The sequence below is a fragment of the Saccoglossus kowalevskii genome, chromosome 15 (assembly GCF_978046115.1).
Source record: "Saccoglossus kowalevskii chromosome 15, keSacKowa6.1, whole genome shotgun sequence".
Taxonomy (NCBI): Eukaryota; Metazoa; Hemichordata; class Enteropneusta; family Harrimaniidae; genus Saccoglossus; species Saccoglossus kowalevskii.
In genome coordinates this window covers 12,033,457-12,321,814 of record NC_140655.1, presented here as the reverse complement: position 1 = coordinate 12,321,814, position 288,358 = coordinate 12,033,457, and the positions used below count along the sequence as shown (strand labels likewise).

General features: G+C 34.5%; 5 protein-coding genes and 1 long non-coding RNA gene across 11 annotated transcripts; 3 read left to right on the top strand and 3 right to left on the bottom strand.

Moving 5' to 3' along the window:
• The first annotated feature begins 72,794 nt into the window (after positions 1-72,794).
• Positions 72,795-78,257, top strand: LOC144360974 (uncharacterized). The gene is made up of 3 exons (XR_013422323.1): positions 72,795-72,892; positions 76,568-76,692; positions 78,104-78,257. It is a non-coding gene; the product is annotated as an uncharacterized LOC144360974 (long non-coding RNA).
• A 5,564-nt stretch (positions 78,258-83,821) lies between these two features.
• Positions 83,822-139,941, top strand: LOC102800563 (uncharacterized). 3 transcript variants are annotated; one of them, XM_006822507.3, is made up of 10 exons: positions 83,822-84,092; positions 84,361-84,716; positions 128,075-130,576; positions 131,198-131,266; positions 132,438-132,661; positions 133,072-133,228; positions 135,208-135,352; positions 135,864-136,000; positions 136,911-137,810; positions 138,090-139,941. In XM_006822507.3, the coding sequence occupies exons 1-10, from the start codon at positions 84,065-84,067 to the stop codon at positions 138,135-138,137; spliced, it is 4,566 nt and encodes a 1,521-aa protein (XP_006822570.3). In that variant the 5' UTR covers positions 83,822-84,064; the 3' UTR covers positions 138,138-139,941. The 3 variants fall into 3 exon arrangements, with proteins under 3 accessions (XP_006822570.3, XP_085346590.1, XP_085346589.1); XM_085490464.1 differs by lacking the exon at positions 138,090-139,941 and having other exon boundaries at positions 135,867-136,000; positions 136,911-137,935; XM_085490463.1 differs by lacking the exon at positions 138,090-139,941 and having other exon boundaries at positions 136,911-137,935.
• A 461-nt stretch (positions 139,942-140,402) lies between these two features.
• On the bottom strand, positions 140,403-202,990 carry LOC102809658 (uncharacterized). 3 transcript variants are annotated; one of them, XM_085490466.1, is made up of 16 exons: positions 202,662-202,990; positions 184,871-185,053; positions 184,465-184,585; positions 183,796-184,253; positions 182,221-182,293; positions 181,723-182,113; positions 180,859-181,060; positions 180,578-180,733; positions 179,975-180,201; positions 178,774-178,971; positions 175,211-175,313; positions 153,776-153,814; positions 152,308-152,494; positions 151,129-151,345; positions 146,423-146,518; positions 140,403-144,103 (listed from the first exon to the last, which is right to left on the bottom strand). In XM_085490466.1, the coding sequence occupies exons 1-16, from the start codon at positions 202,678-202,680 to the stop codon at positions 144,077-144,079; spliced, it is 2,697 nt and encodes an 898-aa protein (XP_085346592.1). In that variant the 5' UTR covers positions 202,681-202,990; the 3' UTR covers positions 140,403-144,076. The 3 variants fall into 3 exon arrangements, with proteins under 3 accessions (XP_085346592.1, XP_085346591.1, XP_085346593.1); XM_085490465.1 differs by lacking the exon at positions 202,662-202,990 and adding an exon at positions 192,111-192,298; XM_085490467.1 differs by lacking the exon at positions 202,662-202,990 and adding an exon at positions 192,111-192,298 and having other exon boundaries at positions 184,087-184,253.
• A 348-nt stretch (positions 202,991-203,338) lies between these two features.
• LOC100372940 (protein ELYS-like) lies at positions 203,339-286,713 on the top strand. Its single transcript, XM_085490462.1, has 34 exons — positions 203,339-203,443; positions 205,227-205,370; positions 205,925-206,181; positions 207,530-207,803; positions 209,521-209,701; positions 210,125-210,250; positions 211,252-211,336; positions 212,320-212,485; positions 213,360-213,501; positions 214,149-214,239; positions 215,030-215,185; positions 215,588-215,713; positions 216,096-216,186; positions 217,427-217,654; positions 255,859-255,963; positions 257,477-257,576; positions 258,164-258,287; positions 261,778-261,882; positions 262,395-262,490; positions 266,397-266,587; positions 267,764-267,858; positions 269,179-269,360; positions 269,723-269,870; positions 270,660-270,807; positions 271,008-271,091; positions 274,579-274,737; positions 275,056-275,119; positions 275,512-275,677; positions 276,156-276,221; positions 277,591-277,681; positions 281,076-281,311; positions 281,813-283,057; positions 285,030-285,234; positions 285,895-286,713. Exons 2-34 carry the CDS (start codon positions 205,247-205,249, stop codon positions 286,127-286,129), a joined length of 5,892 nt encoding a protein of 1,963 aa, XP_085346588.1. The 5' UTR covers positions 203,339-203,443; positions 205,227-205,246; the 3' UTR covers positions 286,130-286,713.
• Positions 218,605-235,824, bottom strand: LOC146733952 (uncharacterized). 2 transcript variants are annotated; one of them, XM_085508293.1, is made up of 5 exons: positions 235,654-235,824; positions 233,132-233,258; positions 231,848-231,946; positions 227,848-228,074; positions 218,605-221,623 (listed from the first exon to the last, which is right to left on the bottom strand). In XM_085508293.1, exon 5 carries the CDS (start codon positions 221,609-221,611, stop codon positions 220,367-220,369), a length of 1,245 nt encoding a protein of 414 aa, XP_085364419.1. In that variant the 5' UTR covers positions 221,612-221,623; positions 227,848-228,074; positions 231,848-231,946; positions 233,132-233,258; positions 235,654-235,824; the 3' UTR covers positions 218,605-220,366. The 2 variants fall into 2 exon arrangements, with proteins under 2 accessions (XP_085364419.1, XP_085364421.1); XM_085508295.1 differs by lacking the exons at positions 227,848-228,074; positions 231,848-231,946; positions 233,132-233,258; positions 235,654-235,824 and adding an exon at positions 223,678-223,743.
• Positions 237,440-252,257, bottom strand: LOC146733951 (uncharacterized). The gene is made up of 2 exons (XM_085508292.1): positions 252,092-252,257; positions 237,440-238,993 (listed from the first exon to the last, which is right to left on the bottom strand). Exon 2 carries the CDS (start codon positions 238,780-238,782, stop codon positions 237,715-237,717), a length of 1,068 nt encoding a protein of 355 aa, XP_085364418.1. The 5' UTR covers positions 238,783-238,993; positions 252,092-252,257; the 3' UTR covers positions 237,440-237,714.
• Positions 286,714-288,358: the final 1,645 nt, after the last annotated feature.

Here is a 288,358-nt window from a genome sequence, read left to right as displayed (position 1 = left end):
AAAGAAAAAAAACATCCAACAACTTTTTTATTCAGGGAGTCTCACATGCAAGTACTAACCACGACCGATTGTGTTTTACTTTAGACATTGGTTGTCACATTAATACATGGCTGCATGGATTATTTAAATTTGAGCCGAATTGTGGCTATTTCTTGTTTTCAATGTTCTAAAATTGATATCGCTGGCACTCGTACATTCTACAATTGACCTATGACCTCCTCATATTTCGAGTAACACTTTGCTAATTTAACGGCTATTTACGAAATATGTATTGACATTTTCGAACTTTTAACTATGGGATATGTTAATATGATATCACAGGTAACTATCCCGAGTGAATCTACCAACTTTGCAATCGCTTTTTACCACTTTGTAAGCAGTTTGTCGCTGATTTCTCGGTTTGCTATTGTGATAACCAGCTTATATGTGGGGCATTTTCGAGATATTCACTTACCATTTTGCAAATTTAACTGCGGGGTCGTCATGCCAATGACTTAGGTAAAATACACGAACAACGCCGTAAACATTGCAATATTTTGTTTTCTATTTTGCACGCTTTGTTCTAACATTTTACAGTCTGGTCTTGTAAACATATTTAGGCTTCTTTTAACTGGGTTTTATTAAATTTTTCGACTTTACAACTGCGCGTTTCTATATGCCAACAACTTAGGTCATATATAAAAATACATCTACCATCATTGCTATCCCTTTGCACAACTTTGCAATCACTTTGAACAACTTTGCATGTTGTGTTAACAGCTTAAAACCCATTACGTGCCGACAGCATCAACAACTTGTTCTTGAAAATTAGAAGGGATTTTAAAACTTTGCATTAGTTAAAAGAAATACGAACACTTCACGATTCTCTACTATAAATGAGTGGCATCCATTTAGAAAGAATGCAAAAACGTTGCCTATGTCATTTTCATAACAAAAAGAACAAAAACATCCAACAACTTTTTTATTCAGGGAGTCTCCCATGCTAGTACTAACCACGACAGATTGTGCTTTACTTTAGACATTGGTTGGTCACATAACCACATGGCTACATGGATTATTTAAATTTGAGCCGAATTGTGGCTATTTCTTGTTTTGAATGTTCTAAAATTGATATCGCTGGCACGAGTATATTCTAGAATTGACCTATGACCTCCTCATATTTCGAGTAATACTTTGCTAATTTAACGGCTATTTACGAAATATGCATTGACATTTTCGAACTTTTAACTATGGGACGTGTTAATATGATATCACAGGTAACTATCCCGAGTGAGTCTACCAACTTTGCAATCGCTTTTTACAACTTTGTAAGCAGTTTGTCGCGGATTTCTCGGTTCGCTATTGTGATAACCAGCTTATATGTGAGGCATTTTCGAGATATTCACTTAACATTTTCCAAATTAAACTGCGGGTTCGTCATGCCAATGACTTAGGTTAAATACACGATCAACGCCGTCAACATTTTAATAATTTGTTTGCTACTTTGCACGCTGTGTTCTAACATTTTACAGTCTGTTCTTGTGAACATATATAGGCTGCTTTCAACTGACTTTTATTAAATTTGTCGACTTTACAACTGCGCGTTTCAATATGCCAACAACTTAGGTCACATATACAAATACATCTACCATCATTGCTATCCCTTTGCACAACTTTGCAATCACTTTGAACAACTTTGCATGTTGTGTTAACAGCTTAAAACCCATTACGTGCCGACAGCATCAACAACTTGTTCTTGAAAATTAGAAGGGATTTTAAAACTTTGCATTAGTTAAAAGAAATACGAACACTTCACGATTCTCTACTATAAATGAGTGGCATCCATTTAGAAAGAATGCAAAAACGTTGCCTATGTCATTTCCATTTGCGCGATGTAAAACAAAGAAAAAAACATCCAACAACTTTTTTATTCAGGGAGTCTCACATGCTAGTACTAACCACGACCGATTGTGCTTTACTTTAGACATTGGTTGGTCACATAACCACATGGCTGCATGGATTATTTAAATTTGAGCCGAATTGTGCCTATTTCTTGTTTTGAATGTTCTAAAATTGATATCGCTGGCACAAGTACATTCTAATATTGACTTATGACCTCTTCATATTCCGATTAACACTTCGCTAATTTAACGGCTATTTACGAAATATTATTGACATTTTCGAACTTTTAACTATGGGACGTGTTAATATGACATCACAGGTAACTATCCCGAGTGAGTCTACCAACTTTGCAATCGCTTTTTACAACTTTGTAAGCAGTTTGTCGCGGATTTCTCGGTTCGCTATTGTGATAAACAGCTTATATGTGAGGCATTTTCGAGATATTCACTTAACATTTTCCAAATTAAACTGCGGGGTCGTCATGCCAATGACTTAGGTTAAATACACGATCAACGCCGTCAACATTTTAATAATTTGTTTGCTCCTTTGCACGCTGTGTTCTAACATATTACAGTCTGTTCTTGTGAACATATATAGGCTGCTTTCAACTGATTTTTATTATATATGTCGACTTTACAACTGCGCGTTTCAATATGCCAACAACTTAGGTCATATATACAAATACATCTACCATCATTGCTATCCCTTTGCACAACTTTCTATTCACTTTGAACAACTTTGCATGTTGTGTTAACAGCTTAAAACCCATTACGTGCCGACAGCATCAACAACTTGTTCTTAAAAATTAGAAGGGATTTTAAAACTTTGCATTAATTAAAAGAAATGCGAACACTTCACGATTCTCTACTATAAATGAGTGGCATCCATTTAGAAAGAATGCAAAAACGTTGCCTATGTCATTTCCATTTGCGTGATGTAACAAAAAGTAAAAAAAATCATCCAACAACTTTTTTATTCAGGGAGTCTCCCATGCAAGTACTAACCAAGACCGATTGTGCTTTACTTTAGACATTGGTTGGTCACATAACCACATGGCTGCATGGATTATTTAAATTTGAGCCGAATTGTGGCTATTTCTTGCATTGAATGTTCTAAAATTGATATCGCTGGCACAAGTACATTCTAATATTGACCTATGACCTCTTCATATTTCGAGTAACACTTCGCTAATTTAACGGCTATTTACGAAATATTATTGACATTTTCGAACTTTTAACTATGGGACGTGTTAATATGATATCACAGGTAACTATCCCGAGTGAGTCTATCAACTTTGCAATCGCTTTTTACAACTTTGTAAGCAGTTTGTCGCGGATTTCTCGGTTCGCTATTGTGATAACCAGCTTATATGTGAGGCATTTTCGAGATATTCACTTAACATTTTCCAAATTAAACTGCGGTGTCGTCATGCCAATGACTTAGGTTAAATACACGATCAACTCCGTCAACATTTTAATAATTTGTTTGCTACTTTGCACGCTGTGTTCTAACATTTTACAGTCTGTTTTTGTGAACATATATAGGCTGCTTTCAACTGACTTTTATTAAATTTGTCGACTTTACAACTGCGCGTTTCAATATGCCAACAACTTAGGTCATATATACAAATACATCTACCATCATTGCTATCCCTTTGCGCAACTTTGCAATCACTTTGAACAACTTTGCATGTTGTGTTAACAGCTTAAAACCCATTACGTGCCGACAGCATCAACAACTTGTTCTTGAAAATTAGAAGGGATTTTAGAACTTTGCATTAGTTAAAAGAAATACGAACACTTCACGATTCTCTACTATAAATGAGTGGCATCCATTTAGAAAGAATGCAAAAACGTTGCCTATGTCATTTCCATTTGCGCGATGTAAAACAAAGAATAAAACATCCAACAACTTTTTTATTCAGGGAGTCTCACCTGCAAGTACTAACCACGACCGATTGTGCTTTACTTTAGACATTGGTTGGTCACATAACCACATGGCTGCATGGATTATTTAAATTTGAGCCGAATTGTGCCTATTTCTTGTTTTGAATGTTCTAAAATTGATATCGCTGGCACAAGTACATTCTAATATTGACCTATGACCTCTTCATATTTCGAGTAACACTTCGCTAATTTAACGGCTATTTACGAAATATTATTGACATTTTCGAACTTTTAACTATGGGACATGTTAATATGATATCACAGGTAACTATCCCGAGTGAGTGTACCAACTTTGCAATCGCTTTTTACAACTTTGTAAGCAGTTTGTCGCGGATTTCTCGGTTCGCTATTGTGATAACCAGCTTATATGTGAGGCATTTTCGAGATATTCACTTAACATTTTCCAAATAAAACTGCGGGGTCGTCATGCCAATGACTTAGGTTAAATACACGATCAACGCCGTCAACATTTTAATAATTTATTTGCTACTTTGCACGCTGTGTTCTAACATTTTACAGTCTGTTCTTGTGAACATATATAGGCTGCTTTCAACTGACTTTTATTAAATTTGTCGACTTTACAACTGCGCGTTTCAATATGCCAACAACTTAGGTCATATATACAAATACATCTACCATCATTGCTATCCCTTTGCACAACTTTCTATTCACTTTGAACAACTTTGCATGTTGTGTTAACAGCTTAAAACCCATTACGTGCCGACAGCATCAACAACTTGTTCTTAAAAATTAGAAGGGATTTTAAAACTTTGCATTAATTAAAAGAAATACGAACACTTCACGATTCTCTATTATAAATGAGTGGCATCCATTTAGAAAGAATGCAAAAACGTTGCCTATGTCATTTCCATTTGCGTGATGTAACAAAAAGTAAAAAAAATCATCCAACAACTTTTTTATTCAGGGAGTCTCCCATGCAAGTACTAACCAAGACCGATTGTGCTTTACTTTAGACATTGGTTGGTCACATAACCACATGGCTGCATGGATTATTTAAATTTGAGCCGAATTGTGGCTATTTCTTGCATTGAATGTTCTAAAATTGATATCGCTGGCACAAGTACATTCTAATATTGACCTATGACCTCTTCATATTTCGAGTAACACTTCGCTAATTTAACGGCTATTTACGAAATATTATTGACATTTTCGAACTTTTAACTATGGGACGTGTTAATATGATATCACAGGTAACTATCCCGAGTGAGTCTACCAACTTTGCAATCGCTTTTTACAACTTTGTAAGCAGTTTGTCGCGGATTTCTCGGTTCGCTATTGTGATAACCAGCTTATATGTGAGGCACTTTCGAGATATTCACTTAACATTTTCCAAATTAAACTGCGGTGTTGTCATGCCAATGACTTAGGTTAAATACACGATCAACGCCGTCAACATTTTAATAATTTGTTTGCTACTTTGCACACTGTGTTCTAACATTTTACAGTCTGTTCTTGTGAACATATATAGGCTGCTTTCAACTGACTTTTATTAAATTTGTCGACTTTACAACTGCGCGTTTCAATATGCCAACAACTTAGGTCATATATACAAATACATCTACCATCATTGCTATCCCTTTGCACAACTTTGCAATCACTTTGAACAACTTTGCATGTTGTGTTAACAGCTTAAAACCCATTACGTGCCGACAGCATCAACAACTTGTTCTTGAAAATTAGAAGGGATTTTAAAACTTTGCATTAGTTAAAAGAAATACGAACACTTCACGATTCTCTACTATAAACGAGTGGCATCCATTTAGAAAGAATGCAAAAACGTTGCCTATGTCATTTCCATTTGCGCGATGTAAAACAAAGAAAAAAACATCCAACAACTTTTTTATTCAGGGAGTCTCACCTGCAAGTACTAACCACGACCGATTGTGCTTTACTTTAGACATTGGTTGGTCACATAACCACATGGCTGCATGGATTATTTAAATTTGAGCCGAATTGTGCCTATTTCTTGTTTTGAATGTTCTAAAATTGATATCGCTGGCACAAGTACATTCTAATATTGACCTATGACCTCTTCATATTTCGAGTAACACTTCGCTAATTTAACGGCTATTTACGAAATATTATTGACATTTTCGAACTTTTAACTATGGGACGTGTTAATATGATATCACAGGTAACTATCCCGAGTGAGTCTACCAACTTTGCAATCGCTTTTTACAACTTTGTAAGCAGTTTGTCGCGGATTTCTCGGTTCGCTATTGTGATAACCAGCTTATATGTGAGGCATTTTCGAGATATTCACTTAACATTTTCCAAATAAAACTGCGGGGTCGTCATGCCAATGACTTAGGTTAAATACACGATCAACGCCGTCAACATTTTAATAATTTATTTGCTACTTTGCACGCTGTGTTCTAACATTTTACAGTCTGTTCTTGTGAACATATATAGGCTGCTTTCAACTGACTTTTATTAAATTTGTCGACTTTACAACTGCGCGTTTCAATATGCCAACAACTTAGGTCATATATACAAATACATCTACCATCATTGCTATCCCTTTGCACAACTTTGCAATTACTTTGAACAACTTTGCATGTTGTGTTAACAGCTTAAAACCCATTACGTGCCGACAGCATCAACAACTTGTTCTTGAAAATTAGAAGGGATTTTAAAACTTTGCATTAGTTAAAAGAAATACGAACACTTCACGATTCTCTACTATAAATGAGTGGCATCCATTTAGAAAGAATGCAAAAACGTTGCCTATGTCATTTCCATTTGCGCGATGTAAAACAAAGAAAAAAACATCCAACAACTTTTTTATTCAGGGAGTCTCACCTGCAAGTACTAACCACGACCGATTGTGCTTTACTTTAGACATTGGTTGGTCACATAACCACATGGCTGCATGGATTATTTAAATTTGAGCCGAATTGTGCCTATTTCTTGTTTTGAATGTTCTAAAATTGATATCGCTGGCACAAGTACATTCTAATATTGACCTATGACCTCTTCATATTTCGAGTAACACTTCGCTAATTTAACGGCTATTTACGAAATATTATTGACATTTTCGAACTTTTAACTATGGGACGTGTTAATATGATATCACAGGTAACTATCCCGAGTGAGTCTACCAACTTTGCAATCGCTTTTTACAACTTTGTAAGCAGTTTGTCGCGGATTTCTCGGTTCGCTATTGTGATAACCAGCTTATATGTGAGGCATTTTCGAGATATTCACTTAACATTTTCCAAATAAAACTGCGGGGTCGTCATGCCAATGACTTAGGTTAAATACACGATCAACGCCGTCAACATTTTAATAATGTGTTTGCTACTTTGCACGCTGTGTTCTAACATTTTACAGTCTGGTCTTGTGAACATATATAGGCTGCTTTCAACTGACTTTTATTAAATTTGTCGACTTTACAACTGCGCGTTTCAATATGCCAACAACTTAGGTCATATATACAAATACATCTACCATAATTGCTATCCCTTTGCACAACTTTCTATTCACTTTGAACAACTTTGCATGTTGTGTTAACAGCTTAAAACCCATTACGTGCCGACAGCATCAACAACTTGTTCTTAAAAATTAGAAGGGATTTTAAAACTTTGCATTAATTAAAAGAAATACGAACACTTCACGATTCTCTACTATAAATGAGTGGCATTCATTTAGAAAGAATGCAAAAACGTTGCCTATGTCATTTCCATTTGCGTGATGTAACAAAAAGTAAAAAAAATCATCCAACAACTTTTTTATTCAGGGAGTCTCCCATGCAAGTACTAACCAAGACCAATTGTGCTTTACTTTAGACATTGGTTGGTCACATAACCACATGGCTGCATGGATTATTTAAATTTGAGCCGAATTGTGGCTATTTCTTGCATTGAATGTTCTAAAATTGATATCGCTGGCACTAGTACATTCTAGAATTGACCTATGACCTCTTCATATTTCGAGTAACTCTTTGCTAATTTAACGGCTATTTACGAAATATGTATTGACATTTTCGAACTTTTAACTATGGATATGTTAATATGATATCACAGGTAATTATCCCGAGTGAGTCTACCAACTTTGCAATCGCTTTTTACAACTTTGTAAGCAGTTTGTCGCGGATTTCTCGGTTCGCTATTGTGATAACCAGCTTATATGTGAGGCATTTTCGAGATATTCACTTAACATTTTCCAAATTAAACTGCGGGGTCGTCATGCCAATGACTTAGGTTAAATACACGATCAACGCCGTCAACATTTTAATAATTTGTTTGCTACTTTGCACGCTGTGTTCTAACATTTTACAGTCTGTTCTTGTGAACATATATAGGCTGCTTTCAACTGGCTTTTATTAAATTTGTCGACTTTACAACTGCGCGTTTCAATATGCCAACAACTTAGGTCATATATACAAATACATCTACCATCATTGCTATCCCTTTGCACAACGTTCTATTCACTTTGAACAACTTTGCATGTTGTGTTAACAGCTTAAAACCCATTCCGTGCCGACAGCATCAACAACTTGTTCTTGAAAATTAGAAGGGATTTTAAAACTTTGCATTAGTTAAAAGAAATACGAACACTTCACGATTCTCTACTATAAATGAGTGGCATCCATTTAGAAAGAATGCAAAAACGTTGCCTATGTCATTTCCATTTGCGCGATGTAAAACAAAGAAAAAAACATCCAACAACTTTTTTATTTAGGGAGTCTCACATGCAAGTACTAACCACGACCGATTGTGCTTTACTTTAGGCATTGGTTGGTCACATAACCACATGGCTGCATGGATTATTTAAATTTGAGCCGAATTGTGCCTATTTCTTGTTTTGAATGTTCTAAAATTGATATCGCTGGCACAAGTACATTCTAATATTGACTTATGACCTCTTCATATTTCGAGTAACACTTCGCTAATTTAACGGCTATTTACGAAATATTATTGACATTTTCGAACTTTTAACTATGGGACGTATTAATATGATATCACAGGTAACTATCCCGAGTGAGTCTACCAACTTTGCAATCGCTTTTTGCAACTTTGTAAGCAGTTTGTCGCGGATTTCTCGGTTCGCTATTGTGATAACGAGCTTATATGTGAGGCATTTTCGAGATATTCACTTAACATTTTCCAAATTAAACTGCGGGGTCGTCATGCCAATGACTTAGATTAAATACACGATCAACGCCATCAACATTTTAATAATTTGTTTGCTACTTTGCACGCTGTGTTCTAACATTTTACAGTCTGGTCTTGTGAACATATATAGGCTGCTTTCAACTGACTTTTATTAAATGTGTCGACTTTACAACTGCGCGTTTCAATATGCCAACAACTTAGGTCATATATACAAATACATCTACCATCATTGCTATCCATTTGCACAACTTTCTATTCACTTTGAACAACTTTGCATGTTGTGTTAACAGCTTAAAACCCATTACGTGCCGACAGCATCAACAACTTGTTCTTAAAAATTAGAAGGGATTTTAAAACTTTGCATTAATTAAAAGAAATACGAACACTTCACGATTCTCTACTATAAATGAGTGGCATTCATTTAGAAAGAATGCAAAAACGTTGCCTATGTCATTTCCATTTGCGTGATGTAACAAAAAGTAAAAAAAATCATCCAACAACTTTTTTATTCAGGGAGTCTCCCATGCAAGTACTAACCAAGACCAATTGTGCTTTACTTTAGACATTGGTTGGTCACATAACCACATGGCTGCATGGATTATTTAAATTTGAGCCGAATTGTGGCTATTTCTTGCATTGAATGTTCTAAAATTGATATCGCTGGCACTAGTACATTCTAGAATTGACCTATGACCTCTTCATATTTCGAGTAACTCTTTGCTAATTTAACGGCTATTTACGAAATATGTATTGACATTTTCGAACTTTTAACTATGGATATGTTAATATGATATCACAGGTAATTATCCCGAGTGAGTCTACCAACTTTGCAATCGCTTTTTACAACTTTGTAAGCAGTTTGTCGCGGATTTCTCGGTTCGCTATTGTGATAACCAGCTTATATGTGAGGCATTTTCGAGATATTCACTTAACATTTTCCAAATTAAACTGCGGGGTCGTCATGCCAATGACTTAGGTTAAATACACGATCAACGCCGTCAACATTTTAATAATTTGTTTGCTACTTTGCACGCTGTGTTCTAACATTTTACAGTCTGTTCTTGTGAACATATATAGGCTGCTTTCAACTGGCTTTTATTAAATTTGTCGACTTTACAACTGCGCGTTTCAATATGCCAACAACTTAGGTCATATATACAAATACATCTACCATCATTGCTATCCCTTTGCACAACGTTCTATTCACTTTGAACAACTTTGCATGTTGTGTTAACAGCTTAAAACCCATTCCGTGCCGACAGCATCAACAACTTGTTCTTGAAAATTAGAAGGGATTTTAAAACTTTGCATTAGTTAAAAGAAATACGAACACTTCACGATTCTCTACTATAAATGAGTGGCATCCATTTAGAAAGAATGCAAAAACGTTGCCTATGTCATTTCCATTTGCGCGATGTAAAACAAAGAAAAAAACATCCAACAACTTTTTTATTTAGGGAGTCTCACATGCAAGTACTAACCACGACCGATTGTGCTTTACTTTAGGCATTGGTTGGTCACATAACCACATGGCTGCATGGATTATTTAAATTTGAGCCGAATTGTGCCTATTTCTTGTTTTGAATGTTCTAAAATTGATATCGCTGGCACAAGTACATTCTAATATTGACTTATGACCTCTTCATATTTCGAGTAACACTTCGCTAATTTAACGGCTATTTACGAAATATTATTGACATTTTCGAACTTTTAACTATGGGACGTATTAATATGATATCACAGGTAACTATCCCGAGTGAGTCTACCAACTTTGCAATCGCTTTTTGCAACTTTGTAAGCAGTTTGTCGCGGATTTCTCGGTTCGCTATTGTGATAACGAGCTTATATGTGAGGCATTTTCGAGATATTCACTTAACATTTTCCAAATTAAACTGCGGGGTCGTCATGCCAATGACTTAGATTCAATACACGATCAACGCCATCAACATTTTAATAATTTGTTTGCTACTTTGCACGCTGTGTTCTAACATTTTACAGTCTGGTCTTGTGAACATATATAGGCTGCTTTCAACTGACTTTTATTAAATGTGTCGACTTTACAACTGCGCGTTTCAATATGCCAACAACTTAGGTCATATATACAAATACATCTACCATCATTGCTATCCATTTGCACAACTTTCTATTCACTTTGAACAACTTTGCATGTTGTGTTAACAGCTTAAAACCCATTACGTGCCGACAGCATCAACAACTTGTTCTTAAAAATTAGAAGGGATTTTTTAAACTTTGCATTAATTAAAAGAAATACGAACACTTCACGATTCTCTACTATAAATGAGTGGCATCCATTTAGAAATAATGCAAAAACGTTGCCTATGTCATTTCCATTTGCGTGATGTAACAAAAAGAAAAAAATCATCCAACAACTTTTTTATTCAGGGAGTCTCCCATGCAAGTACTAACCACGACCGATTGTGCTTTACTTTAGACATTGGTTGGTCACATAACCACATGGCTGCATAGATTATTTAAATTTCAGCCGAATTGTGGCTATTTCTTGTTTTGAATGTTCTAAAATTGATATCGCTGGCACGAGTACATTCTAGAATTGACCTATGACCTCCTCATATTTCTAGTAACACTTTGTTAATTTAACGGCTATTTACGAAATATGTATTGACATTTTCGAACTTTTAACTATGGGATATGTTAATATGATATCACAGGTAACTATCCCGAGTGAATCTACCAACTTTGCAATCGCTTTTTACCACTTTGTAAGCAGTTTGTCGCTGATTTCTCGGTTTGCTATTGTGATAACCAGCTTATATGTGAGGCATTTTCGAGATATTCACTTACCATTTTGCAAATTTAACTGCGGGGTCGTCATGCCAATGACTTAGGTTAAATACACGAACAACGCCGTCAACATTGCAATAATATGTTTGCTACTTTGCACGCTGTGTTCTAACATTTTACAGTCTGGTCTTGTGAACATATATAGGCTGCTTTCAACTGGCTTTTATAAAATTTGTCGACTTTACAACTGCGCGTTTCTATATGCCAACAACGTAGGTCATATATACAAATACATCATCAATCATTGCTATCCCTTTGCGCAACTTTGCAATCACTTTGAACAACTGTGCATGTTGTGTTAACAGCTTAAAACCCATTACGTGCCGACAGCATCAACAACTTGTTCTTAAAAATTAGAAGGGATTTTAAAACTTTGCATTAATTAAAAGAAATACGAACACTTCACGATTCTCTACTATAAATGAGTGGCATCCATTTAGAAATAATGCAAAAACGTTGCCTATGTCATTTCCATTTGCGTGATGTAACAAAAAGAAAAAAATCATCCAACAACTTTTTTATTCAGGGAGTCTCCCATGCAAGTACTAACCAAGACCGATTGTGCTTAACTTTAGACTTTGGTAGGTCATATAACCACATGGCTGCATGGATTATTTAAATTTGAGCCGAATTGTGGCTATTTCTTGCATTGAATGTTCTAAAATTGATATCGCTGGCACTAGTACTTTCTAGAATTGACATATGACCTCTTCATATTTCGCGTAACTCTTTGCTAATTTAACGGCTATTTACGAAATATGTATTGACATTTTCGAACTTTTAACTATGGATATGTTAATATGATATCACAGGTAACTATCCCGAGTGAATCTACCAACCTTGCAATCGCTTTTTACCACTTTGTAAGCAGTTTGTCGCGGATTTCTCGGTTTGATATTGTGATAACCAGCTTATATGTGAGGCGTTTTCGAGATATTCACTTACCATTTTGCAAATTTAACTGCGGGGTCATCATGCCAATGACTTAGGTTAAATGCACGAATAACGCCGTCAACATTGCAATAATATGTTTGCTACTTTGCACGCTGTGTTCTAACATTTTACAGTCTGGTCTTGTGAACATATATAGGCTGCTTTCAACTGGCTTTTATTAAATTTGTCGACTTTACAACTGCGCGTTTCTATATGCCAACAACTTAGGTCATATATACAAATACATCTACCATCATTGCTATCCCATTGCACAACTTTGCAATCACTTTGAACAACTTTGCATGTTGTGTTAACAGCTTAAAACCCATTACGTGCCGACAGCATCAACAACTTGTTCTTGAAAATTAGAAGGGATTTTAAAACTTTGCATTAGTTAAAAGAAATACGAACACTTCACGATTCTCTATTATAAATGAGTGGCATCTCAGTTAGGAAGAACGCAAAAACGTTGCCTATATCATTTCCATTTGCGTGATGTAACAAAAAGAAAAAACATCCAACAACTTTTTTATTTAGGGAGTCTCCCATGCAAGTACTAACGACGACCGACTGTGCTTTACTTTAGACATTGTTCGGTCACCTAACCACACGGCTGCATGGATTATTTAAATTAGAGCCGAATTGACGGCTATTTCTTGTTTTGAATGTTCTAAAATTGATATCGCTGGCACAAGTACATTCTAATATTGACCTATGACCTCCTCATATCTCGAGTAACACTTCGCTAATTTAATGGCTATTTACGAAATATTAGGTGACATTTTCGAACTTTTAACTATGCGACGTGTTAATATGATATCACAGGTAACTATCCCGAGTGAATCTATCAACTTTGCAATCGCTTTTTACAACTTTGTAAGCTGTTTGTCGCGGATTTCTCGGTTCGCTATTGTGATAACCAGCTTATATGTGAGGCATTTTCGAGATATTCACTTAACATTTTCCAAATTTAACTACGGGGTCGTCATGCCAATGACTTAGGTTAAATACACAATCAACGCCGTCAACATTTCAATAATTTGTTTGCTACTTTGCTCGCTGAGTTCTGACATGTTACAGTCTGTTCTTGTGAACATATATAGGATGCTTTCAACTGGCTTTTATTAAATTTGTCGACTTTACAACTGCGCGTTTCAACATGCCAACCACTTAGGTCATATATACAAATACATCTACCATCATTGCTGTCCCTTTGCACAACTTTGCAATCACTTTGAACAACTTTGCACGTTGTGTTAACAGCTTGAAAACTATTACGTGCCGACAGCATCAACAACTTGTTCTGGAAAATTAGAAGGGATTTTAAAATTTTGCATTAATTAAAAAAATACGAAAACTTCACGATTCTCTATTATAAATGAGTGGCATCACAGTTAGGAAGAACGCAAAAACGTTGCCTATATCATTTCCATTTGCGTGATGTAACAAAAAAAAAAAACATCCAACAACTTTTTTATTTAGGGAGTCTCCCATGCAAGTACTAACGACGACCGATTGTGCTTTACTTTAGACATTGTTCGGTCACCTAACCACACGGCTGCATGGCTTATTTAAATTTGAGCCGAATTGACGGCTATTTCTTGTTTTGAATGTTCTAAAATTGATATCGCTGGCACAAGTACATTCTAATATTGACCTATGACCTCCTCATATCTCGAGTAACACTTCGCTAATTTAATGGCTATTTACGAAATATTAGGTGACATTTTCGAACTTTTAACTATGCGACGTGTTAATATGATATCACAGGTAACTATCCCGAGTGAATCTATCAACTTTGCAATCGCTTTTTACAACTTTGTATCAGTTTGTCGCCAATTTCTCGGTTCGCTATTGTGATAACCAGCTTATATGTGAGGCATTTCCAAGATATTCACTTAACATTTTCCAAATTTAACTGCAGGGTCGTCATGCCAATGACTTAGGTTAAATACACAATCAACGCCGTCAACATTTCAATAATTTGTTTGCTACTTTGCACGCAGTGTTCTAACATGTTACAGTCTGTTCTTGTGAACATATATAGGCTGCTTTCAACTGGCTTTTATTAAATTTGTCGACTTCACAACTGCGCGTTTCTATATGCCAACAACTTAGGTCATATATACCAATACATCTACCAACATTTCTATCATTTTGCACAACTTTGCAATCACTTTGAACAACTTTGCACGTTGTGTTAACAGCTTAAAAGCCATTACGTGCCGACAGCATCAACACCTTGTTCTTGAAAATAAGAAGAGATTTTAAAATTTTGCATTAATTAAAAAAAACGAAAACTTCACCATTCTCTAATATAAATGAGTGGCACCACAGTAAGAAAGAATACAAAAACGTTGCATATATTATTACCATTTGCGTGATGTAACAAAAAGAAAAAAACATCCAACAACTTTTTCATTTAGGGATTCTCCCATGGAAGTACTAACCACGACCGATTGTGCTTTACATTAGACATTGTTCGGTCACCCAACCACACGGCTGCATGGATTATTTAAATTTGAGCCGAATTGACGGCTATTTCTTGTTTTCAATGTTCTAAAATTGATATCGCTGGCACAAGTACATTCTAATATTGACCTATGACCTTCTCATATCTCGAGTAACACTTCGCTAATTTAATGGCTATTTACGAAATATTAGGTGACATTTTCGAACTTTTAACTATGGGACGTGTTGATATGATATCACAGGTAACTATCGCGAGTGAATCTACCAACTTTGCAATCGCTTTTTACAACTTTGTAAGCAGTTTGTCGCCAATTTCTCGGTTCGCTATTGTGATAACCAGCTTATATGTGAGGCATATTCGAGATATTCACTTAACATTTTCCAAATTTAACTGCGGGGTCGTCATGCCAATGACTTAGGTTAAATTCACGATTAACGCCATCAACATTTCAATAATTTGTTTGCTACTTTGCACGCTGTGTTCTAACATTTTACGTCTGTTCTTGTGAACATATATAGGCTGTTTTCAACTGGCTTTTATTAAATTTGTCGACTTTACAACTGCGCGTTTCGACATGCCTATAACTTAGGTCATATATACAAATACATCTACCATCATTGCTATCCCTTTGCACAACTTTGCAGTCACTTTGAACAACTTTGCACGTTGTGTTAACAGCTTAAAAACTATTACGTGCCGACAGCATCAACAACTTGTTCTGGAAAATTAGAAGGGATTTTAAAACTTTGCATTAATTAAAAAAATACGAAAACTTCACGATTCTCTATTATAAATGAGTGGCATCACAGTTAGGAAGAATGCAAAAACGTTGCCTATATCATTTCCATTTGCGTGATGTAACAAAATGAAAAAAACATCCAACAACTTTTTTTATTTAGGGAGTCTCCCATGCAAGTACTAACGACGACCGACTGTGCTTTACTTTAGACATTGTTCCCCCACCTAACCACACGGCTGCATGGATTATTTAAATTTGAGCCGAATTGATGGCTATTTCTTGTTTTGAATGTTCTAAAATTGATATAGCTGGCACAAGTACATTCTAATATTGACCTATGACCTCCTCATATCTCGAGTAACACTTCGCTAATTTAATGGCTATTTACGAAATATTAGGTGACATTTTCGAACTTTTAACTATGGGACGTGTTAATATGATATCACAGGTAACTATCCCGAGTGAATCTATCAACTTTGCAATCGCTTTTTACAACTTTGTAAGCAGTTTGTCGCCGATTTCTCGGTTCGCTATTGTGATAACCAGCTTATATGTGAGGCATTTTCGAGATATTCACTTAACATTTTCCAAATTTAAATGCGGGGTCGTCATGCCAATGACTTAGGTTAAATACACAATCAACGCCGTCAACATTTCAATAATTTGTTTGCTACTTTGCACGCAGTGTTCTAACATGTTACAGTCTGTTCTTGTGAACATATATAGGCTGCTTTCAACTGGCTTTTATTAAATGTGTCGACTTCACAACTGCGCGTTTCTATATGCCAACAACTTAGGTCATATATACCAATACATCTACCAACATTTCTATCATTTTGCACAACTTTGCAATCACTTTGAACAACTTTGCACGTTGTGTTAACAGCTTAAAAGCCATTACGTGCCGACAGCATCAACAACTTGTTCTTGAAAATTAGAAGAGATTTTAAAACTTTGCATTAATTAAAATAAAAACGAAAACTTCACCATTCTCTAATATAAATGAGTGGCATCACAGTTCGGAAGAATGAAAAAACGTTGCCTATATCATTTCCATTTGCGTGATGTAACAAAAAGAAAAAAAAAACATCCAACAACTTTTTCATTTAGGGAGTCTCCCGTGCAAGTACTAACCACAACCGATTGTGCTTTACTTTAGACATTGTTCGGTCACCTAACCACACGGCTGCATGGATTATTTAAATTTGATCCGAATTGACGGCTATTTCTTGTTTTCAATGTTCTAAAATTGATATCGCTGGCACAAGTACATTCTAATATTGACCTATGACCTTCTCATATCTCGAGTAACACTTCGCTAATTTAATGGCTATTTACGAAATATTAGGTGACATTTTCGAACTTTTAACTATGGGACGAGTTAATATGATATCACAGGTAACTATCGCGAGTGAATCTACCAACTTTGCAATCGCTTTTTACAACTTTGTAAGCAGTTTGTCGATAATTTCTCGATTCGCTATTGTGATAACCAGCTTATATGTGAGGCATTTTCGAGATATTCACTTAACATTTTCCAAATTTAACTGCGGGGTCGTCATGCCAATGACTTAGGTTAAATTCACGATTAACGCCATCAACATTTCAATAATTTGTTTGCTACTTTGCACGCTGTGTTCTAACATTTTACGTCTGTTCTTGTGAACATATATAGGCTGCTTTCAACTGGATTTTATTAAATTTGTCGACTTTACAACTGCGCGTTTCGACATGCCTACAACTTTGGTCATATATACAAATACATCTACCATCATTGCTATCCCTTTGCATAACTTTGCAATCACTTTGAACAACTTTGCACGTTGTGTTAACAGCTTAAAAACTATTACGTGCCGACAGCATCAACAACTTATTCTGGAAAATTAGAAGGGATTTTAAAACTTTGCATTAATTAAAAAAATACGAAAACTTCACGATTCTCTATTATAAATGAGTGGCATCACAGTTAGGAAGAATGCAAAAACGTTGCCTATATCATTTCCATTTGCGTGATGTAACAAAATGAAAAAAACATCCAACAACTTTTTTTATTTAGGGAGTCTTCCATGCAAGCACTAACCACGACCGATTGTGCTTTACTTTAGACATTGTTCCCCCACCTAACCACACGGCTGCATGAATTATTTAAATTTGAGCCGAATTGACGGCTATTTCTTGTTTTGAATGTACTAAAATTGATATCGCTGGCACAAGTACATTCTAATATTGACCTATGACCTCCTCATATCTCGAATAACACTTCGCTAATTGAATGGCTATTTACGAACTATAAGGTGACATTTTCGAACTTTTAACTATGGGACGTGTTAATATGATATCACAGGTAACTATCCCGAGTGAATCTACCAACTTTTGCAATCGCTTTTTACAACTTTGTAAGCAGTTTGTCGCCGATTTCTCGGTTCGCTATTGTGATAACCAGCTTATATGTGAAGCATTTTCGAGATATTCACTTAACATTTTCCAAATTTAAATGCGGGGTCGTCATGCCAATGACTTAGGTTAAATACACAATCAACGCCGTCAACATTTCAATAATTTGTTTGCTACTTCGCACGCAGTGTTCTAACATGTTACAGTATGTTCTTGTGAACATATATAGGCTGCTTTCAACTGGCTTTTATTAAATTTGTCGACTTCACAACTGCGCGTTTCTATATGCCACCAACTTAGGTCATATATACCAATACATCTACCAACATTTCTATCATTTTGCACAACTTTGCAATCACTTTGAACAACTTTGCACGTTGTGTTAACAGCTTAAAACCCATTACGTGCCGACAGCATCAACAACTTGTTCTGGAAAATTAGAAGGGATTTTAAAACTTTGCATTAATTAAAAAAAACGAAAACTTCACGATTCTCTAATATAAATGAGTGGCACCACAGTTAGGAAGAATGCAAAAACGTTGCCTATATCATTTCCATTTGCGTGATGTAACAAAATGAAAATAACATCCAACAACATTTTTTTATTTAGCGAGTCTCCCATGCAAGTACTAACCACGACCGATTGTGCTTTACTTTAGACATTGTTCCCTCACCTAACCACACGGCTGCATGAATTATTTAAATTTGAGCCGAATTGACGGCTATTTCTTGTTTTGAATGTTCTAAAATTGATATCGCTGGCACAAGTACATTCTAATATTGACCTATGACCTCCTCATATCTCGAATAACACTTCGCTAATTTAATGGCTATTTACGAAATATAAGGTGTCATTTTCGAACTTTTAACTATGGGACGTGTTAATATGATATCACAGGTAACTATCCCGAGTGAATCTATCAACTTTGCAATCGCTTTTTACAACTTTGTAAGCAGTTTGTCGCCAATTTCTCGGTTCGCTATTGTGATAACCAGCTTATATGTGAGGCATTTTCGAGATATTCACTTAACATTTTCCAAATTTAACTGCGGGGTCGTCATGCCAATGACTTAGGTTAAATTCACGATTAACGCCATCAACATTTCAATAATTTGTTTGCTACTTTGCACGCTGTGTTCTAACATTTTACGTCTGTTCTTGTGAACATATATAGGCTGTTTTCAACTGGCTTTTATTAAATTTGTCAACTTTACAACTGCGCGTTTCGACATGCCTACAACTTAGGTCATATATACAAATACATCTACCATCATTGCTATCCCTTTGCACAACTTTGCAATCACTTTGAACAACTTTGCACGTTGTGTTAACAGCTTAAAAACTATTACGTGCCGACAGCATCAACAACTTGTTCTGGAAAATTAGAAGGGATTTTAAAACTTTGCATTAATTAAAAAAATACGAAAACTTCACGATTCTCTATTATAAATGAGTAGCATCACAGTTAGGAAGAATGCAAAAACGTTGCCTATATCATTTCCATTTGCGTGATGTAACAAAATGAAAAAAAACATCCAACAACTTTTTTTATTTAGGGAGTCTTGCATGCAAGTACTAACCACGACCGATTGTGCTTTACTTTAGACATTGTTCCCCCACCTAACCACACGGCTGCATGGATTATTTAAATTTGAGCCGAATTGACGGCTATTTCTTGTTTTGAATGTTCTAAAATTGATATAGCTGGCACAAGTACATTCTAATATTGACCTATGACCTCCTCATATCTCGAGTAACACTTCGCTAATTTAATGGCTATTTACGAAATATTAGGTGACATTTTCGAACTTTTAACTATGGGACGTGTTAATATGATATCACAGGTAACTATCCCGAGTGAATCTATCAACTTTGCAATCGCTTTTTACAACTTTGTAAGCAGTTTGTCGCCGATTTCTCGGTTCGCTATTGTGATAACCAGCTTATATGTGAGGCACTTTCGAGATATTCACTTAACATTTTCCAAATTTAAATGCGGAATCGCCATGCCAATGACTTAGGTTAAATACACAATCAACGCCGTCAACATTTCAATAATTTGTTTGCTACTTTGCACGCAGTGTTCTAACATGTTACAGTCTGTTCTTGTGAACATATATAGGCTGCTTTCAACTGGCTTTTATTAAATTTGTCGACTTCACAACTGCGCGTTTCTATATGCCAACAACTTAGGTCATATATACCAATACATCTACCAACATTTCTATCATTTTGCACAACTTTGCAATCACTTTGAACAACTTTGCACGTTGTGTTAACAGCTTAAAAGCCATTACGTGCCGACAGCATCAACACCTTGTTCTTGAAAATAAGAAGAGATTTTAAAATTTTGCATTAATTAAAAAAAACGAAAACTTCACCATTCTCTAATATAAATGAGTGGCACCACAGTAAGAAAGAATACAAAAACGTTGCATATATTATTACCATTTGCGTGATGTAACTAAAAGAAAAAAACATCCAACAACTTTTTCATTTAGGGATTCTCCCATGGAAGTACTAACCACGACCGATTGTGCTTTACATTAGACATTGTTCGGTCACCCAACCACACGGCTGCATGGATTATTTAAATTTGAGCCGAATTGACGGCTATTTCTTGTTTTCAATGTTCTAAAATTGATATCGCTGGCACAAGTACATTCTAATATTGACCTATGACCTTCTCATATCTCGAGTAACACTTCGCTAATTTAATGGCTATTTACGAAATATTAGGTGACATTTTCGAACTTTTAACTATGGGACGTGTTGATATGATATCACAGGTAACTATCGCGAGTGAATCTACCAACTTTGCAATCGCTTTTTACAACTTTGTAAGCAGTTTGTCGCCAATTTCTCGGTTCGCTATTGTGATAACCAGCTTATATGTGAGGCATATTCGAGATATTCACTTAACATTTTCCAAATTTAACTGCGGGGTCGTCATGCCAATGACTTAGGTTAAATTCACGATTAACGCCATCAACATTTCAATAATTTGTTTGCTACTTTGCACGCTGTGTTCTAACATTTTACGTCTGTTCTTGTGAACATATATAGGCTGTTTTCAACTGGCTTTTATTAAATTTGTCGACTTTACAACTGCGCGTTTCGACATGCCTATAACTTAGGTCATATATACAAATACATCTACCATCATTGCTATCCCTTTGCACAACTTTGCAGTCACTTTGAACAACTTTGCACGTTGTGTTAACAGCTTAAAAACTATTACGTGCCGACAGCATCAACAACTTGTTCTTGAAAATTAGAAGGGATTTTAAAACTTTGCATTAATTAAAAAAATACGAAAACTTCACGATTCTCTATTATAAATGAGTGGCATCACAGTTAGGAAGAATGCAAAAACGTTGCCTATATCATTTCCATTTGCGTGATGTAACAAAATGAAAAAAACATCCAACAACTTTTTTTATTTAGGGAGTCTCCCATGCAAGTACTAACGACGACCGACTGTGCTTTACTTTAGACATTGTTCCCCCACCTAACCACACGGCTGCATGGATTATTTAAATTTGAGCCGAATTGATGGCTATTTCTTGTTTTGAATGTTCTAAAATTGATATAGCTGGCACAAGTACATTCTAATATTGACCTATGACCTCCTCATATCTCGAGTAACACTTCGCTAATTTAATGGCTATTTACGAAATATTAGGTGACATTTTCGAACTTTTAACTATGGGACGTGTTAATATGATATCACAGGTAACTATCCCGAGTGAATCTATCAACTTTGCAATCGCTTTTTACAACTTTGTAAGCAGTTTGTCGCCGATTTCTCGGTTCGCTATTGTGATAACCAGCTTATATGTGAGGCATTTTCGAGATATTCACTTAACATTTTCCAAATTTAACTGCGGGGTCGTCATGCCAATGACTTAAGTTAAATTCACGATTAACGCCATCAACATTTCAATAATTTGTTTGCTACTTTGCACGCTGTGTTCTAACATTTTACGTCTGTTCTTGTGAACATATATAGGCTGCTTTCAACTGGCTTTTATTAAATTTGTCGACTTTACAACTGCGCGTTTCGACATGCCTACAACTTAGGTCATATATACAAATACATCTACCATCATTGCTATCCCTTTGCACAACTTTGCAATCACTTTGAACAACTTTGCACGTTGTGTTAACAGCTTTAAACCCATTACGTGCCGACAGCATCAACAACTTGTTCTGGAAAATTAGATGGGATTTTAAAACTTCGCATTAATTAAAAAAAACGAAAACTTCACGATTCTCTAATATAAATGAGTGGCACCACAGTTAGGAAGAATGCAAAAACGTTGCCTATATCATTTCCATTTGCGTGATGTAACAAAATGAAAAAAACACCCAACAACTTTTTTTATTTAGGGAGTCTCCCATGCAAGTACTAACCACGACCGATTGTGCTTTACTTTAGACATTGTTCCCTCACCTAACCACATGGCTGCAAGAATTATGTGTTATCTAATATAAATGAGTGGCACCACAGTTAGGAAGAATGCAAAAACGTTGCCTATATCATTTCCATTTGCGTGATGGCTTTATTTAAATTTGAGGCGAATTGACGGCTATTTCTTGTTTTGAATGTTCTAAAATTGATATAGCTGGCACAAGTACATTCTAATATTGACCTATGACCTCCTCATATCTCGAGTAACACTTCGCTAATTTAATGGCTATTTACGAAATATTAGGTGACATTTTCGAACTTTTAACTATGGGACGTGTTAATATGATATCACAGGTAACTATCCCGAGTGAATCTATCAACTTTGCAATCGCTTTTTACAACTTTGTAAGCAGTTTGTCGCCGATTTCTCGGTTCGCTATTGTGATAACCAGCTTATATGTGAGGCACTTTCGAGATATTCACTTAACATTTTCCAAATTTAAATGCGGAATCGCCATGCCAATGACTTAGGTTAAATACACAATCAACGCCGTCAACATTTCAATAATTTGTTTGCTACTTTGCACGCAGTGTTCTAACATGTTACAGTCTGTTCTTGTGAACATATATAGGCTGCTTTCAACTGGCTTTTATTAAATTTGTCGACTTCACAACTGCGCGTTTCTATATGCCAACAACTTAGGTCATATATACCAATACATCTACCAACATTTCTATCATTTTGCACAACTTTGCAATCACTTTGAACAACTTTGCACGTTGTGTTAACAGCTTAAAAGCCATTACGTGCCGACAGCATCAACACCTTGTTCTTGAAAATAAGAAGAGATTTTAAAATTTTGCATTAATTAAAAAAAACGAAAACTTCACCATTCTCTAATATAAATGAGTGGCACCACAGTTAGAAAGAATACAAAAACGTTGCATATATCATTACCATTTGCGTGATGTAACAAAAAGAAAAAAACATCCAACAACTTTTTCATTTAGGGATTCTCCCATGCAAGTACTAACCACGACCGATTGTGCTTTACATTAGACATTGTTCGGTCACCCAACCACACGGCTGCATGGATTATTTAAATTTGAGCCGAATTGACGGCTATTTCTTGTTTTCAATGTTCTAAAATTGATATCGCTGGCACAAGTACATTCTAATATTGACCTATGACCTTCTCATATCTCGAGTAACACTTCGCTAATTTAATGGCTATTTACGAATATTAGGTGACATTTTCGAACTTTTAACTATGGGACGTGTTAATATGATATCACAGGTAACTATCGCGAGTGAATCTACCAACTTTGCAATCGCTTTTTACAACTTTGTAAGCAGTTTGTCGCCAATTTCTCGGTTCGCTATTGTGATAACCAGCTTATATGTGAGGCATTTTCGAGATATTCACTTAACATTTTCCAAATTTAACTGCGGGGTCTTCATGCCAATGACTTAGGTTAAATTCACGATTAACGCCATCAACATTTCAATAATTTGTTTGCTACTTTGCACGCTGTGTTCTAACATTTTACGTCTGTTCTTGTGAACATATATAGGCTGTTTTCAACTGGCTTAAGCTGTTGTGTTAACAGCTTAAAAACTATTACGTGCCGACAGCATCAACAACTTGTTCTGGAAAATTAGAAGGGATTTTAAAACTTTGCATTAATTAAAAAAATACAAAAACTTCACGATTCTCTATTATAAATGAGTAGCATCACAGTTAGGAAGAATGCAAAAACGTTGCCTATATCATTTCCATTTGCGTGATGTAACAAAATGAAAAAAACATCCAACAACTTTTTCATTTAAGGATTCTCCCATGCAAGTACTAACCACGACCGATTGTGCTTTACATTAGACATTGTTCGGTCACCCAACCACACGGCTGCATGGATTATTTAAATTTGAGCCGAATTGACGGCTATTCCTTGTTTTGAATGTTCTAAAATTGATATCGCTGGCACAAGTACATTTTAATATTGACCTATGACCTCCTCATATCTCGAGTAACACTTCGCTAATTTAATGGCTATTTACGAATATTAGGTGACATGTTCGAACTTTTAACTATGGGACGTGTTAATATGATATCACAGGTAACTATCCCGAGTGAATCTACCAACTTTTGCAATCGCTTTTTACAACTTTGTAAGCAGTTTGTCGCCGAATTCTCGGTTCGCTATTGTGATAACCAGCTTATATGTGAGGCATTTTCGAGATATTCACTTAACATTTTCCAAATTTAAATGCGGGGTCGTCATGCCAATGACTTAGGTTAAATACACAATCAACGCCGTCAACATTTCAATAATTTGTTTGCTACTTTGCACGCAGTGTTCTAACATGTTACAGTCTGTTCTTGTGAACATATATAGGCTGCTTTCAACTGGCTTTTATTAAATTTGTCGACTTCACAACTGCGCGTTTCTATATGCCACCAACTTAGGTCATATATACCAATACATCTACCAACATTTCTATCATTTTGCACAACTTTGCAATCACTTTGAACAACTTTGCACGTTGTGTTAACAGCTTAAAACCCATTACGTGCCGACAGCATCAACAACTTGTTCTGGAAAATTAGAAGGGATTTTAAAACTTTGCATTAATTAAAAAAAAACGAAAACTTCACGATTCTCTAATATAAATGAGTGGCACCACAGTTAGGAAGAATGCAAAAACGTTGCCTATATCATTTCCATTTGCGTGATGTAACAAAATGAAAATAACATCCAACAACATTTTTTATTTAGCGAGTCTCCCATGCAAGTACTAACCACGACCGATTGTGCTTTACTTTAGACATTGTTCCCTCACCTAACCACACGGCTGCATGAATTATTTAAATTTGAGCCGAATTGACGGCTATTTCTTGTTTTGAATGTTCTAAAATTGATATCGCTGGCACAAGTACATTCTAATATTGACCTATGACCTCCTCATATCTCGAATAACACTTCGCTAATTTAATGGCTATTTACGAAATATAAGGTGACATTTTCGAACTTTTAACTATGGGACGTGTTAATATGATATCACAGGTAACTATCCCGAGTGAATCTATCAACTTTGCAATCGCTTTTTACAACTTTGTAAGCAGTTTGTCGCCGATTTCTCGGTTCGCTATTGTGATAACCAGCTTATATGTGAGGCATTTTCGAGATATTCACTTAACATTTTCCAAATTTAACTGCGGGGTCGTCATGCCAATGACTTAGGTTAAATTCACGATTAACGCCATCAACATTTCAATAATTTGTTTGCTACTTTGCACGCTGTGTTCTAACATTTTACGTCTGTTCTTGTGAACATATATAGGCTGTTTTCAACTGGCTTTTATTAAATTTGTCAACTTTACAACTGCGCGTTTCGACATGCCTACAACTTAGGTCATATATACAAATACTTCTACCATCATTGCTATCCCTTTGCACAACTTTGCAATCACTTTGAACAACTTTGCACGTTGTGTTAACAGCTTAAAAACTATTACGTGCCGACAGCATCAACAACTTGTTCTGGAAAATTAGAAGGGATTTTAAAACTTTGCATTAATTAAAAAAATACGAAAACTTCACGATTCTCTATTATAAATGAGTAGCATCACAGTTAGGAAGAATGCAAAAACGTTGCCTATATCATTTCCATTTGCGTGATGTAACAAAATGAAAAAAAACATCCAACAACTTTTTTTATTTAGGGAGTCTTGCATGCAAGTACTAACCACGACCGATTGTGCTTTACTTTAGACATTGTTCCCCCACCTAACCACACGGCTGCATGGATTATTTAAATTTGAGCCGAATTGACGGCTATTTCTTGTTTTGAATGTTCTAAAATTGATATAGCTGGCACAAGTACATTCTAATATTGACCTATGACCTCCTCATATCTCGAGTAACACTTCGCTAATTTAATGGCTATTTACGAAATATTAGGTGACATTTTCGAACTTTTAACTATGGGACGTGTTAATATGATATCACAGGTAACTATCCCGAGTGAATCTATCAACTTTGCAATCGCTTTTTACAATTTTGTAAGCAGTTTGTCGCCGATTTCTCGGTTCGCTATTGTGATAACCAGCTTATATGTGAGGCACTTTCGAGATATTCACTTAACATTTTCCAAATTTAAATGCGGAATCGCCATGCCAATGACTTAGGTTAAATACACAATCAACGCCGTCAACATTTCAATAATTTGTTTGCTACTTTGCACGCAGTGTTCTAACATGTTACAGTCTGTTCTTGTGAACATATATAGGCTGCTTTCAACTGGCTTTTATTAAATTTGTCGACTTCACAACTGCGCGTTTCTATATGCCAACAACTTAGGTCATATATACCAATACATCTACCAACATTTCTATCATTTTGCACAACTTTGCAATCACTTTGAACAACTTTGCACGTTGTGTTAACAGCTTAAAAGCCATTACGTGCCGACAGCATCAACACCTTGTTCTTGAAAATAAGAAGAGATTTTAAAATTTTGCATTAATTAAAAAAAACGAAAACTTCACCATTCTCTAATATAAATGAGTGGCACCACAGTAAGAAAGAATACAAAAACGTTGCATATATTATTACCATTTGCGTGATGTAACAAAAAGAAAAAAACATCCAACAACTTTTTCATTTAGGGATTCTCCCATGGAAGTACTAACCACGACCGATTGTGCTTTACATTAGACATTGTTCGGTCACCCAACCACACGGCTGCATGGATTATTTAAATTTGAGCCGAATTGACGGCTATTTCTTGTTTTCAATGTTCTAAAATTGATATCGCTGGCACAAGTACATTCTAATATTGACCTATGACCTTCTCATATCTCGAGTAACACTTCGCTAATTTAATGGCTATTTACGAAATATTAGGTGACATTTTCGAACTTTTAACTATGGGACGTGTTGATATGATATCACAGGTAACTATCGCGAGTGAATCTACCAACTTTGCAATCGCTTTTTACAACTTTGTAAGCAGTTTGTCGCCAATTTCTCGGTTCGCTATTGTGATAACCAGCTTATATGTGAGGCATATTCGAGATATTCACTTAACATTTTCCAAATTTAACTGCGGGGTCGTCATGCCAATGACTTAGGTTAAATTCACGATTAACGCCATCAACATTTCAATAATTTGTTTGCTACTTTGCACGCTGTGTTCTAACATTTTACGTCTGTTCTTGTGAACATATATAGGCTGTTTTCAACTGGCTTTTATTAAATTTGTCGACTTTACAACTGCGCGTTTCGACATGCCTATAACTTAGGTCATATATACAAATACATCTACCATCATTGCTATCCCTTTGCACAACTTTGCAGTCACTTTGAACAACTTTGCACGTTGTGTTAACAGCTTAAAAACTATTACGTGCCGACAGCATCAACAACTTGTTCTTGAAAATTAGAAGGGATTTTAAAACTTTGCATTAATTAAAAAAATACGAAAACTTCACGATTCTCTATTATAAATGAGTGGCATCACAGTTAGGAAGAATGCAAAAACGTTGCCTATATCATTTCCATTTGCGTGATGTAACAAAATGAAAAAAACATCCAACAACTTTTTTTATTTAGGGAGTCTCCCATGCAAGTACTAACGACGACCGACTGTGCTTTACTTTAGACATTGTTCCCCCACCTAACCACACGGCAGCATGGATTATTTAAATTTGAGCCGAATTGATGGCTATTTCTTGTTTTGAATGTTCTAAAATTGATATAGCTGGCACAAGTACATTCTAATATTGACCTATGACCTCCTCATATCTCGAGTAACACTTCGCTAATTTAATGGCTATTTACGAAATATTAGGTGACATTTTCGAACTTTTAACTATGGGACGTGTTAATATGATATCACAGGTAACTATCCCGAGTGAATCTATCAACTTTGCAATCGCTTTTTACAACTTTGTAAGCAGTTTGTCGCCGATTTCTCGGTTCGCTATTGTGATAACCAGCTTATATGTGAGGCATTTTCGAGATATTCACTTAACATTTTCCAAATTTAAATGCGGGGTCGTCATGCCAATGACTTAGGTTAAATACACAATCAACGCCGTCAACATTTCAATAATTTGTTTGCTACTTTGCACGCAGTGTTCTAACATGTTACAGTCTGTTCTTGTGAACATATATAGGCTGCTTTCAACTGGCTTTTATTAAATGTGTCGACTTCACAACTGCGCGTTTCTATATGCCAACAACTTAGGTCATATATACCAATACATCTACCAACATTTATATCATTTTGCACAACTTTGCAATCACTTTGAACAACTTTGCACGTTGTGTTAACAGCTTAAAAGCCATTACGTGCCGACAGCATCAACAACTTGTTCTTGAAAATTAGAAGAGATTTTAAAACTTTGCATTAATTAAAATAAAAACGAAAACTTCACCATTCTCTAATATAAATGAGTGGCATCACAGTTCGGAAGAATGAAAAAACGTTGCCTATATCATTTCCATTTGCGTGATGTAACAAAAAGAAAAAAAAAACATCCAACAACTTTTTCATTTAGGGAGTCTCCCGTGCAAGTACTAACCACAACCGATTGTGCTTTACTTTAGACATTGTTCGGTCACCTAACCACACGGCTGCATGGATTATTTAAATTTGATCCGAATTGACGGCTATTTCTTGTTTTCAATGTTCTAAAATTGATATCGCTGGCACAAGTACATTCTAATATTGACCTATGACCTTCTCATATCTCGAGTAACACTTCGCTAATTTAATGGCTATTTACGAAATATTAGGTGACATTTTCGAACTTTTAACTATGGGACGAGTTAATATGATATCACAGGTAACTATCGCGAGTGAATCTACCAACTTTGCAATCGCTTTTTACAACTTTGTAAGCAGTTTGTCGATAATTTCTCGATTCGCTATTGTGATAACCAGCTTATATGTGAGGCATTTTCGAGATATTCACTTAACATTTTCCAAATTTAACTGCGGGGTCGTCATGCCAATGACTTAGGTTAAATTCACGATTAACGCCATCAACATTTCAATAATTTGTTTGCTACTTTGCACGCTGTGTTCTAACATTTTACGTCTGTTCTTGTGAACATATATAGGCTGCTTTCAACTGGATTTTATTAAATTTGTCGACTTTACAACTGCGCGTTTCGACATGCCTACAACTTTGGTCATATATACAAATACATCTACCATCATTGCTATCCCTTTGCATAACTTTGCAATCACTTTGAACAACTTTGCACGTTGTGTTAACAGCTTAAAAACTATTACGTGCCGACAGCATCAACAACTTATTCTGGAAAATTAGAAGGGATTTTAAAACTTTGCATTAATTAAAAAAATACGAAAACTTCACGATTCTCTATTATAAATGAGTGGCATCACAGTTAGGAAGAATGCAAAAACGTTGCCTATATCATTTCCATTTGCGTGATGTAACAAAATGAAAAAAACATCCAACAACTTTTTTTATTTAGGGAGTCTTCCATGCAAGCACTAACCACGACCGATTGTGCTTTACTTTAGACATTGTTCCCCCACCTAACCACACGGCTGCATGAATTATTTAAATTTGAGCCGAATTGACGGCTATTTCTTGTTTTGAATGTTCTAAAATTGATATCGCTGGCACAAGTACATTCTAATATTGACCTATGACCTCCTCATATCTCGAATAACACTTCGCTAATTGAATGGCTATTTACGAACTATAAGGTGACATTTTCGAACTTTTAACTATGGGACGTGTTAATATGATATCACAGGTAACTATCCCGAGTGAATCTACCAACTTTTGCAATCGCTTTTTACAACTTTGTAAGCAGTTTGTCGCCGATTTCTCGGTTCGCTATTGTGATAACCAGCTTATATGTGAAGCATTTTCGAGATATTCACTTAACATTTTCCAAATTTAAATGCGGGGTCGTCATGCCAATGACTTAGGTTAAATACACAATCAACGCCGTCAACATTTCAATAATTTGTTTGCTACTTCGCACGCAGTGTTCTAACATGTTACAGTATGTTCTTGTGAACATATATAGGCTGCTTTCAACTGGCTTTTATTAAATTTGTCGACTTCACAACTGCGCGTTTCTAAATGCCAACAACTTAGGTCATATATACCAATACATCTACCAACATTTCTATCATTTTGCACAACTTTGCAATCACTTTGAACAACTTTGCACGTTGTGTTAACAGCTTAAAACCCATTACGTGCCGACAGCATCAACAACTTGTTCTGGAAAATTAGAAGGGATTTTAAAACTTTGCATTAATTAAAAAAAACGAAAACTTCACGATTCTCTAATATAAATGAGTGGCACCACAGTTAGGAAGAATGCAAAAACGTTGCCTATATCATTTCCATTTGCGTGATGTAACAAAATGAAAATAACATCCAACAACATTTTTTTATTTAGCGAGTCTCCCATGCAAGTACTAACCACGACCGATTGTGCTTTACTTTAGACATTGTTCCCTCACCTAACCACACGGCTGCATGAATTATTTAAATTTGAGCCGAATTGACGGCTATTTCTTGTTTTGAATGTTCTAAAATTGATATCGCTGGCACAAGTACATTCTAATATTGACCTATGACCTCCTCATATCTCGAATAACACTTCGCTAATTTAATGGCTATTTACGAAATATAAGGTGTCATTTTCGAACTTTTAACTATGGGACGTGTTAATATGATATCACAGGTAACTATCCCGAGTGAATCTATCAACTTTGCAATCGCTTTTTACAACTTTGTAAGCAGTTTGTCGCCAATTTCTCGGTTCGCTATTGTGATAACCAGCTTATATGTGAGGCATTTTCGAGATATTCACTTAACATTTTCCAAATTTAACTGCGGGGTCGTCATGCCAATGACTTAGGTTAAATTCACGATTAACGCCATCAACATTTCAATAATTTGTTTGCTACTTTGCACGCTGTGTTCTAACATTTTACGTCTGTTCTTGTGAACATATATAGGCTGTTTTCAACTGGCTTTTATTAAATTTGTCAACTTTACAACTGCGCGTTTCGACATGCCTACAACTTAGGTCATATATACAAATACATCTACCATCATTGCTATCCCTTTGCACAACTTTGCAATCACTTTGAACAACTTTGCACGTTGTGTTAACAGCTTAAAAACTATTACGTGCCGACAGCATCAACAACTTGTTCTGGAAAATTAGAAGGGATTTTAAAACTTTGCATTAATTAAAAAAATACGAAAACTTCACGATTCTCTATTATAAATGAGTGGCATCACAGTTAGGAAGAATGCAAAAACGTTGCCTATATCATTTCCATTTGCGTGATGTAACAAAATGAAAAAAACATCCAACAACTTTTTTTATTTAGGGAGTCTTGCATGCAAGTACTAACCACGACCGATTGTGCTTTACTTTAGACATTGTTCCCCCACCTAACCACACGGCTGCATGGATTATTTAAATTTGAGCCGAATTGACGGCTATTTCTTGTTTTGAATGTTCTAAAATTGATATAGCTGGCACAAGTACATTCTAATATTGACCTATGACCTCCTCATATCTCGAGTAACACTTCGCTAATTTAATGGCTATTTACGAAATATTAGGTGACATTTTCGAACTTTTAACTATGGGACGTGTTAATATGATATCACAGGTAACTATCCCGAGTGAATCTATCAACTTTGCAATCGCTTTTTACAACTTTGTAAGCAGTTTGTCGCCGATTTCTCGGTTCGCTATTGTGATAACCAGCTTATATGTGAGGCACTTTCGAGATATTCACTTAACATTTTCCAAATTTAAATGCGGAATCGCCATGCCAATGACTTAGGTTAAATACACAATCAACGCCGTCAACATTTCAATAATTTGTTTGCTACTTTGCACGCAGTGTTCTAACATGTTACAGTCTGTTCTTGTGAACATATATAGGCTGCTTTCAACTGGCTTTTATTAAATTTGTCGACTTCACAACTGCGCGTTTCTATATGCCAACAACTTAGGTCATATATACCAATACATCTACCAACATTTCTATCATTTTGCACAACTTTGCAATCACTTTGAACAACTTTGCACGTTGTGTTAACAGCTTAAAAGCCATTACGTGCCGACAGCATCAACACCTTGTTCTTGAAAATAAGAAGAGATTTTAAAATTTTGCATTAATTAAAAAAAACGAAAACTTCACCATTCTCTAATATAAATGAGTGGCACCACAGTTAGAAAGAATACAAAAACGTTGCATATATTATTACCATTTGCGTGATGTAACAAAAAGAAAAAAACATCCAACAACTTTTTCATTTAGGGATTCTCCCATGGAAGTACTAACCACGACCGATTGTGCTTTACATTAGACATTGTTCGGTCACCCAACCACACGGCTGCATGGATTATTTAAATTTGAGCCGAATTGACGGCTATTTCTTGTTTTCAATGTTCTAAAATTGATATCGCTGGCACAAGTACATACTAATATTGACCTATGACCTCCTCATATCTCGAGTAACACTTCGCTAATTTAATGGCTATTTACGAATATTAGGTGACATGTTCGAACTTTTAACTATGGGACGTGTTAATATGATATCACAGGTAACTATCCCGAGTGAATCTACCAACTTTTGCAATCGCTTTTTACAACTTTGTAAGCAGTTTGTCGCCGATTTCTCGGTTCGCTATTGTGATAACCAGCTTATATGTGAGGCATTTTCGAGATATTCACTTAACATTTTCCAAATTTAAATGCGGGGTCGTCATGCCAATGACTTAGGTTAAATACACAATCAACGCCGTCAACATTTCAATAATTTGTTTGCTACTTTGCACGCAGTGTTCTAACATGTTACAGTCTGTTCTTGTGAACATATATAGGCTGCTTTCAACTGGCTTTTATTAAATTTGTCGACTTCACAACTGCGCGTTTCTATATGCCAACAACTTAGGTCATATATACCAATACATCTACCAACATTTCTATCATTTTGCACAACTTTGCAATCACTTTGAAGAACTTTGCACGTTGTGTTAACAGCTTAAAAGCCATTACGTGCCGACAGCATCAACACCTTGTTCTTGAAAATTAGAAGAGATTTTAAAACTTTGCATTAATTAAAAAAAACGAAAACTTCACCATTCTCTAATATAAATGAGTGGCACCACAGTTAGAAAGAATACAAAAACGTTGCATATATTATTACCATTTGCGTGATGTAACAAAAAGAAAAAAACATCCAACAACTTTTTCATTTAGCGATTCTCCCATGGAAGTACTAACCACGACCGATTGTGCTTTACATTAGACATTGTTCGGTCACCCAACCACACGGCTGCATGGATTATTTAAATTTGAGCCGAATTGACGGCTATTTCTTGTTTTCAATGTTCTAAAATTGATATCGCTGGCACAAGTACATTCTAATATTGACCTATGACCTTCTCATATCTCGAGTAACACTTCGCTAATTTAATGGCTATTTACGAAATATTAGGTGACATTTTCGAACTTTTAACTATGGGACGTGTTAATATGATATCACAGGTAACTATCGCGAGTGAATCTACCAACTTTGCAATCGCTTTTTACAACTTTGTAAGCAGTTTGTCGCCAATTTCTCGGTTCGCTATTGTGATAACCAGCTTATATGTGAGGCATATTCGAGATATTCACTTAACATTTTCCAAATTTAAATGCGGGGTCGTCATGCCAATGACTTAGGTTAAATTCACGATTAACGCCATCAACATTTCAATAATTTGTTTGCTACTTTGCACGCTGTGTTCTAACATTTTACGTCTGTTCTTGTGAACATATATAGGCTGTTTTCAACTGGCTTTTATTAAATTTGTCGACTTTACAACTGCGCGTTTCGACATGCCTATAACTTAGGTCATATATACAAATACATCTACCATCATTGCTATCCCTTTGCACAACTTTGCAGTCACTTTGAACAACTTTGCACGTTGTGTTAACAGCTTAAAAACTATTACGTGCCGACAGCATCAACAACTTGTTCTTGAAAATTAGAAGGGATTTTAAAACTTTGCATTAATTAAAAAAATACGAAAACTTCACGATTCTCTATTATAAATGAGTGGCATCACAGTTAGGAAGAATGCAAAAACGTTGCCTATATCATTTCCATTTGCGTGATGTAACAAAATGAAAAAAACATCCAACAACTTTTTTTATTTAGGGAGTCTCCCATGCAAGTACTAACCACGACCGATTGTGCTTTACTTTAGACATTGTTCCCCCACCTAACCACACGGCTGCATGGATTATTTAAATTTGAGCCGAATTGACGGCTATTTCTTGTTTTGAATGTTCTAAAATTGATATAGCTGGCACAAGTACATTCTAATATTGACCTATGACCTCCTCATATCTCGAGTAACACTTCGCTAATTTAATGGCTATTTACGAAATATTAGGTGACATTTTCGAACTTTTAACTATGGGACGTGTTAATATGATATCACAGGTAACTATCCCGAGTGAATCTATCAACTTTGCAATCGCTTTTTACAACTTTGTAAGCAGTTTGTCGCCGATTTCTCGGTTCGCTATTGTGATAACCAGCTTATATGTGAGGCACTTTCGAGATATTCACTTAACATTTTCCAAATTTAAATGCGGAATCGCCATGCCAATGACTTAGGTTAAATACACAATCAACGCCGTCAACATTTCAATAATTTGTTTGCTACTTTGCACGCAGTGTTCTAACATGTTACAGTCTGTTCTTGTGAACATATATAGGCTGCTTTCAACTGGCTTTTATTAAATTTGTCGACTTCACAACTGCGCGTTTCTATATGCCAACAACTTAGGTCATATATACCAATACATCTACCAACATTTCTATCATTTTGCACAACTTTGCAATCACTTTGAACAACTTTGCACGTTGTGTTAACAGCTTAAAAGCCATTACGTGCCGACAGCATCAACACCTTGTTCTTGAAAATAAGAAGAGATTTTAAAATTTTGCATTAATTAAAAAAAACGAAAACTTCACCATTCTCTAATATAAATGAGTGGCACCACAGTTAGAAAGAATACAAAAACGTTGCATATATTATTACCATTTGCGTGATGTAACAAAAAGAAAAAAACATCCAACAACTTTTTCATTTAGGGATTCTCCCATGGAAGTACTAACCACGACCGATTGTGCTTTACATTAGACATTGTTCGGTCACCCAACCACACGGCTGCATGGATTATTTAAATTTGAGCCGAATTGACGGCTATTTCTTGTTTTCAATGTTCTAAAATTGATATCGCTGGCACAAGTACATACTAATATTGACCTATGACCTCCTCATATCTCGAGTAACACTTCGCTAATTTAATGGCTATTTACGAATATTAGGTGACATGTTCGAACTTTTAACTATGGGACGTGTTAATATGATATCACAGGTAACTATCCCGAGTGAATCTACCAACTTTTGCAATCGCTTTTTACAACTTTGTAAGCAGTTTGTCGCCGATTTCTCGGTTCGCTATTGTGATAACCAGCTTATATGTGAGGCATTTTCGAGATATTCACTTAACATTTTCCAAATTTAAATGCGGGGTCGTCACGCCAATGACTTAGGTTAAATACACAATCAACGCCGTCAACATTTCAATAATGTGTTTGCTACTTTGCACGCAGTGTTCTAACATGTTACAGTCTGTTCTTGTGAACATATATAGGCTGCTTTCAACTGGCTTTTATTAAATGTGTCGACTTCACAACTGCGCGTTTCTATATGCCAACAACTTAGGTCATATATACCAATACATCTACCAACATTTCTATCATTTTGCACAACTTTGCAATCACTTTGAACAACTTTGCACGTTGTGTTAACAGCTTAAAAGCCATTACGTGCCGACAGCATCAACAACTTGTTCTTGAAAATTAGAAGAGATTTTAAAACTTTGCATTAATTAAAATAAAAACGAAAACTTCACCATTCTCTAATATAAATGAGTGGCACCACAGTTAGAAAGAATACAAAAACGTTGCATATATCATTACCATTTGCGTGATGTAACAAAAAGAAAAAAACATCCAACAACTTTTCCATTTAGGGAATCTCCCATGCAAGTACTAACCACGACCAATTGTGCTTTACATTAGACATTGTTCGGTCACCCAACCACACGGCTGCATGGATTATTTAAATTTCAGCCGAATTGACGGCTATTTCTTGTTTTCAATGTTCTAAAATTGATATCGCTGGCACAAGTACATTCTAATATTGACCTATGACCTTCTCATATCTCGAGTAACACTTCGCTAATTTAATGGCTATTTACGAAATATTAGGTGACATTTTCGAACTTTTAACTATGGGACGTGTTAATATGATATCACAGGTAACTATCGCGAGTGAATCTACCAACTTTGCAATAGCTTTTTACAACTTTGTAAGCAGTTTGTCGCCAATTTCTCGGTTCGCTATTGTGATAACCAGCTTATATGTGAGGCATTTTCGAGATATTCACTTAACATTTTCCAAATTTAACTGTGGGTCGTCATGCCAATGACTTAGGTTAAATTCACGATTAACGCCATCAACATTTCAATAATTTGTTTGCTACTTTGCACGCTGTGTTCTAACATTTTACGTCTGTTCTTGTGAACATATATAGACTGTTTTCAACTGGCTTTTATTAAATTTGTCGACTTTACAACTGCGCGTTTCGACATGCCTACAACTTAGGTCATATATACAAATACATCTACCATCATTGCTATCCTTTTGCACAACTTTGCAATCACTTTGAACAACTTTGCACGTTGTGTTAACAGCTTAAAAACTATTACGTTCCGACAGCATCAACAACTTGTTCTGGAAAATTAGAAGGGATTTTAAAACTTTGCATTAATTAAAAAAATACGAAAACTTCACGATTCTCTATTATAAATGAGTGGCATCACAGTTAGGAAGAATGCAAAAACGTTGCCTATATCATTTCCATTTGCGTGATGTAACAAAATGAAAAAAACATCCAACAACTTTTTTTATTTAGGGAGTCTCCCATGCAAGTACTAACCACGACCGAATGTGCTTTACTTTAGACATTGTTCCCCCACCTAACCACACGGCTGCATGGATTATTTAAATTTGAGCCGAATTGACGGCTATTTCTTGTTTTGAATGTTCTAAAATTGATATAGCTGGCACAAGTACATTCTAATATTGACCTATGACCTCCTCATATCTCGAGTAACACTTCGCTAATTTAATGGCTATTTACGAAATATTAGGTGACATTTTCGAACTTTTAACTATGGGACGTGTTAATATGATATCACAGGTAACTAACCCGAGTGAATCTATCAACTTTGCAATCGCTTTTTACAACTTTGTAAGCAGTTTGTCGCCGATTTCTCGGTTCGCTATTGTGATAACCAGCTTATATGTGAGGCATTTTCGAGATATTCACTTAACATTTTCCAAATTTAAATGCGGGGTCGTCATGCCAATGACTTAGGTTAAATACACAATCAACGCCGTCAACATTTCAATAATTTGTTTGCTACTTTGCACGCAGTATTCTAACATGTTACAGTCTGTTCTTGTGAACATATATAGGCTGCTTTCAACTGGCTTTTATTAAATTTGTCGACTTCACAACTGCGCGTTTCTATATGCCAACAACTTAGGTCATATATACCAATACATCTACCAACATTTCTATCATTTTGCACAACTTTGCAATCACTTTGAACAATTTTGCACGTTGTGTTAACAGCTTAAAAGCCATTACGTGCCGACAGCATCAACACCTTGTTCTTGAAAATTAGAAGAGATTTTAAAACTTTGCATTAATTAAAAAAAACGAAAACTTCACCATTCTCTAATATAAATGAGAGGCACCACACTTAGAAAGAATACAAAAACGTTGCATATATCATTACCATTTGCGTGATGTAACAAAAAGAAAAAAACATCCAACAACTTCTTCATTTAGGGATTCTCCCATGCAAGTACTAACCACGACCGATTGTGCTTTACATTAGACATTGTTCGGTCACCCAACCACACGGCTGCATGGATTATTTAAATTTGAGCCGAATTGACGGCTATTTCTTGTTTTCAATGTTCTAAAATTGATATCGCTGGCACAAGTACATTCTAATATTGACCTATGACCTTCTCATGTCTCGAGTAACACTTCGCTAATTTAATGGCTATTTACGAAATATTAGGTGACATTTTCGAACTTTTAACTATGGGACGTGTTAATATGATATCACAGGTAACTATCGCGAGTGAATCTACCAACTTTGCAATCGCTTTTTACAACTTTGTAAGCAGTTTGTCGCCAATTTCTCGGTTCGCTATTGTGATAACCAGCTTATATGTGAGGCATTTTCGAGATATTCACTTAACATTTTCCAAATTTAACTGCGGGGTCGTCATGCCAATGACTTAGGTTAAATTCACGATTAACGCCATCAACATTTCAATAATTTGTTTGCTACTTTGCACGCTGTGTTCTAACATTTTACGTCTGTTCTTGTGAACATATATAGGCTGTTTTCAACTGGCTTTTATTAAATTTGTCGACTTTACAACTGCGCGTTTCGACATGCCTACAACTTAGGTCATATATACAAATACATCTACCATCATTGCTATCCCTTTGCACAACTTTGCAATCACTTTGAACAACTTTGCACGTTGTGTTAACAGCTTAAAAACTATTACGTGCCGACAGCATCAACAACTTGTTCTGGAAAATTAGAAGGGATTTTAAAACTTTGCATTAATTAAAAAAATACGAAAACTTCACGATTCTCTATTATAAATGAGTGGCATCACAGTTAGGAAGAATGCAAAAACGTTGCCTATATCATTTCCATTTGCGTGATGTAACAAAATGAAAAAAACATCCAACAACTTTTTTTATTTAGGGAGTCTCCCATGCAAGCACTAACCACGACCGATTGTGCTTTACTTTAGACATTGTTCCCCCACCTAACCACACGGCTGCAAGAATTATTTAAATTTGAGCCGAATTGACGGCTATTTCTTGTTTTGAATGTTCTAAAATTGATATCGCTGGCACAAGTACATTCTAATATTGACCTATGACCTCCTCATATCTCGAGTAACACTTCGCTAATTTAATGGCTATTTACGAAATATTAGGTGACATTTTCGAACTTTTAACTATGGGACGTGTTAATATGATATCACAGGTAACTATCGCGAGTGAATCTACCAACTTTGCAATCGCTTTTTACAACTTTGTAAGCAGTTTGTCGCAAATTTCTCGGTTCGCTATTGTGATAACCAGCTTATTTGTGAGGCATTTTCGAGATATTCACTTAACATTTTCCAAATTTAACTGCGGGGTCGTCATGCCAATGACTTAAGTTAAATTCACGATTAACGCCATCAACATTTCAATAATTTGTTTGCTACTTTGCACGCTGTGTTCTAACATTTTACGTCTGTTCTTGTGAACATATATAGGCTGCTTTCAACTGGCTTTTATTAAATTTGTCGACTTTACAACTGCGCGTTTCGACATGCCTACAACTTAGGTCATATATACAAATACATCTACCATCATTGCTATCCCTTTGCACAACTTTGCAATCACTTTGAACAACTTTGCACGTTGTGTTAACAGCTTAAAAACTATTACGTGCCGACAGCATCAACAACTTGTTCTGGAAAATTAGAAGGGATTTTAAAACTTTGCATTAATTAAAAAAATACGAAAACTTCACGATTCTCTATTATAAATGAGTGGCATCACAGTTCGGAAGAATGCAAAAACGTTGCCTATATCATTTCCATTTGCGTGATGTAACAAAATGAAAAAAACATCCAACAACTTTTTTTATTTAGGGAGTCTCCCATGCAAGCACTAACCACGACCGATTGTGCTTTACTTTAGACATTGTTCCCCCACCTAACCACACGGCTGCATGAATTATTTAAATTTGAGCCGAATTGACGGCTATTTCTTGTTTTGAATGTTCTAAAATTGATATCGCTGGCACAAGTACATTCTAATATTGACCTATGACCTCCTCATATCTCGAATAACACTTCGCTAATTTAATGGCTATTTACGAAATATAAGGTGACATTTTCGAACTTTTAACTATGGGACGTGTTAATATGATATCACAGGTAACTATCCCGAGTGAATCTATCAACTTTGCAATCGCTTTTTACAACTTTGTAAGCAGTTTGTCGCCGATTTCTCGGTTCGCTATTGTGATAACCAGCTTATATGTGAGGCATTTTCGAGATATTCACTTAACATTTTCCAAATTTAAATGCGGGGTCGTCATGCCAATGACTTAGGTTAAATACACAATCAACGCCGTCAACATTTCAATAATTTGTTTGCTACTTTGCACGCAGTGTTCTAACATGTTACAGTCTGTTCTTGTGAACATATATAGGCTGCTTTCAACTGGCTTTTATTAAATTTGTCGACTTCACAACTGCGCGTTTCTATATGCCAACAACTTAGGTCATATATACCAATACATCTACCAACATTTCTATCATTTTGCACAACTTTGCAATCACTTTGAACAACTTTGCACGTTGTTTTAACAGCTTAAAAACTATTACGTGCCGACAGCATCAACAACTTGTTCTGGAAAATTAGAAGGGATTTTAAAACTTTGCATTAATTAAAAAAATACGAAAACTTCACGATTCTCTATTATAAATGAGTGGCATCACAGTTAGGAAGAATGCAAAAACGTTGCCTATATCATTTCCATTTGCGTGATGTAACAAAATGAAAAAAACATCCAACAACTTTTTTTATTTAGGGAGTCTCCCATGCAAGCACTAACCACGACCGATTGTGCTTTACTTTAGACATTGTTCCCCCACCTAACCACACGGCTGCATGAATTATTTAAATTTGAGCCGAATTGACGGCTATTTCTTGTTTTGAATGTTCTAAAATTGATATCGCTGGCACAAGTACATTCTAATATTGACCTATGACCTCCTCATATCTCGAGTAACACTTCGCTAATTTAATGGCTATTTACGAAATATTAGGTGACATTTTCGAACTTTTAACTATGGGACGTGTTAATATGATATCACAGGTAACTATCGCGAGTGAATATACCAACTTTGCAATCGCTTTTTACAACTTTGTAAGCAGTTTGTCGCCAATTTCTCGGTTCGCTATTGTGATAACCAGCTTATTTGTGAGGCATTTTCGAGATATTCACTTAACATTTTCCAAATTTAACTGCGGGGTCGTCATGCCAATGACTTAAGTTAAATTCACGATTAACGCCATCAACATTTCAATAATTTGTTTGCTACTTTGCACGCTGTGTTCTAACATTTTACGTCTGTTCTTGTGAACATATATAGGCTGCTTTCAACTGGCTTTTATTAAATTTGTCGACTTTACAACTGCGCGTTTCGACATGCCTACAACTTAGGTCATATATACAAATACATCTACCATCATTGCTATCCCTTTGCACAACTTTGCAATCACTTTGAACAACTTTGCACGTTGTGTTAACAGCTTAAAAACTATTACGTGCCGACAGCATCAACAACTTGTTCTGGAAAATTAGAAGGGATTTTAAAACTTTGCATTAATTAAAAAAATACGAAAACTTCACGATTCTCTATTATAAATGAGTGGCATCACAGTTCGGAAGAATGCAAAAACGTTGCCTATATCATTTCCATTTGCGTGATGTAACAAAATGAAAAAAACATCCAACAACTTTTTTTATTTAGGGAGTCTCCCATGCAAGCACTAACCACGACCGATTGTGCTTTACTTTAGACATTGTTCCCCCACCTAACCACATGGCTGCATGAATAATTTAAATTTGAGCCGAATTGACGGCTATTTCTTGTTTTGAATGTTCTAAAATTGATATCGCTGGCACAAGTACATTCTAATATTGACCTATGACCTCCTCATATCTCGAATAACACTTCGCTAATTTAATGGCTATTTACGAAATATAAGGTGACATTTTCGAACTTTTAACTATGGGACGTGTTAATATGATATCACAGGTAACTATCCCGAGTGAATCTATCAACTTTGCAATCGCTTTTTACAACTTTGTAAGCAGTTTGTCGCCGATTTCTCGGTTCGCTATTGTGATAACCAGCTTATATGTGAGGCATTTTCGAGATATTCACTTAACATTTTCCAAATTTAAATGCGGGGTCGTCATGCCAATGACTTAGGTTAAATACACAATCAACGCCGTCAACATTTCAATAATTTGTTTGCTACTTTGCACGCAGTGTTCTAACATGTTACAGTCTGTTCTTGTGAACATATATAGGCTGCTTTCAACTGGCTTTTATTAAATTTGTCGACTTCACAACTGCGCGTTTCTATATGCCAACAACTTAGGTCATATATACCAATACATCTACCAACATTTCTATCATTTTGCACAACTTTGCAATCACTTTGAACAACTTTGCACGTTGTTTTAACAGCTTAAAACCCATTACGTGCCGACAGCATCAACAACTTGTTCTTGAAAATTAGAAGAGATTTTAAAACTTTGCATTAATTAAAAAAAACGAAAACTTCACCATTCTCTAATATAAATGAGTGGCACCACAGTTAGAAAGAATACAAAAACGTTGCCTATATCATTTCCATTTGCGTAATGTAACAAAAAAAAAACATCCAACAACTTTTTTTATTTAGGGAGTCTCCCATGCAAATACTAACCACGACCGATTGTGCTTTACTTTAGACATTGTTCTGTCACCTAACCACACGGCTGCCTGGACTATTTAAATTTGAGCCGAATTGACGGCTATTTTTTGTTTTGAATGTTCTAAAATTGATATCGCTGGCACAAGTACATTCTAATATTGACCTATGACCTCCTCATATCTCGAATAACACTTCGCTAATTTAATGGCTATTTACGAAATATCAGGTGACATTTTCGAACTTTTAACTATGGGACGTGTTAATATGATATCACAGGTAACTATCCCGAGTGAATCTATCAACTTTGCAATCGCTTTTTACCACTTTGTAAGCAGTTTGTCGCCGATTTCTCGGTTCGCTATTGTGATAACCAGCTTATATGTGAGGCATTTGCGAGATATTCACTTAACATTTTCCAAATTTAAATGCGGGGTCGTCATGCCAATGACTTAGGTTAAATACACGATCAACGCCGACAACATTTCAATAATTTGTTTGCTACTTTGCACGCTGTGTTCTAACATTTTACAGTCTGTTCTTGTGAACATATATCGGCTGCTTTCAACTGGCTTTTATTAAATGTGTCGACTTTACAACTGCGCGTTTCAACATGCCAACAACTTAGGTCATATATACAAATACATCTACCATCATTGCTATCCCTTTGCACAACTTTGCAATCACTTTGAACAACTTTGCACGTTGTGTTAACAGCTTAAAAACTATTACGTGCCGACAGCATCAACAACTTGTTCTGGAAAATTAGAAGGGATTTTAAAACTTTGCATTAATTAAAAAAATTCGAAAACTTCACGATTCTCTATTATAAATGAGTGGCATCACAGTTCGGAAGAATGCAAAAACGTTGCCTATATCATTTCCATTTGCGTGATGTAACAAAAAGAAAAAAAACATCCAACAACTTTTTTATTCAGGGAGTCTCCTATGCAAGTACTAACCACGACCGATTGCGCTTTACTTTAGACATTGTTCGGTCAACTAACCACACGGCTGCATGGATTATTTAAATTTGAGCCGAATTGACGGCTATTTTTTGTTTTGAATGTTCTAAAATTGATATCGCTGGCACAAGTACATTCTAATATTGACTTATGACCTCCTCATATCTCGAATAACACTTCGCTAATTTAATGGCTATTTACGAAATATCAGGTGACATTTTCGAACTTTTAACTATGGGACGTGTTAATATGATATCACAGGTAACTATCCCGAGTGAATCTATCAACTTTGCAATCGCTTTTTACCACTTTGTAAGCAGTGTGTCGCCGATTTCTCGGTTCGCTATTGTGATAACCAGCTTATATGTGAGGCATTTTCGAGATATCCACTTAACATTTTCCAAATTTAAATGCGGGGTCGTCATGCCAATGAAATAGGTTAAATACACGATCAACGCCGACAACATTTCAATAATTTGTTTGCTACTTTGCACGCTGTGTTCTAACATTTTACAGTCTGTTCTTGTGAACATATATCGGCTGCTTTCAACTGGCTTTTATTAAATGTGTCGACTTTACAACTGCGCGTTTCAACATGCCAACAACTTAGGTCATATATAAAAATACATCTACCATCATTACTATCCCTTTGCACAACTTTGCAATCACTTTGAACAACTTTGCACGTTGTGTTAACAGCTTAAAAACTATTACGTGCCGACAGCATCAACAACTTGTTCTGGAAAATTAGAAGGGATTTTAAAACTTTGCATTAATTAAAAAAATTCGAAAACTTCACGATTCTCTATTATAAATGAGTGGCATCACAGTTCGGAAGAATGCAAAAACGTTGCCTATATAATTTCCATTTGCGTGATGTAACAAAAAGAAAAAAAACATCCAACAACTTTTTTATTCAGGGAGTCTCCTATGCAAGTACTAACCACGACCGATTGCGCTTTACTTTAGACATTGTTCGGTCAACTAACCACACGGCTGCATGAATTATTTAAATTTGAGCCGAATTGACGGCTATTTCTTGTTTTGAATGTTCTAAAATTGATATCGTTGGCACAAGTACATTCTAGAATTGACCTATGACCTCCTCATATCTCGAGTAACACTTCGCTAATTTAATGGCTATTTACGAAATATTAGGTGACATTTTCGAACTTTTAGCTATGGGACGTGTTAATATGATATCATAGGTAACTATCCCGAGTAAATCTACCAACTTTGCAATCGCTTTTTACCACTTTGTAAGCAGTTTGTCGCCGATTTCTCGGTTCGCTATTGTGATAACCAGCTTATATGTGAGGCATTTTCGAGATATTCACTTAACATTTTCCAAATTTAAATTCGGGGTCGTCATGCCAATGACTTAGGTTAAATACACGATCAACGCCGACAACATTTCAATATTTTGTTTGCTACTTTGCACGCTGTGTTCTAACATTTTACAGACTGTTCTTGTGAACATATATAGGCTGCTTTCAACTGGCTTTTATTAAATTTGTCGACTTTACAACTGCGCGTTTCGACATGCCTACAACTTAGGTCATATATACAAATACATCTACCATCATTGCTATCCCTTTGCACAACTTTACAATCATTTTGAACAACTTTGCACGTTGTGTTAACAGCTTAAAAACTATTACGTGCCGACAGCATCAACAACTTGTTCTGGAAAATTAGAAGGGATTTTAAAACTTTGCATTAATTAAAAAAATACGAAAACTTCACGATTCTCTATTATAAATGAGTGGCATCACAGTTCGGAAGAATGCAAAAACGTTGCCTATATCATTTCCATTTGCGTGATGAAACAAAAAGAAAAAAAACATCCAACAACTTTTTTATTCAGGGAGTCTCCTATGCAAGTACTAACCACGACCGATTGTGCTTTACTTTAGACATTGTTCGGTCAACTAACCACACGGCTGCATGGATTATTTAAATTTGAGCCGAATTGACGGCTATTTCTTGTTTTGAATGTTCTAAAATTGATATCGCTGGCACAAGTACATTCTAGAATTGACCTATGACCTCCTCATATCTCGAGTAACACTTCGCTAATTTAATGGCTATTTACGAAATATTAGGTGACATTTTCGAACTTTTAGCTATGGGACGTGTTAATATGATATCATAGGTAACTATCCCGAGTAAATCTACCAACTTTGCAATCGCTTTTTACCACTTTGTAAGCAGTTTGTCGCCGATTTCTCGGTTCGCTATTGTGATAACCAGCTTATATGTGAGGCATTTTCCAGATATTCACTTAACATTTTCCAAATTTAAATGCGGGGTCGTCATGCCAATGACTTAGGTTAAATACACAATCAACGTCGACAACATTTCAATAATTTGTTTGCTACTTTGCACGCTGTGTTCTAACATGTTACAGTCTGTTCTTGTGAACATATATCGGCTGCTTTCAACTGGCTTTTATTAAATTTGTCGACTTTACAACTGCGCGTTTCAACATGCCAACAACTTAGGTCATATATACAAATACATCTACCATCATTGCTATCCCTTTGCACAACTTTGCAATCACTTTGAACAACTTTGCACGTTGTGTTAACAGCTTAAAAACTATTACGTGCCGACAGCATCAACAACTTGTTCTGGAAAATTAGAAGGGATTTTAAAACTTTGCATTAATTAAAAAAATTCGAAAACTTCACGATTCTCTATTATAAATGAGTGGCATCACAGTTCGGAAGAATGCAAAAACGTTGCCTATATCATTTCCATTTGCGTGATGTAACAAAAAGAAAAAAAACATCCAACAACTTTTTTATTCAGGGAGTCTCCTATGCAAGTACTAACCACGACCGATTGCGCTTTACTTTAGACATTGTTCGGTCAACTAACCACACGGCTGCATGGATTATTTAAATTTGAGCCGAATTGACGGCTATTTTTTGTTTTGAATGTTCTAAAATTGATATCGCTGGCACAAGTACATTCTAATATTGACTTATGACCTCCTCATATCTCGAATAACACTTCGCTAATTTAATGGCTATTTACGAAATATCAGGTGACATTTTCGAACTTTTAACTATGGGACGTGTTAATATGATATCACAGGTAACTATCCCGAGTGAATCTATCAACTTTGCAATCGCTTTTTACCACTTTGTAAGCAGTGTGTCGCCGATTTCTCGGTTCGCTATTGTGATAACCAGCTTATATGTGAGGCATTTTCGAGATATCCACTTAACATTTTCCAAATTTAAATGCGGGGTCGTCATGCCAATGAAATAGGTTAAATACACGATCAACGCCGACAACATTTCAATAATTTGTTTGCTACTTTGCACGCTGTGTTCTAACATTTTACAGTCTGTTCTTGTGAACATATATCGGCTGCTTTCAACTGGCTTTTATTAAATGTGTCGACTTTACAACTGCGCGTTTCAACATGCCAACAACTTAGGTCATATATAAAAATACATCTACCATCATTACTATCCCTTTGCACAACTTTGCAATCACTTTGAACAACTTTGCACGTTGTGTTAACAGCTTAAAAACTATTACGTGCCGACAGCATCAACAACTTGTTCTGGAAAATTAGAAGGGATTTTAAAACTTTGCATTAATTAAAAAAATTCGAAAACTTCACGATTCTCTATTATAAATGAGTGGCATCACAGTTCGGAAGAATGCAAAAACGTTGCCTATATAATTTCCATTTGCGTGATGTAACAAAAAGAAAAAAAACATCCAACAACTTTTTTATTCAGGGAGTCTCCTATGCAAGTACTAACCACGACCGATTGCGCTTTACTTTAGACATTGTTCGGTCAACTAACCACACGGCTGCATGAATTATTTAAATTTGAGCCGAATTGACGGCTATTTCTTGTTTTGAATGTTCTAAAATTGATATCGTTGGCACAAGTACATTCTAGAATTGACCTATGACCTCCTCATATCTCGAGTAACACTTCGCTAATTTAATGGCTATTTACGAAATATTAGGTGACATTTTCGAACTTTTAGCTATGGGACGTGTTAATATGATATCATAGGTAACTATCCCGAGTAAATCTACCAACTTTGCAATCGCTTTTTACCACTTTGTAAGCAGTTTGTCGCCGATTTCTCGGTTCGCTATTGTGATAACCAGCTTATATGTGAGGCATTTTCGAGATATTCACTTAACATTTTCCAAATTTAAATGCGGGGTCGTCATGCCAATGACTTAGGTTAAATACACGATCAACGCCGACAACATTTCAATAATTTGTTTGCTACTTTGCACGCTGTGTTCTAACATTTTACAGACTGTTCTTGTGAACATATATAGGCTGCTTTCAACTGGCTTTTATTAAATTTGTCGACTTTACAACTGCGCGTTTCGACATGCCTACAACTTAGGTCATATATACAAATACATCTACCATCATTGCTATCCCTTTGCACAACTTTACAATCATTTTGAACAACTTTGCACGTTGTGTTAACAGCTTAAAAACTATTACGTGCCGACAGCATCAACAACTTGTTCTGGAAAATTAGAAAGGATTTTAAAACTTTGCATTAATTAAAAAAATACGAAAACTTCACGATTCTCTATTATAAATGAGTGGCATCACAGTTCGGAAGAATGCAAAAACGTTGCCTATATCATTTCCATTTGCGTGATGTAACAGAAGAAAAAAAACATCCAACAACTTTTTTATTCAGGGAGTCTCCTATGCAAGTACTAACCACGACCGATTGTGCTTTACTTTAGACATTGTTCGGTCAACTAACCACACGGCTGCATGGATTATTTAAATTTGAGCCGAATTGACGGCTATTTCTTGTTTTGAATGTTCTAAAATTGATATCGCTGGCACAAGTACATTCTAGAATTGACCTATGACCACCTCATATCTCGAGTAACACTTCGTTAATTTAATGGCTATTTACGAAATATTAGGTGACATTTTCGAACTTTTAGCTATGGGACGTGTTAATATGATATCATAGGTAACTATCCCGAGTAAATCTACCAACTTTGCAATCGCTTTTTACCACTTTGTAAGCAGTTTGTCGCCGATTTCTCGGTTCGCTATTGTGATAACCAGCTTATATGTGAGGCATTTTCCAGATATTCACTTAACATTTTCCAAATTTAAATGCGGTGTCGTCATGCCAATGACTTAGGTTAAATACACAATCAACGCCGACAACATTTCAATAATTTGTTTGCTACTTTGCACGCTGTGTTCTAACATGTTACAGTCTGTTCTTGTGAACATATATCGGCTGCTTTCAACTGGCTTTTATTAAATGTGTCGACTTTACAACGGCGCGTTTCAACATGCCAACAACTTAGGTCATATATAAAAATACATCTACCATCATTGCTATCCCTTTGCACAACTTTGCAATCACTTTGAACAACTTTGCACGTTGTGTTAACAGCTTAAAAACTATTACGTGCCGACAGCATCAACAACTTGTTCTGGAAAATTAGAAGGGATTTTAAAACTTTGAAATAATTAAAAAAATTCGAAAACTTCACGATTCTCTATTATAAATGAGTGGCATCACAGTTCGGAAGAATTCAAAAACGTTGCCTATATCATTTCCATTTGCGTGATGTAACAAAATGAAAAAAACATCCAACAACTTTTTTATCCAGGGAGTCTCCTATGCAAGTACTAACCACGACCGATTGTGCTTTACTTTAGACATTCTTCGGTCACCTAACCACACGGTTGCATGGATTATTTAAATTTGAGCCGACTTGACGGCTATTTCTTATTTTGAATGTTCTAAAATTGATATCGCTGGCACAAGTACATTCTAGAATTGACCTATGACCTCCTCATATCTCGAGTAACACTTCGCTAATTTAATGGCTATTTACGAAATATTAGGTGACATTTTCGAACTTTTAGCTATGGGACGTGTTAATATTATATCATAGGTAACTATCCCGAGTAAATCTACCAACTTTGCAATCGCTTTTTACCACTTTGTAAGCAGTTTGTCGCCGATTTCTCGGTTCGCTATTGTGATAACCAGCTTATATGTGAGGCATTTTCGAGATATTCACTTAACATTTTCCAAATTTAAATGCGGGGTCGTCATGCCAATGACTTAGGTTAAATACACGATCAACGCCGTCAACATTTCAATAATTTGTTTGCTACTTTGCACGCTGTGTTCTAACATGTTACAGTCTGTTCTTGTGAACATATATAGGCTGCTTTCAACTGGCTTTTATTAAATTTGTCGACTTTACAACTGCCCGTTTCAACATGCCAACAACTTAGGTCATATACAAATAAATCTACCATCATTGCTATCCCTTTGCACAACTTTGCAATTACTTTGAACAACTTTGCACGTTGTGTTAACAGCTTAGAAACTATTACGTGCCGACTGCATCAACAACTTGTTCTGGAAAATTAGAAGGGATTTTAAAACTTTGCATTAATTACAAAAATACGAAAACTTCACGATTCTCTATTATAAATGAGTGGCATCACAGTTAGGAAGAATGAAAAAACGTTGCCTATATCATTTCCATTTGCGTGATGTAACAACAAGAAAAAAAACATCCAACAACTTTTTTATTCAGGGAGTCTCCTATGCAAGTACTAACCACAACCGATTGTGCTTTACTTAAGACATTGTTCGGTCACCTAACCACACGGCTGCATTGATTATTTAAATTTGAGCCGAATTGACGGCTATTTTTTTATTTGAATGTTCTAAAATTGATATCGCTGGCACAAGTACATTCTAATATTGACCTATGACCTCCTCATATCTCGAATAACACTTCGCTAATTTAATGGCTATTTACGAAATATTAGGTGACATTTTCGAACTTTTAACTATGGGACGTGTTAATATGATATCACAGGTAACTATCCCGAGTGAATCTATCAACTTTGCAATCGCTTTTTACCACTTTGTAAGCAGTTTGTCGCCGATTTCTCGGTTCGCTATTGTGATAACCAGCTTATATGTGAGGCATTTTCGAGATAATCACTTAACATTTTCCAAATTTAAATGCGGGGTCGTCATGCCAATGACTTAGGTTAAATACACAATCAACGCCGACAACATTTCAATAATTTGTTTGCTACTTTGCACGCTGTGTTCTAACATTTTACAGTCTGTTCTTGTGAACATATATAGGCTGCTTTCAACTGGCTTTTATTAAATTTGTCGACTTTACAACTGCGCGTTTCAACATGCCAACAACTTAGGTCATATATACAAATACATCTACCATCATTGCTATCCCTTTGCACAACTTTGCAATCACTTTGTACAACTTTGCACGTTGTGTTAACAGCTTAAAAACTATTACGTGCCGACAGCATCAACAACTTGTTCTGGAAAATTAGAAGGGATTTTAAAACTTTGCATTAATTAAAAAAATACGAAAACTTCACCATTCTCTAATATAAATGAGTGGCACCACAGTTAGAAAGAATGCAAAAACGTTGCCTATATCATTTCCATTTGCGTGATGTAACAAAAAAAAACATCCAACAACTTTTCTTATTTAGAGAGTCTCCCATGCAAGTACTAACCACGACCGATTGTGCTTTACTTTAGACATTGTTCGGTCACCTAACCACACGGCTGCCTGGACTATTTAAATTTGAGCCGAATTGACGGCTATTTTTTGTTTTGAATGTTCTAAAATTGATATCGCTAGCACAAGTACATTCTAATATTGACCTATGACCTCCTCATATCTCGAATAACACTTCGCTAATTTAATGGCTATTTACGAAATATCAGGTGACATTTTCGAACTTTTAACTATGGGACGTGTTAATATGATATCACAGGTAACTATCCCGAGTAAATCTACCAACTTTGCAATCGCTTTTTACCACTTTGTAAGCAGTTTGTCGCCGATTTCTCGGTTCGCTATTGTGATAACCAGCTTATATGTGAGGCATTTTCGAGATATTCACTTAACATTTTCCAAATTTAAATGCGGGGTCGTCATGCCAATGACTTAGGTTAAATACACGATCAACGCCGACAACATTTCAATAATTTATTTGCTACTTTGCACGCTGTGTTCTAACATTTTACAGTCTGTTCTTGTGAACATATATAGGCTGCTTTCAACTGACTTTTATTAAATTTGTCGACTTTACAACTGCGCGTTTCAACATGCCAACAACTTAGGTCATATATACAAATACATCTACCATCATTGCTATCCCTTTGCACAACTTTGCAATCACTTTGAACAACTTTGAACGTTGTGTTAACAGCTTAAAAACTATTACGTGCCGACAGCATCAACAACTTGTTCTGGAAAATTAGAAGGGATTTTAAAACTTTGCATTAATTAAAAAAATACGAAAACTTCACGATTCTCTATTATAAATGAGTGGCATCACAGTTCGGAAGAATGCAAAAACGTTGCCTATATCATTTCCATTTGCGTTATGTAACAAAAAGAAAAAAACATCCAACAACTTTTTTATTCAGGGAGACTCCTATGCAAGTACTAACCACGACCGATTGTGCTTTACTTTAGACATTGTTCGGTCACCTAACCACACGGCTGCATGGATTATTTAAATTTGAGCCGAATTGACGGCTATTTCTTATTTTGAATGTTCTAAAATTGATATCGCTAGCACAAGTACATTCTAGAATTGACCTATGACCTCCTCATATCTCGAATAACACTTCGCTAATTTAATGGCTATTTACGAAATATCAGGTGACATTTTCGAACTTTTAACTATGGGACGTGTTAATATGATATCACAGGTAACTATCCCGAGTAAATCTACCAACTTGGCAATCGCTTTTTACCACTTTGTAAGCAGTTTGTCGCCGATTTCTCGGTTCGCTATTGTGATAACCAGCTTATATGTGAGGCATTTTCGAGATATTCACTTAACATTTTCCAAATTTAAATGCGGGGTCGTCATGCCAATGACTTAGGTTAAATACACGATCAACGCCGTCAACATTTCAATAATTTGTTTGCTACTTTGCACGCTGTGTTCTAACATGTTACAGTCTGTTCTTGTGAACATATATAGGCTGCTTTCAACTGGCTTTTATTAAATTTGTCGACTTTACAACTGCCCGTTTCAACATGCCAACAACTTAGGTCATATACAAATAAATCTACCATCATTGCTATCCCTTTGCACAACTTTGCAATTACTTTGAACAACTTTGCACGTTGTGTTAACAGCTTAGAAACTATTACGTGCCGACTGCATCAACAACTTGTTCTGGAAAATTAGAAGGGATTTTAAAACTTTGCATTAATTACAAAAATACGAAAACTTCACGATTCTCTATTATAAATGAGTGGCATCACAGTTAGGAAGAATGAAAAAAAGTTGCCTATATCATTTCCATTTGCGTGATGTAACAACAAGAAAAAAAACATCCAACAACTTTTTTATTCAGGGAGTCTCCTATGCAAGTACTAACCACAACCGATTGTGCTTTACTTAAGACATTGTTCGGTCACCTAACCACACGGCTGCATTGATTATTTAAATTTGAGCCGAATTGACGGCTATTTTTTTATTTGAATGTTCTAAAATTGATATCGCTGGCACAAGTACATTCTAATATTGACCTATGACCTCCTCATATCTCGAATAACACTTCGCTAATTTAATGGCTATTTACGAAATATTAGGTGACATTTTCGAACTTTTAACTATGGGACGTGTTAATATGATATCACAGGTAACTATCCCGAGTGAATCTATCAACTTTGCAATCGCTTTTTACCACTTTGTAAGCAGTTTGTCGCCGATTTCTCGGTTCGCTATTGTGATAACCAGCTTATATGTGAGGCATTTTCGAGATAATCACTTAACATTTTCCAAATTTAAATGCGGGGTCGTCATGCCAATGACTTAGGTTAAATACACAATCAACGCCGACAACATTTCAATAATTTGTTTGCTACTTTGCACGCTGTGTTCTAACATTTTACAGTCTGTTCTTGTGAACATATATAGGCTGCTTTCAACTGGCTTTTATTAAATTTGTCGACTTTACAACTGCGCGTTTCAACATGCCAACAACTTAGGTCATATATACAAATACATCTACCATCATTGCTATCCCTTTGCACAACTTTGCAATCACTTTGTACAACTTTGCACGTTGTGTTAACAGCTTAAAAACTATTACGTGCCGACAGCATCAACAACTTGTTCTGGAAAATTAGAAGGGATTTTAAAACTTTGCATTAATTAAAAAAATACGAAAACTTCATGATTCTCTAATATAAATGAGTGGCACCACAGTTAGAAAGAATGCAAAAACGTTGCCTATATCATTTCCATTTGCGTGATGTAACAAAAAAAAACATCCAACAACTTTTCTTATTTAGAGAGTCTCCCATGCAAGTACTAACCACGACCGATTGTGCTTTACTTTAGACATTGTTCGGTCACCTAACCACACGGCTGCCTGGACTATTTAATTTTGAGCCGAATTGACGGCTATTTTTTGTTTTGAATGTTCTAAAATTGATATCGCTAGCACAAGTACATTCTAATATTGACCTATGACCTCCTCATATCTCGAATAACACTTCGCTAATTTAATGGCTATTTACGAAATATCAGGTGACATTTTCGAACTTTTAACTATGGGACGTGTTAATATGATATCACAGGTAACTATCCCGAGTAAATCTACCAACTTTGCAATCGCTTTTTACCACTTTGTAAGCAGTTTGTCGCCGATTTCTCGGTTCGCTATTGTGATAACCAGCTTATATGTGAGGCATTTTCGAGATATTCACTTAACATTTTCCAAATTTAAATGCGGGGTCGTCATGCCAATGACTTAGGTTAAATACACGATCAACGCCGACAACATTTCAATAATTTGTTTGCTACTTTGCACGCTGTGTTCTAACATTTTACAGTCTGTTCTTGTGAACATATATAGGCTGCTTTCAACTGGCTTTAATTAAATTTGTCGACTTTACAACTGCCCGTTTCAACATGCCAACAACTTAGGTCATATATTCAAATACATCTACCATCATTGCTATCCCTTTGCACAACTTTGCAATCACTTTGAACAACTTTGCACGTTGTGTTAACAGCTTAAAAACTATTACGTGCCGACAGCATCAACAACTTGTTCTGGAAAATTAGAAGGAATTTTAAAACTTTGCATTAATTAAAAAAATACGAAAACTTCACCATTCTCTATTATAAATGAGTGGCATCACAGTTCGGAAGAATGCAAAAACGTTGCCTATATCATTTCCATTTGCGTGATGTAACAAAAAGAAAAAAAACATCCAACAACTTTTTTATTCAGGGAGTCTCCTATGCAAGTACTAACCACGACCGATTGTGCTTTACTTTAGACATTGTTCGGTCACCTAACCACACGGTTGCATGGATTATTTAAATTTGAGCCGAATTGACGGCTATTTCTTGTTTTGAATGTTCTAAAATTGATATCGCTGGCACAAGTGCATTCTAGAATTGACCTATGACCTCCTCATATCTCGAGTAACACTTCGCTAATTTAATAGCTATTTACGAAATATTAGGTGACATTTTCGAACTTTTAGCTATGGGACGTGTTAATATGATATCATAGGTAACTATCCCGAGTAAATTTACCAACTTTGCAATCGCTTTTTACAACTTTGTAAGCAGTTTGTCGCCGATTTCTCGGTTCGTTATTGTGATAACCAGCTTATATGTGAGGCATTTTCGAGATATTCACTTAACATTTTCCAAATTTAAACGCGGGGTCGTCATGCCAATGACTTAGGTTAAATACACGATCAACGCCGTCAACATTTCAATAATTTGTTTGCTACTTTGCACGCTGTGTTTTAACATTTTACAGTCTGTTCTTGTGAACATATATAGGCTGCTTTCAACTGGCTTTAATTAAATTTGTCGACTTTACAACTGCCCGTTTCAACATGCCAACAACTTAGGTCATATATACAAATACATCTACCATCATTGCTATCCCTTTGCACAACTTTGCAATTACTTTGAACAACTTTGCACGTTGTGTTAACAGCTTAAAAACTATTACGTGCCGACAGCATCAACAACTTGTTCTGGAAAATTAGAAGGGATTTTAAAACTTTGCATTAATTAAAAAAATACGAAAACTTCACGATTCTCTATTATAAATGAGTGGCATCACAGTTAGGAAGAATGCAAAAACGTTGCCTATATCATTTCCATTTGCGTGATGTAACAAAAAGAAAAAAAACATCCAACAACTTTTTTATTCAGGGAGTCTCCTATGCAAGTACTAACCACAACCGATTGTGCTTTACTTAAGACATTGTTCGGTCACCTAACCACACGGTTGCATGGATTATTTAAATTTTAGCCGAATTGACGGCTATTTCTTATTTTGAATGTTCTAAAATTGATATCGCTGGCACAAGTACATTCTAATATTGACCTATGACCTCCTCATATCTCGAGTAACACTTCGCTAATTTAATGGCTATTTACGAAATATTAGGTGACATTTTCGAACTTTTAACTATGGGACGTGTTAATATGATATCACAGGTATCTATCCCGAGTGAATCTACCAACTTTGCAATCGCTTTTTCCAACTTTGTAAGCAGTTTGTCGCCGATTTCTCGGTTCGCTATTGTGATAACCAGCTTATATGTGAGGCATTTTCGAGATATTCACTTAACATTTTCCAAATTTAACTGCGGGGTCGTCATGCCAATGACTTAGGTTAAATACACGATCAACGCCGTCAACATTTCAATAATTTGTTTGCTACTTTGCACGCTGTGTTCTAACATTTTACAGTCTGTTCTTGTGAACATATATAGGCTGCTTTCAACTGGCTTTTATTAAATTTGTCGACTTTACAACTGCCCGTTTCAACATGCCAACAACTTAGGTCATATACAAATAAATCTACCATCATTGCTATCCCTTTGCACAACTTTGCAATTACTTTGAACAACTTTGCACGTTGTGTTAACAGCTTAGAAACTATTACGTGCCGACTGCATCAACAACTTGTTCTGGAAAATTAGAAGGGATTTTAAAACTTTGCATTAATTAAAAAAATACGAAAACTTCATGATTCTCTAATATAAATGAGTGGCACCACAGTTAGAAAGAATGCAAAAACGTTGCCTATATCATTTCCATTTGCGTGATGTAACAAAAAAAAACATCCAACAACTTTTCTTATTTAAAGAGTCTCCCATGCAAGTACTAACCACGACCGATTGTGCTTTACTTTAGACATTGTTCGGTCACCTAACCACACGGCTGCCTGGACTATTTAAATTTGAATCGAATTGACGGCTATTTTTTGTTTTGAATGTTCTAAAATTGATATCGCTAGCACAAGTACATTCTAATATTGACCTATGACCTCCTCATATCTCGAATAACACTTCGCTAATTTAATGGCTATTTACGAAATATCAGGTGACATTTTCGAACTTTTAACTATGGGACGTGTTAATATGATATCACAGGTAACTATCCCGAGTAAATCTACCAACTTTGCAATCGCTTTTTACCACTTTGTAAGCAGTTTGTCGCCGATTTCTCGGTTCGCTATTGTGATAACCAGCTTATATGTGAGGCATTTTCGAGATATTCACTTAACATTTTCCAAATTTAAATGCGGGGTCGTCATGCCAATGACTTAGGTTAAATACACGATCAACGCCGACAACATTTCAATAATTTGTTTGCTACTTTGCACGCTGTGTTCTAACATTTTACAGTCTGTTCTTCTGAACATATATAGGCTGCTTTCAACTGGCTTTAATTAAATTTGTCGACTTTACAACTGCCCGTTTCAACATGCCAACAACTTAGGTCATATATTCAAATACATCTACCATCATTGCTATCCCTTTGCACAACTTTGCAATCACTTTGAACAACTTTGCACGTTGTGTTAACAGCTTAAAAACTATTACGTGCCGACAGCATCAACAACTTGTTCTTGAAAATTAGAAGGGATTTTAAAACTTTGCATTAATTAAAAAAATACGAAAACTTCATGATTCTCTAATATAAATGAGTGGCACCACAGTTAGAAAGAATGCAAAAACGTTGCCTATATCATTTCCATTTGCGTGATGTAACAAAAAAAAACATCCAACAACTTTTCTTATTTAGAGAGTCTCCCATGCAAGTACTAACCACGACCGATTGTGCTTTACTTTAGACATTGTTCGGTCACCTAACCACACGGCTGCCTGGACTATTTAAATTTGAGCCGAATTGACGGCTATTTTTTGTTTTGAATGTTCTAAAATTGATATCGCTAGCACAAGTACATTCTAATATTGACCTATGACCTCCTCATATCTCGAATAACTCTTCGCTAATTTAATGGCTATTTACGAAATATTAGGTGACATTTTCGAACTTTTAACTATGGGACGTGTTAATATGATATCACAGGTAACTATCCCGAGTGAATCTATCAACTTTGCAATCGCTTTTTACCACTTTGTAAGCAGTTTGTCGCCGATTTCTCGGTTCGCTATTGTGATAACCAGCTTATATGTGAGGCATTTTCGAGATAATCACTTAACATTTTCCAAATTTAAATGCGGGGTCGTCATGCCAATGACTTAGGTTAAATACACAATCAACGCCGACAACATTTCAATAATTTGTTTGCTACTTTGCACGCTGTGTTCTAACATTTTACAGTCTGTTCTTGTGAACATATATAGGCTGCTTTCAACTGGCTTTTATTAAATTTGTCGACTTTACAACTGCGCGTTTCAACATGCCAACAACTTAGGTCATATATACAAATACATCTACCATCATTGCTATCCCTTTGCACAACTTTGCAATCACTTTGTACAACTTTGCACGTTGTGTTAACAGCTTAAAAACTATTACGTGCCGACAGCATCAACAACTTGTTCTGGAAAATTAGAAGGGATTTTAAAACTTTGCATTAATTAAAAAAATACGAAAACTTCATGATTCTCTAATATAAATGAGTGGCACCACAGTTAGAAAGAATGCAAAAACGTTGCCTATATCATTTCCATTTGCGTGATGTAACAAAAAAAAAACATCCAACAACTTTTCTTATTTAGAGAGTCTCCCATGCAAGTACTAACCACGACCGATTGTGCTTTACTTTAGTCATTGTTCGGTCACCTAACCACACGGCTGCCTGGACTATTTAAATTTGAGCCGAATTGACGGCTATTTTTTGTTTTGAATGTTCTAAAATTGATATCGCTAGCACAAGTACATTCTAATATTGACCTATGACCTCCTCATATCTCGAATAACACTTCGCTAATTTAATGGCTATTTACGAAATATCAGGTGACATTTTCGAACTTTTAACTATGGGACGTGTTAATATGATATCACAGGTAACTATCCCGAGTAAATCTACCAACTTTGCAATCGCTTTTTACCACTTTGTAAGCAGTTTGTCGCCGATTTCTCGGTTCGCTATTGTGATAACCAGCTTATATGTGAGGCATTTTCGAGATATTCACTTAACATTTTCCAAATTTAAATGCGGGGTCGTCATGCCAATGACTTAGGTTAAATACACGATCAACGCCGACAACATTTCAATAATTTGTTTGCTACTTTGCACGCTGTGTTCTAACATTTTACAGTCTGTTCTTGTGAACATATATAGGCTGCTTTCAACTGGCTTTAATTAAATTTGTCGACTTTACAACTGCCCGTTTCAACATGCCAACAACTTAGGTCATATATTCAAATACATCTACCATCATTGCTATCCCTTTGCACAACTTTGCAATCACTTTGAACAACTTTGCACGTTGTGTTAACAGCTTAAAAACTATTACGTGCCGACAGCATCAACAACTTGTTCTGGAAAATTAGAAGGAATTTTAAAACTTTGCATTAATTAAAAAAATACGAAAACTTCACGATTCTCTATTATAAATGAGTGGCATCACAGTTAGGAAAAATGAAAAAACGTTGCCTATATCATTTCCATTTGTGTGATGTAACAAAAAGAAAAAACATCGAACAATTTTTTTATTCAGGGAGTCTCCTATGCAAGTACTAACCACGACCGATTGTGCTTTACTTTAGACGTTGTTCGGTCACCTAACCACACGGCTGCATGGATTATTTAAATTTGAGCCGAATTGACGGCTATTTCTTGTTTTGAATGTTCTAAAATTGATATCGCTGGCACAAGTGCATTCTAGAATTGACCTATGACCTCCTCATATCTCGAGTAACACTTCGCTAATTTAATGGCTATTTACGAAATATTAGGTGACATTTTCGAACTTTTAGCTATGGGACGTGTTAATATGATATCATAGGTAACTATCCCGAGTAAATTTACCAACTTTGCAATCGCTTTTTACAACTTTGTAAGCAGTTTGTCGCCGATTTCTCGGTTCGTTATTGTGATAACCAGCTTATATGTGAGGCATTTTCGAGATATTCACTTAACATTTTCCAAATTTAAACGCGGGGTCGTCATGCCAATGACTTAGGTTAAATACACGATCAACGCCGTCAACATTTCAATAATTTCTTTGCTACTTTGCACGCTGTGTTTTAACATTTTACAGTCTGTTCTTGTGAACATATATAGGCTGCTTTCAACTGGCTTTAATTAAATTTGTCGACTTTACAACTGCCCGTTTCAACATGCCAACAACTTAGGTCATATATACAAATACATCTACCATCATTGCTATCCCCTTGCACAACTTTGCAATTACTTTGAACAACTTTGCACGTTGTGTTAACAGCTTAAAAACTATTACGTGCCGACAGCATCAACAACTTGTTCTGGAAAATTAGAAGGGATTTTAAAACTTTGAATTAATTAAAAAAATACGAAAACTTCACGATTCTCTATTATAAATGAGTGGCATCACAGTTAGGAAGAATGAAAAAACGTTGCCTATATCATTTCCATTTGCGTGATGTAACAAAAAGAAAAAAAACATCCAACAACTTTTTTATTTAGGGAGTCTCCTATGCAAGTACTAACCACGACCGATTGTGCTTTACTTCAGACATTGTTCGGTCACTTAACCACACGGCTGCCTGGACTATTTAAATTTGAGCCGAATTGACGGCTATTTTTTGATTTGAATGTTCTAAAATTGATATCGCTGGCACAAGTACATTCTAATATTGACCTATGACCTCCTCATATCTCGAATAACACTTCGCTAATTTAATGGCTATTTACGAAATATCAGGTGACATTTTCGAACTTTTAACTATGGGACGTGTTAATATGATATCACAGGTAACTATCCCGAGTGAATCTATCAACTTTGCAATCGCTTTTTACCACTTTGTAAGCAGTTTGTCGCCGATTTCTCGGTTCGCTATTGTGATAACCAGCTTATATGTGAGGCATTTTCGAGATATTCACTTAACATTTTCCAAATTTAAATGCGGGGTCGCCATGCCAATGACTTAGGTTAAATACACAATCAACGCCGACAACATTTCAATAATTTGTTTGCTACTTTGCACGCTGTGTTCTAACATTTTACAGTCTGTTCTTGTGAACATATATAGGCTGCTTTCAACTGGCTTTTATTAAATTTGTCGACTTTACAACTGCGCGTTTCAACATGCCAACAACTTAGGTCATATATACATATACATCTACCATCATTGCTATCCCTTTGCACAACTTTGCAATCACTTTGTACAACTTTGCACGTTGTGTTAACAGCTTAAAAACTATTACGTGCCGACAGCATCAACAACTTGTTCTGGAAAATTAGAAGGGATTTTAAAACTTTGCATTAATTAAAAAATACGAAAACTTCACGATTCTCTAATGTAAATGAGTGGCATCACAGTTAGGAAGTATGCAAAAACGTTGCCTATATCATTTCCATTTGCGTGATGTAACAAAAAGAAAAAAACATCCAACAACTTTTTTATTTAGGGAGTCTCCCGTGCAAGTACTAACCACGACCGATTGTGCTTTACTTTAGACATTGTTCGGTCACCTAACCACACGTCTGCCTGGACTATTTAAATTTGAGCCTAATTGACGGCCATTTCTTGTTTTGAATGTTCTAAAATTGATATCGCTGGCACAAGTACATTCTAATATTGACCTATGACCTCCTCATATCTCAAGTAACACTTCGCTAATTTAATGGCTATTTACGAAATATTAGGTGACATTTTCGAACTTTTAACTATGGGACGTGTTAATATGATATCACAGTTAACTATCCCGAGTGAATCTATCAACTTTGCAATCGCTTTTTACAACTTTGTAAGCAGTTTGTCGCCGATTTATTGGTTCGCTATTGTGATAAACAGCTTATATGTGAGGCATTTTCGAGATATTCACTTAACATTTTCCAAATTTAAATGCGGGGTCGTCATGCCAATGACTTAGGTTAAATACACGATCAACGCCGTCAACATTTCAACAATTTGTTTGCTACTTTGCACGCTGTGTTCTAACATTTTACAGTCTGTTCTTGTGAACATATATAGGCTGCTTTCAACTGGCTTTTATTAAATTTGTCGACTTTACAACTGCGCGTTTCAACATGCCAACAACTTAGGTCATATATACAAATACATCTACCATCATTGCTATCCCTTTGCACAACTTTGCAATCACTTTGAACAACTTTGCACGTTGTGTTAACAGCTTAAAAACTATTACGTGCCGACAGCATCAACAACTTGTTCTGGAAAATTAGAAGGGATTTTAAAACTTTGAATTAATTAAAAAAATACGAAAACTTCACGATTCTCTATTATAAATGAGTGGCATCACAGTTAGGAAGAATGAAAAAACGTTGCCTATATCATTTCCATTTGTGTGATGTAACAAAAAGAAAAAACATCCAACAATTTTTTATTCAGGGAGTCTCCTATGCAAGTACTAACCACTACCGATTGTGCTTTACTTTAGACGTTGTTCGGTCACCTAACCACACGGCTGCATGGATTATTTAAATTTGAGCCGAATTGACGGCTATTTCTTGTTTTGAATGTTCTAAAATTGATATCGCTGGCACAAGTACATTCTAGAATTGACCTATGACCTCCTCATAACTCGAGTAACACTTCGCTAATTTAATGGCTATTTACGAAATATTAGGTGACATTTTCGAACTTTTAGCTCTGGGACGTGTTAATATGATATCACAGGTAACTATCCCGAGTAAATCTACCAACTTTGCAATCGCTTTTTACAACTTTGTAAGCAGTTTGTCGCCGATTTCTCGGTTCGTTATTGTGATAACCAGCTTATATGTGAGGCATTTTCGAGATATTCACTTAACATTTTCCAAATTTAACTGCGGGGTCGTCATGCCAATGACTTAGGTTAATTACAGGATCAACGCCGTCAACATTTCAATAATTTGTTTGCTACTTTGCACGCTGTGTTCTAACATGTTACAGTCTGTTCTTGTGAACATATATAGGCTGCTTTCAACTGGCTTTTATTAAATTTGTCGACTTTACAACTGCGCGTTTCAACATGCCAACAACTTAGGTCATATATACCAATACATCTACCAACATTTCTATCATTTTGCACAACTTTGCAATCATTTTGAACAACTTTGCACGTTGTGTTAACAGCTTAAAACCCATTACGTGCCGACAGCATCAACAACTTGTTCTTGAAAATTAGAAGAGATTTTAAAACTTTGCATTAATTAAAAAAAATACGAAAACTTCACGATTCTCTAATGTAAATGAGTGGCATCACAGTTAGGAAGAATGCAAAAACGTTGCCTATATCATTTCCATTTGCGTGATGTAACAAAAAGAAAAAAACATCCAAAAACTTTTTTATTTAGGGAGTCTCCCGTGCAAGTACTAAACACGACCGATTGTGCTTTACTTTAGACATTGTTCGGTCAACTAACCACACGGCTGCATGGATTATTTAAATTTGAGCCGAATTGACGGCTACTTCTTGTTTTGAATGTTCTAAAATTGATATCGCTGGCACAAGTACATTCTAATATTGACCTATGACCTCCTCATATCTCGAGTAACACTTCGCTAATTTAATGGCTATTTACGAAATATTAGGTGACATTTTCGAACTTTTAACTAAGGGACGTGTTAATATGATATCACAGGTAACTATCCCGAGTGAATCTATCAACTTTGCAATCGCTTTTTACAACTTTGTAAGCAGTTTGTCGCCGATTTCTCGGTTCGCTATTGTGATAACCAGCTTATATGTGAGGCATGTTCGAGATATTCACTTAACATTTTCCAAATTTAAATGCGGGGTCGTCATTCCAATGACTTAGGTTAAATACACGATCAACGCCGTCAACATTTCAATAATTTGTTTGCTACTTTGCACGCTGTGTTCTAACATTTTACAGTCTGTTCTTGTGAACATATATAGGCTGCTTTCAACTGGCTTTTATTAAATTTGTCGACTTTACAACTGCGCGTTTCAACATTCCAACAAATTAGGTCATATATACAAATACATCTACCATCATTGCTATCCCTTTGCACAACTTTGCAATCACTTTGAACAACATTGCACGTTGTGTTAACAGCTTAAAACCTATTACGTGCCGACAGCATCAACAACTTTTCTGGAAAATTAGAAGGGATTTTAAAACTTTGCATTAATGAAAAAATACGAAAACTTCACGATTCTCTATTATAAATGAGTGGCATCACAGTTAGGAAGAATGAAAAAAACGTTGCCTATATCATTTCCAGTTGCGTGATGTAACAAAAAGAAAAAAAACATCCAATAACTTTTTTTATTTAGGGAGTCTCCCATGCAAGTACTAACCACGACCGATTGTGCTTTACTTTAGACATTGTTCGGTCACCTAACCACACGTCTTCATGGATTATTTAAAATTGAGCCGAATTGACGGCTATTTCTTGTTTTGAATGTTCTAAAATTGATATCGCTGGCACAAGTACATTCTAATATTGACCTATGACCTCCTCATATCTCGAGTAACACTTCGCTAATTTAATGTCTATTTACGAAATATTAGGTGACATTTTCGAACTTTTAACTATGGGACGTGTTAATATGATATCACAGGTAACTATCCCGAGTGAATCTACCAACTTTGCAATCGTTTTTTACAACTTTGTAAGCAGTTTGTCGCCGATTTCTCGGTTCGCTATTGTGATAACCAGCTTATATGTGAGGCATTTTCGAGATATTCACTTACCATTTTCCAAATTTAACTGCGGGGTCGTCATGCCAATGACTTAGGTTAAATACACGATCAACGCCGTCAACATTTCAATAATTTGTTTGCTACTTTGCACGCTGTGTTCTAACATGTTACAGTCTGTTCTTGTGAACATATATAGGCTGCTTCCAACTGGCTTTTATTAAATTTGTCGACTTTACAACTGCGCGTTTCATCATGCCAACAACTTAGGTCATATATACCAATACATCTACCAACATTTCTATCATTTTGCACAACTTTGCAATCATTTTGAACAACTTTGCACGTTGTGTTAACAGCTTAAAACCCATTACGTGCCGACAGCATCAACAACTTGTTCTTGAAAATTAGAAGAGATTTTAAAACTTTGCATTAATTAAAAAAAATACGAAAACTTCACGATTCTCTAATGTAAATGAGTGGCATCACAGTTAGGAAAAATGAAAAAACGTTGCCTATATCATTTCCATTTGTGTGATGTAACAAAAAGAAAAAACATCGAACAATTTTTTTATTCAGGGAGTCTCCTATGCAAGTACTAACCACGACCGATTGTGCTTTACTTTAGACGTTGTTCGGTCACCTAACCACACGGCTGCATGGATTATTTAAATTTGAGCCGAATTGACGGCTATTTCTTGTTTTGAATGTTCTAAAATTGATATCGCTGGCACAAGTACATTCTAGAATTGACCTATGACCTCCTCATATCTCGAGTAACACTTCGCTAATTTAATGGCTATTTACGAAATATTAGGTGACATTTTCGAACTTTTAGCTCTGGGACGTGTTAATATGATATCACAGGTAACTATCCCGAGTAAATCTACCAACTTTGCAATCGCTTTTTACAACTTTGTAAGCAGTTTGTCGCCGATTTCTCGGTTCGTTATTGTGATAACCAGCTTATATGTGAGGCATTTTCGAGATATTCACTTAACATTTTCCAAATTTAACTGCGGGGTCGTCATGCCAATGACTTAGGTTAATTACAGGATCAACGCCGTCAACATTTCAATAATTTGTTTGCTACTTTGCACGCTGTGTTCTAACATGTTACAGTCTGTTCTTGTGAACATATATAGGCTGCTTTCAACTGGCTTTTATTAAATTTGTCGACTTTACAACTGCGCGTTTCAACATGCCAACAACTTAGGTCATATATACCAATACATCTACCAACATTTCTATCATTTTGCACAACTTTGCAATCATTTTGAACAACTTTGCACGTTGTGTTAACAGCTTAAAACCCATTTCGTGCCGACAGCATCAACAACTTGTTCTTGAAAATTAGAAGAGATTTTAAAACTTTGCATTAATTAAAAAAAATACGAAAACTTCACGATTCTCTAATGTAAATGAGTGGCATCACAGTTAGGAAGAATGCAAAAACGTTGCCTATATCATTTCCATTTGCGTGATGTAACAAAAAGAAAAAAACATCCAACAACTTTTTTATTTAGGGAGTCTCCCGTGCAAGTACTAAACACGACCGATTGTGCTTTACTTTAGACATTGTTCGGTCAACTAACCACACGGCTGATTGGACTATTTAAATTTGAGCCGAATTGACGGCCATTTCTTGTTTTGAATGTTCTAAAATTGATATCGCTGGCACAAGTACATTCTAATATTGACCTATGACCTCCTCATATCTCGAGTAACACTTCGCTAATTTAATGGCTATTTACGAAATATTAGGTGACATTTTCGAACTTTTAACTAAGGGACGTGTTAATATGATATCACAGGTAACTATCCCGAGTGAATCTATCAACTTTGCAATCGCTTTTTACAACTTTGTAAGCAGTTTGTCGCCGATTTCTCGGTTCGCTATTGTGATAAACAGCTTATATGTGAGGCATTTTCGAGATATTCACTTAACATTTTCCAAATTTAAATGCGGGGTCGTCATACCAATGACTTAGGTTAAATACACGATCAACGCCGTCAACATTTCAATAATTTCTTTGCTACTTTGCACGCTGTGTTCTAACATTTTACAGTCTGTTCTTGTGAACATATATAGGCTGCTTTCAACTGGCTTTTATTAAATTTGTCGACTTTACAACTGCGCGTTTCAACATGCCAACAACTTAGGTCAGATATACCAATACATCTACCAACATTTCTCTCATTTTGCACAACTTTGCAATCACTTTGAACAACTTTGCACGTTGTGTTAACAGCTTAAAACCCATTACGTGCCGACAGCATCAACAACTTGTTCTTGAAAATTAGAAGAGATTTTAAAACTTTGCATTAATTAAAAAAAATACGAAAACTTCACGATTCTCTAATGTAAATGAGTGGCATCACAGTTAGGAAGAATGCAAAAACGTTGCCTATATCATTTCCATTTGCGTGATGTAACAAAAAGAAAAAAACATCCAACAACTTTTTTATTTAGGGAGTCTCCCGTGCAAGTACTAAACACGACCGATTGTGCTTTACTTTAGACATTGTTCGGTCAACTAACCACACGGCTGCCTGGACTATTTAAATTTGAGCCGAATTGACGGCCATTTCTTGTTTTGAATGTTCTAAAATTGATATCGCTGGCACAAGTACATTCTAATATTGACCTATGACCTCCTCATATCTCGAGTAACACTTCGCTAATTTAATGGCTATTTACGAAATATTAGGTGACATTTTCGAACTTTTAACTAAGGGACGTGTTAATATGATATCACAGGTAACTATCCCGAGTGAATCTATCAACTTTGCAATCGCTTTTTACAACTTTGTAAGCAGTTTGTCGCCGATTTCTCGGTTCGCTATTGTGATAAACAGCTTATATGTGAGGCATTTTCGACATATTCACTTAACATTTTCCAAATTTAAATGCGGGGTCGTCATGCCAATGACTTAGGTTAAATACACGATCAACGCCGTCAACATTTCAATAATTTGTTTGCTACTTTGCACGCTGTGTTCTAACATTTTACAGTCTGTTCTTGTGAACATATATAGGCTGCTTTCAACTGGCTTTTATTAAATTTGTCGACTTTACAACTGCGCGTTTCAACATTCCAACAAATTAGGTCATATATACAAATACATCTACCATCATTGCTATCCCTTTGCACAACTTTGCAATCACTTTGAACAACTTTGCACGTTGTGTTAACAGCTTAAAAACTATTACGTGCCACAGCATCAACAACTTTTCTGGAAAATTAAAGGGATTTTAAAACTTTGCATTAATGAAAAAATACGAAAACTTCACGATTCTCTATTATAAATGAGTGGCATCACAGTTAGGAAGAATGAAAAAAACGTTGCCTATATCATTTCCATTTGCGTGATGTAGCAAAAAGAATAACTTTTTTTATTTAGGGAGTCTCCCATGCAAGTACTAACCACGACCGATTGTGCTTTACTTTAGACATTGTTCGGTCACCTAACCACACGTCTGCATGGATTATTTAAAATTGAGCCGAATTGACGGCTATTTCTTGTTTTGAATGTTCTAAAATTGATATCGCTGGCACAAGTACATTCTAATATTGACCTATGACCTCCTCATATCTCGAGTAACACTTCGCTAATTTAATGGCTATTTACGAAATATTAGGTGACATTTTCGAACTTTTAGCTATGGGACGTGTTAATATGATATCACAGGTAACTATCCCGAGTAAATCTACCAACTTTGCAATCGCTTTTTACAACTTTGTAAGCAGTTTGTCGCCGATTTCTCGGTTCGTTATTGTGATAACCAGCTTATATGTGAGGCATTTTCGAGATATTCACTTAACATTTTCCAAATTTAACTGCGGGGTCGTCATGCCAATGACTTAGGTTAATTACAGAATCAACGCCGTCAACATTTCAATAATTTGTTTGCTACTTTGCACGCTGTGTTCTAACATGTTACAGTCTGTTCTTGTGAACAAATATAGGCTGCTTTCAACTGGCTTTTATTAAATTTGTCGACTTTACAACTGCGCGTTTCAACATGCCAACAACTTAGGTCATATATACCAATACATCTACCAACATTTCTATCATTTTGCACAACTTTGCAATCACTTTGAACAACTTTGCACGTTGTGTTAACAGCTTAAAACCCATTACGTGCCGACAGCATCAACAACTTGTTCTTGAAAATTAGAAGAGATTTTAAAACTTTGCATTAATTAAAAAAAATACGAAAACTTCACGATTCTCTAATGTAAATGAGTGGCATCACAGTTAGGAAGAATGCAAAAACGTTGCCTATATCATTTCCATTTGCGTGATGTAACAAAAAGAAAAAAAACATCCAACAACTTTTTTATTTAGGGAGTCTCCCGTGCAAGTACTAAACACGACCGATTGGGCTTTACTTTAGACATTGTTCGGTCAACTAACCACACGGCTGCCTGGACTAGTTAAATTTGAGCCGAATTGACGGCCATTTCTTGTTTTGAATGTTCTAAAATTGATATCGCTGGCACAAGTACATTCTAATATTGACCTATGACCTCCTCATATCTCGAGTAACACTTCGCTAATTTAATGGCTATTTACGAAATATTAGGTGACATTTTCGAACTTTGAACTAAGGGACGTGTTAATATGATATCACAGGTAACTATCCCGAGTGAATCTATAAACTTTGCAATCGCTTTTTACCACTTTGTAAGCAGTTTGTCGCCGATTTCTCGGTTCGCTATTGTGATAACCAGCTTATATGTGAGGCATTTTCGATATATTCACTTAACATATTCCAAATTTAAATGCGGGGTCGTCATGCCAATGACTTAGGTTAAATATACGAGCAACGTCGCCAACATTTCAATACAGTCAGTTCATGTGAACATCTATAGGCTGCTTTTAACTGGCTTTTATTGAATTTGTCGAATTTACAACTGCGCGTTTATATATGCCAACAACTTAGGTCATATATACAAATACCAACTTAGCAATCACTTTAACGTAGTGTTTCACCTTTTCGCAAAATGCTATAAGGATATATTTATTATCTATAATGTTCTGTTTAAGACTCTAGTGTGATGACATTAAGACTCTAGTGTGATAGATTTCCTGGTGGAACCTGTAACATTTCTATAATGTAAGTACATTTATAGTCCGGTCGACTTAAATGGGATTCAAAACCACGGACCAAAATTTTTGTTAACCTTCATCATTCCCATTGGCATCTTGAATATAACTGAGTAGAAAGTGAAGACCTATCAAATTGAATGAACAAATAATATCATCTGAGATGATAATGAGTGTTCAACTGTCTTCAGCATATTTACCTGCCACACCTTTATTATACTAAGTATAAGACCAGGTGGTATCATGAAATCGAGAATCTTTCAGTCTTTGCAGGAATTGGCCACATATGTGCCTCCGATAATATACCCATCATGAATTCCATGCTCACATATATAGTTATCGATTTTTTTTTATTGAATACAGTTAGCATTAAGAAACACAACAGTTTTTGTTGAATGCAAGGCCTAAACTACTCACATTTTAAAATACTCCACCCCAATGTGAGCTCCACGTTATGCTACGCTGTTTTACATTTGTACACACATTTTAAAATACTCCACCCCAATGTGAACTCCACGTTATGCTACGCTGTTTTACATTTGTGCACACATTTTAAAATACTTCACCCCAATGTGAGCTCCACGTCATGCTACGTTGTGCTACATTTGTATACACACTTTAAAATACTCCACTCCCAATGTGAGCTCCACGCTATGCTACGTTGTGCTACATTTGTACACGCACTTTAAAATATTCCACCCCAATGTGAGCTCCACGTTATCCACGTTGTGCTTAATTTGTACACACACTTTAAAATACTCCACCCCAATGTGAGCTCCGATCCACGTTACGCTACGCTGTTTTACATTTGTACACACATTTTAAAATACTCCACCCCAATGTGAACTCCACGTTATGCTACGCTGTTTTACATTTGTGCACACATTTTAAAATACTTCACCCCAATGTGAGCTCCACGTCATGCTACGTTGTGCTACATTTGTATACACACTTTAAAATACTCCACTCCCAATGTGAGCTCCACGCTATGCTACGTTGTGTTACATTTGTACACACACTTTAAAATACTCCACCCCAATGTGAGCTCCACGTTATGCTACGTTGTTCTACATTTGTACACACACTTTAAAATATTCCGCCCCCAATGTGAGCTCCACGTTATGCTACGTTGTGCTACATTTGTACACGCACTTTAAAATATTCCACCCCAATGTGAGCTCCACGTTATCCACGTTGTGCTACATTTGTACACACACTTTAATATACTCCACCCCAATTTGAGCTCCACGTTATGCTACGTTGTGCTACATTTGTACACGCACCTTAAAATACTCCGCCTCCAATGTGAGCTCCACGTTATGCTACGTTGTGCTACATTTGTACACGCACTTTAAAATACTCCACCCCCCAATGTGAGCTCCACGTTATGCTACGTTGTGCTACATTTGTACACGCACTTTAAAATATTCCGCCCCCAATGTGAGCTCCACGTTATGCTACGTTGTGCTACATTTGTACACGCACTTTAAAATATTCCGCCTCCAATGTGAGCTCCACGTTATGCTACGTTGTGCTACATTTGTACACGCACTTTAAAATATTTCGCCTCCAATGTGAGCTCCACGTTATGCTACGTTGTGCTACATTTTTACACGCACTTTAAAATATTCCGCCCCCAATGTGATCTCCACGTTATGCTACGTTGTGCTACATTTGTACACGCACTTTAAAATATTCCGCCTCCAATGTGAGCTCCACGTTATGCTACGTTGTGCTACATTTGTACACACACTTTAAAATACTCCACCCCCCCCCCCCCCAATGTGAGCTCCACGTTACGTCAGTGCTACATTTGTAACTAAATGTGTACTTAACAATTTCGAGTGTAATTAAGTTTAGTGTGCGAATCCGACGCTAAGCTGATGCCAGTATGGTTCCGATGCCAACTTTACGCTGTGGTGTGAGTATGATGGAATATAATCACTCCGAGTTCATAGGTTACTGCAAAAATAGAACACCAATAATGGATATTCCAAATTGCACTTTAAAACGTTGTGTCATAATAAATGAGAACAAAACTCTATTAATTGGCACCTGGTGTAAGGTTAATGAGGATGATATGTCGATTTCAGTGCATTATAATATCAGCCACTCAGTAAGTGTTTACTGTGAACATTTTCCTGAAGTTGAATACACTGGATATCATAAGGTAGGTACCCGTAAATTTAGTTTATAAATTTCTTTGTGTCTGAGTACATTTTGTTGAAGTTCAGTTGTTGTCAAGCAGTGCATGTTCAAATTGTGTGTAAACAAACCATGCCTTTTACACGTGTTGCATACATATATATGAGACCAACATATCGAACACAATGCGGCACAACGACAACCATCCTTCAATTCAAATACCGGAAAATTTAATATGCGATATAGCTTGGCGAATTTACATCACATGACACATAAAGCAGTGATATTTTTCGATACATATCTGGGAAAACTAGTATACATTCCCATACTGTAAACACTTGTAGGTCGACGGGGAGATAAGTTCTAATGGTGACCATGACAATTCCGCAGTTTACTAAAGGACACTAATATTGAAAATATATCAAAACCTTTCAATACCGGTAGTACACTTTTTAATATAACTTAGATGCGATGTATTTTCCTTAATTTTAAGCACAATTTGTGCGCCATATCCTTATTTCTGTAACATTAAATTCAGTGTTTTTGTGTAGAAACTCTCTGTTCAGCTCGACTGATCAACAATTCGGTCGAAAATTGAAAACGCGAGTGCGTGGGTGATTAGAAAATATATTCGATCCGAACTCCTAGTGCTCAATTGTATGGATTCATCTTATATTAACTAATTACAAACGAATAATATCATCAGGATATCAAGTTAATAAATGAAATATGAGACAGTATAATATGATATTGTGTTTTAATGGATGGCCCAACAACAGTTGCTATATATATATATATATATATCCGGCATAAAAAAATATTTTATTTATTTATTTATTTATTTATTTATTTATTTATTTATTTATTTATTTATTTATTTATTTATTTATTTATTTCTTTATTTATTTCTTTATTTCTTTCTTTATTTATTTATTTATTTATTTATTTATTTCTTTATTTCTTTATTTCTTTATTTATTTATTTCTTTATTTATTTATTTATTTATTTATTTATTTATTTATTTATTTATTTATTTATTTATTTATTTATTTCTTTATTTATTTCTTTATTTCTTTATTTCTTTATTTATTTCTTTATTTATTTATTTATTTATTTATTTATTTATTTATTTATTTATTTATTTATTTATTTATTTATTTATTTATTTATTTATTTATTTATTTATTTATTTATTTCTTTCTTTATTTATTTCTTTATTTATTTATTTATTTATTTATTTATTTATTTATTTATTTATTTATTTATTTATTTATTTATTTCTTTATTTCTTTATTTATTTATTTCTTTATTTATTTCTTTATTTATTTCTTTATTTATTTATTTCTTTATTTATTTATTTATTTCTTTATTTCTTATTTAAATATTTATTTCTTTATTTATTTATTTCTTTATTTATTTCTTTATTTCTGTATTTATTTATTTCTTTATTTATTTATTTCTTTATTTATTTATTTATTTATTTATTTATTTATTTATTTATTTATTTATTTATTTATTTATTTATTTATTTATTTATTTCTTTATTTATTTCTTTATTTATTTCTTTATTTATTTCTTTATTTATTTCTTATTTCTTATTATTTATTTCTTATTATTTATTTCTTATTTATTTATTTCTTATTTATTTATTTCTTATTTATTTATTTCTTATTTCTTATTTATTTATTTCTTATTTCTTATTTCTTATTTCTTATTTCTTATTTATTTATTTCTTATTTCTTATTTCTTATTTCTTATTTCTTATTTCTTATTTCTTATTTCTTTATTTATTTATTTATTGCTTTCTTATTTCTTATTTATTTATTTATTTATTGCTTTCTTATTGCTTATTTATTTATTTATTTATTTATTTATTGCTTTCTTATTGCTTATTTATTTATTTATTGCTTATTTCAAAATCCATATAAATCTAAAGCTCTATATATTTATAATAATGAAAAAGCGATACTAATGTATACACTAAAAAATTGCAAATTTTCTGTGCAATTAATAGTATAGTGACCCATTGTTGGAATAATAATAATAATTAGACACGTCGAATTTAAATTATAAGGGAACAAAACATAAGGTTAAGTTGTGATCGTGCAAGTATCACTTAAACTGGTTATATCTGTCGCTAGAGTCGAGTCGAATTGGGTAATTGTTAATAAACGAGTCAAGATAATTATTTACAGAATGGATTACACAACTGTGTAGGTAGGTCTCAATGAGAATGCTAGTGTGAAGTTATCTAGTGGGTCTAGTTGAAAATAAAATAAGTAAGGCCGTTTGGACATAGGTATTAGAAAATGTAAAAAGTCGCTCCACCTGTTTTTCTTGAGAAGCAGAATTGCTTGTGACAATGACCAACTATTATTTCCCATATTTCAATGCAATATGTAATTTGTGCCAATAGTAGTGTTTTATAAAATATCAAGATTTTGATACATAGTGGCGTGGATATGCACAATTCCCACCTTAGGTGCATTGTCACGTTATATATACGTGCTTTCAAGTTAAGACCTTGATCAATGGAAACTCAAAGATAATTTAAGGTATATATCAAGGCTTCCCGTTGCGTGAACATGTCTTTGAAGAATTTTGACAATCATGTAATGGTTTTGTTGTCATTTAGCGTTAATTTGCTCGCACTACATAGTTCACAGAATATATTTAACTTTTTATTAGTATCAGCGAAAACAAATAGTTGTTATAAACTTAATAAATTGGCGTCATCAATAACAAACCTGGAATAAAAATGTGGGCTCTCCAGTTTGTTTGATGTCACAAATATTTCAGGTATGATTTGCTACTGGTACTGTTTAGATTAAAACACTAAATGAATCATTATGCGATAGAGGAAATCGAATGTTATTTCGCAAATTTTACAAATGTTTGCTTGAAGTTAAATGTTATTTTTCCGCAGTTAATGTTTAATATTTTCATTTATTGACTGTGTAACTACGTTTTTTCAGAAAAAAATGCGATGGGTTGACAGATTTGCTGTCAGGTTTAGAAAGTTTTTGCAGAGAATTTTAAAAAGAATAACACTATTTTTGAATGAATTTCTAACAGTGATGTCGTTTTTAAACATACTCTTTGGTCATCGTGGCTTCCGGTAAATTTCGTGTGTTGTGTTTTGTTTTTTGTTTTTTTTTTACAGTGTTTGCATTTCTTTCTTTCTGGGTTCTGGGCTTTGGTGCCTGAAATAAAGATAATAATAATATTATAAGTGTAAATTATGAGAATTGACCTAAGAATCTATATTTCCCCATATTCCGAATTGACTAGTAATGGTAACATTTTAATAATATTAGTAATAACAATATTGGATGAATGGTTATGCAAATTAGTCATTTTCCCAACTTGTGTTTCAAAGTAGGTCAGAATAATTGTTCATCCACGAAACAGCGACTGGTTGTTGCAAGTTATCTTGTTAACTGACTCTAACACGTAAAACTGGATTAAAAACATGATCTGTAAAGTTTTAAATCACATGGACAAAAACTATAAATGCTATGTAACGCATCACCAACTGAACTACCAAAGTAGAGATTTCATGTGTTGTGATATTTGTGACGCCAATACTAGCTAAATACGGAATAAAGCAAGAGCGAGATCTCAAAGTGCACACAAACCTGCATCTATAACTTGTGTCTGTGTTTATTGCTGTCACTTCTGTTCTACCTATACCTTATAGAAAATGGTTTCCAAGAGCGTTATCCTTATTATAATGGTATTATTGGTTGTGTCTATGGTTACTGTGAATGTTGAAGCGTATCATGCTACTCGCCGCCGGAGAAGTTCTCGGCCACTGCTAAAAAGGTAAAACAGGGTTCACGATACTGGTAGCAAATGGCTCTCATCTCGTATAAGTGACAAATATTGATTAAAATTAATATGTAATTTATTTAAAGAATAATCATGCAATAACAAAACCAATTTAAAAGATTACAGCACAAATACTAATAATATGTCATGAAACAATGAAAACAAGTGATATGTACATATTTTGAATAATAAGTATAATATGACGGAATGACTTCCTTTTGTGTCTAAACTCCAACCCACCGGTCTGCATTTTCAATTGCAGATGCCGCTCCAGATGACTATAGGCGTCCTCGGAAGGGGCATATTCAATTAAATTAGATGGCACCGGAGGGCAAGCGTTAGAAAACTGTCATAACAATGTAAATACTGCCAAAAAGATTCATCTTTGAATTTAGCGTCAATGGAAATGCGCGTGTTGAGAATACTGCAGAGATTACTGGCATACTGCAAAGAGTACTATTCGGAATGGAAAAACTATATGAGCTATTTACAAATTTATGTAAAACATGCGTCCAAAAACTATTCCACACTGTAATAGAGTTAATATACCAAAAACAGATTGGTATCAGCGACTGACGTATAATAAATATAAAATGTATTTTAACTGTATTGGTGCATCATTCTCACAAAATGAAGTTGGATTTTTCGGCCATTTTTGTAGGTGTTAGAACATTTGTTCGTGGGAAGGTCATCATTTGTCATATATGCAATACATCAATTGAATTGTTGTGAGCCGTTGTTGATATACAACGCATAAATAAAAAGAGAACACTATATTTTAATAATGAACTAACACAGTCACCAAACTAAACACATTTGGTATCAGTAAAAAATTACGCTCAAAGTTGTGAAAGTCAAATGGCTGGGACACAAATCACCAAATCAAAGACAAATGTTAAATGTTATAACAGAATGTCTGCTGAAGGGTGTACAAATTATTCAGTTCAATGAAAAAATTACATTTGCTAAACAGTTAAGGAGAACAATGACGACATCTGGTCACACTATTTGGAGAGCCCACCCAGATACGCATCGATAAAAGTGTCAACAGTCAAATGAGTTAGCCGGGAATATTCGGAAACACTGTTAAAATGATGATATAACGAATACACATGAAATATTCCCTGCACGGAAAAACACGTCCCAGACATTAAAAATATGTCAAGGTACCCGAGGCATTGGTATATCATAATATTGAATTCCATAGCCCTACTTAGAATTTGCATTTTTACATTCATACCTGTAGTGTGATTTCCTCATATGAATTGTGTTAGGTATATTGTCTAATATTGTTAATTGGTTTATAAAAAAAATGTTACCAGGATAGTTTTACACAATGGGATTTTCTTTCCCATAATGCATTGTGATACGTGCAATAAAAACACCACTGTATTGTTTATTACAGAAACCAATATGCAAAAGTTGTTGGCAAGAAGATGGACCTGAAAGAACGCAATGAACACTTAAATATCTAGTTGTCCTAAATTCAACTAATATGTCGTCATATTATACATCAAATAAATTGATTGCGTATTACCTTTTCATTTTAATAACTGTTACCAAGTCATGTTTCAGGAATGATTTACATTTCAGTCTTCCTATACTATTTTCGCCAAATGCTGACACGGGTATTTTTTTTAAATGAAAAGGAGAACGTGTATTTCAGTGTGATGGCGTATTGAAAAACAAAGCGCTCCTTATGTGACCATGCTGCAATATGCATTGACGATATAGGTATGTTTACGTTCGGCTACAGTATACTTTGTGGAAAGTGATTTGAATATTCCAATACGGAGTTATCTAGTTTCATTTGAAAAGTACACATGTTTTGCGAACATCAAACATTGCGTAACGTACTTCATAGACTAGTTGTTTTAGCATGTGCCGTGAAGACAAATAATAACTTTTTTAATAACTATTAAACTGTAAAATCGTTTACTGCGAGATATCATGTTTACTCGTGAAATCAAACCTTAAAACAGGACAAACAAAGGTCACCTCATCACATATGATCGCAAGTATTTTGGGGTATTAACACGCTTAATAATGTGATGATGCGAGATCTCACAGTGAACAGAAAGTCACACTATTGAAGGGGGGTTCAACTGTATTGTGTCGATAGCTTTACTACGGATATCATATTGTATAGAGAGTACGCACAATAACATAAACACTCATTTTTCACGATATTTATAGCTATTTTAAATATTTCTAAATGATGATGAAATGACAAAGAAACAACACTATATATCATACACCCTTAAGTAATCTGAATAATATATGTGATAAATATGCAATAAATAAATCTAAAATATTTCATTATTATATCGTATTATTTCATAAATACAGGCTGGTTTGTTTCGTTATTTTTAATTCAAAAATACATTACATTAATACGTTATTATATATACTTATTTGGAGGCAAGCAACATGTGTATGAACATCGTGGTAAAATAACGTGTTAAGTTTCGTCACGGACAGGGACTAGAAATTGGTGGATGAATATGATATACTCGGACCAAATACCACGTGCAAGGGAGAACTTTCTTAGCAAATATTCGTAATGGGCTTTAGTTATGACTGTAAAAGACAAGTTACGCGTACTCAAATTTGTTATCACGTCAGTAACATTAAGCTTCACTCCTTTGATTTATTTAACGCATTCTTCATAGTAAATCCGTTCTGGATATTTCATCAAGTAAATGATTATTATTAAGAATTTATATAGTATTTATGAATGCTCTAACCCCCCTCCCCCCTCCCCCATATCATTCGGTCAGTTGTTATCGTTGGTTGTTCGCAATATTCCGTAAAAATCATATTTGGAAATGTTGATATAATACTCCTGCTTTACTTTCACTCGGTTGTATTTTTGCCAAATCATTATTTCAGCGACCCGAAAATGAACGCCAGGTACAAATAAAGAACAGAACAATATATTTAAAAAAATATCATGATTGATTTAAGTTATTCGTGGCCAACCAAATTCCTACATTTCGTAGTAATCTGATAATATGAAACACGTGCCCTAAAAGTCACGTGGTAATGTGTGTCTCGTTGTTTACAGCTGTTAAAATAATTATATGAATATTAAACAATTTGTAGCAGATGTGTAGCAGCTTATTATCAATGTAACAGTTAGGGGTTATTTCTTCGATTGTTAGTGATTCACAACTGCTAGAAATCACCATAAAGGCGAAATGTTTAGGTCAACTAAACATCTGACCCAATAAGATTCAAGTGTAAATGACTCCCCTACATATAAACATTGCTGAGAAAATGACTCATCTGCAAGGCTATATCGCCATTAAGTATGCCATAGTGTAAATTCCCGTTATTATATATCCCGTTCCATTTGCGACATGTTTACAAATTAACTTTTCTGTTCGATTTTTAAAAAAAGAGAAACGCCTCAATATTGTGTAAACATCAAGTCTTTTCCCGAATTACGCATGCGCAAATAGAATTGCATGGCGTCTGACGGTAATTCGGGAACGGGGAATTGTGATGCAAGATTTAAAAACAAAAGTACTTCATAGACTTGCATGGTGACTTAGTAGTAATTGTAGTATCATGAGGGCGCGGTCTATTCGTTCACAATGTACCTTTTATGGCGGAAAAAAAACAGTTACTAGTACATTTTATTGTCAGTCAAGGTTGCTCAATGAAAGCCCCCGATTTCGAATCAGTGTTTTTTTAAAAATATATTGTTCACGTCTTTATTTGTACCTGGCCTTCATTATCGGGTCGCTGAGAAAATGATTCGGCAAAAATACAACCGAGTGAAAGTAAACGTTTCGGTATATTTTGCTAAATGCGTCAAGGCACTAGTGAAATTTTAAGATATAGGGTTAGGGTTAGGGTTTAAATTTAACGTTTCTGTGAACTATTCAACTTTGGTTACCCCCTTGCCTATTTTAGAACACAAAATAATACTTTTGGTTTTAGAAAGTTGTAAACGTAGAAGGAAACATTTCTAGTTACAGGAGTGTCAGAACGTTCACTTGCCAGTGTTCCGTGAAACAATATTCTCATTGTAAAACCGGCTTGATTGTATTATTATTATTATTATTATTATTATTATTATTATTATTATTATTATTATTATTATTATTATTATTATTATTATTTAATTCGGGACAAGAAACAATTAGAAAATCCCATAACACGCAACATAAACATTAAAAAGAATCCAGTTTTTAAAATATTTACAGTAGCCACATCTTAGAAATGACACGCTTCGGAGCACACCACACTACTGATCTCAGAATAATGACTGGTATACCGACGATTAAATATTAATAAAACAATTCCACCAAAGTGTAGGAATGGGTCGGCTTACAAACATTCCACTTGTACTACAATAACAATCTTATGGTGGTTTACTGGCCATAACTGTGTGCAATTGTCGGAGGCGGAGCAACGTCACAAAACGTTCTTCGTTGCTAAGACGCAACCAAATTTATATATGTTATACATGTAGTGCTAATCTTGTTACACTGTTCAGGGGACTCTCGACAACCATCCAAATGTACCGTTTTCTGAGAGTTTTCGGGCTTTGTTTTCACCGTGATGGTTGCCAGGTAGTGAAAATGCCCGGATGTCCGCCGCTAACAATACAAGCACTGTAACACCCTCTTAAATAAGGTGGTTAGATCACCAATGTTACAACCTATTCTATATAACTTTAACTGGGTACTAAGCTGATTCATATAAACATTGAAAGTAATAGGGGTAAAACACTCCCTTTCCGCCCACCAGTGTTATTACAGAATAAGACAAAGCGCACCGAATAATTATAGTCGGACAAGTCCCTATTGATAAACTATTTATATAGTAGAAAATGAACAGTGATTAGTTTAGTTCAGTCTAATATTAGTGGTCTGAGGTCCAGTCAAATGGCTTAGTTGCGTCAGTAAAAATAAACATAGACAGAACTATAATAAAAATGATAATAATTTTTCCATTGCATAATAAGGTCGAGCTGACCCAAATATCCTGTTTCCGAGCGGAAATACCACGTCTTGAAGTGGGGTACACACCCCATAGTTTCTATTGTGTTAAGTTTGACATGCACCCAACCCGAGCAATCTCACTTAAGGACAACAGAACTATAATAACAATACTAATACACCACGACACATTTTCGATCACATGACATACTGCGACGTGTGTTACATATTTTGAACGGAGAAAGCCTTCCCTGTATGAATGTACTCGCTCACTAATTGATCACCGATTGATATTGACACTTTCAGTTATTGGTTCGTTGTATGTAAAGACGAAAATGAAATAGGGATTGCAAACCGGTGTTAACAAAACAGTAGAGGGCGTCACGAAGTTTCGTCAATTCAGGCTCCCTATCGGTCACGTAAAGAGAGAATATTCACAGTCACGTCGCAGTAGTAAACTTCACACTCTTCAAAATATATAAGCAGCCGAATATTTCCCCTTCTACAGCCCCGCTCACACAATTTCGTGATAACCTGGCTTTCACCACTCACATAATATTTTATTTCATTGAAAAGAATAATTGTGGGGAAAATGTGCACATCGTCATTGAGAGACCATATTTACTCAGCTATAGTTTTTTACTGTATTTGTCAATAAATCCAAATACATTGTATATTATATTGTCATTCTAAGAATACGATATAACACTGATGCCTCTGCATCAACAATAAACAATCTGATTCAAATCTGATGGTGTGTATTTTCTTTTTTATTTTGAAGATATCGAAACTAGTTTGATGAGATTTCAGGGAAGGGGTATGTTACAACGACCCAGTACGAAGAAATGAATATACTTGTAGAAGTAAATTATTTTATGTATAATTCTATTAAAAAAATTGTAAATGTGAAAATTCATTTCATTTTATTTTTTGTGTGAATATAACAGTTTCATTTAATGCTCCAATTTAATAAATATATGGAAGAATAATGCCATCGGGAGGTATATTGGAAAAATATGAGTCAACTTGTTATCACGCGTTTTATGTGGCGGTGGTCGACGCGTTCGAATTACGTATCATATTTTTATCATTTAACTGATTAAAATGATGTACAATAATTTCACATCACAGTTTTAATACTTGTACAATCACGCCCTCTCGTGGCCGCCTCAAGTTTGTTGTAGAAGAGATGTCAGGTAATGAAATGATTGTAAACTTTCTCAATCCAATTGATTTGTAATAATAAAATAATATTGAAATTTGCTATAATTCCAATGAAACCACTGTAAATTTTACACGTTACATGGCGTTACGTCACATAACATCGCATATCATTCTTTTCATTGATCCAGCGTTATGTGTGAAATCGAGGGGGGGAAACGGGAAAAACAGGTCATGACGTCGTAATGACGTTAAAACATCATGTATTTTGTAGGTAGTTTCATACCTAATAATGTGCTGTACTCATTTGATGATGGTAAATTTTGATGAAGTAAAGATAGGCATTTTGACACTGAATTGACCCTGACTTATGAAAAGTTTAAATTTAAAGTAAAAATCAGATCGTTCGATGTTTGTGACAGACGTACGGTCCACGTCTTCCACGCAATATGCGAGATCTCGCAGTGGAATAAAAATCACATGTTATTGTGTGTGTATCAAATTCGATCTATTGTAGAATAACTAAACAATTGCAGGTCTCGTGTTATTTGACGAAACATATGGCAGATTTAAAAAAAAAAGACAATATGAATACGGAAATGTCGACGGTGTATATTCTCTAGCCATTTATTAAATCCCAGTGTAAACTCCAGGGTGACAGTTTAAGCCGATTACAACCCATGCGGTTTGAACCATGACAATCTCCTAAACGATGGCAAAATCACTGCCATTCAGACGAAATGAACCACACACCGATAGTGATGCGATATAAGTGTCCGACTTACAACGAAGCATGTACTAAAAAAACATATATACACACGGATGTGACAACCCCTACTTGACAACGGTATTCGCACCGTTTTTATCTGGTCGTTTGTCGAGATCTATACAACGGTCGGCACAAAGGGTGAACAATATTAGTCCGCTGAAAACGTTTGCGATGTTTTGATATGTTAATCAGTGCTGGAGCTGGAGAAGTGGCGTGCGTGTTTTGTCTCACCCAGTGACCCCGAGTGACTCGACCCGTATACAAGGCGAGGATTTTGTTTTCACGTTAGTCTCGTAACGTCCACCCACCTTTGCTGCGCTCAGTGCTGAGTCAGGAGAACGCTGGTTTTCAGTGCACAACAGGCTGGGTAACCACAGGAAGTATTAACGGAGAGCCTCGTAACATGCCATCACATAACGGAAGATAGGACGCACCTATCGTAAAAAAGACAACGCATCCTGACCACAAAACGTGATGCGATAGAATGGATTCGGACAGGTTCCCAATACACGGTAAGAGTTGTGATTGTATTCTCGGTACAATGTACAACTGTTCTTTTCTCACTAAAACTGTTTTTACAATAATATATTCAACTACCCCTAAATTAATATATATATCAGAGATTTTACATAATTTTTGTCCCACTTTGTGTACCCACCACCCGGAATATGAATCAGTTGTTGTACACGTCTCAGTTATTTGTGTAACCCACTAACTAATATTTATTTCGAAATTTCTTACAAACTTGTTGCTTTAATAAGTTTAAACTTTTTTCAGCAGAATGGAAACGTTTTCTCGCCAAAGTGGATTTCTTTCTTTCCGTTGTTCTACCAAGAGAGAAGATATCACCGGGCACGGAGGCATGCCGCCTTCAGTTATTAAACCACATAAACGAGATACGATGCGAGGAGTTGTGTGCGCCGTATCTACCACATGTCCCGTTACAGGTCGACGGCGTGTGCAAAGACTGTGCGACCCAATATGAACCGATCGGACCGGTGGATACCCAGCACGACGGTCGTAAAATATCGACTACCGAGAAAACGCCCGTTGACACGGAATCAACAGTGTTGTTTCAAACACAACAGCAGACCACGGCTTCGGCACAAGAAACTTCAGTGGTATCAGCGAAACAGGTGAGTTATTGACGTTACACTGTGAGTTTTAGCGTATTATTTATTCAATTTTACTGTGTTCGTAATTTTGAGGGGACGAGCACAGAATGGTAACAACTACCTGTTGATTATCTATCAGCGTCGAGATCATCATTCTCCGCCGTAGTGCCACATTTTGTAATAGATCTTATCAGCATTATTGCAAGCCGGTGACTGTTACTGGTGGCATGTCGCTCACCCAAACTTTTCAGTTGATCTTAAACATTGTCAAAAAAAAAGGTACAATTCAAAATCTGCAATGTATTAATTTGAAATCAAGTTACGATGTCTCTACTCGCCGTATTCACTGCGGGTGCACAGTGGCGGCATTGGATCATCTAGACATCACTGCTATCCCTTGTCAGCTAAATACTGGAATCGCCGTGATTTATTATCTGATTACAAATTGTTATCTATATGTTGGTATTAATTAAAGATAGGCCCAAACATTGTAAATGTCTGCCCGGATAAACAAGTTAATACAAAACTAAATGCCTCTGACCTCCCGACTAGATACGGACCGTTGTCAGATTTGTAAACGCATTGAACACGATAGCCAGTATATCGACGCACAATCAAAACACGATTGTAATGTAGTGACGTCACATCTATCTATTCAGCAGAATGGACTCTCGTTCACAAAAGTTCTTCTATTCTATAAAAAAAAACGCCTTCATAGCCATGTTGTATTCACGAAATAATACAAAACTATATAACAATTTTTTTTTTAACTTTTTCAAATAATCGTGTCAGATTGCCGATAATTACAGCAATCTACGTTTTGGAATCAAAGCGTCAGGCAGTATTTCAGTAGATAAATGAGATTTTAATACCAAGGCGAACATATACCTGTAGAAAGGTCAAGGCGTCTCCTTTTAAAAAGTCTGTCTTTTGTGTAATGTGTCGTCATTCAGAATAAACCTATACACGCTCCAAAGTAGATGAAAAGATGTTTTTCTGAAGTATCGGTTATTTACGTAGTTGTTTGACAGCGATGGCGTGGAAACGCAATGTCGTTTTCTAGTGCCCAGTGGCGGCGGCACCGGGGGACAGGGGGGGTGCCCCCCAAAATTCAAGCTGAAACCTTGCAAAATTGTTCTCTTCAAAATGCAGGAAATAGCGTTTCTCATCTAGGAAATAGGAAATCTCGTCCAATGCAAAATTCCGTGCCGCCATCTCTGGTACCTGCGTTATACGCTTGAAACGGACACGGAATGAATGACCTTTATATATGTAAATAATGTTAGGTATCATTTTGTATTTGATTTAAGTTTTCGTCTAAATGATATACAGTTGCAAAAGCCCGTTGTTTGATTATTTGAACGATAAAATAACTACACGCTAGGAGCACAAGGCATTGCTTGGCCCTTTTTGTTTGTTGTTGCATTTTATATACCAGTTCGATCCATTTGTTCCAACTAGGGGGTTGTTTATGGTTATTGGGTTTCTCTGCGGGCATGTCCGGAACCACCCGCAGGAAAACAAAACTAGTTATATTCGTATAAGGTTGTGTCAGCCACATAGCTAAGCGGTCTCGATTGCGGTTGTTATATAAATCGTCTCATTAGCGCATATTACAAGATGACATAGAAATACGACAGCGTGAGTGAATCATCGTGACGTACATATCACGTGATTGTCCGAATAAGTGCGTTATTTGAGATTTTTCTTTTAGAAAAATGTTGACATTTACTAGTAGTCAGTTATATTTCTTTTCGGGAAAAGGTAACTTAGTAGTTGAGTTACGCGACTTTTTGATTGAAGTGATTCTCTTGACATGAGCCCGATGCTTTGTGGGTAATCGTGGATTAAAGGTGAACACGATAGTTCAGCCACTAGTACATATTTTTAGCAGCCATGGCGAGCCCTGTGATGAGTTATAGAGCGACCGAAAATCACCAACGAACAAGAATTTTGCACTTATTGTATACTTGGCGTATTTACGCAGTCTGTTCGTTCTTGGCGTCAAGTGCGTCACTATTCGATGAGTATTTGGAGAATTCTGCGTCAAGAATTCCCCAAAAAATATAGATAAAAATATTCCCATTTTCTGCATTACACATTGCATTCCGAAAGAACAGAGCACAGTTAAAGCGGGTCTAATATATATATATGTTTATTTTACAAAAATTGAACAATGTGAGTCAAAATGTCAAAGGCGAATGATTATAGTTTTGTTTCGTTCATTGTTGAATGTCGTTCTCTGTCACGCGGTGGTGTTTGCACACTAACCAGCCACTGGATACAGGTAGTGTGTTTGTTTAGTCAGCGTTAATTCAAAGCGTAACGTCTTTAGAATTCACCGTATATGCGACGTATACCCGTCACATGAGGCTTGGCTAGTCAGATTTCTTGACGAGACCTTTTATTTCATGAGTCGCGGTTGGTTGACAATTCTCGCCACAACAGTGAACAATCTCAATTGTTTAGGTATACAGAGCGGTAACGCAACATGTATAGCAGGACAACCCAATTACAGCGACAATAACGGTATCTCTTAAAACGTGGCACCCTGGACTGGGATTCCTAATTAGGGACAACCCAAGACAGATTCGTACCATGGAAGTTAACACGGAGTCAATTCAACTCGGCGTGCATGCATGCAGGCAAGGACGCGATTGCCTCTTATTATACAGAACTTCTGCTGCAATAATAACGTGTATCATGAGCGATATAATTATCCACACGAAACAGAGCACGCTATCGCTCATTACTAAATACGACATTGTTGGTGGTACTTACAATAATAATAATCATCTTTATTATTATCGTATCCTCTATGGGACTTTGATTGAAGAATACAATAAAGGTATAGCAATGAAAATAAAAATGAGATTAAAAGAGTATAAAACAAAGGTATTAATAAAATATAATAAATGAAAGTAAATGTTTTTATTCATTTTGAGGCAGCTGGTAGTACTTTTTAATTTTAGTAGTATATTGCCACTACATAAATTGTCATATATGCTCTTAAAGGTCTTTAGGTACGTACATACACATATTATTCAGTGTCAACTGTTCGAATGATTACGTCATCTCGCTGTGACGTCATTCGTTAAAGAGCATTCACCTGATTGTTAGTAGTCGTATAACATGACGGCGATGTGATGTGATGACGATCCATGTGTATATGTGGCTGGATTTTATGTGTTGCGGACACTGAAAAGATGGGGAAATTAAAACTCGTTGTCGATGTCTTCATCGCTGGTTGGGCCTGAACGTGTCCACGTTCCTATAAGACGCGCCATCTAGCGATGAAGAGCTTCCGTGGTTGAAATGGGTGTAAACATGCCGTTCACATAGTCGATATTTTTTATATTTATTGTATAGAGATTTGCAGAGATATAGCGAAATTTGAATGCAATACAACATAATAGAATGTTCGTAAACAACTATTCATGTTTTGAGCTTCGCGCGCATATCAACTGGTAGGAGAAACACAACATATCAGGACAACACCGTCGTGTCAGATTCCATATACCGTACAGTTATACTGCGGCAATTACTGTAAAACCATTTATTTTTCATTGACATTTAATTTCACTATTTAATATTTTGAGCATACCCACTGTCTCAATTTCACGAATTTGTCCAGGAGTTTTATTGTTATTTCACATGTTCACGTAGATTAAATTTAGCGGATTTTACTCATCAGCGAAAATAGTGAAATTAAAACCCACTGAATTATTAATGCATTTACAGTACATTCTTTACATGACCTATTTTAGTCTAAATTGGGGTTAACGTACTGGTATGGCCCGCGCACAAGCCGGCCCTCGATGAAGTATTACAACAAAATTCGACACATCTGCATTTGTTGTTCGCCCGCGGCGATAATAGCGAGGACATGCATAGGAATCATGTACACTGACATTTTTCGCCAACAATCTCGACTATTTAGAATGCAGACAACTGAAAGTCCTAAGGGTAATAATTTCAACTAGTATTCAGTTTTTGGTCGCGTATTAGTTCGTTTACCTCGTAGTATTCGACATGGACCTATCAAGACGTGTACAACTCATTCACAAATCTTAGTATATTGTTTTTATTATTTCACTTCCTTTGTGTTTAGTAGTATTTATATACACTATATTGTCTCTCGTTAAATACACAGCGACAATATTTCTAAGCACTGGTTAAACTTGCTTACAAGTCTTTTTTTTTTTAATTGGCCGAAATACGAAATAGTGCAAGTTGGTGAAAATAAAGAGCGACCGCGAAAAATCAAACTATTTTTTTGTTTCGTTTTTTTTTCGTGGTAACCAACTCTTTCGCATTCGCCCGTTATTTTGCATTCTAAATGGTTTTACAAATCATATTTATTTTTTTATTTAACAAACACGGAAAAAGAAGAAAAAAAGAAGTTTAAGTACTGGCATATCTTATATGTGCACGAAAATAAAAATACGGACTACTAGTAATTAGATAGATATTCGGATTATTCTCGTGTAAATCAATAACACTGAAATTATTGGTGGAAGCGTGAGAAGCCAATGAACTCTCTCGACCCTTGTGTCGGTTTCACTTTAGATAGCCGGGTGGAACATCAAAAGGAGACAAACAGCCATTTTATGGACACTTTAAGAACAAAAGACAGAAATGAAGAAAAAAATGTAACAGCATTCACTCGTCAGAACTACTTTTCTATTACTTACGTTTTGCACAAATGCCGTGTCAGATGTATTTGGGAATGAAAGATGGATACTAGTTTAGTACGGAGTTATCGGCATCACGTCAAAGAGCATTCTTCTTGATAGAAACGATTCAAAGTTCAGAATTTCAAATGATTTTAGATAGATAACTTTATTCTCCTGAAAACTTTCGACCATCATTTTAAAGGGCAGTGGTCGTCGCTGTGCGCCATGTTCGATATGGGACTCGTAGCGACAATACATTGTTTTCATGAATTTCGAACACGCGCGTGATGACCACGGCCCTTTAAAAACTGAGACTATTTTATGAATGGGCAATGGGGGATTGCTGGTAGAGGTTATAGAAAATAAAAACAATGCATTTTACGTTTTTACAGGAAATAAAACGGAAAGTTTCATTTACAGTCAAAAATAGGTTTTTACACTTTAAAAATAAAGCAAATTCCTAATTACATTTCACATTTTTATAACATACTTGATAATTTGTGTTTAAGAATAAAAAAAAATGAATTGCGCACGAATTACGTAATTTAATGTGGAAAATGCTTTATATGCTTACAAAAAATAAGATCTTTGTACAAATTACGGCCGAATTATGTAGCTGATTACATTTTACAACTTGCCTATGTCTACGAATTTACGTTGTGTATTTATTTGAACTACATTATTACGAAAATACAAACAATTGATTACAACTTACGTTACTAGCCCTTGCCGACCCTCTTTTATGTTTTGAACCAATATTTCACGTGGAATTGATAGGCTAGCATGTAATTATTGGAGCGTGGAGTTTTTGGCATGTGATTGATTCAAATAAAATGAACGTTTTCAGAAAAAAAACGTGGATTAAAATTGTATGCATCGTGTATACATGTACATGTATTTGCTATCTATTAATAGTCTGTGCCTCGTTCTGAGTTACATATAAAACGATGAAGCTCGTTGTGACGTGCAACGAGACGTGTTATATTGGGCAAAGGTGATTCATGGGCAAATAGAGATTGCAGAAAATATGAAGTACATTACTGCACACGCACCAGTTTCGCTGAAGTGCTCTCATCCTGGGTATTAGCTGTTGTTACACACGTGTTGACATGTCGTTATTGTAGTGCATTCGATTAGTGCGTCATCATAATTATGATAAGTTGGAAGTCATGATTGTTGTTTTTTTGTTTTCCTTCACAATTTCATTCAAGTTTACAAAATGAAAGAAATGGGATTGAGAATACCACGAAAACAGTGGAAACTATTTTGTCATAATATATGTTTTAATGTTTCTAGCTAAAACTGGTAAACGTGTGAAGGCATTAGAGGATATTTGCACTTCTTTCATTGCGCGAGGCGGCTTGTCGTACTGATGTCGGCCATCTTTGATCACAGTCACGGATTTGATTTCTATAATCGTGATTGAGCGTAATCGAACACGTAATCACAATCGCAAATAGTAAATCACAATCATGATTGGACAAAAGAAACGAAGCCCGCATAACTTTACTTTCCAAAATAATAATGATATAAGCACGAGTAGCGCCACCTACAGTTCGGTAGATCAAGCAAATGAATTGCATAGCTGTTTAAGACCCAACTTATGCAGGAATGTCTGCAACTTTAAAGGGCGAAGCAGAACACTATCAAATAATTAATGACATTTGATACACAAACTTTACAGTTACGCGTGGTAGAACACGTGTCTGGATTGTACACACCTACAAAAGGGAGAATTTCAGGCGTGTGCCGGGGGCTTTTTAAACATGATTTACCGAGAAAACCATCGACACATAGCCGGACAACTCTCACCTGTTCTGGTTTTCCAGAACAAACTAAAACGTAAATCATTACTTTGTACTTTTGTACTGGAAGACTTTTGATTGTAAATTTCTGTGTATGTTCGTTGTCAGAAATAAAACAAATACTGTGAAAATGCACATAATTTTTGCGCTGCCATAGTGGAGTACATAACAGTCAACTGATATTACAGTGCTTGTGTCGTTTATGATTAGTGGGTGTGCCGACAGCACTGTAATACCAAGGCGTGGGCACACTGTACTAATATTTGGCGCCAACATGACCAATAAAGTCGTCTGTGTCGCATGAATGGTGTACCGTGTACATGCATATTCACAAACTGAATAAGGCAACAATGAACTCCCGGGTCACCTTTCGGACCGCAAACGTGACACGCGTGTCAGAGCTCAGACAACTAATAAATTATCAGTTCTTGCTGAGATCAGAGTAATAATGTTGTCGCGATGTCACGATGTCGATTTTATGCACAAAGATCAAGCGAATCTCCGCTCCGGTTCAGTAACTGTTGGCGGGACTATCATAGGAGAGAAACTACAATAATTGATTTTTAAATACAAAAAAAAAATGTTAAACCTGCTTTTGAATTTCTACTTTCTAACTCGGTTTTTTACATTACTGCTGCGTTGTTGTGTATGATTCAAGCACTGTGCATTTTACGCTCTACGTTTCCCGAATTCCGGCTATGATTAGATCCAGAGCATTTCGAGGTTGCCATATAACTATTAATTAATCCGATCGGTTTGTATTTTCTAGATCGTATCCGTATTTTATACTCGGATAGTCCACTCCACGCGACTGTAACCAATCATACTTTTCCTTTAAAAATTGTTGTCACATTTCACCAAACAAATCACGCATCACAACAGTTTGCCTATTTAAAAAATACCTTAGATCTAAAGGCTATCGAAAAATTATGTGCAATTAAGATGCCTTTTAAACTTTCAAACAGCGGTAAACTGAGTATAACGCAGGACAAATGCTCATTACTAAATTATTAATGTACCTAAATTACATAACTGCAATGAAAGATGTACAACATATACTGTAAACATGTGTGATCATTTTACCCGTATGGAACGATGCTATTAGGCACATGCACCCATTTGCTCTGTATTTTTCTAAGCTTAGCTGTGTCACTATATCCTGCTTGACAACAATTCGTGGCTTGCATGCTTATGGTCAGGTTGTCAGAAATGGGGAACCATTTAAGGAGATCAGTCGGCTTCGACGTGAGTGATATTAAACCTATGACCATTGAGACGTTTGGGGAAATGTTGAATAGTTTGTGACATGAAGTGAAGTAACGGCGTATATGACGTGGCTTGTTGAACAATTAGCATAGTGTTTAATACTATATCTGGTATTGGATTTATAAAATGTAAACGTTTTAGTGTGAAAAATAATTTGACACCTTTCCCACAAGTCACGCCCGCTAGCGACGAAACGCTTCTATGACGTAATTTGGTGACATGAAGATGATTCAAATAATGGATATCATTTTGATCTGTATTCGTCCATCAATGGAAATTATGTATTGAGGTTTTATTAAATTCTAGACGATGAAAAATGACACGACCAAACGCAGTTGTTGATGTGAATGACATTGCTTTCTTGTATACACGTATAATCTGACGTCACGGAAAGGCTCCGTCACTAGAGGGCGCGGTTTATAGAAATGGTGTTTTAGAGGTATTACATTTACAGCCTCAAACTTTCCTCAGAAGGGTGGTAAATTTCAATCAGTTTAATGAAGGACATTTCCAATTGTAGCTAGGCGGCGTTGTTCGACGATAGGTATTGTCATAATCTACGTGTGGGCTTCCATATTAAACAGTTATGTCCCTCGTTTCAGACGGCTAACATTGTGTATCAACTTCCAAGTTGAATTATCAGAGAACTATCAGAACGGTACCGGCAATGTAATTTGCCCCGTTCCTTCGTTCGTTTGAAAATCCATTTCCCCCTACAGCAAATGTGTGTATATAGCGCCCTCTCCGATGACGTGACAAGGACTGCTACCTTGAGCAATTGTTACTTTCTAAGGATGAGTCACACGAGTCACACTCAACGCGCTTACTTCGAAGTGGAATAGTTTTATGGTATCATATTGGTGAGTTTCCTGATTGGAAGTTGTAAAGTTCAATGCCACACTGATGACGTCTTTTACAAAATTGTGCAACTTATCACAAGTTATTGTTATAATAAAGCGACCTTCATTGTTGTTATATCCTCGCTATGATATTGACCTTTATACAAAAAAGACAGATAAAATGAAAATTCTTTTTTTCTTTAAATTTGTTTGCAACATGTGTTAACTAATTAACTAAAATGTGAGCCACTCTTGTATTTCCCCGTTGAGTATGAAAGCTTCATAATCGAGGTCACGACCGTGACGCGTCGCGTTCGCAATGGGTCCCACGTGACGTTAACAACGCGTATTTACGCGACATTGGAACGCGCTACGCAACGACTGTGACACGTTAACATAACATACCATATTCCAAACTAAATACATTTCATGAAGCTGAACATTCTAAATAAGTGGGCGCATATTCTGCGTCTGAATGACACGAAATGCCAGGATTCTGAATTTTCTAGAAAATTATGATATTACCAGGAATACTTGTTTAAACAGGTCTAATATTAACAGCAGACTTTATTATTTGGTAATTGAGAGATTTATATTTCCAAGAATAACAGAAACAGTTGAATAGGGGCAGTAGAAACAGCGCGTCATTACAGCAATACACACACACACACACACACACACACACACACACACACACACACACACACACACACATATATATATATATATATATATATATATATATATATATATATATATATATATATATATGAAATATTTTTATAACCTTACTGTAAACTCCGTGACACTAGAAATCGGAGATGAGACGCATTACAGAATTCAGTGCTCCAATAAAGAAATTCAATTCTACAGATCATTTCTTTAAAAAAATCCCATTTTTTTAGAAATTAAATCAAGACTGTAAGTTTGTTTATTAATTAATTAATTGAGTGCTGTGGGTAATCACACAAACAAACAAACAAACGAACGAACGAACGAATATATAAATAAATAAATAAATAAATAAATAAATAAATAAATAAATAAATAAATAAATAAATAAATAAATAAATAAATAAATAAATAAATAAATAAATAAATAAATAAATAAATAAATAAATAAATATAGACTAGTGCTCACGAGTGTTTCTGAACTTAAGTATACAAGCGTCACAACCTTGAATTTGCTACACTTGGGTTAGGTGGTTGTTGGATTAGCCTACTTCAATGAAATGGAAAATATGGATCCAATACAGCACGGCCAAGTTTTCCTTGAATGCCGGATACTTTCCAACTCAGTCGTAATCGTCCCTGTGGGCTTTAAAACACACTCATTACCCGAAATATGCACTTCCGAAAAGAAAACAAGAAGAAATTTTAGCTAAAACATTTGTCTTTACCTTAATTTATATTAACAATTCGAAGTAAAACGACAATGAATAGCCAACGATGTATCTGTATATTTATAGTACAGTTACTAACAGGTCAATCAACTTATAAACCCAGGGTTATATGTAGACAACTGATCAACGAGAACACAATCACATGACACCCACGCACATTACGTCATTATTTAGGTATGACTGATGTGCTAAATAAACTCCGTTTGCTTTCATTTCAAAGTTCGAAACCATTCAGTTGCTATGTTCACACGGCAGCATTCTACCGGAGCCGAACTGCTACTCCTCCCACCGATTAACAGGAGATTATCTCCAATGCGTTCACACGCTCCACTGTTACTCTTTTTTAGTAACCGTGCACGGTCGGGAGCCGAACGAGAGACAAAATCTGCCATAGGTCGTTTCAGTTCGATCAGAGTCGAACGGAACAGTGCCCTCAAATAATTCGTATGAAAAAAAACATGGATGAAAACGATGCTGGTGTCGTGCTTGTGTTGTTTCTTTACATGGGCACGATGCTGTCGAGCCGTAGGGCTCCGATACAATGCTTTCGTGTGAACGTAGCAAGTTAATTTGTCAAGATACCAACCATTCATCAGTGCAAAATCAAAAATCTGGTCACTGTGTGGTGTATGATGGGTGTTACGTAATATTTACGACATCCCTAAAAGTTGATCAACAAAAGCAAACTCTTTTTATATAAAGTTATTTTTAGCAGTTCTTATTATTGTGACATTAAATATAATGAGATAAATATATCTGGATTGAAACGATCACAATCAGGTAGTCGAAACGTTTACTTCGTTTACAGTATTTCCGGAATTGCAGAAGAGTATAATCTTAATTCAATTTATACCTCAGGCTCCATGTTATAAGTAAGAAAAATTTAGATTATTTTGCTGCGGGTGCGTGCTTATGATTAGCAACACAAATCGTGAGGTTCTTTAATCAACACATCGAATCACCTGAAATAATAATTTTATAGAGCTCGGTTATACTAAATATCCATGGCACCACTTTTGATCGAGATTTATATATATATTATATATATATATATATATATATATATATAATAATAATAATAATTATCTTTATTGCGCTCGTATCCTTATTAGGATTTTGACTATATATAAATATATATGGGGGGGGGGGGGTATGTGGCGGGGGGGGGGGTAAGAAGATCACTAGAGTTGCTAAATATATTATGGGATGACACGAAAATGCCCTCTCACCTGCACAATTGTCCCCACGTGTTTACTCCCAGGTGCATGGAAAGTTGAGAGAAAATGCCCGACCCCTTTTCTAGTTGAACGTTGTTTCATAATATACTAGTAATCTGCTTTGTTTTGTTTTTTTCATGTCCCTGAACATGAACACATTCAGTGTACACATTTGTAAAACTCGGGTTATTGAACCCTGACCATTCAAGAAACGATTTTGGCGTTTGTATATAATATGAATTAAGAATTTTAATTAGGAATAGCAGGGTCATTTTATCATTCGTTTTTCCTAGAGTTCAACGTCACTGTTTGGTGTGTCATTAATATATTTTCATCATTTCTGTGTGAGTGTTTAGAAGCAAGACACTAACTTGAACGACAGTCTGGACAGTTCCTCGGGCTTAAACGTGTTTTATAATTTCGCGAAAAATTGACATTGACTGCATTGCATGTGCTTATGTAAAACGTATTTTTATGTTCGGTTTCGTGAAACACAGTCCCTCTAGAGGAACTGTGCGTGAAATAATGGTCTATCGGGGCAATTAACTATTATTCACGAGACTTCGAGACGACCTCCTGCTAAACAAATAATTCAGTAGCATACACACGATCACAAATGAGTATAGTGTTACATTTAATTTGCTACTATAGCTTTAAAATATGAGATGAAAACGGAGTCATTGAAAGTGAGATCCTCTTTCTTTTACTATTTTGTCTGATGAAATTTGAGAACGAGAAAGAGGTTAATAACCTTCTTACGTCACTCACCGGAAAGAAAAGATGGCGGAAGAAAGTTTGCAGTTGTTTCTGTCGGCCGTTCTATCAAATTCTAAAATTTCCACGAACGCGATGACTTTGACTGTTACTTTCTGCTTCGATACTGGTTAATAAAGACGATGCAAGATATATTTCGAGGTAAATGATTCATGTAACTCGTTGCCGAGCAACGATCAAATTCCGTTCAGACGTGAAATCACAGTCCGAGGGACTGTGGTGAAATGTTCGACGCAAGGGTGAAAAAAGGCCTCACCACTCCGGGAGGAGTGAACTCCTTTTTTGGTGAGGCTGTCGTGTCGCCAGTTCCTCAACATGATTGCATCTTACCAAATGTCCAAGGCGTAAGAACTGAATTTAATGAGTTTTAATTTTGTATCCATTTAACGTTTCGTGAACATGGTCTGCAGCATCGTGACCTTGCGTATGCCAAAAGAACAGTCATTCAGTCAGTGGCTACGGTTTGCTGGCACATCTTTTGGGTGAGACTTTGGATACCCCCGGTTGGATACCCACCAAAACTTCTATCCCAGTGTCGGCTGTGTCACAATAACACCAACAATAATTTGCACAATAGCCCGACCCCCACCCCGCCGCCTGCAGTTTCGAATGGTCAACCCTTATGCACAGTTTGTTCTCTTCAAAGCAATATTTTTGAGTTTCTGTTTTTTAAGAATTTGTATTTTTCCATAAATTCTCATTTAATTTATGACTTTTAATGGACTTTCCTACAGGATTTTATGGGTTTTTTTTTCTAAGAACATAGAAAACATTTGCGGATAACCCTTTGAAAACATTTTTTTTTTCATATTTTTTCAAAAATTCTTATAAAGGATTGTACTAATAGCCAATAGAAAATAATGTTTGGTCCAAATTGAAAAAAAAATGCATCAAAAGTAGCAAAATTTTATATCTATATTGTGGTGAGAGTTCAGGCTGCTTCAAGTTGTTACCAAATCTTTCTACATTTCTCTCTCTTGAAAAGATTTGAATGCGTTTGTAATAAGCACATTCAAGAAGTGTTACTAATATTTCTTTAAACTGTGAATCACCTGCTTAATATTGTTGATATACGGCTGTCAGGCCATTGGCTGTGTGGGTGGGTGGGCAGTTGAATTGGACTCCCCCTATCCTAAAATGGAATAGTCCATTGCAAGTTCTTTTGGTATGTTGATCATACAGGGTCTATGCTTGTGAGAATCTTCTAAGAAGTCAGACCGCCTGGTGACGACATAGCCAGCTTCCTCTGGGTCAGGGAATTATTGAGGCTCACGATCACATGATATTCAGTTAACTAATTTCACACTCCAAGAAGTTTGCTTTAAAAGGTCACTTAGTATAAAACCTTGTTTCTACTACTGTCTGCACTTAGTGCGTTGAGCTCCAGTGCACAGGTAAGTGCTATCTTGTAGTATAAAGTTATTGAATTTTGTTTTTAAGAGGACCTCTGCTGCCCCTTATTTTTCTTTACATTTTTGTAGCTGTTGTTGTTTCCCCCCTGTATACTATATTAGTTATACTGTTTCTGATTATTGATTTCTCGTTCAGTAATTCATCGACAGCAGTAACACCATAACACCATGTGGCGTTAACCTTCTGTCGCTGTAGTTGGGTGACGTTATTGATATAAGTATAAGACAGAAAGCGGTGTTCTGTGTAGGATTACTTTTCATTTAAAATTCTACCTGTACCTATGACAGCTCCGGTTGTCTCACTTGACTTTTTATTGCATTAACTGTACACACAGTGCATTTTGTCACAGAATCTTCATCTCTTTTGGGCTACTCTGGCTGTGCTGACAATTTTTAATACACTCTCCAAAGTGTCCTCCCTGGGTGGCCTTGGCCTTCTCATTGAGTCTGACATACCTACCCAGAGTTGGTGTTGATCCTTTTTTTGGTGTTCAACCACAAGTAGGATTTGAACTCTGATTTACTGATCTGAAGCAAGAACCTGAACATGTATTTCACATGATTGTGTACAAAGAATGAGAAGATTGCATTAAGGTAGAACTCATAAATGCAAATACCCAGAATTTATTCATTTTTCAATAAATTGTACACTTGGGCAACATGAGGATATTGACACAAAAAAGTTGGGGGCGCCAGCCTTAGTTTTGAGTGTTTTTTTTTTAGTTTTTATCAGTATCATAACACTTTTAATATAGGTTCCTTAATATTATACCATATCTCAACTTGTAGACTGGTGACATATTGTAAATGATTGGGTACTTTTTGTTGTCCTGAATTATTTAAAAAATCTGAATTTAAAAAGTGTCATAAATGCAATTTTTCTTTAACATTTTGTTCTATGGAATTGTTCTAAAAATAATGATTTTGAAAAATATTAAGACAAGTTTACTGAAATTCATCTCTGTACACACAAAAGAATGATATTTCGTAGTGCCATGGGTCAACGGCTCTGTGATTATACATAATAAACCAATGAACATTGTCATGCTTGTCACAATTTCTCAAAAAATATGAGTAAGAATATGAATATTTGAATTATTTTCCCAATATATTGAAACCTATGTGCACATTTTGAAGATTTTTTATATGAAACATGTTTCAGTGATGTTTATTTTCATGATAAAAATGTGTCCCTCTATGAATGTGAAGTCGATTGAGTTAGTACCCTTGGCTGGTTTTGTTTATGTTTATGCATGACATAGCACCAACAACACATTGTGTTTTCATGACTGCCTGAGGCATATGATGTAATTTACTCTCAATAATGGCAGGTTTGTTCACTGCCTAATAAGGTATGCTTTCTTTGTTTGAACTAAATTTAATATTGAGTAGATCTGTGAGTATTGTTCGGCGGCACTGGGAATGTGTGTCTTTGATAAAGAATTCTCACTGAATTTTAATTTAAAAAAAACTTGAAATCAATATCAGTACTAAGGTGTCTATGGAAAGCTAGCATTAAGGGACAAGCCATTAATATTTGCTTTTTTGGGTGGTATGCTTTTTTGTCAAACATTGACATGATCTGAGAGTATTGGCACAGAGAATGTACCCCTTTAATAAAGAATTAAAACTTAAACTCATATCTAAAGATAAAATCAACGACAATATTGACTGGGGTGGAGACAGAGATTCACATTGACTTTTGAAAATTTTTGAAATTGAGCTCTTGACTATGAAACAACTGACCCCCTAACCATATGCAAAGAGCCAAATATTTTTAATAAACACTTAAATCTACTATAAAACGAGAAACCAGTTAGATACAATAAAGTTAAAGTTTATGATTAAAAGTCTTTTCTTTGTTTGTTAACAGCCTTGAAAATAAACAATAATAAAAGTAGCCACAAATGTCCTCTTTAAAAATGTCCTGATTCATGTTTATCTCTTAAGCTAAATAACATTTCCCACCAATGTGTGTATTCAGGTTCAATTAGTTCAATTGCCATTAAAATAGAGTAAATACTGGTAGTGTAGTACATGTAGTTGCATCAGACGCATGATTGGGGGACTCAAGTTCAAATCCTACCTAGGGCTAAACACCAAAAAGGTGGTATGACCCTCGTTCTTGGTGAGTGTGCTGCAGATTCAATGGGAAGGCCAAATCCACTGGTTGAGATTCCTTTACTAAGACCTTTGTTAATGCTCACAGGTGCTTGTGTTTGACTGGGTCTAGTTGGCGCCATGACAGCACAACAACATGACATTTTTGGCCATATTGATATATGATGATGGGTTCTCTGCATTTAAAGCAGATCAACACAAACATTTGAGAACAGTTATTGAAAATGTATTTTCAGAAATATTCAATGATTTTAAAAACTTGTATATCAGGGAAGTATATGAAGAGTAAAAACAGAATTCAGTATTCAGTAATTTTAAAGTTGTTCCAAATGTAACGTTCTATTTTACATGTACCTCCCTCACTTTTTAGCTCCGCTGTCGACTTTGTCGAGCGGAGCTTATCATATGAGTGATTGTTCGTCGTCGTCCGGTGTCCGTCGTCCAATTGCTTTGATATTACATATATAGGTACTACATGTGAATCTCTCTCAGATTTGTTCATTTTGTAATGATATCTTTAATTCTCTAATTTTGGTAAACATTTTTGTCATTTTTGGTAAAAAGTGATATTTTCGACTTCTTGTTAAAAACGACAAGTCCAATTGCTTTGATATTACATATATAGATACTACATATGGACCACTCTCAAATTTGTTCATTTCATGATGATATCTTAAATTTTCTAATTTTGGTGAATATTTTTGTCATTTTTGGTAAAAAGTGATATTTTCAACTTCTTTTAAAAACCGCAAGTCCAATTGCTTTGATAATACATATATAGGTACTACATGTGGACCTCTCTCAGATTTGTTCATTTTGTAATGATATCTTTAATTCTCTAATTTTGGTAAATATTTTTGTCATTTTTGGTAAAAAGTGATATTTTCGACTTCTTGTTAAAAACGACAAGTCCAATTGCTTTGATATTACATATATAGATACTACATATGGACCACTCTCAAATTTGTTCATTTCATGATGATATCTTCAATTCTCTAATTTTGATGAATATTTTTGTCATTTTTGGTAAAAAGTGATATTTTCGACTTCTTGTTAAAAACCACAATCATTTATGGTTAAAAATTATATTTTTGAATTCTTGTTAAAAACAGCAAGTCCCATTGCATTGATACTATGCATATTGTTCATTTTCTAATGATATCTTCTGTTCTTTAATTGAAATGTGCATTGCTAACAGCGGAGCTATCTCAGCCGAGAGGCTGCTTGTATATATTCATCATCTTTAAAACTGATTCCTTTGCATTCCGTGATTCACTATGGTGTAAATTCGTAATATGAAGGTTTTTCTGATCGGTTTATTTTTGTGCCTCATGTAATAACTATTGGCTTTATTTCAGACTTTCTGAAATTAGGTTTTCACTCTAGGATGATAAAGGATCAATCGGCTTGACATACAGTTTCGGCTTTCTCCTTTCTCCTTGTACTTGATTTCATGGCGAATGTCATCATTCAATGTACTTTTTAACAATGACCATGTTCTTTTTTGTATACCCATCTTCTGTGTAACATAATAATTACTAGACCATATAATAATCCCCCAATTACACTTTGCATTGTCAATTGAATCTGTTAGAATGGATTTTGCATTGACCCATTCCTAAAGTCCTTGTGGTTTCTGTGTTTGGATGTTGTTATTGTTGAAATACACTTGATGGCATCTTATCTATTACAGATTTTACAGTTAGTATTCAACTGTTCGTAGAAAATTACACGTAATATTTTCAAAAGTTTTGATCACTCTCAGCAATAGAAAATTATATACATGTGGTCAAAAATCAACAAAGAATTTCTAGAAAAATATATAAAATCACTTTGACTCCTAAGACCAAAGTGAAAGTCTTAGTGACTTCCTAGCACCTCAGTGAATGTCACTGTGACGTCCTAGGGCCCAGGTGATAACACCAACCTTTCTTAAAGATGCCAATGAAATGTTCACTTCTTTAGACTCATATAATTTGCAGTTCATTGCTACTACCGGTATTGAATATATGAGTAAACTTCTCAGTTACTGATAGAAATATTGAAATCATTTTTTGTTTTTGATGAATTTATTTGTACTGCTAATTAAATTTTTGTATCTGTGTGAAGTTTGCATAATGTTTTCTATTGCCTTAATTACACTATGTGCATTTTTTATTCTTTAATTTGATTTTTGGTCTGTGGCATCATCAAGTAACTTTAATACAACCCAACATTGGAATCACTATACCTAGTTTTCACTCTTGTTATTGTGGGAAACAATGTCACCCACTATTTTGCAACTTTTAAGTCTGTATTGTAAGTAGTGCTGGTATTTCATTGAAACTTCCGCTTAATTGTTCTGTTTTGTTAAGTGACCATGGGGCAAGAATAGCAACATTTCTTCTATTCCATCACAGTCCCGTGGAGAGACTGTGGTTCCATGCTTGCTTTGTTTAAGGTTTAAACCTTCTCAATGGTAAAGCATCTTAAGCAACAGGACAAATAAAATTGGAATATCATCTTTTTAAAACAGTTTATGTGGCTAATATGCAAATTTTATCACCAATTTCTAAATATGAATCATTTTGAAAACTGTTGAAATTGCAAGTACTGTAAAATACTTTATTTGAGCTGGAATTAATTTTTGGCTGTTTTGTATGGAATTTATTTTCACTGATTTTTGACGAGTTTAATGTAAAATATAGAAAACAAGGTATATTCACTGGATTTTATTTTCACTGAATCATTCCTTAAGCAAAAATTAATTCCAAGCGAAAATAAAGTATTTTACAGTAAATCACATTTCAAAGGAATTACTCAGTGCTTGTTTAAGTTTTGTGTGTTAACAAATAAATTGAATGTACTGGTTTTAATTGGAAGGAAAACAATCTGTTCTATTGTTATTCTACATGTGCACATGGATATTTACCAGTAGCAAATTGCATCAATGAAAATAGCAAAATATAACAAGCATGGCACTTCAGGAGAAATTTGGTATCACTATCAAAACATAATTATGATTATTACAGTTTGATGGAACCTATACCTGTAAAAAGAAAATGTTTTCAAATAAATTTCTTATTTCTGTATGGTGTATATTGTAGCATGTACACTGTCGCTGGTTGTGCATCATTCTTTCAGTTGATTTGTAGAAAAAAAGTGTAATAAGTATTTCAAATAATTTACTGCTTGGCTTGCAATTGTATTACCAATTTATTTCTGTTGAGTTCAACAAAGTAGAACTAATTGTATGGTATCAGTTTTAAAAAAAGGAAAGGACAATTCATACACAGTCAACTATAATATGTTGTATAGTATTACGAACACTATACCGGTGTGATTGTAAAAATCTTAAATGGCCATGATTTATACTGTTTAGGCTAGAAAAAAAATGTTGTTGCTTCTTGTTCTAGGGAAAATGGAAAAAAAGTACTGTGACACAGTTTAAAATTATTTTGTATTTAATATAGCAACAACAGAAAATACTTTATTTTAGCTGGATTTAATTTACTCTGAAAAAGGTTTATTGCAGTTTATTTTCACTGATTTTTGATGAGTTGAATGTAAAATATAGGAAAAAAAGATATTTGCTGGATTTTATTTTCACTGAATCATTCCTTCAGCGAAAATAGCGAAAATAAATTCTGAGTGAAAATAAAGTATTTCACAGTAGGTGTAAATGGTTAAAATCGTTAAATAATTATTTTGAATACATGCAATAAAAACATTTTACTGCTACACAAATTTTACCCCTTCTAGAAAATAGATCTGTTTCTGGTGTGTGTATCAGATTTTTTTTTGGTATTATTTGAAGAAAAAACAATAGTAAGACTTATAATTGCATTGCGAAAAACAATCGCATCATTTGTTAAAGAAACAGATCTATTTGGGATGGCTGGGCTAATAATGATGCAGCAAATCAATGCATATGCGGGCAAATTGTTTGAATTTACAAGGTATACATGTATGTAATCAGATATCACTGGAATATCACTGCTTGTCAACAGAAGTTTGCAAGTTATTAAAGGGTGGTGGTTGTCACGTCCTGTTCGATACAGGACCCATTGTGAAGTATATAAGTAAAATATATTTTTTGTTTACATGAACATGTGTGTATTCTGATCTGTGACACCAACCAATTTTTTTAGAAGAAACACTGCTCATTGTTGTTTCATTTTTGCCACACATCATCTCATCTCCACTAGACCTGCAACTGTTTGCAGAAATAATATCGAATGAATTCACACTAAAATGCTGACAGGAAAGCTATTGTAACATAATATCTGAAACCTCTTAACCTTAAGTTCTAGCAACAGGGTGAAAATGATAACACTTTGACTTTAGATTTCACACTGTGTTGTTGAACTATAACTTAGGTCAATGCATTGTTTAAAAAAATATGTTTTCGTGCTTATACCCAAGAATGCTGTTAAATTTTAACCCTCGCAGTTTTGCTATTCATGAAAGTGACAGAAATTTGTTGTCTTTACCTGAATGTTGTATTGTTAGAGCCCACTGGAAAAGCAGGTATTGGTAAAACAGTACAGTAATTACTGCCCACTGTTGATTTTTAATTTTACCATTATTTCTGGATTTTTAAAATTTGTATTGTTAGAGCCCACTGGGAAAGCAGGTATTGGTAAAACAGTACAGTAATTACTGCCCACTGTTGATTTTTAATTTTACCATAATATTATTTCTGGATTTTTAAAATTTGTATTGTTAGAGCCCACTGGGAAAGCAGGTATTGGTAAAACAATACAGTAATTACTGCCCACTGTTGATTTTTAATTTTACCATTATTTCTGGATTTTTAAAATTTGTACTCTTAGAGCCCACTGGGAAAGCAGGTATTGGTAAAACAATACAGTAATTACTGCACACTGTTGATTTTTAATTTTACCATTATTTCTGGATTTTTAAGATTTTGTATTGCTAGAGCCCACTGGGAAAGCAGGTATTGGTAAAACAATACAGTAATTACTGCCCACTGTTGATTTTTAATTTTACCATTATTTCTGGATTTTTAAGATTTTGTATTGCTAGAGCCCACTGGGAAAGCAGGTATTGGTAAAACAATACAGTAATTACTGCACACTGTTGATTTTTAATTTTACCATTATTTCTGGATTTTTAAGATTTTGTATTGCTAGAGCCCACTGGGAAAGCAGGTATTGGTAAAACAATACAGTAATTACTGCCCACTGTTGATTTTTAATTTTACCATAATATTATTTCTGGATTTTTAAGATTTGTATTGTTAGAGCCCACTGGGAAAGCAGGTATTGGTAAAACAATACAGTAATTACTGCCCACTGTTGATTTTTAATTTTACCATTATTTCTGGATTTTTAAGATTTTGTATTGCTAGAGCCCACTGGGAAAGCAGGTATTGGTAAAACAATACAGTAATTACTGCCCACTGTTGATTTTTAATTTTACCATTATTTCTGGATTTTTAAAATTTGTACTCTTAGAGCCCACTGGGAAAGCAGGTATTGGTAAAACAATACAGTAATTACTGCACACTGTTGATTTTTAATTTTACCATTATTTCTGGATTTTTAAGATTTTGTATTGCTAGAGCCCACTGGGAAAGCAGGTATTGGTAAAACAATACAGTAATTACTGCCCACTGTTGATTTTTAATTTTACCATTATTTCTGGATTTTTAAGATTTTGTATTGCTGGAGCCCACTGGGAAAGCAGGTATTGGTAAAACAATACAGTAATTACTGCCCACTGTTGATTTTTAATTTTACCATTATTTCTGGATTTTTAAGATTTTGTATTGCTAGAGCCCACTGGGAAAGCAGGTATTGGTAAAACAATACAGTAATTACTGCCCACTGTTGATTTTTAATTTTACCATAATATTATTTCTGGATTTTTAAGATTTGTATTGTTAGAGCCCACTGGGAAAGCAGGTATTGGTAAAACAATACAGTAATTACTGCACACTGTTGATTTTTAATTTTACCATTATTTCTGGATTTTTAAGATTTTGTATTGCTAGAGCCCACTGGGAAAGCAGGTATTGGTAAAACAATACAGTAATTACTGCCCACTGTTGATTTTTAATTTTACCATTATTTCTGGATTTTTAAGATTTTTTTTTTCTAGAGCCCACTGGGAAAGCAGGTATTGGTAAAACAATACAGTAATTACTGCCCACTGTTGATTTTTAATTTTACCATTATTTCTGGATTTTTAAGATTTTTTTTTTCTAGAGCCCACTGGGAAAGCAGGTATTGGTAAAACAATACAGTAATTACTGCCCACTGTTGATTTTTAATTTTACCATAATATTATTTCTGGATTTTTAAGATTTGTATTGTTAGAGCCCACTGGAAAAGCAGGTATTAATTGGTAAAACAATACAGTAATTACTGCCCAATGTTGATTTTTAATTTTACCATTATTTCTGAATTTTTAAGATTTTGTATTGCTAGAGCCCACTGGGAATGCAGGTATTGGTAAAACAGTACAGTAATTACTGCCCACTGTTGATTTTTAATTTTACCATTATTTCTGGATTTTTAAAATTTGTACTCTTAGAGCCCACTGGGAAAGCAGGTATTGGTAAAACAATACAGTAATTACTGCACACTGTTGATTTTTAATTTTACCATTATTTCTGGATTTTTAAGATTTTGTATTGCTAGAGCCCACTGGGAAAGCAGGTATTGGTAAAACAATACAGTAATTACTGCCCACTGTTGATTTTTAATTTTACCATTATTTCTGGATTTTTAAGATTTTGTATTGCTAGAGCCCACTGGGAAAGCAGGTATTGGTAAAACAATACAGTAATTACTGCACACTGTTGATTTTTAATTTTACCATTATTTCTGGATTTTTAAGATTTTGTATTGCTAGAGCCCACTGGGAAAGCAGGTATTGGTAAAACAATACAGTAATTACTGCCCACTGTTGATTTTTAATTTTACCATAATATTATTTCTGGATTTTTAAGATTTGTATTGTTAGAGCCCACTGGGAAAGCAGGTATTGGTAAAACAATACAGTAATTACTGCCCACTGTTGATTTTTAATTTTACCATTATTTCTGGATTTTTAAAATTTGTATTTAGAGCCCACTGGGAAAGCAGGTATTGGTAAAACAGTACAGTAATTACTGTCCACTGTTGATTTTTAATTTTACCATTATTTCTGGATTTTTAAGATTTGTATTGCTAGAGCCCACTGGGAAAGCAGGTATTGGTAAAACAATACAGTAATTACTGCCCACTGTTGATTTTTAATTTTACCATTATTTCTGGATTTTTAAAATTTGTACTCTTAGAGCCCACTGGGAAAGCAGGTATTGGTAAAACAATACAGTAATTACTGCACACTGTTGATTTTTAATTTTACCATTATTTCTGGATTTTTAAGATTTTGTATTGCTAGAGCCCACTGGGAAAGCAGGTATTGGTAAAACAATACAGTAATTACTGCCCACTGTTGATTTTTAATTTTACCATTATTTCTGGATTTTTAAGATTTTTTTTTTCTAGAGCCCACTGGGAAAGCAGGTATTGGTAAAACAATACAGTAATTACTGCCCACTGTTGATTTTTACTTTTACCATTATTTCTGGATTTTTAAGATTTTTTTTTTCTAGAGCCCACTGGGAAAGCAGGTATTGGTAAAACAATACAGTAATTACTGCCCACTGTTGATTTTTAATTTTACCATAATATTATTTCTGGATTTTTAAGATTTGTATTGTTAGAGCCCACTGGAAAAGCAGGTATTAATTGGTAAAACAATACAGTAATTACTGCCCAATGTTGATTTTTAATTTTACCATTATTTCTGAATTTTTAAGATTTGTATTGTTAGAGCCCACTGGGAAAGCAGGTATTGGTAAAACAGTACAGTAATTACTGCCCACTGTTGATTTTTAATTTTACCATTATTTCTGAATTTTTAAGATTTGTATTGTTAGAGCCCACTGGGAAAGCAGGTATTGGTAAAACAATACAGTAATTACTGCCCACTGTTGATTTTTAATTTTACCATAATATTATTTCTGGATTTTTAAGATTTGTACCGGGGTATTGCTAGAGCCCACTGGGAAAGCAGGTATTGGTAAAACAATACAGTTATTACTGCCCACTGTTGATTTTTAATTTTACCATTATTTCTGGATTTTTAAGATTTTGTAGAACTGAAAAACAAATTTTCCACAAATTTTTTACAGGGCAACATTTTTATCACTTTTTTTCTCACTGACAAAGTATTCACCCCCTCAAATATAATCTTCTTAAAATCTCCCGGCAGCAGATAATAATATTCTTTTAAGAGTGGGTGGCTATTACAATCTTTCACTCATAGTACTAAGAAAAGTGTAGGTGGTGTGTGATGACAAGAATAGACTACTTCCTGGCTTCTGGCACATCTGGCATCAATTCAATTCAGGGGCAACTGCACTACATAAATTATGATTGAACTTGTGATTACTTCCAGCTACTGACATTACTTCTTACTATTGTAAAATACTTTATTTTCGCTTGGAATTAATTTTCGCTGAAGGAAAGATTCAATGAAAATATACCTTTTTCCTATATTTTACATTCAACTCGTCAAAGATCATTGAAACTACATTTCATGCAAAACATCTTGAAAGTGTTTTCAGCGGTAATTAATTACAGCTAAAATAAAGTATTTTACAGTATTTGAATTGCTTCTGTTTCTCTCTTGCAAGTCTGTTTCATCAACAACCAAATCTTGATTCTTGTACTGATTTCACAATACAAATTAGCTTTGGATTTGAACCATCATACATGTATTATCTGTTAGATTTGAGGTGAGACCTATTTTGCAGGTATCTGAGATGTATTTTTTTCTTCTATTTTTCAACATTTTTTAAAAAATTAACCTTTATTTTGGAGCCAACAGACAAACTTTGGGTAAACTTTCAGTTTTTACTCAAACAATTTGGTTATTTTTGTCTCAATCTTTCAAAGGAAAGTGCAGACTATAAACGGGACTACTTTGTTAATTTGTGATGAAAAGTGGGAACTGGTGGTGAAAAGGTTAACAAAAAAATGTTGATCAAGACCTGTATAGCGAATGGGAAATTATGCCCATTTTGTCCAAAATTAACAAATTGGAGAAAAAAAATAAAAACATGCAAAATGTGGCCCCAATAATTGGTGAAAAAATGGCGTTCAAAAGGTGTATGTTTTTGTTTTGAGCCATGTAGTGCCCAGCCACCATCCAAGGAAACACCTGTAGAATTAATGGTCTGGTCAAAATCTGACCTGAATCTTGCATTGTGTTTTCATGTACACATAAATACTGCACCTGAGACTTCTGGACAGATTGTTAGTCCTACAAATTCTCCTAGGTCAAAATGTTTTTCTTTAGATCATTATAGTCTGTTGTCCCAAGGGAACAAACTCAACTTACACTGATCTTGAATAAATAACTGCATCTATTAAAGTGCATGGAATACAATGTTAAAACTCTGCAACAAAAGCAAAAAGCCTTGTGTGTTGACAGGTGTTCGCATAGTTGGCGACTGAAATCAGAGGGTGAGTGACAACAAACAGTTAATGATATGTACCAGTAACTTTTCAAATATTGACAGTCAAGTGATTTCTTTATCTAAAAAACTTGCAGTCATTTGGGTGAGTTAATATATTTGCTCTATGCCAGGGGCATTTATTTACGATTGGAACAGTTCACATATAAGGGTTATACCATTCAAAATTCTTAGGGACTGAGTGAACGGTTGTGGGAAAAATGAAAAAAAAAACTTGCTCGCTGTGACCAGTTCTGTGCATGCAGTTCAGATGTGATTTACATATGACAAGTGACCTCACTTAATTTTGGCATCAAAATGGCCCTGGTGATTGGTTGGATGTTAACATTTCACACTCTGGTCATTACACTGATGATATCATTTCCCATCCATTAAGGAAACAAAGTAGTGTTCTCCCTCAACCCGGGCACATTGCCTCATTACAATTTTTGAGTGCTCACATAAACTGATGTAAAAATTAGGAAATTAGTACAATTTTATGTAATGAACCCTGTCATCCTGTGAAGGGTTAATGCATATGTCGCTTACCACAAGTATTGTCACATGTATTTCCTTTTTATTGCCTCCTTGCTGACACAATCTTGGAGATAACACTGAAGTATATATTTTTTTTATTTTCCAAATTTCAATTATATCTTAAATCTGACAATTTGCCATTAGGTCAAATAAAAAATATATGTGTGCTTTACCTTACTCCACCTCGAATTTATTGGCTATACCCTAAACTTGTTTTGACCAACCATGAAAAAAAGCAAAATCGTACAAGATTTCAATATGACTTGAATCTCAAATTTAGCCCAAATTGGAAACACATTAATGTAAACATCTACCACAAAGGAAATGATGTCTAATGAAGGGGAAAAAAATTACCTTTTATTTGAAGTGTATGGTATTGAACCACACAGTAAATCTTTTTTCACCGTAAACTCTGTCATACTCACGAATTACTTAAATCTAACTTCATCAGTCTATAATGGCCTACATCTTTTTTTTACCTTAAACTCAGTCATACCAGACGTACATTACTTGGGGTTTGCAATGCGCATAGTACTGTATGGTGATATCATGTCAAGATCCCATTCAAGTCTCATCTCGTAGATAGCGAGACTAGTGCTACGACCTTCTGACATGAGATAGGCGGTTTGTAATAAAATAATAAAACATGTATTACTGTAAAATCTGTATTAGAAGCCGCGGCTTCTATTAAAATGGTACAATGCAACAGAGGGGATGCGGCTTCTATTAGAGCATGTACACATATGAGAAATGATGAATTTTTTATTCTAAATTATTCAAAAAGAATGGGTGCGACTTCTATTAGGGATGCGGCTTCTAATACAGATTTTACGGTACTACATTCATAGTGAAAAAATGTAATACATCGAAAATGTAAAGAAAATATAGTTATCGTAATCCGTCATATCATGAGCAGCTATTTTGATCCACCTGGACATCCCAGTATCCTAGTTACCTCGGGCATGCGCATTCGAATTTTTCTGAGTTGGAACGCTTATGCGAGAGCGAGATTGAAACGGGATCTTGGTATCATGTCACCTTAGTTGCAAACCCCAAGTAATGTACCTCTGGTCATACTCACAAATTGCTTAAATCTAACATCTATAATGGCCAATTTCTTGATGGATGGTACATTGTGTTTGTCTTGCATGCACGTTTGACTCCCTGTTTTATGTAGATGAATGTTTTTCAATTAAGAAAGTTTGACATTTTTTTTAATCTTCCAAGATCACAACATTACTGTAAATGTTTTACTCCTAAGCGCCTTTAGAGATTTTCTTTTCCTTTTGTAGATTTGACAACAGAAAAAATGTTCAACATTCCTTGTGACAGGACAGTATGTGTTCTCTTTGTTACTAAGGAATGTTGTGATTTTTAAAATAACTTTGATTACAAAATATGCATTTCTCAGGTTGTCCAATTTCACATTGTAATGTGGTCGCAGAGACATTTTTGTGAAGATAAAGCTTAAAACAAAAGCAGCTCACAGGTGCCATCTGGGTGGGTTGGAGTGGGGTGGCAATGGGAGTGGGGTGTGTGTGTATATGTGATGGAAATAATGACATAGGGTTGAAACAGAGGTCATGTAGAGTATGGTTCTCTTTCATGACTAATTATGTTAATTAGTAAAAATTCTTTGAGCTGATATACTTGTGCTAAGGTATATGGTGTAGTTGGTAGGTTCAAGTGCATGTATAAATAAACTGATACATCTGATACTCTCTATTAGTGTATTTGCACTCTTAGGTGTAACTGAACCATATAACAGGGTTACTTGAAAACAACTTAGCATTGAGGGACATCTCAAAATGTCACAATTCAATATTCAACAACTCAGTATTGAGGGACATCTCAAAATGTCACAATTCAATATTCAACAACTCAGTATTGAGGGACATCTCAAAATGTCACAGTTAAATGTTCAACAACTCAGTATTGAGGGACATATCAAAATGTCATAAATGTCCAACAACTCAGTATTGAGGGACATCTTAAAATTTCACAAATTTTCAACAACTTGGATTGAGGGACATCTCAAAATGTTACAATTAAATGTTCAACAACTCATTATTGGAGGGACATCTCAACATTTCACAAATATTCAACAATCTGGTATTGAGGGACATTTCAAAATGTTACAATTAAATGTTCAACAACTCAGTATTGGAGGGACATCTCAAAATGTCACAAATGTTCTACAACTTGGTATTGAGGGACATCTCAAAATGTCACAATTTAATATTCAACAATACCATATTGGAGGGACATCTCAAAATGTCGCAAATGTTCAACAACTTGGTATTGAGGGACATCTCAAAATTTCACATATGTTCAACAACTTGGTATTGAGGAACATCTCAAAATGACGCAAATGTTCAACAACTCAGAAGTGAGGGACCTCTAAAAATGTCACAAGTGTTCAATCTGCAGAGTTTGAACCCCTAAACCAAACTCCAGATATATTCACTGTATTCCAATTGTTATTTATAGCCTAACACCTGCAAAATCTTTCAGCTCTGGCCTTTGTCCAATTTTAGACAGTATTGACAACTATAGAGTTGTTGCATCATCCTGGCAACTGACTCATGAAAGATATCTCTAAGTAAATTTTGCACTGAGAAATGTTACGAATTCATTTCAAATCTTTGAATCAGGTGTACTATATTGACTCTATTAAATCCCTTCTATTTTATGTTGACTTATTTTGACCATAGACGTAATTTACGTAAGCAAATTTGCTACATAAATAAATATAAATTCCATAACATTAAACAAAATGCAAAGTTTAATCGAGTCTCTGCATCACTGGGATGCAAATTTAGGCAAAAAACTGGTTCAGGCACTAACATAACTCTAGATGAATTTCTAGATAATGTACATGCACCCATGGTATTAATATCATGAATTTAGAACCATGCGTGCATCTCTCATTGTTCTCAATTGTATACTGCGGTTATTATGTGTTCTTATCTTGGGTTGCACACTGGGTGAACCAGATAAAACAAGATTTATAGCAAACACTGCTATGAATATTGATGTCAGGAAGTCTACAGGACATAAAAAAAAAAACTGTTGCACCTGTCATGGGCATTCACATGGAAAGGAAGTTGTACATCTTCCTTAAAAATTGGGGTCTTAAAAGGTTATATAGTTATAAGTAGGTGCTTGTATTAAAGTTGCAGTTGCTTAAATTTTATGGCAGTGGTCATTGCGCACTGTCATGTTCGATATGGGACCCACAGCGCACATATACAATGCATGTAAAATGCATTATTTACACGAAATTTGAATGTGGGATGACCTTCAATAGATACCTTTCTCTGTCAAACTCATGAAAATCCCTGGGTTACCCCTATGGGTACATACACTCTATTTCTTGAAGTGCATCTCCAGTAGAGGACTATAAAACTTACAAATTGTTTGTTTTGGTAGGAATCATGATATACGTAATTGATTTATTGATTGTAATAAATTATTGACAGCTTTATGTAGACGTAAATACCTAATAGATTTAACACATTACAGTTTAGAGTACTTATAATCACATGCATTTTCAGTGGAGCAAATGGTTTTGTACAGTGCATTGGTGAGTACTGAATTTGCTAAAATATTAGAAGCGCATCTCCAATTGAAGCACATGTATGCCAAAAATTGCTTATATTATACACGGGACCATCTTCATATGTCTTGTGTTTCTGACCATAGAATCACAGCTGTTATTTACGTACAGACAATTACTAGTAATAACTGTTATGCAAAGTTGACACATTCATTGTACGGGATATATTCCATTCATCAGTCTGAGGTAATCACAGTGTGCCCGTCCCAGGTCACTAGCATGCATACTAGCTGGATCCTCCCCTTTCTCCTCTCTCTCAAATTTCATTTATCAGTCTGAGGTAATCACAGTGTGCCCGTTCCCAGGTCACTAGCATGCATACTAACTGGATCCTCCCCTTTCTCCTCTCTCTCAAATTTCATTCATCAGTCTGAGGTAATCACAGTGTGCCCGTCCCAGGTCACTAGCATGCATACTAACTGGATCCTCCCCTTTCTCCTCCCTCTCAAATTTCATTCATCAGTCTGAGGTAATCACAGTGTGCCCGTTCCCAGGTCACTAGCATGCATACTAACTGGATCCTCCCCTTTCTCCTCTCTCTCAAATTTCATTCATCAGTCTGAGGTAATCACAGTGTGCCTGTCCCAGGTCACTAGCATGCATACTAACTGGATCCTCCCCTTTCTCCTCTCTCTCAAATTTCATTCATCGGTCTGAGGTAATCACAGTGTGCCTGTTCCCAGGTCACTAGCATGCATACTAACTGGATCCTCCCCTTTCTCCTCTCTCTCAAATTTCATTCATCAGTCTGAGGTAATCAGTGTGCCCATCCCAGGTCACTAGCATGCATACTAACTGGATCCTCCCCTTTCTCCTCTCTCTCAAATTTCATTCATCAGTCTGAGGTAATCAGTGTGCCCATCCCAGGTCACTAGCATGCATACTAACTGGATCCTCCCCTTTCTCCTCTCTCTCAAATTTCATTCATCAGTCTGAGGTAATCACAGTGTGCCCGTTCCCAGGTCACTAGCATGCATACTAACTGGATCCTCCCCTTTCTCCTCTCTCTCAAATTTCATTCATCAGTCTGAGGTAATCAGTGTGCCCATCCCAGGTCACTAGCTCGCATACTAACTGGATCCTCCCCTTTCTCCTCTCTCTCAAATTTCATTCATCAGTCTGAGGTAATCACAGTGTGCCCGTTCCCAGGTCACTAGCATGCATACTAACTGGATTCTCCCCTTTCTCCTCTCTCTCAAATTTCATTCATCAGTCTGAGGTAATCACAGTGTGCCTGTCCCAGGTCACTAGCATGCATACTAACTGGATCCTCCCCTTTCTCCTCTCTCTCAAATTTCATTCATCAGTCTGAGGTAATCACAGTGTGCCCGTTCCCAGGTCACTAGCATGCATACTAACTGGATCCTCCCCTTTCTCCTCTCTCTCAAATTTCATTCATCAGTCTGAGGTAATCACAGTGTGCCCGTCCCAGGTCACTAGCATGCATACTAACTGGATCCTCCCCTTTCTCCTCTCTCTCTCAAATTTCATTCATCAGTCTGAGGTAATCACAGTGTGCCCGTTCCCAGGTCACTAGCATGCATACTAACTGGATCCTCCCCTTTCTCCTCTCTCTCAAATTTCATTCATCAGTCTGAGGTAATCACAGTGTGCCCGTCCCAGGTCACTAGCATGCATACTAACTGGATCCTCCCCTTTCTCCTCTCTCTCAAATTTCATTCATCAGTCTGAGGTAATCACAGTGTGCCCGCTCCCAGGTCACTAGCATGCATACTAACTGGATCCTCCCCTTTCTCCTCTCTCTCAAATTTCATTCATCAGTCTGAGGTAATCACAGTGTGCCCGTTCCCAGGTCACTAGCATGCATACTAACTGGATCCTCCCCTTTCTCCTCTCTCTCAAATTTCATTCATCAGTCTGAGGTAATCACAGTGTGCCCGTCCCAGGTCACTAGCATGCATACTAACTGGATCCTCCCCTTTCTCCTCTCTCTCTCAAATTTCATTCATCAGTCTGAGGTAATCACAGTGTGCCCGTTCCCAGGTCACTAGCATGCATACTAACTGGATCCTCCCCTTTCTCCTCTCTCTCAAATTTCATTCATCAGTCTGAGGTAATCACAGTGTGCCTGTCCCAGGTCACTAGCATGCATACTAACTGGATCCTCCCCTTTCTCCTCTCTCTCAAATTTCATTCATCAGTCTGAGGTAATCACAGTGTGCCCGTTCCCAGGTCACTAGCATGCATACTAACTGGATCCTCCCCTTTCTCCTCTCTCTCAAATTTCATTCATCAGTCTGAGGTAATCACAGTGTGCCCGTTCCCAGGTCACTAGCATGCATACTAACTGGATCCTCCCCTTTCTCCTCTCTCTCAAATTGCATTCATCAGTCTGAGGTAATCACAGTGTGCCCGTCCCAGGTCACTAGCATGCATACTAACTGGATCCTCCCCTTTCTCCTCTCTTTCAAATTTCATTCATCGGTCTGAGGTAATCACAGTGTGCCCGTTTCCAGGTCACTAGCATGCATACTAACTGGATCCTCCCCTTTCTCCTCTCTCTCAAATTTCATTCATCAGTCTGAGGTAATCACAGTGTGCCTGTCCCAGGTCACTAGCATGCATACTAACTGGATCCTCCCCTTTCTCCTCTCTCTCTCAAATTTCATTCATCAGTCTGAGGTAATCACAGTGTGCCTGTCCCAGGTCACTAGCATGCATACTAACTGGATCCTCCCCTTTCTCCTCTCTCTCAAATTTCATTCATCAGTCTGAGGTAATCACAGTGTGCCTGTCCCAGGTCACTAGCATGCATACTAACTGGATCCTCCCCTTTCTCCTCTCTCTCAAATTTCATTCATCAGTCTGAGGTAATCACAGTGTGCCCGTTCCCAGGTCACTAGCATGCATACTAACTGGATCCTCCCCTTTCTCCTCTCTCTCAAATTTCATTCATCAGTCTGAGGTAATCACAGTGTGCCCGTTCCCAGGTCACTAGCATGCATACTAACTGGATCCTCCCCTTTCTCCTCTCTCTCAAATTTCATTCATCAGTCTGAGGTAATCACAGTGTGCCTGTTCCAGGTCACTAGCATGCATACTAACTGGATCCTCCCCTTTCTCCTCTCTCTCAAATTTCATTCATCAGTCTGAGGTAATCAGTGTGCCCGTTCCCAGGTCACTAGCATGCATACTAACTGGATCCTCCCCTTTCGAAATAAACCCCTGTTCTCATGCGGAAACAGATTGATGATAAGATAAATGTCATTAACTTGTCTATTGCTATGCTGAAATTTAAGGGTTCAGTAACGGGACTTCTTTTCTTTGCCTGGTACATTGTATGAACGACCATTATTTTAATTCTGTTAATTCCAATATTAACTATAATAGTTACCTAACAACTACATCTAACAATGTGTTATTGATTCTTCTGAGAACTTTGTCGTTACTTTTCTGACCCCTACACTCCTACGCACTCCATGACTCATGGAGTATTATCTGGTATTATCTAGTTTAAAAATAGTCAGGGGAGGACCATTAAAAATTGGGGGTGGGTGGCTTGGAATATTTCAGAGAACAAGTGACTTTCCAGAAAGAAAATAAATCTAGCCACATGCAGTGAACATTTATAAAAAAAACATCACATTATCATAAGCAAAACATTTGTTTACCACACACACCGCATCTTAAATTTTAAGCCCTCCCCAATATATATTATTGTTCACCCCTTAAAACACTGATAGTACGCATGCTTAGGTAAGTTGTATTAAAATTACAAGAATGATGCTTTCTGGACTAGATCTAATTTACTTCAATATAGCTGTGGATAACAGGTAACATTATCTTACAAACTGGAACACAAATGTAAACACTGTATGCTATGTATTTGTATTTGCCTATGGTAGCATTTAAAAAGAATTGATCTTTGTTCCATTGAGCTGTCTGGTGGTCCAACGTATAGTGTAACAGCTAGGGCAGTGCAACCTACTAGATGGTGTTGCCATGTAGAATAGAATGTAATTTACAATGATTATTTCAGGGAAAATATATTCAATCTAGATGATTTAATAGTTTTTATAGTCCCTATTACACATCACGTTTGTTTTCTTGTTTCATTTAATATAGTTATCTTTGACCGTGTTTGTTTTTTTTGTTCATTTTTTGGCTATAAATTTTGTAATTTCATGCATTATTTCGAGTCAAATATTCTATTCTATTCTATTCTATTCTATTCTATTCTATTCTATTCTATTCTATTCTATTCTATTCTATTCTATTCTATTCTATTCTATTATATTCTATTGCAGCTAGTAGGGAATTGTAATGCATTTTAATGAAAATCAGTAGACAGTTTTCACATAAAATCAAACAATAAAATAAAGTTCTAGGCAGTTCTATTCATTCCAAAGTTCATTCCAATGACGATGTTCGTCATTCCAAATTCTCCCAATCTATATGTTGATTATAGCAACAACATCCTGCAATTTGATTGGTGGAAATGGTCCAGCCATGTTGGAATTATAAATCCAGCATCAAGAAGAATTTACTGTTCCGTAAAAAAACACATTCATACAACATATATTTGTGTGCAAGCCACTGCTGTGCATTGTGGTCAGTACAATCATCTTACTTTATTCATGGATGTGATTTGTGATAATCTTTTGATAACCACTTAATATAATTTTGTTGCTATTTTGATACCCTTCTACCAAATAGTTTTCAAATCTGGAAAAATGTTAATGGGGAGGCTAGTGCCCCCTCCTCTACTTCGTAAATGATATCAATTTTATAAATGCTTCACAGTATGTGTAACTATGGAGGGGTTCTGGTTTGACCAGCAGTTTTTTTAGAGTAATTTATTGAAACAGATCACCATAAATATGATGAATTTCAAAAACTTGAATTCTATTAAAGTCTACTCGTTGTGTTTTCACTACCTGGATTGCTAACAAAGTCATAATTATTTTAATCATTTTTTTTTAAACATAGTTGTATATAATCCAATATAATGAACACACACATGAACTGTGTGATATCATTATTTGCAAGTATATCTATAATTCAAACTCAACAGCTGCTTTGTTTCAATGTTTGCCTGAGCAGCATTGCAAGGTTGCTAGCACCCGACAACTTTATATTTTTCCATATACTGTAAAATGACTAATTTTCACTGGGTTTAAATTTCGCTGATTTACCATTTCAGGCATATTCAGTCGGTTTTAAATTCACAGTTTTATCATTTAAAAATGTGTTTTATGCAAAATTTTAAATATTCACTGGGTTTTAATTTAGTGCATTTTCCAGTCAGCAAAATATGCAAAATTAAAACCCAGTGAATAATTAATCCTTTTACAGTAATCCAAATAACTACTGAATGTTCTTACCTGTGTACTCATAGTTTTTCCTTTATTTGTATGAAAATTCTACTGACAACAGTGTGTTAAAAAATATTTTAGAATTCATAGTTGAAAAATTGGAAAAAAAATTGTGACTCAAGTATTGTTGGTTTTGGTGTGTTGAAAATTAATCACATTTGTAATATGTAATATATAAATAAACATGATTAATAATTAAAATTTGTGATGTAATCAGTTTTATATTTAACCTTTTAACAACCAGGCTTACTTGCCCAAATTTTTTTGCACTTTTTTCCTATATGTTCTTCAATATTTCTAGAAATGAACCCTAATTGTGGAGCCAAAAGACAAAATTTAAGTCAATTTTCAGTTTTTACTCAAAAAATTCAGCTTTTTTTGTCCCAATATTCTGAAGGAAAGTGCAGACTATAAACTGGACTATTTTGTAAGTTTGTTATGAAGAGAGGGAACTGGTGATGAAAAGGTGAATATTTAAGTTTTGTGACATGGGATGAAAAAGTCATATATTGTTATTTGTATAAATTACATTTAGGGAGTTTTATAATAAATATGAAGTGGTGAAAAACTTGAATAATAAATTTGATCATTCAATTTACTAAAATTAATATAATTAAATTATTTATACTATGTATTTTACATGTGTTGTTTACGTCCCATGGGACCCATTAGATGCAACTATGACAGTCTAATTTAACTTTTCAACTTCTGTTAATTTCCTTTTTTCTGCTATCACTTTTCAACAAATTGTTTCCACTTCGTTTAAAGTTAAAATATTCTGCTGCACATTTTATTAATTTATTATTACTATATCATCAATATTAAAATCCCTAAACCATTCATTTCACATATGGAATTGTTTCCACTTCATATAAAACACCCCAAGTGGCAATATTTTAATCATTTATTATTTTTCATTAATATTCTGAATTATTAATCATAATTTATTGCACATGCATACGACTGTAATTGGGTTGATTATAATATTTTATTAAGCGTGACAAATTGATAGCTGCTAGTACGGCTATATTAGAATTCAACTGTACCATGTCATGAGCTATGTGGTTGTTAGCGGATCTCAAGATGTTGTCACGTACTCTACGCAACAACATAGGTATGTTATCTATAGTCATTGCAATGGGCTTAAATTGTTATCGCGTGACAGAATGTTTTCGTCTGTTCACTTTGTTTTTTTGACTTTCACAAAAGAATATTGCAAAAATAATTATAAATGTTTTTTGTCAGCTAACCTCTTGTGCAGATTTACATTCTATTAAAAATGATTGTGGGGAAATTTTGGGGACAGAAACTTAGCTAGATTTCAAATTCCGGAAAAAGGATGGTGTATCTGAACAAATTTTAAAATTATGAACCCCAATTGTATGCAGAATTACCAATTTTGGAATTCAAAATTGTCTGTAAAATTGAGTTTAAGTTTAGGGGATTCGCAGTCATTGTTCTCATGAAAACATGTTTGGATAACCCTGATTTGTATTCAGTGTTCATGATTTATTTGTTGGACCTTTTTCTCTCACTTTTCATCTACTTATCAATGTCATTTTAGAAAGAACATTGCTTAATTATGTCTGTCTGTCTGCATTCACCTGGGTACGGTTGTATTGTATATGCTGATCTGATATAAAAATGGCTACACTGTCACGTACATCTAAACTAGTAGTATAGTGCCTGTGACTAATTTTGGAAATCATAGTCTTGATATAATTGTATGGTATCTCATTGGTTTACTTCTTTTAAAATTTGAAATGTAATGTTTCAACGTTCCAAGTTCCATAATTTTGCTCATATTTCCATATATTTTGATAAATTCTCCGTCAATTTAAGACCAAATGAACATATTTTCCCATTTGCTACAGGTCTTGATAATTTTTTTGAAAAAAAATATGGATAAAATTATGCAGGTTTATTTTAAGAATGGCAGTTTAATTGTTAAAAGGTGTGTGATTCATTAATCATCTGTGACTGGTAGAAAGGGGAGAATGTTTGTTTTTGAGAATGATGTTTGTTTTTGATGATGTAATTATTGACTCTTGTATAACCAATGCCAATTTAACTCCAAATTCTACAGATAGCATAACAAAAACAACATCAAAGATATTTTTTTCAATGCCCTTCCCCAAACAAGATTACTATGGTAATGATCACAACGCCCTCTATCATTATGCATAGCGCCCTCTTGTGGTCAAATTGACATTAAAAATTCCAAGAACTATTTAAAGAATTAATGTTAGAAATACAAGAATGACCTTCGCCTTGTAATCATTGCATCATTGCTACTGAAATACCAATAAGGTAAAATCTGTCTAAACTATTTCCAGTTGTTTTTGACTCCCATGTGCGAAGCACAAAATGGGAGTCTTTGCAGTTAGTGTGTCTGTATGTGTGTGTGTGTGTGTGTGTATGTGTGTATGTGTGTATGTATGTATGTGTGTCCGACTGTACCACTGCTATTTCAAGAACCATACATCGGTTTTTGATGAAACTTGGTGCATAGATGCTCTGGGCCAATGCGCAGATTTGATTAGGTTTTGGTAAAAATCCATGCTCGTTAATTACCTAATTTGCATGATAATTAGCTAATTTTTAGCTGTTCTATGACTGTTCCACTGATATCTAAAGAACCACTCATTGGATTTTGATGAAACTTGGTACATAGATGCTCTGAACATATGCACAGATTTGATTAGTTTTTGGTAAAAATCCGTGCATATTAATTACCTAATTTGCATGATAATTAGCTATTTTTTAGTGGTTCCATGACTGTTCCACTGATATCTAAACAACCACTCATTGGATTTTGATGAAACTTGGTACATAGATGCTCTGAACTAATGCTAGGTTTTGATTAGTTTTTGGTAATAATCCATGGATACTAATTACCTAATTTGCATAATGATTAGTCAATTTTCGGTTTTTCCACTGATATCTCAAGTACTAATCATCACATTTCAATGAAACTTGGTACATAGATGTCATATGACACTGCACAGACCTGATAGTTTTTATGGTAATATCAGTACATATAATTACCTAATTTGCATAATTAATTAATTTTCAGCTTTTGATATAAGTAGTGAGCATTACATTTCAATGAAACTTGGTACTTACATACTCAAGGACTATGCAGAGATTGATTGTTTCGGATAAATATTTGTGTATATTAATTACCTAATTTGCATAATTAGTTAATTTTCAGCTTTTCCACGGGTATCTCAAGTATTAATCATCGCATTTCAATGAAACTTGGTACATAGATCCTTTAGGACTATGCAGAGACCTGATTAGTTTCAGGGTAAATAATTCTGCATATTAATTACCTAATTTGCATAATTAGTCCCCATTCGGATCGGGTTCGAAATGGCCGACTGGCGGCCATTTTGTTTTAAAGAATTCAGTTCTGGATTCGTATCTGCGACATGCTTGGATTGATCGAGTTCAAACTTCACACACACAAGGTACATCATGTCACAAATATGTATGTGCATTTGTTTCATGATCTCATTAACGATAGCCAAATGGCGGCCGCTTTAAGGCCGAAAATGCATTGAAATCGCACATTTTCACCATTCCGGACCCGGATCTCAGTTATGCATGGACGGATTTCATTCAAATTTGGTACATACATTAAACATAATAGGACCATGATGCACGTCATTTTTTTTTTCGGATCAAGTTCGAAATAGCCGACTGGCGGCCATTTTGTTTTAAAGAATTCAGTGCTGGATCCGTATCCGAGACATGTCTGGATTGATCAAGTTCAAACTTCACACACACAAGGTACATCATGTCACAAATATGTATGTGCATTTGTTTCATGATCTCATTAACGATAGCCAAATGGGGGCCGCTTTAAGGCCGAAAATGCATTGAAATCGCACATTTTCACCATTCCGGACCCGTATCTCAGTTATGCATGGATGGATTTTGTTCAAATTTGGTACATACATTAAACATAATAGGACCTTGATGCACGTCTTTTTTTTTTTCGGATCAAGTTCGAAATGGCCGACTGGCGGCCATTTTGTTAAAGAATTCAGTTCTGGATCCGTATCCAAGACATGTCTGGATTGATCAAGTTCAAACTTCACACACACATGGTACATCATGTCACAAATAGATATGTGCATTTGTTTCATGATCTGCTTAACAATTGCGAGATGATTGCCATTTTAAGGCCGAAAATGCATCAAAATCACAATTTTCACAATTCCAGAACCGGATCTCAGTCATGCATGGATGGATTTTGTTCAGATTTAGCACAATGTGTTGTACATATGCAGGTGCATTTCGGTCATGATCTGCTTTGAATGTATATGTCTCTCAAATATGAACGGAACGGGGACGTGTCATTGACAATGACTTGTTAATTTTCAGCTTTTCTACTGATATCTAAAGTACTAATCATCACATTTCAATGAATCTAGAATTATGCAGAGACCCAATTAGTTTTTGGTAAATATTTGTGCATATTAATCACCTAATTTGCATAATTAACCAATTTACAACTTTCACACTGATATCTCGGGTACTAATCATCACATATCAATGAATGTTTATACATGGATGCTGTAGGACAATAGACAGAGTGGATAATTGTGGGTTAAAATCTGTACATATTAATTACCCAATTTGCATAATTAACCAATTTTAAGCTTTCACACTGATATCTAAAGTACTAATTTCCATTTTAATGAAACTTAGTACAAAGATGCTCTCGGACAATTTACAAGCCTAATTAGTTTGGGGTAAAACTCTGTTCATATTATTTCCCTAATTAGCATAATAATTCATAATTTTTTGGTTCTAATCACATTTCAATTAAACTTGGTACATAGAGTTTTTGTTACATTGCGCAGATCTCATTAGTTTTACAATCAAATCTGTTCATGTTAATTTTCTGATTTGCATAATTAGTTTTCAGCTAAGTAATTTCAAATTATATTTAATGTGTCTCCAATACTCTCAGCACATGGGAGTTCTTTCTAAGCTTTCTTTGATTCCCTATAGATTTGCTTTATAAACCCCAACTGGAGGCTGTTTACTTAGTCACTTTTGTTTATACAGGTTTCACTGTATACACCAGTCTATAGTGACCATTTTTAGGCAGATCCAAGGCATAATGTGTTAGTAACGTGTGTATTAAAGACCACACTTTCAGCAATATTTTTGCATATTCATCTTTGCCTAAAAACCGAATAATAATTAGCATTCTATTTTATAAAACAATTGTTAATTTCCTTTCGATTTTTATCAACACAAATAAATGTGTTTTTGTTGCAATTAACAGTACCATCTCTACCATTTTTTGGCCCAATATCGTGCAAAATATTTGAGTTGGAAACAAAAAATAATCCGACCTCCATATACAAACCACCTGTCTGTACAGACTATTTTTATAATGAATTCCCTTGGGTGATTGCTATATTTAATTCTACCAACATTCTATACAATAGTAATTTAATATGATGTACCATCTTTGAATGCATTAGTAGTAAAAGCCAATGAGAAATTGTTGCAGAATATTTTCTAATGTAAAGTCTGTGTAGAAGAAAATGAAACGAGTAAACATTTCCAGTAAAAAACATTGTTTACATTCAATGATGGGATCCTATTTTCATCATATGCTATGTAAACAAAGAAAAGTGTTCAAATGTGACGTCAATAACCTGGAACGCATTCAATGTTAGTGATGTAGTTTACCACATTTAAGGAAAAATATTGGAGCGATTGCAGATACATTTCGGAACGAATGCAGATGCAGCTTTTTACGAAACTGTAACTTCAATTATTTTCAGTACTTTCATACTAATAGTTCTTTTGTATTGCCTGCCATAGATGATATAATGACTTGTCTGCCATTCATTATTTTAAATTAGAACTGACATCATTGGGTTCCTGTGGGAGGAGTTGCTAGCTTGTACTAATGGATCATTTAATTGTGTTATGCTTATTAAATTGCATTCCCGCTTTGCAAAAATGTAAAACGTCCCTCCAGAAAAGGTTAAAAACTTAAAATGTGTTAAAATGATGCTATTTTAGCTAACAAATGTGATATATATATATTCCCATGATATTTCCTCTTTTGTTGACGTCAGCAGATGTGAATCTGGGCCACAGGCGATTGATGCTACTCTGGTGGTAACCATGATGTCAACCTGAAAGAAAAAAATTGTGTGATTACGTATTTATCACATGCATATTTCCACAGTCTGAAAAAGTGAAACGACGGAGTGATAAACTATTGATGAAATAAACTTTAATATAAATACATCATTGTGATCATCTCATATGCTATAAATTTTGTGATGCTGTGGTGTTATATTTCATGTGTATGCCTTGTGTATGCTGTGTAACAGTCCTGCTTGTTCATAATTTTTGCTCATATTTTTTTAGTTTTATCCTATTTATGTATTGGAGGGACTGAATAATTCTGAAAATACACCTGAGCTTGCCAACACTGACATTTTTTCCAACAATCCATAATTATCTGACTATATACATTGTTACAGACAACATTTATTTTCTAACTGATAAAGCTTTTATGATTTTTTGTATTCACTGTCATAAACTCTGCCTCCCTCAGGTGGTTTATTGATGGTCAAAATGATAGTGGCTAGAGTATTATTATTAGCCTTGGTGATTTACTGCACACATACATAGACGGCACAGAATTCTGTGTCTTCAATGAGCAGACTGATCTGTACGGCCCACTCACTGCCTTCCAGACTGATTCACCAATTTTATTACTCATAGATTTTTCTAGATAATAAACAGCGTCTAGTCCATATTATTGCTTCTTCTCTGTCATTAATGAACCAGTTTGAGTAGGCATATATACTGTGTAGTACTGTAAAATATTTTATTTTTGCTATTTTCACTGAAGGAATGAGAAATTAAAGTTAGCGAAAATACCTTTTTTCCTATATTTTACATTCAACTCATCACAAATCAGCGAAAATTCCAGCTAACATAGTCTAGAGTAACATTATGTTTGTGAATTAGTATGGTGCCTCTGTAAATCCCCTGTCAGATAAAAGAGTCTGATTACAAAGTGATTACTGGTTTACCTGGTGTTATCTGTATTTTGAGCTATAATCTCAGTGTCAATAGTGATTGAAGTTGTAGAAATTATCTTGATAATATATTGAACAGAGTCAAGTACATGTAATAGTCTATCCAAGTGTGTGTGTACACATGCTATCAAATAATTGTTGATTATATTATAGTGTTGTAGTGTTTATTATAACTGGTAATATTGTGTCTGTGTAGGCCTTTATTCATGGTTCGAAAACTAGGGGTAGGACCTCAGGATTTTATGGAAATGCAATTTGCTCCGGGTAAACAGAACAATTTACTGTATAAAGTAACAAAACGTTTAAAATGTAAATTAAAAAAATTGTTTATTGCGAGCAAATTCCTTGCTCTATATTGATGAATGAAGATCGAGCATCAATCTCTCTTTTGAAAATTTATATTTTGTAAACAGTATTGTGGATGCAGCATTGGGTGATTTTGGTGAATTATTGTAAATGCTTTTATTTGAGACAAGCCTAAATTGTTATAATACTATGTAGTACATTTTTAATTTCTATAACACCACTGTCATATGGTAGTCTCAAATGTATATGCTTTCCTTGGTGAAACTACAATAGGGTCTTAAAAAATCAGGGGAGACTTGATTCATTGTCTAATTCTGTCAAATATCAAAAAAATATCCAAAAACAAAAAAAATGAAGAATAATTGATTATATTCTAGTGTTGACTTTGGTTGAAAAATTTAGTCTTTTACTTGTCATTCAAAAGTTGTGTTCATTTCTTTTGAATAGTTATAAACTAGTAGCATACTTCTTTTGATGGATTGTTTTGTGCCTTTTGTTATATTAGATGTATTGACCCCATTAGAGACTTCCAGGTTTGTCACCTACATGTGTACACTGCTAAATATTTCAAATTGTTTACATTCACTTCTGTAAGGTGTTTTATATGGACACACCCTATGGTGACCTTTAACGCTACAATGGTGGTCATTCAACTCCATCACTTACTCATTCAACCAATCACAACACGTGATCAAAGTATTTTTCCATTAAATTAAGCCTGGTAGTTGTTCATGGTTAGTATATACACACATTTCATTGACTTCACTAATAATAATAATAATTATTATTAATAATAATAATAATAATAATAATAATAATAATAATAATAATAATGCCTTTATTGAAATCATATCCTATTCAGGATCTGGATTTTTAAAATACAATAAAATTTCAGATACATACAAAATGGCGAGACAAAATACTATTGAAGACAAAATGAAAACATAATAAAATAAAAATTAAAAACAGGGAGAGTCATCAAAAGCATGGGGGGGGGGGGCGTCTGTATTCCTACTTCTCGGTTTTAAGCAAGAGTCTGTTTCTCAACGAATTGGTGTTATATATCATTCATAGATTTACAAATCCCTTGTGCAGGCATTTTTTGAGCTGTCAGTTGTCAGCTGGATGTATTTTTTGCTGTGGTACCCTTTGTTTCACTAATGGTCTGCTGTTAAATCCATGTAATAATATTTCTCAAATTATTTCTGTTTAAATATATATAGAAAATTCACTGATTTGGTGGCATGGATATTTTGGTAAAATTTAATAGATTTTAAAATTTTTGTGCTGCTTGGTATGTTAATTAGTATATCTTATGATTTGGTTGATTTAGTAAATTTTAAATAATACTGACTTGTAAAGTTTACAATACACAGACTATGAAAGAAAGTTTTCTTTAAATAACCTGTCTACCCTCCAAAATAATGGTTCTTTCCTAAAACTTTTTTTTCCATTTACAGAAGAGTAAAGAAATAACAAACATTGATGAAGACAATATTCAGGATTTGAAAGAAAAAGAAATTTCAAAGGACAGTGCAGTTATTGAGGAGACCGCAAGGAGACCCTCATCCTTGAGTTTACTACAGAGTACAATAGCAGCCCTTGAATTTGACAATCCTCAAGAGAATACGTACAGTACAGTAGATAAAGATAAAGAAGAGTTCATTGCTGAATTGAGACGATATTGTGATGCTGGTGATATTGAGAGCAATACAACTGAGTGTTTGAAGTTAACAAGTTCAAAGCTGGGCCCACAAAAGGTTGGTGAAAAAAGCACGAAGGTCGAAGAAAGCAGTGTTTTTTCCACAAAAGAACACAAGGACCAGGTTGTGCCTGTAGCAGAGGAGGTTATACAACCAAAGACTGAGTCTGTCAGTACAGAGTCTGCAATAGATCTACCACAATTTACAAAACAGAATTGCATTGTGACATCACCAGATGAGATTTTCCATCTTGAGAAATCGTGGGAATCTCATCGCAGCAGTGGATCTCGGATCAGTTCCAGTGATTTTTCTTTTGACGATTCAGAATTCTTCGATGCTAGTTGTAGCGGCAGTTTTAGCAGCACGCACAGCTCCACCTGGAGTGAGTTCAGTCCTAAGAGCTCGCTAGAGCTTTTCGATGCTTACAAACGACGTAGTTTAGCATTGGATTGTAATTTTTCTAAAACATTTGGAAATACAAGACAGCCAAGTAATTCATTCAGTGGTGATATTGAACTCGAGAAGAAAAAAGATTACACTTTATCTCAGGCTAAAAGAATTAAAGAAAACAATCGCAAGACAATAATTCCTTCATCTAATGAATTGTCTTTTATAACAATACAACTTAAAGATAAAACACATTTACAGAAGTCTAGTAACAAAAAGAAGATCAGAATGAATAGAAAACTTTCACTAAGTAGCAATATTTGGCAAGCATTGGCAGACCAATTGTCGGAGGATTCAGCATTTTTTGAATCTCCGCTGGCATCATCAGATATCCTTAAATGGGATCAGAGAGGATGGTTGGTCTGCCAATCAGAGGGCAGGAAATACTGGTGCATTGTGGCGGATATTCTTCTCTGTCTTTTTGATTCACCTGAAAGTTGTAAAGCTGAAAAAGTTCTTGTATTGCCAGGTTATGAAGTAAAACCATTGATAGTTCATCTTTCTGAATCTCAAACCACTGCAGTGTCAGGAATGGGGAAATACCAGTTCAAGATGACCCATCAGAATGCTAAAGGGGCGGAGTTTGTTTTCAGTGTTGAGAATGAACAAGAGTTGTCCCACTGGATCAGAGTGATACGACTTGCTTCAACGTTGGACTGCGACTTCTCAAGCGACATGGATGATGACGACTCTTCATCCTCTGATGATACTGGTTACCTGGGTAACCTTAGCTGCTATAGCAACAATAACAATGACTTGGAATTACCTGCTGCCAAGTACCAACTGCCATGTTTATCTCCTGATATAACAGGTGGGATTGCAAATAGCACTCCTGGTAAAACATTTTTTGATCTCACAAACGATGAACAAAAGTCTGACCAGAAAACTTTTAATACTGAAAAAAGTAGAATGATTTTTGATAGTTCGTTGACGTCAGTGTCGTCACAGCCGATGTCATGCAATAGTCTTGGCCATAGAACTGCAATGAGAAACAGTGTGGGTTCTTATGATAGGAGTGTTAGTGTTGAGGATTCACAATGCTCGTTGGTGGATGGGCTTCTAGACAAGGGAAAACATGACAGAGCATCCACTGAACCATCAAGAAGCCTTGGAATGAAACTTGCCCAACGAGCACTTAAAGTCAAAGATCGAGTGAGTAGTTTGCGTGTTAACAAACAACACAGGCTAGCAAGTAATGATACAACCACGGTCAAATCACTTTCAGATATTCGAATATCCGGTGAACTTCAAAGAAAAACTAAGAATACTTGGGTCAACTGCTGGTGTGTGGTTAGCCAGAGGAATCTGTACGTCTTCAAAACACATCAACCGGAAGAATTAGTTGAAAGCATTGTCCCGCTGCTTGGATGCAAAGTTTCCAAATCGCAGAAAGAGAAAGTGCCGAATATGTTTAAAATTTCTCACCCACATTATAAAAGCCTGTATTTGCAGGCTTTCAAGTTTTCTGAAATGTTGCAATGGATTGACGTATTGACTAAAGCGACTATACCCATGCGTGCAAGCTATTCTGATTCAAAGTTGAAAACTACTAGTACTTTAAAACCGACAATACCATTGAGTAAATCTGCTTCGTTTAATATGCTGCATGACAAATTTGGCGCAGGGCCTATCAAGAAATCCAATGGAGTCGCAAACGGTAAAATTACCATAGAGTCTCCAGTAGCAAGAAAAACTAACATGGAAACTCTCAAAATGTCTAAAGCTAGTTTTCTAGAGGGATATGAAAATGGAAAATCTAACGTGGATTCTCATGATCTGGATGACATTATAGATGAACTTGCTTCAATTGAGGTAAGATATTTTCAACTGCAGAGATTGTTTTTTTACGTTTGTGGCTCTGGTGTACATAGAAAAGCCTGCAAGATGTGTGTTACCTGATAAAATGGTTTTTAACTGTTGTTATTCAATTATCAGTCATGGGTGTGGTTTTCATCTAGTGATTTTGATTTTAAATTTTTCTAATAAAAAAATTTTTAATGTAGCAAATAATAATAATTGAATGAAATATGAATTTTGTGAACATGGTTGTAATTTTAAAATTCATTTAATAAATTGTTGTTGATACTAGATTTACTTGCAATTACTGTACACTACAAATTCATTCAGAAACAATTTACCTGGTCACATGACCAGTGATTTGAGTATATCAAATTTGATTCCATATATTATGCTTGTAGCAGTACATTTCTTTAACAATTCAATTTTCGATTACATAAAAGATGACAGATTTGCAGCCATCTTTCTTTTTGTCCGTATTATTTATCTTATTAAGCATGATTAACATTTCCCAAAATTTCAATGGGACTTGTTATAATAAGACTGTATAATTTACTGTCTTATTTTCCAAAGTATTTTGTAAGCTGACCTGAAGGGAAAATTATAAATTGTAATTTGTTTTCTATCATATTTCAGGATCATGATGATGTGTTTGTTTCATCTTCTGCATGTCACTCTGAAGATGATAGCAGTCAGTCAGATTTGGTAAGAAAATTGTCCAGTATACATTGTATGTACAGGGATAATGGTTAAAAGCATGTGTGTATGCTCCGCTTTATTGATCTTGTAGGTTTGAGTGCCCACTCAGAAATAAAAACAAATAGACTCCTCGCTGGGTCAGATTTATTTAATATTCAGTTCTTTTTTTTATGTAAAAAAAATTAATAATTTCTTCAGTTAGGTTAACTAATTTTTGAAGTTCCAAAATCCTCCACTCTCTAAGTTTTCAAATGAGGGAACCCCTTCAGATAACAGTGTCCTGTTGGATGGGGTTTGTAATGCTGTCTGTCGTTCATTGGCGCAAAATACCACTGACTTGTAGTTTGAAAAATAAATACCTTGATATCTATTGCAATATGTCTGTAATGAGTTTTCCTAAAATAATGCCTCTGAATGCAATGAAAAAGTTTTCATAAAATAAACATGCATGACTTTTTTGCATTTTTTCAAATTCTATTTTAAACCTAAAGCCAATTTGGAATTAGGCCCATTTAGAGCAACATTAACAGAACGAAAAGAGTGCCAACCATATTGCGTTGTTCGCCATACACTGTCAAATTTATGTGAGTTTTTCTTGTAAAAACGCGAACCAAACAGCCCTTTTCAGGGCCACCACACACTCCAAAAAGAGAACTGCCATACCAATCATGATTATTTTAATAAACAACTTCTTTAATTTTTAAGATTTAACCTATTGTCGAAGCTCGACAAAAACCCCCTGGGCTTATACTCGAGGAAGCCCTCAACTCGTTAAATGTCTAAAAATAAGGGGTGGGCTCATACTTGGGGGGAAGTGCAGTAATATGCAAAATTTTGCAAAAGATAATGTAAATAAAATGATCTTTAAGATCATTGTCTGTTTACTGCAAATTGAATGTGAAAACAGGACAAGCAAGGGTCACAGCGCCATAATGGCATCAAAATATCACATGGATTCATTCATCAAACAGGAATATATTTGCAGGCTATACACAATTGATGATTGTCAATTCAGATGAAGTACAGGTATCCCAACATATTCCTCTCTGAAAAATCATCTTTTTAAGATTAAGCTATAAAAAATTAAATTAAATTCAAAAAAAAAAATCATTAAATTTTTGGAGCAGGCAATCAGCACCTTTCATATGTTATATAATTTTTTTTTTTTATACGACAGGAGTTTTCTACTCCGAGGCCACTTCGAAAAAAGAGCATTCATGGGTCATTAGGAGATATCCCTGGTACAGCATTACAGAATAATGGTAAGAAAAACAACAAGAATGTCAAAAGTAGTAAGAAAAAACTACGTGCCAAGACAGTTATTCAGATGCCAGCAGCAGACTGGACCAACCCTACTAAGGCTGGATATTTAAACCGAAAAAATAAGGGTCCATGGGTGAGGTAAGGCATAGATTGTGATTGGTTGACTTATCCTGTAATGACATCATCACAAAGCATCATGTTATTAATGTTTAATGAGGCGATTCAATCTAATCAGCCGAAAATGAGTACAACAAATTTTTATTAAAAAAATATTCAGTGAAATGTGAAAATAGCTGACTTTTTTTTTTTTTAAAGTTTGACAGAAATGATTCATGTGCTGCTCTTGTTGTTGTCTAATTGTGATTTGTTTTACACATGGTATATATTAATGCCATATTGTATAAAATACAATTACTGCACCAAATGTATGCATGACTTCCCTTTATTGTAATATATTCCACAGAATATTAGATTCTGCCATAAATAATAAGTTTTTGTATTTTGTCTTATCAACATGTACTTATTGCACTTTTTTTTTTTTTTACCAGATGTTGGATAGTTTTGAACAATGATACATTGTATACGTATAAATCACCTGAAGACACTCATACCTTGGATACCATCATGTTGCCAGGATACAGGATCACCACTGATGTCAGAACTGCATTCAAGTCAAGAAAACAAATGTTCAAGTTATCACATGAGGTGAGTTACTCACTAGCATGTGTTTTGCTAATTCTAACATAGCTAATTCTAGTATTGAAAATTCTAGCATGATAATTCTCATAGTTCTAATTTTAGTACCGGGTAATGCTAATTCTTGTATTCCTTGAACTGTATGAATTTTTAAAATTCTAAACTTTTGCAGTTTTAATCCAACTTGATTAAACAAATTCAGTTCAATTCACCACCAGTTCCCTTTTTTCATCACAAATTCACAAAATAGTCCCGTTTATAGTCTGCACTTTCCTTCAGAAGAATGGGACAAAAATAGCCAAATTGTTTGAGTAAAAACTGAAAATTGACTCAAATTTTGTCTGTTGGCTCCAAAACTTGGGTTCATTTCCAGAAATATTGAAGAATGTAAGAGAGAAGTGCAGAAAAATTTTGGAGAGAAAATCTGGTGGTGAAAAAGTTAATATAAATGAGTTGAAGTCATAATTTCATGTAACTTCATATCAAATTGACATCTTGATATTCATCGTTGTGCTTAGCTTGGTGCTGAAATACAATTATTTATAGTATTTACTAGTGTGTTTTTATTTGAAACTTGTCAAGCAATATTCTTTTATACAGACTGAGAACTAGCTACATTAAGTCTTTGAGCTGCTGAAAACTTCTCAACCGATTTAGTCCAAAGCCTAGATACCCAATATTATCGGGTTTATTTTGTACTTGTTCTAAGGTGTCACACTTATATTATTTCATCTTTAAATACATTAATATTCCCTAGTTGACATGCAAACAACATATACAGCTTGCATGTGAATATGTTTTATCTTCATGATAGTATACCATTCGCCCTCACTGTTTTATCAAACTTTCCAGCATAATAACTAATGAAGACATTGACGTCATTATATGCTTAACACAATAAAGTTTACTGGCCTTTCTGTCATTGACTTGGAAAGGAGAAAAACATGACCAAGTCAAAGAATACAGAATCAATATTATTGAACAAATGTTTATCAGCATGTTAATGACATTTTATCAGTTGTCAGGGGATTTTAAAGTCCATTCTTGTGTTGTTGAGATATTTGTGTTTCTGTGTTCCAATACCTATAAATTATGTTATATCAATTAAACAATGATTGCTCACAAAGTCACCCACTTTGGTACCAGTTTGTATCATGGTATTGCTGTAACTTCATCAGCATTCATAGGTGAAAGCGTCATATTTCTGCACCATGTTGTGGATAACGTTAATGTGATAAACTTGTCAGTACATGCTGTCATGACCATATTGGTCTGTTAATAAACACCCATGATATCTAGGACATATTACTATATCTAGGCTATAACAGGATAACATTCATGTTTTGAAAACCCTGTACCCTGGATTCACAAAATGTGTGGGGGAACCTAATTTTAATACAGGGCATGCAGTTTGAAGAGATTGATCCATACCCATGTCTAGCACTCCTAAAAATCAACACCCACGATAGAAAATTATCACTTCCAGTCTGTACCATTTTGAAGATATTTTAATGGCACAACTCCCTAACCACTCGCACTACTGTGTTCAGTTTTAGCTCCCACACCATTTTCTAAGACTATGCCTTAAATCTCAGTACCTCGACTACAGCGCAGTAACCACGTGACTTTCAAACTTACGGGGTCTACACGTTTTGTGTTCCACGGTACAAACCATGCATAGTAAACAATGTTTTGCACTGAATGGCAATATATAATGCAATGAACCATCATATCAGCCATTATTGAAGTAGACTCTTGTCTGTCATTCTGTTGCAAAAACATTTTTCACAGTTATACTACAAACTGAACGGGACTATATCATTGACAATTGACTTGACTTGTTAACATTTTTCTTTGTCAAAATAACATTTACTGTGCTAAACTTATTTTTGTTGACAGGGCAATTATCTAAGTACCTACACTTGTATTAAAGTAGTAAAGTAAATTCCATAAAAAGTTTGATTTCATGTTATCATTTTCTTTTGCAGGGTGCAAGATCAACTTACTTTTCATCTGAGTGCGAGTCTGAGATGATGGCATGGGTGAGCATCTTGAGAAAAGCAACTCAGAAAATATCGGTGGAAGGACTTAACCTAGAAAAAGGAAGCAGTGTTCACTTTGAGAAAACTCAAGGTAATGTACAATCTATATTTATGAGTTTTCTCCATATAAGAGGTCACATGACTATATGCAAATATCATCTGTTGACTGTGTGCATGACTCAAAACAATGGATATCACAGCACCAAACAGTTATATGTTACTGCTTGTCTTCAGCTCAGCCACCAAACATCCTCTTTAAGAGTAGCCATGATTTTATGATTATGCACAGAGACTGTGAAACTCATCCACATCATGCGGCATTACCAGACATATTGTCTGTTCTCCAAAAAAATAATATATGTGGAATACTTTATTTTCGCTGGAATTAATTTTCTGAAAAGGCTTTTTGGCCGTTTTGCTTGGAATTTATTTTCACTGATTTTTGATGAGTTTAACGTAAAATACATGTATAGGAAAAAAAGTATATTCGCTGAATTTTATTTTCACGGAATCATGTCTTCAGCGCAAATAGCGAAAATAAATTCCAAGCGAAAATAAAGTATTCTACAGTATATCAATTCTAAAATGTTGTTTATTTGTAGCAGAGGAAAGGGAAGCTTTAAAAGAAGAAAAACAACAAGAATTTCAACAACATCTTGCACAACTTCAAAAACAGAATCTATTGGAGGAAGTCTTGCATAATAAAAAAGAACTGAAACAAAAAGATGCAAAACCAAAGGTAATTGAAAATAGGGTTGTTTTAGTATAATCTTTTGGCAATGATTTTGGTGAGAAAATTAACATCAGGAACATAGCATCAGGAAAGATTGAAATGTTTGAAAAATGACGCCTAATTTAGAGTAGTTCACCTGTGTGTTCTGCTCGATTTCATTCAAATTTTACACATGCATCATATCATACATATGCACATGTATTTGAGTAAAGATGACTGAATGGTGGCCATTTATAGTGTAAAAATTGTTCAAAATCAAGCATTTCTGCTATTCCAGAACTGGATCTTGGTCGTGCATGGACATTTATTTCACACCTGATTCCGATTCTGATTCAAGATGGCTGATCATCATTTTAGTGCTAGAAATGCATTATGAATGTCATGGGTAGAATAAAGGAAGGAATCACAAATAAACTGACTGTGAAAAAAAAATGGACGAGGACTTGTCCATTTTTGTGCTGAAAAATCATCAAAATCAAGCATTTCTGGTATTCCGGAACCAGATCTCAGCTGTTTACCAATGGATTTTGTTCAAACTTGGTACATACATTGGACATTATGGGACCGTGATGCACATCATTTTATTTTTCAGATCAGATTTAAAATGGCCGACTGGTGGCCATTTTGTTTTAATTAATGCTGTTCCAAAGCAATATCTCTCATTATGGACAAGTACTTGTTTGATGATCATACATGTATACAAGATGACTTAATGTCAACCATTTTAATGTTCAAAAATCATCATAATCAAACATCAGCTTCTGGATCTATATCTCTGACATGTTTATGTTCCAGCTATATTACTATAAACAAAACTATATATCTTAATTTGATAACTAACAGAGACTGTGCCATGCATGGGCTGTTTTATGTTATTCAATTCTTAAACTGAATATATATATATTTTAATTGACAGACCCCTGCAACAAAGGAAGAGATTCAAGCAAAATATCAGAAGTCAATCGAGGAAGAGGAGTTAAAGACACTGAAATACCAAACGATCCTCAATAAACGCAGAATGTCGGCACAATTAAAAACTGATGATTTGACAAAGAGGATGACTGAGGCTAAAAAGAAGAAGGGTGTGTCTGAAACAGAATATGCTGCTATGGAACGAAGGCTTGAGGAGTTGAATGAAACATTGAAAAAGGTTGAGGGCAATATTACTAGAAACAAAAATATGAAAGAAAAAGTTGTGGAAAGTTTGAAAGATAAAAAGGAACTGGAATTGAAAATTGTTGCCCAGCAACAGAGAATGAAACTGCATCGAAAAGCAGCAGCTGAGAAAGCTCTTTTGACAATCTCAGAAACAGTTGGGCAGATTTCGCCGAAAGCATCGGAGCAGATCGCACGAAGGCAACTCCCGGATACTACTGCTGCGAGCAATGGTAAGCGTAAAGCTAGGGCTTTACCAGTAATACCTGTTAACTTATCCCCTTCAGTTTCGATACGCAGTGGACTGACAGATTGCGGAGGTGACAACTCATCAGAATATTATGACAAACTGTCGCTTAGCAGTTCCATTTCTACACATTCATTTGTCAGTGAGCGCACAACTTCATCCGGTGAGACTTCTCACACTTTGGCCCCTTCAGATGATAGAAGTCTGAGTTCATTGGAGAGACAAAGTGCTTTTGAAGATGACCATTGCAGTGATAGGATTGAAGTCCCACGGGTTGTCGTGGTATCAGCCTCTGATGATGGGGAAGATATCCACTCAAATAATGGAGATTTGTTGAATACAGAATGCAGTAAAAGTCCCAGAATAACACCAGTTATAACTGAAGTTAGTGCTGATACAATTGCTGAGATTGAAGTAAGTAAATCATGTGACCTTCAAAAAACATTCCGATTGGCCACTGCTTTCAGTTTCCAGAAGCTATTGAGTGAGTTTCGTTGCTCACATTCAAAGGGTTAAACATGTCAAACTGAAAAAAAAAAGGATTATGTGTGAGCGACCACTAGAGGGTGCACCAATATAATGATGTTTGCAGGAAATACAAATAAATTCAATTTCTGTTGGATACAAAAACTTAAATCTAGTGGAATAATGAATTTTAACTTACAGTCCATATTAATTTTTTTTGTTTTTCAGGCTTTTGAAAAACTTGCTATGGATATGTTAAAACGAGATATTTATTAAAAAAGGAAGTGAAATAAATTCATTTTAGTGAATATTAAGGCTGATTCATGCATTTACGTGTCCAGTGGAATATGGTCGTAGGAATGAAAAGTCATGTGACTAGTGATTAACCAATCAAGAATGGTGTATTGTACTACAGCTTCTGATTGCTGGTAAACCAATCAGAGCGAAGAATGTGATAATCCACCAATCAACAATCAAGGAAAGAAGTTGTAATTTACAAGATTTCAAGAAGCTGAGAAATATGATTGTCTTCTGAGCCATGATCATAATATTGACATAATCATAATTTTTTATCGGATGAGTGTTACTTTATTTTAAAAAAAAGACACATTTTGGCTACACCTGCTGCTAGTTATTTTAAATGTTTTAAATCATTTTTACAAGATTCAGTTTTAGTTAAAGGGTAGTGATCGTCGTGCCGCGTCCTGTTCGATATGGGACTCATAGCGACGTATACAACGCGTGTAAAATACATTGTTTGGTTGCATGAAATTTGAACACGCCCTACACGACGACTACCACGCTTTAATTTAGTTTATTCGAGCATCTGCTTTCTATTTACACTTACTTTTCAAACAGTTTGCTCTCAAGAGCATTTGGATTGTAACCAAACTTGATTATGAACTATTTTGTACTGCAGTACATGATTATTGAAATACAAGATTGCATAAGTTCAACAAAATGGTAGATTAAATCATGGCACAATCTGCAACAACTTTTTTTATCTTGAATAAACCGCAGAGTTTATAAATTAAATTTTATTTAGGATATACTGTTTGAGTATGACAACTGTCATTTTTTTTTCTGGTTCTTTATAAATATGGTGAATACTATTACCATAGCAGGCGATCTATCCCAGTCAGGTTTCACTGATGAACATACATTCACCTGCTAAAATAGTTGTTACTTTTTAAAAGACAGTATGTTTGTATGTGAAAATATATCAGGATACATTTTACAGGTAACTTTTTTTCTGGTGATGCCAGAATGATCTTTAATTTAGTAGAATATATATATCAGTAATTTTGTTATTTTAAATGAGCTCCTGGAATGGAACCAAAACAAAATACCATGAGAAGGGTAACAAATCACCTATAAAAAGTTTGTAGCTACATAAATACTATCGGTACTCATACAATAAACTTTTTATTTTTCTTCCTCCACATGTTTTTCTCTCATCAAATTTGACTCTGAGCAACTTTACTATTTTCTCCAGAAAAGTTAAATATAATTTGTTTTCAATGTATGACATTACATTTAAAGTTGTGCAGATGTTGACATTTAACTGCACAACTTGGTAAGAACACTGAGCAAGTTTCACGCAATTGAGGCTTAAGAGGAATTTCCACCCTGCAATAGTTAGAAATCTAGTAAAGTTTTTTCAAAAAAGAATGATAAACTTAAATTATCACCTGTTGGTAAAATGGAACCTTTTTCAATACTACTGTAAAATAGTTCCAATTTCGCTGAATAAGAATAAACTTATAATACAACCATGATTGAGGGCGGTATAATGACCTGCAGATACTAAAACTTATAGAGGGCAGTATAACGCTAATTTGCAAAGCAGAATTTTTTATAACTTTCTATGGTAAAAATTTAGTATAATTTTCACCGACACATTGACATGTAATATTGATATAGATTCAATAAAATTTTATTTGTTTAATAAATATTTGTAAATGTGCATCTTGGTATTATATCTGATGTTTTAGATAGCATGTTGAGGATCTGATGGTATTAATAGTTACATTAATGTCTGTCATTTAAGTACATAAATACAATTTGTATCTTTTTGGTTTCCACAGTGTCATCATTCAACTGTCCAATGGGATTATATGCAATTGTACTTTTTCCCATAATGCACTGAGCCAAATACAGGTCATTATTACATTATTCACATACTATGAAAGTGCATTATATAGCAAATTTATCAAAATACTGCCAGGTAAATATACAATTCTTGTATGTTCCTAATCTTGTATTCATTCACTAAAAAATTTGTTTTACCCTACCACACAGATTAAAATACTCTTTTCATCACCAGTTCCCTCTTTCATCACAAAATAGTCCCATTTTATAGTGTGCTCTTTCCTTAAAAAAAATTAGACAAAAATAGCTAATTTTGTAAAAACAAACTGAGTAAAAACTGAAAATTTCCAAAAATTTATGTATATAAAAAAAAATGCAGAAAAATTTGGGCAAAAAAGTCTGGTGGTGAAAAAAGATTCAGAAATGAACCTTAAAATTATATCAAGGCACTTCTCAGCTTTTCAATAATTTTTATTGAATTTTTTCAGCATAATATACATTTTCTGGTTATTATTATATTACATAATTACTACTTTCATAATGTGGATATTTTCATAAATACTTGTTAGAATGATCCACAAACACTGGTCAAAGGAGAGATGCTGGCTGACCTTTTGAGTACATCACTTATACATATTCTAATTACCAATACCGAATTATGGTCTGCAATAGGTACAATAGAATTAAAACAAGCAGCCTATCGGCTGAGATAGCTCCGCTGTTAGCAATGCACATTTCAATTAAAGAACTGAAGACGTCATTAGAAAATTAACAATATGTATAGTATCAAAGCAATCGAACTTACAGTTTTTAACAAGAAGTCGAAAATATCACTTTCTACCAAAAATGACAAAAATATTCACCAAAATTAGAGAATTGAAGATATCATCACGAAATGAACAAATCTGAGAAAGGTCCACATGTAGTATCTATATATGTAATATCAAAGCAATTGAACTATTGGTTTTTAACAAGAAGTCGTAAATATCACTTTTTACCAAAAATGACAAAAAAATTCACCAAAATTAGAGAATTAAAGATATCATTACAAAATGAACAAATTTGAGAGAGGTCCACATGTAGTATCTATATATGTAATATCAAAGCAATTGAACTATTGGTTTTTAACAAAAAGTCGTAAATATCACTTTTTACCAAAAATGACAAAAAAATTCACCAAAATTAGAGAATTAAAGATATCATTACAAAATGAACAAATTTGAGAGAGGTCCACATGTAGTATCTATATATGTAATATCAAAGCAATTGAACTATTGGTTTTTAACGAGAAGTCGAAAATATCACTTTTTACCCAAAATGACAAAAATATTCACCAAAATTAGAGAATTAAAGATATCATTACAAAATGAACAAATCTGAGAGAGGTCCACATGTAGTACGTATATATGTAATATCAAAGTAATTGCACTTGTGGTTTTTAACAAGAAGTCGAAAATATCACTTTTTACCAAAAATGACAAAAATATTCACCAAATTTAGAGAATTGAAGATATCAACATGAAATGAACAAACCTAAGAGAGGTCTACCCAAGGTACATATTCAGCAAGTATCAAAGCATTCAGACTTGTAGTTTTCAAGAAGAACTCGAAAAAGTAAAACATTGACACGGACGACGACGGACAATCACTCATATGATAAGCTCTGCTCGACAAAGTAGATAGCGGAGCTAATCATGGAAAGTTGGTCTGATATAGTACAATTTTACTAGAATGTCTTCTTGGTAACACACAGCGACGACAAATAAGCAAATATTTTGTTTGCACTGGAAGCAACACTCGTATAGCAGATTTAAATTTTGTGTAAACAATATATTTTACACAATTGTTGCATGGGACCCACATGGTACAGCTGGTAACTATAGTGCTTTACAAACTATTATGCATATTCAAATTTTATGCAGTCAGGCTATGTACTGTAACTTAACCTTTTCACCACCAGACTTTCTCGCCCAAATTTGTCTGCACTTTTTTTTTTAATTATTCTTAATATTGCTGAAAATAAACGCTAATTTTGGAGCCAACAGACAAAATTTGAGTAAATTTTCACTCAAAACAAATTGGCTATTTATGTCCCAATCTTCTGAAGGAAAGTGCAGACTATAAACGGGACTATTTTGTGAATTTGTGATGAAAAGAGGGATCTGGTGGTGAAAAGGTTAACTTTCATTGCTAGCAATTTTCATGTAAGTTGCTGACACTTTGTGTCATAGTACCTCAGAAGTGACTCATAGAAAATGAAAGCGGTATTTACAGTGGTACTCTTAACGACTGACACTCAAATGAACATAAAACAACTTACTGTGAAATACTTTATTTTCACTTGGAATAAATTTTCGCTGTAGGAACGATTCAGTGAAAATAAAATCCAGCGAATATACCTTTTTCCTATATTTTACATTCAACTCGTCAGATATCAGTGAAAAATTAGCAAACACCCAAAAACACTAAAGTATTTTACAGTAATTGACTAAAGTATGGAAACACAAGAGGTATGTTTGGTAACCCTGTGATGTGAAATATTGAATAAAGAAATATTAATGAGTACTGTATGCATAAATAACATTAGTTCTCAAATGAAATCATACACAGAAAATTGTGATTAAATTTACAACAATTGCAAAAAATAAATTTAAAATTTGATAAAATAAATGTTGAAAAAAGTTTTTTTTGGAAGCCTAAATGAAAGTCCAATGGGGATAGTATTGTTTCACTCATATTAAAAATGGTGTGATTATGGAATGTTGAACAGCGTGTGAATTAGAATATATTTTTTGTCATGGCTTTGATTGAGTCTCAAATCATGTCAACTCAATGAAACGTTAAATTTTCTCTGATTTGATATTTTAATGGCATTCACATGGCCACAAGTCATAAAGTTGCCTTCCCACTTTGCAAATATGTGAATCACTCCTACAACAAGATAAAATCATAGTATGTATTCAAATGATGCCTATTCTGCCCTCCCTTTCTCGACCATTTCATTTTGAGCGTACAGAAGGATCTTATGCTTTAGATAAACTTACAATGTAATTTATCTTCATGTGTTTATTGTTTACAAGCCCTGTTTAATTTATAAGGATCACTTGAAATTATATTTTGCAGCAAATTTTTTGTTTACTTGTCCACAATCTCAAAATTTGATAATTTATATATTGGTCAGGGGATGGTACATGTACCTCACAATGTTGCAAAATGGGAATATAACTTTAAGAACCCTAGTCACATATTCATTAAAGTGAAAAACAAGGTAACAAAATAAAATACGACTTTAGAAAACTTTGGTATCTGGACTCGGCAAATGCAATGAGAGACCTGAGGCAATACAAAACTGTTTAAAATAGGTAAATAACTAAAAAATTCAATTTTATTTACTGGCAGCATTTCAAGTATTAAGGGACAATTAAGGTTTCACAACTTTATCGAAGTGGGTGGTGATATTGAATGAAAGTTTCACTAAATAGAAGGTCTCTTGATTGTTTTTTCTAATGAAATTATGTGTAGAGTTAAGTAAGATTGCAATATTTAAGAATTGCAACAAGCGATATTTTGATTTTTGTGCATGATTTAGATTATCTGTTGAATGAATATTTTAAAAACACAAGCGTGTAAGATTTCTGTTTATGCACACAGAACATAAATTCACTTCAGCAAATATTTAATGTTGCAAAGTTTACTTTTTGTATTGTCAGAAAATGAAATGTTAAACTCAAGTACTGCACTGTCCAACATGATTAGTTAATGTTTTCTAGCCTCGGAACACTCTGCAAAATAAAAAGGGGGCAATGTTTTTTAGTTTGCAAACAAACCCTCCTACATACACACTTCATAATGGGTCAGAAACCTCTATCTAGTATAACACAAACGATAGGATAAAGCTTTCTAGATATCACTATGGTGATAAGGAAGTCCTATGCAAATAAACATAGTCTAATACCACAGCAATCCCATTGCAGTCACATCATATAATCAATCTGTGGTGAAAGTTGTTCGACAGCAGTAGAAACAAAAGATTGTTAGATCTCAGCTACAGAGGGCAGTATCCACATATATGAAGGTTGGTGAAGCTTGTCATCAGGAATGATTGTGAGATTGTAAGAGTGAAACTATTTCCTTGCCATCGCCTCAAACATCTGAAGAAATAAAATTAGACATGAATTTAGAGTTGTTAAACTGGATGATGAACTCACATTAACAGATAAACAATCTAGATATTTTTATATGATGAAGAAAAAAAAGTACAATTTCAAGATTGGTGGACATCCCATAGCACGCATTAAATATTTGCATAAACTACGGTGGATATCATTCACAGTTTTGATGTTTAGTGTGAAATATACTAGTAACTGATAACAGTACGTGGGAAAAACAAATCAAGCGACGGTATCGTGTTTATTGCTGCGATATGGGAATTTCAGACTAAATAACAAAAATTATACTCTCAAGTAGAAAATTTCTAATAAGGGAAACATTTCTGACAATTTAAATCAAAGAAAGCTTAGAAAGAACTCCCGTGTGCTGAGAGTATTGAAGACACATCAAAAATTAATTCAAAATTACTTGTACATGAGATATTGATGGAAAAGCTGAAAACTAATTATGTAAATCAGGTAACTAATATGAACAGAACAGAACAAAAAAATTATGAATTATTATGCTAATTAGAGAATTAATATTAATCAAAATTAATCAGGCCTGTCTATTGTCCTAGAGCATTTATGTACCAAATTTTATTCAAATGTGATGATCAGTAATTGAGATATCAGTGTTAATTAATTATGTTAATTAGGTGATTAATAAGCATAAATATTTACCAAAAACTAATTGGGTTTCTGCATAGTTCTCTTTAAAAGTTTCATTAAGATCCAATTTGTGGTTCTTTATATATCAGTGGAAAATTATGCAAATTAGATAATTAATATCCAATTAAAACTAATCAGGTGTCTGCATAATCCTAGAAGATCTATGTAGCAAGTCTCATTGAAATATGATGATTACTACTTGATAAATCCAAAGCTGAAAATTATGAAAATTAGGTAATTAATATGTACTCATATTACCTTAAAAACTATCAGGTCTGTGCAGTGTCCTATGACATCTATGTACGAAGTTTTATTGAAATGTGATGATTACTACTTGAAATATCAAAAATTGAAAATTAATTATATATGCAAATTAGCTAATTAATATATACTGATATTACCCTAAAAACTATCAGGTCTGTGCAGTGTCCTATGACATCTATGTACCAAATTTCATTGAAATGTGATGATTACTACTTAAAATATCAAAAGCTGAATATTAATTAATTATGCAAATTAGGTAATTAATATATACTGATATTACCCTAAAAACTATCAGGTCTGTGCAGTGTCCTATGACATCTATGTACCAAATTTCATTGAAATGTGATGATTACTAATTGAAATATCAAAAGCTGAAAATTAATTAATTATGCAAATTAGGTAATTAATATGTACTCATATTACCCTAAAAACTATCAGGTCTGTGCAGTGTCCTATATCTATGTACCAAGTGTCATTGAAATGTGATGATTACTACTTGAAATATCAAAAGCTGAAAATTAATTAATTATGCAAATTAGCTAATTAATATATACTGATATTACCCTAAAAACTATCAGGTTTGTGCAGTGTCCTATGACATCTATGTACCAAGTTTTATTGAAATGTGATGATTAGTACTTGAGATATCAGTGGAAAAGCCGAAAATTGATTAATCATTATGCAAATTAGGTAATTAATATTGCACAGATTTTTACCCAAAACTAATCAAATGTGCGCATTAGCTTGGAGCATCTATGTGCCAAGTTTCATCAAAATCCAACAAGTGGTTCTTTAGATATCAGTGGAACAGTCACGGAACAGCTAAAAATCAGCTAATTATCATGCAAATTAGGTAATTAATATGCATGGATTTTTACCAAAACCTAATCAAATCTGCGCATTGGCCCAGAGCATCTATGCACCAAGTTTCATCAAAAACAGATGTGTAGTTCTTGAGATATCAGTGGAACAGTCAGACACACATACACACACACACACACACATACACACATACAGACACACTAACTGCAAAGACTCCCTTTTTGTGCTTCGCACACGGGAGTCAAAAAAATATTAGTGATGATAATATTAGCCTATGAAGTTACTCATATCAACCAGCTCTATGAACAAGTGATGTCAGAGATAACGTCATAGTATTAGGTGCGTGCTAACAATATGGTACGTGCTAACAATATGGTATGTGCTAACAATATGGTATGTGCTAACAATATGGTACGTGCTAACAATATGGTACGTGCTAACAATATGGTATGTGCTAACAATATGGTACGTGCTAACAATATTCAATATTCTTTACATCTTTCAAGCAACAATTTCAAACTGTTCAGTGCTCCACTAAAAGAAAATCATTTAAGACGTACATACCTTTGCATGTTGTAGTACTGGTTTCCGTCGTTCTGACGATGATTCTGTGTTATTGTGTTTGGATGATTTGTTACTAAGTTGTGAAGAACCTTCCTCCTAGAGGGATACAAAAAAAAATGAAACAAGTGATTCAATTCTAGTTATATCAATTTGTATATCAATATTATTTCTGACAGGACTACAAATTATTGGCTTAATTTGGGAATATTTCTCAGATGACTATTATTCTTTGGGGGTTCGGGATTTGGTGCAAGTAAACATGTTCCTATCATTTGATAAATTAACACATTACCATGGCATCAATACTATATCACTTGTGAACAAACATTAACCCCAAAATTACATCCATTAAATGCTGAATGAATCTTGGCCAGTTGCTTTGCCCTCCCCATTGAGTCTGTTGCACACTCGCCCAGGGTACAGTGGTTTTGGCCTCCCCACTGAGTCTGTGGCACACTAACCCAGGGTACAGTGGTATTGGCCTCCCCATTGAGTCTGTGACACACTCACCCAGGGTACAGTGGTTTTGGCCTTCCAATTGAGTATGTGGCACACTCACCCAGGGTGAAGTGGATTTGGCCTCCCCATTGAGTCTGTGACACACTCACCCAGGGTACAGTAGTTTTGGCCTTCCAATTGAGTATGTGGCACACTCACCCAGGGTGAAGTGGTTTTGGCCTTCCAATTGAGTATGTGGCACACTCACCCAGGGTGAAGTGGATTTGGCCTCCCCATTGAGTCTGACGCACTCACCAAGGGTACAGTGGTTTTAGCGTCTCCAATGGGTCTGTGGCACTCACCCAGGGTACATTGGTTTTGCCCTCCCCATTGAGTCTATGGCACACTCACCCTGGGTACAGGAGCTGTGGCCTCCCCATTAAGATAAGATAAGATAAGATAAGATAATTCTTTATTACAACCTTATAGAATGAATTACATATCTATTTTGGTTTATGAAATGCAATAAAGGTGTTAAAATAAACATAACAAGTTAGATATCTAAAATCTACTACAATACAGTTACATGAAATAATGTAAAAAAAAAATATTAATGACCCATTAGGTGGTTTTCTCTAATGGTATTTGCTGTTTTTATAAATTTGATAAGCTCTGTTAGTAAATATTTGTTGTTTGTATTCAATATATGAATGAATTTTTCTTTGTTTGTACAGTGTTGAAAATTGTTAATTTTCTTTGAAAAATGTGAATATAACAACTCTCTTTCATCAGTGTAAAGTTCACATTTTGTGATGTAATGAATTTCATCCTCAAGTAGGTTGCATTTAGTACATTTTCTGTCTTCTGTTTTTATTTTTGGTCTTTTGTGCCTTCCCATCTCAATGTTTAGTTTATGAGCACTTAGTCTCAATTTTGCTAATAGACCAATGTTTTCTTTATTATCAAGGATTTTAATGTATGGTTCAGTATTTATATTTTTCTTCAGTAATGTATAAGTTCTTAGTTTTGAATCTGGTCTTTGATTATCTTGGTTCCATTTATAATTGTAATATTCATTCACTTTTTGTTTAAACTGGTCTTTTTTAATTGTTTCTAAATTCTTAATATCATACAGCTGTTTTATTTTATGCAGATTCATTAACCATGTGTCATTATATTTGTTTTGTTGTTGATCTTTTATTGCATCATATACTAGACTGATTGGGCCATTCTTAATAATATTTTGGTAGTATATGATTGCATTCAGTTGTATTTTTGCTAGTAATGGTAGTCGTCCAATTTCCATTCTACTACCAATGTTACTTGTTCTGTTATTAACATTTAATAATCGTCTACAGAACATTAAATGGTGTTTTTCTGTACACGTTTTGTCCCAGTACTCTGGTCTGCTATTGATTCCCCAAATTTCTGCAGCATAAGTTAAAATTGGTGTTTGGATGCCCTCAAATAATTTCAATTGTAAAAGCATGTTTAACTTGTTTGATGTTAATACTGGTTTGATTGCTGCATCAGCTTTTTTTGCTTTATCTACCAATCTTTCCATGGTCATGTTCATTGCCCCATTTGTATTAAATGTTACCCCTAGATATGTGAATTGGTTTGTTTTTTCAATCGTGTTTAGCCCATATGAGAATTCTGTATTTTTTGATTTATGACCATTTTTTGTGAAAATCATAATTTTTGTTTTTCTCATATTCAACTGTAGACCCCATTGTTTTGTATATTCATAAAGTGTGTCTAATGACCTTTGTAAGTCTTCTTTGTTAATAGCTGTTAGAACAATATCATCAGCGAATAGAAGTGAAGAGATGTTTTGACTATTTAGGATTGGACTATTCGTTGTACAGTTATCAATGTTGGCTACCAAGTCATTTATAAAAATGTTAAATAATGTTGGGCTTAATGGACACCCTTGTTTGACACCTTCTTGCATTTTAAAGCTCTCGGTCACTTTGTCATCTAATTTAATTTTGAATTGCATATTCATATACATATGTTTTAGGACTCGATATGCACCACCACATATGTTGTTTTGTAATAATTTTATGAATAGTCCCTCTCTCCAAACTTTATCAAAACATTTTTTTAAGTCTATAAAGCAAGTGTAAAGCTTTTTGTTTTTTGATTGGTATTTTTTTATCAGTGTATGTAATGTCAGTATATGATCAGTTGTTCTGTGATTGCGTCTAAAGCCGGCTTGGTTTTTATGGATTATGTTGCTGGTTTCAAGATGTTGTGTTATACGTTTATTTAAAATTATTGCAAATAATTTTCCAATTGTGTTACTTGTTGATATGCCTCTGTAATTGGCCGGATCATATTTGTTTTCCTTTTTATGTACTGGTGTGATTATATTTGTGTTCCAACAATCTGGATATTCTCCCCTTTGTAAAATGATATTACAAATCTTTTGTAATGCTTCTGCTATTAATGGATGACTATGCTTTAGCATTTCAGATGGGATGCCATCAATTCCAACTGATTTTCTTGTTATTATCTTTTTCAAAGCTTCATTGATTTCTTTAAGTGATATTTCAGCGTTCAACATATTATTTAGGAAATTCATATTTTCTAATTGCCTTAATAGTTTCTGTATTTCTAATTGTCTCTTTTCTGAAGTACTAGTATTTTGACTGATATTCTGGAAATGGTTTATCCAATCATTGTATGGTATTTCAGACACAATGCTGTCTTGTTTTCTCTTTGTGTATTGTCTTATTACCTCCCAAAATTTCACTGTATTTTCTTCATTATCTAGGTTGTCTAATTTTTGTTTCATCATTTGCCATCTTTCCTTTTGAAGTGTTTTGACATATTTTCTGAATAGTTTTCTTTCTTCATGATATACTTTTCTCAAGTTTTCATCGTAAGGTCTCTGTTGTATGTGCTTGGCAAGAGTTTCTAGTTGTTTCTTCATTTTCATACAGTTTGAGTCAGTGCATTTTACTTTACTTTTCTTAATGTTTTTTCTGTGTTTTGTCTTTTTTATGTTACATTTTTTGGCAATGTTTTCTAATAAATTTTGAAATTTTTGGGTTATCTCATTTACATGTTTTTTTGTAAAATCAGTTTCTGTAAATGACTTTATTAATTGTTCACCTTCTTTTGTTTTTAAAAATATCTTGTAAATATCTGTTGCTGACTTCGTCCATTTATAGCTTCCTGGGTGATATTGCAGGTTTTTGTTTATGTTAAACTCTGTTTCTGTAAATGTTGGCATTTGTATTGTTGTTGATATAGGACAGTGGTCACTTCCTGGTACTAATGTTTTGACTTTAAAGTTCAAAATATATTTACTTAATCTATTGTCAGCTAGAAAGTAATCAACAGTGCTGGCACCTCCATTGTCCGCATGACAAGTAAAGTGACCAAGTATGTCACCATTATATCTACCATTCAATATATGTAGTTGATTACTTTTACATAGTTGTATAAGGTGATCTCCAAATGTATTTTTCCTTGTGTCCATATTGTTTCTCTTTTTCATATCATTATCATAAATATAATTGTCTGGCATTGGAGTATAATTGTCCTCATCATCTGTTATTGTGTCAATTAAATTTTTAGTTCTGGCATTAAAATCGCCTTGTATCATTATTGCACCTTTCTCTTTGTAATTTTGTATTTCTTGTTCAATAGCCTGGTAAGGGTTCATGTCTATGTTATTCACATACCATGAGGAATCAGCTGGTGGGACATACACCGTGCATAAATAAATATCTCTTATAAGATTAAAATATTTTTTGTTAAGTTTTAACCATTGTGTAAAATCACTAGAGTTCTGTATCACAGTAATACCAGGTCTTATTGATTTCTTTATATACATGCTTATACCACCAGAGTTTTTCCATGCTTTACTATGTTGCCTGCGAATTTTGTGATGAACATAGTATTCTTCTGGTGTTGGAATTAAATCAATTGATTTCTGGTCTAGCCACGTTTCTGTAAAGGCATAGATGTGATAATTTTGAATACATTTCTCAATATTGATTAACTGTTTTGTTTTAGTGTTTACGTTTTGTGATATTTTTGGAACGTAATTATAACGTAATCCATGTGAGTTCCAGTGTCCAATTGTCATTATGTTTTGTGTAATAACATTTTTCTTATATTTATTTCCGTTAAGTCTGTGGCAAAAAAATGATGTCCAAAAAAATTGTGCTGGACTTAAACATACTACATATCCATCACAAGTCTTGGCACACGAACCAATTTGTTGCCAGTGATCTCAGAAATACAGCACATACCTGGCAGTCAAAGTAATCTTCTGAATCACCTGACATAGTTTCTAATGATATATCCATTTCTTCTCTTGCATCATCTAAGTCAAGTGTTAATTTTTCTAGCTGCGCATTCACAACTTGTAATTCCTCTTCCGTTTGATTAATTTCCAGATCAATTTCTCGAAAATTGTTGTCTAATTTCCTCTTCTCAGCTGGTTCTCGGCACAACATTTTCTTGTCTCTGAAAGTGTGGATTGAAAATGTTCTAATTTAAAAGTTATTTCCATATCAATTGAGTATAAATTTTACTCTCACCACTGAAAACTTTTGTACTATGTAATCACAATATCAGTGCAGCAACACTACTGAATGCAGTTCAATATATAGAAAACAAAATTTGATAGGCCCAAAAAACCAGTCAACAAATAAGCTGCTCTCTGATTGGTCCGACTGTTAGATGTTAGGGTTTGGTAGCCAATCAGACACAATCTTGTAAATAGCTTCACATTGACTCCAAAATTTGAACTTGATTCTTGAATTGTTGGAAAAATATCAAGATAAAAATTTCTCAAATTATCAGTCATAAATAGAATTTAAAAAAAAAACAGAAAAGAGATGAAGGTTGCAGCTCTTGGGTAGAGTGCAATACAAATCAGTCTCTGAAAAGCTTGTAGCCAACTTTCAAACATACTGTGTAGATTCAATGTATGATGATAATAAGGGAACAAAACATCAGAATAAACTCTGCACATACAGACATCTAAAAACAAAATTCACTTTTGAAAACTATTTAGAAACTGTGCAAAATCCCTTCCACAGGTCATCCATGACCAAACTAAAAATTAGTGCTCATGTGTTAGGATTAGAAACTGGAAGACATAAAAACATTGACATTTTAAAAAGAAAATGCCAGTTTTGTCAATTAAACGAAATAGAAAATGAAGAGCACTTATCCTTCTTAAATGCGGTCTCTATAAAAAAGAAACAAATGAGTTTCTCAAAAATTGCTGCTACCTCCAAAACTTCCTGAAAAATAGTTGCAATACTAAACAATGGTAGTAAAAAATTAGCTTCTCAAGTTGCTAAGTACATACATGATTGTTTTAAAATCTGGACAACTTGTCTAAATTGATACAGTGCAAAATCTTGTTATCTAAATATTTCAAGATCTTTTAAGAAGACATGTATTTATATCAAACCTACTTAAGTTCTAGCCGATGTGCTCGTAGGTCTGACAACATTTTATTGAGATACGATTTTTCAGTTTGCAGTCTTTCTCGCTGTGTGTGTATTTTGTTGACCATACTTATCCGTCTCTGCAGTCGAATCTTTTCGAGGAAAGCGTTCTCTGTTGAGTTTAAAATCTCTTTTTCTTTCTCTATCATCTTGCCTGTAAAAGGGAAAGGGGGAAATGGTTATCAATCAGAATTATCTTTTCTCATTTTTTCCGGGCGATTATTTATATTTTGACCAACATAAGTGTGAACAGCAGAAGCTGAATAATGATGGTCTAAATAGCGCCCTCACACAGCAATTTAAACAGAGCCCCTATCAGCAGTATTTAGACAAACACAAAAGGTTATGAATTTAATAAAAATTTGAAATATTAATGTTGCATTCTTATATAGCAATTTAATTTAAAATTGCAAATTGTTAATTATAAATCATGATTTAGTGGTGGCCATCAGTTCAGAAGTTAAGTTCAATTCAACTCATGTCATAATCCACTGCATCTAACAGAGTAAATACAGCATTAGAATACACCAGTCAACACTTTGTGTATACTACAATAATAAAACAGTTAGTTATATTGCTAATAAGCTGCAGCGGATGAAAACATAAAACTGTTATTAATATTATATGCTATATAGAGCAGTGTATTATGCGCCATTAAGATGGATTAGCTGCAATGTGATATAGATCTAATTGAAATCATGTGATACATCATGTGATACATCATGTGATAAATTATGTGACACATCATGTGATACATCATGTGATAAGTCATTTGATACATCATGTGATAAATTAAGAGACACATGTAATAAAACATGTGATACATTGTGTGATTAAACATGTGATACATCATTTGATAAATCTGACACATGTAATACATCATGTGATACATCATGTGATACATCATGTGATACATCATGTGATACATCATGTGATACATCATGTGATAAAACATGTGATACATCATTTGATGAATCATGTTACAAAAATCTCAGATTGGATCTGCAGATACGTAAACTAAAATATTCTGAAAATCCTCATTGTGTATAATATAGAAATCGGTAAACTTGAAAATATGACATAATTCAATAATGATTTGATTCTATTATCTAAATCCAAGTGTCATATTCAAATCAGCCAATTTCAGATCAGTAAATGGATAGATCTTTCGTCAATGCATATTTGGTCGGACTGCTTTGTGTGTATTTGTAATAATGTTGTCTTCTTGTAATTCTAATTATCACCATAAAAGCCATGATTAGTTGTTAGTTGAGTGCTATTACATTTACATATGCAGTGAATTGTATAATTGAGTGTTGTGTTGAATGCACAGCTTATACCATGCTCTCTATTGCGGTGAATTAAGTATTATGAGTATTATGTGATATGCACCACCTATAGCACGCCCTCTATTGATAAGTAAATATTCAACTACCTTCTTCATCAAATTCGCCTCCGTTCTTGGTAGATGATTCTGGAAATATTAGAGACATGATATTGAGGCAATGATTTTATTTATTCATCATTCTGGCTTAAACAATTACAAAAATATCATGATAATATAGGCCATCACATCACATCACAACTTTTTCTTTTGTTTTTACTGAGTTTGCAATATTCTTCTGTTCTTGCGATATCGCGATATCAATTGTTTTTTTCTGTTCTTGCAATATCAACTGTTTTTTTTTCCTGAGTTTGTGATGTCAGTTGTTTTTTCTGTTCTTGCGATATCAATTGTTTTGTTTTCAGAGCTTGCGATGTCTGTTGTTTTTTCTGAACTTGCAATATCAATCTGGCTTAAACAATTACAGAAATCACGATAATATAGGCCATCACAACACATCACAACTTTTTCTTTTGTTTTTTCTGAGTTTGCAATCTTCTTCTGAGCTTGTGATATCAGTTGTTTTTTCTGAGCTTACAAATCAATTTTGTTAATTTGACCAAATAAACATATTTTTTTATTTTCTGCAGCAATGAAAGAGATATAAACAATTTATGTGGGGTTTGTTTTGTAAATGACGACAATATTTAAAACTGTAAATAAAAAAATCTGACTATGACAGGCATGAATGTGGTCATGTGAACCGCCACTGTGATAACTGACGATTTGCAGCTCTGCTGATAGATGATCTTTATATAGTTGTGTACACTAAATGTCACACCCTTAAAGTACATATTTCTGACCTAATTCAGACCCTGTAACACACATGTACTGATTGAGTTACTCAAATTTCAATATATCTGTATACACTAAACTAAATACTTTTAATTCTAATCTCTGATTCCCAGGATGTGTTTATGATATGTCTGGGTTTGGGAAAAAAATTCTGATGATTTTTTTTCTCTGGAATTAATTGTCAATGACTTTAACATTTTTATTATTTAAATTGCGATTGAATTTATGACTTCTCAAAAGTTGAATTTTTCACTCATTCTTTCTAAAATTTTTTAAAAGAAGCTGAGAGACACTTATTTTAACTGACAAATGTGGCGACTAAACACATTTTTTTTAAAGATCCCTAATTAAAACATAATATATTGCAAGGTTTGTCAATAGATTTTAAAACTACCACTCTGTGACAATGAGAAGGGCAGCCATAATGAATACAAATTAAAAATGTGCCCATTAAGTTGATAGGATTACAACTTAAGTCTGCATACACTTGTTTGTGGGTGAAACTGAAGGTCTCCTTATATCTGTGTTCAAAACCACTTTGCATTGAATGTGCGACTTTGAGTGCACTTGACTGATGCATTCAATACAACAACGGCAACAAACTATACACCATACCCTCACAACCTTGTAACCTACTACATGTATCAATCACACGTCACGCGTGAACTACATTCATGAAAAGTATGTCCTTAACATTGTGATAGTTCAAAGGGCATTATAAAGGTAACACAGCTTTCCGCCTTGACTCTGTAATCGCTTGCTTACCAGGTACTTTGTGTAACTGCACACGGCTATGACAAACACATGCATATGTAAACACAAACACAATATATACATGGTATCGCTAGCATATATACTGATTTCAGACATGTAGATTAGAAAAGCTTGGTACAAACTGTATTACAATAATTTTTTTTTTATAATATTTTTACATATATCTTGTTATTATTGATCCTATGTAAATCTTTTTACATGGAGGCAATAAAGTTATTATTATTATAATATTGTAGTGTTGTGCTAAATTAAATTAACTATTATTTTAACAAGTTGTCAATTCCTAAAATGTATTGCTCTAAGTAGACATGGGAAATTATGTATACCCACTGTGCATTTTGGTATGGTACTCCCATGATGCATCACACTTTAATCAGGTAAACAATAGATTGATCATATGATACTCAGAAAGGCAAACAAATTTTGCGAATCAACGAATCATCATTGTCAACATCACATACAGCCTCTTTACTGCACCTCAGTTGTTGGTTTTGTTAGTTTACGACACACAAATAAATCAGTATGGTGGCAGAAGTTAATAGTGTATAGAAAGATGCACCATGGGATTTTACTTTGATATTCTCAAGACACATAAACTGCAACAAATACATGTAACAAAGATGTTGCGACACACCTCTTCAAGGAATTATTAAAGACCCATCTCATTGGACTAACTTGTTTATATACATGCCTACATACCTTCACAGAACAAAACTGAAACTTAATTTGCATACAATTACAATTTGATATTCAGTATGTTGTATCCAGCTGATCATTACCCGATAGGTTTTATGCATGATCCCTAAAGGTCACACATCCTCGTAACTTTGGGAGTTACAAATTCTCTAATAAGAATTTCTAAATTTGTCAACCCCAAAAAAGTAATGCTCAAAAACAAAAACAGAGCAAAGATTGACGTATGATATTGGAAATTACTGCTGTTCAATAAACTTTTAAAGGCTGGTATTAATGGTAAACTATATTTAGTTATAAAAAACATGTATCTCCAGACATACGCAACCATAAAATCAGGGCACAAAATCACCTGTATGTTCGAAATTAAAAAAGGAGTAAAACAGGGCTGTGTGATGAGTCCAACGCTTTTCAATCTTTTCATAAATGATTTAAGTACATCATTCAATTCCAGTCATGAACAACTCAATCCAGCCATACTGAATGATAAAACTGTATCATCATTATTATATGCGGATGATTTAGTTCTTATGTCTCAAACAGCACCCGGTTTGCAAAATTTAATAAATATTTTGGAGACATATTGTTCTGAATGCAACCTAGAAATAAATTTATCTAAAACAAAAATCTTAATTTTTAGGAATAAATCATTAAAAACATCTGAATACTTCTATTACAAAAATACAATTATTTGCTGTGTGACAAGTTATACTTATCTTGGGATAATAATCTCATCATCTGGAAATTTTATAGAAGCAAAGAAAACATTAGCAGAGAAAGCATGCAAAGCTATGTTTATACTGAACAAAACATTGGAAAGGAACACTGACATCAAACTCTTTCTGAAATTATTTCATTCAAACATTAAACCCATTTTACTCTATGGTGCAGATGTCTGGGGATCAGACATTTTGGATTTTGGAAAATGGGAGAAATTTCCAATTGAGAAAACCCACTTAAAATTTTGTAAGAGAACACTTTGTTTAAACAGATATACAAGCAACGCAGCATGTAGGAGCGAAATAGGCGAACTACCACTATTAATAGAAATTAAAAAAATGCTAATAAAATACTGGTTAAGACTAAAAGATATGCCAGAGGATAACCTTGCAAAACAAGCATACTATGAACAACGAAAATCACAGCAACATACATGGTTATCATCAGTAAATAAAATATTAAAAGATAATTATTACACATCATTAATAAATTTTACAACAGGTATTCCAAAAAGAAACATTCATAAGATTATAAATAACATTGAAGCAAATATAAAACAAAAATATGTAAACCAGTGGAAGTCACAAATCTCAAATGATAATAGTAAACTTAGAACATTTGCAAAAATCAAATTTAAATACTCTTTTGAGCCGTATTTGACACTACAAAACATTAACCATAGAAATGCATTACTAAAATTGAGAACAAGCACACACAAACTTGAAATTGAAAAGGGCAGGTACACATACCCTAAAACACCAGTAAATGAAAGAAAATGCAAACAGTGCAACATGAATGTGATTGAGGATGAATTTCACTTTCTCATGATCTGTCCAAAATATGGAAACTTGCGCCAACAACTTATGTCTGAATTTAATTTTCTATCACATGATGCACACAATACATTCATTTGATTGCTCAGTGCAGATGATTGTGAAATTATAAAAAAGGTTTCACAGTATATTTACAAAGCCTTTCAAGAAAGAATATATAGTTGATAGCTTTGAATTTTATTATTATTAGTCTTAGTTTTATTATTATTAAACTTATTAGTATTAGTAAAAAATTTAACACATTACATTTTACTTTTATACTTAACATTATAATATTTTCTCTTTCTTTATTATTTCATTATTATTATACTTTTATTGCTACTGTACTGATAGAAATACTGTATTTCTAAAGATGCAATAAATATTTAATATTTATTGCATCTTTAGAAATACAGTATTATTATTATTATTATTATTATTATAGGAAAGTACCAGGATATGTGACCTGTAGAGGTCAGAAAATGCCCGGGATGTGTGACCTTTAGGGGTCATGCATAAATGAAAGCCTACTCCAACTTAGCAACTTTATTTTCAGCCAACCATTCACATGTGACAGTCATAAATCACTACACCTTATACTGATACCCATGTGACAACGAAGATAACAATCTGTGTCCTCAGTCACCACAATAAGACAGATTACTTACATCTATTTCCACATGGATGATACTGAAGAAACAACATTTCTTTTCAGGTTTATAGAACTTGGTTATTCAACACTTATAGGTGAATTTTTCACATTTTTGAGATTTTAGTGTTCTAAATATGCTAATTTGCTAGTCACTTGATACCCATTGCAATCTAAGTGTAAGTTAATGTACATACATGTATATGACAACAACTAGCTAGAATTAGCTATCAAAAAAACTATCAAAAATGCTGTTAAAAAATTATAAAAGTTATAAAAATCAAACAGAATTGTACAGTGCATAAATGTACCTTAAAATAAAAATGGCACATCCTTCAATTAAACATTTTGGAATGTAAGCATGAGGTCCATGGAGAAAAGTTGTTTCAAAACTAACAGGAAATTTAATACGTTTGTATATATGGGATGTTGTGTATCAGTATGTATATACTACCTATTTATGGTTTGAAACCTACAATCAGGATGATTCATTCAATTCATGCTAATCAGTCATGCTAATTAAACTACTGTATTAAAAAATACTCATTAATTATAGCTGAAAAGATTTTGCGTGTTTTGTATGGAATTTATAATAAGTTGATAAGTTGAATGTAAAATATAGGAAAAAGGGTATACATGTATTCACTCGATTATATTTTCACTGAATTCAGCAAAAATAAATTCCAAGCAGAAATAACTCATTTTACAGTACAGTACAATCTGAGCATATCTTAACTTAAGTTAAAGCTATCCTCGGGGGCGGACATTCGAGCATTTTCACCGCCTGGCAATCATTCCGATGAAAACAAAGGCCAAAAACGGTACTTTGGGATGGTTTTTGAAACTCCCCTGAACAGTGTAACAAGATTAGCCCTGCCTGCGTATATAAATTTGGTTGTTCAGGCTTACTTTAAAGTTGAGTTTGTGTTGTTTTCTCGAATTTTCACCGGCTCGACCGGCATTCCACAGCAGCGCGCACAGAGCCCATAGATATGCATGGTACAGTGGTGCGCGTCGTAGCAACGTGGAACGTCTTGTGACGTAGCTCCGCCCCCGAGGATAGCACAGCATGCTTTCAAAACCACCATGAATCTGAATGGTGCAGAATAAACTACCTAAATATGTCTCATATCAGTAACATGGGTGAATACTACAAAGAAATAATTAGAAATTATTGACGACAATGATACACGCATTAAAAGTTTGTTATGACAAGCAAAGCCTGCTCATGGCCCGCTTGGAAGTTAAGTTAAACTGTACATGTACATTTGTACAGTATGTACAGAAATATTTTTTACAACTATTTTTAAGATTGAATGGTGAATGTATTATTAACCTAACATTTCTAGAATATAGGGTTTTTTGGGAATAATAAAACAGTTAACTAACAGTCTAAACTGAAAACCTTTTCTTCTAAATAGACCTGTTCTTATAAGACAACATATATGAACAATCTTCAGTATATATGATATGTTTTCTGTTCCATTGTTATTGATGAAACCTGAGAATCTCATCAATATGGTGCACAGTATTTTCTTTTTGTGGTAAATATTTATTGTTTTGCAGTAACAAAAGTTGCATTCGTTTAAACAGAATTTGAACATGCACTGTGAGCAAATGATATGTATGTTAATAAACTATTAACAGTATTAACCAGTCAGTGCCTTGGGGAAAGCCTAGCAACAATTTCATACCACTGTACCATAGCAACAAATGTTGTCAGGGTGTGCATGCATTCAGGACATGTGAGGAGAAATAAATTGAAGAGGATTACAGAATACTTCAGCACCGTATTTTTTATTACAATCAATTAATCTGCGCCGTATGCCACATAGATTTGTATATTATATATATTATAAACTGTTAAATTATTATCGTTTGAAACGTCAAGATTTGATGATTCACAATTTGTTGAACGTCATTGTGACTCTGATTTTACAGACTTCACAAAATGCTCACTATTACAATGTTTTTTGTTTTTTTCTGGTTTGCACAATTTATGAAAATTCATCTTTCACAAAATTTAAGCGGCTTAACATACAATAGAACTGAAGTCAATTATTCCTTTAATGTGCCATATGCTATCAATTCCCTATAAAGTGGAATTACTGTTTGTCAGAGTATCATGCCCATATTTTCTACACTGAAAGTGCATCTCAAATAGAAGCGTACATATACGTAAAATTGTATCAATTGTATGCTAGGTGATAAATATGTTTTATTTTGACCATATCTACACCTGTCATCAAAAAGAGCACAGAATATGAACAGCTGATTTTGAGTGGAAATAAATTCAAAACTATTCAAGGTTTGCGAAATATAACTCAATGCCAGTTTAAAGGAAACGTACCAACCCCCACAAACTAAAAAAAACAAAAAACAATTTTTTATGAATATTGCAAATTCCGCTGTCAACTGTCAACATAAAAATTCTAAATTTTGGTGGGCATGTACAGAATGGTATACAATTATGATTTATATGGAAAGAAAAACAGTTGGTTATGGAGGTAAGATGTACATGATAATCATGGTTCAGGTCACATAAAACACTGTGAGGTTAAAGGGACACAGGCTGCATTTTTGAAACATATTTCAGAATTTGTAAACATAGGGGGTGAAATGTTACAGGACATGTACAGTGAGTTAAAGGGTCTACTATGGTACGGAATGAGTAAACATAGGGGGTGAAATGTTACAGTCCATGTACAGTGAGTAAATGGACCTCAGTAGAACTGAATGAGTAAAGATAAGGGATGAAATGTTACAGGACATGTACAGTGAGTTAAAGGAACCTTTGTGGTACTGAATGAGTAAACACAGGGGGTGAAATGTTACAGTCCATGTACAGTGAGTAAAGGGACCTCAGTAGAACTGAATGAGTAAAGATAAGGGGTGAAATGTTACAGGACATGTACAGTGAGTTAAAGGAACCTCTGTGGAACTGAATGAGTAAACACAGGGGGTGAAATGTTACAGGACATGTACAGTGACTAAAGGGACCTCAGTAGAACTGAATGAGTAAAGATAAGGGGTGAAATGTTACAGGACATGTACAGTGAGTTAAAGGAACCTCTGTGGTACTGAATGAGTAAACACAGGGGGTGAAATGTTACAGGACATGTACAGTGAGTAAAGGAACCTCTGTGGAACTGAATGAGTAAAGATAAGGGATGAAATGTTACAGGACATGTACAGTGAGTAAAGGAACCTCTGTGGAACTGAATGAGTAAACACAGGGGGTGAAATGTTACAGGACATGTACAGTGGTAAAGGGACCTCTGTGGAACTGAATGAGTAAAGATAAGGGATGAAATGTTAAAGACATGTACAGTGAGTAAATGGACCTCAGTAGAACTGAATGAGTAAAGATAATGGATGAAATGTTACAGGACATGTACAGTGAGTTAAAGGGTCTACTATGGTTTGGAATGAGTAAACACAGGGGGTGAAATGTTACAGTCCATGTACAGTGAGTAAAGGGACCTCAGTAGAACTGAATGAGTAAAGAAAAGGGGTGAAATGTTACAGGACATGTAAGTGAGTTAAAGGAACCTTTGTGGTACTGAATGAGTAAACACAGGGGGTGAAATGTTACAGTCCATGTACAGTGAGTAAAGGAACCTCTGTGGAACTGAATGAGTAAAGATAAGGGATGAAATGTTACAGGACATGTACAGTGAGTAAAGGAACCTCTGTGGAACTGAATGAGTAAACACAGGGGGTGAAATGTTACAGGACATGTACAGTGGTAAAGGGACCTCTGTGGAACTGAATGAGTAAAGATAAGGGATGAAATGTTAAAGACATGTACAGTGAGTAAATGGACCTCAGTAGAACTGAATGAGTAAAGATAATGGATGAAATGTTACAGGACATGTACAGTGAGTTAAAGGGTCTACTATGGTTTGGAATGAGTAAACACAGGGGGTGAAATGTTACAGTCCATGTACAGTGAGTAAAGGGACCTCAGTAGAACTGAATGAGTAAAGAAAAGGGGTGAAATGTTACAGGACATGTAAGTGAGTTAAAGGAACCTTTGTGGTACTGAATGAGTAAACACAGGGGGTGAAATGTTACAGTCCATGTACAGTGAGTAAAGGAACCTCTGTGGAACTGAATGAGTAAACACAGGGGGTGAAATGTTACAGGACATGTACAGTGGTAAAGGGACCTCTGTGGAACTGAATGAGTAAACACAGGGGGTGAAATGTTACAGGACATGTACAGTGTGTAAAGGGACCTCTGTGGAACTGAATGAGTAAACATTAGGAATGAAATGTTACATTCCATGTACAGTGGTAAAGGGACCTCCGTAGAACTGAATGAGTAAACATTAGGAATGAAATGTTACAGTCCATGTACAGTGGTAAAGGGACCTCCGTAGAACTGAATGAGTAAACATTAGGAATGAAATGTTACAAGACATGTACACCATGTACAGAACTGGAAGATTACATTTCTAGTACTTTGCATGGTACATGTATTATCATATGAGTATGTGACCTGGGGCATACGTCACTTTGACTGAATTCAAAAACCATAACACATTGTATTGTCTTCTATACATGGTTTATGAGTTCCTATTGTGACTTTCAGAGTTTACGATTACTATTAAAGGCAAGTACGTCAACAGAACACCGATTGATCTTCATTGTCAATCGATCAGACCATTGAAAAGATCAGTTCACCAACCAACTGAAAACCAGGGACTCAAAAATGTGCTCACCATTCAGCAAACTAGTGGATGGCCAATTCAAAAGTACAAAACCCTAGTGATTAATATTTATCTGTGACTTTTTAGGCAATGTTAAAAAATTAATGAAAAAATTTTGGAGAAATATAGAAAAAAGTGCAAAATGCTGCATCTAAATTTTGGCGGGTTATTTATAAAAGTGATGACTGAGTCCTGCATGCACTTTTGTGATTCAAATCAACATAATACTTCTGAAGATCTGCAAACTTTACTTTGTTCATTTCACACAGTTTTGTCATGTGAACAACAACTACTGTAAAAACATTTATTTTCACTGGATTTTCACTATGCTTTGAACAATTTCACTGTGTTTTAACTTCACAAACTTGGCAGAGAAACAATGAATTCTATTATCATTTTATGTGTTCAAATCGATTTAATTTATCAGATTATGATTATTGGCGAAAATAACAAAATTGAAAAGTAGTGAATAATTAATTAGTCTACAGTTTGTTGTTTTTGATTATTGTCAGTCGGTTATTGTAAGTTTATATTGAATATTTACACGCTATGCAAAAGCAAACATTTTTTTATATAAAAGTCAAAATTTTCGATGACGCATTTTTGATTCCTATTTCTCAAAAAAAAATTTTTTTTTTCAATTTTATATTTTATTCATAGCGTCAACGCATAAGAATATTAGCATGAAGAAGGTGAAAGATAATCTTCAACTTAACCCAAATCTCTTTGAGGACCACGTGCAAATCAGTGAGATGTTTCTGAATTTCTAAACACTTTTCTCTCTCTCATAAATTCACACGTTTTAACACCATAAATAAAGAAACCTGAAAAAAAAGATTATTTCTGAAACTGCAAGTACTTTTCTTTTAATTCTTTCAAAAAAGTCTCCTCACGACGAAAATAGAAAGTTAATTCTCAACGGGTATGGCTTTGTAAAACTTTTTCTCTCTCTCATAAATTCACACGTTTTAATACCATAAATAAAGAAACCTGAAAAAAAGGTTATTCCTGAAACCGCAAGTACTTTTCTTATATTCTTTTAAAAACGTCTCCTCATGACAAAAATAGAAAGTTAATTCTCAACGGGTTGAAAAAATTTAAAAGAAAATTGTCAGTGTATGGGCTTTGTAAAACTTTTGGTGAACCCCACTATTGACTAGTCTCTGACCTATATATCTTACACTGACCACCATAACAAAAGCATTAGACTATGAGTCCCATGAGAGTACCTGCTTATACAACAACAACACTGTTTAGATTTATAGATACCACCAATCACTGATTATAAATTACACACACTGAGACTCAGAGTGGCAGTCTAAATAAAACAAGGACATTAGCATGTACACATGTACTCTACAAAACTAGAGTTAAGAATAAGATACTCTGTAACCAGTAATCTATTGATTAATTGCAGTCAACAATTTTACTAATTTCGGACCAGAAAAAAATTTGCGATTCTGGTCATTGCGTATGCCAGTTTAAAATGTGCATGTGTCATTGTATTTTTTTAAATTTGTTTTTGTCAGGATTTTAGAAAAAATGAATTATTCTGGGCCTAATGTAAAAACGTTGCTGAATTTTGTACACCACTCGGGATGCAAGTCCTAATTTTATAGAGTGGCAGAGCCTCACAAAAACTTGCTTTTACCCCTTTAATAGTGTTTCATTCACTCCCGTAATCACGTCCACTTTTTCACTGACATGTGTAACCATGGTAATTGGAACTGTGGATGCGATGATGGGAGTGAATGAACAACTATTTAGGGAGCCAAGACAAGTCACGTGTCTCTCTTGCGCTCAACGAAGTCTTGGCAGATATTTGCATCTACTTAGACACAACGATAATATTGAAAGTGCTTATAACAATTTTTTTGAACAAATGACAGAGTCTTTGTCCACTCTTGGCAGTTGATTTTGTTGCTTTGTAAAAATTAATAAATTTTTCTAACATGTTGTATTATTAATGTGTCTCAAAAAAATTTGTGTTTATTTTCATGTTTATATTTTCAGTACTCTTACATGCTGGAAAAATGGACACCAGTTAGACACCAATCAATAAACATGATCACCATGGCAACTAAAAAAGCCAGCAATACAAGAATTAAAGCAGGAAACACAACTTTATTACTACATCGATGTTGTACGGAAAAAAGTCCTTCCACCACAATAGATTAGAACGTCATCAATGTCTAAGTTTAGAAAACTAAACTAAATTATTCAAACCATTCATTCCAAAGTTCCTCCTCACCTGCTGATTGTTAATAAATTATGAAAACTGACAATGATTTTTTTTCTCCCATTTTTAGTGAGCTGATTGTAATTGCTTTCTGTAAGGAAATATTCACAATTATGTTTTATAATTGACTAAGTCAAAAGAAAAGAAAAGTAGTATGGATGTGTCTCGTTTCTTTTTAAAATAACATTAGTTATTCTAACTTTGTAGTAATCAAAAATGATAAAGAGTTACACACCGGCTGTGAGATAGGTGAAAAGTATATGTTCCAAAATCTTCAATAAAATCTATATTGTCTTTTGTGAAACGCTGGAATAGTTGAAAAACAAAAAAAAAGCTTTGAACAGTGATACTGATTGCAAAATCAATCACACTTGACCAGTGATAGCACACATAAAGTACCAATCTTGACCAGTGATACTCAAACCATCACAGAATCAATCATACTTGACCAGTGATAGAGACCACACATAAAGTACCAATCTTGACCAGTAATACTAAAACCATCACAGAATCAATCATACTTGACCAGTGATAGCACACATAAAGTACCAATCTTGACCAGTGATACTCAAACCATCACAGAATCAATCATACTTGACCAGTGATAGAGACCACACATAAAGTACCAATCTTGACCAGTGATACTAAAACCATCACAGAATCAATCATACTTGACCAGTGATAGAAAGACGACACATAAAGTACCAATCTTGACCAGTGATACTCAAACCATCACAGAATCAATCATACTTGACCAGTGATAGAGACCACACACAAAGTACCAATCTTGACCAGTGATACTAAAACCATCACAGAATCAATCATACTTGACCAGTGATAGAAAGACGACACATAAAGTACCAATCTTGACCAGTGATACTCAAACCATCACAGAATCAATCATACTTGACCAGTGATAGAGAGACCACACATAAAGTACCAATCTTGACCAGTGATACTCAAACCGTCACAGAATCAATCATACTTGACCAGTGATAGAGACCACACATAAAGTACCAATCTTGACCAGTGATACTAAAACCATCACAGAATCAATCATACTTGACCAGTGATAGAAAGACGACACATAAAGTACCAATCTTGACCAGTGATACTAAAACCATCACAGAATCAATCATACTTGACCAGTGATAGAAAGACGACACATAAAGTACCAATCTTGACCAGTGATACTCAAACCATCACAGAATCAATCATACTTGACCAGTGATAGAGAGACCACACATAAAGTACCAATCTTGACCAGTGATACTCAAACCGTCACAGAATCAATCATACTTGACCAGTGATAGAGACCACACATAAAGTACCAATCTTGACCAGTGATACTAAAACCATCACAGAATCAATCATACTTGACCAGTGATAGAAAGACGACACATAAAGTACCAATCTTGACCAGTGATACTCAAACCATCACAGAATCAATCATACTTGACCAGTGATAGAGACCACACATAAAGTACCAATCTTGACCAGTGATACTAAAACCATCACAGAATCAATCATACTTGACCAGTGATAAAAAAGACGACACATAAAGTACCAATCTTGACCAGTGATACTCAAACCATCACAGAATCAATCATACTTGACCAGTGATAGAGAGACCACACATAAAGTACCAATCTTGACCAGTGATACTCAAACCATCACAGAATCAATCATACTTGACCAGTGATAGAAAGACCACACATAAAATACCAATCTTGACCAGTGATACTCAAACCATCACAGAATCAATCATACTTGACCAGTGATAGAGGGACCACACATAAAGTACCAATCTTGACCAGTGATACTAAAACCATCACAGAATCAATCATACTTGACCAGTGATAGAAGAGACCACACATAAAGTACCAATCTTGACCAGTGATACTAAAACCATCACAGAATCAATCATACTTGACCAGTGATAGAGAGACCACACATAAAGTACCAATCTTGACCAGCGATACTCAAACCATCACAGAATCAATCATACTTGACCAGTGATAGAAAGACCACACATAAAGTACAAATCTTGACCAGTGATACTCAAACCATCACAGAATCAATCAAACTTGACTAGTGATAGAGAGACCACACATAAAGTACCAATCTTGACCAGTGATACTCAAACCATCACAGAATCAACCATACTTGACCAGTGATAAAGAGAGACCACACATAAAGTACCAGCTTGACCAGTGATACTCAAACCATCACAGAATTAATCAAACTTGACCAGTGATAGAGACCACACATAAAGTATCAATCTTGACTAGTGATTCTCAAACGATCGCAGAATCAATCATACTTGACCAGTGTTAGAGAGACCACACATAAAGTACCAATCTTGACCAGTGATACTCACACCATCACAGAATCAATCATACTTGACCAGTGACAGAGAGACCACACATAAAGTACCAATCTTGACCAGTGATACTCAAATCATCACAGAATCAATCATACTTGACCAGTGATAGAGGGACCACACATAAAGTACCAATCTTGACCAGTGATACTCAAACTATTACAGAATCAATCATACTTGACCAGTGATAGAGACCACATATAAAGTACCAATCTTGACCAGTGATACTCAAATCATCACAGAATCAATCATACTTGACCAGTGATAGAAAGACCACACATAAAGTACAAATCTTGACCAGTGATACTCAAACCATCACAGAATCAATCAAACTTGACTAGTGATAGAGAGACCACACATAAAGTACCAATCTTGACCAGTGATACTCAAACCATCACAGAATCAACCATACTTGACCAGTAATAAAGAGAGACCACACATAAAGTACCAGCTTGACCAGTGATACTCAAACCATCACAGAATTAATCAAACTTGACCAGTGATAGAGACCACACATAAAGTATCAATCTTGACTAGTGATTCTCAAACGATCGCAGAATCAATCATACTTGACCAGTGTTAGAGAGACCACACATAAAGTACCAATCTTGACCAGTGATACTCACACCATCACAGAATCAATCATACTTGACCAGTGACAGAGAGACCACACATAAAGTACCAATCTTGACCAGTGATACTCAAATCATCACAGAATCAATCATACTTGACCAGTGATAGAGACCACATATAAAGTACCAATCTTGACCAGTGATACTCAAATCATCACAGAATCAATCATACTTGACCAGTGGTAGTTAGACCACACATAAAGTACCAATCTTGACCAGTGATACTCAAACCATCACAGAATTAATCATACTTGACCAGTGGTAGTGAGACCACACATAAAGTACCAATCTTGACCAGTGATACTCAAACCATCACAGAATTAATCATACTTGACCAGTGGTAGTGAGACCACACATAAAGTACCAATCTTGACCATTGATACTAAAACCATCACAGAATCAATCATACTTGACCAGTGTTAGAGAGACCATACATAAAGTACCAATCTCGACCAGTGATACTCAACCCATCACAGAATTAATCATACTTGACCAGTGATAGAGACCACACATAAAGTACCAATCTTGACTAGTGATACACAAACCATCACAGAATCAATCAATTTACTGAATAACTAGGATAAATAAACTGATTATTTAAATAGAGCGATTCAATTGTCAAACACACTCACTTTAAAAAGATAGCAATAATAAAAATGGTTCAGTGAAAATACAAATTGTAAAGAACACCATCAAACTCAAGGCCAGGGGCTATCCACTCGTCTATTATATTATCTGTTTTTTAAAGGTTTTCCATTAACTACTTTTTTATAAAGGTCAAGTCAAGTTCAAATGATTTCAATCACAACTTGTTTGTCTATTTTGAGTGCAGTATACAGATTTTAGAGAGCTATATTTGATAAGACAAAAAAAGAGTTGAGTAAACATCAAGAGAGGTTCACAATACTCCTGCTTAAAAACGATGAAAATATATTAAAAGCACCCAAATTTCCATGAGGGGGGATTACGGTAATTTGAAAGCAATCATAAAGTCAAAATTCCACCAAAGGTGCTGTGATTTCTTCTCTATCTTAAAATGTCTTGTTCATTGCATTGTGCGAGGTGTTAAATTTGCGTTCCATGTGAAAAACATACGACATCTGAACATGCTGCTGCATGGTGAAAGTCACGTTATAAAATGTAAGATCCTCACTGCTACATATCGGAATTTATTTCAAAAACTTAAAGAGTCAACAGCTGTAACTTTTACCCGGTAGTTTTCTGCCATATTTTTATTTATTTTTTCAAACAAAACATGTTTTATTTTGTGATTACTATCAAATGTGCTCAACAAAATGTGTTTTAATTAACACCATGTGTGTAGATGTCTAAAAAAACAGAAGGTGGTTTTCTTTAAAATCAGGTTACTAACCTCAGATCATTTAGATTTAGTGTGTGTTTATTGCGTAACTTTAAACTGTGGTTAAGATTCAAACCTCAAAATTTCTTTTGTTACTTAGTACGTGCTATGGCAATGTCTGTTTTTTTCAACTGCGCAATTGAGATGTCAACACAGGTTCTTTGGTCTATATCAGAGTGACCTTACCCTGACTCCCTGAATGGACACCTGTACTGCTAGAGAGAACCCCGCCTTGACATGCTGTGTGACATCAATGTTGTCTTTGTTAAAAATGGCAGAAAAGAAACCAAAACAAGCGGCACGTAACGCAGAGAGTTTGAGGAAGAAGCCCAATTTTTGCATACTCATTTGTGTTAAATTAGGGGCACTGAATAAGTACTCTTTGCCATACAAGTTTTGAATACAGACGAAAGTTCTCATATGGCAGTATTTGCTAACAATAACACACTGAGTGATGTGTGTGTGACCTCCACTGCCTGATCTTGTCTTGCCAGAATGTTCACAAAAACTCACAGCAAGACGTGCAGCTAAATATTATAACTTCGAAATAAAAATATTAAAATTGGTGTCAAATTTTTAAAGGAAATATGCAGATTTTAAATTGGACTATTTTGTGGAAGGAGACAAAATTTGAAAATGACAGTGGAAGATTATGTTTTACATCTTTGTACATCCAAGAACATTAATTAACTTTTTCACCATCAGTTCCCTCTTTTCATCACACATTCACAAAATAGTCCCATTTATAGTATGCACTTTCCTTCAGAAGATTGGGACAAAAATAGCAATTTTTTTTTATTTAATAAAAACTGAAAATTGACTCAAATTTTTTCTGTTGGCTCCCAAATTAGAGTTCATTTCCAGAAATATTGAAGAGTATAAGAAAAATGTGCAGACAAATTTGGGCGATGAAAAGGTTAAAGCAATGTTATTGACATTATTTCACTGACTCCATTCTTAATGCTTTTATAACTGCCATTGTCAGACATTCATTTTCAAAGCCTACTTTCTGTTGACGTAACATTTTTTAATTGAAAGCTTTAAAAAATTGCTCAAAACCTGTATGCAAAAGCAAGCTCTGCATGTTTCGATAAAAATTTAATTCAAAATTAGAAAAAAGAATTATTGGAATGTGAAAATTAGTTTATGAGAGATAAGCATTGTGCTTTATTAGAAGAATCCCTTGAGTCAGGATTTGAGTGGCTTATAATGTAGTATAGTGGTGCTTCACTGGACTGATAATACACAAATCAGAGGAGGGTGGGGCTCATTTCAAGCAAATGAATGGACCATTATACCACCGATACGTGTCAGAAATTATCTCAAGTTGAACATGTTCGAAATTAAACTGCACTCAAAGTTTTCACGTCAGAGAAAATTAGTGTACATCATTGTACTTTAAAGTTGTATTGTTGCAATATTTTGTTAAAAATCTTTTTAAACAAAAAGCAGATTGGGTCATAAACCGAATTCAGTAGTTATTTGTTTAATTGTGTTGAATCCGGGTTGTTTTTTCCCACTCCTTGACTAAAGTTGTTTTCAACAATTTGAGCACCGAAGTAAACTTTTGACACTAATCACAAAAAACCTCCATGTTTTTCAGATTTTTACAAAAATTGTTATGAACACCTACCGTATATAAGCAAAATCAATAAAGAAATTATAGAATAATATATACAAATTGGCAGAAAAAATGATGTGGTTTCCAAGGTTACCCGGTAATCTTGTTTTATTATCCACTGATGTTCTGCCTTTGGTGCATGCTAATTACAAGAGAATTATGTAAAGTTACCAATAAAAAAAGCACATACAGCTATTTGGTTTACTGTAAAAAAAATTATTTTCGCTATTTTCGCTGAAGGGATGATTCAGTGAAAATAAAATCCAGCAAATATACTTTTTTTCCTATATTTCACATTCAACTCATCAAAAATCAGTGAAAATAAATTCCGTACAAAAGATTCAAAATTCCAGCTAAATAAAGTATTTTACAGTAATTATGATTATTTAATAATAATTTTAATGTGAGAAAACGAAGAACAATCACAATAACACTAAATAAAGTTTGCCTTTCTGTAACGATATAGATAAAAAGAGCAACACCTGTTGTAGTTCACAATATTATGTCAACTATTCAGTCTAAGGTCCAATGAAACTTAATGCTTCATAACCATCACATAATTATTACAAATAATTTGTTTATTTAAAAAATCTATTCAACTATCTATTTATGGACATTATAAATTAACATCTGTTTTTACATTTCAGAATACAATTATTTTTATGCAAATAATAAATTTTAATTAATTTTGTTTGATAATGCATGTTTAATTATATATATATATATATACTTAATGTAAACTAATTGTATTGCTCATGCACAAAACAGTATTTCTTTGTTAAAAAGAAGAAAAAGTAAGTGTGTGCTTTGATTGAATGTACCGGTACTACTAATTCAAAAAGGGAAATCCAATGGGATCTGAAATGCATCAAAGATGTTTTCAGGTGAAAAAAAAACAAACCATAATTTAAAAAGAACTGAAAACAAAGAAAACTGACATTACCATATTAGGTTATTACAACTACTTCCTTAATACTCATTCTACCATGTACACGTAGTTCTCTTTTAGGGGCAAACCATTATTTCTTTGGGGTGGTAACTTCTCTCTAATTTATAAGGCATTGTTATCCCCCAAGATACTAATAGGTCCACCCCTTAATGACCTCATATTTTGATGTATTTTGTACCCTAGAATTTCATACACATGTACATAATGTTCAGTAATATTTAATAAAACAACACAGCTTCATATGAAATCATAATATTTTGTACGTAACACATGTGTTAACAATCATGCTGACATATCATTTTCAATCCTAGCAAAGAAATTTGCTTGTTTTGTTTTTTTCTTTTCAGTTTACTTCATTTCATTCAGACTAATACATCTGGCACTCTCTTCAACAACAGAAATCTATGATATATTAGATTTTTCAAGAATTTTTTAAAAAAATTTCTTTGTACCAATTCCTAACATCAAACATTTCTCATCTGAAAAATTTATCAAAAATTGAAATCATAATTTATGAACCACAATACAAATTCCAATACATTTCAAAAATTTTATTTTTCATTTAACAATTAAATATGTCTACTTTGCTGAGAATTTGTTTTCAATAGCATAGACCCTATTAGATATATTTAGAAGAATTTAATGAACCTTTCTTCTAAGACTTGCCATCAAGTGATGATATGCTTCTATGGTGTGAAAGAGTGAAACAAAAGCCGTTCAAATATCGTTTTGATCTGAAGTTTTCCATCGAAGGTGAAGATTATGTTTTTAAGAGATTTTATTATATTCTAGATAATGAATGACTACATAACCAAACACTATTGTCGATTTGAACGACGTTACATTCACACATATATAAATTATATTTATTTTATATTAATTTTATATATATAATTATTGAATTAATTACATAAACATCATTCCGAAATGAGATCAAGTATTATTCTCCTACTGAAGTATTTATTAATTTTAGTCAAGTAGTTTGAAAGATATTGAACAAACTAAAAACAATTAAGGTAGTAACAAACGAGTTAAAAATTGATCCGTGAATCAGACATTCTTCAAAAGTGACTAAGCATGCTATTAAATAGGCGGATACTGTAGTACTTATGTTGTATGTTTAACTCATATTCCTCTGTTGCTACCTTAAATACAGGATCAATCAATGACGAGACCCACCATCAAATGAACATTACTTAAACCTATTACTCCCGTAAGGAAAAGAGTACAATAACTGCATTTGAACCAACAAACATTCTGTGTACGACCAGCAAAACATAAAAAAGCAGAGGAGGCACAGGTGTTAGTACAATCAAACAATTAAATATAAACAATCAACTGAAATTGTTATAGTTAACTTACTGTAACAATTAAATGTATGCCACAAAACATCTTCCATCATTCACACAGAAAATCATCGTGTCTCTGTGTTAAATTACCCAATGAAAATAGACATCGCAAATTTCTTGATTTTCTCAAACACAAGATATTAAAACTGTATACATTATATTTTAACTAGTTCACAACTATAAAAACTAGGACGCAGTTCAGATCCAACATAAAGACCTTACCAACCAAGGTCAGTGAGTGTACCTAAATTATATTACAATGACACCAATACCAGCAACAATGAACAACTGATTGCTAATGAGGATTTTCATTTTAACGAGAACCTAAAAATGAATAAAAATAAAACATGAAAAAGAATGAAACAATTATTTGCAAGATAATTTTATTAATTTGGCTGCACACTTGAATAGTTTTATACAAGTTTATTGCTGGTGATCAAACACTTAAAGCATCTTACATCTAGAATATGTATTTGGTGCAGGTGACAATTGGCATGTCCAGTACAATGTAAGCTTATTGTAAATTCTCATGTATTATCATGTATTTTTTTTCAAAAACTGTAAATGATATAATTTTAATACCTCACCAAAATACCATCTCATTTCAGAACAATGTAATTTTTAGATTTTTGTTTAATTATTATTTGTTATTTTGGAGCCAGGTGATAGTTTTATACATTGATTGTCACTTTGCAAGTGTCAAGTTCAAATTCCAATTAACTTTAAGGCAGTGAATTGTCCAACAAACACCATAATCCATGTTAGAGACTATATGTATGTGTATGTGACAGGGTTGCAGATCAAATGTAATCTTTCTATCATAATAACATTGTGGATATTTATCCCACTTATCCTGGCATCAACCAGGCCTGAGTAAACCCGCCCACTTGCCGCTTTAACCATGGCTTTCCCAAATTCGCATCAACAAGTGACTAAACCTCATTCAGAGGTTATGAACTCCGAATTGAGTTCGCACATTCCCTGTCTGAGTTTGGTGTTCAAATTATCCAAGTAAAAATAACCTTGAAGCAACACCACTTAGCTTTAACAAGAAAAATAAATTTCAAAATTTAGACATTTATTTCAGTCAATTGTTAATCTGCCCTGCAACCTGTATAATTCAATCAGTAAAAAAGTTATTTCTACAATGTATGAGTTTCCCACTAAGCTCAGATCAATTCAAACAGTAGGCCGATTAAAGCCACTAAAAAACGACAAATACAGCTATCTCAATGTAGTATACACAAAACATTAAATCAAAGCCAAACAAAACTCACAGTCTACATACAAAGCCATACACACTCAAACTAAACAATCAAAATAAACTCTCGTCCAAATAACCATTCATTGACAAGCCAAAACATACACACACATAGAAAGAAAAACTGTAATTGAGGTAAGGAAGTATTCAGTTTCACGCAGACATGCTTAGAAAACAATGTATGCTTTGTATTTTACCATTGACCTTCATAAAAGAATGGGGCTCCAATTCAGGATTTAAAGACATGTGAAAACATAGCTGTTCATTTCAATAGGTTCCAACCACAGGTACACTGAAAACACCTTAGTGCTATCAGCGATCACTCCCTATAATAGAGACTGTCGCTAAGCTGTGACTGCACTTGTGGTCAAAGTCACTACAGTTAAATAACACATGGCAGTGTTGATAGCCTTCATGTTTACATTTGATAACATATTAACCAGAATCAGATCATCGTGTACAAGGCTGTCCCAAGTTAGCAGCTTCATTATATCGGCTGTCCTGCACGTTACAATGAAATTAACTGATTATTTACCTGTTGGAGCCACGGTCTTTCCTAGCTGCTCGGCAATCCGTCGGACGGTCTCCCCCTTCGCAACTGAGTTGGACATTTCTGTACTGCTGATGGAGTCCTTATCCTGTGTTATGATAAACAAGCAGGGGTTGTCAGTTTGTGTCTACCCGACAATTACGAGAGACACATCAATAGAGAGTTGGATTGTGTGTCCGCTGAATGAAAGTGACCCACGCTCACCGTACACATAAACACCAGTTACAAAGCAACATGTCAACCTTAACCTGACACCCTAGCTTATTGTGAATTCTACCACCACCTGTCAACATGGAATCCTTAGGTTAGTGTTGATTGAACTATTTCACCAGGAATTTTTTTAATCAAAATTTGCAATAATCCAAAAATACAAAAAAAATTGGATTACATTCATTTGAAAAAATTTTTTGGTAATTTTTGTTATAACATTGTTTAAATTCCCCCCAAAACTGTACTAAACATATGATAAATAAAGCTCCTAATTTAAAACAGCAGATAAATAAATAGCCTGACAAGTTAGCGTAGGTGGCGCCCTGGACTGCTGCGATCCACACCAAGTTGGCGTAGGTGGCGCCCTGGACTGCTGCGATCCACACCAAGTTAGCGTAGGTGGCGCCCTGGACTGCTGCGATCCACACCAAGTTGGGGTTACGCTAACTTGTCAGGCTAATAAATAAATAGATAAATAAAAAAAAAAAATAATAAATAAATAAATAAATAAATAAATAAATAGTGATGGGATAGCTCATGGAATCAGGAACTTGAAGGTTAGTACGGTACAGTTAATTATTTATGGAGAATTATGAATCCATTATCTATTATATTTGACTAGTTCTGATTCAATGTTTTAGAAACTAGCACCAATACTGTATTAGACTATTAGATGTGCATCTAAACCAAAAATTGCCTTCAATGTATGATAATAAAAATATGACCATGGATATACCTCAAGCATATGCACCAATAGAACAAATACTGTACTACTTTATTTTCATTTGGAATTAATTTTTGCTATTTTCGCTGAAGGAATGATTCAGTGAAAATAAAATCAAGCAAATATACCTTTTTTTCTATATTTTACAGTCAACTTGTCAAAAATCAGTGAAAATAAATTCTATACAAAACACCCAAAATGTCTTGTCAGCGAAAATTAATTCCAGCTAAAATAAAGTATTCTACAGTATTTAATGTGCTATATGTTAATATTACAGCAGAAGTCAATGTATGTGTATGTTCATATGTACTTATAATGTGTACATCTCAAATTAATACTGCTTTGATAAAAAAGCCCTAAATGCATGGTGGTATTCAGATGGTGTATCTCGCTTTTTATGCTGTGAAAGACAAAATATTGTTTACATCACTGAAACATAGAAAGAATGGTGACATCACTTGCACAGAAACACAGAATGACATCACTTGCACTGAAACACAAAATGATGACATCACTTGCACTGAAACACACATGAAGAATGATGATATCACTTGCACTGAACACACATAAAGAATGATGACATTAACACTTAAACACAGAACGATGACATCACCTGCACTGAAACACAGAATGATGACATCACTTGCACTGAAACACAGAATGATGACATCATTTTTACTTAAACACAGAATGACATCATTTGCACTGAAACACAGAATGATGACATATCAGTTACACTGAAACACAGAATGATGACATCACTTGCACTGAAACACAGAATGATGACATCACTTGCACTGAAACACAGAATGATGACATCATGCAGTTGCACTGAAACACAGAATGATGACATCACTTGCACTGAAACACAGAATGATGACATCACTTGCACTGAAACACAGAATGATGACATCACTTGCACTGAAACACAGAATGATGACATCACTTGCACTGAAGCACAATATGATGACATCATTTGCACTGAAAACAGAATGATATTACTTGCACTGAAACACAGAATGACATCACTTGCACTGAAACACAGAATTACATCACTTGCACTGAAACACAAAATGATGATATTACTTGCAATGAAACACAGAATGACATCACTTGCACTGAAACACAAAATGACATCACTTGCACTGAAACACAAAATGACATCACTTGCACTGAAACACAGAATTACATCACTTGCACTGAAACACAAAATGATGACATCACTTGCACTGAAACACAGAATTACATCACTTGCACTGAAACACAAAATGATGATATTACTTGCACTGAAACACAGAATGACATCACTTGCACTGAAACACAGAATGACATCACTTGCATTGAAACACAAAATGATGACATCACTTGCACTGAAATACAGAATGACATCACTTGCACTGAAACACAGAATTACATCACTTGCACTGAAACACAAAATGATGATATTGCTTGCACTGAAACACAGAATGACATCACTTGCACTGAAACACAGAATGACATCACTTGCATTGAAACACAGAATTACATCACTTGCACTGAAACACAAAATGATGACATCACTTGCACTGAAATACACTTGCAATAAACTACAAAGAATGATGACATTGAACACTCTTTTATGTATGTTCCTGTGTCTTTATTTAGAAGCAGGAGAACTAATCCTTTGAATATTTTCTCTCACCAAAAACATATGGGTGCACATTTTTTATGTACTTTTCAAAAGTTGACTTTGGCATTCAAAAATGTTAATCCTTCCAGAGATGCACATTGGTACCACACAGCACCACATATGGCTTCATTTATAAAGTGCAATAAGCATTTTGTAGTCAAGTGTTTGATATGACTAAGTATACAATGTGTGTAATCCTTTGATAAATAGGCCCCAGCAAAAAGTTTAGTTAATTTCTTGATTTCTATTGAATTTGTGAGATCAAAAGTGATTTACAGCATACATTGTATTTTCATGATACAACATTGACATTGACACACAACATTGACTTCTGCTTTACATTATTAAATTTACAAAGAATCTTTATCCTGAAAAATAAAATGCCTATATTACTTCTGTGAAAGAAAAGTCAGATGAATGATCCCCTAAACATAAATATTTAAATTTATGTAAATAGTATGTAAATTTATGCAACCACCACATTTGAATCCACCAATCAACTTACAGCATCCTCTTCTTTGGCTGAATCACCACCCATCATTAATTCCAAATAAGGATTTTCGGAATCTTCAAATTGCTGAGTTTTAAGTTAGAGAAGTTGCAGTTAAAAAAAAAATAGGTGCAAAAAACGAACAAAAAAATGTAGAGCAATAGGTTTCAGATTATTAGGTTAAATCAAGCTGAATTTTGTTATGCTGAGTTTAGAAAGCAATGTAAATAAATGTAAAAAAGAAGGCTCAGAAAAAATTCATGTTTATGGTCATCTAATGGATTGTGTTTTTAGGTTTTTGTCAGAATTAAAAAAAAAAACTAGGAAAGTCCAATTGTTATTCCAATTTTAAAATCTGAATAAAATTCACATCTGCATTGATCTTGGATATTTTTTTCTAGGCCCATTCTAGTTTCCGAAAAAGGGTCAAAGCTCAAAAACCAATCAACACATACCTGGTGCTCAAATAACTTCATTGTCTTGGAGACAATGTCTTTCTGTGTGACTACTTCACCATCAGATCGCTTCACAACACTTTCAAATATTTCATTTGGGCTGACGTAATCTTCCATGAAGTCCTCTTCCTCTTCAGTAATCCCAATTTCAGTGATTAATACACGTACCCACCTTGCCATGTCATCTAAGGTATTAGCCTGTAAATTGTAATCAAAATAACCATGCTAGAATTTTATTGACAAAAAATTATCATCCAAAATATCTCAAACATTGAGCACCATTAAACATTTATCATTTTGGACCAAATCAACATAAATTTCTATTGACTACAGATCTTAATCAAAATTTGAGAAAAAAATGTGGGTTTTATTTTTGTGGATTGACAAACGTTTAACATCAAAAGGATTAAGTTGCTGTATATCAATTATTTATAAAGAGCCCTGAGTTAAAGAAAACGTACCTCTAGAGGGCGCTTGTCTATTTATGCATGTGACTGGATTATAAATAGCAATATAGTGATATTATTAAATGGTATCACTTTTTTGTGTAATTTGAGTTTTTTCGTCTAAACTGTTATTTACTGGAGAAATAATTTGTTAAGTGAAAGACAAAGGACATAAACTGAAGACAGAAACAGTACATGGGGCTGAGTGTATAGATGACCATGGACTATGGATCAAACCTGCAATCTCACAGATGCTGGACACTTCAGGCAAATAATAACAGGAAAATTTATAAGAATAAACTTGATAACCTCAAGAAATGGCAAAATAGTCAACCCTTGAATCAACACCTAACACAAACAACTGAGAGAATAAAATGACAGGTAAAACAGCGTAAAGTTATCAATATGTCAGGATTGCCATATTCAAAATTACCGGTATATTCTATAAAATAAAAATTTTGGAAAAAAAATGTTCTACCAAACTGATTCTGTAGTTGTTTTAAGAGGTTGCCTATAATTCTTAATCACAATTTTTAGGGAAAAAAATGAAAAAATTATGCTTTTATTCTAGTTTATTGTGTGAAAGTTGATTTACACGCTGAGGGTTACTGCTGATCAAGCTAAATAGATGAGCACTTGACTAGAAATTTTCCTCTCTGTCAAGAGACATCCAAATGGATGATAAAATTTGACAAATAATGGAAATAAAAAGAACTTAAGACAATGGATGGTTTAGTGACAAAATATGACTGTACCTGTGCGACAACTATCGACTGATTATTTTGCTGAAGTTGAAACTTGTATGACAACCCTTTTTTCTTGCTGTCACTGACGGGTCTAATTTCACAGCCCTGCAGATGAAGCTTGATTTCACACTCTTCGCTATTCACTTTATAACATTTAAGATAATTGTCTTTAACATTACACCAACACATGTGCCATTTGCCATCGCTCAGTCTAGAACTGCACATATTTAAATATCCTGAAATAAAAACAAAAGAATGTACTCATGCTGACACCGATGGCGCTCTAGCATAAAAGGCATTAAAACATACCGGAAGTTCCTCTTTAAGGTTTTCACAACATTCATGGATTATCGATATTTGTAAAAGTATAACCTTTATTACTCAGACTTTTCACCACCATTGTAAAATTTTGTCTCCTTCCGCATGATAGTTCCAATCAATATCTGCTCGCTTCCATGGATGATGTCAATAAAAATTTAAAACGGTTCTCAAAATCTATTAATTAATAAATGTCATATTCTATTTGTTCAAACTCACATTGAATTTAAATTTAGCAGAAAAAAACAAACTGATGCTGAAAAATTGCTGAAATTCTATGATATAGTTACTTGCCCGATATAGATATACTCGTTTCTGTGATTCGTGGTATATCTGAAGCAGGAATACTTGATATTGATTTTTTCTTTCCTTTTTTAAATGGCCAAAGTGAAGATGCTGTGGCTGCTAAACTAACATGCTTATCGACTTTGGGAAAGCTGGCATCTGTGGCTGTCAACAAAATAAATAAATAAAGCATGTCTTAAGCATCAAGAAGGATTTTATTTAAAGTGCTTAATGGGAAATGTAAGCAAAAAATTTTATATAAAAAGACAATACCACTCTCCAAGACTCACCTTTAATTGGGCTGGTAGGTGTTTCTGTCAAGTTTGTATTTTCCAATTCTACTTTTTCAAGTTCACTCTTCTCTTTCTGCTCATTTTCAATAATGAGAACTTGTCTGGACGATGATGATGGTGAACTTGACTTACATTCCAATACTGGGCTGTGTGCAGGTGAATTTTTTGACTCAACCACCTGGGCACAATCCTTCAAAACCTTGAAAATGAAACAAAAATTGTGTCCTTGTGAAACAATAGAAAGATAAAAAGACCAATAGAACGCAGGATCTGCAGTCACATAAATTTTCTTATGATATGCCCAAATACCAAAACCAACAAACTGATATGCTTTCAAAATAGTATTTCCATCTGTGATCACAAATTATCAACACATACTTATATACTTATTGGAAAGAATGATCACAAGTGTTGGTCTATTATTATCACATTTCTCCTTTCTTGCAAAGAATAAAAATACACACTTTTGAGGATTTGGTTATGTTAATTATTTTAATCCAAATCTGGTTTTCCCTCTAAGTTACTACCAATAACCCAAATTTCCAATACATTGAAACAACATTATCGATACTGACAGTTTTCCTTGTTCTGCCCACAATCTGAATGGTCTGTGTACTGCTAGCGGTTGCCAATCATATCCCCCATCTGCCAATGTGTACAATGCTGTATATTGAAAAGCACAAGAGATGTATAGCTCACTAGTACTTCAGAGCAATTACGTAGGAATCAGACTAATACGAATCAGTGCTAACAAACAAGCTGCTCTCTGATTGGTCTAACTGTCAGGTGTTAGGGTTTGGTAACCAATCAGGCACAATCTTGTAAATAGCTTTGCATTGACTCCAGTTCTGGTGAACTCACCTGCACCCATTTCAGAGCATCTTTCTTTTTATCAACAGAAAACAAATACTTCTCTACCCCTGGGTATGAAATTTTCAACACATGGCTACGCTTGCCTTCCTTCTTCACATAATCAACTTTAAAGTCAATCAACGGGAAATCCAACACAACTTTCTGTTCTTCTTTGCTGTACTTGTACGCTATGAATCGCATGTCTCGAACGATGCAGAATCGCTTCGACCATTGAGTTCCCATCAGTCGTTTCTGGTGCAGAAGTCCATAGTAAGTCACTGCAGGGTCACTGATCTGAGATGCGAATAACTTCTTATAATTTTTGCTTTTCTTCTCCGGTTTTGTGTATGATGGTTCTGCTTCTGATGACGTTGATTTGTTAGAGCTGTGACGTGAAGGCCTAAAAATAAATACTAAATTTACTACAACTTTTATACACAAATCATAGTTATATAAGTTGGTATCTTAAGTAATATATATTTTTAAATATTAAATTGTTTTCTTTACCCAGAAGAGGTATTTTCTTCTCCTTCCTCGCTCTCAAACTCTTCGTAAGAACCACTTGCATCAGAATCATATCCTGCAATAGGAATACATTAACTTGTTACAAGCGAAACCTACATTTATAATGGACCCAAATACATGTGGAGTTCAATGCACATGATCCAGGGCAAGGTGGACTGCTATAATCTAATTGTGGTGTAAGACCTACATTTATAATGACTGCAATACCTGTGGAGTTCAATGCACATGATCCAGGGCAAGGTGGACTGCTATAATCTAATTGTGGTGTGAGACCTACATTTATAATGACTGCAATACCTGTGGAGTTCAATGCACATGATCCAGGGTAAGGTGGACTGCTATAATCTAATTGTGGTGTAAGACCTACATTTATAATGACTGCAATACCTGTGGAGTTCAATGCACATGATCCAGGGTAAGGTGGACAGCTATAATCTAATTGTGGTGTGAGACCTACATTTATAATGACGGCAATACCTGTGGAGTTCAATGCACATGATCCAGGGTAAGGTGGACTGCTATAATCTAATTGTGGTGTAAGACCTACATTTATAATGACTGCAATACCTGTGGAGTTCAATGCACATGATCCAGGGTAAGGTGGACTGCTATAATCTAATTGTGGTGTAAGACCTACATTTATAATGACTGCAATACCTGTGGAGTTCAATGCACATGATCCAGGGTAAGGTGGACTGCTATAATCTAATTGTGGTGTAAGACCTACATTTATACTGACTGCAATACCTGTGGAGTTCAATGCACATGATCCAGGGTAAGGTGGACTGCTATAATCTAATTGTGGTGTAAGACCTACATTTATAATGACTGCAATACCTGTGGAGTTCAATGCACATGATCCAGGGCAAGGTGGACTGCTATAATCTAATTGTGGTGTAAGACCTACATTTATAATGACTGCAATACCTGTGGAGTTCAATGCACATGATCCAGGGTAAGGTGGACTGCTATAAACTAATTGTGGTGTGAGACCTACATTTATAATGACTGCAATACCTGTGGAGTTCAATGCACATGATCCAGGGTAAGGTGGACTGCTATAATCTAATTGTGGTGTAAGACTTACATTTATAATGACTGCAATACCTGTGGAGTTCAATGCACATGATCCAGGGCAAGGTGGACTGCTATAATCTAATTGTGGTGTAAGACCTACATTTATAATGACTGCAATACCTGTGGAGTTCAATGCACATGATCCAGGGCAAGGTGGACTGCTATAATCTAATTGTGGTGTGAGACCTACATTTATAATGACTGCAATACCTGTGGAGTTCAATGCACATGATCCAGGGTAAGGTGGACTGCTATAATCTAATTGTGGTGTAAGACCTACATTTATAATGACTGCAATACCTGTGGAGTTCAATGCACATGATCCAGGGTAAGGTGGACTGCTATAATCTAATTGTGGTGTAAGACCTACATTTATAATGACTGCAATACCTGTGGAGTTCAATGCACATGATCCAGGGTAAGGTGGACTGCTATAATCTAATTGTGGTGTAAGACCTACATTTATAATGACTGCAATACCTGTGGAGTTCAATGCACATGATCCAGGGTAAGGTGGACAGCTAGGTGATGATGAAGATGATAGCAATGAGAGGTTCAATGATTGATAATGGTCAGCTAGCTGAATGGAAGCAGATGGTGGCAATATGACTTCAGTTTCATCATAGATATTCTCATCTAGTGAAGGGGAGTGTGCTGTTCCATCCGGATTGATTTCCGGTCTTCCACTCTTATTATTCCCCAGTTTTGGAATGTTATGAGCAGACAGCTTTCTGGTTCTGAAGATGATTTTTTTCATGATATTTTGTCTACCTTCTGTTTTCAGACTTTTTCCCATTGAAGGTTGCACTTTCACATCAGTGTCTTCATAAATATTCTCATCATTTACAGCTATATTACTTTCAGTTTTGTTCTTTCTTTTTCCTGCATTTGTTTCTATGGGAACTGGCTCCTCATATACATTATCATCATTTTGGCCCCTGTAATAAAATAAATTAATAAAGATTGTCTAGCAGTATAGACTGAAAACATGTCAGCATTATCAACAAATTCTGTAGCTCCCTCTAGTGTCTGAATTACAAATTTCAATTGTTTTTATTCTGACAAAACTACAAAAATGAGAGCACCCTCTACAGGAAAATTACTATTTTACTTTGTTTTTCGTCCTTTTCTGACCAATATCATACATACCCATTTTTGTCTGCAGTTTTAGTTTCTACTTCCTCAGCGTAATCATAACTCAACGTATTATCATACACACAACCAGCACTGTTATTATTCTGCTCAGAAACTTCTAACTGGGATGGTTCACCTGCCATGAACACATAAACAAAGGTTTTAAAAATGGCCATGACTTATGGGAAATTTGTCAAGTCAATACAGAATGGGTTGTCATCAGAATAAATTTGTTTGCTCATTTCAACACTTCTTTTAATTTCTTCAATCTAAGTATAAACATTCGTGAATTAGTCTGTGCGCCAAATGTATTTTACATGAGTTGTATATGCAGCAAGAGAACCCATATTGAACATGACACTTTGCAATAACTACAATGTTATTATGTTGAAGAAAATTGATAGTGGCTGATATGACTTACATGATGGTGGAGCTGGTGGTGGAAGAGATGGCAAAGAATCTCGTCGTGGATTGCGATATTCGCATATTTTTTCTATTTCTGTTGTCAAAAACAACCTCCTTTCTTCAGCTGTGGCTGTGAGTTTTTCTTTAGTCAGAACATTCTCAAAATAATCCTGTAATCCCGGCATTAAGTTTTCAAGAGCTGTGATACAAGATAACAAAAATTTGATTCAACAGAACAAAATTAAGTTACTGTAAAATACTTTATTTTTGCTTGGAATTTATTTTCGTTATTTTCGCCGAAGGAGTGATTCAGTAAAAATAAAATCCAGTGAATTTACCTTTTTTCCTAGATTTTACATTCAACTCACCAAAAATCAGTGAAAATAAATTCCATACAAAATACCCAAAAAGTCTTTTCAGCGAAAATTAATTCCAGTGAAAATAAATTATTTCACAGTATAATGCTAGACAAAAAATCAAAATTGAGCAGCAAAATTACAGAGGAACTCTATATTTGCAAAATTTTCTCTGTGAGAGACCAAAGTGTCTCAGTGAAATTTGCCAATCTGAGAACACTCTTTTTTAATTTCATCAATTTTGTATTAAGTTAGTTCTGATTAAAGGCATTTTTTTTCTGTGAAGTAAATTTGCATATTAGGTGGAACGCTACACAGATAACTCATAAAGTCCACATTATTGAATTTGGTTTTTCAACCATTCTGAGTACACAAGAATGGCCTGAGAATAGGTATGTGCTGTAAAATACTTAGCTGGAATTTTGAGGTGTTTTGTATGGCATTTATTTTCACTGATTTTTGATGAGTTGAATGTAAAATATAGAAAAAATGGTATAATTGCTGTATTTTATTTTCACAAAATCATCCCTTCAGCAAAACTGGCAAAATTGAATTCTAAGCATGAATAAAATAACTAGATAGTCAGCACAGAATTCTTTCATCATTGATTGGCTGTCTCCATGACTTTAGTACATTACAATAGAAACATACATATACATAGACTGACTCGTAGTCTAATATCCATACATTTTTCATGAATATAGATAGTATCCTGTCTATGATCTATAGTTACTGTAAATTGTTTGTCATTCAATATTCCAATAAAATATCAGTGTGGTAAAACTAACCAGTCCCAACCTTTTGAGTGCCAAAAACAACTTTTGTCACCAATCAAAAAATAGTTCTAGATACCATCTGTGCATATTAATTAGGTAATTTGCATACCATTAACCTTTGAGCACCAAAGTCAACTTTACTCACTATTCACTAAATAGTTCTATATACCGTCTGTGCATATTAATTAGGTAATTTGCATATCATTAACCTTTGAGCACCAAAGTCAACTTTACTCACTATTCACTAAATAGTTCTATATACCGTCTGTGCATACTAATTAGGTAATTTGCATATCATTAACCTTTGAGCACCAAAGTCAACTTTACTCACTATTCACTAAATAGTTCTAGATACCATCTGTGCATATTAATTAGGTAATTTGCGTATCATTAACCCTTTGAGTGCCAAAAACAACTTTTGTCACCATTCACAAAATATTATTTTTTCGAAAAATTGTCCAAAATTATTAACAAAATTACAATAGAAGTATAATATGTTGCACCAAAGTCAACCATCCAAAATCAAAACATGTATCATTTTTTTCATATTTTTTTCCCTAATTTTGTTTAAAATTATCAACAAAATTACAATAGAAGTACAATATGTTTCACCAAAGTCAACCATCACAAATCAAAACCTGTATAATTTTTTTCATATTTTTTATTCATATTTTGATCAAGACTTGTACCCAGTAGGAAATTATGGTTATTTGATCCAAAATTATCAACAAAATTACATACATACATTTTTGTAGAGATCACTATCATTGGTGTTCAAGAATCCCAAATTAATTTTTCACATTTTGCGATTTACGAAATTAAGACAGTTTACAAAATATTTCCAATACATTTCAACAAATGCTGGAATTAACACAACTTTAGCAGCAAAACCCTGATTTGATACTGTAATCCCATGAATGTAAAATAAACCTGCATAAATAAAATATTTCCACATTCTTTCAAAATATTTTAATAGAGACATATACTTCATGAGAAATCATATCAGTATGCTTCGAAAATAAATAAATAAATTATAGTAAAATATATAAAAATGTGAAAAATGTTCACACCGAAATGTTGGCGAGAACAAACATGGCAGACAAACAGGTAACTGGCAGCATAGTAGTTGTGGCATCAGACTCAGGTTCAGTAGACCCAAGTTCAAATCCTACATTAGGCTGAACCAGGCAGTCGAGCCCTACTCAATTGCACTGACTGAGATTTATAAAGGTTAAGGTCCGGAGGTGCTTGTGTTTGACTGAGCCTAATGTCAGGATAGCAGCATTGAATTGCCATTTGATAGAGAGATGGCTGCACAACCCTGTCATGTAGTTCCAAACACAAATATGACTTCAGTGCCAATAATGCAGTATGTATCAGAACTACCACTTGCAATTTGCACATATGAAAAAAAAATTTAGAGAGAAGGGTGACATTCAATGTCTGGAACTGTTGCTTTAATTTAAGAAAAAAAACAAAAACAAAAACAAAACATGGCAGCCAAATGGTTAAGGTAATTAATGTTTTCACAACTGTATCTCTAGTGTGTTATGTAATCATTCAAGCATACTAAGTACATGCGGCTCTACTGATGTCAGAACTTAATTTATCACCTATTTACGGAATCTAATGAATTACATTACACAGAAATATTTTTTGTTTTAACTTTCAATGCATATATTTGTCACGGTTTTAGATTCTGTTTCCGATAACATGACATAATCTTACAGAAATTGGTCATGAGAAGAAAATCAAAGACGCGTTTGATTTAACTGAGATCAATGTTTTTCGGAAGCATCTAGAGAGCCTGAGTACATCGAGTAAAACAACAATTGTTTTCACATTGTTAGCTTTGAGGGTGAAGCTGTCAATCCCTATTATTTACACTATGGAATAATGGGAACACCAATGTTTACACTTTTCACTTTTTTCCCATTGTAGTGTTAACCTGCTAAAAATAGTCGCCCCCAACACACTTTTGGGACAGGAGTTTCCTAAAACTTTGCTAAATTACTTTTGTAATTGGTTGTTTGACATTCCAAACTAGTTTCTGAATTATAAATTTCAATTGTTTGTATTTAACTCATTTTCAAATCTAAAATGGCCGCCAAAGCAGTGTTTAATGCTGCTGTATACAGAAATCTCAGTCATTGATTGTTTCTATGGAAACAACTCGAGCTCCCCCAATTTTATTTACGGTACTTTTTGCCCTTTATTTGTAGTAGTTTTAAAAATTGTTAATAGATCTTCTAATTAGGCATTTGCTTCTTATTATTGTGCATGTCAGTTTTTAATCTGCAGTTGTTTTTGCAAAAATAAAATAAAACCAAATGGACAAAAGGTGATTTCGTTTTTATTTTTTTGCCAAAACCCATCCATTAGGTTCTGAATTCTATAGATTTTCTCATCAACTCTTTGCTGAATTTTCTATATTTTCGTATAATTGTTTTGTTATGTATTGAGCAAATGAACTTAATTTCCCATTGTCTGCAGGTTTTGAACAAAAAAACATGGCAAAAATGTACAGGCTTATTTTGTGAAAGACGACAAAAGCTGATGTACATGTGCTTTTAATAAAGCAAATACACATACATAACCTGTATACAATGGTATTGACTTATATAGCTCAGAAGTCTATTGCATTGTGGTCTAGATGACCTCTATATAGTCACCCCAGGGTAACAATGCAGCTTTCAAAACAAGAGTGAGTGTGTGGGTGTCAGTCACTCAACATGTTACGCCATAACACAGCGTATTTTGAAAACATCATTGTGTCATCTGGCATACTGAGTTCCATTTCAACCTTGTTTTACTAAACACAGCTACAGTAAGGTCACTTCTAGTTTATGCTACTGTAACAAATTAACATCGCAAAAACAAACCACAAAAAAGTTGACAAAACACTGACAAAATGTTTTCTTTGGCACATATAATTGTTCAACATTTTATTGTATGTTGAAACAGAATATAGTTCAACAGTGTCTGTGAAAAACACTTCAAGCATGTCTGTAGCAATCAAATTCTTCATCAAAAATTGATACACAGTTTTCTCATTTGTGGTATTTTGAATAACACACATCATTTCAATTCCACATTTGAATTACCTACTGTAAAATACTTTATTTCAGCTGGAATTAATTTTCGCTGAAAAGATATTTTGGGTGTTTTGGTATGGAATTTAATTTCACTGATTTTTGATGAGTTGAAAGTAAAATAGAGGAAAAAAGATAAATTCGCTGGATTTTATTTTAATATAACACCAAATTTTGAAGGTAAATAAGTATTTGATTCATAATATTTTGAAAAACCTCAACAAATTACATGTGTTGTAAATGAGCTTCAAGAAATCCTACACATTGATGCCATACACACAGAATATCCACACCCAAAACCCGCAAATTTTGACTATTGACAAAAATATAATAACACTTATACTCCATGAATGCAGGGTGGTGATAAAAGTGACAACTTCCTCTAGGTGTGGAGATGAAAGAAAAGTGGGAATACAACAAATATGTGACATATCTTGGTGGTAAAAACGGAGACTCTCCTTAAGTAATGTTAACCAGCATGTATGATGACACCCACAGGAAACCCACAACTTTACGTGAGACATTCAGAAAGTAGACCTTAATTGAGTTGGTTTTTGTATACTTTACATAATATTTGTTGTCATCAGTGTGATCACGGTTTAACCATTTTATCATCAAATAGTCCTGATGAAGTATGCATATTCCTTCAGAAGCTTGGGGCAAAAATAGCAAAATTTTTGGAGTAAAAACTGAAAAACTCAAATTTAGTCTGTTTGCTCCAAAATTAGGGTTCATTTCCAGAAATATTGAAGAATATATAAAAAAAAATAATGCAGAATAATTTGGACGAGAAAGTCTGGTGGTGAAAATTTTAACATATTGCAGCCAGAATTACAATTATTAAAATCCCTTCTCTATCAGCAGAACACGTAAACATAGACTAAATAATTAAATGCTGTATCTTGATCATACCTCTGTAATTTACATGACATGAAATGTGCTTCTAATACAGAAATTCAGAAAAGAATTTTACGTTTTAGGCGTTGGTGTTACAAACTATGAGAAATGATATGGAAGAAAAAATTTTCACCCAGTTATGAGCTTGATTTGTTTTCGAGATATTCTGTACAATTTTTGCATTGCCTATACAAATGTGTGCCTATGTTTTCTCAGTGATGATTTTTCAACAAATCTACCATAATCCCCCCTTTTAAAATGGTCATCCCCTTTATAATAATTAGTTCATTTTTTATTTCTTTTGTCACACAAATGTAAATCTTTTTATCAGACCACTTAACATTACACACCTTCTTACAAGTTCTTATAATGTCTTACAAAAATTCATGGTTAGTTTAATACCATACATTGTTTTGATTGGCACTCAGGATAAAATCATAATTGAATATATCAAAACACACAGCAGTAGACTGACTAAAATTTCCATGAAAGAAACTCAAGTTTGCATATAGAAAATCAAATATCTTATAAGATTCATTTCCAGAAATGAAATGAAAAATTAAATTGAAGGTCTTGCTGATATATATTTGTTGATCTTGGCATGTAAGAAGATGGAAGGAGATTATAAAGTGGTTATTATACACCTGTATTGGAAACATTCCATATGACACTTGGCCAATTTATGTGCTTAGAAAACATTGGCACAGTTCACTCCACTGTTGCAGCTACTGGTCTAAATGTTTTATTTTGGATTTCTCTCTTGATGTCAAAATGAATAGAGTTAGAACTGTTTTAAAAATTATTCGAAATATTTGTTTCTTCTGTTTAATGGACAATTTATTAATTAATTAAATTTTACACAATTGTGAGGCTATAGTTAGTTGGCCTTGTGAGATTTTAAACCATGAAATGACCAGTTTGCATAAGAATATGAATACAAGTGTGGGATTTACGATCTCCATATCAATACAAGTATACGGTACATGTGAAATACGCCCAGTAGGTTTGATGGTTTACAATCTACATATGAAATACAAGTGTGGGGTTTACAATCTACATATGAAATACAAGTGTGTGGTTTACAATCTACATATGAAATACAAGTGTGGGGTTTACAATCTACATATGAATACAAGTGTGGGGTTTACAATCTACATATGAAATACAAGTGTGGGGTTTTAAAATCTACATATGAATACAAGTGTGGGGTTTACAATCTACATATGAATACAAGTGTGGGGTTTACAATCTACATATGAATACAAGTGTGGGGTTTACAATCTACATATGAAATACCCCCAGTAGGTATGGTGGTTTACAATCTACATATGAAATACAAGTGTGGGGTTTACAATCTACATATGAATACAAGTGTGGGATTTACAATCTACATATGAATACAAGTGTGGGGTTTGCAATCTACATATAAAATACCCCAGTAGGTTTGGTGGTTTACAATCTACATATGAAATACAAGTTTGTGGTTTACAATCTACATATGAAATACAAGTGTGGGGTTTACAATCTACATATGAATACAAGTGTGGGGTTTACAATCTACATATAAAATACCCCCAGTAGGTATGGTGGTTTACAATCTACATATGAAATACAAGTGTGGGGTTTACAATCTACATATGAATACAAGTATGGGGTTTACAATCTACATATAAAATACCCCCAGTATGTTTGGTGGTTTACAATCTACATATGAAATACAAGTTTGTGGTTTACAATCTACATATGAAATACAAGTGTGGGGTTTACAATCTACATATGAATACAAGTTTGGGGTTTACAATCTACATATAAAATACCCCCAGCAGGTTTGGTGGTTTACAATCTACATATGAAATACAAGTGTGGGGTTTACAATCTATATATGAATACAAGTGTGGGGTTTACAATCTACATATAAAATACAAGTTTAGTTTATGTTTCCCGCTTGTTAATTATAATGTCAAAGAATGCCTAAAAAGATTAGCAACAAACAGGCATGCCTGTATTGGTGAAATGCAAATAACTGTGAGCCATTATTGCGATATTCAATCAATCCAGATGATAGACACAGTTTCTAAACATTCTGATTAATGAAGACCATTTTAGAAAATTACAAAACAAAGAATTTAACATACCTTTCAAAAGACTTAATAACCGCTGCATCATCACCATAGCGATAAACAAACCAACATCAAAAGTTTTCTGAACATACAAAATTACTGCTCGCTTGATAATGTTGGCAAACAAGGTTTTCTGAACATTCAAAATTATTACTCGCTGTAGTGTCGGCAATCTGGACACTGCTAGCGGGACAAGGGTACAGCACTTATAGGACGTACGTTGAGAAAACCACTTATATAGGTATATGCTTCGTAGGCATGAGTCATTTTGCGTATCCATTACGTCATGGTGGTTTTACTCTGTATAAAGTGTCGGGAGTGATGCCAGGTTTAATAGTTTATTTACACATCGGCAGTGTTCCATGTATGCGATACACAAATCCAAACCAACATGGCTATCACCCATATAATGACTGACAGCAAATATAAAGTGTTTCGTAAAAGAAGAAAGGCATATTTTGAAAAATGTAGCCTGTAATATATTTTATTTTTCAACATCAATATTTTATTTCATTTCAATGGCTTGTGTTTTCAGGTAATTGTAGATACCACATGTATCTGGAACTGTACTGTTGTAATGTGATGGGAGGGGCATTAGAGTCAAGCAGTTTTGTTAAAAAAACACTACAGTTACTTTGGAATAGGACAAACTATTTTGACCATTTAACTGCAGCTACCAAAATTTGATGTGATTTGATCAATAGTGTTCATAGCAACAAAATCGTACAGAAGTCAATAAATGTAAACAGCCCTGGAATGAAATTCAGTTTCAGTTTGTAAATTGTATCTCATTCGATGTGGGTCCCATACGACATATAGAATGTTTGTAAAATAAATTGTTAGTTTATATGAAATTTCTTTAATAGGTCTTTTACTCCAAACTATCCCATCATGCATTATGATTGTTCATCCATGTAAAACATAAATGAAATTCTCATATGACTGGGCTAATAGCCAAAGAAAAATTATTTACAATCAAGTTAAGAATTCAGACTATTTCTGCGGTTTTAGCAACACATTGGTGTGTTTTTGAGTTCTGGCCTATACTGTAATCAATACCAGTCAACAAGTTTTCAGTTCATAAAGAAACAGGTCACTTTAATGTTTGTTTTCCTTAACCACCTTCTGATTGCAATTTTTCTCACAAAAATGTTATTGTTTCAACATTCTTATGTAATAGGGAAATACGACTACATATTTTATTTGCTTAAAAGTTCAAGTTACTAAATGATAGAAAAAACAAATTTTGTTTATGATTGGAGCTGCTACGAGGTGTCCATTCATACTATGATACATTTGTTTTGTATTATTAAAGATAATGGGAGCTACAGAAATTATATCGACAACATCACAAACATCAGTCAACTGTGGAAAAAGCACCTTTTTCACTATGGAAGGCATGCTTTGACACAAAGCTAAAATGTCAATAAAAAAGATTGATGTAATGGCTCTTTTCAAATACTGTAAAATACTTTATTTTAGCTGGAATTAATTTTCGCTGAAAAAACATTTTGGGTAAAAACTAATTTGTATTGAATTTATTTTCACTGATTTCTGACAAGTTGAATGTGAAATATAAAAAACAAGAAAAAAAGGTATATTCGCTGGATTTTATTTCCACTGAATCATTCCTTCAGTGAAAATAGTGAAAATTAATTTCAAACAAAAATAAAGTATTCTACAGTATGCTCAATTATTAGAATACATTTTTTTCCATTCATATTTCTGATATTCCAAGATACACATGACATGTTGAGGATTCAAATCCATGCATATTTCTTAACTTATATAAATTATTAGCTGAAACTTGGTACATTGTACATTCAGATAATCCATAGAATGGATTTCTTCATGGTTGAAATATGTGAATACTAAAATTGCATTCACACTTTTATATATGCAAAATACCTCCCAGTGATTATTCTCATCTTCATGATGATGCAAAATTATAAAATCAGAGGGTATGACAAATCCTGAAATATTGGAGCACTGAAGCTAGACTCCACTTGATAAAAACAAGATAATCAAATTTTCCTTGTTGTGATCACCCTAAGCCATTTGTATTTTGTTGTTTGCATGGCTTCCTTTATTTTCGTACCACTAAATTTGATTCCCAGAATTCTGTTGGATAAGATTTTTTTAAAACCCAAAGTCCATATGAAGTTTACAGGGATCAGTGACTCAGGTTTCCTACAAAGTAGCTACAAAGTAACTTAATTCTGTCCAATTAATTCTAAATTAGTGTGAAAAACAACACTGCAAAATTTACTGTAAATGCATTAATTATTCACTGGGTTTTAATTCCACTATTTTCGTGCATCCACAAAATTAAATACATGAACATGTAAAATAACAATATATCTTATTGTTTCCCTGCCAAGTTTGTGAAGTTGAAATCACATGAATTTAATCAAAATAGTGAAAATAAATGGTTTCACTATCACTCAAAATGTGCACATTGTGTCCATCCAATTATCAGAAACTGTGAAAAAATCAATTTGACTATTAAAAGAAAAACTCAGACATCGTGGAATTAGCGTGAATGCGTACGTGTCCTGGAATGCAAGTGACACAAACCTTGAATACAGACTAGACACGTGGCTAATTTCCAGTCAACCACAGTACCTGTCTTTTCACCTTGGCATGTACGTGTTGCACACAATGAAACGTTGACATGCAGCATAATGTCAAACGTTGCACGTTCACAAGGACGGACAAGGTCTAAAATTGTCTAAGACCTTGATAAACACAACAGTTTTCATATATAGTTTCGGAAGAGGTTGCCACTATTATTCAGCCTAAATTGTCCGGACATGAATGATATGACAATACGGGCAATTCTAGACAAGATTTCCTGTTAAAAGTACATATATTGATTCAACACTGCTAAAACCGATTAGGGTGGGTTTCTATATTTACTGTAAAGAGAAGAACCAGATTGAAGCAGTTATAAGTTTTATATTAACATCCTGAATACATGACTGCGATATTTATTTTATTATGAGGAAGCTGTCAATCTGTGTACAATGTATGTTGTTTACAAAATTGGCTTTCGCTTCCTAGTTGTAATTTGATTCCAAGTAAATATTGTTGCCCAATTACATCAGTTACTTTTGAAGGGGCATGATCTGCGACATGCAATTTTTCATTCAATACGAAATATTGCGTAATGCATGAAAGACGTAGATTTGATTTTGAACTTGAATTTTATTTTTTACAGCTTAAGGTACTTCGCCGCCATTAAAAAAAACACACTCAGAAATTGTCAAAATCCAGCAAGTTGGGCTACTGCAATGTTCAAAATTCTGAAATAAAAATATATGGTAATTTAATTTTGGTACTTTATGTACAATACTTAATTCGTACATTGAGATACTAACAAAATAAATATGCACACTAACACTTTTTAAACCAGCTTATAACTAACTGAATCAATCTTTAAAAGTGACATATATCATCTACAGTACGGTTAAAATCAATCAAACTTTAATAGACCACATGTATACGTTATTGCATTTGAGTACCACAATGTCATCAAATATACCAGTAACCTTAACCCCTCCCCAATAATTGGATCAGCCCTTAAAGTGACATACCATCTACAGAACACTTAGCAATCAATTCACCTTAAACATACCATATACATATGATATTGAGTACCACATTGTCATCAAATACACCACTAACCCCCCCCCTCCATAACTGGATCAACCCTTAAAGTGATATACCATCTTCAAAACACTTAGCAATCAATTCAACGTAAACATACCATATGACATTGAGTACCACATTGTCATCAAGTACACCACTAACCCCCCCCCCCCAATAACTAGATCAACACTTAAAGTATCATACCATCTCCAAAACACTTAATAGCAATCAATTCAACATAAACATACCATATACATATGATATTGAGTACCACATTGTCATCAAGTATTCCAGTGACCCCCCTCAATAACTAGATCAACCCTTAAAGGCCCAGGTATACTATAAATACGCTCCTGAACAATAGGGATTATTTCCTTGCTTGTCACGCTGTAGTAAACAGCTCCAGCCAAGCTCTGGTAAAAACGTGTTTTCTCGAACTTACAGGTCGATTATGTCGTGCCAAAGTGGATGCATGTGATTATGAATATCACAGCAGTGACTGTGTGTAATATTTATGACAATAAATTGTGTACGAGCTGAGATTTTGGCGGATAAAAGTAAAAAACATGAACCGGGGAAAGGGATGCGCGACTAATCTTGAATAATTACTACTGTCAATCAAAGTCACGTGATGTTGGGCCGCTGAAACAGGATGCCTCATAGGCTATGCAAGTGATTAACACCATGCTTTAGAATAGCCACACCTCCAATTCACACTTGCCCGGGGCAAGTGAATTGGGCCTTTAAAGTATCATACCATCTCCAAAACACTTAGCAATCAATTCAACGTAAACATACCATATGACATTGAGTACCACATTGTTATCAAGTATTCCAGTAAACCCCACCCCCACCCCCACAAATAACTGGATCAACCCTTAAAGTGTCATACCATCTCCAAAACACTTAGCAATCAATTCAACATAAACATACCATATACATATGATATTGAGTACTACATTGTCATCAAGTATACCAGTAACCTTAAACTCCATACAACAGTAGAAATCCATGACAAAGTCAGTAAATACTTAACAAACCAAACGACAACGACCCTCAGCAATGCGACTGATACAAGTTGTTTTTCAATGGTGCGTCTCGTAAATACATTGTACACTAATGAGGCATATTTCCTAGCACACCCCTTATACCATTACAAAAAAGAATACCATGAATGTCACTCAGCATCAGTATGTCAAAGTTAGATTTCCAGTTTTCAAATGTGTGAACCATAGACACACCTCAGTTTTATACATAAGCACGTTCGCTATTATAATAGAGCAAATACAGTCTAGAAATGGCATTTATTTTTTGCAAAACTGGTTGAAAAAGCCATCATGATGGTGGGAAAATCCTTTTACAAATGTTTGCCAAAACATTAGATACCGGGTACTCTGTCCTATAAATCAGAGGATACAATGTATAACTGTTGGTCAGTTGGTCTGAAATAGCCTCCGCCTAATATGTTTCTATTTTCCCACCAGGGTTCTATCCTATACTAGATATACTTTGTAAATGTGTGAACCATTACTCCCATAACAAGCTAAAATTATAAAATGTATTAAAATGTTGCTGTTTTAGCTAAAAAAATATGATATATTATTACTCAGCCCTCACTTTGACAAGTTTTTTTAAATTCTGGAAGTTGGTGAACAGAAAGTTGACAGGTCTGCTTCATGACTAATAATTACATTATTAAAGTATAATGTTGAGATATTGCAACCATGGAAACCATGATGGTAGCTGCTTGGGTTCTGTCAAGCAAATACTGAAGAAGGGGAAGTCAGTGTTAATCTTATTTCAGTAAAATATTAAGTGTGTTTACATGTACTTTAAACTGGAATGTTTTCCTAATGTCATCATGGTGCTTTGCACTACAATTTGTAGGTTTCACACCATGATTAGATTTATTGCTCACAGTCACCTGAGTATCATCATAAATTCTCTTCTTTAATCGTAATTGGATCACATCCTCAAAAACTGATATCATAAAATTAATACAGCATAAAGGTTGCTGCACCCAAGTCTGGAACTCCCTTCTCAAAGCCTTTTGTCTTGCACCCACTTTGTCTGCTTTCAAGTCTCAACTAAAATCTCAATCATGAACATATAACTTATCATATAGTACATCAGTACAATGATGTGTTTTTATCCGGTTTTTAATGTAATCTTATTAAGTATGTAATCAATTTTTATTTAATTTTTTTTATTTTAAATATTATTCATATTTTCATGTTACAGACTTTATAGTACTAACATTACCGATTATTACTAGAAAGATGACTGACAAGGCAATTAAACATACTTACAAACTGTGCGAAAAACAAAATATACTGCATCTACATTACATAAACGCTACTATCCCAAGATGCCTACAAATTTGACCCACTCAAGCTTGCGCATATGTTATGAATATGCCCCACTATGAGAGTTGATTTTTGATATATTTATTTATTATTATGAATTTAAAACCAATAACAGATCTTTCACTGCATGATTGCTTGTGTTTTTAACCTTTTCACCACCAGACTTCCTTGCCCAAATTTGTCTACACTTTATTTTCATATTCTTCAATATTTCTGGAAATGAGCCCTAATTTTGGAGCCAACAGACAAAATTTGAGTCACTTTCTCAATTTTTAGTCCAAAAATTCAGCTATTTTTGTCCCAATCTTCTGAAGGGAAGTGCAGACTATGAGTGGGACTATTTTGTGAATTTGTGGTGAAAAGAGGGAACTAGTGGTGAAAAGGTTAATTCAGGTGGTCATTTCTAGTTGTAACAATTTTACCACAGGTAAATGGCTTAGGAAATTGACACAGCACACTATTTGCAGGACACACCTATATTACTGCATTTGAAAATAATGCCACCGATACAGAGTACTATTTAGGGAATTGCGGCCGGCAATGAATGACACTGACCACATCTCAACTTTCCACTATGCATGATTAGTCTGGTTTCCACGTCAATGCACCAATGGAAATCATTGAAAGAAATGCAACAAGTCAGTGAGCTTTAAACAGACCATTCACCGTGTTTATCCAGCCTATCAAGTGAACTGTAGCAACTAAAATAACATTATACACATGGGGACTGCCACTCAATCTCACTAACAGATGAGACTGATAAACGTTTGAGTATACAAGGTGACGTGTCAGGGTGTAACTACTATAACTGGTAGTACTATTAGTCACTTTTGAAACTGTGTTACTCTGTTGAGATGTTTAGACCATATCAAAAATTAAATGCCAGAAAATACTTGCACAATGAATTTTGCAAGATAGACTTCCAGGGGCGATAAGCAAATTTTGCTTTACCTTATTTCTCCCATAATGCATTGTACATGTACACATGGTCAGAACGGGCAAAACATGAATTTCTCCCATAATGCATTGTACATATGATCAGCAGATACCGTGAGATTGTTTGAAACTTCAAACATTTCAAAGTCTATCATCGGTTGGCACGTATTTTATGCATATCAGTAATTTTTTTTACTAAATAATGATAAATGAAACTTAGAAATATTGTAGAAATAAACTGGCCCTAAAATTACACAAATCTGCATTCAGTTTACGCTGCTAGCTTCTGGTTCAGAAAGCATTCTACGCATTATTTCAAGGACGTTCTTTTTCAAGTTATGTAGTTGAAACCTAAAATTACGTGGGAAATTTCAAACTTCAAATACAAATTTTATTATCGTTATTATGAGTTAATTTCTGCTGCTCCAAAGATTGATTTTTGTATGACACTAATATTTCTCTTTCTAAATATTTCACTGAAATATATGATAAAAAAGCAACTTATATAAAAAAAATATCAAGCTCTGTGTATAAACACTAGTGTGAAAAGGCGGCGAAGCACTATTTTATACAAAATCAGCTAGTAAGGCGTCATATAACACAGGTCTGTGCTGAGACAGCACTTTCTGTGATGACACAACACAGTATGCAGAACATGAATTATTCCCATAATGCATTGTACATATGCTCAGTAACATGCTCAGTAGATGCAAAAAATAATTTCTCCCATAATGCATTGTACATCTGCTCAGGAACATGCTCAGTAGATGCAAAACTTAAATTTCTTATATAATGCATTCTACATAATTTCATTAGAATACTTGACAAAACAGTAGACATAGCCTGAATGATTTATTATTAAAATAGGACTTTGCAATGCCCATTATTGTGTGATAACATGGCTTAAATAGACAGTGGGTCAAAAATTGTTCTCTAATAACATGCATTCAAAGTGTCACATTTGCTGCTCGGCATCCTATTACATTGGTTGTTGACACAAAATTCGCAGCGCTCGATTTTAACATGCAATTTGCGAAAAATATATCTGCCATTACTGGACTAGACTATGTTAGCGCCCATGCCCCCGGTCAAGCGCCCATCCCCACTTTTGTGCAATTTTTATATTCGGGATCCCATTTGGCAAAATGCCCACCCCTTCAAAATGTCACTAATTTAAAACTGGGTCTTTGATCATTGCTTAACGAATACTGGTAATCGTTTTTATAACGACCAGGTAATAAAAGTAAAATGCAGTAAATATTTCATGCCATATTAAGTTTACCTATCAAAAACTGCTGGTTACCAGTTTGGTATCTGGAACATTTTGTAATATGCGCGTTTGAAAATTTTATGAAAGAGACTTCTTACAAAGGAGTGTTCTAATCAGACTTGATTATAGTGGAAAGACTTTTGGTATGTAAACAAATATATGCTTGGGTACAATGCAATTTATCAATAGCACTGTATGCCCATTATTAACAGTGCTGTAATAAATAAATATATATATATATATAGAACCAACACTGCAGTCTATTTCCCTTTGTTCAGAGAGAATACAGAGAGGTTAGCTTTACATTCATCCAAGATTTTGGTTCTGAAAAACAACTCTCACTCTCACTGTCTTTTCTTTTTCATGTTTCCTTGTTACTTTTTGTCTCAAAATGATTTGTGTGCGATGATCCCCAGCAGACAGACATGTAAAATGATTGTTATTATTTTTTTAACTGATTATTAATTAACTAATCAACATAAGTACTGAATCAATTTACGTCATAAGACTGAGTAAATTAGTAAATTTGTTTTTCAATTTACTTATTATATTTTAAGTATTTTATGGATGATTTATGAATGCTCTTAGCCTCCAGAATTATAAATCTCTTCAAGGAAAGTTGCAGCTGAGCATGCTGAGGTAAGGACGGTTTGGGAGTTATTTGAGCGCTACATTCATAAGGTTCACATTTTAATGATTTAACATACAATAAATGCAATTTTTGGTTGAGGTCCTCTTCTATTTGTGCTTGTAAAAAAACAAAATATGGCATACTTACATAAGAAACAAGAAAAATAATTTTGAATATTTAAAATAATTTAAAAAAATATATATAGAAATGTAATAAAAAACTATCTATGAGATCTATAGTAATAAATACCTAGATGTTATTTGCCATGTTGTATACCCTAATGTCAACACAGTGGTCCATTGATAAAGCCATGTTTTGACCTACACACAAATCATTGACAAATCTGAAATTATTTACTTTGGTTCAGAAACCAGATAAGCACCTACTTTGACACAACTCCCAATGTGATTGTACCCACTCATAAAACTCCTACGCAGATATTTTCAGAGATAAAAAAGAATAGAAGAAAATGTTTTCATTTTTTTAAAGAAAGGTTGACCCTGTGACGACCATAATTTCTTCACAACAAAACTTTGAAACAACAATTTGCATGTCTGTTTTTTTTTTTACAAAAGTAAAATTTGGTGTTCAAATTTGAAAAGACCGAAGTAATAATATTCAGCTGAGAAGTACATTGTGGATAAACCATGACAGCAAACGTTGTGAATCTTTCACCATATTGTTGTAAATGCCAAGGTCAGTGTACCTTTGGAAAATCAAATAATTGTTGGTAACACATATCAAACCTCAGAGATGAAAGAAGGATGAATAAAAAAAGAAATACAGTTGTAAAATAAGACAATTAAGTTATGTGTTACTGTCTTTGTTGCATACGTATTGATATGAACTGCACAAGCAGTATTGACAAAATATCACTTCACATGAGTAATTCAAATTTATTTTTCGAATAAAATTTATCAATAATTCTTTTAGATTTGAGCCGAACGCGTATACGCAGCCATTTTTGCTGGCTTGAGTCATAGGGCTCAGATGAAATGCTGCATATAAGTTAAGTAAAGTAACACATACATAACACTATTAGGGCTGTAATTGCTATTAACATCTGTGCCAATGTCCATATTTGAACTGTTTTATGCACTGAATAACGTTTATTATAAAGCAATTATATTCAATGTAGACAAAAATTAGAATAAAATGTCTATTTTATTTTATTTGTAGCCATCCTGACGGTTTTAGCAACTATTTTATTTTTCTTTGTATTTACACATAATTGTGACATTAGTATTATTGTACAGAAACTGTAAACTGGCCAGCAGACAAATAACAAATGGTTCATTTTAAATTAGGTAGAGTGAAAAAAACAAGAAAAAAAAAAACATTTGCACTCACGATAAAAGTGCGTTGGTAGCTACGGTACCTGAAAAAGTGTCAGGTAGTTTTATAACAGTCATGGCTGAGATCGTGGCTGAGATGGTCATCAATTGAGACAGTCTCATTAATAACAATACTTCGCTACTTGACGAACATGCAACCCCCAAAGACGTTTCACAGCCGTTTCACGAAACTGGTTGGAACGAACTGCTTGCTTCGCAAGTGTCTTTCAAATTGGACCAAATGATTCTCAAGTTTTCATAGACATAACTATATTTGAACTTAATGAATGACCATGGCCCAGATATGCGCAGCAGCAGAACCCCACCCGCAATAACTTGACACGATTGTCAAAAACAACTACCAAGTCGTATACGTACCTTCTAGTTTCTTTTCCATTTCTACGACTCGTACGAGCTTCCTCTATTTTTAGTAAATGTCCACGCCAGCGACAGTGTTAAAAACGTACATTTCGGGGAAACAGCGGAGAATGTATGGTCTCATTCAAACGAAAGACAGGTCTACTGGTGTCGCATCGGGGTCACGGTCATCGGGCCACAGAACTTGCGAAGGAGGAGTAGTCGAATCTTGATATCAACATTGACTTTATGCTTGAGTTCGATTATTTACCTTTTGTTGGCTGGAAGCTCTTTTGACGTCACAGACATTGAAATAAATGAGGCCGCCGCATCCAGGGTGAGGAACTAGTTTCGATCTCAGTTTTCAATAAAGAAATTACATTTGTAAACTTTCAGTCAATCCTGCTGCAGTATCTCAAAGTTTCATCCAATCAACATTTGGCAAACATTTCGAAGCGCGAAAAACAAAGACACATTCTGATTGGCTCAAAGTTCAAACTGAATATTTATGAAATGTCTAAACAAATTACCATTAGCATAGTATTTCACTTTCAAAAAAGCTTGAACATTCAAGTTTATTATCACCACGCTAGAAAAATAGAGTCAGTCACCTTGCCTTGAAAAATGAGCATGAATATGTGTAAGAATAGTTGAGGGCGCCCAACATGCGCGAACAAATGCGTAGTTACCTACTAGCGCGTGGAAAATGGCGCCGACCATTCAAAACGAGTGGTTCTGAAATCCTTGTGATATTGCCTGTTGTATCTGTTTCATCGTGTGTACAGTAAAGCTGGAAATTTAAGGTATAGTGGTTCTAACGTTAAATTGCAGGCGTTGCCAAGAAAGTGCTCGTTGCGCCTCCTGTATATGCGCGCTCCTTATTCGACCCGTGGTTCAAATTGAGTAGAACACATAGGGGCTATGTCACATAGTATGTGAGTAGAAGAATCGGAAAGAGTTGCATCTCACCTAACTCTAACCTTCGCCCCCAGACCCAGGAGATGCAAAAGGGACGCTTTCCTCCTGTTTGGCCTACAAACACTCTATGTTATGACCAACCAGGGAAGGCGCATTTCATATGAACCATCCAATGCAGTGGCCAAGCGGAGATCTGCTAACTACCTTTCTGCTATCCCTGCGTACAGTGCTGTGTGTACGGAGACGCGTTCGATTGATAGATGTCCCCACCACAGCCCTGCGAACTTCCATAGACAAAGTCCGGGACTTTGAAAAATATAACTTTTTTAATGAAGTAACATGACCAGGTACCCAAAATGATGATCGATTACCAGATATATCCAGAACTCCCAGTTCAATTGTGGATGAAATCGGCTACTTTGCCCTAAAAACAAACGCATTCTCTCGCGTGAATGAAATAAAAAATGGCGGCGTTTGGTGGATAATTCCTCAGATATCTACGCGTTTACAATTTGACCGTCTTTACTAGTTGTTATTTAAAAACATTTCAGTTTCAGATAACTTTGTAATGGCTGTTACTATCGTCATTTCAAAAGATTTCGGCTGGGAAACTACTTATTTTTAACTTGCGCACCAATTACGGTGCGCTCCCGGACTTTGTCTATGGAGGTACGCAGGGCTGTGGTGGGGACATCTATCAACCGAACGCGTCCCTGTACACACAGCACTTTACGCAGGGCTACCTTTCTGCAATCCTGACTGTGATGTGACAGGACCACATTGCTAGTCGTGGTTTTCGTGCATGATCCCTCAATTTTTGCCAGGACCAATCACAAAAAATAACGGTCAATTCTTTTTTTTTAGAGCGTCCAGAGGGCTCTACCTGACCTAGCCCAGGATTCATTTACATCTGGTCATCAGCTGCCTACTCAAATAACGACATGGATCCTGCTATAACAAAATGAGCTGTATGCAAAGCAAATTTTTGAAACAAACAGATGAGTCAAACATAAACAAGTCACTGCCAGAACTTTGAGTTAGTCGTATAAATCTCAAAATCTACATTTTGAATTTGACATCTAATTTTCATCTTGTTACCATGATTATATTTTGGTTGCACCAGTTTGTTGATCGTTGAGTTTTGAGTATAGTTAAGAAATTTGTACATTCAAATTTGTAAAAGAAAATTCACATTTTATAAACAAATAATTGTGAAAACAAAAAAATCAGGAGCCACAACATTTTTGTTACGATAGCACCTTCAGAGGTCATTTAAAGCCACATAAAATCTTGATTTTTCTTTGGAAGATCTCTCTCCACATCAGTTAACAATCTGACAAAACCAGATTTTTGCAAATCCATTTTTGACTCAGGATCCTTACAGAATCAGTCCTGCTAGAAAGCACACTGATGAGTGCATATTGTGAGTGTGATATACCAGTAGAAGGAGCAGTCTGATCGAATGAACATTTGGAAGAAGACTATTTTGTCATTACTCATGAATATCAATTCATGCAAATAATCACTTCATGCAACTTTTCGATGGTTTTTTTTGCTCAACGCCTTCACTTTCCATCTTCCAATGTAAATGTTTTTTTGTTTTTTTTTCTTAAGAAGAATGAGTCAAGATGTACTGGTAATCCTGATAGCTTCCTCTTTTTTTTGCAGAAAATCTATAAATCTTAAAGATGAAGCGAGTGCAAACACCTAACTTTACATCTAACTTACTATTGTACAATGCCGCTAGCGTGAAAGCTCTTGAGCGAGATGTAGAAAGCAGCAATGAAGCTATCTTTGGAGGAACGTGCAAAGGTAAGATCTGACGTCAACCTGAGATAACTGTATGCATTGCACCCACATTTAAAGATAAACAACTGTGTCACATACAACTTATATTTGTCATTTTTCCGATTCATTATGCAGCTCCTGTTATACAAATAATGAGTCAAAAAAATAAATAAATAAACAAATAAATAAATATATTATATTGCATTAAAGTTAGATTGTGCTTGTTCGTTTTATTGTCCATGGCACCCACCATGCTCAGCCTCCACTGGGGGGGGGGATTTCTATTTTTTCGGTCATGTTCTACTTAGTTCGACCATCCAAGCATCCTCGCACCCTACCGGAATGACTCAATATACATGTACATGTGGGGAAATTGTGTCACTATGCATGCGCCCACCCTCTGGAAAAATGACCCTAGGTGTTATGTCGGACTAGTATGGTAACAGTGTTTAGTTATTTGGCCAAAATAAAAATTGGAAAGTTACTGAATCATTCCTTCAGCGAAAATAGCGAAAATTAATTCCAAGCAAAAATAAGGTATTCTACAGTAACTAATACAGTAAACGTTTATTCCGCAGGTGGCAAATGGGCTTGGTTGGTGCGTGGTCAGTCGCTAGAAGTCATAAACACTACTACAGGAGACAGACAAGCTGCTTGGTGTTTTGGTCGCGTCACAGGCAACACCAGCATCACCATCTCCTGCGTCAAAGAGTATCATTATAACCATTCCACAAAATTTCTGGTTGGATTGAAGTATGGATCATCTGACGGTATGCTGTGTGTTTTTGATCCCAATGTGTCTAAAGTCATTACAGCTGTCTCTGTTCCTTACGGGGTGAGTAACTGGAATTCCTATTGGATGTCATTCAGTATTAAAATAAAAATTGTTTATGTGTTGGTCAAGTTAGAGAACCCAATTGTAATTAATAATTTGAGCTTCACTGTTAATGAAATGGTGCTAATTCATATTACAGTGGCGGTGATTTATATTAGGCTGAGAAAAAAAATATCTCTGTTTCTCGTTTCCGCGCGTATCATTTTGAACTATGCTTCTCAGACATTTTTTTTTCCTTTTAAAGCATTCAAAAATGCGCTTGTACTCGCACTTGTCTCAAATTTCTCTCATTTTAGCTCAGTTTATCAAAAAAGAAAAAAAAAAAAAAATTACCTAGCCGCCTCATTTTTAAATATCCATGAAACAAGAAACAGAGAATTTTTTTTTCCTGGCCTTACTGATTGGTGGCCATCATTGCATCAACTTTACATGTTCAACTTCTTTAACCTTTTTAGGCCAAAGTCCACTTCCATCACCATTCTCAATTTACAAATTTTTATCATATTTGTTCCAAAATTTTGATCAAGACTTTCAACCAATAGAAAATTATGTCTATTTGGTTCAAAATTATTAAAAATAACTGTTTTGGCAGAAAAAATACTTTCCAGGAAGGTACCTTGGGTGGTCTTCCTCAGACTTATTCATTTTGTGACAATAACTTAAATTCTCTAACTTAGGTGAATTTTTTGGGCTAGATGAAATTTGCTTCTTTTAGAACCACATTTATTTGATTTGAAGCGTGTCTGATGGTTGTAATTTGTATTTTGTGTGCATCTCAACTTCACATTGTCGCAGTCGTGTTAAATGTGGATTTCACACAACATATACATCGTGTGTGGAATGAATTGTTGAATTACTTGTTCTGTGTGATGACTTGTGTATTAGCTGATGATAGATTAAGCGTGTTCACATACCAATTTAATTGACAAATGTGCATTGGCTATATCATGATGCCCTAATAATTCAATGTGACAGTTTTACACTGATTGAAGTGATATGCATTATGGCATTCCGGATAGTACAGAATTGTTTTAGTAAAAGTAATTTGACATGGTCGGCTTGCAATCACTCGTGTGTATGATAATAACCTGGATACTTTGTATGCAGTCTTTAAATCTTAAACACACATGCTGCTTGTTTAGTGAAATGTCCTCCTCTTTAAGGTCAATCATCCTCTTTGAGCTTGATCATTCTTTTTAAGATCGAACCTCCTTTTTGAGGTTGATTTTTAAATATCAATGATTGAAGATTATTTTTAGAGTGACCTTTCAATAAATAATTCCATCACTGGCCTTCTACATTAAGTATTTCCTCTCAAAAATTTAGCTTGTTTTTTGTGTTCTTTCAGATATCCACCATTGAACCAGTTACCAATGTTGGTGGGGTGAGGGCGCCAAACTATATGTTATGTGCACAGTTGAATTTATTCTTCGGTATTGTTGCTGTCGGCACAGATAGAGGATATATTTATTTGATTGACATGAGGTTGGACGATGTAGCCGAACTCTCAGATGAGGGCAATCCGTCAAGTTTTGTGACTATCACGACCAGAACGCAAGATGTGGCCGAAAAGAGAATCAGCGCTACCAGACGAGGAGAACACTTAGCTTTTTTACTTGATGGCAAGTCCTGTTTTCTCTGATTTGCATACAAGAATGATCGATGAATCATACAATTTGTTGTAATTACATTATGTACAGGTTTGTCGTGTAGTATGCATGTCACCTAAAAGTCACACATCCTGGTACTTTTTAGTCCCCGTTCGGACGCAGTCCGAAAACGGGGACTTATGTTTTGCCCTGTGTGCGTCCGTCCGTCCGTGCGTCCGTGCGTCCGTGATCACCTGTATCTCGAACATGCATGGACCGATTAAGTTCAAACTTCACTCATACATCACACATTATATGGGACATATGCACATGCATTTTTTTCATGATCCGATTAACGATAGCCGAATAGCGGCCATTTTAAGGCCGAAAATGCATCAAAATCGCACATTTTCACCATTCCGGACCCGGATCTCAGTTATGCATGGACGGATTTTGTTCAAATTTGGTACATACATTAAACATAATAGGACCTTGATGCACGTCATTTTTTTTTTTGGATCGGGTTCGAAATGGCCGACTGGCGGCCATTTTGTTTTAAAGAATTCAGTTCTGGATCCGTATCTGAGACATGCTTGGATTGATCGAGTTCAAACTTCACACACACAAGGTACATCATGTCACAAATATGTATGTGCATTTGTTTCATGATCTCATTAACGATAGCCAAATGGCGGCCGCTTTAAGGCCGAAAATGCATTGAAATCGCACATTTTCACCATTCCGGACCCGGATCTCAGTTATGCATGGACGGATTTCATTCAAATTTGGTACATACATTAAACATAATAGGACCTTGATGCACGTCATTTTTTTTTTCGGATCAAGTTCGAAATAGCCGACTGGCGGCCATTTTGTTTTAAAGAATTCAGTTCTGGATCCGTATCCGAGACATGTCTGGATTGATCAAGTTCAAACTTCACACACACAAGGTACATCATGTCACAAATATGTATGTGCATTTATTTCATGATCTCATTAACGATAGCCAAATGGGGGCCGCTTTAAGGCCGAAAATGCATTGAAATCGCACATTTCCACCATTCCGGACCCGTATCTCAGTTATGCATCGATGGATTTTGTTCAAATTTGGTACATACATTAAACATAATAGGACCTTGATGCACGTCTTTTTTTTTTTCGGATCAAGTTCGAAATGGCCGACTGGCGGCCATTTTGTTAAAGAATTCAGTTCTGGATTCGTATCCAAGACATGTCTGGATTGATCAAGTTCAAACTTCACACACACATGGTACATCATGTCACAAATAGATATGTGCATTTGTTTCATGATCTGCTTAACAATAGCGGAATGATGGCCATTTTAAGGCCGAAAATGCATCAAAATCACGTATTTTCACAATTCCAGAACCGGATCTCAGTCATGCATGGATGGATTTTGTTCAGATTTAGCACAATGTGTTGTACATATGCAGGTGCATTTCGGTCATGATCTGCTTTGAATGTATATGTCACTCAAATATGAACGGAACGGGGACGTGTCATTGACAATGACTTGTTATTGGATAGATTCATAAATGCAAGATGTTGTTTTTGAAGTTCAAAAAACAATTTATCGTAGTATGTCATATTTAATTTATTATTGGATATTTTTGGTGTTACCGTACAGACATTACCCCTAAGAAAATAACCAGGAAGTGTGACCTATACGGGTCATGCATAAAATTATTCTATGACATATAATTTATTCTGTGATTGTTCTTGTATGCAGAAAGCACCCATAAGAGAAGTTCGTTTAACTTTTGCGAGCCAGGTGGTACTGTGATTCGATCCTTTTATGCCTCAGAAGTGGCCGTGACAGCGTTACGTTTTATCAAACAAACTGGCACACTAACTGTGGGTTACAGCTTTGGGTGTTTTCAACTGTGGAGAATGGTTGGACCAGTGTTGGAGTAAGTGAATTAAAAACAAATATGGCTTCTTAAAACACCCACAATGCACTGTCACTGGGATTTATGCCCACGATGCATCATGATATATTTCCTGACAAGAAGTTCCAAATAATTTTAACTCTCCTAAGTTGGTTTCTGTGGATAATTAACCCTTTGAGCACCAAAGTCAAATTTCACTAAATAAATTTCACCAAATCTGCATAATTTTGTTTTTAAAGGTTTTGCCGAATACCTGTAGCCAGTAGGAAATTGTCTGTTTTTCATCTAAAAGCAAAAAACAAATTCTTTAAAAAACTATGTACAAATGTGCAAAATGTTTTGTATTTGATGAAAAATGCTGTAATCATTTGTGAATCGATATATGAAACATTTAGTGCGGAAGAATGATGCATTTGTTAATGATAATTATTTGTATTTTTAAAGATATTCCAGTCCACTTGAAAGATTTACATCACCGTTAACTCACTTTGCTTATCAAGAACCCCATGATGATCCAAGATACTTTTGTTATCTGTGGGTGTGTAAAGGACCAAGACCTTCTGATCCATGGTAAGCTACATTTCTAATGCACTAGAATCTATCTATACTAATCCCTATGTAAACTGAAAACCTGTGTAAACTGAACGCTGTGTATTAAAAATAGAAACCTATTGTTTAAACTAGAGACAATTCTAAACTGTACCCTGTCTTAACTTGAAATCTGTCTAAACTGAACTCTGTGTATTAAACCTTGAAACCTATCTAAATTGAAGCCAGGGAGCTCTGCACTATATGTAAATTTATGCAAAAATGTTCATGAGCTCAGTTTATGACTTAAAGGTAAATACAATCTGCATGAACTGTTTCTTGGTGTCGCGTAAATGATGTGTTGGCTTATTCATCAAAAATTTACGGGCCATAATTGTACATTTTTGTGTCACCTTGTAAAACATCGGATGACTTGCGTTATAATATTTTGCTATGATCTAAATAAAAACAAATTATCTCCAATAAAAATTACCTATAGTGGATCGCGCTGAAATAAAAACCTCTAATTTGCTGACAAAACACACATTCCTGTAAAATCTTCGGAAGTTCAAATGCGTGTTAGCGACTTTTTCCAAATCATGTAATGATATTACGGTCTCCATGACCTCATTTGCATGGTTTTCACAAAACTACAGCTCGTAAATATTTGCCTCGTCACGTTACTTTGTTGAATGTGAAACATTGGATGACTTGCATACTGTAAAGGGGGTAATTATTCACTGGGTTTTAATTTAGCTTATTTCGCTGACTGGAAAAATGCGCTAAATTAAAACACAGTGAATATGTAAAATTTAGCATAGAACACATTATCTAAATGACGAAACCGTGAATTTAAAACCCACTGAATATGCCTGAAATGGTAAATCAGTGAAATTTAAACCCAGGGAAAATTAGTCATTTTAAAGTAATATTATAATAAATATTATTTCCCAATAAGATAAAAGTTTTTGTGTACAGTAAAAGGGTTAAATATCTGCAAACTTAGTTTAGATATTTTACTATCATCATTCTGTTTGTTTTAGTCAAGAGTCTCCGGTGTCACTTTATATGTTCCAATTAGTCTTTGGAGAAAGGGAAATGCATGATGGTCATGGACATCTCTATAAGGTAATTCAAATTATGTAAATTTTGATGATAAATATTAAACAAAGAATTTAACAGGCATTCAATATCAACCCTTATATCTGTATTAGTGTTAATTCATAAAATGTACATGTGTATGAATGGATTTGCCCAGTTCACAATAGATATTATTTGCAAATAGCCGCCAAGATCTTTTTGATAGTGACAGCAGCTTTGAGAGCCAAGCAGCTTTTTTTTCCCCCTCAAATAGTATTTAATTCTCTGTCACCATCCCTGCAACTGTTCCTAATACTGTTCATCAGTCGCCCATTTTGAATGCTGATCGATTTTATACATAATTGCTACTTTCTCGTTACGGGATCTCAGCAAGTGCCGATTTTTAGTTCTCCATGTTTGGAGAGGGATTAAAGCATTTGCTTTCACATTAGTCGGGCCCAATCGACTTGTGCTGAAATCATGCCCTCATTCGTCGATCTGTTATTTGACCCAAACATGGAAAACGCATATGATGATAATAATAATTGCTATATTCAAATTATATCCATTTGTTGTTATGGTATTTATTATGAGTCATTGTACACATAAACGGTGAAGAAGATTAAAAAAAACAATTATGGCGGCCATTATAATGTTAAAAATTCATCAAAATCAAGCATTTCTGTAATTCTGGATCTGGTATGTAACATAGAATGTTATGGGACCTTGATGCACATCATTTTGTTGGTCAGATCGCATTTTAAATGGCCGACTGATGATCATTTTGTTTTAGTGAATGCTCTGATATGCACTGATAGTTTATCTTAAAGTTTTATGTATTTGAGAGATAATGGGAACTATGAATTGCAGTTACTTGTTCAACTAATGCAAAAGATGTCCTTGTCATGAAACAGGTGGATTTGTTACTTAGCTGTAGCTACGTAGTTTTACTCGCAGAGAAATTTCAATTTATCATTTCTTTTAAGAGTAAATTGAGCAGTAAAGTATTTGAGGTTTTCTTTAATGATTAGGTTCTAGCGTCGTGTAATCCGTCATTTCGACATGAGGTAACTGCTGACCCCTATCGCATGGGCGATGCAAATTCAGTTGGAAGCAGATTGTTTACCTGTTGTACGCTGGAAAATGAATTTTCACCTGATGCTGTGAAACATGAGGATTCCATTGCAGATGAAGTCGGTAAGCGATGATCTTACACCATATTAACCTTTTCACCACCAGACTTTCTCACCCAAATTATTCTGCATGTTTCCCTTATATTCATCAATATTTCTGGAAATGAACCCTAATTTTGAGCCAACAGACAAAATTTGAGTCAATTTTCAGTTTTTACTCAAAAAGGTTTGCTATTTTTTTTTCAAAATCCTCTGAAGGAAAGTGCATACTATAAACAGGACTATTTTGTGAATTTGTGATGAAAAGAAGGAACTGGTGGTGAAAAGGTTACAAGTTTCTAATTGCAAATCATAATCTGTAAACCTAATTTACATTTGAAAAAAAAAAAATTGTTTTAACCCTTCGAACACCCAAATTTTGTAATTTACCCTAGAACCAAATGGACATAATTTCCTACTGGCTCCAGGTTTTGATTTAAATAATGAAACGAAAATATGAAACAAATTCTGCACTCTAAGTGTTAAAGGATGGTAGTCGTCGCACCACGCATGCGCGAAATATATGGGTCTTATATAAACAAAGATGGCGACTTTACTGTTGCGCAGATCAACGAATACAAACTTAGACGTTACCAAGCTTCAATTAGGTTTTTTTTAGGTGATTGGAAAGTATGGAAAAGCAGTCACCAACGGTAATTAGTGGAAGTTGTACCCAGGTCAAACCTCATACTTGTGATTTCCATTAGAAGAGCGCATTGGATTGTGGGAAAATTAGTGTTTATCAACACAAATGTCGCACATGCGCAGCGGGACGAGCACCGCTCTTTAATAATCAGACCATGAATATTTACAACAGGCTCACTCATTCTTTGGAATTAACGTCTGTGCAGTGCACTGCTACATATTCTATGACGACATCCAATTTTTCTCTGCCACAGGAACCGTCTCCCACAATGATCTCAGTCTGGTATTGTTTGCCTGGGAAGCGCCCTCTGGTGGTCCAGGTTCTCAGACCTGTTGTTTTTTAGCAGTGTTTGATTTGAATAGATATTACCATGCTCAGATGCCGGTCTCTGTCAAGTAAGTGACGTTATTTATATTGTGTCCATTCAGTGTGAATATTGGGTAATATCATATGTTATTGCACTTGTTAGACCAGACCCTCTAAAAAGATCTTTGAAGAGAAAATCTTGGGGTGGCTAGGTTTTTAGACTTCGAAAGCTAAAAGCAAATTTGTTTTTATCCTGTAGAAATGATTTGATGTTAAATGGGATCTTTGATTCATGTTTTGGAAAGGTTTTTTTGTCTGTATAATCTCAGAGCTTGTACTTCAGTATCTTGCAACAGCGCCACCAATGGCAGATTACAACAAAATCTCCAAAATCAAACCATTTGAAAATTTTACAATTCATAAACAAACTTTCAAAAATTTTAAACATTTTTCATTCTGACCCCCAAGTGAGTAAGTATATGACTGCCTTATACTCTTATATACGCAGGTTGTAATGTACTGGCTAATTCTTTATTTTCGCTATTTTTGCTGAAGGAATGATTCAGTGAAAATAAATTCCATACAAAACACCCAAAAAGTCTTTTCTGCGAAAATCAATTCCAGCTAAAATCAATTCCAGCTAAAATAAAGTATTTTACAGTAAATGAAAAATAAAATCTCTTTAAGGCGCTGATAAATAATTTAATCTGTTGATTCCCATCAATTATTCTTACAGCGGATCACAAGAATCACACGATGTGTGTCCATATTTCTCCTTCTGCTCACTTGAGAGTGTCATGGAAACTGCTGCTCCAGATGTTCTTCTGGTAAGAAGTTTTTTTATTAGTGCCTTTAAGACGTTTTTTTTTTTCTTTTGTTAAAAAATAAAGTTACAAAAACGAGACATAATGAAATATGTGTACCAGTTTGTTTTGCATTTTGATGACCTTTGATTGAATGGTAGCCATTTTTTTGTTTTGTTTTGTGACTTGAATCAATTGTTTTATGTGTAGATTTAGATTTTAATTTGTAGATTTTATTTCTAGGAAGTGTCACTTTGGCTGAACAAAACGTGGATAAGGTGCCATTTGAAGTAACAATATATTAATAAAATGCTGAATACTCGCCCAACATTTAATTAATTATAATGATCATTGAGTGCTTTCCTTTAAATTGACAGTCACTAGAAATTGAATGCCTTGTTTCCTCGTATTCTGGAGATATACAACAATTGATTTTTGGTCTTGCACTGCTGTTTCAGCAAAATGTTGCATTTTGGCAGTAGCCATGATTGGCTGCCTCTGTTTACAAGACACAAATGTTCAGTTTTATGCTTTATTATAAATTTGAGAGTTTACACTTATGTATCTATTTTATCTTCAAACAAGCACACAAGGCAGGAAAGTTGATATCCGTAAATAGATTATGGTGCAATGCATTTCTGTAGTGCGAACGTATGAAAAACTGCAGCAAATTTACTCATGAACAACTAGTAATGAAATTATCCAGAAATATAGAGTATGCTTAGCAGTCCGAGAACTTGTAAAGTCTATTGGAGGTGGTTACCCTGGTTTATCAATGTCATCAACTAAATATTCTTTATCCATTCTCTTGCAGGATGTTTTTATTAATCCATACCAGGTATCAAAGTTTTATTCCTGTGCGACTCCAGCGCATGAACAACACTTGTACCCATCATCTTTTAGTTTTACAGCAACTTGTCTTATGGAGACCGGCGTAGTAACATCTCAGTATCTCGGTGCACAACGACAGGTAAGAATGTTCTGTTGATTACTTAGTCTTTCTGTGTATTGCTTCTAGGTAGGAACACTTTAATCTCATTCCAATGAGTTCAGACTGTATCATGTTATTTTAACTCTTTTTTTTTTTTTCCTATTAATAATGGCCAAAAAAGTTGGGTACTGTAAAATACTTTATTTTAGCTGGAATTAATTTTCGCTGAAAAGACGTTTTGGGTGTTTTGTATGAAATTTATTTTCACTGATTTTTGACGAGTTGAATGGGAAATATAGGAAAAAAGGTATTTTCGCTGGATTTTATTTTCACTTAATTATTCCTTCAGCGAAAATAGCAAAAACTAATTCCAAGCGAAAATAAAGTATTTCACAGTATTGTAATATGTATACTAATCATACTGTGTATTACTTTTATCAGGTATTGGCAGACATCAACCGACACGGTGCCGTGGTGCTTCGAGAGCCGCAGGAATACTTCAATTTATGTTGGGTAATGGGACTCCTTCCAAGGACAATTGATCAGCCAGCAGCCACCATGTCAGTGGTAAGTGAATCTGGGATACAGGGAGTCAAGATTTGTTAATCTCTACATGTACATGTGTATCAAACTTGGCTAAAAGTCTTAAAGTGCCTCAGTTCAATTGTAGAATTGTTTATGAAATAAACATATTTCATGATATACACTCAATAAGTTTCACAGATCTTAAAATTGCAAAGAAGGGGGAGAGTAAAAAATCATGACACCAAAAAATGAACTATAAGCATCATTTTTTAAATTGGCTCAAATCTTTATACAAAGCATAACATAAAATTAATTCTATTCGTGATTGAATCAATGATAAATGAAATTAATGTGTTAGTATGTTACCATAAGTAATGATGCTCATTAAAGGTAATAATTTGATTGTTTCTTTGATTTATTACAGCAAATGCAACGTGAGTCCCTGCTTACAGTGGCATTGGAGAACAACATGGCAGATTTTATTACAATGTGTATTACTCAATACAGTGAAGGAGGTAAGAGATGAATATATTGTGTGTGTGTGTGTGTGTGTGTGTGTGTGTGTGTGTGTGTGTGTGTGTGTGTGTTTGGATTGCTATATGTTGCGAGGACAAAAATACAGATATATACCTACTTCCGAGGACATACACACCTTCCGAGGACCTTTTTCATAGTCCTCGGAAAACATAATTTATATTAATAGTTAATTCGATTATTAATACGTTTTGCGTAGCTTAGGTTTAGTATCGGGGGAAGGTATGGTTCACGTTATATTAATATTAATATAATTGTACCATACCTTACCCCGATACTAAACCTAAGCTTCGCAAACATTTCTATGTTCAGTCACGGGATATTCAACTCTTGTTTAATTAAACTTAATTAAAATGCAATTCTCCATTGTATTGCATTGTAATTGAGTTTAATTAAACTCCAATTAAAACGCAACCCTATATAGGAACGCGTTTTAATCGAGTTCATATCGCAACTATATTAAAAGTTAATTCAACTATATTAAAAGTTAATCCAATGTAGTCCTCGGAACATATTGCAATACAAGTATGTGTGTGTGTGTGTGTGTGTGTGTGTGTGTGTGTGTGTGTGTGTGTGGGTGCGTGCAATAAAGTGCCATTGCTTGAAACGTCAAGTTGTTTTCAATAATTACTTAGGACAACGTTTACCAAATATTATCTACCATATTTCAAGTTTATTTTCTGGTTTCCAACCCATGTACATTGTCATTATAGTCCAGCTAGTGGTGTTCTGTTTACTCAAGACATGTTTTGTGACTTTATATGGAGATGTTCAATTGGATAATGGTGGCCCATTCATTTGTTTTGTCAGAAAGACAACATTTTTTTTTTGGTGAAAGATGACAACTGCTGAAAGTTATGAGTACCAGGGTTCTCAAGTCCCCTTGACAAAATGTAGGCATTTTTGTTTTGATTCAGTTCAGGACGTATTGTCTCTGTTTGTTTCCATGGTAACAAAGATTTTTACTTCCATTGGCAACCATTTTGAATTTTTAAAAATTTGTGTAGATGCATTTTTATCTGGTCAGATTGTCACAGAAAAGTGTCAAAGTGATTGTATACACTAGCCTAACTCAAAGTCTCCATGCAGCTAAACATTGCATTTATAGGGCGGAGTCTTTGACTTGGCCTAAATACTTTATTGCTCTAACTTGATAACTGAAAAGTATTTTATCACAATTTCATGATTTGCCCAACCTTTCAAATGTTTCTCTTTTTACAGGCTTCTCTACAGGGTTCACTTTAAGATCAATTCTTGACTGGGCATGGAACAAAGTAGCAAACATTAAGGAATCATTGGATAGAATTTGTATACCACTGTATGATGGCTATGGGACTCACCTTGATCAGCAGACTATGCAGGCGCTAGACCAAAATGCTTTGCAGCTAAATCACATGGTATTGATATTCCAGGCTCTGCTTGATCAGTCGGGGTCCACCACTGAACAAGGTAAGTGAATATGGATTCTAGAATCATCATTGTTCTTAACTTTAATAGCGGCTGTAAGCATCTGTGCTACCGGTAGTTAGTTCACATTGGTGTGTATGTTGGATGTAAACTATTGCATCTGATTTGTTACATTGTGGGTAGACATGAGTTCATCAGTGTGCTTAACACAAGGCCTCATTCTTTTTATGTGACTGCCGGTGTATAAGCGCTGAATGATTTCTTCTCATTCAAACAAGAAAGTCATACATGTATTGAACGGTTTGTGTTTGATTCTGTGTGTGTATCTGTCTGTCTGGGTATGTGTGTGTCTGTGTGTTTGCGCGCCAATGCCACTCCTCTTCAATCAAATTGATTTAATATTCTTGGACACTATAATGTAAAAAATTAGTGGAGTTATGCTACTTAAATCTCCTCAAAATGATCTGAATTGAGAGTGATAATTAGCCCTTGTGATTCATTATTTTCATAAGTCAGGGGAGAGATCACTTTACAGTCAGATCAGAGATGGCCGACTGATGGCCATCTTGTTTTAAAAATACATATGTGCAATTCTTTCTAAGACGTGTTTGGATTGCTGTGATTGATTTTCATTTTTTTGAAAGCCGTTCATTCAGTAGTTACCGTACTACCAATATGTACATTTGTAGATGTAGTTGTTCTTTGCTTGAATGTTTTATGAAATACAGTTTTAATAATGAAACAATGTTTGGATAAAGTTGTCACACTAGATTGTAATCTAGTGCTGATCTGTACACTACATGTTTTGTCAGTCATATCACCATGGAGATAGACAAAAATGTCAACAAATGACATCACATTATAATGTTCTGGGAACTTTTATCTAACAACTAGACAGCGCCCTCATTGGCTGGTGGATACAACCAGTAATTTTCTCAGCATTAATTCTGGTGTTAAAATTGCATTATTAACAAGAAATAAAACTAAATATATGATTGTTATATCACTTTTAATACTGATTAGCTGACACTTTCTTAATGATCAATACAAACAATCAAAAACTTGTTTTGATTGTAATAGTCACATTTATCAGAAGGATTGAAATAAACATTATGGCAGTGAATTTAGAATATAAATAAAAGAAATCAAACCTCTCTTGTCCTCTTCATGTAAGAAGCGTCACTTTTATAATGCAGTGTTCAATTTTTCTCTTCTTCGCATAAATTAAAAATGCATCAGTTTCAGTACTGACATGCGAATAAATAACTTAAAATAAATCCTGAATTGGTTCAATTCTATCAAATGTTGTTTTTACAGTAATGTATAAAAATAAAAAAAGTGTAGGAATATACAGATAACCTTCAAGCGTTATTGCAATAGATCTTATTAATTTTTTCTGTTCAGACAAAGTCTGAAGTCTTTTTTATGCTTCTTCCCTTCCATGCATCATTCGATAGTACATCAACAATCTATAATGACATACACATGCATGACAAGTTATTTGAGGGAGAAGCCTACTCATGAATGAAAATACCCCAAATTTATTCATTTTGCAATAAATTGTACTATGGGGCATTTTCATTAACACTGTGTTTTATGGTACTGTTCTAAAATAACTATTAGAACACGTTTCTCAAAAAACGTGACTTCCAAATAATGTTCTTTCATGAGACACCAGCTTCATTATTGTACATAATAAACATTGTCATGTGATTTATGACCAAATTTCTGCCTTAATCATCCAAATTAAAAAGGGACAACTGGAGACAGTTTAGAGACAGAATTTGCTATATCCTGATACTACATGTCCGGAACTATTATTCAAACAAATATGACATACTGGTTCTTTTCATATTCTGTATGCTGACATCTAAAGAAATAAAAAAAAAAAACGCAGAGACTCAAATTTTACACACAAGTAATAGAGAATGAAAGTGATACAGTTTTGGCTTTCCCCACTGTCATTCCTATTATATGAACATCTCATCTTTCCATGTATTCATTCTTTACATGTGTGTAATTGTTATCAAAACCAAATAATATCTATCTTGACCTTTTTGACCCCTTTAATTTGAATTCAATTCTTTCATCTCTGAAATATCCCAGCAATAAAATAGTAGTGCAAAATAATTTCCACTTTCTTTACATGCATTTCAGTGAGATGAATGAAAATTCCATATTGAATTGAAAAGTAATATTATGTCGGTTGTGGCACGTTTCATCAACAAAAAGTTGGTCTTTGTTGAAATAAAATTTCAAAGTTTCAATATTCAGACAGAAAAATATATAAAATAATTTTACTAATATTTATTTTAAGGTCAATGAATGATTAAAGGTTTTTTTAGGGAATAATTTCCTTTAAACAAATTGGTGTCAACATTTTATGGCTTCATCATATGTTTTAACCTTTTCACCACCAGTTCCCTCTTTTTATCACAAACTCACAAAATAGTCCTGTTTATAGTCTGCACTTTCCTTCCAAAGATTAGGACAAAAATAGCCAAATTGTTTGAGTAAAAACCTAAAATTGACTCAATTGTGTCTGTTGGCTCCAAAATTAGGGTTCATTTTCCAGAAATATTGAAGAACATAAACAAAACAGTGCTGAACAATTCTGGTGGTGAAAAGGTTAATAAGCACTTGCATAATTTTATATTGCTTATGAATGTTAATTAGCTTATTGAAAAGAGCAATCAAATGCGATACACAAATAAGTTCATCAGTGGTGCAGTGTGAACTGTTGGCAGTAGGAAACTACTTGGAATATCGGATTCCAGTTGTTTCCGAGGCAGTTTGTCTTCTACCATGCTCTGGCAATATCACGTCTTTCATTCGTTGTATGACTGAAAACCAGACTGAGCTGTTATCATCCTCCTTGAGCGTATCCGCAATTGACATCAGTTCACTCGTCCCAAATTCTATATACTCCAATTGTTCGAGGTCGTCGAATAGTTTACTTGGCAAAAGGTGCAGATTGTTGTGGCTCAGCAGCAGCGTTCTTAGGGTCTTTACCCCAATGAATGAATACTGTTCTAGCTGCGATAAGCCATTCCCGCTGATATCCAGGAATTCTAATTTATCCAAGTTCTCAAATGTGTTATTGGATAACATACGCAGCAGATTACTGTTAACGTGAAGCTGCTGTAGCTTCTTTAGTCCCGGAACCAGGCTGTTGGTGTTGTGAAAGCAGTGGCTTATCCTTGATATCTGGTTGCCATTGAGGTTTAATACCTTAAGCTCAGCTAATCCATCAAATGCGAACTCTTCTATAGTGGTAATTTCATTAAAACTTAAATCCAGGTGTTGTAGCTGTGAAAGGTCCATGAAAACCTCGTTTAACAAATTGGTCACCCGATTATGCTGCAAGTACAATTCTTGCAGCTGTATAAGTCCACTAAAAGTCATGACGGGAATAGTCGTTACATTGTTGATGCTAAGATCAAGGACCTGCAACATTGAAAGCATACTAAATAGATAATCGAATAGGCCGATTATGTTATTGTCACGTAGGTTTAATTGTACAAGTCGTATTGGCGTTGAGAAAATCCTCAATGGAAGGTCAACAATTTCATTGTCGCTCAAATCCAGGATTTCCATGTTGACGTTATTTAGGAACAGACTTGTTTTTACGACTTCAATTTTATTTTTGCTAAAATCCAGGTGGTGTAAATCAATAAGATCTTCCAGAGCATGCTCCTCAACAAGTATGATTTCATTCTGGCTGCAGTCGAGCGTTTCGATGCGACTTGGGAGCTCATTTTCTAATATTTGTGTAATATTGTTATCTGAGAGATCGAACGTCTTTGCGCTGCCGGGAATGCTTTGTGTTGGTACGCTCTGCAACCCAACACTGCTACAATTGATGAGTTTCACAGAGCTGCTCATATCACACGTGCAGTCTTGTGGACATGCGTTAATACGAGCTATATGTATGCTATACAATACGTATATGCCTAACACCCATCTTACATCTGGTGACAAGTCTTTCATCTTGGCCATGATTTCTCAGGTCTATAAAGCAAAATAAAGATAGATATATATAAAATGAGAAAACAATAGTACGTATTGAAATGACATTCCAATTTATTTTGGAAAGTTTAATTCACATATATTTTTCCTGCCAAGTTTTTGGTGAAACATTTTTTTAAATGTGTATTTTTTGATATTTTTTTTTATTTTGAACCAAATAGACATCATTGTCTGTTGACTGGAGTTCTTAATCAAGATTTATGAAAAAACATAAGACTGAGTTCTATTTGGTAAAGGTGACAAAAGTTGATTTTGGTCTTGCTCAGTGTGAATTGATTGTCCAATAGTCCCGTTTTAAGTACGTGATTGATGTCTTAGGGCGTCAATCGTAACATCTCCTGGAACAAGTAATTCTCTCTAACTCGCACAGTAATAACAACTTGACATTGACAGATGCAGAATTAGACACATGTGATATATTCAGTAAAAAAAAATATGTAAAAATTTTGTTTTTGACTATGTACGTCATTTCTATTTTTAAATATTACATTGAATTTCAAAGCAGCTATTGCGTGCGTTGTTCGCATCCTTAAAAAATAAAATCTAAAAATAAAATTTATTCCATAATCTGTGAATTTGCTTTTTATCAGAAAGTAATGAAAACTTGTATCAGAACAAACAAACAAACAAACAAATAAGATTGTGCGTACATGCGATTCAGGATGCTCACAGGCAAAAAATGTTTAAGATAAAATTATACTACAGTGTATTCCTTTTATTGTTTATAAATACATTTATAAATATTTGTAAATACCTGCTTTCAACATTAATTTAAATTCAAATATATAATTGTGATTGCTTTGTGGTCCCCCACTGATATTATATGTACATGTACATGCTTTGAATCACCTCTGAAGGTGATGTCATATTTGTGACTGCCACTTTTTCAAATTGAAGTGTTTGCTGGTTGAATGACATTGAACTAACTCTATAGTATTAATTTATACCCTATATGATGTCACACCACCATTTCTGAATTTGTAAATTGGAATTCTAAGAACGAATTTTAAAAGTGATAGTCATCATAGAGGGATTGGTTGAATTTTTAGTAAACAATGTATTTTACATGTACGTGCATACATTACATGAGATCCGTATCATTCAAGGAATACCATTAAATTCAAGGAAGCTATAAATCTATTTTATGTAAGAAATGTGGCCTAGATGTGCCACCAAAACGCTCGAAATGTTATGTTTTTGCTGCTATTATGAAAATTAATCTTCACAAAAGTCACTGTGACTTCACATCTTAATTATCCAAAGTGATAGCTCACTGTTACAAAATGCTGTGATTATCTCCTTGCATCATAACATTTATCTTTTGCAAAATTTAAAGAGATTTACAGTCATCAAAAAAAATCTCTAAAATTTGTTTTTACAAATTTTTACCTTTTGAATGAGAAGTTCAAGCACTGCTATTCTGTCGAGATGAAAACCTTGAGTAAAAAAACCCTCTGTATCCTGTAATTTTGCTCCCTGGAAAGTTTTTTTTATTGACGTAATTTATACATAGCCCTGACAGTGTTCAATTACTATTATAAGTTGACTCATTTGTATAAACACAGTAGATTTATTTTCTTTTACAACATTATCCTCAACATGGGAATTGTATTACATGCCATTGGAGTGTGAAGTAGTATTTTTATAACATCTCTGTTTATCCTATTCATGAATAGAGAACTCTTCCCATCAGAATTCGTGTGAAATTTCAACAGTTTTCTGTATTTTTTTAATTATTTTGATGTGGTCAAATTACAATACGAATATGCACTTCAAACAAATACATAATGGGATATTTTATTCTCGTTTATGCATCAAACAAACCATTGAGTCATCGACAATGTTTCTAAAAATATATATAAGTAGATAGTTGTACTCTCTCCTTCATCATTTGATTACAAACCTTTACGTATTTGTAAAAAAAATTATAATTCTGACAAAAGCATGGCAGTAAATGAGAGAATATATCAAATATGTTAACATCAGGACAACTGATTTTATGGATACGAGATAATGGAAAAGTTTTGTTTTCCTACCATGGGTTTACAATGAGCCACTGAGTCGTCAAATTTTCAAATCGTCACCAACATCATAGGTCTACTGATCATTGATCAGCATTGCATTGATGGGGATCAGTATCAGTATTCAGTGTACATTCCAGATGTAGCCAATCACATCCTTTGGATGGTTGCCAGGGTAGATGAAACATGTCTTTAATCTGCGCAAAGGTCGCCCCCTGTGATGGCGGGTACATGTTGGTTATACACAATGAAAACATGTGCTGTACAGATTTTGATGTATAGACTCCTATATTGTTGTAACACATGTTTGCTCCAACACTTTGGTATTGCAAGCTTATTTTCAAGAAATTATGTTTTTGTGTGAGACTTATATATATATAATGTATATATGTACAGCCAACAGAAAAGTTTGCCCAAAACTATTAAAAACAGATTTTAGTTGTACTTTAAGAGAAGAATAATTTAATATAATGTAAATCCTGAAATGTTGATCTATTTAGGGACAATCTCATGAAAACGATCTTTGGAGGACCGAAGTCATCTTTTGTCTTCTTTCACAAAATAAAAACCCACATTTTTTTCATATTATTTTCAACATTTCGATCAAGATCTGTAGATAATAGGAAATTATGTCTATTTAGTTCAAAATTATAGAAACAAATTAAAAAACACATAAAATCAGGCAAGATGCAAAAAATGATGGTGATTAAATAGTGCTGATAAAACTGTGTCAAACACAATTTACCAAAAAATAATAGGATGGTATACATTACAGTCTTGATGTTCAAAATGGCCATCCCCCACTCATCCTGCATGATGTCCAAACGGTTTAATAAAGCCCACTCTGTTTATAATAACCTGAAGGTATATACCAACAATAACATTGACACTAAACTCAAAGTATTAACGCAATGTACTTGTACAGCTTTAAATTTGCTAGAAACTAATTTTCCGGAGTCTGGGAAAATAACAAAATTAAGTAGTGTAAATTTCACTTCCTTGACATGTGAGAAAAATTTCTAAATTTCTCGCAGTCAGCATTTAATCTTCTCTGTTTTACAATACAATACGATACAGTACAATACATGTAATACTGTGTCTACATTGTGGGTCAGAAAAATATTTTTTTTTTCATTAGTGTTTTCTAAATGTCTGTCAAAAACCTGAGAAAGGAAGCTGTGACATGACATGCACATTTTTAATTTCCAAACAAAGATCAGAAACATGAATACTTTTTTTTATCTGGACCTTACAAACTTACTAACTATAGTTTTTCCAAAAAATATTTTTGGTAAGCCATACATGTATGGGATGTGTTGAGGCAGTTAGCTGCCGTCTTTTCCCAATTACATGTCTAACATTAAAATCCAATTTCCCCTCAACAGGAAACAAAAATACCTGCTTTGTTTTCTCAAGACCTCTTTCTTAGGCCATATTTATTCAGTCATTCAGTTGAGATTTCAATGGCAGGATGTGATGGTAAACTTTCCAATTTCAATGCTGATTAAACCATTGACTGAGTTAGAGCCTTTTCATTGCATTGGTAATTATCGTTAAGTTAAAGGGTCCACTTTCATTGGCCATGTGTTCCATTAATGGGCTTCAGCTTGTCAATAAAACATCTCTAAGTGTAGACAGCAGTTTTATGATAATGCTATGTTTTGAATTTAATGCTTTTATTTTATCTTTTAGTAATATTCTGCTCACATTGTTTATGAATTTAAAAATATTTGTGAAACTAAGAATATTTCGCCCATATTTTCAGCAGAGAGAGACATGTACAATTTTGGTAGATCAGTGTGGCATCTTTGCATCACCATGTGACAGATTTGGGCAGCACAATGTGACAGATTTGGGCAGCACAATGTGACAGATTTGGGCAGCACAATGATATACTTTGATAAATTTTGTTTTTAATGACATAAATTGTTTAGTATAAAATTGTAACATTTTACTTGTGTATTAATTAAATCTGTAATTGAGTTAAAATAAACATAGTCAATGATCACTAGTTTGTATAAATTTCTGCTAACATCTTAACATCAACAGAAAATTCTTAACATCCACGCAAAATTCTAAAATAATATTAATCAGTCAGAACTGCTTTTGATGGCAAACCTTCGCCTATTTATTAAACATAGAGAAATTGGTACTTTTCCTAATTCCTAGTTACTAATTCCTCCCAACCATTTATTAAAAAAACAAACTATTTGTAAAAAAAAAAAAACAGTAAAAGAAAATTTGTATGGGAGAAATAAAATTGGGGTCAAATACCGTCTTTGTCAAGATAATGAAATATGGTATTAATATCTTCTCAGTTGAATAATTCATAATAATAACTGCAAACTTTATGTTTTAGTAAAATGTTAAAATAATAAAAATAATGCTTTTACTGAGGTTCTTTACTAAGAATACCATCAGACTTTGTTTTAAATCTGTAAGTATTTGGAAATATAATCAGTGTTTTATACTCATTGAGTTATCCTTTTCATCCCTCTTTTCATCACAAATAATCCTGTTTATAGTCCGTGCTTCCATCCGAGGATTGGGATAAAAATAGCAAAATTTGTTGAGTAAAAGCAGAAAATTTACTCAAATTTTGTCTGTTGGCTCCAAAATTAGGGTTCCTTTCCAGAAATATAGAAGAATACAAGAAAAAGTGCAGAATAATTTGGGTGAGAAAGTCTGGTTGTAAAAAGGTTTATATCTACAATATACGTGCATGTCCAATAATTTCTCCAAAAAATGCTTTCACATATTTAAAATCCAATACATAGTTTAAAATATGAACATCCGGGAGATTTTGTGGTGAAACATTTATTGATCGTTGTCATTTATATTTGATCAGTAATATACATGTACAATAATATGTAATTATAAATTGATGGAATTGTAAATAATTTATAACATAAACACATAAAGAATTACTTGTTTCCAAACATCAACAGATTTTCCAAAACACAAATGTAAAATATGTTGTGTTTTACCTACTCTTTCCTTTTCAATCTTACAAATAAATAGTATTTCTCATGCACAGTGTACCACACCTGCGCTGCAAAGCATAAATAGCGTGAGAGATCTTGTTCAGCATTATGTACTTATTGATTGTCAACTACCCCATATTTAATTGGCACATGATTTTTTTATAATAGCTAGATTCGTAAATAATTTTTTGCCTCGTTTGCAATTTCTAAATACCACAATCGTAATTTTAATATTTCTCAATTCGTGTGACAGATATTGTTAAAAGTTTACCATGCAATTTAGCATAATTTTCTTTATCCATATCTACAGTGTGTGCTATTCTCACAGCATCCACTGATTATGAATCGTTTCATCAATGAGAGCTCATTGTAATTTTTTAAATCAATATCTCAAAAAATTAATGCATTATTCAAATTTTCATCACGATAGTGACTATATTTGTTATTGGTGTTAGTGATTATAATTCTGAAATTCAAGTCGATGAAAAATTCCAATGGCTTCTGCAGTAAGATTCCCACGTAAGTCTTAAATACCTAAAAAGATCTTAACCCAAAGGGTATTAAATTTGAGATACATTTCAGTTAGGTTTTGAAAAGGTCTGAAAAAAAACGGTAATTCCAGAAATTCAAAATTCTACTCTTGGACTTGGATTTTTGACTTCATTATGATGATTTTTGTAATATTCACTCACTGCAGACACCTTCAAATTGCCAAAATGCAAGCAGTGAAATTTAACATTCCATATTTAAACTCATGTGTAAGTATGCATGCTTTAATCTCCACATTCCCTACATACATTTTATAGTGCAACCTTCAACTCAAAATTTGTTCGATAATATTTGCATGATTTTACAGAAAATTAACAAAATTTCCTGTCACTAAAAAAAAAAATTGTCATTTTGATATACATGTACTGTGAAACACTTCAAAGACAGTGAGAGTCAGTAAAAATCACAAAATTTGTTTGCATTAAAAAAAATTTCTGGTGTTGTACAATACAGTGTCAGTGACGTTCACAACATTTTGTCTTCACAGTGCCTGAAAATTCTGAAACCGCAAACATTTATATCAGTAAAATATGGTAGTTGTGAAAAGAAGATGGATAATTTGCTGCCAATCCACAAAAGGAGGGAATATAAAAAGACAAATATTGTGAATTTCTAAAATGTAGTTGATCATTACAAAAACATGTGTTCTTACCATAAATACAGTCATAGATCTTAAACCATCAGAATTGATCTGATACCTTACACAGTGCAGCTAATAATCCCAATTTTGTAAATTTATAAAAATAATCAAGATCGTTATCTTCATCTAGGCTGAGACTAGGTTTTAAACCTTAATTCCACTCTACGTAGCCATGTTGCGTGATACAATACAGTGTCAGTGACGTTCACAACATTTTGTCTTCACAGTGCCTGAAAATTCTGAAACCGCAAACATTTATATCAGTAAAATATGGTAGTTGTGAAAAGAAGATGGATAATTTGCTGCCAATCCACAAAAGGAGGGAATATAAAAAGACAAATATTGTGAATTTCTAAAATGTAGTTGATTATTACAAAAACATGTGTTCTTACCATAAATACAGTCATAGATCTTAAACCATCAGAATTGATCTGATACCTTACACAGTGCAGCTAATAATCCCAATTTTGTAAATTTATAAAAATAATCAAGATCGTTATCTTCATCTAGGCTGAGACGAGGTTTTAAACCTTAATTTCACTCTACGTAGCCATGTTGCGTGAGAACGGCATGCTGGCAAAACATCACTTGTGTTTCACATATCTTCTATTCATTTTATTAACAGCAGAGGATAAACAGTGTAGACTCCTTAACTAGGCACAAATTGACACCACATTAAAGTAATGGCCTCACTTTCACCACAAATGTCTATTTTATACAGCCCCCCCCCCTCCCCACATAATTTCTAAAGCATTGATACCTCAACTGATAATTATAATCACCAACAACTTAAGTGGTCTTGATTCAACAAAGATGCTACCCAGGTTTGTTTTTAATCTCCCTAGAGAGAAATCACAATTTGCCACTACCACAGCAGGTATTGTGCAAAGGTTAAAGGTCATATAGGGTCACATGTTTTCATTCATTAAGAGAAAACTACTTCTATTTTGTTGAAACTATTGAAAAGTGGGACAAGTGAACGTTTCCTATTGAACTATATCAAGTGGCATACTGCTCTATTTTTAACATTCTTTTTTCATTTTTCATTCTCACAGACTATCATTAATTTGTTATAAATTTTTCCACCAAATATTCTATAAAGATATTTTTCAAAATTACTTTCATAATTTTTGGACTGATAGAATGGTTGCCATGGTGCTGAATATCATCACATTTTCTGAAAATTGAATAGAAACTGAAGATTTCTAGTAAAAGGTCAGCAATGAGGTCAATGAAAGAGTTTGTGAAATATCTAAATGACAGTTTATGCAAGAGTTGAACTCGAGGCTTGAGAATATGTCCCAGACAGGCAGATTTTACCTGGGACAGGTAAATGTACAAATTGCCTGTCTCTGTGGTCAGGTGAATAAAGATAATAGTTATTACTAACTGACCAAATGCTGGTGCTCCCAAGTTGCTTATGTAAAAAAAAAAACGTTGCTTTCAGAGTTTGTAAAAGTTTTACAAATTTTATTTCAAATAATATTTCTTAATTCATTTTGCCAGGGACATGTACATCATCAATTAGGACAGGTACTTTTATTCACCAACTTGTCCAATGGACGTGCAAGTTTAATTTTTGAAGATAGTTAACAAAAACTTGAATTTGTTGTATACTGAATATTTAAGTTTTGCTTATTTCAATTATAAAACATGTGTAATTTAAAGCATGTGCTACTAACAGAAAAAAAGACAAATGAGAAAAACAATAAGTTATTTAATTGTTTAATCTTATCAAAAACTAAGATGATAAATATATGCTATTTATACCCTTTATGATATTAGAGATCCAAATATGAGATGTCATCACCATAGATTATAAAAATTATTAAAACTGAAAAAATTCCTGCCATACCTTATTTATAACCAACAGTTTCTTTAAATTTTGTTTTTGCTCCAAAATCCAATTAGTTACAAGATAATTATATTTGGACAAACTTAATATTATAATTAATTACATATACAAATTTTTGTAATAGTGAAAATTATTCTAGTTCTCAGCCAGCAAGACAATATGGAAATGGTAAGTCGGTTTAGTTTGGTATACTGCCCTCTATTTTGAAAAAAACAAAACAAAGTATTATTTGTATGTGAATTCTAATTATGATTTGTTATCTGTCCAACTTTTGTTCAAGCCCCAGAAGTGTTTTCCCTGATGCTTCAAAGATGACTACAAAATAATTCTACAAACGTAGGTCCCATCAAAATAAAGGGTGGGTGGTGTAATTTCACGGTTGATGTGAAACGTACTCTACTTGACTGAAGCACACAATGCATGCTGTGTAGTCTACATAATAATTCATATTATGTATTGGGGTCTCTGAGTCGGGACATTTTCATGCCCTAGTACGTATCATTGAAATTTGACACTATCAAATGGCAAAGATAAAACTAGTCAACAGATTTTGAATACTTGTTGAGGGCGGATTGTCTCAAATTATCGGTCATTTCAAAAAAAACAAATTATCGATATTTAATTATAAAACTCCATATTTATTAATATTTGTGCACTCTTGATTGCTGGCTGTGTTTATTTTTCTGGCTTTATTAGATATTGTGATAACCCAGCTGCCTCTGTCTGTTTTCTCCATTTTGCTACTGAACAGAGAATACCAAACAAAAAAATTTGTAGCAAAGCAGAGAAAACAGTTGGAAACATCTGGGGTAATATTGTTTTAAACCTGAATATTAGTTTCAATAATTGGATTATCAATTTTGTAATCACCTGTGAAATATGCATTTGTGTTTGAGAGACGAGTACACTTCACGGACAGTCATAAAACATAAAACAATCTACATTAATTTTTAATTTCAACTTCTGCAATATTTTGATCTTTTGATAATCTGAGATTACTCCTAACTTGACGAGAGCGAATCGTGCTGTTGTTTTCTCATCAAAATCATCTATTTTCTAATTATTTTCTTGGAGGATTTTGAAAGTTTAATAAGATTACTATGATTGAGGGAGTTAATAGTTTATCAATGCATATTGAGTCAATAAATGAAATATGTCTCCAGCGTTATGAATTTAATCGTAGGATTAGTATAAGGGAATACCAATGGTGATAAATGTAACAGGCAAGTTTTAAATTTTATTATCTTTTGAATTTCATTATTTTTCTTTTCAATATGTTTTCATGTATAATTTCTCTGGTAATTTACTTACTGAATATCTGAACAAAGAAATTTTCAAGTTGAAAGCTTTTGATTTTTCAAAATGACCACCTATTCTCAGTCAGCATGGAAACAGCACCAGCACCTAATTTGGTCTAGATCAGTTGCTTGGCAAAATACAACCAACTTCAACCCTACCTACCCACCTGTACGCATCTAGTTGCCACCCCTATAAACATAATAGTATATTCTTTTCCTATCCAATTAGCATGCTTTGTGATAGTGTGAAAGGAAAGCATAGGAAGATTGATTGGCCAAGTGTTGTTACCATGGTAACATATCATCAACTTATTGTGTTATAGTATGTTTATCTCCAGTGTTTTGAGTTTTTTATTCAAAGTTCAAACTGGTGGGAATGCCAGTAGGAAGACGTACAAATGACTTTTGAAATAATACTGAGTAGCAAGATAAAATGAGTAGCGAGTGAATTAAGAAAGTAATTCTTTCTTTCTGTCCCACATCTCCTACTCACACTAGAATGTTTCACTATAATAACACAGCTGTCAATCACAATTTCCTAGAGATCCGAGTCGAATTTGAAACATGTGTGTCTTGTGCGTCCGTCGGTCTGTCCGTTCGTTGATCTATTTGGCTCTATATCTCAACTGGGACTGATTACATTCAAGCTTTACACGTACATATCGTACATATCGATGGATGCATTTACTTTACGAGATGCAAGTCTATCAGCAATTGCTTCTAACACACTTTCCAGGATTTTGTGTCTCCATCAATACCTCCTTAATGTATTTGCGTTGTATTCACACTAAGATTTCAAACACTGCAATATGACAATATAGGCACTCTCTTCTAAGGAAAGAGAATTAAAGAACATTACCTCAGTCTGCATCTGTAACTGGTTTTGTGCACGACCTGTCTTAATCACTAATAGCGTCACAAGCTATTAACTTGTAACAAAGTCTTCAATTAGATCCACCTTTCAACAAAGTATAAAACAAACTGGTTTAAATAACAGTTACCATAACCAAATTTACTTAGTTACTTTTGTGTTGGACTTACATTTGTCTGAAGTGGATATGTCTAGTATGTCTAGTCTTGCCACTGTTCCCTATTGTCCCTTAATTACATAAGGGCCAGTTGTCGAACTGTACCCTCATGCCAAACATGTTTTTAAAGTCTGTGTTTCTTTTCTTTCACCAAGGTAATTGCATGCTTTGAATATTACGTATGTTTGCTTTTTTTAATCAAGCATGTCCGGCAATAGAATTGAGACATTTACCCGCTACTAACAATTTTGTCAACTCATGTCAACTGCTTTTGAGTTCGTAGGATGTCATTTTTCAGGGGACTTTGAACTTCACGAGTTAAACTTAAATTAGTTACAGTTTGTTTCATCAGACTGTCTGTTTTCAATGTCAAGGTTTTATGAATAACTCTCTCTCATAAGAACTCTACTCAGACAGAATGTTACAGCACAGAATTAGTCTGTGGGTGTATGAACAATAATAAACAGTCCTTTTAGTACTTTTAGAAAAACAGATTAAAAAAAAAGTAAAAAGTAGTTTTTGACCCTTAAACATTTTTTATTTTTATCTTTCATAAAAAAAATAACCTACACGATTTTTTTCCCCATATTTCTTTTTATCCCAAAATGTTTATTATGAACTGTGTAGCCGATAGTAAAATCAAGAACGAAGTTGTAGAAAATGACTTTAAATTGTGCAAAATGTTGGCAGCAAATCTTAGTGTTGAAACTAACTTCACTAATTACTGTTCACTAATTTTCAAAAAATAATAACTCTCCAACATGTAGATTAGGTTATTTATGGTTATTTTGGCACTATTTGTTACAGGGTTAAATCAAACAGTTGATACCGTAATTGAACCTGCAATTTCACAATGTAAACTTCACTTTTAAGTGACACACTTGAACATGAGTGGAACGGTACCCTAATCTGTTTAGCTGCATTGTTACTCACTATTGCTTTTATAAAATAAACACATTTGTCATTATCTGTTCTGCTGTTTTTCATACACAAGTTAAAATAAGATCTAGGTAATCTTCACAAAATACTGAAAAATTATGAAAAAAAAAAACTGTACAGTAATTGTTGCTCTGTAATATGTATTCATGATGTGTTGTGTATGGCTGCATACTCACAGAGTCACGGTCGTTATCGATACCCTTAAACCGCTTTTATACAATTTCACGTTCTCATTGTGTCTGCATCCTGAGTCTGCGTCTAATGCTCGCTTGTGTATGATGAAATTAACCAACCCAAATGAATCTGAAATGCAACAAACGTTTTACAATTCTGGGTGTGATGTCATATTTCCAAATATAGCTTGTCACTTGCATAAGGCATAGGGGGATCAATTGTCGTATTAACGTTTGATAGCTGGTAACTGGAGATGTCTGAAATGTGCAGTAGATATATCCTAGCTTTTATCTTCACCCGGCGCACGGTTTGTTCATGGTAAATACGAAATTTTAGAACCATCTGCGACAACTACCCCATAAATTGCCTGACGAATGATGTCTATATCATACTCTCTTTGACATTGTCCCCTGTTTGAACTTCAATATATATCTTGATTGAACCCCATTGAGGTTGTTCATTGTACCCTGTGATAATGTTACCAAGTGACTGCTTCATTAATTTTGAATATCCTTCATGTCAAAAGTAGGAATAAACCTAATACCTTTCTTTTCTTCAGTGATTTATGCTTGCCTGTGTTTTGAAGTTTCAAATAACACTGCACGAAGAGGGACACATTTGTGTCTGATTTTATTATGTTATACACCTACAAATACCCTGTGTGACAGTTCTCACAGACATTTCAGTCAGGGTCTTTCTTCAAAAAGTATGAGAAATAATGTTTGGGGGGCGTACACGAAGGCAATCCCTGACTTCACTTATCTCCTTGTGAAACATGTTTAGCTTTATTTGGATGCTGTGATGAGTGTGTAGCTGGTTGTGAAAGAATAAAATCTGTAACTTATTTGAAGTGTGTCTTGAGTTATAATTATTTGTAACTCCACTGTAGACTTTGTCAAGCAGAGCTTATCATATGAGTGATTGTCCGTCATCGTCCATGTCAACTTGTTACTTCTTCAGCTTTTTGAAAACTACAAGCTTGATTGCTTTGATACTTGGTGTATATGTACCTCGGCTAGACCTCTCTTAGATTTTTGTTCATTTCGAGTTGATATCTTCAATTCTCTAATTTTGATGAATATTTTTGTCATTTTGGTAAAAAGCGATACTTTGGACTTTTTGTTAAAAACCACAAGTCAGATTGCTTTGATATATAATATGTCCTACAGGTGGACCTCTCTCAGATTTGTTCATTTCATGATATTCTGAATTCTTTAATTGAAATGTGCATTGCTAACAGCGCAGCTATCTCAGCCCACAGGCTGCTTGTTCTCAATGTGTAAGGTATATTTATATCGATCATTACATTCATTGTGTGACGTAAGAGCAAATGACATTATGTCTGCTGAATTAAAAGATTATTCATAGTCTCGAGATGTCAGTTTTGATTTTCACATTGGCGTATTTTGAGGTTTTTGTCGACAGCAGCCACGAGGGGATAGTAATTCTCAATATTTGTATACTATACTATTAAAAGGTACAAAGTGAATAGTGATTTTTGTTTAATTTAATGAAAAAAAAAATTTGATTGGTATTGGTAAAGTATTTTTTGTCTGATATACACTGTGTCATTGGTTTAATTAATGGTAAAGTGACATGGTTTTGAGAATAGTTAGTTCAGATTGTCATTTCTAATAAGTCTTGTATTCCAATTATGCTTGACATTGATAACTAAATTAGAATTACTTTTCTTTGTTTTGTACATCCATCCATTTGCTAATATAGGAAGCTTTCACTTGGATTTCATTCATTTTTCTACTTTATAACTTCATGATGCGATATGACAACAGCTTAGTTCAAATAAACATGCAAATCAACCAACTTTGCAATCGCTTTGCACAACTTTGCATGCTGTTTGAACAGCTTAGAGCCATTAGGTGCAGACTGCAGAAACTAGTTGTTCATGGAATATATGTGCAAATTTTAAACGTTCTATAACAGTCAGGTTACTTAGAGCAGTCTTAAACTACCACAGTTTGACATTCAGTTTTTATTCAGTGGTTGTCAAGTTTCAGTTTACAGCCAAGGGTAGTGTGGGAAAAACTTTGATTTGAACACTGACCTTTGAAGATTTATATTGGGTAATTATGGAATACTTCTATTGAAGAGCTGCTGTCTGGCTGATTAACTTCTCAGATAATCAGAAACTCTGTCAACTGTAATTTTACCCAGTAGTCCAGCATTACCTTTTGTCAACTTACAAACATGTACAGTACTTGTCTGATATTGTCTGGTACCGTTGTTTCTCATATTTCGTTTGAGATACATGCTCTAGTCCAAGGTTAACACATCAGTTGTATTGACTGATATCATTTTTCCCACCATAATTTTTTCGTAACTTTCTATAGTTTCTTTGTTAATTTTGGGCCAAATTGATGTAATTTTACATTACATAGCCGTCTTGATCAAATTTGTTGAAAAATTATGAAAAAAGGGCTTGCTTTGTGAATTGTTGCAAAACTTGACTAGAATGTTATAAGAGTTAAGAGACAACAAACCAATAGATAGTATATCAACGTCTTACCTTGTTTTTATGTTTTTGGATGAGCTGTTAAAGTTTCAACAACTTGAATCTTGAAAGCAAGTTCACAGACATGTACGGCACGTTACACTGCATCTGAGAGCACACTTACACTGCAGTCTTTTACTAGGAAGACCGACAATCATTTTCCGGTTCAAATGTGACTGTGTGTGTGCCCGGACTGATAAATAGTTTCTTGTTTACTTGAGTGTGACTGCCCTCTTTGTATTACCTGGTCACTTTTATGACTTAAGTACGTTAACTAAGTTGTAAATCAGATTTAATAACAAGTAAAAAGCAAAAACTATTCAAAGTTGACAAACAAATTTGCATATACAAAACATTGGTTTCAGAGCTTAAAATAGGGAGGAGTCTTTGTTTGTCTCTAGATGGCGCTGTTCATTATACATTTAGGGAAGAATTTACGTAGAGGGCACCATCACATATTTCTGTGTTCAGAATTAAGGGGTCAGATTTGTATTGCCTTTACTTGGAAATGTTTTCAAAGCTTTTTTTCTTCCAAAAATGGTCAGGTCTAATCTAACGATTTGGCTCAAATAATTCCAAGAAATAATGTCACAATCTTTCAGAAGTTTCATCATAGCCATAGGGTTTCATTTATGCAATGTTGTTAATGTGCATGTACAGACTTACCATATGCGCATGTGCAGATTTTCAGAAACGATTGTGCAGACTTTTTCAAAGTAGGTTTGGGTTACCCCGAAGTGTATTTGACGTCATTTGGACACCGTCATCAATAATGGCTAAAACTAGTAGCTAAAACTAAATTTTTGGCGAAAAATAAATTGTTTTGGTTAGGAAATGACTAAAACATTTATTTTTCTAGAGGGAGCCCTGTTTTGTAAATGACTTTTATCTCTAGCTCTATCACTTTACTATGTATGCAATTTTCAATTCATAAGTTCTTCTAATAGAGTAAATATGGTACCTTACTATCTGGTTTACCATAAAATTTCTAAAAAAAACAAATCAAAAAGAATGTAATCACTATTCATGAAATTTGGACAACAGCGCCATCTATAGTTGATCTGTTATACTGCTGGCTTTTATTCGTACATATTGAAGAGTGCCCCCTTTAGGTGGTATTGAATGGCGTATATAAAACCATGACATATTTCTATGGAAATCAAAATGATGTCAATTCTGTTATTTGTACTGTCCCTTAGTTTCATTTATTTGTTTCACTTTTTTTTTATCTCAAAAACATTTTGTGAATTATTTTGGTGTAGCTGGTAGTAAACAGTACAGTCTGAGCATAACTTAACATTTAGGTAGCTTTTTACCTAACTTGCTTTCAAAAAAATATATATCCCTCGTATATCCAATTTTAACAGTCAGATTCAACTATTAATAAGTTAAAATTTATGTTGACAATGATAATCACTTTAAAATTTTTTTTTTTTTTTAATTCAAAATCTAGAGGAAAGCCATCTTGGGAGTATAGTATATTCAGACTGTTTTGTTGTATTCTCTCTCGTATATAGTTTATACAAAATTCACATCACACACATTGTTGCTTAGCAACTACAGATCTGAAGCTTGAGAACATGGGATACATTGGCAAAATATCAGAAATGTGTTGCATTTGTTTCAGTGGCTTCCGAACCCTGGAAGACATCAGAAACAGAGACGTCAGTGTAATTATTCTATGGGCTATAAGGCGATTTTATAAATTTTGGTGGTGAAAATGGACGCCTGCTCAATTTAAAAAGGTCAAACTCTGTGCATCAAATATATTTCTACTTACAAGATAACTTGAGAGCCAGTATCAACTTGAGTCTGGTTTTAATCTGATGTGACATGAACAAGATTACAAAAAAATGTCATATACACAACTTGAAACAAACACTGACAAAAGAAAAACTAGTTCATCCTTATGCATAAATTTGACTACAGGATCCTATCCCTATTCATGTTTTCATTTGTGAAATGTCAGCCAAATGTTAATAATAGTAGGCACTTTTTTTATTGAAAACTAAGTATTACACTTTTTCTTACATGGATGAACTTGCAGAACTATTTGATGCGGAATTGACGCTATCATCAGTAATTTTCACGACTTGCATCTTGTGATTCATCTGAATTCGGGCGACGATACAAGTAGGCATGTTGATAGTTGATTGGTTGTTGAAGATTGAGTACGGCTGCACTACTGGTGGAGACTTCGTCCATGTATCTGATTCCCATCTTTTGATTGGTATACATGTTGGTCCCGTTCTGATAGCCGGGCATCTCCATTAGGACGCCTTTCATGTTCCTCATCACCTTGAACCAATAGTTTGTGTAGTTCATTCTATCAGCCATTTTAACGATAGCGGCTAGACTGTCTGCGCTTAACTCCAAATAGTTCAAATTTATCAACGTGTCAAAGGTGTCTTCTGGCAGACAGTACAAAGGGTTATACGACAAATCTAAATTTTCAAGTGTTTCTTGGTTAGAAAATGCCTTAGCCTCCACTACACTAATGATATTCGTACGTAAAGAAAGTGTGGTTAAATTTATCAAGTTGTCAAATAATGTATTTTTTAGGTTTTTAATTCTATTTTTGCTTAAATCTAGAATTTTTAAAGTATCTCTGGCTATTAGTGCTTTTTCGATATCATTATTAAGCAAATTGTCATGAAGACGGAGTTCCTTTATTTTAAGGAGGTCAAGAAAGGATCCGTTATCTAGGTCGTAGATTTTGTTTCCACTTAAGTCAAGCAGTTCTGTTTTCTGAAGTCCCCAAAATGAATTTGTAGGTAGCACTCGCACATTATTGTAGCTGACATCTAAATACTTGACCTCGTTACAGTTAAGGAAGTCGCCCTCTTCTATTTGCAGGATATCATTCCAACTGAGATCCAGAAATATAAGTTTTTGTAATCCCGAACAGAAATCGAGGCTCTCAAGTGTCTCAAGTTGATTATCTCGAAATATCAGATGCGTTGTGTTCAACGGTACTGTGCTGGGTATGGTCGACAAGTTCTGACTGCTGCAGTCAACGACCAAAGCGTCCATCGTTTCGTTGCATGTGCACATTGATGGACACGCGGATATTTGTGTCAAAGTTACGATCAGTAGAAACGCACATGGCAGTGATAACGCGATTGCTGTTTCAAGTCGTGTCATTTTTGGCACTCTCTTGTCAGTCTTGTGATCTGCAGAGTAATTCTGGTACTTCCTACTGGGTAAGGTTATGGCGAATAAAACTCATCCTGGCATTTCAGTTTTTATAGTCCGTTCGTATAGTCCCAGTGTTTTGCTTAGGTAGCCTTCTTAATGTGTTGGAACACACCTGGTAGATATTATTGGATTAATTTCAGCTATTCACCTTTATATCCTGTAATATATAAAACACAGATGAGGAAAGTAAGGTATGGAACAGTCATTAGGTCATGGTCTATTTGTGGTGCATGCATAAATTACAAAGATAGTGAAAATAAGTATGATTTTAAGGATCCAGTGCACAACAAATGTATTTTTTGGGGTTTATAGTTGTGAAACTGCTGATATGCAAATTACCTAATTAATATTCACAGCAACATATAATTATGTGGTAGGTTACAACAGTTAAACAATAGTGGTGAAACTGTTGATATGCAAATTACCTAATTAATATTCACAGCAACGTATAATTATGTGGTAGGTTACAACAGTTAAACAATAGTGGTGAAGCTCTTGATATGCAAATTACCTAATTAATATTCACAGCAACGTATAATTGTGTGGTAGGTTACAACAGTTAAACAATAGTGGTGAAACTCTTGATATGCAAATTACCTAATTAATATTCACAGCAACATATAATTGTGTGGTAGGTTACAACAGTTAACAATAGTGGTGAAACTGTTGATATGCAAATTACCTAATTAATATTCACAGCAACATATAATTGTGTGGTAGGTTACAACAGTTAACAATAGTGGTGAAACTGTTGATATGCAAATTACCTAATTAATATTCACAGACAATGTATAATTGTGTGGTAGGTTACAACAGTTACAACATTGTAACAGTAATGTCTACTTTAGCCAATTTCATATTGTACTGAAATGAAAAGCCCAGTGATTGTTGTGCAAGATCTACATGTATGACATAGGCCACAGAAATTGCAATCTGCCAAAATGCAGTAGCTTCTACCAAAGGAAGCAGATCCATCTAAAAAGATCTTCTAATTTGGTATCATGTGATTCATTACTATAGTATCTAACTAATCATTGAAGAAACCTGTGAGCTTTCTCTATTGACTAAAAGTGTGTATGCTTTCGCATCAAATAAAATAAAATGGCCCCCAAAAATGATGTATATTGGTTTCCCTGGCAAACTGAATCCAATTCTTTCTGTAATTTAAACTCAAATGCAGAATCCATAAAATAGAAGAGAACTGTCAGTGAATATAAGTTTGTAGAGATTAATCATCTCTGTACTAATGGTTTTGTTTGCAAGTGTCGAAAAATGCCTCGTTACGTTTGATGTTGTTGCGTATAGTATAAGTAGTGTGTGGATGAAGTTCCTCGGTTTCTTGGAATCATTTCTATGCTCCCTATTCCCATCCTGTTAAATTAATAAAGAAAATCCATTATTTAAGTAAAACATTTTATTTTTCATATTCTGTAATGGGTTGATATACCGGTACTCAACTGCTAACTTTTTGCTGTGCTACCGGTATATTATAATTTTACGAGGACATATCACCAATGTCAGTGATTCAAGCCCTTCGAACGTCATCATTTTTCTCGCCAAAATTTAGGTGCAACAATTTTCATGTTTAGTATGTATTTTGGGATAATAACAGGAAAAAGTTTGAAACGAGGAATCGTGGATTTGGTTTCATTCGTCCTTCTTTGTCACATCATAACCCCGAAAGATCTGATTTGAATAAAACTTCTTGGACAAATTGTTTAGTGTATTTGCAGTGGCTGATTACACATGTTGATTGACACAATGTCACAATCAAAGGCTCTTTTGGTCAAAATATTTAATTTTTGATCACAAAGTAGTGCTGAAAATGTTGAAGCTTTGCATTGCCCAATTTTATTCAAACTTGGAATTTATACTCAGTATTATAAGACACAGCATGCACAACTGGTCATTTTCAGTTACAGAATATGGCTGAAATTTTAAGCTTTGCATTGACCAATTTTATTCAAACTTGGAATTTATACTCAGTATTATAAGACACAGCACGCACAACTGGTCATTTTCAGTTACAGAATATGGCTGAAATTTTAAGCTTTGCATTGACCAATTTCATTCAAAATAGATACAAACTCATATTGTGAGAAACTGTGTTTCCAGCACATTTCAGTGGTATTGTTCAGGCAGAATTGGAAACTTGTTCCAGTTTATTCTTGCTACTTTGTCTTACCTAAGACACGTACCTTTGACAAAATAGAGAAACGCAATCATGTAGGTTTATTTTGTGAAAGACGACAAATTTAACTTAAATTTGACTTAATTAAGTGAAATTTGTCATGAAGAGAAATTGGTTTTTCATAGCTTCCTCAGCCCTAGCCATTATATAACGTAAGGAATAATAGAAACTTGCATTATTTCATTATTTCTTTACTATTACTACTCCTAAGTCATTATTGTCCCCGTCAGTACAGGTATACAATCTGTACTTTTATGGCTGCTTGATATCACTTCTCCAGTGAATATATATTTTCTATAACAGTCTGTATTTATCCATTCTAAAAAAAAGAATGCACAGTCACAGTACTTTTGATTCGTTAGGGCTTGTGATTGAAATATTACTATATTTGTTTGTCCCTTGATTCAATACTGCTATTGTCATCAGCTGGGCATGTGCTGCGTTTTCCTTATTCCCTGATTTTATTTCATGAAATATTGATTTAGTAGGTCCATTGGCACTTAGGTCTGCAGGTAATGTCAAGAATGAACGAGACCCCAGTTGGCACCGGCAGGCCCTGAAACTGCTACTTATGAGTAACACAGCCCTGTCGTGCAGTCCTGTAGGGTAAATCTTTTTCTGTAACAAGCATGGGCCAACAGGGTGAACGCTAACTTCACAAGTCAACTGACGCGAATAATTGGTGTTGTTTATTGCTAACCATACGTAGGATTTCTCAATATGTTGCATGCTTGTTGTTGTTGTAAGTATCTTAGATCAGCTTCAAATAAAAAAAAAAAAAATCACCAAATTGGCATGTTTCCAGTTAATACGAAGACAATGAACAATTGAAACATGGACAGGTACAGATCATTATTTATGCCGTTTCCACTTATGAAGTCAACCTTTCACCCAAGTGTAACATAAGTTAGTACATTTGATGGAGTGCTGTTTTACCTTGATTCTAAAGTCCTCCCCAGTCTGTTCAAAATAAGAATTTACAGTTCTCGACCAAAAGTCATGAAAAATAAACTTTAATGACAAATATAACACTCCTGTTGATGTCGTGTTTTTTTTCCTCCATTTATTTCGGTGTACGCTTTCAGCAGTCGTTGCATTAAAATAATATTATGGGTTGGTTAGGAAATGGCACCTTCCCAGTTCATGGATTTATGAATACCATAATTTTTACTGCCAAATGTTTGTTTTTACATAATTTTTTCAATAATGTCTATCATTTTTAATCTCATCAACATAATTTCTGATTGGATATAAAGTCACGATCAAAAATGTTGAAAAAAATTATATTATGATGAAATAAGTTGACTGAGGCATTCCACGTGTTTTTCATGTTATTTCAAAAATATTTGGGGGCAATCGATTTCCTTCCACTCTCTTGCTTAAGTTCATATTTTATTTCATTTTCTATGACTGTAGCGTTTAATTTTAGGATCAGACGAAAAGTTTTCATTGAACGTTTTGAACATTGGCGTAAAAATTCATGACAGAAGCTAGAAGCTAAGTTTACGGTGAAAGACGACTGAAGTTAACGATGGTTGTTAAAGGATTACATTTGAATGTTGTACATTTGTCATATAACACTGAATGTAACAGAAGCAGCTACAATTGTTATGAAATACCTATAATGATAGTTGCTGATATCGAATGTTCGAATTCGTTCTAACCTACTTACCGAGACAAAGCTAAGACCCTCAGCAGAACCCTAGAGATATGTCTGCTTGTTGAGTATCCTGAGAATACTTTGTCTTGTGTGTGAATAATACAGGTTTTATAACTAAATTATGTCATGCGACCTTTAACCTTCCAAGGGATCAACCACTGAAGATTGAGGGGGGAATGGTATATTGAATTAAAACTTACATACCAGCGAAAACAGTTCAAGCTCAGAAACTGATTTTTATTTTAAACACTGCTGCAGCCTCAAGTATCCATGAGTGTTGTGTTTGGGTTCTATACAGTTTACCAAACCCACCACCAACTTGCGTTATAGACAGATTGCTTTTCATTCCAAAGTTTGTTTTACAGATTGACATTTGACCTGTGGCGATTTATACACTATTTGCCTCGTGTCTATCCACCCCTGTTTATGTAATGGTTTCATCCACAGAGTTTGGAAGATGTTTCATATAGTTTTATGCTTACTAATTAAAAGTTATTGGCCACGTTATGGTAATTATTGTCATACCTGTAAGTCAGGTGAATAAAATCTGCCTAAGAAAAAAAAGAAATAAAAAAAAAAGCCATAACATTGCTTAACATTCTTTCATTTACCCAAAACTATACAGAAACAGTGATTTTGTTCAGGCTTATGTCATTTATTATGTATGAAACACTGATTCTGATTGATTCATGATGTTGATTTCACTTTAGTATAGAACACTGATTTAGATTTGTTTATACAGTCATCAGCGATAGATAGCTGATTTTGGTTGGTTAAATTTGTTTCAAACATGATGTCTGCTTGAATAATTTGTCTGAATCAAACTAATTTCCTGGATTAATGTAAACATGCTTGTTTTTTTTTAAAAAAAAATAAACTTGTTGATCACGCCTTGAAGGTATATGTGAGACTACACAAAAACCTGAAATACTAAGCCTGAAGTAAACTCTCCATATAATGATATTAATCCGACAATTCTTTCTTTTCTCACTAAACTAAAATGTTAATCCGCTCTGTTGGGCTGAGTGTTCTGACCTAAATTATTGTGAAATGTGTGTTTTTTGTTATCCCATTGAGATAAAAATGATAAACCTCTGCCCATGAGCATGAAATCTTTGGGTGGTTCTGCCGAGGGATTTCAGATTTTATCGCTGTCGGTGTTGATTCCTTTTTTCATGTTTTTTTGTATTATGTATGTATCTTAAGGTAATCTGATTAGAGATTTTCATAAGACGCGCACTCATGGTTCAAGATTTGAACACTTAATCTGTTATCTGGCAAAAATGTGGTGGATATATCATTTTCTAGATTACCATATTTACTGTATTGGCATATTTGCTGTACAAGTGTAAGCACATGTATGTGAGTTGTGTATGGTTAAATGAATGTATTTTAATGATCGAGCGTACAATAAATATTGAAGATTTCTAATACAAATTTTACAGTTGTAACAACAATTTGTGGTTTTGTGTGTGTGTACGTTTCCCAGAGAATATATCTTGTAACAGAGAAAATATTTTCATATCACAATCCTCTACCCATAAACTGTGATCACACTGGTGAATTATGTCACATGACTACTAAGTAAACAAAATTCTAACCCAATAATTTGGGTGTTGCTGATACATGTACCCTGGTGAGTGGGAGACCAACGCTATAGGCATATGATCTGATATGACCCCAACGTATCAGATATAAACAAGGTATCTGTTGTCTCTGTGCTTACATGTAATTATTACACTGGATTTACAGTCAAGTGTTTATAGGGAATGGTGGCTGTGATTGACAAGTCAAGTATAAACATTCTGTTGCTAGGCAACAAACAGCTCTGTTTGCTCATTGCTATTATTTTTGTGAAGTTGCATGCAGGTATGGTTGTTGAAAGAGTTCAGGATTTGTTTATTTATTTTTTTCAATTTCGAGAGGGAACCGCAAACTCGTTTGTGTGTAGTGTTGCCATGAAGGACAAAGTCTTTGTTTATGTATTTGTCTTATCATGATAAGGTAGCCAAGCACCAGTTTATTAACTTCAATGTATCTGTATCTCCAGTTTGTTAATGCAGTTCATTTTTTTTTTTTGCTGAGTACAGCACATTCTGTGTATAATGTACAAAAGTCATGTATTTGTATTACCTGTGTTAAGTGACGTGATATGTACATGAATTGCATACACGTGTCTTCGCTATTCAACAAATATACAGTTTTTATTTTAAACCCAATTTGATTTCACAAGTTAGGGAAAATTGCAAAATGTAGCAGTGAATATTTCACTTGTTGCTAGGAAATTGCAGTGACATTCTGCAGTCCTATGTAATTGTGGTTACTTCACTTGGACCCTAGGGGAGTCACAGTGGATTTCACAGGAAAGGTTTACAATGATAATTGTGGGAAATAGAATTTTGGTGATTGTTTTGTCTTCTTACAGGATCCATAGCATTGGAAAAATCATTTTGAAAGTCTTTGGGTTTGTTGAGGTCCGGAAAGTCTTTGAGTTGTCTTTAAATTACAGGGAAAATGAAAAAATCTTTGAAAAGTCTGTAAATTTCTTAATAGTTATTAATTCATTAGTTCAATCAAATGGAATTTTGGATTTTCACCAAATTTTTTTTTTAGCTCCGTTGTCGACTTTGTCAAGCGAAGCTTATCATATAAGTGATTGTCCATCGTCATTGTCTGCATCAAATTTTTACTTTTTTAACCTCTTTTTGAAAACTACAAGCCTGATTGCTTTGATACTTTGTACATATGCACCTTGGGTAGACCTCACCTAAATTTGTTCATTTCATGATGAAACCTTTAATTCTCCGATTTTGATGAATATTTTGGTCATTTTAGGTGAAAAGTGATATTTTCGACTTTTTGTTAAAAACTGCAAGTCTGATTGATTCTATATTATACATATAGCTGCTACAGGTGGACTTCTTTCAGATTTGTTTATTTTGTGATGATAACTTCAATTCTTTAATTGAAATGTGCATTGCTGACAGCAAGGCTATCTCAGCAGAGTGGCTGCTTGTTCCTTATATTACTCGATATTTCTGGAAATTTCGGGATCACCAGATCATTTGAGTAAATTTTCAGTTTTTACTCAAACAATTTGGCTATTTTTGGCCCAATCTTGTGAAAGAAAGTGCAGACTATAATGTGATGAAAAGAGGGAACTAGTGGTGAAAAGGCTAGATGTCATCATTTCTGTATAAAATTACATTTTGAGAAATATGATAATAAAAATTTGGTGGAATTCATATATTTTCAGGTATGTTAATGTACAGTCCCTTAACACCCGGTTAGGAAACGCTCCGAGTTCTATTGTCACAATGTGTGTTTCGCGTTCGTAAAATTAGCTCATTGGTAATCTCCACACTGTCAACACTTAAAAACACGCAATATTTGTAGACGAACAGAAGAGCTCGAAAAAAATGCTATGATGTTGTTTCCCCATAAGCGCAACACGCACTGTACACACGCCTCAGGCGATTCACACCTTAGAATAACAACGTTTCTTAACCGGGTATTGCAGAACTGTGGTTAATGTAACACCATAACCTACACTGGTAAGATTTATGACATTGTAAACCGCTGTCACTGTTCAGTCTATATCATGTAATTTATTTGTCTTTGAATGCTATGAAAGCAAACAAACTATAATGGAGCAATTGTGCCATGAGTTTTATTGGCCATTTAACGGCCGTTAGTTTTTCTGAAATCATTCTTTTCTTTTCATTTTTCATACGGCTTTGACAGAAGTGGGGGTTTATTTTCCCATGGTACATCAGTTTATTGTTGTTGATTTTCCACGTTTTTACTTTAAAGGCTAGTCATTGAATATTAAATGCATCATTCTACACACACGGATGTTCAGCTTACACACACATGACGCTAATCATGTGGTGTGAAGGATGTCCGTTTCTGTCACTGCCATTCATTGTTACAATTATGTAAAACAAAGCCCCAATTTATAAAACATTAACTTTGCACTGCTTGTCTCACCACCCTGACGATGATTTGAAGATAACAGGATTGACCTGCTGACAATGTTGTTAGGTTGACCAAGCTGTCTAGTTGGTAGAGCTGATTTCATTAAGATTGATCATCAATTCATTTGATATTATTAGTTACAGTCTAGTAATGTGCTGCTACAGTGACACATTTTTATAGTTATAGGTAATGTAATGGAATACTAGTAACCAACATACATGTATATACAATTATGTATTTTCAGTTGGTCAAACTAATGGCAATTCATTTTATATTGATTAAAATAATGGTTATCAATTTGTCCAATTTAATGGATATATTTGTTGTTCTCGTAAATCAAATGGTCATCATGTTTAATCTCCAACTCGTCACCTTACACCAAACCTAATGTAGCATTGAAAATTTCTCTGCTGTCTTTAGAAACTGAGTGTCAGGGAATTTTGTTTTCACGAATTTAATAAAATCTTCAAATCATGAAAATCATGCAGTATTTATGTCTGTGCACGGCAATGTAATATTCTATTTGTGTGCACAGGATAAAAGCATCATTCCCACTCAATATTTCTTCGAATGTTTATTTTACAGTCAACCCAGTGAATAATTCATTAGTCATTTAAAGTGTTACAATCGTCGTGCAAAGTGTATTCAAATTCAGTGTACACAGACCATATGTTATGTACTGCGCATGGCACCCATGACTAAAATGTTGCTGTACGATGACAGTGTTGCGATTAAATTTGATAATTACTTGGAATCACAATAACCCAAAACAAGCGATCAATCTATTGATTAAGTACCACTGTCCTATCTGCTCATTTACATAATTTGAAATGTACATCAAGATATTAGGATTTTCCAAATTAAGTCAACCTAACGCACCCACACACGAAATATCTAATCAATCCAAATAAACAGATTGCAATAAAATTGAAAATGACAGTTTTCATAAAAAAGTTGAAAAAATGTAGATATTAAAAACAAAATTCTGAACGAGTTCTCTTTAACTTACCTACACCAAATCTTAATATTAGTTTTCAAGAAGAAGTGTTTTTTCTGAAAAGTAGACAAGAGTCGTATCCCAAATGCCACATCAGCTGCTAGGGGTCTATCAGTTTGTTGATGGGGGTTTAACAGTATTAGATTCAATTCTTATTTGAACATTAAAGTTTGACTCAATGTTATTGGTTAGCCCCTATACCATCTGACCTAGTGTCCCGTGCTGTCTCCGCCTTCCTCTCCATCAATAGGTCATTGTTTTTTGGACATAATTTATTATGAAATAAACTCCACCAGTTCATATATTACTGAGAATGTCTTTGTTTCTTGTCACTTATGATATGATGAATCGTCATGTTTATAGCCTGCTTGTTTGTTATCGCTAGGTTACGATAGTTATCTCCGAGAGGGCAACAGGTGTGTCTAGTGTCAGAGCTCTCGCAATGTGATTTTATCAACTTAATGGGAAGGGGTAAAGTGGAATAAACAAAATAACACTTTCGGGATTAAAATTTGGATTTACAAAAAACTGATAATGTATCATGAACTAATCCCAGATCCTTTTCTGTGTGTATAGGTTGCTATATCGGCAGCTTATTATACTTAGCGGTTGTCTTCTGTTTCTCAAGTGCCGAGTGAGTTGTCTATTCTCTCGGACTCGTCTACCCCATCGTGCTTAATCTCTGTAGCAGTGATTTGAGTTACCGGTATGTCACGTTACGTAATGAATATTTGTATGATCATTTCATTAAACAAAAGTTTAAATAATGAAAGACGTATAGGCAGTTAATTTTCCTGAGATTCACTATAAATCGCTTGATTATATCTTTAGCAATGTAACATTGTTGTTTTTTTCATTGAGAACCTGTAGTATCTAGTACTCTGTCAGTATTGAATTAATTACCCCAGTTGTGATCAGATACATGTTTAGAACAATATCAAAGAGATTGAACTTGACATTCAACATTTAATTGTTCAGTTGACAATTTTTTCAAGGGTTTTATTCAGGCAGGAAGGGAGTAAATGAAATGTGGTTTTGGTGCACACCCTAAATTGTTCTATCTCAACAAATGTCATTCAAACTGCTCCCACCATGAATAACCTCACAATCTTTATTTTATTATCTATACATAACACTATTTTTTTTTTTTATTTCTTTTAGTCATTTCTTGACAAATGTATTTTTTCTATTTTTTGTCATGTAAATAATAAGTTGGGGCAAAGTTTTATACAGTCTATAATAGCACATATTCTGTAAACTTGTATTAATATTAAAATAATAGTGTCAAAAAAGCAATATAATTTTTAAAGAAAATGTTTTTTTTTACTTTCTCCCTTTTTTATAAATTATATGTGGAAATCAATGACAAATTAGTGTATTGGTTGTTGCATTGGACTTGTGATCGGTAGACCTAAGTTCAAACCCATCCTGGGGTTTGACACAGAAATGGGGTTGATCCACCCTTCCCCACCCTGGGTGAGTGTGCCACAGATTCAATAGGAAGGCTAAATCTGCTATCTGAGATTCATTCACTAATCGATGCAACTTTATGTTAATGTCTGTAAGAAGTGCTTGTGTTTGACTGGGCCTCATTGACAACAGGATAGTGCATTAAATTACCATGATGTCTCTATGATAGGAAGATGGTCACATAGCCATGTCTATGACATGATTTCTGTGGCAAAGTGCATTGTATGTTAGGATCCAGAGACAATAGTAACATTCAATGTCCAAAACCAAACATGCAAGCAACAAGAAAGCCTTCTGTAAATTAGATCTTGTGTGTATTTAGATATTTGGTGGGTCTTTGCTTTTAAAAACACAGAGCCATTCAGAATGTAAAATAAATACCAATATTGGGTTCAAAGTCACTATGTACATTCAATCTTTTTTTTTTTTGAATTCAAAATTTTCAAAATCAAAATCTGTTTCAAAATTAATGTTGTAATTTTGTGGGTTTTTTTTCAAAATGGTTTGATATTCTGTGAGCACTGTTTGATTTTTATGCAAATTTGAATGGTTCATTTTGTTAGTTGCATCTATTGTTTCAAGAAAGTCAGTTGTTTAATTTTTGTTTTGAAATCTTCAAACCACCCACCCTACCAAATTTGTTTTATAATTTGTAGAGAGGTCTTTTTTTCTCTGATACATGTTACTTTGAAGATCAACTGATGTCTACCTGTTGATCTGAGTCACCTATGTGAAGGCTAGACACGTAAAGTGACATTTTAATTAATATGTTAGATTGAGTCGGAAATTATGCAGACAAAATAGCTACACTTTTACAGAATCTATGTTAGTTCTTAAATTCCGTATAAATAACGTCACAAACACCAAGTTACATGTATATAGTGGCCTGCTTATGGTTGACTGATACTAAACGCTATTGCTTAACACTGACATAATGGAATGCTGCTGCTGTGTCATTGTTTGATGTAGGCCATTTCTTACCCTTTCCTCACACTGAATTAAAATGTCTACAAACTGGTTTGAATAACTATCAACTAACTGTGTGCATTCGTGTATAATCAAAAAATGTTAGAGACATGACAGTGATAGATTCAGCTTTCTCCTGTAAATATCAATTAATTTTGTCATTATAAAATGGATGGAGATAAGTGTTGGGTGTCAGTCTTCGTTTGTATTTGCTGGCAAGTAAAATGCAGGCATGACATCACCATACAGACTAGTAGTCAACAAACAAATGTAGCCAGTCCCTAGTGAGTTCTACGTTTAAATGGCCTGTGAATCAAGAGTTCATTTGTCGCCCAGAAGATTAATAACAAAATGTCAACTTTGCTGTTCCATACAGATGTGATGGTGAAAATAAAATGGTGATAAAATTGGAATTCCTGGAAATGTGTTTTAACTTATAATTAATTTAATCTTTTGTCAATGTTCACAAAATAAAGCATGCTATAAATAGTACACTAACAAATTACGAAATGAACTCCATGCTGAAAAAAAATGCAAGTAAATGAAATGTTACATGAGGTTAGCTGTTGATGCAGCAAAAGCTGTAGACTGGTTTGGCAGCAAGGGCTGCATGAAGTAGATGCAGAGGGGCGATGACTACTCAGGTTTAATAATGCAAAAAAGTCGTAAGATTGTGTCAAATAGCATTTTTTATGGTCATACAGTTCATATCTGAATAAAAACGGATTAATATTGATTATAATTACATGATTGAGAGTTTTAATATGGCGATCTTCTATATGAAAATTTTTATATATTTTCCTTGGTTTATTCTTTATTTACATAGAAACAAACTGGTTATTAAAGTATAATTCTGTATTTGCCTCTGATCTTCAAAAATGTTGGCCAACAGAATTTTCTTTCATAAATACCTTTAAATAGTGTTTATCAATAATTGAAAAAAATACGGAACTGTAGTAGAACTACACACAAATAAATTTTCTTCTTGATTCCTCTTTTCTTTTCCCTTGTGCACAGCTTAACAAACTTAAAATAAATGTCAGATTTCCGTATCTTGGTACCGCTTACTGATCCATGTCATTAGATGGACAATGCAGCCCTGACGACATTTCAATCTAATTTCTAAATGTGGTATGTCATTTTCCTCTTCACTGGCCAGCATGTGAAACAGACAATTTTTTTATTTGTGTACTTTGGGCAGTTGCTAGTCAGGTCAACATGTTTTATCTTTCAGTCATTGGGTCAGTAACATGACATCTTCCCGGTGGAATCGTCACATACCAAACTATATTAGCTCTGTTACAAGTGTACACACTCATGTAAACATCAGAAGTCTGTCTGTGATCAAAATAAGTCATATTTACTGATCCATTATTTATAATAAATGCATTGTTTGGTATCTGAGTGCTTTTTTGAGGAATGCGCTTCTGATTGAGCAAATGTAGTATTTGAAAAGTTTCGAAAATGATGAAATAAAAAATGCAAAATGTTCCCAACTTACAGCAAATAAGAAATTTTCAATAAATCAAATTGTTATCATTCAAATAATCATCCTCCATTATTGCTATGTGATTTGATTCTTTAAAAGAAAAATCAAAACCAGCACTTTTAATGAGTTTTCTGTCATATTTCCTGTTCTGAAAATATAAATTTCATGTTTGTGTTTAATTGACCAGCATTAAGTTGTTCAGATGTTAAATATTGAACACTGTAATGGAGATTCAAATCTGACATAAAATTTGAATTCTAAAATAGTTTACAGCCATGAGAAGTCTATAGAAAATAAGCTACCCAGTAAATACATTTATCATATATTACCTGCCAGTTTTAATCGTTCTCTGTCATGATCAATAAACCACCATAAACACTTTAGAATTAAGATATCCATTTCATTCACTATATCTTGAGCTTCTTTCACGATAGAAATCTGCTTTGAAATTTGAAATATAAACCGTATGGTACACAATTTGCTATCGTGTAAACGTATACATACCTGAGTTTACAAATGAAGATTTATTTGTCACACTACGCTGCTTTGAGTGGTAGCCCCATGGCGTTTATATCACGCGTAAAACAACTCTAAATGACAAGCTGTAATTCCACATCCAGTTTCTTTTCGGTTAGTGACCGCTGTTACACGCTGCCGAGGAAATAAGGTATTTTGCTCACCGCTGGGAGAATTGATCTGATATGACAGTAACAAAAGACGTATTTCTCACAGGGAGAAAAAAAAAATGTTTGTGCTTGATGTAATGAGCCGAAGGGAAATTAAATATTCTTTCGTGAGTGTGTTGATTAGGGATAGGCGTATTAGCAACAAATGGTTTTTATATTAGATTCAATAAAAGGTGAGAGAGTCCATTCAGTTGGAGGTAGGGGAGCTCACATCCTGAGGGGGGATGAAGATGACAATGTAGTCAGCTTAAAATGCAAATTAACATTCTAAACATTTAAAAAACTGGCAGAATTCCATTTTGCAAATACTGTTGGCTAAAGAGACTTTCATCAGATCGTGGAATTTAGTATAGAGGTGACATAAAACGAATAATAAATTTTATTATATACGTCTACATGCATGTCTGGAAATGAGAATGTTCCATGGTATGGGGGAGGGGGTTTACAATAGGGGAGTATTTGACCTCATCGGTTAAGGTTATGAAGCTAGTGTTTGTATTTCATACATTTATTCACTGTTACTGTTTGCTTTTAGACTATATTGTATCTGTGTTTCATATCACCATGGTAATATTTGAGTAGACCTGATAACATTTCGCATGATTTTTTTACCTTCTTCCTGTTCAATGTGTATTTTTAATGCCTACGCCTGTCTGGATTTGTTAATGTTTTCTTTCTTTCATTCATACGTACATTCAATCACCAGAGAATGTTGTAACTCTGCTTGATATAGACGTTGACAGAAGACATGCAACCTTATTGTAATTTGTTTTCTTACAATCATGTTCAAAGGGAACATGATGGCCTGTAGATCAGGTGACCCATATTTTCCGGCTTTTTGATGAACTCTTTTATTTTTGTCATCTTTGTTACAATTTGGCGAAAATTTTAATACGACACATTGCTTAGGGCAGTACGCTTGACTGACAATCTGTCAACTAAGGGCCAGACTTTTTTTATTCCTTGTTTCTCGAGTTTTTATAAGGCAATTTTTTTGAGGAGGGCGGGAAAAAAAATTAAATTAATTCTTTTTTTCCATTAGATTTGTGTGATTCTCAAAAAATTGTAAGTGAGATCATTGATCGGAGAGAAGAAATGAAATAAAATTTTATTCCATCTATAACCTTGTTACTCATCTGCGCAAGACTTCGGAACTTTGATCATGATACTCCCACGAAAATGCAACTTGGATTTGGTATGAGGCGGGCGGTAAAAAAATAAAGATAAAAATAATATTTTTTTAGCAATTTTTTGCGCTTAAAAGTCGGCGGGCGTGAGAAATTACGCTGAAATAAAATGTTGTTTTTATTTCATTTTCGGCTCCTGTTCATTCGGCGGGTTTGCGAAACAAGGGATAATAAAAGTCTGGCCTAACCAATGAATGAGTTTTAAATTTCAACTCTACCTCATAACATTCTTCTTCTTCCTCCTACTATTTGTTTACATAGGGCACCTTAGTCAGAAGTCAAATAATTTGCAAAATTACTTAATTTAATACACTTTACTAAATTGACTCAATTCACATTGTAGTTAATACGAATTAAACCTTCATAGATTAAAGAGGTCACAGCATTGTGATAACACTGCAGGCGAGTATACAAGGATATAATACCAGGACCTCATTCATGGGTTATTTTGTGTACTAAGCCTAACTAGGGTCCAACGTTCCCTCAGGGATGTATACAGTGGCTTTTTGTCTGCCAAAGCTAGGTAGCTCAGTACATCAATATACGATGTCTGAGTGGCCACAATGAATGATATACATGTACTAGGGTATTTCAAGATTGACATTTTTATATTTTTAATATTCTACTATTAAAATAAAAATAAAAAAGGATTTACTCTTGTGACACAATGTGGGGAAAGGTTTAAACTGGTTTTTCAAAGTAAAAAAAAAAAAAACATTCCAAAAGATTGTTAAAACTTTAGATAATGGAGGGATGTGTTAAGGTGTGTTTTTTAGCTCATCGGTTCGAAGGATCATGAATCGTCCGGCAGTTCTCTTTTATTCTGATTTTTTGTATGAAGATTCCTTATTGGTTGACAAATTTTCCATAAATCTGGGAGTTGGGTAAAAAAAAAATAATATTTTCGTCGATTGGTCAAAAAATGTCAGTCTGATTGACTTGCTATTCAGCATGTACATGTAGGTACCTTGACTGGTCCTCTGTGTAGTCTGTTGATGTGGTAGCATATCTTCAATTTTATATTTTTAGTGAATTTCTTTTTTTTTTTTCCTTTTTTTTTTTTGTCCAAATCATAATTGTTGAGAAATTTCTCTCCAACCGTCACACAGATTGCTTTCATGTCAACCATAAAGTTATATGATGTAAACCTATTTTTGATTTTGCTTTATGGTGGAGTTATCTTTGATTTTATATTTTTAGTGATTTGTTTAGACGTTATTTTTTTGGCAGAAATCCTATATTCAAGAAGTTTTTTCAAACTGCTAGATTGTTAGTTTTTATTTCAGATGTGAACGCTCCTTATTGGTTGAAAATGGTAATTTATTCAAGAGGGGTAGATTGACTAATAAATTTGCAAATTGGATCAGAAATGCCAAAACATCTCAATTTTTCTTTTCAACAATTGCTATTATAGACAATCTCCAGGATCTGCAGTGCCCTCTCATGAAGCTGCTTTTTTTAAAAACTGGATAATTTCCCAATTTGATTTTCAACAGGTAGCACTTAGCAATGTATCGTGGCGAGGAGTAGGCAATACATACAGTGATCACCCACATACGACATTGCTTAACTATACATTGCATGCTTAAAGCAATACAATGTTTTTGTGAATTTTTGTAATTTCAGCTGCAAAACACATACATACAGATTCATCTTAGGTTTGGACACACTTAAGCAAGTATTGTATATGTTATAATTACCAATTAGTGCAAGACCCAAAACAAAAATTAAGTGTCATGACTTTTGTTCAGTGGTTCATGTTAGTGACACATATTGAATATTGTTCTGTGGTCACCATTCTTCACCAGTATTAATTAAGATCACCCATCTGAGTCAAAGCTGTAAAGTATTGTACCGAGGAAACATGAATTACGTCCAAGAAAGCAAACAGTTTATTGTACATTGTGTGTGGGTGTGTGTATGTTTTTTTGTTTTATTTGAAAATTATCCACATGCTGATATTTTGATATTTTCTGAAACAAAAAAACTTTAAAATGTTATGTGTGCAATGTGTTGACACTGTTGATTTCAGTTTACTTCATATGCAATAGTCATCTTGTTTGAAAATCTTGTTAAAAATTGTTAAAAATGTATTTACTGGAAATTTACATGGATTTCATGCTGGATAAATTAATTTTTTTGTCCTGGAAATTCAAAGCAGTTTACAACACAAGAATCTGCCTGTCTTTAAAATTTTAGATGTAAAATGATATTTTCAGAGCAAAGTGTGAAATTGAAACATGCCGAAACATATAATTAAAATCAATTCACCGTGGCCTTGAAATGGATAACAGCTGATCAGTTGTTGCCGGTATTTGTATGCTGGAAGTCCATGGCTACGAATCATTGTCAGGAAACTTATTTAATATATGTATTTTTAATTTGTTCTCTTGTTTAGGTCTGCGGGACTTAGAAACAAAACTGAATGTTGTGTCGTTGATCTGTCATCACCTCCACCTGGTTCTATGGTTCGTGAGAAATGGACTACTCCCAGAGTTCCCAGGTGAGTAAACAAAAGAATTGACAAGATTGAGCTTAGAGGGCAGTATTAAAATGGGATCTGCATTTGACATATGCAAGCACATTAGTTACGGTATGTGTTGAACACGATAGATTTATTAGCCCTTGACTTGACACAGTCAGTCTTGACACACTTGACATTGCAGTATCTCAGAAGTTCATGGATTGATTTTCCCCAAACTTAGTACTTGGTTGATACTTGATGGTATACATATGCCCCAGATTTTTTTAGTACACATTTGATTAGTTTTTGGTAAAAATCCGTACATATTAATTACCTAATTTTCATGATAATTAGCTAATTTTTAGCTGTTTTATGACTGTTCCACTGATATCTAAACAACCACTCATTGGGTTTTGATGAAACTTGGTACATAGATGCTCTAAACTAATGCTAGGTTTTGATCAGTTTTGGGTAAAAATTACCTAATTACTAATTACCTAATTTGCATAATGAATGGTCACTTTTCGTTTTTCCCACTTAAGTACTAATCATCACATTACAATGAAACTTGGTGCAGTGTCATAAGACACTGCACAGACCTGATAGTTTTCAGGGTAATATCAGTGCATATTAATTACCTAATTTGCATAATTAATTAATTTTCAGCTTTTTGATGTTTGCAGTAGTAAGCATTACATTTCAATGAAACTTGGTACATAGATCTTTTAGAACTATCCAGAGACCTGATTAGTTTTAGGGTAAATAATTGTGCATATAAATTACCTAATTTGCATAATTAATTAATTTTCAGCTTTCACACTGATTTCTCAAGTACTAATCATCACATTTCAATGAAACTTTGTACATGGATGCTGTAGGACAATAGACAGACCTGGATAATTGTGGGTCAAAATCTGTACATATTAATTACTAATTTGCATAATTAACCACTTTTAAGCTATCGCACTGATATCTAAAGTACTAATTATTCCATTTCAATGAAACTTAGTATAAAGATGCTCTATGACAATGTACAAACCTGATTAGTTTGGGGTTAAAATCTGTTCATATTAATTTTCTGATTTGCATTATCAGTTTTCAGCTTTTCCATCACTATCTCAATCAAGTACAAGTAATTTCAAATTATTTTTAATGTGTCTCTAATACTCTCAGCAAATGGGAGTTCTTTCTAAGCTTTCTTTGATTTGTTTAGCACTGAACTAAACCAAGCATAACTTTTGTTGTTACCTAATAATGGTTTATTATTATTTATCATATGTGTAAGATAGACTGCTTTGCATTATGTCTCTAATTATATATGCACATAATTGTATTGAACTATTGTATATTGGTGCCCATCAGTCTAAATTATCCCTGTGTAACTTGAATTGTTGATGTTTACTTGGTGGTAAAAATATTAAATATTATTTGGTGTGTTGCGTTAACATTTGACCAGACTGTGTGGCCTCATGACAAAATGAATGAATGAATGCACAAATGAACGGAGTTAATGACAAGTTACCATTCTTCATGCCAACTTGTATTTTCTTAGATGATCTTGGTGAACCACTGGCCGGTCAGTTCTGTTATCCCGCTATGAAGCTAAGAAAGGTGTACACCAACAGAAGAGCTGAATTACAGAGGTTATGTGGGTCAGTTATCTTCGTCAATGTTTAAATCATACTGCATTCATTGTAAGAAATAGAACAGGATATAATTTCTTGGCCAGAAATGTCAGATTTGATATTATTGCTTTTAAAATTACTGCCTTGTCAAATAAACCCAGTTTAATTTTCAATTATAAATTTTTTGTTTTTTATTTTTGCAAAATTGAACTTTTTGGGTGCTAAAGTCAACTTTTGTCGCTAAACACCAAACATTTTTTTCGAAATTTTGTAATCAAAATTGAATCCAAAATTATTAAAAATGTGCAGAAAATTACATAAAAACTATGCTATATACTCTGAATTTTAGTAACATATATGTGAATTTGAAACCAAGTAAATATGATCAAATATAAGCATAATAAAATTAAATTACTGCTATTACATAATTTTAGTGAATATACATGTGTTTGTGTGCTGATATTCTCTTTCCTGGTGTTTCAAACTTTTCTACACAATTTCATTCATAACAGCTCTCACCCTGTCTATTGAATGGAACACACCAATTACAAGATCTACAGTCAAAGAGATTATAAACGTGTGTGTGTGTGTTTTTGTTTAATTTCGTTTGATAGATCATCTGATGATATTGATATTTTATTGATTGATGGTATCGTGTCTCAGATTGGTGCGCCGTTACACATGTTATGGTGTAAGGAAGAAGGCGGCACTGGGAAGTACCCACCACCTAGTTTACATGTAAGTACCCACCACCTAGTTTACATGTAAGTACCCACCACCTAGTTTACATGTAAGTACCCACCACCTAGTTTACATGTATGTACCCACCACCTAGTTTACATGTAAGTACCCACCACCTAGTTTACATGTAAGTACCCACCACCGAGTTTACATGTAAGTACCCACCACCTAGTTTACATGTATGTACCGACCACCTAGTTTACATGTAAGTACCCACCACCTAGTTTACATGTAAGTACCGACCACCTAGTTTACATGTATGTACCCACCACCTAGTTTACATGTAAGTACCCACCACTAGTTTACATGTATGTACCCACCACCTAGTTTACATGTAAGTACCCACCACCTAGTTTACATGTATGTACCCACCACCTAGTTTACATGTAAGTACCCACCACCTAGTTTACATGTAAGTACCCACTACCTAGTTTACATGTATGTACCCACCACCTTGTTTACATGTATGTACCCACCACCTAGTTTACATGTAAGTACCCACCACCTAGTTTACATGTAAGTACCCACCACCTAGTTTACATGTAAGTACCCACCACTTAGTTTACATGTAAGTACCCACCACTTAGTTTACATGTAAGTACCCACCACTTAGTTTACATGTAAGTACCCACCACCTAGTTTACATGTAAGTACCCACCACCTAGTGTACATGTAAGTACCCACTACCTAGTGTACATGTATGTACCCACCACCTAGTTTACATGTAAGTACCCACCACTTAGTTTACATGTAAGTACCCACCTAGTTTACATGTAAGTACCCACCACCTAGTTTACATGTAAGTACCCACCACCTAGTTTACATGCATGTACCCACCACCTAGTTTACATGTAAGTACCCACCACCTAGTTTACATGTAAGTACCCACCACCTAGTTTACATATAAGTACCCACCACCTAGTTTACATGTATGTACCCACCACCTAGTTTACATGTAAGTACCCACCACTTAGTTTACATGTAAGTACCCACCACTTAGTTTACATGTAAGTACCCACCACCTAGTTTACATGTAAGTACCCACCACCTAGTTTACATGTAAGTACCCACTACCTAGTTTACATGTATGTACCCACCACCTTGTTTACATGTATGTACCCACCACCTAGTTTACATGTAAGTACCCACCACCTAGTTTACATGTAAGTACCCACCACCTAGTTTACATGTAAGTACCCACCACTTAGTTTACATGCATGTACCCACCACCTAGTTTACATGTAAGTACCCACCACCTAGTTTACATGTAAGTACCCACCACCTAGTTTACATATAAGTACCCACCACCTAGTTTACATGTATGTACCCACCACCTAGTTTACATGTAAGTACCCACCACTTAGTTTACATGTAAGTACCCACCACTTAGTTTACATGTAAGTACCCACCACCTAGTTTACATGTAAGTACCCACCACCTAGTTTACATGTAAGTACCCACTACCTAGTTTACATGTATGTACCCACCACCTTGTTTACATGTATGTACCCACCACCTAGTTTACATGTAAGTACCCACCACCTAGTTTACATGTAAGTACCCACCACCTAGTTTACATGTAAGTACCCACCACTTAGTTTACATGTAAGTACCCACCACCTAGTGTACATGTAAGTACCCACTACCTAGTGTACATGTGAGTACCCACTACCTAGTGTACATGTAAGTACCCACTACCTAGTGTACATGTAAGTACCCACCACCTAGTTTACATGTAAGTACCCACCACCTAGTGTACATGTAAGTACCCACCACCTAGTTTACATGTAAGTACCCACCACCTAGTTTACATGTAAGTAACCACCACCTAGTTTACATGTAAGTACCCACCACCTAGTTTACATGCATGTACCTACCACCTAGTTTACATGTAAGTACCCACCACCTAGTTTACATGTAAGTACCCACCACCTAGTTTACATGTAAGTACCCACCACCTAGTTTACATGTAAGTACCCACCACCTAGTTTACATGTATGTACCCACCACCTAGTTTACATGTAAGTACCCACCACCTAGTTTACATGTAAGTACCCACCACCTAGTTTACATGTAAGTACCCACCACCTAGTTTACATGTAAGTACCCACCACCTAGTTTACATGTAAGTACCCACTACCTAGTTTACATGTATGTACCCACCACCTTGTTTACATGTATGTACCCACCACCTTGTTTACATGTATGTACCCACCACCTAGTTTACATGTAAGTACCCACCACCTAGTTTACATGTAAGTACCCACCACCTAGTTTACATGTAAGTACCCACCACCTAGTTTACATGTAAGTACCCACCACCTAGTTTACATGTATGTACCCACCACCTAGTTTACATGTATGTACCCACCACCTAGTTTACATGTAAGTACCCACCACCTAGTTTACATGTAAGTACCCACCACCTAGTTTACATGTAAGTACCCACCACCTAGTTTACATGTATGTACCCACCACCTTGTTTACATGTATGTACCCACCACCTTGTTTACATGTAAGTACCCACCACCTAGTTTACATGTAAGTACCCACCACCTTGTTTACATGTATGTACCCACCACCTTGTTTACATGTATGTACCCACCACCTAGTTTACATGTAAGTACCCACCACCTAGTTTACATGTAAGTACCCACCACTTAGTTTACATGTAAGTACCCACCACCTAGTGTACATGTAAGTACCCACTACCTAGTGTACATGTAAGTACCCACTACCTAGTGTACATGTGAGTACCCACTACCTAGTGTACATGTAAGTACCCACCACCTAGTGTACATGTAAGTACCCACCACCTAGTTTACATGTAAGTACCCACCACCTAGTGTACATGTAAGTACCCACTACCTAGTGTACATGTAAGTACCCACTACCTAGTGTACATGTAAGTACCCACTACCTAGTGTACATGTGAGTACCCACCACCTAGTTTACCAATGAAAATATTTTCTCCAGAGTGTGAAATATAATTTCATTTTCAAAAAGAATTTCAGTAAAAATAAAATACAAAAGAATCCAATGATTTGTCAATATTAACTAGATTTTGCTTTTTTTGCGAAATCATTACAAAATATAGTTTGTAAATATAATAAACGCTATGACACCGCTGCCAGAAAGTGCTTTTGTCACATGATTTAAAACACTCTAAACTTGCTTGACATGATATGGGATCTTATCAGGTGGTAATACGCTATTATGGTTTTGATTGGCACTTAAAATTAAAATGCCATCTTGAATTGTTTGTTATCAATTATTTTTTGGTCCATAGCTATTCAAAAGAACAACTTTTCTTCAGAGATTACATTAGCCAATGAGTTTAAATGTTGGTCGGATTGAAAAAAAAAACTGTACTGTTCCTGTTTTCTATGCAGTGTATGCAGTGCACCTTAAAAACTTTACCATGATCAATTGGGAAAGTAACAAATTAAATGACTAACTATAATTTGCAATGATGACTTTATTACAGGGTTTGTTGGATATATATTTACTGGAGGGTGTTGACCCCATGATGAAGCACTGTATCGTTACATATCTGCTTCTTGATATGAATGGTCATCCGCAACAAGAAAAAGTAAGTAGCATAGCGGTTTTTTGTGCTAGACCCATGATCAATAGGTCCCACAGTTGAAATCAAAGGTATCAACCCACTAAAGTGAGTGTGTCACAGACTCAATGAGGAGGCCAAAGCTACTGACAGAAATTCACTCACTTTGATATATAAATTTGACTTTGGGGGGAACCTTAAGTTTAGATCTGCAGGTGCTTGTGTGATCCGGTTGTTGCTATGATATTGCATTCAGTTGCAATATTTTGCAATTATCATAGCAATATAATCACAATGCCGTACCATGTAGCTCGAAATATTGAATATGGTCTCTGGTAAAATGCAAGTACTTGTCCACTTAAAATTTGCATTTTAAAACAGTTTGTAACTTTGACCTGGCACACAGAGTAAAAATCAAGTTTTGAATTAAAAAAGTAATTACATTCGTTTTCAGTGGAAATAAAAATACAGGAAATGTGATTATGTTGCAGACTTTTATTTTCAAAACATTGTACATGTACATTTCTTCTTGTTTTCAGTTTATTGACCAAGCATTCCCAAAATCATTTTCCCTGCCATTGGGAATGATAAAATTGTTAGAGGGATTCTGGCTGTTAGACCATAAGCTATTTGAGGTAAGTATTTTAAACTTTTATCAAATAAACACTATCTAGTGAACAAATGAGTCAAACTTGCAGTTTAAAGTGTGGGCCATAGGTAGGACATTCATTTTGAATTATGGGTTTTAGACCAGGCATCCATTTTGAATTATGGGTCTTATACCAGGCATCCATTTTGAATTATGGTTCTTAGGCCAGGCATCCATTTTGAATTATGTGTCTTAGACCAGGCATCCATTTTGAATTATAGGTCTTAGACCAAGCATCCTTTTTGAATTATGGGTCTTAGACCAGGCATCCTTTTTGAATTATGGGTCTTAGACCAGGCTTCCATTTTGAATTATGCGTCTTAGACCAGGCATCCATTTTGAATTATAGATCTTAGACCAGGCATCAATTTTGAATTATAGGTCTTAGACCAGGCATCCATTTTGAATTATTGGGCTTAGACCAAGCATCCATTTTGAATTATAGGTCTTAGACCAGGCATCCATTTTGAATTATAGGTCTTAGACCAGGCATCCTTTTTGAATTATGGGTCTTAGACCAGGCATCCTTTTTGAATTATGGGTCTTAGACCAGGCTTCCATTTTGAATTATGCGTCTTAGACCAGGCATCCATTTTGAATTATAGATCTTAGACCAGGCATCAATTTTGAATTATAGGTCTTAGACCAGGCATCCATTTTGAATTATAGGTTTTAGACCAGGCATCAATTTTGAATTATAGGTCTTAGACCAGGCATCCATTTTGAATTATAGGTCTTAGACCAGGCATCAATTTTGAATTATAGGTCTTAGACCAGGCTTCCATTTTGAATTATCGGTCTTAAACCAGGCATCCACTTTGAATTATAGGTCTTAGACCAGGCTTACATTTTGAATTATCGGTTTTAAACCAGGCATCCATTTTGAATTATAGGTCTTAGACCAGGCATCAATTTTGAATTATAGGTCTTAGACCAGGCATCCATTTTGAATTATAGGTCTTAAACCAGGCATCCATTTTGAATTATAGGTCTTAGACCAAGCATCAATTTTGAATTATAGGTCTTAGACCAGGCATCCATTTTGAATTATAGGTCTTAGACCAGGCATCCATTTTGAATTATAGGTCTTAGACCAGGCATCCATTTTGAATTATAGGTCTTAGACCAGGCATCAATTTTGAATTATAGGTCTTAGACCAGGCATCCATTTTGAATTATAGGTCTTAGACCAGGCATCCATTTTGAATTATAGGTCTTAGACCAGGCATCAATTTTGAATTATAGGTCTTAGACCAGGCATCCATTTTGAATTATAGGTCTTAGACCAGGCATCCATTTTGAATTATAGGTCTTAGACCAGGCATCTATTTTGAATTATAGGTCTTAGACCAGGCATCAATTTTGAATTATCGGTCTTAGACCAGGCATCCATTTTGAATTATAGGTCTTAGACCAGGCATCCATTTTGAATTATTGGGCTTAGACCAAGCATCCATTTTGAATTATAGGTCTTAGACCAGGCATCCATTTTGAATTATAGGTCTTAGACCAGGCATCCTTTTTGAATTATAGATCTTAGACCAGGCATCCATTTTGAATTATAGGTCTTAGACCAGGCATCCATTTTGAATTATAGGTTTTCAATTTTGAATTATAGGTCTTAGACCAGGCATCCATTTTGAATTATAGGTTTTAGACCAGGCATCAATTTTGAATTATAGGTCTTAGACCAGGCATCCATTTTGAATTATAGGTCTTAGACCAGGCATCAATTTTGAATTATAGGTCTTAGACCAGGCATCCATTTTGAATTATGGGTCTTAGACCAGGCTTCCATTTTGAATTATCGGTCTTAAACCAGGCATCCATTTTGAATTATAGGTTTTAGACCAGGCATCAATTTTGAATTATAGGTCTTAGACCAGGCATCCATTTTGAATTATATGTCTTAAACCAGGCATCCATTTTGAATTATAGGTCTTAGACCAAGCATCAATTTTGAATTATAGGTCTTAGACCAGGCATCCGTTTTGAATTATAGGTCTTAGACCAGGCATCCATTTTGAATTATAGGTCTTAGACCAGGCATCAATTTTGAATTATAGGTCTTAGACCAGGCATCCATTTTGAATTATAGGTCTTAGACCAGGCATCCATTTTGAATTATAGGTCTTAGATCAGGCATCCATTTTAAATTATGTGTCTTAGACCAGGCATCCATTTTGAATTATGGGTCTTAGACCAGGCATCAATTTTGAATTATAGGTCTTAGACCAGGCATCCATTTTGAATTATAGGTCTTAAACCAGGCATCCATTTTGAATTATAGGTCTTAGACCAAGCATCAATTTTGAATTATAGGTCTTAGACCAGGCATCCATTTTGAATTATAGGTCTTAGACCAGGCATCCATTTTGAATTATAGGTCTTAGACCAGGCATCCATTTTGAATTATAGGTCTTAGACCAGGCATCAATTTTGAATTATAGGTCTTAGACCAGGCATCCATTTTGAATTATAGGTCTTAGACCAGGCATCCATTTTGAATTATAGGTCTTAGACCAGGCATCCATTTTGAATTATAGGTCTTAGACCAGGCATCCATTTTGAATTATAGGTCTTAGACCAGGCATCTATTTTGAATTATAGGTCTTAGACCAGGCATCAATTTTGAATTATCGGTCTTAGACCAGGCATCCATTTTGAATTATAGGTCTTAGACCAGGCATCCATTTTGAATTATTGGGCTTAGACCAAGCATCCATTTTGAATTATAGGTCTTAGACCAGGCATTCATTTTGAATTATAGGTCTTAGACCAGGCATCCTTTTTGAATTATGGGTCTTAGACCAGGCTTCCATTTTGAATTATGCATCTTAGACCAGGCATCCATTTTGAATTATAGATCTTAGACCAGGCATCAATTTTGAATTATAGGTCTTAGACCAGGCATCCATTTTGAGTTATAGGTTTTCAATTTTGAATTATAGGTCTTAGACCAGGCATCCATTTTGAATTATAGGTTTTAGACCAGGCATCAATTTTGAATTATAGGTCTTAGACCAGGCATCCATTTTGAATTATAGGTCTTAGACCAGGCATCAATTTTGAATTATAGGTCTTAGACCAGGCATCCATTTTGAATTATGGGTCTTAGACCAGGCTTCCATTTTGAATTATCGGTCTTAAACCAGGCATCCATTTTGAATTATAGGTCTTAGACCAGGCATCAATTTTGAATTATAGGTCTTAGACCAGGCATCCATTTTGAATTATATGTCTTAAACCAGGCATCCATTTTGAATTATATGTCTTAAACCAGGCATCCATTTTGAATTATAGGTCTTAGACCAAGCATCAATTTTGAATTATGGGTCTTAGACCAGGCATCCATTTTGAATTATAGGTCTTAGACCAGGCATCAATTTTGAATTATAGGTCTTAGACCAGGCATCCATTTTGAATTATAGGTCTTAGACCAGGCATCCATTTTGAATTATAGGTCTTAGATCAGGCATCCATTTTAAATTATGTGTCTTAGACCAGGCATCCATTTTGAATTATGGGTCTTAGACTAGGCTTCCATTTTGAGCTGTGAGTCACAGGTCGGACATTTTGAATGATAGGTTATAGGTCAAGCATCTATTTTTTGAATTGTAAGTGGTAAGGTCAGACATCCATTTGAATTGTAGGTCGTAAGGTCAGACATCCATTTTGAATTGTAGGTCGTAAGGTCAGACATCCATTTTGAATTGTAGGTCGTAAGGTCAGACATCCATTTTGAATTATGGGTAATACATTTTTGTTGCCATTATAAATATTAGGTTATAGGTCATTCCTATCATTTTTATTTTTGTCAGATTGTTTTCAAATAAACTTTATATTCATGACAATTGACAATTTTATTGTAAATATTTATTGTACTTACCAGGAAGCACTGAATCGACTCCTTGATCCAGTCATCACAATGAATGTGTCACCATGGCAACATAGCCGCATCATCAAAGCATTTCTTTATCAAGGGGAATCCCAGAAGGCTTTGCAGTACATACGAACAAAACAGCCAGCGATGGAGACCCTGAATGACGTCAAACTACACTTGTCAGTATTGCTGACAAACGGGTGAGGAATGAATACTTCATTTTAATGCACATGCTTCTCTATATGACAGCGATGTGTGATCAAAATACTGTATTTGCTCTATTAGTAGCGTATACACTTGCTAAATAACACAGGTGTGTCTATGTTCAAAATTAATTTAATTTTACAGCTATGTATATGTTCTACTATTAGAGATGTAGTCACTCATATTAAAGATATGCTTCTAATGGAGTAAATGTTGTAATACTCTGGTACAGTGTACTTTAATGACTACTGGCTTTCATGAGTAGATACTAGTATATTTATATTACAATATTAGGGTTAGGTGAATTGAATTCAGAGGGGGGAAGGGGTTAATAACTTGTATTCTGCATTCTGTTATTCTGCATTTGCTACATGCAGTACTCCATGTTTCAGTTACTGTCATTGTTGCGTCTCTTTTGAATGTCTCTGTGTGATGGTTTCTGTTCAGAAATGTAGCTCTCAAAAGATTCAACTCTCACTTTGATTTCCACGCTAGCGCCATCAGTGATAAAACTACTGTCTTTCTTTTTTATTGCGACTTGATTATGACATATTAAAGGACGGTGGTCGTCGTGCTACGCATGCGCAAGATATGGATCTCGTATAAATAAGATGGCGTTTTTGACTTGTGCAGATCAACGAATACAAATTGAGATGTTTTAATTAGGTAATTTATTAGGTAATTGGAAGGTATCGAAAGAGTCGTCAGCAGTAATTAGTGCAAGTCGCCCCCCCCCCCCCAGGTGAAAACTCATATCGTACTTTTGATTTCCATTAGAAGAACGCATTGGATTGTTGGAGAATCAATGTTTATCACAGCAAATGTCACATATGCACAGCGTGACGACCACCGTCCTTTAACTATATGCAAGACTATTTCAGCTAACATATTTTTCGTCAAGCTCCCTCTAACAATTGTAAATGGTTCACCCCTTAGTTTAATCATGTTACATAATTTTCTCATGCTTTGTTGGTCACTTTGTTTTATTTTCTCTGTCCAAGCGTTTAATACTTCTAGTTTGATGAAGTTTAATAAAAACAATAGTATTATGTTCATGGTCATATGAGGGTGCTGTTCTTCTGAAGCATCTCTAACATTCTCAGATTATTGAGAGTCTAATGCATCTGTGTCATTTGAATCTTGTTTTAATCATTAAAACGACTGTACCATAGGTTAACAGCTGAAGCATTTCACTTCCAAAGACTCTATCGAGATCAGGAGAATGCCGAAGAGCTGCTATATCACCTCTTTTTAGGAGCACAGCAAAGTAAGTACGACAAGGATGGAAAAAACACTAAAGTGATTACCAGACTGGCTTCTCAAAATCTTAACGATTGGTAATGAAATCTTAGTATAAATTTATCAGGGTCTTCAGATACCAGTTTTGATTCCCGCTATTTTTATGGTCTGTAAAGCTACTGTAAAATACTCTATTCTAGCTGGAATTAATTTTTTATATTAAGTTTATTTTCACTAATATTTGATAATATTGGTTAAATGTAAAAAATAATATAAAAGGGTATTTTCACTTGAAAATAAAATTAAAGTGAAAATAAATTACTTTACAGTAACTGAAAGTTGAAACTGATTACCAATGCCCCACCCCTTGTCTCTATCACTCCAGTCCTAGCTGCTGCCATCACAACTGACCCTGCCAATATTATTCTGTATCAAGATCAGACTCTCATGGTTAATGTCGAGAGAAAGTATTTTATAATAACAATTAAGGGACGACGTCAAAAGATCAATGTCGGATAAAAAACTTAATTCCTTTAGTTTTTTTCCAATCCCCCTACCCCCCCACTGAAACTTAATTGATAAATATTGGTCATGGCGTCAGACTACATTCACCATTAAATACAAATTGATAATCGGACAGTAGTATTGCGTAGCAGTTGGTTGTCGGGTGGGTGTAAAAAGATTTTACAAATGCACCTCATTTGATGCACAGATTTACACTCGAACCAAACTATTTTCTCGTCTTGGATGTGTGTTTTTTTCCTTTTCGGTTATTTCTGTCCATGATTGGATAGAAAAAAACGAACTACAAATACTCCAAGATTTTTTTGACTTTTGACTTCATTAAAAAATAAAATCGTTTTTGTAGGATGGAAACTTTTTGAGGTTAAAACCCCCCACCCCCAAACTAAAGGAAATAAGTTTTTTATCCGACATTGATCTTTTGACGTCGTCCCTAAATCAAAGTGCTTGCATGGCAAAAAAATATGACAGTTTGCTACAAAGAGCTTGATTACCTGATGTCATCAAAGATACAATGTAGTTGTTGGATAATTGAGACTCATAACTTAGCCTGTGAGATGATATTAGCAAGATTTTGATTTAATTGTAACAGTAATTTTATGCATGTAGCTTCTACTGTGATTGATAACATTCACTTTGGTATATTAATCATGTCATTTGCATGTATTTATTCATATTTGGTTGTATTATCCTCTCAGTGATTCATGATGTCACTCGTATCAACCACATCCTTGAACAAGTGATATTGTCTGATAAACTCAATATTTCTAAAACCGGAAATATAGTTTTTGTATTTTAATAATAATTGATATTATTTCCTTAACAGCTAAAACAGTTGATAATTTATTGAAGCTCCCCCTAAGTCAGATGGAGGAGTCAACGCTGATCAGTTACTTAAAGGACAGCACGGAACCGAACTCGGTGGAACTTCTTGTCATGCATTATTTACAACGGGCTCGATACGTGGAGGCGATTAGACTGAATGAAACGTTGAAACACAGTCTTATGGTAAGCGTTTTCTGGTAGTGGTGACGTTTTTTTCAACATCTTGTTGAATGATGGCCACAATATTGATTGGCTGACAAAAATAGCACTCTGGTAATCTGAATACGCTAATTTAAAACCGATGAATGACAGTTTTATGTTTTCCTCACACCTTATATCTACTGATAGTGATGAGATTGTGATTATTCAGGATATTGCAATAAATTTCCAATTAATGAGCAAAATCTTAGCAGCAGATCCAGACTTCAGTGGAGAGTAGGTACCCAGGCTAAGATACAGCATACATACATGTACATCCCAATATTTGCACTTAATATTCAGCAGAGTCCAAATCATCTAATTACAAGTAATGTAATATTTCACAGAGTGAAACGGACATTAAAGCACGAGAGAGAGCCTCAGCCCGGAATGCCATAGTTGATAGTTACACCAAGTTACTACCAAGAGTTCAAAGAAAGCTGGCTTATGCACCTGAACAGCCAATGAGAAAACTGACTATGGCCCGGAGGGAAGGTTAGTTTAATCGTAAACTCCTTTTATTTAAAGTTGTAAGTTCAAGAAAATTTGCAAAAATCTGTGGCAGTGTACCTGATGTTGGGTTACTATATATATAGTTGCGAAAGTTTGCAAACAAAAGTAGCACAAAATGTTTTCTCATATTTCTGCCACTTTTTTTATGTCATAGCGTTGTAACTATTCTTTGCGAATGCTACACAACACTCACAAAGATAAAAGCAATCATTAAAAACTACTCAGAGTACTCTCGAGTTATTTCCTTAATGAACGCACTTAAAGTTTTACCCCCCCCCCCCCTGGCTGTTACCATGAGCCATGACAATTTTAATAATACTTTCTTAAATCTTGGTCTGATGCAAAATTACCACGACTGGTCTATTCTGAGACGTATTTGTGATATCCAGTGACATTATGGAACCTGTGAGTGGAACACTTCCTAAAGAGAAAAGTAGATGTCTGCTTGTGTAAAAGATTCTATGCGTCAGGCTACACATGTGTTATACATGTAGTTGCATAGAACAGGTTGAATCTTAAAAGCTGCCTTTTCTTATTGGTTGTCACTTTACAATTCACGCTACTCATTAGCATATTTATCACCTAAAATACACAGTGACAACTAAGAGGGGTGCGGCAGAACAAATCAGTCGAGGGAATTTTGCATCAAGATGGGAAATTCCACAAACTTATTCTTCGAGGAATTGCCATATAAAATAGTAAAATTGCTATGACTTAGTCAGTCTAAGTTCCCAACTGCTTTGTAAAATGTTGTTATTCATTCCTATTTAGTCATTAGACCCAAACCTTTGTCGACTGTTGTGAATAGAAGTGGGAAAAGTCAGGTGATATCACATGCTACATTACTCAATGCTGTACTGGATAAGATATCTGAAGCCAGATGTCAGACAAGAGATGACGAAACTCCAATCAAGAGAAGGTGAGAAAAACATTTATTTGACACAAGAGGGCGATGTTGCTTCCAAGCATTTTAGTAAATTTTTGCAACTTGTGAAATACTTTTGTCGTAGATGTGAAAATAATGAGGATAAAAAACAAATACAACCCAGCAGGGATGCATTGCAAAATTATCAAGCAACAAATTGACCTTTTTTCACTGTAAAACGTTCTTTCTTTCAGACTGTCTGAGAGTGCACCAAGCATCACCGAAGCTGATCCGTTTGTTGGTACTCCAGTTACTCCAAGAAGTAAAACAGTTCTAAGGTATCGTAACATGCTTTTGATTAGTGAAATTTATTTTTTGCACAACATTGTTTAGATTTAAAATAATCATATTTGTTGTATACTGAATTAAAATATTACTTATTTTAACTTTTGAAACACCTTTAAGTAAATGAATGTGCTACTAATATGGTTATTGAAAACTATTATCACACTAAAAAACTCACTATTAAAATTCATTTTTTTGAAATATATCACTAATATCCGTATGTCACTGAGCAAAATTTTGGGATATGACAAATAATTTCACCACAGAAACCGATACAAAAACAATTTTTCATAACATTTTGGATTTCTGTTATTTTTTTTAGTCCCTGTTCATACGCAGTTTGAATACGGGGACTTATGTTTTGACTTCCGTGCTTCCATCCGTCAGTTCGTGCTTCCGTCCGTCAGTCCGTGCGTGCGTGGGTCTGGACCTGTTTGTTGGAAATGTCTGGACCAATCACAATCAAACTTCACACATACATTCACACATGCATTATACATATGCACATCAATTTGTTTCACGATCTGATTCAAGATGGCCGAATGGCGGCCATTTTTGTTCTAAAAATCATCAAAATCAAGCATTTCTCGGCTGTTTACAGATGCATTTTGTTCAAACTTGGTATATACATTAGACATTATAAGACCTTGATGCTCATCATTTTGTTTTGTTTTTCAGATAAGATTCAAAATGGCCGACTGGCGGCCATTTTTGTTTTAATAAATGTGCTTCTAGTGCCATATCTCTGACTTGCTGTGACTGATTATGTTCAAATTTTAAATATTCATTATACATCATGTCATAGATATACAGATATATTGGTTTGACGATCCTATTAAAAATGGCGGAATGGTGGCCATTTTAGTGCTAAAAAATCATCAAATATCAAGCATTTCTGGATGAATTTTGTTCAAACTTGGTACATACATTAAACATTACGCGTTCCTGATGCACGTTATTTTATTTTTTAGATCAGATTCAGAATGGCTAACTAGTGGCCATTTTGTTTTAATGAATGGGCTTCTAGAGCCATATCTCTGACATGCGTTTACTGACTATGTTCAAATTTTATATATTCATTATACATGTATTCAAAATGACTGATTTTGTTTTAATTAATGCTGTTCCAGAGCAATATCTCTCAATACTTGTTTGACGATCAGATACAAATGTCAATCATTTAAATGTTAAACAATCATCATAATCGTATTCCTGACATGTTTATATTCCAGCTATATTACTATAAACAAAACTATATATCTTAAAGTGCATGTGAAATGGCTGCTATTTTCACGCCTAAAGTTATCCATTGATACATAAATATTATTAATTTTTATGTTTCTAAGCATGAATTATTTTTTTAAGTGAAAAAATGTGTTTTAAACTCAGTCTACAGCAACTTTATTTTTGTGTATTTTAAAATGAGGTTCCTCATTAGCTTCTCATTTGCATACAGAAATTCCATTTGTGACATCAGAAGGGGAAGTCGCATGACAGCTTGCATTGCCGATAAGTGTAAATAAGGCAAATTTCTTGTGCAGTTTTCTCGTCTTTGACTAAATTGTCACTTATGTACTTGTTCGTCGAGGAAGAATGGACCATAATGAACACACAGTATCAATTTTTGTTGCATGGGCTTGAGTTAGATGCGAAATATGTCCGTTCTGGTGTAGCTGGTCACCGTGATCGACACCGACGCACGTTTGTACACTGTCGCTGGACAAAATAGAATTTGACGTCGGAATTATCTTATTTAGCAGGTTGCTAGGCACATACATTATTATGCAGATCAAGCTGCAATCATGGGGGTAAAAAAAGAACAGAGGTGTGAATTTGACATTCAACACCAAACAATTCAGAAACTTTTAGCCTTCGAAAATGAAAACAATTAGCAGTGTGTAAGGGCTGTGTAATTTCCTGTTTGTCCGACGCTTCGTTTTCATGTCACTGTCAAAATTATTGCTACATTTTACTTAACAGGGACTAAATGGTCTCTATAAAACGATAATCAGGATCGTAAAAAAAGTCAACTCATTTGAAACACTTGCCGGACGTCTCTCTCTCTTCTGAAATCCGCCTCGGTGATCATGGCCTTGTCCAGAATCTAATTCTTTCAAAAGTGTTGCGCCAGGTTTACGTTGTCGGCGTTTCTCCTTAAACCTATTATTTTTTTTTTCATGGACGAGGACAGTTTTTCCAAAAAAAAATGAATCTGAGGTTAAGTGGCTTTCGTCCACTGATGTCGCACCTTCGGACCGATTAGAAACGTGTGAATACATACACTATGACTATACGTTTCACTGCAACTGCCCACAACACAACACCTAAAAACTCTCTCTCAAAAAAAATAACATAGACAAAAAAAAAAGAAAAAACGCCGACCAAAAAATGTGTATATCGTTTAAAAGTATACTGAATGACAAGTGTTACTACAGCTCAGGGGTATAACTTCCTCGCACATTTTGTCATTTGGTGGAAATCCGGAAACAGTCGACCGTTTCACGATATGTGGGCGTGGCTACAACACGAGAAATATCCCAAATTTACTTGGATACGAGTAATCATTTTCAGCAAAAAAATCAATAACTGCCCATTTCAGTGGGACACAGATCTAAAATGGAAAACGTGAGGGTGGGCATTGCACAGGCACTTTAAATTCGATAACTAACGGGGACTGTGCCATGCATGGCTTGTTCATCTTTGTTATCCTAATGCCAATAATTAAATCATGAATAAGATATATTATAATCTTTAATCTTGTTTAAACCCTTAATAAGGCAGAATGTCACCGAAATCAGACAGAACTATGGGTACAAGAAAAAGTGGGCGAAAATTAGGAGCACCGAGAACAAAAAAAAAATGTGATTGGGTCGAAATTTTAGAAGCCAACAAACTGTGAAAATCAAATAATAAGATTGATGAATTGTTAGAGGGAGCAAAATTTTAAGATTTGTACTCTTATCAACATTGATCTGCGTCAATTATTAGTACAGTTTATATGCCATGCCGTGCCATCACACTGTGACTTCATATGTTTACATTTTTGCCAACCAGCAAGCTAGTGTCTGATAACAAATTGATTATAAGTAGCTTGCAATCTGCTGTGACAATGTTTCATGTAAGTTGTTTTATTAACAGGATCACATACATGTATATTTGATAACAACAGCAGTGGACGTTGTTATTTTTTCCTGTGTTACGAACACACAAGTTCTTACAGCCAGTCATTGCATACATGTATGCACACATAGCGTAAACAAGTGCGATAACCTCGTGAATATATCATTGAGCATTCTCAGATCTTATCCTTCTCACAAGTTCTCTTGTGGTTGCTCTATTTTGCAACTATTTGACTTGTACACGCAACTCAAAAACGTTTCCCAGACATTTTCAAACAACCAGTCATGAAGAGTAGACTTGTATGAAAATGCGTCACTAGTGTCTATCCTTAAAATGTTGAAACATTTTTTTTTTTTTCAGTGATAAAAGAAGTTTAGTGTACCCCCAAATAATGTATTCTGAGGATAGCTCTCCGCAGATGAAGCCATCCTCCCCAAGAATACAAAGACTATATTCAACTTCCCCACAACAGTCTGTAAATCTGTCATCACCGCCAATGTTTATGGATCAGATGAAGAGGTAAGTAAGGAATGGTTCTATTGGTGGTTATCTGATGACATTGAAGGTTTTGCTTGATGTCAATGAGGAAAGGTGATGCTTTGACAGTCTTTTTTATTTTTTCTTGACAAGTCTCGTAGTGATTGTCCAATCATATCAAAAATTCAGATATCTTAACTGAATGTATATGATAGAATTGTATCTACTGGAAAAAATAATTCATACCATTATAATAATTATAATGTTTCTAACAGAAAGTGTTTGGTTAAGATGTTTTTTGGGATAGAAATTGACATTACTCTGACCTATCCAATGTGTACTACCTTGTTTTTACACTAGACGTGTATCTGATTTCACCAGTGCTGCAGCTCTTTCATTGCTATGTACACCGCCTGTGAGAAAGGTAAGTACAACACTTTGTGTGGATTGTGGTTTTAATAATTAGTATCCAAGACAAGTATAGTCATCTTTCCATGAAACAACTGAAAAAACCTCAAACAAACCCCTACATCAAAATATTCTCTATACTAGATACAAGGAGCAATCTGATTTGCTAAACATTTCTCCATTTCAACTGGTGGTGGTGCACTAACATATGCCAGTTTCTTATAAAATATTTTTAATGTTATGTATGAAAGCAATAGTGGAGTTTCAAGTGCTCTGGCTGTCATGCAACCAGGGAACTTGCTAGAGAATTAAACCAAAAACTTGTCTATTTGCTGTAACATTTTATTTTGAAATTTCAACATGTGATACCTGATTTGGTAAAATTGTCTTCTTTTTTTTTTTTCACAGAGAACCCCGGGATCATTGAGAAAAACTAAAACTCCACAACCAACACCACAATCAATATTAAAAGTCAGAAAGCCAATAAGAACAACTTCTAGCCCTGGTGAAGATATCAGTGGACCCCCTAGTCCAGCACAGGAAAGTCCTGACATAAAGCCCAAACAGCTTAGTGGTAAGTGATTTAAGAATATAATTAAATATGATGTATTCATTTTTAGGACTCTGTTTTAATTTCTTGAATGTCTTTATTTTGGTGGAACATTTTGCACATTTTTATTTATTTTTCACTTTTAATTTTTAACTAAATAGACTTAATTTTTCTTTTTGAACAAAGTTTGGCATAAAATAAATATGGAAATAAATTATAGTAGTTTATTTTGCAAATGATAAAAAAAGGTTGACTTGAAGTTGGAATTCAAAAACAATAAAACAAACAAATTACTTCAAAAATGTCACCCAGATTTGAAACACTATGGTTTGATGTAAGGCAGTACTGAATTGCATCTGTTGAATGAATGCAACTTTTTTTTGCTATTAAAGTTCTATTTTTTTGTGTGTGTGTGCTAATGTCTAATATTTGCTTGATTTAATGTTGCTGGTGTCATATTTTGCTTGTATTTTATTTTGCTTTATAATTCTTGCTTTTCCAGCTGTATTTAAAGGAAATATCACTTTAGAAACGCCGCCTCGATTCCATCGTAAGAAGGCAAGCTTCGGTCAGTATTGTGCATGTGAACAAATGTGTTTTGTTCTTTGTTTTCACACATCTCCTGCTGTGAAAGACCCCACACACTTTAATACCAAAATCACAGGGGATAAAAGAGCATTGCAGACAATGTGTTGATATGCTAACCAAGCTTTCTGTAATGCATGAGAATTCGCAATGGGGTTTTATTCAGTATCCGATTCTGATTTTCACCCAGACCAGGACTTTCAAATCACATACCCAATACAAAATGTACAGGAACATCTATTCAATGTATTATTACTAATGTATGTTCCTTCTTTGCCAATAATAATAAGTGTGTAACAAATGGACCAGAGTTTGTGAGAATTAGGAATTGACTGATCAAACTTTTAAGAGCCACAATCCCATGAAATCATTTTCTCAATTTCTGACAACAGATTCTATGATGTCATACTTTACCCATAATCCCTTGCTTGAGAATCAAGATGGCTGACTACATAATACTGATGAAAAAAATTGAGAATGAGAAGTGATATAAAAAAACTGTAAATTGCATTCTCCTACATTTGTTGAGCTTTTTTGGGAGGGGTCATTGTGTTGTTTGGCTTGACTCCCCCTTTAACACTACAAATCAATCATAAAAAAAAAAATTGATTCTTATATCGATAACAAAAGCTTGTCACATAGCGTAAGTAAGGCAACATACAAAAACAACAAAAAGGTCAATTTTGACTGCTGTTCAGAAATCAATGTTAGCCTTCGTGCAGTATTGTTTCCTTGCAACAAATTGACAGATGTAACAAGGCGACCATTCAAATATCTCACACTGAACAAATTAGTGATTGAAATACTTCAGTGGTGTCAGTCCAACTAAATCACACTGTTGGCACAACATCTGAAGAGCATTCATGTATTAAACACTTTAGTGGATGCACTCTCATCTAAATGCATCAAAAACACAAAATGGTTTCCAAGTCAATAACTCAGTCTATCTGTTTGATTTTTTACCAATCGTTTTTATGTTTTTACCAATCGTTTAAACACGATGCGATCAGTGATCGTCTCAAGGATGTGCGACCAGGCTAACAGCGACATGGCAATATTGACACTTACCTATTCTAACCATTTCCACTGCTATTTCAATAAATTCTGTAATTGTTAACACAACTGTTTTCCACCAACAAACCTAACCATTTCTTAAAGCCAGTTTACACAATCAGATTAATCTGATCAGATAATTCACATCGTGTAAATTTTGTTGAAATATCAATAAAATATATTTTTATACCAATGAAAGTACCAGGATATGTGACCTTTTAGAGGTTGTGAAAGTGATCTATTGTCATCCTTATTCACAATTTTACATATTTGTTATTTTTTTTTCTCTACATTCATAGCTGTTACAGTTGAACCAAAACCTGAGACGCCAAGGCATATCAGATTTGCATTTGATGACAAACAGGATGTATCCTTGAAGGACGAGAACAGGTATAAATCAACTCCTGAGTCATTGCGAAGCTAACTTACAAGATTTTGTCTGATTGGCTACTCAACCCTAATACCTAATAGTCAGACCAATCAGAGAGCAGCTAGTTTGTTGAGTGTGTTTTTTTTTTTGAGATATCAAATTCTGCTTTGTGTATATGCTTGGACTTAATCGCAACTCTTTGGAAGTTTACAGCCCAAGCAGCATCAGATCTAAACACACACAATAATCCTTACTTTACCCTACCAGGTCTTCACTCACTGTCACAACAATGTCGTACTGCTAATATTAAGACCATCAACTCATACAGTATGATATACAATTCATGTCAAATTATGAGGTATGTAAATGTGTCGAAATGGACATAGTGCGAGTGGTTAGTGCTAGTAGCACTAATCCGAAAAAGTACTAGATCTAGTGCTAAAATGGCACTAGATCTAGTACTAAAATGGCACTACCGGTAGATCTAGTGCTAAAACGGCACTAGATCTAGTACTAAAATGTACATAGTGCGAGTGGCATTGATATCGCGTTGTCAACGACGTCGAGACATCCCGTAATTGTCTGAAAATAAATTAATATTTACGTAAAGTTGTTGTATCTTTCATTTATTGGAAATGTCCTACAGTGGGAAAACTGAGTATGTACATGAATGTCATTGTCCACGTGTATCGTAACTAATAGACCTTTGAAACAACGCGATCGGCCGGGAAACTAGCTCCATGGTCAGTAAAACTGCAGGTCGAACTTCGCAATTTTTACAAATTGTGAATAGATACACTGTATGAAATGGTATTGTGTGGAAGTTTGTGTTTTCAACTTCGGCGTATGTAAACTTGTAACTTGTATGTAAATGGTGGAATTCAGCGTTGATTTTTTTTTTTAAATCGCTGACGTGCCGTTTTATTTCTGGTCGGCGCCACACTCAATGAAAATAGATCTTCGTAAATGAAATTATGATGGCATATATGAACTAAATAAAAAATGTGTATACTGCTAGTCTAAGTCCCGGGTCCCTGTAAAGCTCGGCGGATTTTGTGTGTACGGCGACCTGTGAATGGACATGTTGCTCAGTACCGCTGGGAACTAGACAGGAAATGAACCGTTGTCTGGTTGTCATGACATTGACCTTTGCGGACATAATCAACCAATGGTAAAAGTGGATTCACGCAATTCTGTTGTTACATTGTACCGTGGCGGTACTAACGGGGAAAAAGCCACGACGCTATTGTTTTAGCTTTACCCTGTGATCGTTTGTCAATATTCGTTCACAAACATTGGTCTCGTTAGCTCTTAGCCCCTTTTTACAATGGATTACGCTAATCTCAAGCATTCGGTAATATTCGGAGCATGGAGGTACTAAAGGGTCCACGACGCATCTCAAGTGACCATTTATAAAGCCTGGCTTATTTCCTTTTGTTTCAACACAAGTTAATCTTGATATGGACATTGTCTAGCTCATCTTTGATGTCGATGATAGTTTGCGATTGCTTACACAAGTAACCAGTTAGCGGAATATGATATACCTCGCCGATTTTTTAACGTGACCATATAATATATGTCTAGACACTTTCTCTGCAATGATATTTGTTAGGAGTCCTTAGGATTTTTTGCTGTAGACTCTCGAAATCTTGTTCTTGTTACAGTTGCTAATAATTAAAACATGTAAAATCTGTGAAGTAACAAGTTCGTCTGTTGAATTTCCGGTTGTGAAATGCGTATTTTAACCCTTCACAGCTTTATTCAATGGGTAAGCCTAGTTTGGACAAAGAGCTGTTATCACTGTAAACAATGTTAAATTATTCTTCTAATGCTCAGTTCATCTTTTGAAAACAACTATTTTTAGATTTGAAAAAAAAAATCATGCCATTTCCCTATCAAAATCCAAGCCAAAAGATCGTACTACAACATCGGTAAATCTCTCCGCGTTGCGTTCAATAACATTAACATATTTAAATGAGCTATGGTGATTAGAACACGTTGGCATCATTCAGCATTTTGATTGGTTAATTAGCGATTTGACCTCAACTCATGCAAGAGAAACATGGCGGATACCATACAGCATCGAACGTTTATATGCGATCGGAATCATTTGCTTACGATGAAACTAAGTTGAATTTTATTTGAATTTCATAACAATTCAACGAATTTATTTTTTGTGCGTTATTATAATCACTACTGAGTAATAATCAACAATTGTCAAACGCAGCATGATCGGATTACGCAACTGATCGTTTGCTACTACGCAATGCAGTTGTGTTTGTTTTTATATGAAACTTCGTTTAAAATATTCTTTCGTTACCAATAAAATAAAAACAAATGTATTTGAAAAATGACACTGGGCGACACTGTAATGACATTTCAGGCAGTCTACTTTTTAATTCAGCAAGAATTATTAATTATTGTTAATTCTGAAATAGTTTCTTTCGTCTTGGGTGGCCCAACGGCGTTGAAAGTCTGCGTAGTTGGATACTTCAATGAAAATAAGTCCCCCAAAAATATTTCATGATTATTTTTTGAAATTTTGAACCCCAAATAAGCGCCCACCAGCCGTGAAATCCCCAGGACGATTTTTCTGATGAGCGAATTTACAGCAGAATCCGGTATTATATAAAGAAAGTATTATTATGGATATCTCACAGATATTGCCGATGTTTTATACTGTTTGTAGTTTGCATATGAAGTGGTTGTTGATGCCCCTCCTATTATTCGACGTCGTTGACAATGCGATAACAATGCCACTCGCACTGTGCACATTTTAGCACTAGATCTAGTGCCATTTTTGCGCTAGATCTAGTGCCATTTTAGCACTAGATCTAGTACTTTTTCGGATTAGTGCTACTAGCACTAACCACTCGCACTACGCCCATCTCAACACATTTACATACATGCAAATTATACAATCATAACATAATGCATTTGCTCAGTAACTATCCCTCAGATTTTTGAAGCGCCAATCCACATTCCATGTAAACAAACAATGTATGTTACTGCTATACGTTGCAAGGGACTAATATTCAGTTCATTTCGCTTGTATTGTGACTACAAGGTTTAATTATCTGTCTTGATAAAAATTATTAAATAATTGGCCAATGATCTATTTATCATTTTTATATGTGGCAGAACTGTTATAAAATTTTAAAATTATATTATTTTTTTTATAAATGAAGATTGTTTAAAAGGTAATTTCAAACAGAAAATATGAGAAATGTGAAGACAAAAAATGAAACATCAAATTGATTTAATAGCATATGGAAATGGCAATTTCTTGTCAAGTGGTTAAATTGATTAAAAAACATTGTTATAGCAAAAATCAAGTGATTATAGAGAATCCAACAAGGATTACGACCTGTATGTGTTAATAAATTGTTTCTACATCTTGCTCCTTATGTTCAGTCTCAGTCTCCCAGAAGATTCAGTGATGCCATCAGTTGAGATTGCGAATGATTCAGATGCCATGGCAACAGAAGCTGATATTGTACTTAATGATAACTCTGACTTGGAGCTGAGACTTGATGAGAGCCAAGATGACTCTATGGTGGTCGATGACGAGGTATCTTTTCATCGCCGTGGTGATACATCTCATCGTACAATGGATGACAGTGAGGAAATGGAAGAGGAGTTAACACAAGGTATAAATTTACTTCATGTGTCAGGATTTCAAATGAATATTTTTCATCATACCAGTAATAACTTCACCAGCATTTTGCAATAAAGTAAAAAAAGAAAGAAAGATATGTTTGGAAATTGTGTAGTGAAGCAAAACTGCTTTGCAACTCCTTTCATCAGTTCACACATGGTCTCATTCTTTGAGGCATTTTGCCTTCAAATTCATTTTCACAATATTTGAAACATACAAAATGTTGCAGCTGAATAATTGTGACATTAAAAGGTTGAATAAGGTGAGATTGATGCCCGTTTGAGGAGGTGTATTGCTAGTTTAGTTTCTTAACTTCTGTTATTTGTTAGAAACCTATATTGCATGCTTTTTGAAATGCCATTTTCTAAATATTGCCTGCCGTACTAATTCCTTTTTCAACAGGTAGCTATACCTCTTATCATGTAGACTGTCTAGTGGTAGAAAACTAATGAAATGCAAGTTGATCCATACTTAAAATTTCAATCTTTTTTAGAATACCAGCCAGCTGCTGAAATAAAAGATACAGAAGAAGATGTCATTGAAGTCGAAGAGGTTCTTCACGCAGACGAAGATGAAGTGGCAGTCTTGGAAGATGAAGTGAGAGAGGTTTCCCCAGAAGATGAAGATGAAGATGTTGTCAAGGAAGATGTAGCGATAGAGTTGGTGATGGAAGACTCAATTCCAGCACAAGATGTTGGAGCTCCATCACCAAAGAGAGAATCTTCCCCTGAGATGTTGATTTTGGATGAGTCTGACGAGGAGGAGGAGGAAGAGTTGCCACCACTGGTTGCTAGGGAAACAGATGAAGAAAAGAAATTTGAGGAAGATGCTGATATTCTAGAAGTGCCAGAAGAAAGGAAAGTAGAAGAGAAGAGTACGACTGATGAAAAAACACAGAAAGAGGACTTTGTGATGGAACAACAAGACTTGCTAAGGGCAGAGGAACCTGTTTCTGAAGCAGTGGCAGTACAGTTTGAAAAGCAAGAAACTAGACCTGAAGCAGACACTGAAATTTCACAAGATGTAGTGGAAGTAGAGAGTGAAGGCACAGACCAAACTGAAGTCACAGTGCCAGAGGAACTGATTGAAACTAGACCTGGGAAAGTTGAAGATGATGGAACAACTGAGGTAGATGCTGAACAACGTTATGCAACTACAGATGAAACACTTACAGTCTTACCAGAAAAAACACCAGTTCTGCAACCACAAGAGCTTCCAGTATCACCTGAAGCTGGTGATGTCCCAGCTATGATGACAACGCCCAAAAGGCCACCCCCAAAGATCCAAGCCACGGTTTTTGAGATGGGTGTTCAAACCACACCTGGCTTATCTCTCAGACAGCCACATAGAATGGGAACTCCTTCCTATGCAGACGCTTTCAGAGCTTCTCTACGATCTGAGAGAAGAATTAGAAGGAGAAAACTTCCCGATGGCACAGAAAAAGCGCCAGATAGTAGTGTGCCTGAAGTGGAAGTGACAATACCTGAAGTATCAGAAACGGCTGCATCAGTGTCAGAAACAGCACCTTGGGTGTCAGAACCTGAGACATCTGTCTCAGAAACACCAGATCCTGCTTCAACAGATACAGATACTGTCATGGAAACTACCACTGATGATGCAAGTGTCATGCAAACAACAGAAGATGAGACAGGAGAAGAGTCTAAAACAGAGGATGATGTGGAAGAAATGGCATACACATTCTCCGAACCTTTGACTCTGTCCAAAAATGAAGATTCAGGTACAAGTCCAAACTTTTCTCGAATGCGACAAAAAATATGAAATGTAAAATAAGGTTTTTTTGGTATAATACATTTTACTTATATTGAGGAAATTCCAAACCAGTCCCTATGTGTTACTTAACATGTTCCAATGAAGTAAATAGTAGTATAGTACATTAAAAGTAAATATAATTGAAAAAAAACAGATGGATTTGTTTGCCTAGCAGATTGCCCTATTAGTGACATAGTCAACGAGCGACATCTTTCTAGATTTTGTTCCAATTTTTTTAGTTCTAAATAAAAATAGGCAAAATTTTGGAAAGAGAAAATATGATGCAGGATTAAGCAGCAGAATTCTTGTATAATATAATTATTTCTGTGTTTGAGTATTTCTTTACTAGACATATACTCATGCTCAGTTCCTGAACTGTTCACACTTGTTTTATGAGAGTTAACAAATTGTATCCCAGCATGCATTTGGTTTTGAGACACAACATAACAAGTGAAGGCTCATACATGTAACTAAAGTTAAAACAGACTAACAAAGTTCTCATAACACAGTAATTAGATTAGTTTATTAATTTGTGAAATATATTAACCCTTTTATAGACATTTTTTGCTCATTTATTAGTCCCCGTTCGGACGAAGTCCGAAAACGGGGACTTGTAATTCGGTCTCCGTCCGTCCGTCCATGTGTCCGTGCGTCCGTCCGGAGTCATATCTCAGAATCCCTTGGACCGATTTCGTTCATTCTTTGCATGTGCCGAGTACTTTATGTGGGACATATGCATATGCAGTGGTTTAGCGATTCGATTCAAAATGGCCGACTGGCAGCCATCTTGTTTTTTGAAAATGTTGTATTTTGGACATGCTTTGTCAGTTTTCATTCAAACTTGGTATATAGATTATACATGTTAGGATACATGTCCATGATGATTTATTTCACAATTGGATCAAAGATGGCCGACTGGCAGCCATCTTGTTTTTTGAAAATGTTGTATTTTGGACATGCTTTGTCAGTTTTCATTCAAATTTAGTACATAGATCATACATGTTAGGATACATGTCCCCGACCGTCCGTGAGTTCCTGAGTCTGTCCGTCCGTGTGTCCGTGCGTCAGTCTATCCAACGTCATATTCAGGATCCTGTGGACCGATTCCGTTCAATCTTTGCATGCGTCTTGTACCTTATGTGGGACATATGCACATGCAGTGGTTTAGCGATTCGATTAAAAATGGCCGACTGGCAGCCATCTTGTTTTTTGAAAATGTTGTATTTTGGACATGCTTTGTCAGTTTTCATTCAAACTTGGTACATAGATTATACATGTTAGAATACATGTCCATGACGATTTATTTCGCAATTGGATCAAAGATGGTCGACTGGCAGGCATCTTGTTTTTGTTTTTTTAGGCGGTATCTTGGACGTGCTCTGTTTGTTTTCATTCAAATTTGGCACATACATGTACTTTATACATGTTAGGATGCATGTCCATGACAATTTGTTTCAAAGGATGGTCGATTGACTTTTTGGCCTTACTACTATATTTCCACAATTTATGTACCATTTTCATTCGTATTTGGCAAATACATCATACATATCAGTGTGTTTCATAATCAGATCAAAGATGGCTGAATAACTGCTGTTTTTATTTTGGCCATATTACTATGGCATGAAACACGTGTTTTGATGTAGATAAACAACCTGTTGTATACGCCATTTGGAACTCAAGTTTCAAGGACAAGCTCGTGACAAACCCTCCGCTTTAATATGACGAGCACAAAGAGAACTTAACGGGGACTGTGTCATTTTCAATGACTTGTTATTTTTCAGCACCTTCCAATGCTTTTCTTGAAGATTTTTTTTATTGCTACATATTGATGTAAATACGATTGAAGTACCTTTCATTTACTTTTTGTAAGTTAGATTAATTGTTAGTACATTAGCATCTATCATTTCAATACTGTACCCTTTCTGTGTCTCCCTTTTTAGTAGCTGCCACTCCAACGTCAGGCACATCCTCTACGCCACGGTTTGTGTTTTCGCCGCCGTTAACACGCTCTCAACTCCGACGTAAACAGAGGTTGGATACTCCAGAAAGTAGCGGTGCTGGGGACGGTTCATCACCAGGGCTTCCATTCCTCTCAGCAGAAATGAAAGAAGGAAAGTCATCATCAGCTTCAAGAAGAGTTACACGGTATGTACGAGCATAACACCTTCATCTTCTGCTGCTTTGAGCATATGATCAAACATTCCCAAAATTTGATTTTTACTCAACCACTTATCCTGGGTGAGTGTGCCTCAAACTCTATTGGGCACCCAAAGCCTAATTCATTCGTTTACTTATAGATATAACTTTTTAAAACCTAGGTGGTCAAGTGGTTATCACCAACTTGGCCTTGAACAGTTGAGAAGACACCAATTTTCAAAGCTAAAATTGATAAAGCTGGCATTCATAAGAAAGGCATCAAAGCCCATGCATCCACTGGCAAGAGAACCTGTTATTATTTTTGATGTCAATTTGGGAGCACTTTTTTCTTATATTCTTCAATATTAAATTGTTACTAAACAAATTTGGCTATTTTTGTCCCAATCTTCTGAAGGAAAGTGTAAACTATAAACGGGACTATTTTGTGAATTTGAGATGAAAAGAGGGAACTGGTAGTGAAAAGATAAAACTGAATAACTTCTTATACCATTTTTCATTACCTAATACATTCACAGACAATGAAAACAAATTTCTTGATGCCCTTGGCAATATGTTTATAAGGTACTTGAAAACTTTTAGATCTGCAAGGAAGGGCTTTCCGCTATCCCATCCCATACATCATAAACTAACTTTCTGTTTGAATTTCAGAACACGAAAATCCTCAAGACTGTCTTTACAGCCTCCCTCTGATAGTCCTATTAACTTCATATCACCTGTTGTGTCAGAACTTGCATCTAATGCAAACAAGCGAAAAACTAGAAGAAGTATTCGAATTGCGTCATCCAAAAGTTTGTTAGATGAACCGCTGGTGGAAGAAAAGACTACCACCACCAAAGTTCGCCGTGCCAAAACGAGAAGTGGGAAATTATGGTCTAATGTTTAATGTACATGTATCTGCTTCAGCTTTAAAAAAAACACATAAAACTTGTGATAACATGAAGAGCAGAAATTCAGTTCTGTGTGCATTTAATTCATGGAGTTTACTTTACTATTGCTTCTTGCAGCAAGCAAAAAAAAACTGCAAAGTCTTTGTCAAGCATTTTTTTATGCTTTCAGTCACAGCAACAGTCAAACATTTCCAATTATCGGTATGCAGAAATGTTTTTTTATACTATCTTCTTGATCCGCTGAAAATACTAATTGTCAACGTTTATTTTCTACTCACTGTATTGATCAATAACTATAGAATAATTAAAATATAGCATTATTGTAAAAAAAAAAAAAATGAATACCGGTACTTTAAATTATTTTTTCATAGAAAATATTTTATTCCTTTGTTTTTGTAAACTACAATTACAGACATGACCCTGTATCACTTACATAGACATGGGGACCTCACTTTACAACTGAAATAAAGTGTCTTTGTATATCAGATTGCCTTGCAGTCATTGCACAAGTTTTTTCTGGAAACATTTATCATGTAGAAAGTGAAATAAAATCTGAAATTAATTGATCATTAAATTACAACTTTAGACGCATTTGTTATTGTGTTAATAATAGAAATATGGTACAATTTAATTGTGTGTATGAAGACATCAAATTCAGATGTAAGGAACCCCACTGAAAAAAAATTTGTCAATAATACAGTCGTGATTGATAAATTGAATATTAAGTAAAATACAGCATAGTGGCAAGATTGACTGTATAATATGGAAGCCCATCATGTCAAATATTGCTGCCAAAGCTACATCTTGTATAATTGCTGAAACTACAATTCATTAGTTTTTAAAATGTGTGTAATGGTAGCCCATCACTAAATACAAGCATTCATACAGCACACTCAGTTACTCATTGGTTGATACAAGCATTCATACAGCACACTCATTGGTTGATATAAGCATTCATACAGCACACTCAGTTACTCATTGGTTGATATAAGCATTCATACAGCACTCAGTTACTCATTGGTTGATATAAGCATTCATACAGCACATTCAGTTACTCATTGATTGATATAAGCATTCATACAGCACACTCATTGGTTGATATAAGCATTCATACAGCACACTCAGTTACTCATTGGTTGATATAAGCATTCATACAGCACACTCAGTTACTCATTGGTTGATATAAGCATTCATACAGCACACTCAGTTACTCATTGGTTGATATAAGCATTCATACAGCACACTCAGTTACTCATTGGTTGATATAAGCATTCATACAGCACATTCAGTTACTCATTGATTGATATAAGCATTCATACAGCACATTCAGTTACTCATTGATTGATATAAGCATTCATACAGCACACTCATTGGTTGATATAAGCATTCATACAGCACACTCAGTTACTCATTGGTTGATATAAGCATTCATACAGCACACTCAGTTACTCATTGGTTGATATAAGCATTCATACAGCACACTCAGTTACTCATTGGTTGATATAAGCATTCATACAGCACATTCAGTTACTCATTGGTTGATATAAGCATTCATACAGCACATTCAGTTACTCATTGATTGATATAAGCATTCATACAGCACACTCATTGGTTGATATAAGCATTCATACAGCACACTCAGTTACTCATTGGTTGATATAAGCATTCATACAGCACACTCAGTTACTCATTGGTTGATATAAGCATTCATACAGCACACTCAGTTACTCATTGGTTGATATAAGAATTCATGTATACTTTGTGGTATTCTCGTAATCCCTTGTATTAGGTTTTAAATATTAATAATTGGTAGTTTTTCCCGTAAATTGCAATCTAGACGCATGGAACTGAGAACAGTCACTGTTGGCGCTGTATACAGTGTAAAGGCCAGAAACGGTTGTTAAATTTGGTGACCAGTTTATAGTCTTCAAATTACCACAATAGACAGAGTGGGGGAGTCAAGACCGAATACACATGATTCCGGCGTTTCATATAATATTCGTGATATATCAATACGTCATAACCTCATTAAAGTTCATTGTTTGCGCATGTTTGGTCCCTTTTTCCACAACCAATACGTCATCACAGTGAAGTCAATTGCAATTTATGTTTATGCTGATTGTTGTGTTCGTATTCAAAGCCTACACAATCTAACAAGCCAGCAACGGCATGCTCAGCAAAAGATATGTGCACACGCCTACCATTTCATATATACTCTTACAATT

Coding starts and splice junctions, on each gene's coding strand:
- LOC102800563 (XM_085490463.1), top strand. CDS start 84,065: ATGGATTCGGACAGGTTCCCAATACACG. Junction 84,717..128,074: donor CAGTGGTATCAGCGAAACAG/GTGAGTTATTGA, acceptor TTCCATTTACAG/AAGAGTAAAGAAATAACAAA. Junction 131,267..132,437: donor ATAGCAGTCAGTCAGATTTG/GTAAGAAAATTG, acceptor TTTATACGACAG/GAGTTTTCTACTCCGAGGCC.
- LOC102809658 (XM_085490465.1), bottom strand. CDS start 192,147: ATGGTGATGATGCAGCGGTTATTAAGTCTTTTGAAAG. Junction 184,586..184,870: donor ACCACCAGCTCCACCATCAT/GTAAGTCATATC, acceptor TGTTCATGGCAG/GTGAACCATCCCAGTTAGAA. Junction 144,104..146,422: donor CAGTACTACAACATGCAAAG/GTATGTACGTCT, acceptor TTATTTCTTCAG/ATGTTTGAGGCGATGGCAAG.
- LOC100372940 (XM_085490462.1), top strand. CDS start 205,247: ATGAAGCGAGTGCAAACACCTAACTTTACATCTAACTTACTATTGTAC. Junction 261,883..262,394: donor GTCATCCGCAACAAGAAAAA/GTAAGTAGCATA, acceptor TCTTGTTTTCAG/TTTATTGACCAAGCATTCCC. Junction 277,682..281,075: donor TCCTTGAAGGACGAGAACAG/GTATAAATCAAC, acceptor CCTTATGTTCAG/TCTCAGTCTCCCAGAAGATT.
- LOC146733952 (XM_085508293.1), bottom strand. CDS start 221,611: ATGGCCAAGATGAAAGACTTGTCACCAGATGTAAGATGGGTGTTAGGC.
- LOC146733951 (XM_085508292.1), bottom strand. CDS start 238,782: ATGACACGACTTGAAACAGCAATCGCGTTATCACTGCCATGTGCGTTT.